The 239,772-nt window shown below is 36.6% G+C and overlaps 6 protein-coding genes and 1 non-coding gene across 16 annotated transcripts; 1 reads left to right on the top strand and 6 right to left on the bottom strand.

The window, feature by feature from the left end:
- Positions 1-6,615: 6,615 nt before the first annotated feature.
- Positions 6,616-7,789, bottom strand: LOC116118660. The gene has a single exon (XM_031404646.1). The coding sequence runs from the start codon at positions 7,559-7,561 to the stop codon at positions 6,704-6,706; it is 858 nt and encodes a 285-aa protein (XP_031260506.1). The 5' UTR covers positions 7,562-7,789; the 3' UTR covers positions 6,616-6,703.
- Positions 7,790-11,063: 3,274 nt separating this feature from the next.
- On the bottom strand, positions 11,064-12,517 carry LOC116118654. The gene is made up of 3 exons (XM_031404642.1): positions 12,432-12,517; positions 11,491-12,200; positions 11,064-11,415 (listed from the first exon to the last, which is right to left on the bottom strand). The coding sequence occupies exons 2-3, from the start codon at positions 12,097-12,099 to the stop codon at positions 11,203-11,205; spliced, it is 822 nt and encodes a 273-aa protein (XP_031260502.1). The 5' UTR covers positions 12,100-12,200; positions 12,432-12,517; the 3' UTR covers positions 11,064-11,202.
- Positions 12,518-13,062: 545 nt separating this feature from the next.
- On the bottom strand, positions 13,063-13,135 carry TRNAE-CUC. The gene has a single exon. It is a non-coding gene; the product is annotated as a tRNA-Glu (tRNA).
- A 483-nt stretch (positions 13,136-13,618) lies between these two features.
- On the top strand, positions 13,619-15,238 carry LOC116118659 (heavy metal-associated isoprenylated plant protein 8-like). Its single transcript, XM_031404645.1, has 5 exons — positions 13,619-13,757; positions 13,915-14,096; positions 14,188-14,514; positions 14,991-15,101; positions 15,191-15,238. The coding sequence occupies exons 1-5, from the start codon at positions 13,619-13,621 to the stop codon at positions 15,236-15,238; spliced, it is 807 nt and encodes a 268-aa protein (XP_031260505.1).
- Positions 15,239-38,210: 22,972 nt separating this feature from the next.
- LOC116118663 (kinesin-like protein KIN-12E) lies at positions 38,211-43,258 on the bottom strand. The gene is made up of 2 exons (XM_031404649.1): positions 41,408-43,258; positions 38,211-38,372 (listed from the first exon to the last, which is right to left on the bottom strand). The coding sequence occupies exons 1-2, from the start codon at positions 43,212-43,214 to the stop codon at positions 38,284-38,286; spliced, it is 1,896 nt and encodes a 631-aa protein (XP_031260509.1). The 5' UTR covers positions 43,215-43,258; the 3' UTR covers positions 38,211-38,283.
- Positions 43,259-43,483: 225 nt separating this feature from the next.
- LOC116118658 (kinesin-like protein KIN-12E) lies at positions 43,484-125,701 on the bottom strand. The gene is made up of 21 exons (XM_031404644.1): positions 125,387-125,701; positions 125,085-125,240; positions 124,919-125,002; positions 124,699-124,818; positions 124,230-124,343; positions 123,655-123,747; positions 123,026-123,115; positions 48,037-48,107; positions 47,869-47,943; positions 47,693-47,780; positions 47,150-47,208; positions 46,867-46,930; positions 46,516-46,581; positions 45,824-45,982; positions 45,622-45,726; positions 45,157-45,392; positions 44,625-44,694; positions 44,482-44,538; positions 44,330-44,392; positions 43,680-43,739; positions 43,484-43,567 (listed from the first exon to the last, which is right to left on the bottom strand). Exons 1-21 carry the CDS (start codon positions 125,660-125,662, stop codon positions 43,484-43,486), a joined length of 2,190 nt encoding a protein of 729 aa, XP_031260504.1. The 5' UTR covers positions 125,663-125,701.
- A 93,366-nt stretch (positions 125,702-219,067) lies between these two features.
- LOC116118664 (serine carboxypeptidase-like 51) lies at positions 219,068-222,466 on the bottom strand. Of its 10 annotated transcripts, XM_031404651.1 has the most exons (6): positions 222,080-222,466; positions 221,464-221,531; positions 220,135-220,357; positions 219,978-220,038; positions 219,591-219,641; positions 219,068-219,385 (listed from the first exon to the last, which is right to left on the bottom strand). In XM_031404651.1, the coding sequence occupies exons 2-6, from the start codon at positions 221,504-221,506 to the stop codon at positions 219,287-219,289; spliced, it is 477 nt and encodes a 158-aa protein (XP_031260511.1). In that variant the 5' UTR covers positions 221,507-221,531; positions 222,080-222,466; the 3' UTR covers positions 219,068-219,286. The 10 variants fall into 10 exon arrangements, 3 of the variants coding, with proteins under 3 accessions (XP_031260511.1, XP_031260510.1, XP_031260512.1); XR_004126193.1 differs by lacking the exon at positions 219,978-220,038 and adding an exon at positions 221,091-221,159 and having other exon boundaries at positions 221,247-222,466; XM_031404650.1 differs by having other exon boundaries at positions 221,464-222,466.
- Between the last annotated feature and the right edge of the window lie 17,306 nt (positions 222,467-239,772).

The following is a 239,772-nucleotide window of genomic DNA, read 5'->3' as shown; positions in this document are numbered from 1 at the left end:
GCCAGGATTTGCCTTGGCAAGGCCAAATCTCGGTCAACCGCAATTGGCCACGATTTGGCCTTAAAGCCATATTGCGGCAGCTACTTGGCCACCGCCTCACCAGACACCGCTGTGCACAACTGGATGCCACCATACGGTCCATAGTCCACACATTTGATTTCATTCCCTCAATATTTCATCGTATAAGTAAATAATATGGGGTGCGTTTGATTTATTATTTTGGATAAGATTTTGGGGATAGTATTGGGTTGTTGGATAGGGGAGTATTACGACGTAAATTTTAAAAATTTATGAAAAAGCCCTTAAGTTTACTAATTTAATTAAAGACCCTAATATATAGAATGACAAAAACACCCCCACCACCTGTAGTGCCAGATTCTGATCACCACCGTCGGAATTTGGCCGAAAAGTTTTGTTACGACACAGACCGGTCGGATCTGTGCCGTAACGCGTCGTTATGTCCTTTTTCGACCAGATCCACCACAGATCTGGCCAGAAAAGGCCAGATCTACGAACTGCTGTGGCTGCGACGGTCGAAAAAGGCTGAAACGACGGCCATCTTTGGCAGTCAGCGACGGCCAAAGATATGGCCGTCGTTGTATATCAACGACTGCCAAGATTTGGCAGTCGTTGACAGTCAACGACAACCATTTCTTTGGCCGTTGTTGACTGTAGATCTGGCCTTTTCCGGCCAGATCCATTGTTGATCAGGCCGGAAAAGGCCAGATCTGGCCATTACCTGCTATTTCTGGTGGCTGTGTGACTATTGTGATAGATTTCGGCTACCACCAGCGGTGGTTGCCGGAATCTGACAGGTATTGGTGGATGGGGGTGTTTTTGTTAGTTTTTAAACTTTTTTTTAGGGGTATTTAATGAAATTAATAAACTTATAGGGTCTCAACATAATTAAAAAAATAGACTAATATTTTGGGAATAACGTGCCAAACAACATTTGAAAAACAGGATTGGGAATATGGATAAAAACAATAAGCCAAACGCACCCATAATTATAATGAATTCCATTCCCGATTCATTATTTTCATTTCGCTTTCCATTTCAATACAATTCCATCAATTAAACATGGCCCAAGAGTCACAATTCATCCAATCCCACTAAGATACAGTAGCAGTAGCACTATCGGATGTTACACCATGTCTTTGTCCCATACAGCTATGGCAAAAAGCTTTAAAACATATAACATCATTATCCTTCAATTATATTTTCAATCAATTAAACATGAAAGTGCACGTTTGATTGAGATGAGTCGTTGATAATCAATTTGTTTGACCCCCTTTTACATGATATGTGTAATCTCTATCAATTTGATTGTTTCATTGATTGTATTTCCCTATCTTCATGGTAAACATCTAATTTTCAACATAGACGCAAATAAAATGTAGTAACTTTTCAAGTTTTCATCTAATTTTTTTTTTTTCAACGGGGGTGCTTAGGTTAGTTTGTGTGTATTTTAATTAATTTGTTGAAACTCTGGAACTGCCGGTTGAGTGAGAGCCCCAATAATCACCCGTATTAATACTTGGAAAGCCTCAAACTCGGGAGCTCATTTTTTTTACAGTGCCTTTAAACCGTTTCTTGCCATACTTGTTTTGAAAGTCAAGCTCATGGCATATGATATTTATTTTGGGTTTGATGGTTTCTTTTTTATTCTAACTTAACGTTTCAGGGAAAATCAAGGCAAGGGATGATGCTGATTCCACAAGAAGAGTGGAAGGCAAGTCGATTAATTTCTTGACAATTCAGAAAGTACTTCATCGTCCAGGCGCCTTTCTGTGCTTTACTTGTGGCAGTGGATTGAAGTTATCAGCAGTTTGATGCTTTGCACTTGTGTGGTTATGGCCTCAAATTTTGGGCAAACCATTACCAAAAAAATACCCAGAGTCCATTCGGAGTCTCCCATAAAGCCATAATGCATCTCCAGAGTCTATTTTATCATATCTTGATACATATTTTAATTAAAACATGGCCAATATAGTTTTCTTCTACCAGGTATCTTATATAGAGAAAAGATAAAAAGTTTAGAAAGAAAAAAATTATTGCTGGCTCCAGGAATTCCAGATTGCAGGTATTCTTTTGGAGCACATTTTCAGTTTCGCAACTCTGTATTGATTGGTTTGAGAATAAAGTGGAAGATAACAGAAACAACAACAATGGAGTCAAATATTTGAACTGTCACTCTCCTTCAAAATCCAAGAGCTACAATTCACCCAAACCCACTGGGATTCAGTATCACTATCTGATGTTATCCCATGACTTTGGCCCAGATAACATCATTATCTTTCAATTTTGTGTTCATTCAATTAAACATAAGCATGCATCCATGATAGAGAGAAGAGTTGCTGGTATCAATTTATTGGACCCCCCTTACATGATTTGTCTAATCTAATCTTTACGTTGCTGTTACTTTCTCTTTGATTTTTCTTTTCTTATCTCAATGGTATACATCTAATATGTTCATACAGTATGAACCGCAAATAAATTGTAATGATTTTATTTCCCTTCCTTTATTTGATTTTCTCATTTATTTAGGGTTCCATATTAGGAATTTAAGTAGTTTTCAATTATTCTTTTTTTAATGACCGGGAGTATTTGGGCCAGCTTACGCGCACTTTAACTAATCTCTCGGGACCTGAAACTATATTCTGGGTAAGTGCTCCAGTAGTTACCCCTATTAGCAATCGAGAAGAGACTTGAATTTAAGACCTCTTGAATAATACACCCAAGAGTCTCTATTGAACCACTCAGCCACCCAGAGGTAGTTATATTTTTCAAATTTTATTTGGAATTTAGTTTATTTGAGGAGGTTTTAATTTAGATAAGCTTTGTTTTCTTATTTAAGTTGTATTTGCTTTCCTTTTTCATTGGGATTACTTTAATTACCATTTGGAATGGTTTACAATAAATAGGTTTGTTATGTTACAAACAAAACAATGACTTTTCAATAAAATTTCTTGGTAGTTCCTTTGCAAATTGTTTTGTCATAGATTCAACATCTTCTCGTGGATTCGAGATTTATTATTCATGGATTCGAACGTATCAGTGTATTCGAACCGTTATGCTAGAGCGTATTTAGTGTCAATCCAAATTCGGCTGGATCAATTAGAGTCAAATTGATCCATAGTAACAACACTTGAAGTTTTAGTTGTGTCATTTCATTTTTTTGTTTTTGGAGCTTAGTTGTTGTAATGCAATTAGAAATTCAACTTATTAATGAACCTAATAATGAAACTGCTGAGACATCAACTCCAACTCTCTAGTAATTTCATTATGAAAATCAAGATTTTTAGTCTCTTACAAATCTTTCTGCACTAATTTTAACTAACATTAGTATGTAGCTCTCTCATTAGTGAATATCGTATTATTTATAGTTGGTAGATGTAATTAAGTCAAACCCCTTATGTTTATTGAAATAGCAATAACTACCCACTAGTATGGGAAATTAGACTATAACCCCATTTTGTTGGAATATATATTAAAAATAGAAATGACATTTTTAACCTTTCAATATAAGTTAGAAACTCAAATATTAGCCAAAACATCCCACCCTAGAAGGCTCCGTCACGGTGGAGACTCGAACTTGAGAAATTGGAATAAACTCCCTTTCACTAGACCAAACCTTTGGAGGTATTCATATTATTTTCCTTGAAACAGATTTTATTAATTGGTGTCGAATAATGTTTATTTTAACAATAATAGGTGTTAATAAACAATAACTAGCCTTAGAATTTTCTAGTTAAGAGTAAAAATGTTGGTATCCTAATTCTCAACAACCATCTTAAAAGAATTGTGTTATATTGACCTCAAAATCAATTTCATGGGATATGTCGTTTACTACATATCCCATGAAATTTGAAGTCGTCCAAATAATATGACGGACCCATGCTGAAGAAAAATAATACAGTTATCAAAGGATGTGCATCGAATTCGTGTACCGAATGATGTGGCGCAATCCTGACCATCGATTAATATTAATTCAAATATTAATCGACGGTCAAGATTTCGTCACGTCATTCGGTGCGCATCCTTCGGTGATTGTAGCATTACTCCATACTGAATTGCTTCTTTCCATGGTTGTTCAAAAAGTCAAGGTCATGGTCCCCAATGTTGAAGAACAATTGATGATAAGCATATGAGATGTGTTTTGGGTTTGATTGTTTTTGTTTGATTCCAACTTAACACTTTGTAAATGAATGTTTTCAGAGAAAATTAAGGTTATCTCGTGTCAAACATTAGAAACCAAATGCTACCAACATTGCTCTTTCCTTCTCCATTTCGTTGCTTTTCTTTTAACAATTATTTTGTTGGGAATTATGTGTATGTGTATGCTTTTAAGCCACAAGTCAAATAACAACCTTTTCTTAATGATAATAACATAAAGCATTGAATTTATATAGTTACTCCTCTTACTTGATTTTACTTCAATTTATTGATCTCATCTTTTACGAGTAAACGGCATATTTCCACCCTAGGTTTGGCGAAATCTAAAGTTAATATATCTGGTTGTATTTATTTCAGATTTTCACCTCTTAAACTAACATTGTTAGTGACTGTTAGAGATGGTTTGGAAACAGTAAGTGAGATCGGCAAGTGAAGGTATGAGTTTTGTAGAGCAAGTTGTGGGAAGTCTAACGGTGGTCTCAGAAGTGATTTTAGACTTCGTAATCCACTAGAAAAAGCCAAAAACTGTCGACTTAGATGTTGCTAACATCAGCCATTTTTTGCTAACATGAAAGAAAATGTTAATGCACTTTAACGTGCTAACTTGCGCACATTACAGTAAAAAGTTGAAAATATATTAAAATAAAGGAAACGCACATTACAGTAAAAAGTTGAAAATATATTAAAATAAAGGAAACGAATATTACTTTAAAGATGAGAATCTATAATAAATGCAACTAAGAGTATCAATATAGGATTTTGTTAAACCTTGGGTGAAGATATGACCTTTGCTCCATCTCTAATATGGCATTACTTGTTTAGGCCGCATCTTGGATTGAAATTGTAAAAATATGTGCAGGCCGAAACTCAATTGAATGAAATTGATGTCATGGATAAGACCCAAGCCCAACCATGGTAAGGTCCATCAAATCAAACGAAGTAATGCCTATTTCAGATAAAGCAATTATGTTCTATTATTTACTAAATTTTAATACCAATTAATCCATCTTAATCCAGCCATTCAAAGTTTTGTATCAAAATCTTAAACTACTCTCATGTTAATTTTTAATATTAATAAGTCAAAAACTGTACATGAAGGATTTATATAGTGAGTTAAAAAGTGAGGAGCAAATTGAGGAATTTGGTGAAGTTGAAGATGGTGTCACCACCACCGATCACTATCCCGAAAGATGGTAGTAGTTGTGGTGACGGGGTTTCTGCTCAAGTTGATGTTCAAGTTTTTGTCACTCTCAAACCAAACAAAATGGAAGCAGACAATGGAGTCCCCATGAATTAAATTTGTTGCCTTTGTTTCGCTTATTTAGATTGGCCTCCCAACATTCCCACTCACATGCAGAGGATAAGCCTTATTCAGAAACTCCTTTGTGCCTATCTATACACATTGGCCGTTGCCAACCTTTTTCTTAACTCTCATTAACTCTTTGTTTGCTGCCCACCGTCCACGGTTGCCAGCCATTATCAACACAACCAAGTCTTTACTTTTTTGCTTCTTTTTCTTTCTCAATTCCCATAGATTTTTCAGTCACAAAAGTACCATATCTACAAAGCAATAAACAAATCCCTCACTGCTCAATTACCAACTACAATCAACAGAAATCATAAGAAACACTTATGGGTCCCTAAAGAAATGGATCTGCCTTCATCATAACAACATAGAAGAGGATGCCCAGTTGCCCAAACCCAAGTGCCTCTCTCAAAATCTACATTACCCACTTTAATTTGAAACCAAATGTCTCCTTCAAAGAAAGGTACCCTAAAGCTAAGTATATCTCCTTCAAAGAAAGGTACCCTAAAGCTAAGTATACTTCTTCTGGTCTTTGTTCTTCATTAGGGTAACGTACCTTCATTTCTACGCATAAGATCCAACTTAAGTATCCTAGATGTCAGAAACATAGGGCACCTAACTGGTCTTGAAAAAAGATTAAATTACAGAGAAAAGAAAATTATTACTCGAAAGAGGGTTCCAGCCAAAAAGAATCATAGAAAATCGCATCCATTGACATTCATGAAAATAGAAGAGAATAGAATAAAGCAAATTTAAAGTTCATAATAGTAAAGCATATAATACCTATAATTTAATCTTTTCCCACTTACTATCAAAACTCAACATTCCATTGGCCCACTTCACCTAATCACATACTTAAATTCTAAGCAAAAATTAATCACCCAGAAAGTTAATAGTTATTCATGAACATATTTTTCCTGAAGTGACTTCTTGCCGGCAACTACATACACAATCTAGCCAAATTAAGAAACAAACATAAGAGTAAAAGAAAAGGGAACGTTTCATTCAATATAGAGGGACCAAACTTACCATATTCCAGTACTGAATTTAATACTATATCGGCATCACAAAAATAGAACAAATTTGTTTTTTCCCTCTAAATTTTTTTTTTTTTTTTTTTTTTGTGGGGGAGGGGGGGAGGGGCTCTTGGCTCGGAAATTAAAAAAACAAAGAAAGAGAAAAAGAAAGTGATTGAAAAATAAAAAATTCATATTTATTGACCTAAGCATTCGGACTCCAAAGGGACCACAAACGAGAATTGAATAACCCTAACACGTCCGGCAGCACTTTTCTAGCCAAACCCTTGTGGTTGCAGCTACCTCCCGCCGCCGTTGTCTGCATGACCTCTGTCGTCGTCTCGTCCTCCGCTGGCTTAGATTCACCGGAAAACTCCATCACCTCATTCTCCTCAAACTCTTTTGTAGGCGAATTCACGGGTGCCACGTCGTCTTCCAAAAAAGCCTCGTCGGGAACAACAACGTTAATGGTGGGTTGTTTGGAGTCTTCAACTTGTTTTTCCGGAACAGAACTTTCGGGTTGACCCAGGAGGAGGACATTGAGAACTTGGTTATTGTTATTATCGGCACCAAAACGGCGCGCTGTTTTGTCTCTTCTCTTGGCTTTCCCATTTTTCTTCGATTTTTGAGCTTCACCGTTGGTCAAGTGGTCTTCAAAGGCTTCAATGGCTTGGTGAATGAGCTCCCGGTTCGGAGAAGAATCCCATCTGAACCAGTAACTGGTATAACAGTCAAAACAATCGCAATCAAACACAGGAGGCTTATGAGTAACAGTGCTGCCGTTGCCGTTGTTGTTGCTACCATTTGCAGCAGTCTTCTTTGAAGACTTCCTCTGGATGATTGATGAAGACGACGTTGTAGCTGTTGTTTTGATCGACCTGGTGATAAGATAAGCCAAAACCTCACGGTCCTCAAGAGGGAGGACGGTTGCAAGAGCAATAATGGCAGCAGGGAGAAGCTTCAACCCAGAAAGATAGTCTCCGTTTGCAGAAGAAGAAGAAGAAGAAGAAGAAGAAGACGGAGAGGGAGATGGGTATACTTTACCTTTGTTCTTTATCTTCATGTTTGCTGTTGCTGTTTCTTTTCTTCAAAGATGAAATGGAGTTTTTGTACTTTGCTTGGTTTATCTTTATCTTTTCTATGTAGTACTGAGGTTTTTTTTTTTTCTTTTTTATTCAAAATGAATTATTTGGTGCGGTGAGAGTGAGAGAGATGAAACAGTGGGTAGGGTTTTGTTTATTTAATAGGTTAATGTTTTTAATTTACTTAATGAACAAGGCAGGCAGGAGGGAGGAGGAAGAGAAAGAGAAGGTACGTCGGGCAGAGGGAGAGGTCACCGTTCCTTGTTTTTGAGGTTTACGTGTCACTGTGGGCGCGTGTGGGAGACGGTCATTGTGTGTTACATGTTTTTAGTACCATGCTTAATCAAGAAAACTGTACGACATCGCAGCTAAGTATAGAATTAGAATATGTTCCTTTCTCCATCTTTTTCACCTCCTCCACTTTCAATGGCGAATAAAATTGTAGTCAAATTCAATACTTCTCTCAGTAAGAATTTATTTTCTAATTTTAATTAATTTAGAAAATTCCATTATATTTGTATATTTTTTCTTGTTTTCTTAATTGTTTTTAATCATTCCATTAGTATAGAGTTCTTATTGTGCAGTAAATTCGAATAAAGAAATTCTTTGTCAAGAAATAATAATTTCACTTTAGCAAAATGATATAATGCGATACGGGCAGTAAAATTAAAGTTCAGATATCCATTTGTTTTCTTGTTTAGAAGATTCAGTGTTTATTTTCAATTCAAACTTGTAATGGGTTCTATATAAAATTACTTATTTTTGCATTATAAGCAACTGAACCATTTTAAAGACTTATTTTTGTCCATTGTGTTTTACGTTTAATAACTGTTTATATCAAATCACTTTGTCTCATCGTTGATCTATCAGGATTATGTAAGCTTCTGACGTGGTTCTAACACTGTCAATTATGTATTTTTTGTTATTGTGATTTCTTGCATTAACTTATTATGTTACAAACTAATTTTCAATTGGGTATTTCATTGTGAAACTCAAATCATCCTGGTTTAGGTCCAAGAAACTTCTTATGAATTTAATATTTTTTTTGCTTTGGGCATGAGTTTCATATTCCTCAAAATGTAGAGGTACAACTTCATCCAATAATTGACCCTTAATTAAGTTAAGTAATTAAAATAATTAAAATTCTTCAATAATTAACCTGGAATTGGTTAATTTACAGCCCAGCGAATCCTGAACCAAGGCGAGACCAGGCCCCCACACACACACACACACACACACACTTGCGAAGATCCAATGAATTTGGCGCGTGGAGATTCGCTGCCGAGGGACGGAAGTGGCGTAAGACTCTGCGCCACGCACAGGTACAGGTACAGCTAGTATTTGACCTTTTTAGCATCAAATAAGCACAGACACTTTCAACATCAATTTAATAATAAACATTCAAATTTGAGGGGTAAATTAGTGATGAGTAAGCAAATATGGATAAAGACAACCGACCAAAAAGTAGTGAGGATAGAAGGGTGTGAAAATTTTATAAGGTGGAAGAGAGAGGTTGAGAGCTCGAGGAGATGTAAGAATTTGATTGGTCAAACTGCAAAAATGTGTTTACTTTTTTATAAAGAGTCTTATTGTTTTATCACTTTGATTCGTTTTTTGCGTTTTACACGAGGTTTGTGGGTTGTTTTTTACTAGACTTCTCCTTGTCCCAGCCAAACCCATTTTTGTAAATACAACTTCAAAAAATATTTTTTTTATTATGACAGTAGAGGGTTGGATCAGTTTGCATGTACTTCGATTATTCTTCTGGATATTGGAACCATTGACCAGTTTGCACGATCACATTTATTAGTAATCGTACAAACTCGAACTCAAAAAATCATGTAAACTTAGATTATTCTTTGCTCTTTTACCATCAGGTCACCTAATAATGGTTTCCAATTTCAAAATATATATTTTTTTTATGACTGAGATATCTAGGCTAGTTTATACACACTTCAATTATTCTCCTAAACTTTGAAACTATTGATCAGATACGAGTTATAGTGGTCACCCTTACTAGCAATTGTAAAGATTCAAACTTAAAAAACCATATAAATTTAGATCATTATTTTCGCTTTTACCATTAAGTCATTCAATAATGGTTTTCAACTTCAAAGTATGCCTATCAAGGTTCATAACATTGAAGGTTCATAACATTGAAAATAAGAAGCACTTTTGAGTTTCCCGTAAAACAGGTAAAAATTATTTAATTTGATATTTTTTTTGGTGTTAGCAAAAAGTTCGTTTACACCAACCATATACTTTTAGATTATATCCAACAGTCCAATGTTTGTTTCCCACTATAAAGAAAACAAAAATCATACTATAAAATAAAACTATTTGGTCACGCAAAAGTTTTTTATTACCCCACTTTGGCAATATTATTTTGGAGTTAAATGCAAAGCTTACAGTTAATTTATTAAATTAAATATTGAACTAGTGCCGCCAGAGTGAAATGAAAAAGGAAAACATGATGCGACATTCAGGAGGATTTTTCTTCCTTGGAATTTTACTTTCCTGGAAGGTTCAAAATGGCTATCACATAGGTTTTGATATCGTTTTTAGTAGCATTAATTAATTAATTAATTAGACGCAAACCGCATTTAGCCCAGCATCTCTCGTCAATTATTCAAAGGCTGAAGCAATGATCAAACATACTTTCATTATATCTAATCCAATCTCCTATTTGCTTAGCCTTTTTTGTCTGCCGACCACTGGATTTACAAATATGTTTTAAATGACACCCACATTGCTCTGGACCATAAAAATATTCCAGAGTTCTGTAAATGTTCTTCACTCTGAGCAATTAGAAAAAAGTGAAGAATATATGTTCACAAAAAGGTGGGATGTAGGGGTGTTTAAAACCGGTTAATCGAAATGGTTTTCAGTTCAGGAATTTTCCTAAACCAAAACAGGTTAAAGAAAAACTGATTTTTCAGTTAACTAAAAAACTGGTTAACCAGTTTTGAACCGATTTTAATATTTAATATTTTGTATATTTTTTAATAAACCGTATTTTTTTATTTTATATTTTTATAATAAACCTGTTAGTAAAATCAGTTTCAGTTAACTGGTTTTTATATTCTCCTAAACTGGTAACTAAACAAAAAATTTGGTTTTTCATTTTCTTTGGGCTGAAACCGAACCAGTTTTTCGGATAATCGAAAATTTAGTTTGGTTACTGATTCGGTTTGATCTTTTTTTTTTTTTTTTTTTTTAACACCCTTAGTGGGATGTACACATTGTAGTTGGCCAACCCAGAAAATGCATAATCAAACAGGATTCTAATCAAAGGGATATGCCATTGACATTTTGCTTTGGTTTTCACCAAATCCTGCAGCATATTTTGTGGGATCTGTTGTTTTGAATGATCAAACAGAGTGTAATATTGATGGTGGTAATTAATTGATGAAAGCATTAAAACAATAATGGACTTTGGTAATTGGCTTTTCCTTTACATCATCTTTCATAATTAGTGGCAAAGTGAACTTTTATGATTAATGGAATTTTAGAAATGACAGGGAAAATCCACTGCTTTTTACATTGCAAAGCAAACCAAAATGTTTGCCTAAAACAAGGATTTTATAAGCAGCAAATGAAATCGCCATAAAACGAAACAGAATCAGTCAGTTTTTTCATCTGTTGGTTTGGATTTGTTTGCAGCAGTAGAACGTTTATCCTCTGCATGCTTTCCCTGAATCTCATCTCTCTCCCTAAAGTACTTCTCAAAAGCCCGAGGAAGGAATTGTGGAATCAGGACGCAAAAGAGATTAGTTGAGAAATACACCAGATTGGCAACAGCAAGAATCCTCCCAAACCAAAACCACACCATGTCCTGAACCACAACAAATTTTTTATATTATATCAAAAGCACATTTAAAGAACAAAAAGTTTGATTGAGAAATTTCACCTTAACTTCTACAGTGGCAGGCAGAGTTTTGCTAAACCAAACATCAGATATCCAATCAATGATAAGAAAGAGCCTCCTGACAGTGTAAAGCAATGGAACTAGTGCCCTTACTGGTGCTGAAAATAATGATAATCCACTTATGATATTCTCAGTTAGTATTTGAAATGAGAGCAAGAACAAGTTAGGTGTGCCTGAGCGAACTGCTTCCTCATCGCCTCTCGCGAACCCACCCAACACATATGCCAGTGGCAAGAACAACCCAACTGTGGTTCCTACAATCACATAAAACCTGAAAAATTTGCTACCTTGGAAGATCTCCTGCGTGCTCGAGGAACCGTTGCCATGTGCGGGGAAAACCAAACGTGAGAGGGCTAGTAGATAAGCCGATGTAAAGGCGGGGAACACTAAATCTAGGAGTGGGACGAGTCCACTGGCTGAGAAAACCATAATGAAGGCAACTAGTTGGAGTTCGATTACGCGCAATGATCCCATGACACTGCCCACAGTTGTTGACTGCTCCTGCCGCTGATTTTTCAGGGGCTTTTGGGCTGTGCTTGTGGTTTTGTCAACCTCCTCATTAGGTGCTACAGCAAGAGATACCCCGGACATTTTTGTTTCCAGTGAAAAATTTCTGCTATAATTGATGTGGTTAAACCTTCTGCAGGGTGCAAACTGAAACGATTTTAGAATTTCGCGGCTGTTGTCAAACCCTGAAGAGTAAAAACAGAAGAAATTAAAGAAAAGAACCCTCAACACCAGCGTGGAACAAAAGTAATGAAAAGTTGCAAACTAGTGAAAATCGAATCCATTACAAAAAACAAGTTTACTTTGTAATTTCATACCCCCAAGAACGCGAAGAAAAAAGCATTGATCTTAGCAGGAAATTAATAATACTCATTAAACTAAAGAGAGAATGAAAGAGAAAAAAGAAGAGATCTTACTGATGACAATTTGAGGGATTCAAAACCAGTATCCGAATAGAGAGAATCAGGGGAGAAGATTTGAGTTTTAAAAATAGGAATAAGCGGGTGGACATGCAACAAAAACAATGTTGAACAACGTGTAACAAGTAATGTTTGACACATGGTTGCAACTCAACGTGGCGAAGGTCTCTGTCTCACATGTGGCATATGCGTCTATTTTCACGTGCCCTTTTGAGGTTATCGGTTGCCTCGTCAATGTTTACATTTAAAAGAGTATTTTCTCTGGATATACACGAACTTGGACACTAATTCTCTGCATATCATATCATATCATATCAAGTTTACGGTCCATATTATTATACTATATAAGACTTGTACATGGCAAAACTTGTAACACTAGAATGTGAATTTAGTAAAATGTGAGCTATATATTCTTTCCAACGTAATTATCGTTACTCCAAGTCATAGCAAAATATGAAATGATGAAAATATTTATGAGAAGGGCAACCAAAATTATAATAGTGATGATATTATAAAAATAGCAAAACGAGGCCTACATATCCAGAATCAAAGCCCAGGCCAAAAAATATCCAAAATGAAAGCCTATTTTGGGAAAATTAAACGGGCCAAAAGGCCCAAAAAAATATAATTCCGTTGCCGGGAATCGAACCCGGGTCTTTCGGGTGAGAGCCGAATATCCTAACCAACTAGACTACAACGGACTTTGATGTCCTTGTAAACCAATTGAAAATTTGGATGGTTTTTGCTTTAGGATATAAATGCCGATTGCTTCCTTAATTGGTTGACGCCATATCTTGGGTTTTATTTATTATCACTCCAATATTGCAATGAGAATCAACATTGGTAGATAATCTATATGTTTGGAAAAACTGTAAACCCACTCCTTATATAAGCAACAAATTCATTTTGAATTAACGTATTTCTGATCTTATGTTTCAATAATAATACTCAATTATATATAACCCATTTTTGGCAATTGTTATTAGTATTTATTGTCCAACTCCCAGCTACTGTTACAACCCATGAAATCCTCTTGAATTTTAAGAAAGAAAAAGGTTAACCTCTAATTCTACTACAGTACTACATATGTTTTCACTGATGTTTATCTACAAATTCGATATTTTCATAGTCCTTTTACCAATTTATGATTTTATCTCAGGAAAAATTATCGAAAACGGACCAAAATGTCACAATATCAAGGTGATGAAGATCACAAGACTAAAGCAAAACCGGAGGAAAGTAAAGAAGGAATCGTTTTGAAAGTTTATATGCATTGTAAAGGATGTGAGAATACGGTTCTGCGTTGCCTTCAAGGTTTCAATGGTAATAGATATATAGTTTTTCTATTGGTGTCTTGTGATAAATGTATGTTCAATATATTATATGTATTTGGCATTTTTTTAGTAATATCCATTCAATATTTTATGTTTATCCACGTGGGACTTGTGCAATATTTTGTTCTTATCAATTAACCCTTTAGGTGTGGAAGAAATCATGATCGATAGAGCAAACAATAAGGTGATTGTGAGAGGAAAGAATGCTGACCCAGAAAAGATTTTTCGGAGAATTCGAAAGAAGTACAGTACAAATATTGAACTTCTTTCTCCAAAACGCAAACCTGTTGAAGTCTTCCAACATAAAAAAGAACCAGAAAAAAAAGAGGTCAATCTCAAGTTTTGTTATCTAGTAAGCCATACTACAGTAATTTGGTTATTACTTACTTATGTTGATGATCTGTATTTTATTTATGTAGCCTCAACCTCAAGTGAAGGTGGTGATATTCAAAATGTACATGCATTGTGAAGGTTGTGTCCATGATATTAAGAGAAATATAGTAAGAATGGAAGGAGTTTTAAGTGTTGAAGCAGATATGGGTAAGTCTGAAGTGAAAGTAAAGGGGGTATTTGATCCACCAAAGCTTGGTGAAAAGATTACCAGAAGACTTGGAAAGTACGTGGAGATCGTGAAACAAGAAGAAGAAGCAAAGAAGGAGAATAGCTATAACAATAAAGAAGACAAGGAAGAGAATATGATCTATTATCCTCCTCAGTGTCCCTGGAACTGGAATAATAATAATAATGTTTATAGTTGTCAAATCTTTAATGATGAAAATGTTCATTCATGTTTGATAATGTAGAACCATTTAAGGGTATCAAATAAAGTCTTGGATTCTCTTATATGTAATTATATTCAATATAAAGAATGGGGTAATTAATTATATGATTTTCATATTGTAAATGTGTGTTTTTTAATCATGAAATATAATTAATCCGAGGGTAATCTTAAATTGTATCCCAATCATTAAAAAATTATTATATTGATACACTTTTATTTAGAAGAAAAATAAAAATAAAAGGAATAAATTAACAATAGAATTGTTATTATCAAAATTTGGTATTTTAATGATCTTAGTTTTTTTTTTTTTTTTTTTTTTTTTTTNCAACAAGGCCAAAATTTTGTATGATTTTTGTTAATCTGTCTCATTACTGTCCCCTTTTGGATCACTTAGATAGTGGTAATAATATTGCCAGCTTTATTTTCTTATCAACTCTCCAGATACTGACTGGAATTTCCTCACATACAGGTTGGTGTGGTGCTGGAGCTGATCATTATGAGCCATTAATCGCCCATCCATGTGCACTTGTCTCCAATGAGAAGGTTGCTCTGGTACTTTGAGGACATTAGTCTGCAGTTTTGTGGCGTAGAGTTTGAGTAGAAGTAGTTATATTCTTTTTTCTCCTCTCGTTGTCATGCAGTTTAGTTCTCGTGATTCTTTTCTGGGTCACAAGGAGAATATTGCATAGAAATCATTTTTTTGTTAACATTTTTTTTAGAGTTGGTCATCTTTGACTCTTAACTAGCAGGTTTCGTGCCTGCAATTGAGCAAACCCTGTAATGTTTTGTAGTGTTTTTTGCCGGCTTCTCTTGTTATTCTTGAGTTCCTTCTGGGGTTGCTTGTATTGGTCTCTGGTGCTATTTCTTCCAAGCCAGAATAGTGCCATTCTGTTGTATTTTATTATGTTCTTCATTGAGTCGATGAAAGAAGAGACTATTTAGCCAACTTCACTACTGACTGAATTGAAATCCAAATTGCCCATGATCTGTGTGGAACTATAACTTCTCTCAAGGCCAGTTTCCTATTGACATGATAAACATAAAAATAAGGAGCAATGGAGAAATGAAGTCCTCCAAATCCTGAAAGGTCTCTCTTTTTCTACCTTTCTATTTATTTGAGGTTTAAGATTATTAAATAAAGAGAGGCATGGTTGACTATTCTTTGTTGTTTCAAAATGCACTGCCCTGCTAATTTTCAAGTACTTTACCTTATTGTAAATTATTGGACCTTCATTGTTCTGCTAATGGTGTTTTAATTTGTTTCTTGTCTTGTGGTTTTAGCTTGTCAGCAACTATTTCAAGATCTTCTATACCATATCGCATCATGGTCAATCTTCGGCAGGTCATAGAAAAAGGGAAAAATACTGGTGTCTTAATCTAAAGGGTAATACTACGTTCACAATTCAATCACACAATCTTCTTTTACAACTTTAATGTGATAATTGAGTTCACACAATCTTCTTTTACAACTCCAACGTGATAGTTCAACTGACAATTGTCACCTCAGTTTATTTTTTTTATTTTTTTTATTTTTTATAAGGTAAGAATTAAATATATGGGATAAAGTTAATATAAAAAGATATGAGAGGTATACTCTAAGCTAAGACAAAAAGTCTCAAGGGAAACATCCACAAACAACACAAAAAGAGCACACAAGCTCTTCACAAAAAATTCGTCAGGCAAGTGCCATATCGAACGAAGATGGGCCGAGATCTCATACTTGGGTGCCAAACCTAAAACCTTGGCCTGAACTAAATCACATATAATCGACACAATATCTTTGCAAGAGCTGCAATGCTGATGGAACACATGATTATTTCGTTCATACCACAAAAAATAAATTATAGCAAAAATGACTAACCACGAAAGAAGGTATTCGAAGTCCCCTTTGCACTTGAGATGCAAACTAGCCCACTGGAGTAAAGAGAACCAAGAGAAACATGGCCAAACAACAAGCGACAACGAGCGTCTTGGTAGTAACCTATCGCTGAATATAAGAAGAGAAGACACAACTAAAAATCAGATGCTTATGATTCTCTACATAGATCTGCACAAAAGGCACACAGAAGATGAAATGACATCATGAGAGCTAAGACGATCCATGGTGTGAAGCCGACCAAGAGAAGCGAGCCATAAAATAAAGGAGTGGCGTGGAACATACCTTAAAAACCACAAGAGATGATGAATTGAGTTCACATCTCATCTATCCCATAACACATTCCAAGCTGAGTCAATGGAAAATCTGCCAGAAGAGTGACCCTTCCAGACAAAATGGTCAGAAATGCCCATTGAAGGTTGCACAGTAACAGAGTCCCAGATATGTTGAATATCTGCACTACCCGAAGGAAAAACCCATGAGTCATTTCGAATGATATCTGAAACCCGAGCATCCCAAGGCAAACCAGTAGAAGTCAGAGTCCTAAAAGGAAACAAATCGCATAGACGCCCCTCTGGTAGCCAATAATACTGCCTTAAAGAGGAATCTCTGTTATCACCTTTACAAGTCACAATGAGACCACAACACCAATCTCTGCTAAGAGGATCTTCCTCCAAGACTATGTAGCCCCAGAGGTAACCCGAACTTGCTAGAATGACCGACTACGAAGGAGAACCAAACAAACCCAAGAAGACCAAATCGAGGAACAGTCACTAAGAAGTTTCTAGACATGCTTAAGAATAATTACCTTATTAATCTCGTCAGCTCTCACTACACCTAAGACACGAAATAACTTTGATTAAACACAAATGGTCGTCTTCTAGGGACGAACCGCCGTTCCTTGATAAGGAATGAATGTTCCTTACGAAGGAATAGCCGTTCATTTATAAGGAACGATTGTTTTTTTATAAGGAACAATTGTTCCTTATGAATGAACAATCATTCCTTTGAATGAATGGTCGTTCGTCACTAAGGAGCGACTGTTTGTCTATAAGAAACATTCGTTCATATTTAGTCAAAGTCGTCAGTTGAAATGATAGTGCGAATTCTGTTGCCACATTATGGTTGTAAGAGAAGGTTGTGGGATTGGATTGTATACGTAGTATTTTTGTAATCTAAATATATACATAAATGAGCAATTGCATTAAGCCATAATAACAATTTATAAAGTTTTTAGATTAATATTTCTAGATTGATCTTAATTCAATTCAATATTGTATAATAATATACCTTGAAAGTGACATAAATTAGATTGAATCTTAACAGATTTATCAAGGCATATAAAATTGAAAATTTTCACGCCAAACAGTTTAAATATCTAGTATAGAATTGCATGTAATCTTTGTTCAATAAACAATATTACCCTACAATTATCGGGATCTAATTATCTATCTTTGCTGCCTATTACTTTTTAACTACCCACATTTGGCGTAGCTGGATGCTATTAATTGACGAAAGCATAACTCTTTTTTTCCCTTCTTCTATGAAAGCTTCAAACACGTCTTTCCTTTCTCTCTTACATTAAGTAAAGGATCTTTTTAAAGAGAATCTGATAGTTCCCCATTTCCCAAAAGCAATATACCAATTCGTTGAACTTGAACCTCTTTTTTTTTTTTTTTTTTTCCAGCAAATTACATAAGCAAGGGCAGGCTGTAACTGGAACTAGAGTGAACCCAGAAAAAACTTTTCATCTCACTTACCTTTTTTAACTTAATAATTAAACCATTTGATAATGACTCTAGTTTCATGTTTCTTGAACTTTGTATCTCTTTTCACAAACCAACTTTTTTTCCTTTCAACAAACGTGCTACCTAATGCTTTCAGCTTTCAATTATGGAAGAAAAAGCAGAGCAATTTGATACAAAAGCATGGCAGCTTGACAATGACAATATTCAATTTTTTACTAAGATTTTCTAGTCTATTCAGTGACCACCCATTAAAGGCAAACAACAAAGTATGGCAGTTTATAGTATTACTCATCTGCTTTTTAATATATAAAAAACAAATTAACAGTGAAGTTACACAGGAGAATGAATTATGCACTAAATATCTTCTCCACTTTTCTTTTTGATTAACTTTCTGTAAGTTGTGACATCAGGGCTGAAATCATTGTACTTGTAATCTGGAAACAGTGTTTATGCATGTGAATCATCAGTCTATTTAGAGGGCAATTTTATTGTAATCACATATTATCTCCTGTTTATTTTATTTATATAATAAGATGTAAAAAGCTTTTGAATTCACAGTACTCGTATCAAAACTAACCATGTACTTTATACTGTTTAAGTTAATCAAATGTAAATATAGACTGATATTCGATGCATATTATACATACATTTGGTTCTACATTTTAATTAACAAACGTAAATCTTTCAAAAAGTTATTCAATGATGTATATTAAGAAAGTTTTATGTGGGAAATATTCTGAAATACTGGAAAAATCAAAACCATCAACACCAGAAAAGCTAAAATGGCAGGCGGAGGCTAAACCAAAAGCCTCGAAAATTATAATACTCAACCTGCCATGTCTTTTCATAAAGTAACTCTCCCATACATTAAAAGAACAATTAAAAGTAGCAACTCTGAATCCAACCAACATATCCTCCTTGCTTTTTCCCTACTATATAAACCATTCTTTGGTTCCACTTCTATGTTCAGTCATATGTCAATCCTTCTCACTTAGCTTTTCTACCCAAATCCTCTCAAATTTAATCCTATATTTTCTGTATTTTATTTCTTCGCTGGCAATGGATTTAGTGAAGAGAGTGATGAAGGTTCAAGCCGATAAGAATTACAAGAAGGGTTGGTTTTTTGTTTGTAATTTGATATTTGTTTATGCTCTTACTGGGTCGGCTTATAGTTTGTTTTCCTCTTATCCCTTTTGGTTTTCTTCTCTAAGCTGTTGCGTGAAGGAGTTTCTGTTTATCCATCTCCCGTATATTTGGTCTTCCTTTTCTAAACCTAAGTGGTTGTTCGTAGTAGCTAACGTTATTATCGTCGTCCTCGTTGGAGAATCAAATTTTGTGGGTTCAAACTCATCATCTTCAGCTTGTGATCAGTATTACGATGAGTATGTTGGGAGGAGCAAAAGGCTTAGAGGTCATGCCTCGAGTTATAATAGTCTTCAAGAGAAGAAGGAGGAGGTGAATTTGACTAAGGAGAGTGAGGATCAAGTTGATGAAGCAGTGAAAGAAGAGGTCATCAAAGAACAAGAGAAAGAAGTTGAAATAGAAAAAGATGATCATAAAGAAGAAGAGGAGGAGGAGGAGGAGGAGGAGGTTGGATTGCCTGCTCAGGAACTGACCAAGAGAGTTGAAGATTTCATTGCTAGGGTTAACAAGCAAAGATGGCTTGAAGCCAAATCATTAGTCTGTTGCCGGGCATGAAAATTAAAGATTGCTTGATGATGACTACATAAATTTGTGGAAGAATTAAGTGGTAAAAATATTGTAGATTANAATAACTTTAGTGAGTCTTACAATAGCTGGTTGGTGATCAGAGAGGCAAGCCAATCTTATCTTTACTGGATTACATTGGAAGAAAGCTTATAAAGTCCATGGTTAAAAGAAGAACGAAGGGTAGAGAAGTGGATTGGGGATATTCCTCCAAAAGTGAGTATAGTCAACAAAATTCAATTGAATGCGAAGAGATTAAGTGTTACACAAATTGGTGAGTACACATATGAGGTGAAAGATAAGGGTATAGGCTTTGTTGTGAGGACTTTGACTTTTGCTAGTTTATCATGGGATGCTCAGGTTTCAGATATTATTAGAGATGGTTCATGTGATTTTTCTTTAAGTAGTACAGATCTTTAGCATAGTTGGGACTTTGTTGCAATGCAGCCTTCAGTGTGTCTTCCTGATCATTTTGTGTAGAAGGGTCACTCTTCTGGCAAAGTCTCTCTTAATTCTGCTTAGAATGTGTTACAAGATAGACAGGATATAAAATTGATTCATCATCTCTTATGGTTTCTAGGGCATGTTCCATGAAACTTCATTTTATGGTTTGCTTCTCTTGATCAGCTTTGTACCATGGATCGTCTCAGCTTTCATAGTGTCATTGCATATTCCATGTGGCTTCTATGTAGGTCTGCTACAAAGACTCATGATCATCTATTTTTTAGCTGTGACTTCTCTAGTTATGTTTGGTGGGAGGTAACTGCCAAGACGCTCTCTACATGGCCTTCTTTCTATTGGTTCCCTTTGCTCTAGTGGGTTAGCTTACATCTTAGGCGCAAAGTGGACTTCAGGTACCTTTTTTCGCAGTTAGTCCTTTCAACTACAGTTTATTTTCTTGCGGTATGAACAAAATAATCATGTGTTTCATCAGCATTGTAGCTCCTATAGGGATATTGTATTAGCTATTTGTGATTTAGTTTAGGCCAAGATTTTGGGTTTAACACCCAAGTATGAGATCTCGACCCAGCTTCGTGCGATATGGCATTTACCTAATTAGATTTATGGGGAGCCTACGTGCTCTTTTTTATGTCGTTTGTGGCTTTGTGGTTTTTCCATGTGTTTATTGACGAAGAGTTTTAGTCTTTGCTTGGGGTATGCCTTATGTATTTTTGTACAGAATTTTGCCTCTTTTATGTAATTCTTACCTTATTAAAAAAAAAAAAGCTTTTTTGGGAGGATGAATGAGGGATACTATGATTGTAATGCTTGGGTAGTCTCTAGTTTGCCTTGCAAGCACTTTATGGCTTGTATTAATCACTCAGAGCTAAATAGTGAAGAAAAAATACACCCAAGAATGATGAATGAGGCTTATTTGAAGACTTATACAGAGAATATCAATCCAATACAAAACCATTATAATTGGCCTGAGCATCCTTTATCAAATTTACAACCACCTTTATACAAAAGAAAATCAGGAAGACTAAGTTCTAATAGAAGAAGAGAACCTAGTGAGCCAAGGAAAATGAAGAGATCAAACATTGTCAAGTGCGGATACAACCATGGTACTTGGCACAATCTGAGCTCATGCAAAATAAGAATTTCCAATGCCAGTTGTTGATGAAAGAGATTACACCAACTAGAAGTACACTAGATTCTTGGTGAATCTGTGCAGGAATTTGTTTGAGATTCTCAAGTTTGAATTTGCACTAAAAGAAAATGTCATGCGCCCTCCCAGATAGTCCCTATCCCATCAGATCTGGCTGCTTCGAGGGACTTAGGATCTCGAAAGGAGGGTGGATAAATCATAAAATCATTTTATAAAAACCATTTACTAAAAATATAAGTTATAAAAGCATTCATCCATGAACTTACAAATTTTCTCTGAAAACATAAATACTAAAAAATAATGAGCTGGAAAGCCTAGTGAGTGGATAATATATTTATATAGAAAGTACTTGTTTAAGAACAATTCATGTAAAAGGTTATGAATGCCACACAACTTCTGATCCATGCATGAAACCATAATCACTACCACCATCCTAGTACCTAGGGGACCTAAATCATATATCTTGCATATAAGTCCCTAATACAGACAAACCAACTAGCTACTCAACTAGGCCAATACCCGCCTAGAAGCCATCTTGGGCCAATACCCACAAATAATCTCAACTCAACAAGGCCAATACCTACCTGGTGAAATATCCTCCCACCCAGCCAATACCCGTTGAGTGTAATCCCGCCTAAAGCTCGTCAAGTGCCCCGTCCTGTCTCAGTAGGATGGTATAGGGTCATCATCATTAGGTAGTCTGAGCCTTCTCACACGCAGGAGGTAAAATACAAGTGCTAGCCAAAGTCTAAAGGGGATAGGTATTGTTAAAGGGTGGTCTCATCCATAACAAACATATACACATTCATACATTTAAAATTCCTTTTTCTTTCAATGCATCTAAAAAGCTCTTGTGTGTGTGCGTATATATATACATACATATGAAATATCCTCCCACCCAACCAATACCCACTGAGTGTAATCCCACCTAGAGCTCATCAGGTGCCCGTCTTGTCCTGATAGGATGGTATATGGTCACCATCGTTCGGTAGTCCAAGCCTTCTCAATGCGCGCATGAGGTAGAATACAAGTGCTAGCCAAAGTCTAAAGGGGATGGGTAAGCCAAAGGGTGGTCTAATCCATAACAAACATATATATATTCCTCCATTTGAATTTCCTTTTTCTTCCCATGCATCTAAATAGCCCTTGTGTGTGTGTGTGTGTGTTTTTTTTTCTTTCAGTCTTTCCACATATGTTATATCACTCTTTATCTGAATCAGTTGTTACTGCAGTATGTGTGAAGGATCGGATATATACTTGTGAAGCATGGACACATGGAATACATCATGGATTCTAGATAACTCATGTGGCAAGGCTAACCGATATGCCATAGTTCCAATTCGTTCTAGAATCTCATATAGTCCAATGTACCTTAGACTTAGCTTGCCCTACTTCCCGAACCTCGACAACCCTTTCCATGGTGAGACTCGTAAAAACACCATGTCTCTAACTTGAAATTCTAATTCCCTTCTACGCTTGTTAGCATAGCTTTTCTGCTCATCCTGGGCAGCCTTTAACTTTTCCCTGATCATATTGATCACATCATTTGTTCTTTGCACAAAATCAGAGGGCCTAGTAGCTTCCTTTCACCTACTTAATCCTAACAAATCGGTGTCCTACACTTCTTGCCATAGAAAGCTTCATAAGGTGGCATCCCAATGCTTGCTTGATAACTATTATTGTACGCAAACTCAACCAAGGGCAAATACTTATCCTAACTCTTTTTTAACTGTGTCACCACGACTTTCAACATATACTCTAGAGTCTAAATTGTCCTCTTTGGCCCATTTGTTAGAGGATGAAAGGTTGTACTAAACCTCACTTTTGTCCCCAAAGCATTTTGCAAACTAGGCCAGAAGCAAGATGTGAATCTTGGGTCCCTATCTGACACTATAGATACTGGGGCACCATGGAGCCTAATTATCTTCAACACAAAGAGGCTCGCCAACTTGTCTAGAGAATATGCTATCTTAATTGGCAAGAAATGAGTAGACTTCATCACCTGATCTATGATTACCCAAATACCATTGTGACCATCCTTTGTGCAAGGAAGTCCAATTACGAAATCCATGGTAATATGTTCCCACTTCCAATCGAGAACATGAAGGGGTTGTAATGGCCCTGTTGGCCTCTAGTGCTCAACATTAACTTATTGACATACTAAACATGTGGAGACAAATTCAGCAATTTTTCTTTTCATACCAAGCCACCAATAATGTTCTTGGAGTGTACGATACATCTTGGTACTCCCAAGATGTACGACATAAGCCAAGGAGTGAGCTTCCTCTAAAATTTCTCGTTTTAAATCCACTTGGCATGGTACACAAATTCTATTACCCGTCATCAGAGTCTCACCGTCTCTTATCCAAAAATCTGTCCAAGACCCAAAACTAACCTCGCACCTTAACCTTTCCAAACAGGGGTCTAATTTTTGCATCTCCCATACTTGGTCCACCAAAATAGGCCTTACTTGAAAACTCGCCAATAATCCTCCTAATTCACCCATATACAATTCTACCCCTAAATTTCTCATCTCGTGAAGCAACTCATGTCTAGTTAATCACATATGGGAAATTATACCTTATGACTTCCTGTTGAGAGCATCGACTACCACATTAGCTTTCTATTGGAAAATAGAAGATTTATTCCTGTAAATTAGGCTAATTAGTTGATGTAAATCAGGTTAATTATTTCCTATAATTAGGCTGATTAGTTGTGGTAAATTAGGCTAATTAGTACAAGTAATTAGGCAAATTAGTTCTTGATTTTATGCCTTGTATTCTCCTATAAATAGGAAACATGTATAGTTTATTGATAAGAGAAAAGGAATATACAAAATTCCTCCTAAAAGAACTCTTTTTTACTTTGCTTTTATGGTATTAGAGTAGGGAATTTGATCTCTAACTCTTTCTGAAAGAAAAATTAAAAAAAACCCTTAAGTCTTATTCCACCTACGTCTCTGTTGTTCACCATGGTTGACACCTCTTCTGAAGTTAGTTCTTATGGAAACCAGTCAAAAACCATTGCCACCCAAGCCTCCAATACTGAATTACACTCTGTCCAAATCACAACCATCTACTTGAATGACAATAACTTAGTGCATTGGTTCCAATCTGTGCTCTTGTATATTTGAGGGCAAGGGAAAATAGGTTATCTGACTAGAGATAAGAAGGCACCAGCAAAGGAGGACCCAACATATACTACTTGGGATGCTAAAAACTCCATGGTTATGACGTGGCTTGTGAATTCCATGAATGAAGACATCAGCTCCAAATTTTTGTGTTATTCAACGACAAAGGAACTCTGGGGCTACATTAACCAAATGTATTCTAATATGGGTAATCAGTCCCAAGTTTATGCCCTGATCCCGAAACTTGGTGAAATCCGGCAAGGAGATGAAAACGTCACCAAATACTTCAACACACTAAAACGGCTATGGCAAGATCTTGATCTTTTCAATGATTATGAAGGGAAATCTATGGAGGACTGCAACCACAATTAAAAAAAAAAAAAAAGGAAGACTTTTGGGTTTACAAATTTCTTGTTGGACTCAATTTTGAGTATGATGAAGTGAGGGGAAGAATTATAGGCAGAAAACCACTACCTTCAATAGGCGAGGTATTCTCTGAAGTTAGAAGGGAGGAGAATCGTATGAACGTCATGCTTGGGAAACAGACCACTGGAGGTCTTATTAAGAACTATGTCTTGGCTGCTGCTGATGCAAATGCTAGTCAATGAAGAATGGATGACAAACCTCGTGTGTGGTGTGATCACTGCAACAAGCCACACCATACTTGTGAAAATTGTTTGAAGATCCATGGAAAACTGGCTAATTGGAAAAGCAGCAGGCATGGTGATAGATCCAATCGTGGGTTTCCTTCTACAAATGAAGCTGAAATGAGTCCCTTCAGTAAAGAGCAAATGGATCAGCTCCTTAAATTGCTAAAGTCCAATTCCTCATCGAGTATTCCTAGGGTTTCCTTGTCTCAAACAGGTAGTGATCCTCTTGCTCTATCTTGTTGTTCAAATTATGCTCCTTGAATCATTGATTTATGAGCATCTAATCATATTACTAGTTTTTCTCATCTGTTTACAAATTATTTACCTTACTCTGGTAATGAAAAAATAAAAATTGCAGATGGTAGTTTTTCACCTATTGCAAGGAAAGGCCTAATAAAGATTTTTGAGAATATAGATCTTAAATCAATTCTCCATGTTCCTAGACTTGCCTGTAATCTTTTGTCCGTGAGTAAATTGTCCAAAGATTCTAACTTTCATGTTATTTTCTCTGATTCTCACTGTGAATTTTAGGACTAGATCTTGACGATGATGATTAGCAGTGCTAGGATGATAGACGGTCTTTACTACTTTGGTGACAACTCTTTCAGTAATAATAAAGCTCAAGGTTTTAGTAGATGAGTTCAATTTTTGGTCATGAATAAATAATACTTTGGCATCTTAGACTAGGACATCCTAGTTTTCCCTATCTTAGACATTTATTTCCTGGTTTGTTTAAAAATTTGGATTGTTCATCTTTTCAATGTGAAAGTTGTCATTTATCACAAAGCCATCGTGCTACTTATTCCTCAAAACCCTATAGTGCTTCAAAACCATTTTATTTAATTCATAGTGACGTATGGGGCCTTTCAAAGTTATCTTCAGGGGAGAAAAAGAAAAAAGAAGACAATTATTTGGACATACATGTTTCGTTACCTAACCCAATTTTGAACAATCCTGGTCTTTCTAGTCAACCATTGCCAAGTATTAATGTATCACCAACAAGGGAAGAAATACTACAAAAGGATCAAGACGATCTGAATATTGAGCTTTAGGTTTATATTAGAAAGAGGACTCATACAAAGGGTATAGACTTGTCTATCAACCCAGCACAAGAGCAACCAAAATCTCTGAGAGATGGTCCTAAGAACATTTCAGGTGCTCTTGTTCCTATTCCTGCTTCTATTGAACCTTCAAATAATGAGCCCATAGATCTTGATGTTCCTATAGCTATTAGGAAAGGAGTCTGGTCATGTACTAGTCATCCTATTGCCAAAAATTTATCTTACCAAAAACTTTCTAATAACCATAGAGCTTTTACCTCTAAGATATCTCACTTGTTTGTTCCAAGGAATATTCAGGACGCTCTAGATGATCCAAATTGGAAGTTAGCAGTTATGGAAGAAATGAATGCTCTTAGAAAGAATGGCACTTGGTAGGCAGTTGACTTGCCAAGGGATAAAAAGATAGTAGGGTGCAAATGGGTGTTTACAATAAAGTGTAGAGCTGATGGAAGCATAGAGAGGTACAAGGCAAGACTTATGGAAAAAGGGTTCACAGAGACATACGGGATTGACTATCAGGAAACATTTGCTCCAGTAGCCAAAATAAACTCAATCCAGGTTTTATTATCTTTGGCAGTGAATTCCAACTAGCCCTTACAATAGTTGGATGTAAAAATTTCTTTTCTAAACGAAGACTTGGAAGAAGAAGTTTTTATGAACCTACCATCTAGATTTGAGGAAAGATTTAGTAAAGATAAAGTTTGCAAGTTGAAAAAGTTGTTGTATGGGCGCAAATAATTCCCTAGAACGTGGTTTGAACGCTTTGGGAAGGCTATAAGAGATCATGGTTATTGTCAAAGTCAAGCAGATCATACTATGTTTTATAAACATTCAAGAGAAGGTAAAATTGCTATCTTGATTGTATACATAGATGATATAATCTTGACAGGTGATGACAATGTTGAGTTGGAACGACTTAAAAAAAAACTTGCTGATGATTTTGAAATCAAGGACTTCGGTATATTGAAATATTTCCTCGGGATGGAGTTCACCAAGTCTAAGGAAGGTATATTTGTTAATCAATGCAAATATATACTTGACTTACTAGGTGAAACAGGTTTGCTTGGAAGCAAAGCAGCTGAAACACAAATTGAAACCAACATGAAACTACAACCTGCCAAAACTAAAGAAATGGTGAATCGAGAGTAGTACCAAAGACTTATTGGAAGACTAATTTAGTTGACCCATACACGTTCAAATATAGCTTTTGCAGTAAGCATGGTTAGCCAATTTATGCATTCACTTGGTCTTGAACACTTTGATGTTGTGTATTGAATCTTGAGATACTTGAAAGGGACTCCTGGAAATGGTCTGCTGTTTAAAAAATGTGGCCATCTACAAATTGAAGTCTACATTGATGCAGACTGGGTCGGGAGTATAACGGATAGAAGATCAACTTCTGGTTACTGCACCCTTGTTGGAGGAAACCTAGATATTTGGCAAAGCAAAAAAACAAAATGTGGTGGCTAGGAGTAGTGCAGAAGCAGAATTCAGATCAATTGTTCATGGGATTTGTGAAGGGGTGTGGATTAAAAGACTTTTAGAAGACTTGAAGATTCCTTACTCCTCACCCATGAAGGTATATTGTGACAATAAGGCAGCAATCTCAATTGCTCATAATCTAGTTCTTCATGATAGAACAAAACATGTGGAAGTGGATAAACACTTTATCAAAGAAAAGATTGATAGTGGAATGATCTACATGTCATATGTTCCAACCACTAAACAAATTGTTGATATACTTACAAAAGGACTTCAAAAGAAACAATTTGACTACTTGACTAGCAAGCTGGCAATGGAAGATATTTTCAAGCCAGCTTGAGGGGGAATGTTGGAAAATAGAAGATTTGTTCCAGTAAATTAGGCTAATTATTTCTTATAATTAGCCTAATTAGTTGATGTAAATTAGGCTAATTATTTCCTATAATTAGGCTAATTAGTTGCTGTAGTTTAGGCTAATTAGTTTTAGTAATTAGGCTAATTAGTTCTTGATTTTATGCCTTGTATTCTCCTATAAATAGGAAACATGTACAATTTGTTAATAAGAGAGAAAAGAAATATAGATAATTCCTCCTAAAAGTACTTTTTTTTACTCTGCTTTTACTTTCCTAGGGTGGTAATCTATCATGCACTTATAATCCTTAATTAACTCAATCCATCTCCCCTGTCTCATATTCAGCTCTTTTGGGGTAAAAAGGTACTTTAGACTCTGTGTTCCGTACAAATCCGGCAAGTTACTCCATATAGATAATGTCTCCAAATTTTTAAAGCAAACACCAACGCTAACAATTCTAGGTCATGAATTGGGTAATTATGGTCATGTTTCTTTTATTGCTTGGAAGCATATGCAATCACTTTTATGTGTTGCATTAACACACACCCTAGTCGTTGCTTGGATGCATCTCTATAAATCTCAAATCCTTCCACTTTCGAGGGTAAGGTAAGGACAAGGGCTGTCGTGAGTCTCCTTTTCAATTCTTGAAAGCTCTATTCACACTTGTCAAACCATTCGAACCTTACCCCTTTTCTAGTCCTAAAGGAAGTATAGGAACCCTACTGAGGCCGATTTCTACCAAGAGTTCTTAGACTGTTATCAGTTTAGGGTATAAAGAGAGAATAACGGGAGAGAATTTGTTATGCTGACTCAGGGTATCATGACAGTAGAAGAGTATATGAATAAGTTTTTGGAACTTTCTAGTTTTGCTATAGAGATTGTAAGGAATGGAGAAGTAAGGTATGGAAGGTTTGAAGAGGGACTTAGAGAGAGAATTAGAATGCCGGTTGTTGGATTTTCACATTCAAATTTTGCTAGGGTGGTAGAATCCACCGTAAGGATAGAGCGAAGCTTGGTTGGGAAAGAAAAGGAAGAACCACGTAGGCAAAAGCGTGGCAATAGAGAATGGGGTGTCAGTGGATTTAGAAACCAATGCAGAGGCAGGAAGACAATTTCTCTGGGACATCCAATAGCCAAGGTTTTGGGGCTAATGGGAGACAAGGACATTTTGGTGGTCTACAATTGGGTAGTGGGAGTTTAAGTGGGAACCAGATGCCACTGTGTAGTGAATGTGGAAGACAACATATGTGAAATTTGGAAGTCACATCATCCCTCAACTCACATACCTCGACGCACACATCATTTACCTTAGTTGACAAAATGTCAACCCTATCTCATAGGCTTTACAAAATTGGCCACACTACTAGCAACATGTGCTTGAAAACAACATTGTGTTACCTAACATCACAATGCAACATTAAAGAATAGAACAATGTCACTTGGAATGAGTTAAATCATACTTCATGGGTCTATAGAGAATAGGAATCCATTCTTGTTGGATGCATCTTATTTTTAACTTTCTTTATTGCCTTCACTTTTTCTTCGTCTCTATCCTCCCCTTCATCAACGTCTCCAAAACAAAAATGACAGAGCCACAGAAGGTTTCGCACCGAATCTATGCACCGAATGACGTGACAAAATTCTGACCGTTGATTAATATTAACTGATAATGAATCAATGGTCAAGATTTTGCCACGTCATTTGGTGCACATATTCGGTTCGAAACCTTCGGTGGCTGTAGCATTACTCTCTCCAAAATCTCCTCAGGCTACCGTTTGATCATCATCATCATCAGCTGACTCTACCCAAGCCAATTCATCATCATCATCGTCACCTAAGTCGTCGCTCTTTACTAACTCCTCAATTATTTCAATGATGAGTTTACTCTTAAAATGGTCGTAATATATCCCAACCTCTTAAAACCATTATTCCTCCCACCCATTATTAGTCAAATTCAAAAGACAATTGGTTGATTTTAGAGTAGGCACCCAAGGGCCAACCATAATTTTGTTATTAACTCTTTATACATCATGTTTACTCATTAATAAAAGGAAAATTTTTCTATACCATGTAATTCGTATTATTTATGTTGTGATATATGTCCTTAGAATGGTAAAACCATGATGAAGGAATAAAGTGTTTTACATCTTGATTGTGAGGACCCTATAAGCACATATGGTGGTCATTCTAGAAATGTCTGTAACCTTAGTATTATTCTGACCAAAGGCATTGATAATACGGTAAAGATATTATCGTGTTGAACAAACCTACTGAAAGTTACTGACAGATCTCACATGTCACAGTTGTTTGATGACAACCTGGTGCAACACGTGTGCTTATTGTAAACAAGTACATTGGACTAACTCACCAAAAGATTCCATGTAGATGATAACCCCAATATGTAAAACCCCATTTTTAATCCTAATATATATTACATATTCTTTGTGATTTTTTATTTTTATGAAAGGGGATTTCTGTCAGTTTTTAAAAGTTTTATTGGGAGTTAAATTGAAAGAAATGGAAGTTGTTGGGTTTGCATGTAACAAAAGGGAAAAGTATGGACGTTTTTGTAATAAAAAGCTAAAGCGGCGGGGTGCAGTAGAAAATATGAGAATTTTGGGACAGTTTCATAAATTTCAGGAAGTTGTTTTATATATAAACTAGGTTGTTCGCCCAAAATGAAGAAGAAGAGAGAAAAAGAGTAGAGAAAGAAGAGAAGGAAGAAGAAAGAGAGAAGAGAGAAGAGAGAAAGAAAAAGGAAGAGGAGAAAAAAAAAAAAAGAGTAGGGAAGAAGTTGGTTGGCCGAGAGGTTGAGCGAGAGAGCAATGGAGGAAATGAAGCGAAATAGAATTGGGGAGAAGAAAAAAAAAAAAAAAGAGCAGATCAACCATAACCCTGTTTCTGATAGTCCATGCATGTAGATTGGGAGGTAGATATTCTAAATTTCTTCTTCAATCCAAGAGAAATTAACCCGTTATTGTTCTTGATGCTAGGAACGAAAGAGAAGAATGGAGGAGAGTGCAGGGAGCTTCGGCTAAGCTGATTTTAGTGAGTGGTTTTATCAAAATCCAAACCTTTCCTATTGCATGTCAACTATTGAATTTCTATTGTGTGGTTTCAGCATAAAATTTATGTTAAGTAAAAGTCTGACTAAAGGGTTACTCTGCATGCATCAGCTGAATGAGTTTGTGTTGGAATGCATTCAGATTCGATTTAAATGGAATATGTTTCATGCTGCATGTTGATTAAGAATATACATATAGCCATTGTATGTTCCGCTGTACAATATTTGAGTGAGACAACACTAGATCTAGTCAAATGAAGAACCTTCCATGTTGCATGCTTTATATATATATATGGGAACTTGCTGCAGTGTGTCTAAAGTGCCATAAAATTTAAAATGAATAATGGTGATTTAACATGGGTTGTGTGTCTCGGCTGTCTTTTTATTTGGGTAATATATCACATGTACTCGGCTGGTCAGTATGTGGGAATTGTGCTTGGATTGTGTTTTAATTGAAATGCTTGCTGGGTAATACATTGCAATATTGCATGCACTTAGCTGGAATACCTTTGAGAAATTGGTTGGTTCGTGTTTAAAAAGTGTTAGAATTTAAGGCAACTTGAGATGGAAAGTGTATTGGATACTGAGTAATATTTTATAAGAAGTACGGAATAATGAGTCTTGGAAGTCATGAAAATACTTCTCATTTATGATTGTATGACATTTCCTTGGGATTATATATATATATTGTTTTATTATGAAAGTGATAACTACGCACGAGTGGTGTGGGACGTGTTAGTGTGATGTGATGTTGAAGAAACTCCAGATCTGGTTATACCTTCAGTTTCGAAACATGTTTAAAAATTTACAGTTTCACCCTTGGATGTGATTTCAAATACTATTTTGCACATAATGAGTTACAAGCAATTATGTGGTATGTCTTTAAATTTAAATACTATTTAAAATGATGATGAGATAATTTTGGTTCTAAAACCACCCTACGAAGTACCCATCCCCTCAATCTTTAGGCTCTGCCCACATAACAGAATAACATTGAGTATTGAGAAATTTGTTCTTCAGGCTTTGCGCATACATATTGAGATATATTAGAGCTCTGCCTAGGCGTTGAGTTTGATTCGCTACGTATGACAATTTTAGAGGCTCTACTCGTGCGATGATAGATCTTGTCGGGTATGACAAGTACGTCCCTTGCTCTGCCTGTGTGCACAATGCCCACCAGGTATGACAGATTTCCCCTAGGGTACTAGTTGTGGTGAGAGTATTTTAGTTCACCCCCTTTTAGAAATGTTTTCCCCTAGGTTCTTAGGAAGATCATGCCGAGGAGTGATTCCTCTCGAGGTTGGGCCCACACATCATCTAGTCATCATGTGTGTAAATGCTATGTTTTGTTTTCCGCTACAAAACTATGTTTTATTCTATGGATGTCATCTCATGTTTTGATTGTAAATGATATGAAAAATTGATACCACATGTTTTCAGAATTGAAAATTTATTTTATGGACATGTTTATTTCTAGTGGAAAGAATGAGAATTGGCTTTCGATGTTATTAAGAAAACATGTTTTAAAGTCTTCAGTCTTTTTCACACAGCACGTCTCAGTCGCCCAAGTCTCATGGGTGAGCTCGGAGCCTATGGGATAGGGAGGGTCGGGGCGAGTAACAATGTGTATGGAATAAATCCTCTAACAGATGGCAGTGCATGTGATCCTTAGACTTGAGATCACTAGAGCACATTTTGTACCCATTAGTTTAGTTTGACACTTGCCCAACGTAGTCCTTTTATTGAGGCTATCGGAACGGTAGTGATTAGCTACATCGAGAAGTATATTGAGACTATAGTAGATCAACAAATGACTCATCACTCCTGGTTACAGGAGTTGTTATCTCACCGCGCAATTTGGTTAATTGGCAACAACTACAAATCTGTGGCATAGTCAAATTGATTGGTCACTCAAATCCAATTTTAGTTTGGTTGTTTGTTTGATAACCAAACACCAACATATCCAGGATCAAATCTAAAGAAGACTGTTTTTGTGTCTCAGCCTTGATGGGATAACAGATGATGAAATGATTTAAATGCACGATAACCATACCATTGATAGGTAATAGTTTTCATTGAATCTTTGTCTGTTGGGTGGCCATGATTCCTTGCTAGAGGTTAACCTTGGTTTGTATATAGAAAGATTGATTGATTGATGGTCAATCATGATTCCATTCACTACCAACATGATAAGGAGCCTATGGACCACACACATAAGAACGTTGAATTCCAAAGCTTTAAAGCTTTAGGGGTTTATTGAGTGCATTGTCAAGCTTCTAGAATTATGTTGTTGCATAATTTTGGGAATTGGTGATGACAATTCTGATCTCTTTAATAAACCAAGTCAAGAAGGCAGTTTAAGGTTTATTAGTGAAAGAGGCATTTTGGTCTTTTGTATAAAGGGTATTTTGGTAATTTTGCTATGTAATTGAGTGAATGTAAAACTTACTTGGGGTTGTCGCCTATGTCTATTTCTTCATGGAATGTAATTACAAAAATTACAAAAATTAAAATAAAATAAAATAACCTATTAAACCTATTCCACTTTGGAATAGAGTTAAACCTATTCTTATGCATTGTTTTAAAAACTGGACCGTTCCTTGACCCGGTCAATGGGTCAGTTTCTGGGTTGACCGGTTCAACCGATTGGACCGGTTGGTCTAACCGGTATACAACAGACAAATCTCTGAATAATTTTTCAGTCCTTATAAGTTTAAAAACCTGCAAATTTACTCCTAAAATTTACACGAGTCCTTGTATATTTGAAATAACTTGCAACTTTTATTATTAATTATTTTTTTCTCTCTCCCCATCACTTTCATCTTTCTTTTCTTTTCTCTCTCCCCATCACTTTTATCTTTCTCATTTTTTCTCTTTCTCTTCGTCTCCTCTTTTCTTTCTTCTAATCTTCTTCCTTCCTCTAGTCTTCTTTCTTCTCCTCCTCTTTCTTCTAATCTTCTTCCTTCCTCTATTCTTCTTCGTCTCCTCTTCTCTTTCTTCTTCCTTCCCCTACCCTTACTTCTTCTTCTTTACATGGTAAATTTTAGAATAAGTGAAGAAGAATAGAAGATGAAAATGGTATTGAAATGAAATGAAGAATGCTTGCTGGCTCAATGAATAGAGAATAAAACAATGCTGCAAATCTAGTTTAGGAATTAGGGATCAAATTAACCCCAAAACAGTGAACCATTTTAAGCTCCAAACCGGTCGGACTAACGGTTTTTACTATTCCGCTAGTCTATTACCGGTCCAAAGCGGGTTTATGTTATTTCTGATTTTTATGTTAACTCGAATCGGAGTTAAGGCCGGGTCCTGGTCTAACCGGTCGGACCGACCGATTCGGTTCGAGTTTTAAAACATAGTTCCTATGTGGATTAAGGTTAGGTTAAGTATGCATATAAAAGCACAGTTAACACTAGGGTTTAAGATGATAATAATTTTGAGGTGGTGTTTTTTTACAACAAGAAAAAAAACAAAAACAAAAAACCTACCCACCTGTTTCACTCAAAAATTCTTAGCCGCAAAGTTCATTCAATCTAGTGAATCCATTCCTAATTGCTTTGGTTACCTTCGCGTGGATACAATGCGCTCGATCCTACACTTGGATCAGTTTGCGAAACAATAAAATCAATTTGGTACAAAAATTTTCGTGTTGTGCCAAGGCCCACAAAAGTGCAGACCGTGCCGGGGCCTTAAAAAAAGGAACGCAGGCTGACACGGCATGACCCACTAAAAAAATTACCCGTTAATAATGGCTATTATTTAAAATAGTCGTTACCCCCTTGTGCAAAGGGGTAACAACTATTTTAAATAACTGTTAAAATAGTTGTTAGCCCCCTGCACAATGGGGTAACGGTTAGTTTAAACTTTAAGGGGATAACGATTATTTTAAATAGTTGTTACCCACAGGGGGGTAACGGATATTTCACATTTTTTTTTTTAAATTTCTTATAAATACCCCCATTATTTCTCTTATTTTGCGAACTCCAATTTGAATCATCATTCTTCTTTTCTCTCAACTCTCAAGCTCTCATAATCTCTCTTAAATTCTCAAAAAAAAATTTTGTTGAATTTATTTTAATATTTAGTCAAATTTCAAAATGGATCCAAATTCAAATGAATTTAATCCTTTTGATTATTTTGATAATGAGTCATCATCACAACAACCACAAAATCTAACACAGCCACAACTACCACCCCCAGAAAAGAAAAGAAAAAAGTCCATGGTTTGGGAGCATTTTATTCAAACACAAGAAACAGTTCGTGGTGAAATCGTGCGACGTACAACATGAAAATATTGTGCTTCTAGTTTGGCTGGTGCGAGTATGAGTGGCATTGGGCATCTTTGGAGGCATATAAATAAGCATTGCAAAAAAATGCCACAACATTTAAAAGGGCAACAACAAATTTCATTTACAAGGGCACTTGCATGATATGTGATTCATCTACTAGTCAATCAAATATTATAATAGGCAAGATTTCTAGCTTCACATATAGTCAATAAAACATGAGGGACCATATGGCGTTATCGCAACCGATCAACCTTTTTCATATGGTGATGATCCAATTTTAGAATGGTATATGCAAAGAAGTATACAATCTGCGTTTAGGAGAGTTCCTGAAAATACTTTAAAAGCTGATATTTTTAGAATTTACAATGAAATGAAAATAAATATGAAAAATACACTTAGTAAATTTAATAGAGTTATTTCATTTACTTCTGATTTATGGATGACCACTAACCAAGAGTTAGGATATATTTGTGTAACGGGTCATTTTATTAATTTAGATTGGCAACTAGAAAAGAAAATTCTTGCATTTCATGTATTTAAAAGAAATCCACATACTGGCATAATTGTTTATGAAGAATTGGCTAAATTTTTTAGTGAATATGAAATAAATAATATTTTTTTTCTATCACATTTGATAATGCATCATCAAATGATAGAGTTATTGATTTTTTGTCAAAACAATAAAATCCACCTTATGAAAGTCAATTTTCATATTAGATGTGTTTGTCACATAATAAATTGAATTGCACAAGATGGATTAAAATCAATTGAAAAAGAAATATCTTTAATTAGGCATACAATTACATTTATTTCATCATTATTTTATCATCTCCTTCACGTTTACAACAATATCCTAGTTTGTGTAAGCAAATGGGGTTAGAAAAGAAAAATTTGAAACTGATGTTAGGACTCGTTGGAACTCCACATATTTATTGTTAAAATCTTGTGAATCATATGAAAATGCTATTACACAATGTTTTTAATACAAAACAACATGATCATCAATTGACTAAAAATCATTGGGAACTTGGTTTTTCCTTAATGAATATTTTAAAACATTTAAATAATGCTACTAAAAAATGTTTTGGTATTTATTATCCTACAACTTGTTTAGTCTTATATAGTATAATGGAAATAAGTTTTTTTTTTTAAAGAATATAAAAATCATGCAGTTATTTGAGATATTGCAAAAAAAAAAAAAAAAAAAAAAAATGGAAACAAAAATTTAGAAAATATTGGGAAAAAATTTCTATACTGTTTGGTTTATTTATTGTAATGGACCCTAGGGTAAAATTATCAGGAGTAAATAATATGATAGAAGAAATTTCAGCAAATCTAGAGACCCCTTTAAAAAAAAAAAAATTAGATAATGTTAGAGCTTTATTACTTCAAACGTATTCAAATTATGAAGTCAAATGTGAAAACACGACAAATATACAACCACCATCAAGTTCAAGTTCCTCCAGAGGTAAAGAGCGTATTTGATCTATCATCACTAAAGGTAAACAATCGATAGGTGCAAGCTCTTCATATAGTGAAACTACAAATTATTTAACCATGAATCATTTGGCTGAAATTATGATTCAAAATGATCAATTTGATATTCTTCGATGGTGAAAAGCACATCAAAAATACTTATCCTATAACCACTATCATACATGATTTACTAATGCCTCCAATTTCTACTGTAGCATCAAAATCAACTTTTAGTGCAGGTGGACGTGTATTGGACAAGAGAAGATCAAGTTTACATTCAAATGTTGTTAAAACCCTTATGTGTATGAAAGATTGGATGGCAGTAGATTTCAAGCTTCAATATTGTGTTGTTGAGAATGTAATTGAAGATTTTAAGAATTTAGAAATTAATGAAAATGAAGACGTATGATTTTTTTTTATCAATCATTTACTTTGAATATTTATATTTATATATTTGTATTTCTAATGAAGAAATAAACTAGAATCAAAGTTAAGATAGTTGTATCATTTACTTTGAATATTTAATTTTTAATATTTGTGAACTAAAATATTAAATATTAAATATTAAAAAAATATTTGAGTGATCAAAAAAATTTATAAATATTAAAAAAAATTGTGGGCCGACTCGTGTGCTAGGCCCACGACACGCTATATGACAAGCCATGCCGTGGGCCTTCAAATTTGGCGAGTCACACGGCACGACAAGACATAAATTTTTACAAACCTTGGTAAATACGATCCACGACACGACAGACCTTGAATTTTTAGGTACGACATGACTCACCGCTAGCTCTAGTTTAGAGCAATACACGAAGAAAACTTCACATTCCGAAAGTTATTCCAAAATTCACATCTCGAATACTTTGTCATCCTATTTGGTATTTTCATATAATTTATCAAATCACAACTTATTTTTTCAACCCAATTACAAGAAAACTATCAAAAGTACAATTTTAATTAAATGATTAAAAAAAAAAAGTAGCATTTAATTTCACCAACTCATAAGCCCAATGTAGCCAAAAAGCAATACCACTATCAAAGAGATTCGATTGTAACAATCATCTTATGTTACCATCTGTGATACGGAAAGCCTTGAAGAACAGTTCAAATTTTTATACTGCAAGTACATCTTCTGAAGGGTGAAAATAAATCAGAGAAAATTAGTATTAAACAACAGAAACTACACATTGGCTGACACAAGAATCACATCATTGATCAGAAAGATCAACTACATGAAAAATGGATTGTGTGGAATTATGTAAATTCAACAGTACATAAGCAAAACGCTTAACTGTCAATTAATTGTTCTTGCCCCAACAAAATCCTTGCCTCCTGGATATATCCCCATGCACTTTTCAGCTCTTCTTCCACCTTTCCTGATATCAAGCATGAATGAGACTTTACGTTTTTGATAATGAGTCATCATCACAACAACCACAAAATCTAACACAGCCACAACTACCACCCCCAGAAAAGAAAAGAAAAAAGTCCATGGTTTGGGAGCATTTTATTCAAACACAAGAAACAGTTCGTGGTGAAATCGTGCGACGTACAACATGAAAATATTGTGCTTCTAGTTTGGCTGGTGCGAGTATGAGTGGCATTGGGCATCTTTGGAGGCATATAAATAAGCATTGCAAAAAAATGCCACAACATTTAAAAGGGCAACAACAAATTTCATTTACAAGGGCACTTGCATGATATGTGATTCATCTACTAGTCAATCAAATATTATAATAGGCAAGATTTCTAGCTTCACATATAGTCAATAAAACATGAGGGACCATATGGCGTTATCGCAACCGATCAACCTTTTTCATATGGTGATGATCCAATTTTAGAATGGTATATGCAAAGAAGTATACAATCTGCGTTTAGGAGAGTTCCTGAAAATACTTTAAAAGCTGATATTTTTAGAATTTACAATGAAATGAAAATAAATATGAAAAATACACTTAGTAAATTTAATAGAGTTATTTCATTTACTTCTGATTTATGGATGACCACTAACCAAGAGTTAGGATATATTTGTGTAACGGGTCATTTTATTAATTTAGATTGGCAACTAGAAAAGAAAATTCTTGCATTTCATATATTTAAAAGAAATCCACATACTGGCATAACTATTTATGAAGAATTGCTAAATTTTTTAGTGAATATGAAATAAATAATATTTTTTTTCTATCACATTTGATAATGCATCATCAAATGATAGAGTTATTGATTTTTTGTCAAAACAATAAAATCCACCTTATGAAAGTCAATTTTCATATTAGATGTGTTTGTCACATAATAAATTGAATTGCACAAGATGGATTAAAATCAATTGAAAAAGAAATATCTTTAATTAGGCATACAATTACATTTATTTCATCATTATTTTATCATCTCCTTCACGTTTACAACAATATCCTAGTTTGTGTAAGCAAATGGGGTTAGAAAAGAAAAATTTGAAACTGATGTTAGGACTCGTTGGAACTCCACATATTTATTGTTAAAATCTTGTGAATCATATGAAAATGCTATTACACAATGTTTTTAATACAAAACAACATGATCATCAATTGACTAAAAATCATTGGGAACTTGGTTTTTCCTTAATGAATATTTTAAAACATTTAAATAATGCTACTAAAAAATGTTTTGGTATTTATTATCCTACAACTTGTTTAGTCTTATATAGTATAATGGAAATAAGTTTTTTTTTTTAAAGAATATAAAAATCATGCAGTTATTTGAGATATTGCAAAAAAAAAAAAAAAAAAAAAAAATGGAAACAAAAATTTAGAAAATATTGGGAAAAAATTTCTATACTGTTTGGTTTATTTATTGTAATGGACCCTAGGGTAAAATTATCAGGAGTAAATAATATGATAGAAGAAATTTCAGCAAATCTAGAGACCCCTTTAAAAAAAAAAAAATTAGATAATGTTAGAGCTTTATTACTTCAAACGTATTCAAATTATGAAGTCAAATGTGAAAACACGACAAATATACAACCACCATCAAGTTCAAGTTCCTCCAGAGGTAAAGAGCGTATTTGATCTATCATCACTAAAGGTAAACAATCGATAGGTGCAAGCTCTTCATATAGTGAAACTACAAATTATTTAACCATGAATCATTTGGCTGAAATTATGATTCAAAATGATCAATTTGATATTCTTCGATGGTGAAAAGCACATCAAAAATACTTATCCTATAACCACTATCATACATGATTTACTAATGCCTCCAATTTCTACTGTAGCATCAAAATCAACTTTTAGTGCAGGTGGACGTGTATTGGACAAGAGAAGATCAAGTTTACATTCAAATGTTGTTAAAACCCTTATGTGTATGAAAGATTGGATGGCAGTAGATTTCAAGCTTCAATATTGTGTTGTTGAGAATGTAATTGAAGATTTTAAGAATTTAGAAATTAATGAAAATGAAGACGTATGATTTTTTTTTATCAATCATTTACTTTGAATATTTATATTTATATATTTGTATTTCTAATGAAGAAATAAACTAGAATCAAAGTTAAGATAGTTGTATCATTTACTTTGAATATTTAATTTTTAATATTTGTGAACTAAAATATTAAATATTAAATATTAAAAAAATATTTGAGTGATCAAAAAAATTTATAAATATTAAAAAAAATTGTGGGCCGACTCGTGTGCTAGGCCCACGACACGCTATATGACAAGCCATGCCGTGGGCCTTCAAATTTGGCGAGTCACACGGCACGACAAGACATAAATTTTTACAAACCTTGGTAAATACGATCCACGACACGACAGACCTTGAATTTTTAGGTACGACATGACTCACCGCTAGCTCTAGTTTAGAGCAATACACGAAGAAAACTTCACATTCCGAAAGTTATTCCAAAATTCACATCTCGAATACTTTGTCATCCTATTTGGTATTTTCATATAATTTATCAAATCACAACTTATTTTTTCAACCCAATTACAAGAAAACTATCAAAAGTACAATTTTAATTAAATGATTAAAAAAAAAAAGTAGCATTTAATTTCACCAACTCATAAGCCCAATGTAGCCAAAAAGCAATACCACTATCAAAGAGATTCGATTGTAACAATCATCTTATGTTACCATCTGTGATACGGAAAGCCTTGAAGAACAGTTCAAATTTTTATACTGCAAGTACATCTTCTGAAGGGTGAAAATAAATCAGAGAAAATTAGTATTAAACAACAGAAACTACACATTGGCTGACACAGGAATCACATCATTGATCAGAAAGATCAACTACATGAAAAATGGATTGTGTGGAATTATGTAAATTCAACAGTACATAAGCAAAACGCTTAACTGTCAATTAATTGTTCTTGCCCCAACAAAATCCTTGCCTCCTGGATATATCCCCATGCACTTTTCAGCTCTTCTTCCACCTTTCCTGATATCAAGCATGAATGAGACTTCGTTTGATCAAATATTTTGGAATTTTTCTCGGCAGCTGCAGCCCTCACCTTTTGCAACTCCTCTAGTCTTCTCAATTGTGAATTTAATTCTTCCTCCAAAACCTTCATCTCGGCTTCCTTCAAATCAGCCTCAAACACCTGTTGTTGATATTCAAGAATCATGCTTTCAATTTCTGATTTTCCTTTCTCTCTAATCTCTAACAGAGTTTCCTTCTCTTGGGTTACAGCCTGAAGTGCAAGCTCCATTTCCTCTGTAGATCTTGAACTTTTTTGTACTTCCATTTGAACAGTTTGCAAGTCACTCTCTATCTTCCAGGATTTCTTTGTCAAATCCTCAAATTCCCTCTTCACGACCCCGAGTCTTTCTCGAGACAACTTCATCTCATTTTGCAACTTGGTTTTTTCTTCCTCCGACTTCAGCAACTCAGTAGCTTTACCCCCCAAATGCCAATTTTTCTGTGAATGGTCAATTTTCTCAATGTTATCTATGGCAAATAGAACCTTTTCATTTTCCTGCCTTTTGTTCTCTTCCTCAAGTTTTGATTTCACTAGCGCAAGATTGCTCCTCAGTTCAACTTCTGATCGTTGAACCCTTTTAATAGCAGCCTCAATTTCACTCTTACAGGCTTGAAGATGCCCTGCTTCCTCTTTTTTCTGATTCAGGTAAGTCAACGAAGCAGTTACTCTTGCCCTTGATCGAGCTTCTCTTTGTTCGAAGTATGCAACTGATGAAGAAAAGTTTGATAGAGAGTACTTCAATGCCAACAACTTTTTATCCAGAAGAGCTTTTCTTTCTTGCATTTCATTGAAAACAAGTTTGAGGGAACCAAGATGTTGTTGCTTGACCTCGACACTCTCTTCCATCGCTTTAATTTCTCTTGAAAGTTTATCAACCTCAGCAAATGCCTTCTCAACTGAACCAAATAGCGTAACTGTATTGGCAGAATCCGAAAGCTTTTCTTGTGCTTTTCCCAGCTTCTCTCTGACCAAATTTATATCTTCTGAGACCTCCTTAGGAAATTTCATTGGCTCTATTTCCATGTCAGCGAAGGTCACTTCCACATCATGCATACCCACTAAGGAAATCACTTGTCCAGACATAGTTGGATTTTCCCCACTATCCTGCCCCTTCGAAACAGGGAGACCAAGTCCATCTGATGCAATATGCTCCCCTCCGTCAACTTCAACAAGCTTTTCTGGGCAATCAAACTCTCCTTTAACTTCAGCACTGTTTTGTCCACTAAGAGAAATTGTTCTTCTGAGTTCATCTCTCTCTTGCATGGCCTTTTCATACATACCCAATAATTTTTCATTTTCTTCATGCATTTCCATAAGTTGATGCTCTAGATTCTCAATCACTTTTTTCATCTCAACCTCTTTTTCTTGAGCAAGTTCATCTAGATAACCACTATTCTCTTCTTCCATGCCACCTTGAGCAAGCTCAACTGTATTCTGAGTGTTAGAGTTACTTTCTGCAGCTGCACGTTCGTACAATTCAATGAGTTTGCTCTTTTCCTCAATTAAGACCTTGAGCTTCAATCTTAGCTCATCATTCAATTTATTCAGTTCAATTTTCTCTTCATTAAGGATCTCAAGCCTCAACCGTTGCTCGTTATTCTGTTTGGACAACATAATTGCTGTCTGATGAGCCTCCGCTTCCCTTTGACTTGCAGTAGCAATGGCATCAACCATTGTTTTCAGCTCCATTTGGTCATTAAAATCAATGATGGGCAGATTAGTTGGCAAAGTGGAAAGCCCAATATGCTGTTTTTCTTCATTCATCTCTCTAGAAGATGTCTCTTCTTGAAGTTTTTGAACCAATTCTCTCACATTGCTGACAGATAATAAAATTTATATTAACACATCAAAATCCGGCAACAAAGTCAAATCATGGTCTTAAACAATAAAGAAGCTACACAACTAATCATCTTCTCAAGGGGAAAAGATATCAATGAGCTGGAACTGGCTCAATTACCAGGAATTAAGATATGTAAACAAACTTCTAGCAACTTAAATGGTTCAAGTTACAAGACTAACAAGGATAAAAACAATCACCTTTCCAATTTCTCTTTTTCCTTGAGGCAGAACTCTAACTTTTTTTGGAGTGCTTCCATTTCAGCCTGATTTTGAATAGCCTTTAATAAAGTAAAAAAATTCTGCATCTGATTAATGTGATACATGAAAGCTATCTGTTTTAGATGAAATCAAATTTCAACAATAAAATCTTCATCTAAGTGCATCATCTACCTGGACACGCAGGAACTCATTTTCCTCATTAATTGAAGAGCGCCATGGTATTACTGGTTCCTGTCATAATAAAAAATATATATATGTTATATTCACCTATATGAAGTCAGGAACTATTTAATGCTAAAGGTACTATTATCCCCACATAGATATTCAGTGGAATATCAAGAAGATAAACTGTAAATTAGATTAAAATTTGGCTCGAATCTTACAAAATTGTTGAAATATAGGGAATTTATATTGTTTCAGCCTAAAATAACTCAAGAAGTCATAATCCTAGTTGTAAAAACCAGCTGTTATTGATAACTCATTTACTACAAACCCTGAAGAAGTTAAAGACACTATAAAATGGTAGAATAAAATTATATTACTGTGTAAAATAGGAAAAGATTGTTGACAACTTGAAGTCACAGCAAAAGTAGTACGAATTTAAAAAGTTTGCATGAAACAACTACTTAGAGTTAAACTATGAATCACAGAGGGAGAGTTTGTCTAGGAAAATTGCATAACAATAACAATTAATTTGTGGCAAAGTAGCTTTTGGTTGTTAAAATTTAAGTTACATTATGTCAATTCCATAGTTTTAATTGACAAAAATGCAAATTCATAAAGGAAGCTAGCCATACTGGAAAAACACATCTGAAATTTACCTGGCCAGAGATCAGTAAATCATCCTTAGCACAAACCTCTGTTACCACATCTGAATTTCCTTTCTAGAAAGTAGACGAACAGGAATAAAATTTAAAAAAAAGGCACATTAAATTAGCTTGATGTGAAAATAGAAACAAAGCTAGGAAAGTACCTTAACTATAGAAGAATCTGATTCATGCATAAATTTCCAATCTAGTGCTTCTAGCAGCTGCATATATGATCAACAGATACATGTAAATTCCAAAATTAACATAATTTAATAGAGTTCAAAAGTTTCAGAAAATAATTTTGGACCTTATTCTGTAAGTCTGAGATCTGTTGAGTCATCATCTCCCGTTCACCTTCCTCATAAAATGATCTCAATCTAAGGTACCCATAAAATATTGATAACAGAGTTAAAATGAATCCCACTAATTTTGACAAACTATATCTTCCAAAGAAAGCTCCGAAGAAAAAAAATTATAAATGCTCATAAACATCTCCAGTACAAAAATAAATGAATGAAACACCGAATTAATCAATAAGCAGGAGACTAGATTTTTGCTTTTAAAACAGAAGCATAATCTAGTTTTCTTATTTAATTGAAAATTATTTGGAGGTCTCCTCACTGTTAACTTTGAAACTTAAACATCTTATCCTCACACAAAGAATTTTTATTCCAACTTTGTTTAAATCAAAATTATGAGTCACTGACTTTTTTGAGAAAGATAAGTTATCCTGGATAACTTACTTCTGTTTAAATTTGCAACAAAAGCAAGTGAAATAAAAAAAATAAAAAAAGGAATGTTGAGGATCAAAGTGAAAGAGCCATTTGAAAAGAGCATGCCTTCTAATTTCTTCTTTAAGCTGGAGGTTCTCCATAGCAAATCTGGTTACTTCTTGGTTACGGTCAACCTGAGTTCTAAGAACCTCAATTTCCTTCAAATATTCCTCTTTTTCTTTCAGTAAGTGTGTCTCAGCAGAAATCTTTCCAGAAGTAACTGCCTCTAGTCTCTTAATTCCTGCTTCCCGGAACCGTAACCTCATTTTCAGGCCCTGTATCTCATCCGCTCTTTGTTTTGCCTAATTCAATCAAGACAAACAGAAAATATTTTAAAAAAATTTGGTATCTTGGTATCTTCAGAATGTATAATAGACTAATATTTAGATATATATGGTTCCCCTTAAACAGATTACTAGCCAAACCTAATCTTATACTTGCAGTAAAATAAATACATAAAAAACTGATCTATGGCAGTTTGTTTGCAGTTCTAATTTACTTAAAAATATAGGGCATTTCTCTTGGGCATACCAATCGTATAGCTGCCTGATTTTCTGCAGCCAAAGCCTGCAAAGCTTTATCTTTCTCTTTTTCCCTCTTGAAAGCCCCTACAAGTGCAAGCTCATAGTCTTTCTTCTGTAGAAAGGAAAAAAACCAGTGAGAGAAACAAACTGGTAAACAAAACATACTAAACAGATGATTTCTTATATTTCAAAAAAATTACGGAGCTCACCTGTGACATCCTTTTATCCGATGTAAGTGGACTAAAGGATCCATGAAGCCCTTCCCACTTAAAGGATCCTGGAGAGCCTGGAAAGCTTATGATAGAAGTATCATTAACCAGATTTTCAGCTCCTCCATTTACTAGACCCCGTAAACGAGATACTTCTTTCTGAAAAAATAAAACTACAGTTGAGGTATGGAAGAGCAAATCAAAATCTTCAAAAATGAGATAAGACAATAACAAACAGAACTTTTAGGCCAGGGAGAACAATATTAAATATAACACTGATAATTTCTTTCTTAAGGATCAAATGAAACAATCTATTTGTTCTGTTCTTCCTACAGCTAAACAGTGATTTCATCTAGGAATAAATTAATTATCATTCTGTAGTTCAGCAAAAAAGACTAATTAATTATATAGCTTAGAAGATTTTTAGCTTAGCCATCCGATGGATAATTTTAAATAGTGACTAACCACAATGAACAATAAGTAAATTCTTGAGAAAGAGAAATGATTCTTGTCCAAAATTTCCAATAAGCTATCTTAGGTCAATTTGTACTTCAAAAAACCAAACTTTACCTTGTAAGACAAACATCAAGTCAAAAAAGCCACAACATAAAATCTAAAATAACGCTAACCACTTCACTCCATTTCCAGAATATAATCAAGCAAGGGGAAGAATAAAAAATTAAGCACAATACCCTGAGCTGTTGAATCTGCAATCGCATAGAAATAACATCACCTAAAGCATCCTCATTTACAATTGCCTGCAGAATATTAAAAGTAACTTTCCATGAGCAAGAAATAAAAGCTAAAAGTATTAGATGAAACCCCAATTAAAGATTGCGTAATGACTTTACCTATTCTTCCAAAAAAGAAAAAAAAAATAGAGAGAAGAAGAACAACCAGCAACAACATTGAATAGTTTAATTTGATTAGCCACATAAACATATACGCTTTTGTGCACGCAAAGTCTTGAATGTCATAGCCTTCTACATTTGTTGACTTAAACCAAAAAATAATAAGAAAACTGACCAGTCACGTTCACATACATTGTTCTTAATAAACTTGGCACGTTGTGCAAACTTCAAAGTGCTAAGTGTCTCCAGTGAACAGCTGCAAGCGACCCAAAAATTTGTCATGTATCAGCATTTAAACAACAAATCAAGCTTGTTGAAACGAATATCTAAGTGAACTGATTTCAACTAGAAATGCAATTTTTACAAGAAATTTCAAAAGCAGAAGTTACTTCCAGAATTCTTAAACAGTTTTATGTATATGGATGCACAAACTACAACTTTAAGCAGGATTACAATAAATATAGTATTGACTGACCAAGTGGATGGACTGATATTTGCAATTATCGTTGTTTTTGAATTCCCTCCAAGTGAATCCTGAAAACAAAACAATGAGAATGAGAATTGGATATGCTGTTGTATATCTTCAGATTATACAGGACATTAAAAAAGTCCTTAGTAAACAAATTTTGAAATTTATTTGCATATAGCACCTTTATGTTCTGAAAAACATAGATGATCACAAAACTACAAACCGCCAAATATCTAATTAGCTAAACAATCTTAAACCATGAAATATAAACAGAAAAATTTCTGGTTCTATCTTCAAAACCATATAGTAGTAAACTTTGAACATCTTAAATCGAAAAACACAGATAAAAGAAAAGTGGTTCTATGAACCTTACAAAATCAAATTGAACAAGATTTTGTAAAGCATGGAATTGGAGCAAGAATAATGATATACCAGATCACATACTAATATGCCTTATTTTTTATTATTAGCAATTAATGTTGTATAATCCATCAATAGAGTATCAGAATTTGCTTCATAGATTATTTTCAATCTGCAATGGCAGTCTACCTGAAGCAAAAATGTAAGCTTTGAATCACGGTAAGGAACATGGAGGGACTTCCCATTGGATACGTTTACAAGGTTCATAATCACAAGTCTGCCAATGTCAATACAGAAGATTAAAATCACCAAACTAGTCATATATTTCATTAACAAAGAGTGGTTTACAGGTGAGGACAGCATACCCCAATGTCGAAAGAGACTTGTTGATATTAGTAGCTTCCTTGAGACGTTCTCCTTCAGCACCAGAACTTTTCTGCCTGTTATCAGACCAAAAACACAACTGAAATCAATACGAATGATGCTATTAGATTCTTTATCAATCTCAAAAATCTTTTTCTATATCCTTATACCTTTCAGAGCCCGCTAAATCAACAAGATTAAGCCGAGCAAACCGATGGTGAGTTACACCTTGCGATTCCCACTGTTAATGAACATTCAATTAAACAAATAAATTCACATTAATCTAAATTCAAGAAAATATATCTAAAAATTATTGAGAATTCAAAGTAAATGTAGAAACAGAAGAAAATAGCTTAATAAACAGTTACACACCTTACTTTCAATTACACATGTAAAAACACTATGAGAACGACTACTGGCACGGTTCATATTTGTGGCAGCAACTTTTCGATTTGCAGCACCCTGAAACAATTTTCAGTTTTAATTAACCATCTCTCACCCAAAACTTGAATTAATACCTAAAGAGTAAATGTCTATTTAAATTCCTGTTTCCTATGGGCAATAATATTTTGAAAAAAGAAATATGATAGTTTGTGTCATATAAACACAATGAATAATAAGATTCAATAGGAAGAGAGAAAATAAGAAAGTAAAACCTAAACGGCGCAATCAAATGATTTTAGCATAAAAAATTACTCACGGCTTCATTTTGAAAAACTTTCAGAATAATATGATCATTGCACTGCATTTCCCCAGCTAATAAATTCCCAAAGTTTAGAAAACTGTTTCTTATCTAGACCTTTTTATATGTTCCCATTGAACGAAATAGAGACAACAACAGGAACAAAATATAATAGTAAAACAAAATAAACAGTAAACAAAGAAAAATAATACGCGCGATTTACCTTAGTTCACCCAATGTGGGCTACGTCCAGCTGAGTCAATATTATTGCAATATGCCTCACCTCGCTCGTTTACAATGAATGAATTGCTCTCTCACACATAACAAGAGAAAAGTATGTTTATATACTAGGTTTAAGAGATTAAACCTAGTTTTACAAGGATTCTTATTCCTAAGCCCAACCCAAAAAGGAATTAGTAACTTAAAAGAAATCCTACAGCGGTTATACATGGAAAAGCCNTGGGTGCCTCCCTCAATATCTCCAAGCATGGTGTGAGTCTTCCCACTACCAGTCTGTAAGAAAAGTACCAAACTAAATCAAATAACTTGACATACATTAAACCAACCATGCTGAAACTTTCAATCAAGTAATACAATTAATTACAAAACTCACTTGGCCATAAGCAAACATGCAACTGTTGTAACCTGCCACGCAATTCTCCACCATGGGCAAGCCAGCCACCTTGAACAACTTCTCCTGTTACATTACTCGAATGAAATACACCATACACCAAAGGGGATTCAACAGCAACATAATCCAACGAGCCAAAAAAGGGTACCTGGCTGACATTCTCATCGGCAACAAGGTCAAAAGTAAAACGTGACTCGGGATGCCCCGTCCAAGTAATTGTCTGACAACTCTCTTGCCTAATACACTTGCTGTGCCCTTGTACCGATATTTCAGAATTATTGAGAGGACGAATCCTTATAATTACCTACAAGTAATAATCGCCAAATTAAAATATATATATAAAAAAAAAAAAAAAAAAATACAAAGAAAAAAAAAAAAAAAAAAAAAAAAAAGAGAACGGCAAAAGAATTTATAATATAATATTTATGTAGTCTAGAAGCTTGTTCACTGCATCAAAAGGAAAATGACATAGTTTCACTAAAAATGAGCAAAACTTACCTGAACGTTGTGGTCTTTCCGGAAAGATGGATCTTCATTAACCTCGAAGATCTGAGATGAACCAGCGCTGGCGGCGGCATTGTCCTCCAAGTCACCGATACTACGAACTGTCGACGTTGCAGTCTGCGACTGGCCATAAGGATTCTCTCTCACCGCCGACTTGACAGAAAGGTCAGGAGATGTCCGCACCGACGGCACGGTCTCCGAGGAAGCGGAACGGCTGTGGAAACCGAACCTGCTCTTTATTGCGCTCGCCGTCTCCGATATAAACGGCATGTCGTTTAAGTTCTAGAAGAGAAAATGATGTTCAGGGTTTTGAAGAGGAAAAAGTAAGCGAGATTTTGGGACTTTGGAGAGAAATGAAGGAATGGTGTTTGGTTAGAAAGAAAAAAATTGAAATGAGAGTGAGGATAGATCGGATGGTGGATAGTAGAGTGGATGAACGGCTGGGATGAAGTACATTTGATTCTGATGACCGTTCGAGGTTTGGTATTTCAAATTTTCAAATTTGGAGCCACTGGCACGATCCGGATTTCGTAAAGTTAAAGAGGAATCATGAGGGCATTCTAGACTTTAACGATAATAATTTGGGACCTAGGGCTTCGTTTAATAATTTTAGAAAAATGTTATCCTCACAAAGACTCATACAAAGAAGGCTACAAAGTGATATCATCCCGAAGAAAAAAATAAAGAAAAAACGGAAAAAGAGAAAGAGAGAGAGAGAGAAAAATCATAAAAATCAAGGGTGAGGATTGTCTGTGTATGCCCCCTTTGTATGTGTCTTTGTAAAACTAGTATTGCTTATAATTTTATTAACGACCTTTTTTTTTTTTTTTTTACAGGGGTTGATATAAAAATATGGGTAATACTATTTGTACAAACTCTTTGTACAAAGAGAGTTTGTACAAACTTACCTGACACTCAATGTGAGTGCCACGTGCATAAGGGTCCACATAATATTAATGCGACATTAAGTTGCGTGGGTCTCAATATCATATAGCATGCTTTGTGGTGTGCCACGTAAGTTCGTACAAACTATTTATGTACAAAGAATTTGTACAAATAACATTATCCTAAAAATATTTATCAAAAGGGAGATTATTAATTAGCCTACAAAGTTTTCAATTATTTAATTGTTTCTTTGTTTTCTTCTACGGTTTCTGAATTGGTTGGTATTTTTAGATTTTAAAATTTTTATTCTAGATTTAATTTATTTTTAAAAAGGAATAATTTAAATCTATATAATTACATATTTATCGCCCCACAAAGTTAATAAAACCCTAATTGAGTGTTTGGAACTTATATCCCTAAATTGATCGATTTGGAACTTATGTTCGTGACTTCCAAATTTCTACAAACTTTGTCCAGTACTTATCTTGCTATGTCGATGTAACAATATTTACCACAAGGGAGATTATTAATTAGCCTACAAAGTTTTCAATTATTTAATTGTTTCTTTTTTTTCTTCTATGGTTTCTGAATTTGATGACATTTTTAGATTTTAAAAATTTTATTCTAGATTTAATTTATTTTTAAAATGGAATAATTTAAATCTATATAATTACATATTTATCGCCCCACAAAGTTAATAAAACCCTAATTGAATGTTTGGAACTTATATCCCTAAATTGATCGATTTGGAACTTATGTTCGTGACTTCCAAATTTCTACAAACTTTGTCCAGTACTTATCTTGCTATGTCGATGTAACAATATTTACCACAAGGGAGATTATTAATTAGCCTACAAAGTTTTCAATTATTTAATTGTTTCTTTTTTTTCTTCTATGGTTTCTGAATTTGATGACATTTTTAGATTTTAAAAATTTTATTCTAGATTTAATTTATTTTTAAAATGGAATAATTTAAATCTATATAATTACATATTTATCGCCCCACAAAGTTAATAAAACCCTAATTGAATGTTTGGAACTTATATCCCTAAATTGAATGATTTGGAACTTATGTCGGTGACTTGCAAATTTCTACAAACTTTGTCAAGTACTTATCTTACTATGTCGATGTAAAAATATTTATCAGAAGGGAGATTATTAATTAGCCTACAAAGTTTTCAATTATTTAATTGTTTCTTTGTTTTCTTCTACGGTTTCTGAATTTGATGATATTTTTAGATTTTAAAAATTTTATTCTAGATTTAATTTATTTTTAAAAAGGAATAATTTAAATCTATATAATTACATATTTATCGCCCCATGTTTGGAACTTATATCCCTCAATTGAACGATTTGGAACTTATGTCCGTGACTTGCAAATTTCTACAAACTTTGTACCTAATTTATAAAAATTAATTCAGCCCTTTGTCGGAGCTCATTTCAAGAGGTGGCAAGAAAAAGTATTCGACTCCCTAGACGTGCTCAGTTTTGCAGAGTATTTCACATCAGAAGAACCAAAACCTAGAGTAGACAATTTTGATCAAAAACTTGACACATGGAAGAAAGGAAATAAGGTATGTCGTCATACTATCCTCAGTACATTATCGAATGAGCTTTATGATGTTTATTGCGCTTATAAAACTGCACATGAGATATGGACAATCCTGAAAAAGAAATATGTTGTTGAGGATGCTAAATCACAAATATATGCTATAGGAAACTTCCTAGATTTTAAAATGGTAGAAGAAAAAGAGGTATCCATGCAAGTCCATGACTATCATTTATTGATAAATGACCTAAAAAATGAAGAATTAATTCTTCCTTAAACTTTTGTGGCTAGTTATTTAATTGAGAAACTTCCAGATTCATGGAGAGATTATAAGAATAGTATGAAACATAAAAGGAAGCAAATGAGCTTAGAAGATGTGATAGTACATATTAGGATTGAGGAGACGAATAGGCTTAGAGATAAAGCCGATAAGGCCAAGGAATTGACATCCAAGGCTAATGTTGTTGAAAACCGAGTGGCTCCTCATCAACCTAAGAACAAGAAACTACAGAGTTATTAAGAACAATAACAAGAAATTGTTTAACAAAAAGAACCCTAACACTTTCAAAAAGAAAGGACACTGTTTTGTGTGTGGGAAAACCGGACATTTTGCTAGCCAATGCAGATATAGAAAAACTAGAGACAACAAAAATCCTCCTAAAGCCAATTTGGCTGAGGGAGGTGATGTTATTGTTGTTGTGGTTGTCTCACAAGTGAACATGATTGCTAAAAAGAAATAATGGATAATTGATTATGGGGCCACAAAACATATTTGTGGAGATAGAAATTCTTTCTATGAATACCTAACAGTGAGGGATGGAGAAGAATGTGTTTACCTTGGTGATTCCCGCTCTACTCCTGTTTTGGGAAAGAGGAAAATTCTTCTCAAACTTACTTATGGGAAAACCCTCTCACTTAGTAATGTTTTTACATGTTCGAAACATTCGATATAATCTTATATTTGTTTATGTATTAGGAAAGGCTGGAGTGAAAGTCTCCTTTGTGAGTGACAAAATTGTAATGTCAAATAATGGGGCTTTTGTTGGGAAGGGATATTGTTCTGGAGAGTTATTTAAACTTAATGTACTTAATGTTATTATGAATGAAAATGCATCTTCTTCTGCTTACGTTATTGATTCAATAGATTTATGGCATGGTAGATTAGGTCATGTGAAATATGGTTATCTGAAAAAGATGAAAGAAATTAGTTTATTATCAAATGTCAATATTTCAAATATTGATAAATGTGATGTGTGTGTGGAATTTAAATCCACTAAAAAAACTTGTAAACCAGTTCTAGAATGAGAAAATGCGCTTCTTGGTTGAATTCACAATGATCTTGGAGATTTGAAACAAACCATGACCAGAGGAGGAAAAAGGTTTTATATATCTTTTATTGATGATCACTCTAGATATACTAGAGTATACTTATTGAGAAGTAAAGATGAAGCAATAAAAATGTTCTCAACATATAAAAATGAAGTTGAAAATCAATTCAATAAGAAAATTAAAAGGTTAAGAACAGATAGAGGAAGTGAATATGAGTTAAATGACTTTGATTCTTTTTGTAGGGATCATGGTATTATACATGAGACTAAATCTCCTTATTCTCCACAATCTAATCGAGTTGCTGAGAGGAAACACAGAACTTTAAAAGAAATAGTGAATGCTATGTTGATTAGTTATGGAGCACCTTTTAATTTGTGGGGGGAAGCAATGCTTTCAACACCATATGAACTCTGGAAAGGTCATGTACCTAACTTGAAATATTTTAAAGTGTGGGGGTGTTATGTAAAGTCCTAATTCCTGAACCTAAAAGGAAAAGGTTAGGACTCAAGACTATTGATTGTATGTTTATAGGTTATGCTCAAAATAGTGATGCTTATAGATTCATGGTAATAAACCAAGAGGTTGGTTTGTATGACGCAAACACAATCATTGAATCTAAAAACGCTGATTTCTTTGAGAATGTTTTTTCTAAGAAAATCAAATGTGAAAAGGTTTTACCTCAAAATGAAACTTTTGAGAGTTCTCTTTGAAATGAAACTCTTCGAAATTCTTCTGAAAGTTCAGAGTTAGAAATAACGAGAAGTAAGAGAGTAAGAAAAGCCAAAAGTTTTGGTGATGATTACTATGTCTTTCTTACAGAGAATGATCCTCAGATTTATGAAGAAGCAATGACTTCTCATGATGCATCCCTTTGGAAAGAGGCAGTAAATAATGAAATTGAGTCCATTATTAGTAATCATACATGGGAAGTAGTTAATTTGCCTCCAGGAACTAAACCAATAGAGTGTAAATGGATATTTAAAAAGAAATTAAAGACTGATGGATCAGTTGATAAATACAAGGCAAGATTGGTTGCCAAAGGTTATACACAAAAGAAAGATATATGCTTCTGTAACAAAAATAGCATCAATTAGAGTATTAATTGCTTTAGCTGTAATTTACAAATTACATATACGTCAAATGGATGTAAAGACAGCTTTTCTTAATGGAGACCCGGAAGAAGAAATTTATATGAAACAACCATAGGGTTGTGTTATCCCAGGTAATGAGCATAAAGTGTGCAAACTAGTAAAGTCTCTTTATGGACTTAAACAGGCACCAAAACAATGGCATGAGAAGTTTGACCAAGTGTTAGTCTCAAATGGTTATACAATTAATGATTCAATAAATGTGTGTATTCTAAATCATTTGAAGACAATACTTATGTGATAATATGTCTCTATGTTGATGACATGTTAATATTTAGTGCTAATATGGATGTGATAATTAAGACTAAAGAGTTTCTAACCTCAAATTTTGATATGAAAGATATGGGAGAGGCAAGTGTTATTCTTGGGATTAAAATCATTAAGATAAATGATGGTCTTAAGTTATCACAACAACACTATGTTGAAAATTGCTTAAGGAAATTTGGGTATTCAAATAGTAAATATGTCTCAACTCCTTATGATGGAAATACTCAACTTAAGAAAAATACACAATATAGTGGGAGTCAAAAAATATATGCCCAAATCATTGGTAGCCTTATGTACTTAATGAATAGTATGAGGCCTGATATTGCTTATACTGTCATTAGAAAGGTATACTCATAATCCTGATAAGAATCACTGGATAGCATTAGACAGAGTTGCTAGATATTTGAAGGGCACCATTGATTATGGGCTAACGTTTGGAAGTACACCACCTATATTAGAAGGATATTCCTATGCCAATTGGATATCAGATTCAGATGAAATAAAATCCACAAGTGGTTATATCTTTACACTTGGTGGAGGTGCTATGTCATGGAAGTCTTCCAAACAAACTTGCATAGCTCGGTCTACCATGGAGTCTGAGCTTATCGCCTTAGAAAAGGCATGTTCTGAGGTTGAGTGGTTAAGAAATCTCTTAGCAGATCTTCCCATTGAAACTCACCCTCTTGTTTCAGTATCAATCCATTGTGATTGTCAGGCTGCAGCAAATTTTATCCAGATAAGACATACCATTATAAAGCAACTACTAGAATTTTGGGTAGTGAGCCTAGATTTTGTGAAGTCAGAGTTAAATTTGGCCGATCCTCTGACTAAACCACTAAATAAGAGGTTAGTGGAATACACGTCGAGGGGGATGGGACTTATGCGTAAAGCATAAGGCAAGAGTGACAATAACCCTACCTATGTGATTAGAGATCCCAAGAAGTAGGTTCATAAGGGTAATAACAAGTCACTTGTTGTCTTGATAAGTATTATCGAATTTTATATAGAAAGTCCTCCTTATGGCGAGATGATATTGATTGCAGTGAATAAGGTTGAGTAAAATTACTCTTAATGAAATCCATAGCCAACATAAATAGTGGTGTGAAAAACTGCAATTCACACCTTATGGAGGTTCACCTATGTGAGTGTAGAATTAGGTCGATTCCTATAAGAGCTTAGACACGCATCTCTAGAGCACTCATGAAATCCAGGTTAGCACAGGGCCATAAAGTGCTTAACCGTATAACAGTGTACAATGTAGATAATTTAGTGTGACAAACTAATCCCCTGAATTACATAAAAAAAATTTTGGTTCATAGAAACTTAGTTTCACCAAATTTTTGTAACTCACATTTAGTTACTCAATTATTGGTTCATAGTCCGAAAGACACCAACTTATAAATATTAAATTCTATAATCAGTGGTGATTGGTTATTTTGAAATATGTGGGGGGTGTAATAGCTACTATTATGGTATTTCAAAATACCAATTTTTTAATTAAATTTTTGGACTGTTATAATTTGAATGTAATTAAAATTTTGGACTGTTATGACTTGAATGCAATTGCAATTGCTTTGGTTACTTTACAGTTCAAATCATGGCTAGACAGTTTCATTTTTTAATTAAAAATGGTTGTTATAAATGCTGGGCATTTTTAATTTTAATAATTAAAAAAATGGTTTTTACATGTAAGAGGCAAGTATAAAAGGGGGTGTTTTATTCTCTTTTATGCAGAGACAATTTTCCTACTTGAAAGAATTCATTTTGCTTCTACATTCTTTATTTTTCCAGCTCTCCTTCGCCACTTCTATTTTTTTCTTATATTGTTCTAAGCTTCTGTTAAAAGAGTGCACCTTAAATAGAAGCTCGTTATTGTATCCTGAAGGTCGGTTCACACCAGAGTCATTTGCATCGGGAAGATCCTTCCAATGGGGCGGAAATCTGATCTTAAGGGCAATGCTTTTGCACGCCTAAAAATATTTACCAAACGGGAGATTATTAATTAGCCTACAAAGTTTTCAATTATTTAATTGTTTCTTTGTTTTCTTCAACGGTTTTTAAATTTGATGATATTTTTAGATTTTAAAAAAATTATTCTAGATTTAATTTATTTTTAAAAAAGGAATAATTTAAATCTATATAATTACATATTTATCACCCCCACAAAGTTAATAAAACCCTAATTGAATGTTTGGAACTTTTATCCCTAAATTGAACGATTTGGAACTTATGTCCTTGACTTGCAAATTTTTACAAATTTTGTACCTAATTAATAATCTTTTTTTAACAGAACATGTGACATTGAATTTTGTAATTGTCACAAGTAATCTAGAGTTTTGAAATCGAAAATCATTGGTGAAATTTAAGGATGTGTTATTTATGAATTTGTTTTGTATTTTTTGTAAATATTGTAAATAATTGATTTAAATGATGAATATTTAGAAAATAAAAAATTTATTGGCATCTTTGTCTAAAACTAATATTTTGAAATCGTGAAAGTGAAAATGTATTACTTATGTTTGTCTAAAAATAGTATTTTGAAAATAAGAAAATAAAACGTGTTTGACATGTTTATTTGAAAAAAAATATTTGTAATAGTAAAATATATATATATATATATATATATTATGTGTATGTATTAAATAATTATAACTATATTTTTTTGTTTATCTCATTATTTCCTTTGTTGTTTCTTATGCAATTTTGTATATCAGACTTTAGGGAAGATTAAGAATAATTTTCATAACGAAAACACTCTAAAAAAACAACCTATTTCGACCAAAACAGATATGGACAAATTTCTAAGATGATACAATTTTACATGCACCAAACCGAAGTAAAATAGCTAAACCCCGTAACTCTATAATTTTTTTTTTTTTTTTGTTGACCGTGAATATCCGGGTCAGCTTACACGTATCTCAACTAATCCCCTAAGACTTTAGAACTACCGTTGAGTAAGAGCTCCAGTGACTACTCTTATTAGCAACCGATGAAGGACTCAAACTTAAGACCTCTTGAATAATACATTCAAGAGTCCTTATCGAATCACTCAACCACCCAGAGGTAGTTAACACTATAACTCTATAATTATATAGGGTGTGTTTGTTTTATTATTTTGGATAGGATTTTTGAAAAAGTAAGAGTTGGGTGGTTATTACGAGGTAGGATTTGAAAATTAATAAAACATCATCTTAGGTTTGTTAATTTACTAAACACCCCTGTAATAAAATATTAAAAATTAACAAAAACTCCCCTACTCACCTATTAAATACCGGCAACTGGCAACCGGCCACCATCACTGGAGGGTGGTCGGAGTCGTCGTATTGGCGCATGACCAGTTGGATCTGGTCGGTTGTGTGCCGATAGGACCTTTTCTAACCAGATCTACGGCTAGATTTGGCCGTTTGGTCATCAACGATGGCTAAAGATATGCCTGTCGTTGACGACTAGCTATGACCAAAGATCTAGTCGTCAACAGCCAGATATTTGGTCGTAGATCTAGCATTTTCTGACCAAATCTATGGTGAATCTAACCGGAAAATGCTAGATCGGCGCAATATCGACCAGATCCAGTTGGTAGTTAACCATTATACCAGATTTCGGCTACCTGCCGGCGGTGGTGGCCAAAATCTGGCAAATGTGGGTGGATGAAGGTGTTTTTGTCAATTTCTAAACTTTTTTTTTTTTTTAGTGTTTAGTTAAATTAACAAACCTATGAGTTGCCACAAGCATTGCAGAGAAAACATCAAGACGTTGTAAATGCTATGGCCCTAGTCAAAGTCTCCAAAACAGCGGTTACAATTGTTGAGAGATGAAGGATGGAAATCTTTGTTGAATGAAATTTCTTCATTTTGCCAAAAACATGATATTGTCATTTTGAATATGAATGATATGTTTGCAATTCGAAGGCAATCACGACGAAGAGTTGAGCACATGAAAAATTTGCATCATTATTGAGTTGAATTGTTTTATACAGTGATAGATATGCAACTTCAAGAACTTAACACTAGTTTCACTAAGGTTAGTACTGAGCTGCTTCTTTGTATGACATGTTTAGATCCAAGTATTTCATTCTCTACTTTTGACAAGCATAAGTTGATCCGTTTTGCCCAGGTTTATCCAACTGATTTTTCTACACTTGAGTTTATGGTATTTGAGAACCATATTAGGACTTATGTTATTGACAAGCGTTCTTGTGATGAATTTTGCTGAGTTAGAAGGAATTGATGATTTGGCTAAGATTTTAGTTCAGTTTAAAAAAGACATTTTGTATCCATTGGTGTTAGGGTTGTTCAACGAGGCGAGCCGCTCGCGAGCCAACTCGGCTCGGCTTGAGTACGGCTCGCTAACGGCTCGCCTCGTCTGGAATCGAGCCGGCTCAGCTCGATTCGTGAGAGAGCACTAGCCGAGTTCGAGCCTGCCTCAACTCGGCTCGGCTCGGCTCGTTAGGCTCGCCAGCCAAGTGAGGCTCGAATTGTTAGGGGCGTTTTAAGAGTTTTATTAAGTATATGGGATTAAACTAAAATTTTTAAAACAAAAAGTTTGAAAAAATAACAAAGCACACCCCATGTTAAAATCCCTAAAAACGCTACTAAAATCCTTTCCCCTAAAACCAATCTAAGCCAAAACATTTTAGGCAGTTGGCATCAGATTTGGTAGAGAGTGCAGGGAAACAAGGAGAAAAAAAGAAGGAAAGAAATCAGAGTTGGTAGAGACTGGAGAGTGCCGGGGAAACAAGGAGAAAGAATGAAAGAAAGAAAGAAAAAATAAGAAAAAAGGAGAAGGAAGGAAAGAAAGAGAAAAGAGGAGAAACAGACGCCATTAGAGAGAGAGAAAATAAGAGAGAGCAAAGGGTAATAACTAATAAGTAACAAAAGAGAAGAGGAAGAGAATACCAAAGTTGTGGAGACTGGAGAGAGCAAGGGAAACAGGGAGAAAGGGAAAAAAAAAACAAAAAGAGAGAGAAACGTGAGCCATTGCCATTGGAGTCCGGAGAGAGAAAAGAAGGCACATCAATAATAAATTAGAGAGGAAAGAAGTGAAAGAGAGACTAATAAATGAGAGAGAGAGAAAAGAAAGAGTAATAAATGAGGAAGGAGAAAAGCTACGCGCTTGCGCAGAATTTAAAAAAAAAAAATTACATGTTATTTACTTGGTTCGCTAGCCGGCTCGCAAGCCACTCGATTTTATTTTTTTTTATTTACGAGTCGAGCTGAGTCAATAAATTAAAGGCTCGGCTCGACTCGAACTCGGCTCGAATCCTTTTTCTTTTACGAGCCGAGCTCGTTAAGCTAAAAACTCGGCTCGGCTCGGCTCGTTAACAGCCCTAGTTGGTGTATAAGCTTGTGAAACTTGCATAGGTTTTATTAGTTGCGACTGTGATCGTTGAAAAGACTTTTTCTATAATGAATCTTGTGAAAAGTTGGTTACGCAATCAAATGGGAAATCAATGGATGAATGATTGCTTGGTCACTTATATTGAGAAAGATGTATTTGATACAGTTGATAATGAGATAATTATCTAATGTTTTCAGAATATGAAAACTCTTTGAGGACAATTGTAGAAAAATTGTTTTATTTTTACAAAAATTGTGTTTTTGGAAGATATTTTTTTGTATTTTGTAACTTTTTTTTTTTTGTTTATTTTTTGCCCCCATAGAGTGAAATTCCTAGATCCGCCACTGATAACCCACATGCCAACCCTTTTCCCTTTCAATGTGGGATCCTAACAAAATCTTATCAAACATGACACAGATATGCCTTAATTCAAAAGCACTCAGATTTACCCAACCTCCACTAGTAATCTTATACTTCCAGCAGCAACTACTTAAATCAGACAAATGAAAGAAAAGTGCTAGTAAAATGTAAAGAAATTAGGGGAAGAGAATGATAGTTTACTTTGTAAAGTTCAATAAGAACATTGTCAAGAGACTCCTGAGAATCATAAGGGCAAAGATGACAAAAAGATTTGATCGCCTCAATTGCCTCATCCAATCCATTCAACTGTTTCATCACAACTGCCATGTCTTTCAAAGCACTATCAACTCGGTCCCCAGCTTTTATAGCGGCCCAGATCATTGAAACTGCCCTGCTTGGATCTTTGTCTACCAACCACATTTAAAGAACTGCAAATAAGAAAGAGAATAAAAGAACAACATAAACACAAGAAGTCTTTCGCTGAAGAACTCTAAAGCAATTGATCTCACAAAATTATACAGTGGATACTCTTGAACATTTAGTCTATCAGTAATGATTTCACCTAAAATTTCTACCAAAAAACACAAAGGTCTTTTTATTTGGAAAATATTCAGCTCAGTAAATCATGCAACATATTTCATCCACTATAAAAACCTGTTCTCTATACAAGAAAAATTGCAGAAGACATAAAACTTCACTATTCATTTATTTTTATTTTCTTTCAATTGTCCCTTAAATCAAAGAAAGAGTGAATTAATATGGGCAACCCTCCTATACAAAACCTACTTGTACATGAAATTCAAAGATTTTTCTATAATCAATAGGATACAGTGTTTTTGAAAAACAGTAATCACACAAAATTCCGTATTCTTTTAATATAATTCAAGAAACAAATTGTTCATCACAAAATTACTCAAATCACCGAGGCAAGAATTATAACCAAAGAATTAGAAACTGCTTGAAAACACAATAATCATAGAAATATAAAATAACTCTCTCTAATTTGTTCTAGCACTAAGAAATTCAATACTCCTTCAGTCAATATATAATTCAACCAGTTCTATAGCCCCCTACTTTTCTATCCAAAACTATATATTTCCACAGCCAAAAAATAAATAAAAGTACATTATTAACTTTGACTTGTTAAAAGTTATCAAAATCCCATAATCTACTGGTTCAATTATCAAAGGAATTTCATTCTCTTGAGTTCGTTCTAACACTAAAAAGATAAATAAACACCTAAAAAATGTAATAAAGATTCAAACTAATAACTTCTAAATCATAACCATCAGAACTCTCTCTCAGAGGCATTTCATCAAACACATAACAAATTCTCTGCAAACTTCCAAAAATTAATGCAATTTAATCACCCAGCTTCCAATTTCCAAATATCTAGCAAAGTCAACATAAACCCACGAAGAATTTGTAACTAAGAAGCAACTAAAGAGAGAGTAAAAAAAAAAGAAATTTTTAGATTTGGAAAAAATGCATACCTATACAATAGACGAAATTGGGTTCTTTTCTGAGTTTCTTGTCTTTAAATGAAGATGGGTGAGAATTCGAATGTGAATCTAAGGTGCGAAAGCAACTACTTGTGTAGAGTGTAACGAAAAGATGGCTGTAAGGTTTATGACGACAAAGAGAAATTTAATTCGATTTTAAGTGGTGCATTTGTAATTTGAATTACAAATTTGGGTGTCAAGAAGCTCAATGGAATAAAATCTAATTTATGGTAATTTGGATCAAAGGAATTAAACCTAATTGAAAGGAAATAGAAAAACTGACCTTTGAAGACTGAATCTTGCCTGGAAATTCTTCCAAAAGTTTTAGTAGTTGCTCCTTGCTTTTTATTCCGTTGTGTTTGTGGTAAATTAAAAACTTAAAAAAAATAAAAAATAAATAACCGACGCAATATGAAAATTAAGGAGGGATAAAAAAAAATGGAAAATAATACGGTCACAGACAGTAATGCACCGAATGACGTGATAAAATCATGATCATTGATTAATTTTAACTTAATATTAATCAACGGTCAGGATTTTATCACGTCGTTCGGTGCACAAATTCGGTGCACTACCGTCGATGGTTGTAGCATTACTCTAAAAAAATATAGTCACTTTTATATTTTAGGGAAAAATATAGGCTTTATACTATTTAAAGTATAAATATGATTTTTAATTGAAAGGACTTAACCTAATTAAATAATAATAAGGTCTATGGGCTAATTAAGTAATAATAAAGTCCACCATAACTAAGGTTAAACAAATTATCTTATTAATTAATCTTATAATTAGAAATGTATATAAATTATGTATTAAATTATTCACACTTAAAAGATAACTTACATAAATTATGATGCATAAAATTAAATTCTACATATTTAAGATAAATAATTTGAATTATAAATGATGAATAAAATAAATAATCTTTACATAGTAGGGTTGCTACACAAGCTAACCATAGTCTCACATGATTCACGAAGTTTAATTTTTATAAGCAAATTTATATTCTTATTATAAACAATACGAAAAGATATTGTGAATTAAATCACGAGTTGTTTGAATTAATTGCAATTGATATCTTAAGAATGATTTATTAAACAATTTATTAAATCATAAGGAGACGAGAGTCACTTAAATCCTACCATTGCTAAGCTTCGTAATGAATTATTTATTTCTTGTTCATAGAATGAACTTGCAAATTGATCTCCAACTTATTGATTACTGACATGGAACGTTTAGCAGATGAGTAGAGCGGGTTGAGCATTAGACACTCAAACAAATAGCCAAACGGATAGCAATATTTTGTTTTCATTATTTCATATATCTACTTTTTTTTTTTTTTATTGTTAATGTGTGGTTATAATAAGTTATTAATAAGTTGAAGAAACATTTGTATAGGTTCTTAGGGAAATTGAAGCATTATATTCATAATAAAAGTCGACCAAAAGTTTCTATTGCAGAAGGGTACATTGTGAAAGAAATTCTAATATTTTGCTCGACATATTTAAATTGTATTGAAACTAAGCTTGATATGTGGGAAGAGTTATTTTAAGTTAGCTATTGGTTGAAGGTTATAATTTACTATTGACCTTAGCTGTGTGATTAACACTATTTTTGAGTATAACTATTTAATTTATAAGTAATAAAAATATAATTACTCATGGGATAAATTAGAATATCTATAGCTGCATACTATAAGGATTGTAGCAAATTAATTTTCACATTCTTTATTTTGCTATAAATTCAAATAATTTATAGCTAATGCCCACATATTATCTATATATTTAAACTAGTAGCTAATAATGATACTATAATATTGTTACCACTATGAAAATAAAATTTGTATAGCTAAATACCTTAATTAGCTACAAATTTCAATATTTTATAGCTAATTTACAAATAATAGCTATATAGTTAAACTCGTAGCTAATAATGATACTATATGTCATGTAAATAAAATGTTTATAACTAAATACATTAATTAGCTACAATGTTTTACCAAATTGTAACTAAATGACTAGTTATTGCCACGATTTTAATAAGTTAAAGCAAGAGATGAATATTAGCTTCGAGAGAGGAAATCTTTTCACTAAAATTATTTTAATTAGCAATAAATATTGACTTTTGTAGCTGTATATATTTATTTGCTACAGTTTTCCTTTCTGTAGCTAATTTTCGTAGCTATATGTCTATAATGTTGTAGTGGTCGCGATTCAACTCATTTGGTCCATATATGTACGAGATGGAGCTGCTACTTCCGTCATGTTCCATATACGTTCACATGCTCGATCCTTGATATATGTCTTCATGAATAGGGTCCTACTGGTCGTCTCTGTTGGACGTTCTACTTCCATTGTACCTGCTCTGATATAAAGAAAAAAGGCTTTCCAATTTTTGCTTAAAGTTAATCAAATAAGATGTATAATCATGTCTTAAATGTTGGCCTATCTTAGTAATTATACAATTAACTATGTGTAATTTAACCTTACGATCTACAATAAGGCCTAATCCATATAAGAATGGAATATCTAACCAATATTTCTCGTATTTTTTTTTTTTCCATCTTTGAAACAATTTCCATTAAGACGTTATTATATCTATATTTAGCAAAAGTTTTAGAAATTTGAAGTAAAATATCTAATCCTAAATTAGTAGTAGGGTAATAAATATCACTTAATGTATTAGTGGATTCATAAAAAACTTTAAGAAATGAATAAAAAAGTTCGTAAACCATCCAATCATCATAGCTAACAACTTCTTGTGAACAGTTCTTCCAGTTGATGAAATTTGTGATTTGTCTTGCAGTTGGCAAAGCTTTTTCCAACATCAAATAGGTGGAGTTCCAACGGATAGACATGTCCATGCATAACTTCAAAGGTCAAACTGGTGGATCCTCTTGCTTACAATATTTGACGTACTCCTGCCATCTTTTGTTGCTACCGCTGACGATGAATCTGATAGCTTCGTGCACCCTCTCAATCTTCGAATTTATAGCTTCTAAACCTGCTTTAACAATCAAATTGATGATGTGGCAAGCACATCTCTAGTGAAAAAATTTGCCTTCACCACACGGATCCAATCTCTTTTCAAATAAAGAGATAGCCGTAGTGTTAACAGCTGCATTATCTAGCGTCAACGCTGCAACTCTATCAGTTAATACATATTCTTGCAAAACTTCAATAATTGTAAAATAAATACTGTCAGTATTATGTGCATTATATAATGGTCTAAAAGCTATCAATTTTTGTTGTAAACCCCAATTATGATCTAAGTAATGTATTTTGACAGTTAAAAAATATGTTTTTGATCTACGAGCCCATATGTCAGAAGTAAGTACAATAGATATATTCCTAAAATTTTGAAATTCATTTTTAAGTTGAATATTTATTTTGTTATAAAGTTTTAGTATGTCCCTTCTACTTGTACCTCTACTAATAGGGGAATATGCTGGAAAAAAATGCAGTATTTTCAGATAAAGAAAAGGGAGAGTTCGTAGCAACTATGTATCTTACTATTTCCTCTCATGCTTGGAGTGCATTGTATTGCCATGTTGATAAAGTTGAGGATTGTGGATTAAAATTAAGCAAGTTTGAATTTTCTTACCAGGTTCAGTTGAAGATGAACCGAATAGATGCATTATTTGGGGGTGCTTCTTTTCCAAGTGTTGCCGCATCGTAGAAGTCCCGTTCTCAGCGTCGATAATGGTTCCACAGAAATTACATACCCCGTACGATTCTTCCCCTTCCGCATTTGTCTTTGCCCATTTTGATTTAGTGAAGTATCGCCATACCCCGGACACGACCCTCGTTGACGATCGAGGGGGTTGGGTCGTGGAGTCGTAGCTCACTTGTGTTTAGCTGCACCCATACTCGGCCGAATGTAGTTGTTGAATTGCAGTTGCTGCCTCTGGAAATTGTGAAAATGGATTGAACCCTTCCATTTCTTCGGTGGATGGAACGTAAAACTCATTTGGGGATGATCCTCTGAATGCATAATTTTGGGAATCCTTTATGAATTTATGATAAAATAATAAATAATTAAAATGAAAAAAATTGAATAATAATACTGTAATACCCAAGATGTCAAAGTTATGTTCCAAACTCAAAATAGTCCTTTAGATGTTAATTTTATGTTAAAAAGCATAAAACATAACTAAGGGCAAAATAGTCGATTCATTTGGAACTGTATGAATCAATTATCCATAGAAAGGCATTAGGGGCGAAATGGTCATTTTGCCTATGAATAAGCATTGAAAAAGTCAAGGATGAGTAGGCTTCATTGCATTTAATGGCATTAATTAAGTAATTAGCTTATTTTAAAATTGACCCAAAATGCCCTTATATGAAGAATTAAGGACTTATGAGTTATACAATTAAATAATTGGGCCAATTGCATAATTTTGGAAAAAAATGAAACATTTTCCTATAAATGAGATGAAATTCGTTCAGCCAAGGGAGGAGCCTTTCTTCAACATTTCTTCCATTTTCTCTCAAATCTTCCATGAAACAAGCTTTCTTCTCTAAGTTTTAAAGGAGTTTTGCTTAATTTTTTAAGGGAGAACAAGATAGGAGCCTTGGATCTTCAATTTGAAGGGTTTAAGGTAAGGATTAAAACTTTAGTTTTGATGTGATTTGAAGATTTGAAGTAGATGTTGAGGTATAATGTTATATATGTAGGATTAAGGTGTAAAAGAAGTCAAGGCAAAGGTTTTGTTGGAGTTTCTTTAAAAGGTAGGAAGAACCTCCCATGACTTAGAGTTTATGCTAGGATTTGTAATTTTTATGAAACCTTAAATTAAGGCTTTAAGGCATAGAATTAGTTGATGGCAAGTGTAGTTGAACTCATTTATTTAACTTATTCCTTGAATTCATTTACATGAAGTTATTGCTATTATGTTTTATGAGTTGTTATGTTTGATTGAAGAAAATGAAGTGTGGATGCTAATTAGGGCAAAACTTGTAGTATGGGAGGCTACATGGTGTTGAATGGTTGCTATTAAAGTGTTGAGGTGTTGTTTGCATTAGCTTACAATGTTTATACACTAATGGTATTATGAGAATGAGATTTTACACTTCCTTTAAGATGTTAAAGACTATTAAGGGAGGTTTATTTGATCCATAAGTTGACCTATTGGTTAATTGTCAATAGGAATTGATGTGGCATAGTATTGAAAATTCGATTTTGTAAGCTTAGGGGTTATGTTAAACCTGCTTCTATATTCGCCCATACCTTGAGTTATAAAAATCAAAATGAGATGATTTTAAAGCAATAGAAAGCTAAGACACAGACCTATAACTTTTATGTTTATTTCAAGGTCAATTTGTAACAACTGCTGAAACTAGTAAAATGCTTGCATAATAATAATAGAAATAGGCCAAAACTTTTCTTTTTATTATATGTATAAGTCTTTTATACACAAAGAGCATTATTTACAAAATGCCATTTAAAAAGACAAAACAGGGAAACAGTGTAGCTATTGCTCCTCGCTTGCCGACTCCCCTTCGACTGCATCATCACCTAGATCCTGCATCCACAAAGGAAAATGACGGGGTGAGCACAAAATAATGCTCATAGTAAACCCTCTATTTGTCTATCCCCGTACCTATTTGTCTTAATTCCTTCCTCACACTTTCTTACTAACGTCATGGCCTCATCTTACTGGAGTTACGGCGGATGGCGTTCACACAGCACCATCTCACTCTTCAGACTGTCGGGTGTTCACACAGCACCAACCCGTCTTAATGACTATCGAGTGGGGATCAAAAGCACCTACCCGTTTTCATAACTATCGGGTGGAGACCACAAAGCCCCTCCCCGTTTCTCATGACTTTCGGGTGACGATCACAAAGCATCAACCCGTTTCTAATACTATCGGGTGACAATCACAAAGCATCAAGCCGTTTCTAATAACTATCGGGTGACGATCACAAAGCATCAACCGTTTCTAATAACTATCGGTGACGATCACAAAGCATCAACCCGTTTCTAATACTCTTCTCATTCACTCTACTCTAGCACTTCTCATTCTCTTTACCCTTAAGTAGTTGCATTCACAAAGTTCTCTACTCATAGAGCAAGTGCATACACAAAGTTTTCTACTCTTTCTTAAGTCACTTCTCAATGCACAATTAATGCATATGGATGTTTCATCTCCACTAATGCACTTATGAAATGCCAACATGCAATGTTGCAAGAATTAAGGTTCACTACTCATACTCAAACCTCTATTAGGCATTTCATCAAACAACTCAGTGCATAACAAGACTCTGTTATAACAATAATTCTATGTCTTTCTCTAACCATCCAAATGGGAGAAACCTCCCTCCATAGCCATAAATCCTGCCATAGATAACACTTCCAAAAAGGATTTCTCAATATCTTTCAATTCCATCTCAAACTACATTCCCAACCCACATCTCACTTCTCATAATTGAAGTGTATGAACAACACAAAGTAATAATTATCTCCATTTAAATCTTAATACATAGCATATCCTGTATAGACATACTACATAATTGCTATTAACTCTCTATTCAAGAAAGTTCTCAAATCGCTACTTGGGTTGGGATTTACTTACCTTGCGATGGAGAGTCTCACTAGCACTTCCTTTCCCTTGGTTGCTTGACTTTTCTCTACCCTTAAACAATTAAACATTCAACCAAAAGACCTCAATATTCAAATATACACAAAATCTCACAAAACTTCACATCCAAAGCAAAAATCCTTACCTTTGGATGCCTTAGATTGAGTTTCTACCCCAAATCACTCCAAAAGCCCTCTTAAAATCCTTGTACAAATGAAAGAGAAATTGAGAGGAAGTAAGAAAGGAAAGTGGCGGTGGAGAAGAAGAATGAAGGTTTGCAATGACTTAATTCCTTTTAATACAATTTATGCACAAGCATTCCCATTTTGCCCTTACTCTTCCTTGGGAATTCCATCTATATCCTTTGATTCTTTACAAACACACCCCCATATTAACTATTCTCCATGAAAATTCCTTACATTTAACTCCCACTTTTCGTACTAATTAGGGGTAGAATGGTCAAATTGACTTAGGGAGAAAATATCTAAAACTTAACAAACATTTTGGTCGGCACATCGCCGGCGCGAAGAAGCTTTTGTCACCGCGGCGGAAGCTGTCCAGCAGCTTCCCCGTGGGTTTCACACCTCTTCGCCGCGATGAAGCCTGGAACCACTAAACTCCTTCTATTTTCACCAATTTCAAGGAAAGTATTCAACATACCACTCAATCAAGGCCAACCAAACATAAATACTAATAAACCCGGCTCAAATAGAGCAAAAGAAAAAACATTAGCTACGTACCTCAAGTGGGCGTTACACAATTTGTTTTAGAAATGGATGAAAATGGCCTGAAATGAAACTGGTTATTAAAGTTTAAGATTTAACATGATCAATTCTTATGATAATTAATGTATTATTGTAATTATGCCATGTACTAGGTTTACCCATTAGTTAGATGATCTTTGAAAGATATACATGGTCATGATGTCAATGCATGATTAATGTTATGAAATGGCATGAAGATGCAATGTAATACATTTTTTTAAGATGATGTATGTGAGCAAGAGATAATGTAAATGGATTGATAATCCATATGAATTAAAAGTATTAAGCTCACCAAAATAGTATTTACATGCCATAAGTGTTAGAGATGCATATAGACATGATGGAAACGCGTAAGCATATCCTCATAACCGTTTGAGAAAGATGAATATATTTTAGATGTTAAATAACGCGTAAGCATGCCTCCCGATGATATGAGCTCTAGATGAATTTGAGGCTAGATGATATAAAGTGCTTAAGACCTAAGAAAAGTCCAATCGGCTGACGTTAAAGCTTCATATGCATTTAGTTGCACTACACGAGTTATGATGTTATTTATGTCATGAATGATTTATACTCATGTTAGATGATATTATATGTTATATCATGACATGTAATGTGCATAGTACTATGTTTACATACTTATTTGTACGTGTATGCATCTAGGGATAAAATGATGAAAGACATATGACAAAGAAAGGAAAAAAAAAAAAAAAAAAAAATTGGGTAAGTATCCCTAGATGTAAAAGATAAGTGATGTGTTAACAAATATGTTTAAATAAAGGTCAAATAGCACATTTAGAATGAAATGGATCATTCCTTACTGAGCGATTAACACTCACCCTTTTATTGTTGATTACTTTACAGGTAGACCAGAAGCAAAGGATGCTAGAGACAGCGGGGCTACACGTGAGGGGAGATAATATATTGTCATCTCGATGTTTTTATCTTGATGTAAATAATGTAAATGATAAATATTTGTGAAACACCTTTTGGAATATTCCACCCTATAAATATGTTTCGATTGTGTATTTTACGGATAAATTCCTAAAGTTTTGAAATTATATGTTTGGATCCTGCATGATATTTTATATGCATGTTTTGGATATTATTATTATTATTCTTACACAGATTGTTTTTTCTAAACAACTCGTTCTCCAAACATGTATCCCCGGGATTCTCATTGAGGGATATTCAGAGGATACTTGACTAGAGGGGGGTTTTACAAATATGAATAAGAGATGATATTGAAAAACTGAAAAAATTGAATAATATAAATAAATAAATAAATTATATGAATAAATTATAAATATAAATTAAATTGAAGAGAATATGAATGACAACTGGATTGGAGTAGAGAGATTGAGTGAATAAGAGATTGTGAATGTTAGGAAACGACCCATTAACGCAGCGGAAAAACAAAACGATAATAACAATGATCGTTCCCATTGAGCCAAGATCAAAGGTACAATTTTTATTTTTTTACAGTTTATATAAATACAAGAATCTGCAGAAATTAAACATGAGTTTAGAAAAACATACGCACGTTTGGAGGCTCCTCCAACTTTGGCTATGAACGTTTTTGCTATCGATCCAAGCGTAGGATCGAACCCACGTAGTCCACACGAAGACAATCACAAGGAACTAAGGAGGGATTTGCCAGATCCTCCTTAGCCTTAAGAATCAAGAAGAAGAAAAATCAAAGGATTGATTTTAGGGAAAAATGAATCTGGTATGGGAGAGGAAATGGGGCTGCTGTGTGTGTGGTTTTCAAAGAGAAAAATTCCGTCTATTTAATTAACACACACCTTTTCTTTTATAGTAAATTAAGTTGCCCTATTCCTATATGGAATAGGCTTGGGCTTCAACCCAAACACCCCATGTTACCAAACACTCCCAATTTGATATATTTATTTGTCATCATTATCTCAATTAAAATCAATTAATATATATTAACATTTAACAATAATGATAATATATTTAAATATGTGCGAACGCATATTTAAACGTAATTTCACTTATTTAATTTGTCTAACAAATTAAATAAAGGCTACGACCTCAGCAAATTTAATTGCACTGTAAAATTACCAAAATACCCTTTCACCTAAAAAGACGAAAACGCCCTTTTTTCTTCCTAAGTCTTAAATTATCTTCTATTTGTGTGACCCATAGGCTCCTCATCATACCAGCAGTGTATAGTATCGCGATTAACACCAATTAATCTTCTCACTAATACACAGACCAAGATTGACCCCTAGGAAGGCATCGTGGTCACCCGATAGATTCGGATTCAGCAAAGTAGCTACCTGTCAACAATATGGTTACCGTACAATTCGATCCTTTCATCATACATTATCTCGACGAGACGAAGCCATAGAGATAGTGTCAACCTTCACTTACTCTCAATATTATGTATTTAGTTTCTAGACCAATGACCTGTATTATAATCTGGATAGAGCAACAACTCAATTCCACTGTGGCCACAGTTTTAGTGTCATTGCCATATACTGAATTGCTCCGTGAGATAACTTCTCCCGTACCCGGGAGTGATGAATCCTCTGTCGATCCACCATAGTCTTGATACACTCCTTGATGCAGCCAATCACCACCGTATTGACAACTCTGAATAGAACTGCGTTAGGTTAGTGTCAAACTGCACCAATCGGTGCACAAGGCACTCCGGTGATCTCAAGTCTAAGGATCACATGCACCACCATTCGTTAGAGCATTTGTTCCATAGACACTGGGGTTACCATCTATATGGAATCCTCTAGTGGGTCAGTCCAGTAAACTTGTTGCGGTGTATTCGCCTACAACAAGCACCCATGTGTTGCACCAGGTTGTCACCAAACAACCTTGACAAGTGAGATCAGTCACTGCCTTTCGATAGGGTCGTTCAACACTATGATAGCCTTACCGTATTATCTGTGCCCTTACTTTAGAATAATACTAGGGCTACAGACGTTTCTAGAATGGCCACCATATGTGCTCATAGGGTTCTCACATCAAGATTTGAAACCCTTGATACCCTCGTCATGGTTCTACCATCTAAGGACATATATCAATACATATTGCAATAATAATGATTACGCGATATGAATAAAATGTCTTTATTGATTAATGAACATTGTTACAAAGTCAATTCTACAATAATTGATTGGCTCTAGGGCATCTACTCAACAGTGAATTGGTGGTAAAAAAATGGAGGTGTGGGGGTTATTTATAGTGTTAGGTTTGGGAGGAAAATGAAAAAAAACTCCCCCCCCCCCCCCCCCCCTTTCATGACTGTTGCTGCCAACGTGATAATTTTTTTTTTTTTGTAAAATATCAATTTAAATCTCAATATTTTTGTCAACTTCAAAATTTACAATTTGATTATTGAAGGTTAAATTACAGCTTCAACTTATTTATAGTTGGATACTATCTCATACTAGTTAAAAGGCCTGCGAGTTACGTGGTTGCTTTTGAAATTGGTTTTCGACTTATTGTTTATATTTTGGATCATGTTTATTTGGTTATGAAATTGATTTTGATATTTTTTTTTTTTTTTTTTTTTTTTTTTGAAATTTTGATTTATTGCTATTTGTATTTTATTTTATACATTGTCTTGATAATAGTTTTGATTGATATAATAAATTATGACATATTTATTGTAGATACAGTGAATAAATGAATTAATAATTGTCTTGATTACATTCTTGCCATTGAAAAATCCATGAAGAGGTGGCGGAAATATTGATGACAAGCATGTAAACAAGACATGCACGCAAGATTATAGATTATTGGATTCAAAAACCATAAATAAAGAATAAATGAACATTATACCTTCAATAATCCATAACTTTATGCCATCATTATTTTCCACCGCTAAACACTTGCAACATTTGCACACTCTTCATACAAAATACACTTTAATCAAATTAAAGGATAAAACTTTTAGCATGTCAAAGCATAAACAATTTAATCAAAGTCATGGAAATGAACATGCATGATTATTTCTTAAATAAATCTTGTGAGCATACTTCATGCAACATCTCCCAAAACATTATTAATCAAAGCATGAATGAGATGACAAATTTTATGGCAAAAATTAGTCATGGCCGAACATGACAAAGAAGAAAGCCATAACAAACACATGCATGCAGTTCTCAATACATCTCATGCAATAACCATCATCCATGCATACATTATCACATTTTAACTCATCTAATCATATAAGAGTAGGATGAAAAACACATTTTCACAAAGTATGGAGATGGCTGAATCATATACATGCATCAACTTTGATCAAAAGGAAATTTAAAGCATAAAACAGGCTTATTCCAACTAACAACTCATTCAATACAACGGTATGCTTATTATCATCATTACTATCATCTAAAACACATGAGAATGACATGAAAAACAAACATTTACTCTTGATCTAGGTGTGGCCGAGACATGCATGTAAAGAGTTGAGATGGAAAACTCATTTTTGAACCAAAGCACTAACATGCTAACTCAACCATGTATGATGAACATGTGAACACATGGAATAACCTGACTTTTGCTCAAAACTAATGTGCAAGGAGCTTTTAAGCTCTGATACCATTTGAAAAATCCATGAAGAGGTGGCAGAAAAATTGATGGCAAGCATGTAAACAAGACATGCATGCAAGATTATAGATTATTGGATTCAAAAACCATAAATAAAGTATAAATGAACATTATACCTTCTCCTAGTGCTTAGGTTTGATGAAGCCAAGATTCAAAGTTATGAATCCTCCACACTTTAACACCACCTTGAGAGAAAGAGGGAGAGGTCAAACCTAAGAGAGAGAGCTTGAGTTTTTTCTTTTAATGAAATATGAACCCCTTAACCTAAAATGCAACTTTTGCATTTATATATACGTGGATCAATATTTAATTACCTCTTTTCACTTGCATGACCTAATAAAATCTTATTTTAAAAAGAGCCCAAGCATTTAGTAATTTGGGCTTTGAATAATCAATATTATTCATGGACCCATGTAAACTACACTAGTTTACATTAATAACCTATAAGTTTATCTTTTTACCCTTTAACTCTTAAAAGGTTATTTTTAGTCCATATAATTTATCTTAACGCTTTAAGATATATTAATTATTTGACCATTTTAACCTTTAAAATGTCATGAATAATTTTCTATGTAACAATTACCATAGAAATCTATCATTACCCTCGGAATGTGCTAGCCCTCTTTGGATAATCATTTCTCTCTCTTATCCTTCTCTAACTTCACAAGGCTATTGATGTGACCATGTAGGTCCACCGTGGATTAGCCATGAGCTAGTTCCGAAACCTATCCGAAGGCTGAACGACTATAATAAACATCTAGCAATGTGTCACAGTCCCTAAACCACGATGAAAAAATACTTCATCGAACCCTTTTCAAATCATATGTACCATGCAAGTAAAGCCCCTTCATTGATATATTATGATAGAGTACGGATTCATGGAACGTCAAAATCCTAAACTCGATCTTCTACCAAATTTTCAATCAATATGTCCTAAACTTGTCATCACAACTTACTTTCGTCTGACTAATAATATATTATGGCTAGAGGTTTTGGTTTCCGACATTCATCGGCGTTTGTTCAAGAACCTAGATCCAGATGGAGTCAACCGTACTCATGATCCTATATTTTTGAGTCAATGGATCCCATCTTGACCATCGTTCGTTTTCACATATGAACAACGCCTGACCAAATAGGCTTTATCATATGAGACATGACTAGTCTCTTATTTATACACCATATGAACCATACGCATCCGTATCGAATTCGACCACGATGTCTCAGGTCAAAGGAATACATCATGCACTGATATAACCAAACGATAAATCATTGACTACATGTTTTTCCAAGTGATTTGTATTTATTCAGTCACGTTCGAAAAACAGTTCACCAACCACTAATCCATACTAATGCCCCAGTGACATGACTATCATCATCATCATCATCATCATCCATACTTATATCAACTCATGATATCTTTCGCAAGCATCTAGTATGCCTACTATGCAATATAGTTGCCCAAATTATATTGCTTCCACAGGGAAACTTTTGATAAATCCATTTACTGATTAAATGAATTATCTAGACAATCCATATACATACTTTATTTTAAATGCATGACAGAATAAAGGAAGCAATTTATATATATGAATTGAAGAACTCTTTCTTCTATTATTTATAATATATTGATACAAGATAAAATGCTCTAAAACCGACAACACGAATGGTTTCTAGGGCATACACTGACAAACTCCCACTTGAGACTAAATGACGAGGAAATAGTGTTTGACGTCCATAAAGCAATGAAAAATCCTACTGCATTTTATATTGAATCTTGTTTTCACTTTAACAGTTTTGGTGAGATTCTAGGTGATGACAGAGAAGAAATTCTGCAGAAGGATACTTTGGAGAGATGTCTAATGGAGTTGAGCACAATGAAAGATGAAGACCCATGCTTGAGAGAAGAAGCTAAAGCATTAGAGAATGAATCTCTGACAAATAGTAATATGGAGCTAAATGAGGATTTGCATAAAACTCCTAATGAGGCTCCTAAACTTGAACTTAAACCTCTTTCTTCACATTTAAAATATGTCTTTCTAGATAAAGATGCTTACCCTGTGATTATTTCTACATCTTTGACAGATTTAGAGGAGAAGCCACTGTTAGACATTCTGAGGAAGCATAAGAATGCTATGGGATGGACAATTGCTGATATCAAGGGAATAAGCCCTTCCATTTGCATGCATAAGAACCTCATGGAAGAGAATTTCAAGCCAATAATACAACCACAAAGGAGATTAAATTCTGCCATGCAAGAAGTGGTACGAAAGGAAGTAGTAAAACTATTCAAAGCAGACATAATTTATCCTATCTTTGATAGTTGGGTTAATCTTGTGCAAGTAGTGCCTAAGAAAGGGAGAATTACTGTAGTGAAGAATGGAGACTGTTTGAAGCACTATGTTGGAGGACGGTTTGATCCAAACACCGCATCCATCTAGTTTCTTGAATGAAGACAGTGGAGAAAGTCAAGCTAATGACTTTAAATTAGAATTATAGTTTTTTTTCTCTTGTACAATTATTTTGTTTTTGTTTGCTAAATTTTTGTTCATTTTTTTCTATTGTTTGATGCATTTTAATTTTGTTTTGTTATTGTTGGAACAAGGAACAAGTTTTGGAAAAACTTAAGTCATAAAAGAAGAAGAAAGCTTTGAGCAAAATTCAACACAGGATACCTCGTGTTACATTACACAATCATAGCCATGTGCCAAAAAAAAAAAAACAAAAAAAAAAAAAAAAACTCTCTTTTTCAGGGAACTCCTGTCTTTTATTTTCCATATTTTTTTTTTTTTTTGTTTTTCATGCATTGAGGACATTGCATTCTTTAAGTTTAGGGGAGTGGGCAGTTTGGTTTGTGTTGCATGGTTGATGGTCTGTTTCTTTGGTTTGGCATGTTTATTTTTAGGAAAAGTTATTTTATTTGTGTGTTTTTGGTTTTATTTTGTATTTGTTGCATGGTGGTTATTATGCTTATGCTTTTGATACATCCCGAGCGAAACTTGTGATATCCCAAAAAATTGCTTTTTGTGAAGAACTTTGTAATCATTTGGGTAGTGGTAGTATCAAGTCATTGAAAGGATTTGGTATGCTCATATCTTTAGGAACGCTAAGAGTATGCGATTTTAGATGGTGGTGAGAATTCTGGCATTTACTTGAATTTGTTGTGTAGTACTGAACCTCTGTTTTAAAACCCGACTGGCCAGGCCAGTCTAACCGGTTTGACCGAGAGTCGTTGTAATAGCCACTTTCTACTCAAATACTCATATGAATACATATAAAGTAATATAGAAAGTGGCCCAAATTTACTTTTTATTAAATATATATACATTCTTTACAAACAATATCATTTTTACACAAAATTAATCTATGTCACAAGTCATCAAAAACATAGTAGACAGTGTAACCGCTTCCCCTCGAGCGCCGACGTCCATTCGACCATGTTCTCACCTAGATCCTGCAAAACATAAAAAACAATGGGGTGAGCACTAAAATAATGCTCAGTAAGTAAACCTCTACTCATCTATCCCCGTAGCTCTTTTCTCTAATTCTTTCCTTACAACTCCTCATTCAATTTCTCTCTTTGGTACTTCTTTCTCTATTTCTCTTTCTTAGAACTCTTTTCTATTAACTCTCTTTAGTAAGTCACGACCCCATCTTACCGGGGGCACGGCCGGGACTCGCTCCCACTCTACGTGACCTCTACTCGTTCTAGCCGATCGACTCGGTTATGCATGGATTCGGAACCCTTGGTCATGTGAGTTATAATCCTCTCTCGGGTACTCTCGGGTAAGCCCTCTCCGCATGCACTCTCACGGGCTACACCACTTTTCTTCTCTCATACTCATGCCGCTCTCTCAATGCGGCGTACATCGGGAAACTCTACCCATTACCACGGGTTCCCCATCGCATAACCTACTCTATTCTCTTTCTCTTCGTCTCTAGTGCTTATTCTCTCTTCTCTCTCTTTACTCTTAAAGTAGCTTACACTCTCATTCTCTAATAGTCTCACCTACTTCTTAGTGCATAAATAATGTGTATGATAGCTCATGCTCACTAATGCACTAATGAAATGCCAAATACAAGATTTCGTCAAAACAGTCATTCTGCACAGGTCACCACAAAAAGGCCATAACTTGCGTTATACACATCGGATTGCTACGGTTTTGGTCTCGTTTTAAAGCTTAAGAACAAGGATACAACTTGTATTTTTGGTCTCAGCCCAGTTCAACCGTAAGATGCCCAAAATTTAACTTTATAAAGTCACGGCAGTGACAGGGCAGATTTCACCTAGGCATTTCATCAAGCAACTCATGTGCATAAAAACACTCTACTAAAATTACTACTATACTTCATTCTCTAGCCATCCAAAATGGAAGAAAACTCCCTCATATAACCATAATCCCTGTCAAGAAAAGCACTTCCAAAAAGGTTTACAGAACATCTCTCAAATTCCATTTCTCATCACACATCAAAAACACTTCTCATAATACATATTCAACTCAACTCAATTCTCAACAACATAACATACTTATACAAGCATACATCTCTACTCAAAAACTTATCAAAACTCAAGTTGGTAGGATTTACTTACCTTGTGGAAAGGTGACTTCTTTAGCACTTTTCCTTTCCTTTGTTGTCTTGTCTTCTCTCTACAACTCAAAACAACAACAAGAACAATAACAACCAAATAAGACTTCACTATAACTATAAGAAAACTCACATCTAAAGCATGAATCCTTACCTTAGGATGCTTTAGATGAAATCTCTACCAAAAATTACTCAAAAGCTCTCTTAAACCCCTTAGAAATCTTGGAAGATTGGATGGAGAAATTGGGAGAAAAATAGGCAATGGAAGAGGCAGTGGAATAGATGGACTAAAGGGTTTCTCTACACTTAACCCTTTTTAGTTCATATTATAAGCATCATTTCCCATTTTGCCCTTGTCCTTCCTTGGAAATTCCATCTATATCCTTTGATTCTTTACAAATACACCCCTATCTAAACACAATCTCTACTAAATTTTCTTACATTTTACTCCCCACTTTTCCTACTAATTAGGGGTAAAATGGTCATTGTGCCCCAAAAGAAGAATTCTCTAGAAAACTCAAGAAACTTTTTATTAGGCTCGTCGCCGCGGCGAAGAACTTTCCGTCGCCCCGGCGAAAAAGGGCAGAACCTACCCGTGAGTGCAGCTCCTCGCCGCGGCGAAGATTGGATTTCCAAACTTCAACAAAATTCAACCAAAACCAAGGCAAACATACCAATTCAATTAAAGGCTAACCACAACAACATACAAACTCAATTGAAGCTGAACAGTGAATCCTTAAGTAATACAGACAATCTTAATTACGTACCTCAAGTGGGGTGTTACAGTCGTCTTTTACTTCGGTCCAGGTTTACATAAAACTGGAAATGTCAAAAAACCCGTTTTGGACTAGTAATGGACCAACAGAATAGTACAAAACCGTCGAACCGACTAGCCTGGGGCTTAAAACGGTTTGTCTAATTCAAAAAAATTCATATTCCTAAACTAATTTCAGCACCGTTTCATTATCTTCCATTTTCATCTTTAATTGTAAAGAAGAAGAAGTAAGGGGAGGGGAAGGGAAGGAAGAAGAAAGAGAAAATGAGACACGAGAAAGAGTAAGGAAGAAGATTAGAAGAAAGAAAAGAGGAGATGAAGAAAAAGAGAAGGAAGAAGAAAGTGAAGAAAAATTACAGTTGAGGAAGAAGAAAGAGAGAAAGAGAAGAAAGAGGAAGAAGAAAGAAGAAGAAAGTGACGGGGAGTGATGGGGATAGAGAGAGAAAAAAGGAAAAAGAAAGAAATTGATGGAGAGTGATGGCCTGATGGGGAGAGAGAAAGAAAAGTGAAAGATGGAAATGATGGGGAGAGAGAAAAAATAATTAACAATAAAACTTGAGGGTGTATTTACTTTATTTTAAACTCACAGGGGTTTATAGGTAACTTTTAGGGATGTCTTTGCTGGTTTTCAAACTTATAACAATTAATGGAATTGTTTAAAGATGGGATTGTTACATACCGGTCAAACCGACTGGTCCAATCGGTTGGACCGGTCTACCCATGAACCAACCCCTTGACCGGGTCAATGAACGGTCCGGTTTTTAAAACAATGGCTGAGACTTGGCTTCATTCCATTTAAAAAAAAAAAAAAAAAAAATTGGATATGCAGTTTCCTAAACAAATTAACTGCATTTATTTGTTTGTTTTTTAATGAACTACTCTGCTATTTCGAGCTGCTTAGTAACCAGGAGTATTCATGAGCCCCATGTTTACTTTTGCGTCAAACCATGGCTTGAAGTATGAGTATGCAATGCACTTTAGGTGTTGTGACATTGTTGAGTAACCGGGGGCAACCATGTAATACTTTCTCTCTCTAGATAATATACTCGTAAAATAATAGTAAAACTCACTAGATATATATAAGAAAATATACATGTAGATGAGTATAAAATAATGGGCCCATATCTAATTTTTCTTTATATACAAATCTTTACATAATATAATACAGTCACAAAACAACAACTCGACAGTGTTGCCAAACCCTTCCGCTTCTTGACGTTCCAAGCAACCGCATCTCACCTACTACTTGCAAAAACATTGAAAACAACGGGGTGAGCACTAATTCCTCAGTAAGTAAACCCGCTATACTACTCTTCTCTCTCCATTGCTTATATTTTGAATTTCTTTCCCTACATCACACTTCTCTATTCTTCTCTGTTCTTTCTCAATTTCTAATTTCTCACTACTCATGATAGTAGGCATGGTATCATGCATAGGTATGATGCAAATGCACAAATGCATAGGATGTGCATTTTCTTTTTTCTTTTTTTCTATTTTCTTATTCTGTTTTCTGTTTCTTTTCTCTGTATTTCTTTCTATGCTTCCTTCCTTTCTTTCTATTTTTTTCTTTCTTTTCTATTCTTTCTTTCTTTCTATTCTTTCTTTTTTTCTATTCTTTCTTTTCTTTTCTTTTCTTTCTTTCTTGCCGATTAGACTCGGTTGAGGCATGGATTTGGAATCCTAGTCGTGTGAGTATATTCTCTAATTATGGGTACAGTCCTCATCCACATGCACTTCTAACGAACTGTACAATTCTTCTTTCTAATTCTAAGGTCGCTCACTATAGGCGGCGTGCATGCGGGGCTATGTCACTCACGGGTTCCCCATCGCAACAACCTTTTCTTCTTTTTCTTTTTTTACACTTCTTTAAATAAAATTCAGATTTGAACTTCTTTAATATTTCTCATTTCTTTCTATTTGTTCTTTAACTTTAATGTTCATTATCGCTCTTTAATGCCCTTATGAGTATGTATGCATGTAGATGGGCTCATGCTTATTATTCTTTCTAAATTCACATGTTTGGATGCAATAATGCAATATGGAATGTAAACATGTCATTCTTTACAATCTACAAACTCATTTCAATATAGTAAATAATCATACTCATACATGCACTTCTCTTTGACATTTCATCAAACAATTTATATGCACACATCAACTCTAATTTGGCTACACTTCTATCTCTCTTCTAAGCCACAAAATTTGGAATAAAATACACCAAGATTAACGTCAAACCTGTCCAGGATTCACACTCCATAAATTCTATTCCAATTCTTCCATAATTCATCCAAACTCTCATCAAACATCAAGTACACAAACACTACTTTCCATGGATAAATTTTAACCATCATTCAACATCCATTCCATCAACAATTCTTTATTAATAAGCACATACATGCATAAAAAAAATTCTCTATACAATATTACTCTAATCATGACTAGGGTTGGATTTACTTACCTTAGATGTGAGCAATCCAACACTTTAGTAGTCTTCCTTGATCCAACTCTCTTTCTCTTAAATCCTATGAACACAAATCATAAGAATTCAATACTTTAAAAATTAAATCTCATATCTTAGTGCAAGGATCTTACCTAAGGATGCTTAGGATTGAAATTCCACTAAAAAATGAACCAAGATCTATGAATTTCCCTTGAAAGATGATTGAAGAAATTTGAGAGAGCTTGGGTGGAAGGTGGCGTGAATGGAGGAGAATAAATGGCTAGGGTTTTATTCTTCAACTCTTAATATAACAAAATATTACTTATAGTTTCCCATTTTACCCTTGTACTTTCTATGAAATTCCATCTATGTCCTTTAGTCAATTACCATAATGCCCTCATTTTTATTGCATTCTCCATGAAATTCTACCTCTTTTCACTCCCTACTTTTTCAAGTAATTATGAGTGAAAAGACCATTTTACCCCTAATAAAATTTTAGGGAATTTTCTTCACACTTGTTCAAGATAACTTTAACAAATTCAATTAAAGGTATTATGGCATAAGTAAAGCTACGTATCTCGATGTGGGCGTTACAAACCATCACAAATGGTATGCATTCGCGTAAAAAGGTGATGTGACAATCTAAGGAAGCCTTTGAAAAAAAGAAAAGAAAAAAAGCAATGGGTTAAGTATAAAGTCTTGGTGAGGCATGATTGTGTTGGGGAAAGATTAGAGTTGCACAATTAGCTGGGTTGTATGTTTGGATGCATCAGTCTTATTTAAAACATGTTTTCCTTCTTTCCTTGATTTTGGAAATGCTGCGAATCCTTAATAATTGTTGAGTTTGTTTTTCTGATATTTTCTTTACTCGGGGACGAGCAAAGGATTAAATTTGGGGGAGTTGATAAGTTGCATAATTTGAGTGTTTTTAGGGTTATTTTGATGTTAGTTTAGTTAATTTCTCACTTGTTTTCTTTGTTTTGATGTTAGTTTTTCTTAAGTTTGAGATATGAATGGTTAGTTATTGATTTGGATAGCTTTTGTGTTTTTTCAGGCTTTGATTTAGTAGATTGGAGCGTTGGAATGAAATTGGGACTTAAAGCTAGAAGAAGTTGAGATTACCTAATATTCTTAAAGGCCACGGCCATGCCTTGGTGGTTCACCATGGCCATGGTGGTGGAATTAAGATACAACTAAGAGGACAGAGAGCACCATGGCCTAGGCCGTGGTGACTTAAATTTGGCCATGGCCAAGGCCGTGGTGACTTAAATTTGGCCACGGCCAAGGCCGTGGTGGAAACTATTAGGGTGTTTTTGTCAGTTTTTCTTTCCTTTTTCCCTTTGGACTCTTTAGGGTATTTAAGTATGATTGAGATTAACTGAAGAGGAACGAATTTTGCATATTTTAGAGAGTAGAAGACGCATTCTTGGGGCTTGAAGACTGAAGATCAGTTTTAACTTTTGTTAGGGGAAGATGAAACCCTAATTATGTTTTTAACAATTTTTATTCTTAATACCAGATTTATGTTTATGAATTTGTGCAAGAGTTTAGGTTTAATGCTTTATGAATGTTGGATTGATTCAATTACCTTGATGATGTTTCGAATAGAGAAGTTAGGGTTTATTGCTTACTTCTTATTCATAATTGTTTTATTGGAACAACATTGCACAACGTATTAAAACGAATAAAGATTCCAGGATTAATTTGTGGTCCATCTAATTCATAATTGAATACGATGAATTAGTCATAAACGATTGATGAATTTATGATTCTTAATTTCAGAGTAACTGAATAGGGATCTGTATTAAGTTGAATATTATGCCTAAATAGGGATAATTGGCCTTAGAGGAATCCTACCAATTCATAGAACAAACGGATATTAGAAGTAGTTGTCAAGCATAGTTAGGGGGAAATTTATACCCTAACTTCATTAATACTGCAAAGTTCTTCACATTATTTAATTGTTTAATTTAGTTATTTTTAATCCATTAGTTTTACACTATAAAATTTTGTTTTCTCAAATAACGTGTAAGTAGTTTTAGGTAATTACGAATAATTGCTTTGATCTCTGTGGGACAATACTCAAACTCATCACTTTATTACTTGAACATGACTAGTGTACTTGCTAAAGTTGATTTAGTCACATCAACTGACATCGCCTTAGTCAGTGGATTGGCTACATTTTCTATTGAAGGTGTCTTCAGAATTATAATTTCTCTAGCTCCAATGAATTTTCTCAAAATGTGATACTTTCGCTGAATGTGTTTGGATTTTTGGTGTGCCCTTGGTTCCTTTGCCTGTGTAATAGCTCTAGTATTGTCACAAAATATGGTTATCAATTCAGCCATGTTCAAAGCCACACCTAGTTCAAATATGAACTTACGCATCCAAATAGCCTTTTTTGTTGCTTCTGAAGCAACAATGTATTTAGCTTATGTAGTGGAGTCTGCTGTAGTTGTCTGTTTGGAACTTTTCCAACTAATAGCACCTCTATTACATATAAAAATGTACATTGACGTAGACTTTCTATCGTCAATATTTGATTGGAAATCAGAATCTAAGTATCCTTGAATGTTTAATTCTAAATATCCATATCTCAGAACTAGATCCTTAGTTCTTCTTAAGTACTTAAGGATCGATTTTACAACCGACCAATGTTTCTCCTCTAGATTTGAATGATATTTGCTCGTAACACTTACAGTATAAGCTATATTAGGTCTTGTACATAGCATTGCATACATTAAGCTCCCTACGGTAGACGCATAAGGCACATTATGCATCCGTTGTCGCTCTTCATCGATCTTTGGACCCATCTCTTTGGAAAGATGAAGACTGTGAGTGAAGGGCAAGAGACCTCTCTTAGGATTCTCCATGCTGAATCTTTTCAGCATTTTCTCTATGTACAATTTCTGGGATAATCCAATTACCCTTTTTGTTCTATCTCTATAGAAATGAATTCTAAGGACACAGATCTCCAGCAGCTGAATCCCCACAGTAACACCAATTTTAGCAATCATGCCGGACATAAGTAAAATCACCCTACAACAAAAATCCCAAACCACCAGATAAAAAAGAGTGTTCTCCCTCAACCTCATCTCTTGGTAACAACACCCACACGTTCCTGGCACATCCACAATTCATACAAAATTCAAGAACACATAATCACAAATTCTATTGATGATAAAAAGGTTAGACTTTTCCAAGGTAAAAATAAAAAATTTGTTGTCACTACTTGATAAACCAATATTTGTCCTAGTATTTTGTTATGTTTTGGGTTTTTATTTGTGTGTTTTACCTTAAGAATATGTTACTTTGAGGTGGTGTTTACTATTTTGAAGGTACATGAGCTTTTGGAATGCATTTGAAAGAAATCGTGCAAAATAGGTCGAGAATCGGAGTTGAAAAGAGGAAGAAAAATGCAAAGCAAACTAGATGGCGTTGTGGCATAGTTTTTATGCGCCGCAACATACTTTTTCTGCGCTGTGGCGCGAGAAACTGAATTTGGACAAAAAGTTCATGCCGCTGCGTGACAAAGTTTTATGTTTGCGGAAGAATTTGGCGCCGCAGTGTGGATCGCGAGAAAAATAAAAACCTCACCTTTTCCAACTCTGACTTGAACTTGTACTTTCCCCAAAACAACCCTAGCAAAGAAAAACTATAAATAGGACATGTAATTTATTTTAGAGAGAATTCTCTTTGACCTAATTTGAGAGTTTTATGCTTTTGAGAGTGTTGCTTTATAAAGAGAAATTGTGAGATTTCAACAAGGGAGAGAAGGAAGAGGATCAATCTACTTCAATTCATAAGTGATTTCTTTTCAGTTATATCTTATTTTGCAATATGATTAGTTTTTCATTCATTGAGTTCATTGGTTTGAGTTTGATTATGAACAACTAAATATACTGTGGGAGTTTAGTTTAACTATCATGATTGTATTAGGTATGTGGTGATTTGTTTTATGAAGATTTTAGATTGTTTCTTGTTTAATAGTTCTTCATGATATTAATTATAATTTGTTGACTGGCCAACTACTTTTTATAATTAAAATTGAGAATTAGGGTTCTGGTGATCATCTTGCCTTAATTAAGCTTTATTAAAAAAGAGTTCAAATTGAATACATGATCATTGTTTTGATTTGGATGGTTGTGTGATTTCCTAGTACAGATTACGATTAATTAGTTAACAACTTGATCATAGAAGTTAATTAGTTAATTATAAACAGAGAACAAACATGATCATTAGAATTCTCTATGGTTTAGAGGAAGTATCAATGATCTGAATTTAGGGTTTAATTGTTTTATTTGACAAATATCCCAATACATGATTGAGAAGTTAGCTAAATCCCCACTATCACTCTCATTCATTTAACTAACATTCAACAGATTGCATTCGTTAGTTTTTATTAATTTACAGTTTTACTTTATATTAATTTCATCCAACTTTTGGTTAGAGTGTTTAGGATTTTATTAATTGTTTAGTTTAGTTGTTAAAGAAAATAAATTAAGAATTTAGACCACTGCAATTCCGCGAGAGGTCGACCTTGGGAGTAAGCTTATCGCTAGCTATTAGTGATTCGTGTGCTTACGAGTATTAAATTTGCATATCACTACTAAAAGTAGGCAAAGGACCTTGCATATAGAAAGATAGCAATAAATCACTAATTTGATGCTGAAATGAAATGAAAAGAGTTCGAAATTGCATTAGGTTGCTTCTGTTGTGTCTTGATTTATTGCTGTGTAGTTAGGGTTGCTTTGTTTCGCTTTTGAGAGGTTTAAATTGCCCTACAATAATTGATTTGATGCTGAAATGAAATGAAAAGAGTTCGAAATGGCATTAGGTTGCTTGTTTAATGTCTTGATTTGTTTTTGTGTTGTGGTCTGTGAGGTATGAAATACTTTTCAGCATGAGAATCAGATTTCGTTGGTTAGAAAGATAATAAAAATATATTACAATTGTTATTGGAACATTTTTATTGGACAACCTAAGAATTAATCCAAAATAGGAAAAGCATCCACAATTAAGAAACTAGATAAAATCAAATTTGATTGGATCCTGCAATCAAGATAAACCTAAAAATCTACATACTATTGAGCATGAGAATTAGATTGAAATATTTATTGTCCACAATACAATAATTAACAACAAACAATTAATTTAGTCCTAAAACTAAACTTGTAGTACAATAAGCTTAAGAAATCACAATAAGATTATACCAATTGAATTGCTAAAGAAGATAGTTTTGAGGGATTGATGTGAATTTCTTATGACGTTTATGCTGGTTTGTGTGATGGATCACAAATTTTGACATGTGGGACGCTAAGAATTTTATGAGTGTTTGAGGTGAATTTTTGTTTGTGTGGTGAGATTATGAAATTATGATGTTTATGTTATTTTCATTGAAATTCTGTTTGATTTCTTTCATATACGATTGCTAGTTATTGGTTTAAGGACTTGTACCTGCTTGATTGACTTTATTATGCTTTGATACATAAATTATGTGAAACAACTATGACTCGTTTAACAGTTAGGCAGAAGATGCACTTGGTTGCCCTTTTAATCTTACATTTGGACATGTTGGAAACCATGTACACCATGCTCGTCCTTCTTGGGTTGGCTAATGTACTTAATATACGGGGTAGACATAGGGCTGGTACATCACATGCCAGTGAGTCTACGTCTAGGTTTAAGGTTAGGTCGTTGAATTTACACACCAAGCTTTTCCAAAGTGATGAGTTATGTTTTGAGAGCTGTAGGATGAATATGGCTCTATTTGAAAAATTATGTAATTTACTTACTATACATGACAACTTAAAATCAACCCAGCATTCATCCGTAGAAGAATTAGTAGGGACTTTTCTTCACATCAACCAGAAGACCAGAGTCATAAAACGTCAAATGTGCAAATCCATTAAAACGGTAAGCCATAGTTTTCACTTAGTCTTGAACGTTGTGTTAAGGTTGCATATCCTTCTGTTTAAAAAACCAGAGCCCATTCCTGAGAACTAAACCGATGACCGGTGGAAATGGTTCAAGGTACAATCTAATCACTCAGTTTAGGATGCACATGTAGTTCAGTAGCTTATTAAAATTAGACTTAGTGTTTTCTCTAAAATGTTTTTCTTCTTATGTGTTAGAACTGTTTGAAGGAACATATATAAAAGTTCACGTGCCCGCTAACGATATACCTAGGTATCAATCAAGGAAAAATGAAATCGCAACAACTGTCTTAGGTGTATGCACACCAAACATGCAATTTATATATGTCTTCCCTGGGTGGGAAGGTTCCGCTGCAGATGGTAGAGTTCTTAGGGATATAATTACTAGGAGAAATGGATTAAAGGTCCCCCAAGGTAATATAACAAAATAAATTGCATTTTTAATGATAGGGTGTACCATAATAGTATACTTATTAATTGTTATTGACTTGAAATTGATTATTTTAGGGCAATACTATTTATGCGATGCTGGATACACTAACAGGGAAGGGTTTTTGGCCCCCTATCAAGGACAAATATATCATTTGAGTGAATGGCGGCAAGGTCACCAACTGGCATCACCGCAAGGATTTTTCAACATGAAACACTCTTAAGCAAGAAATTGTATTGAGCAATGTTTCGGCACCTGAAAGCTCGATGGGGAATATTGAAGGACACATCTTACTACCCCGTCAAAACTCAATGTAGAATCATTACTGCATGTTGACTTTTGGACAATTACATAAGGTCTGAGTTGCCCATAGACCTGATTGAAGCGGAGCTTCCAGAAGAGGTCAACGATGAAGGGCAACAGGATGACGATGGAGAACTGATCAGCCACATTCAACCTAGTGTCGCATAGACTGCATTTAGAGACAATATGGTGGCTGAAATGTTAAATACTTGGATGTCTGTGCAGAATGCCTGACTTTGCTTGTGTTAAGTTTATGTGTAATGTTGTGACATTTTAAATTTCTTTTTTCTGTTATTGACCATGTATGAATGAACCAAAACACATATGCTTTGTTTGTGGACTTGTACTTTGAGTTACATTTGTCATAATGTGGATGGTTGAATGTTAATTGATCTCGTTCATGTATTCTTGTTGTTTATTTACTTAAAATTATGAATATCGCGCATATTTGTGTGTGCAAAGTACGTTGTTTACATTCAATAGCTCGGACACTATGTATATACGAAGTTCTAACCTGATTTTTTTCCCAATATCATTAATCTTCCTTTTTATTGTTTCAGCAATATGGAAAGGTCATCAACGCAACCACTTGACTCCGACAAGAGTATTAGCATGCATGACGACGTTGCGCCTACGAAAAAGGGTAGAAAGGGAAAGGCATAGGCTAAAGGAAGTAAGCGGCAATGTACAAAAAGGGAGGATGTTGTGTTGGTGGAGTGTCTGTTAGAGCTGAAAGATCAGCCACTATGGAGAACTGAGTGGGGGTTTAAATGCAATTACCAAGCTGAGGTGGAAAAGATGATGCGGGAAAAGCTTCCTCATAGCGATCTGAAAGCACAACCACATATCGACTCAAGGATCAAGATGTTGAGGAGGCAATATAATGCAATCAACGACATGATTGAGAAAGGTAGCGGCTTCGAGTGGAATGATGAGGTGAAATGCGTTACATATACCAAGGATGTTTTTGATGACGGGGTTCGTGTAAGTATGCTTGTGTTGGTTTATTTGTGTACATTGATGTTCTAAACTTTATGTTTACATGTGCTCTTACAAATGTAATATGTCTTATGATGATTAACTTTTTTGTAGAGTCATCCTTTTGCAAGAGCACTACGACATAAACCGTGGGTGCACTATGATTCCTTTGTCGCCATCTACAACAAAGACAAGGCAAATGGAGCTGGTGTGGAGACAACAACTAATGTTGTTGAAGATTTGGATAATGAGACTACTAACAACAATGATGAACAGATGGACGTCGATGTTGATATAAATCTTGATGTCGACGGGCAGACCAATGCCCCGTAGAAGGATGATGTGGTTGATTTAACTTGTCAGGCGACCACTGCCAGTCAAAGCAGCGTTGTAGTCAGCAGTAAGAAGAGGAAAAAAAATGCTAGAAAAGTAACAGACTAGCAAGCCACATTGAGCAAGTTTGAGACTGCCTTGGATGGGACTCGAGTTGAGCTGAAGAGTATTGCTGACTATTTCAAGGAGACCTAGGAGAAAAATCGTAAAAGGCAAGTGTATTCGGTCGTTTCTCTGTCAGATGGGTTCATAGTGATAGAGATGCTGACAGCCACCATGGAGATTTGCAAGGAACCTCACAAGATAGATATCTTGTTTACATTGCCAATGCACCTGCAGACAGATTTTGTGAAGATACAGCTTGGTGCAAGTAATGAGTATCGCCTAACGTTTGATTTCTAGTGAAGTCTTGTAATGGGGTTTTTTTCTTTTTGTGCACAGGGTTATTAGTATGCTAACACAACAATTGTCTTCTCGTATTTGTATTTTGCGTATATTCTAACTACATACATGATGTTTTTGTCAAAACATGTATGTCTACTAAATAAATGGTAATACCCTATGTTTGCAGTTAGTACAGGAAGGTAGGGATCACTAATATGGAATGTAAAAAATTCTAAACTTTGGTAGTGATGTATAAAATGATGTGTGGATGCCTGTGTATTTAATGTTTGTGTTGCCTTAGTATGGTGAATGTGGTATTTTGATTTACTTATGGAAACTAACATTTAGTTCACCAGGAAAGTACGATAAAGGTATACTAGCATTTATAAAGTGTCAGTTATCTAATTTTTGTTTTTATTGCCTCTTTGATGTGCTTTGGTTGGTGGGTTGGTGTGCAGGAATGATGGAAGGACCACGACGTTGCCTAGTAGTGACGACCGAAAGCGCAAAAGTGTAACGCCCCGCTTGAGGTACGTACTTAAGATTTGCTGTATTACTTAAAAGTTCATTGATTCAGTTTCAATTGAGTTGGTATGTTGTATTGGTTAAGTGTTTGTCTTGGTTTTGGTTGAGATTTGGTGAATTTTGGAAATCCAATCTTCGCCGGGGCGAAGGAGAATCTTCGCCCCGGCGATGAGGTGCTACACCCACGGGTAGGTTCTACCGTGTTTCGCCGGGGCAGCAGAATGTTCTTCGCTGTGGCGAAGAGCCTAACAAAAAGTTTCTTGAGTTTTCTAGAGAATTCTTCCTTTGGGGCATAATGACCATTCTACCCCTAATTAGTAGAAATAGTGGGGAGTAAAATGTAAGGAAATTAAGTAGAGAATGTGTTGGTAATAAGGGTGTATTTGCAAAGAATCAAAGGATATGGATGGAATTTCCAAGGAAGAGCAAGGGCAAAATGGGAAATGATGGATATTATATGAGCTAAAAAGGATTAAGTGTAGAGAAAATCTTCATTTCACCCATGTCCACCGCCATAACCATTCTCTAACTTCTCTCAATTCTCCATCCAATCTTCCAAGATTTCTAAGGAGTTTTTGGGTAATTTTTTTAGTAAAGATTTTATCTAAAGCATCATAAGGTAAGGATTCTTGCTTTAGATATAGTTTTGCTTATATTTGTATCTTGAAGCCTTATGGTTTTATGGGTTAAAGGTGTAGAGAAGGGACAAGGTACTAAGGAGAAGTATTAGTGGAACCTCTCCATTAAAGGTAAGTAAATCCAACCTAATTTGAGATTTAAGAATTTATTTGAGTAGAGATTGTGTATGTATATGTATGTATTATGCTTGCTGAGAAATTGAGATGTTATGAGTATGTATCTATGTTGATATGAATTTAATTGAGTTATGAGAAGTGTTGTGATTGCATGATGATGAGTTGAGTTTGATTGAAGTTGGAGGGAGTTTTGAGCAAACCCTATGGGAGTGTTTTGCCTTGACAGGAAATTAGAGTGTATGAGGGAGTTTTCCTCCCATTTTGGATGATTAAAGAGAAGAGTAGAGTTATAGATAAGTAGAGCTTTGGTATGCACATGAGTTGTTTGAGGAAATGCCTAAGTGAAATCTGCCCTGTCACAGCCGTGACTTTCTAAGTGAATTTTGGGCATCTTACGGATTGAACTGGGCCGAGACCAAAACATCAAAGTTGTAGCCCTATTTTTAAGCTTTAAAATGAGACTAAAACCATAGCAATCCGATGTGTATAACGTAAGTTATGCCCTTTTTAGTGCGACTTGTGCAGAATGACTGTTTTGATGCAATATTGCATTTGACATTTCATAAGTGCATTAGTGAGCATGAGCTGTCCATATGCTTTTTTTTTTATGCACTTAAGAAGTAGCTTGGGACATAGTAGAGAGTTTGAGCATAAGCTACCTTAAGAGTAAAGAGAAAGAGAGAATGAGCACTAGAGAACAAAGAGAAAAGAGAATAGAGACGTTGTGCGATGGGGAACCCATGAGTTATGGGTAGAGTATTCTCACATGTACGCCGCATTGAGAGAGCGGCATGAGTATGAGAGAGAGAGAAAATTGGTGTAGCCCGTGAAAGTGCATGCGGATAAGGGCTATACCCGAGTACCCGAGAGAGAGATTATACACTCACATGGCCAAGGGTTCCGAATCCATGCATAACCGAGTCCGATCAGCTAGAATGAGTAGAAGTCACGTAGAGTGGGAGCGAGTCCCAGCCGTGCCTCCGGTAAGATGAGGCCGTGACTACTAAAGAGAGTTAGCAGAAAAGAGTTATGAGAAAGAGAAAGTAGAGAGAAGTATAAATAGAGAGTAATTGAGAACTGTAAGGAAAGAATTAGAGAGAGAGAGTTACGGGGATAGATGAGTAGAGGATTTACTTACTGAGCATTAGTTGTGCTCACCCCGTTGTTTTCTATGTTTTGCAGGATCTAGGTGAGGACACGGTCGGATGGGCATCAGTAAGCGAAGAGATATGCTACACTGTCCATCTTATTTTTGATGTTTTGTACATGTTACAATGTTTGTGAAAAGAATATTTATGTACATATATATGTTTAATGAAAGAAAACATTTGGGCCCAACTATTTATGTTACTTTATATGTATTTTATTATGTACATTTTTATGAGTATTTGAGTAGAAAGCGGCTATTACAATAAGTTTGTAAACAATGTCAAGAGAGCCACACCGTTTGTACGGATAACAATCTAAAAGGTATTATGGTTGGATAGTTATAGAGTTAATTTGTTGTATGGTTGGGAATAGTGCTTATTAACGTAGCTCATAATTTATTGATGTCCACATGTAGGCAGGACCAGTCATTTCGTACATGAAAAATGTCAGGAGACCCTTTCAACCTTAAAGGGCAGTAAATGCAAATGTACCAACATTGGAACTCGTAAACCTACTAATGCATTCGGTTATAAAAGATGTTTAGAATTGTTTGCTAATGTAAATGAATGATGAACATATATAGGTGCCACAAATCAACAAAGGTCAAGTAGGTGATTGGCAAACAGAAAGGGGGGTTTGTTGAGCAACAGTATGTTTGACCTCCACATGGGGTACATAACTGTTTTACAATTCAGATGCTTCAAGCCCTATTTACATAGTATGTTTACCTCACATGATTGATTGCATATTTCTATTTTGCAGCAAATTGTGGAGGAGTTTTAAAGGAGACAACTTACACAATTTCATAAGGTTGGATTGCATGTGGTTTTTTATGTACACAGAAGAAATCTACAAAGGGAATGTGCTGAAGTGGATTGACGAATTGGACATAATCTCAAGAATATATGTGTTCATTCTTGTAGTCCTCTGGCAAGTGAAGATTTTGTGTCTGTGCACATTTGTTTTTTACTTTCCAAACGCAGACATGGGTTGATTTCGGTTGCTTAAGACTTGACATTGATAATATGCCTAAATTATGTTGACAGGGATCATTGGAGTTTACTAATTTTGTGCAACTTTGGTGGAGATGTGAACTTGGAAATTAAAACTTGATGTATGGTGCTGTTTGATTCGCTTGGATCGAATAACGGAATGAGGCTACAACCTCTAATTCGATGGTAAACTTTGATTATTTCAAAATTATTTGCAAGTACATTTGAGCACATGATGAAACTGTGTTGTTGGAGATGTGGAACTGGAATGGGTTTGAAATTGTCCAACTATAATTATGCAGGTTTGTGAGGGATATTTATGAATCAGGAACAATGCCCAAGCATCCAGCATTAGTTGACAAAGTGCCTTTGCTAGTGCCTAAGGTGATAAAACAATGTATTGTGTTGGTTGATGACAATTATTGGTTGATATGTTCAGTATTCCATGTATTTGTTGTGACCAAAAAATGCACTCACTAGGTCCCTCAACAACGGAACGACATAGATTGCGGATATTTCATACTGTATTGCATAACCAAGTTTGTGGAAGTTGCCCCAGAAGATTTTCAATCAATGACGGGTATCCTTACTTTGTAAGTACCACAGTCATTTAATTGATCAGGGTGATTTTGATTGTCCCTTCAATTATAATATGTGGGTTATTGTTGTTGTTGATTTTATTCTTAACAAATGACGTAGGATTGGTTTACCCTCGCTAAATTTATAGCCTTCCTTGACAAACTGTTGTGCGAAGTTGAGTAGCATAGGCTATGTTTTATTCATTTATGTATGACTATTGTATATTAAGTATTGTGTAATTTGTATTTGCAGATGTCAGATTGAGTTTACTTAAAAAATTGCAGAGATTAAGTTCACTCTTACAACGTGCAGAACTATGTTTTATCATTGGTTCACAAATTTAAAGAGCATCGTTATTCTGTTTGTAGTTTATTTATTGGTACATTGCTTGGATTCAGCATAATGTAAATGCACATGTACTCCAAAATATGTGATATTACAATTGTACCAACAATTTTCACACTATTCACACATAATTTCGGTCCAGGATAAGTGGAAAAAGTTAACAAAATTGCTCAAATATGGAAACTTGCATCTGAATTCCATCAATGGTGTAAACCAAAAAAAATACAATTTTTGCTTTGCCTTGAAAAAAAAAAAGGCTTCAATTAGACTAAAGTAAAAATCAACATACAGGAACTATAATTTGGGGTAGTACACAAATCAAAGTTTTAAATTGGGAGATGGGAACTATATTAGTTGCAATAACAGGGTGAGGTGTTGAATGTATAGCCAACAGAAAATACAATAGCTTTTTTTCAGAGTTTCAATAGTCTGTGTAAATTTGTTAATAAATGACTTAACAATAAAATACTTGACTAAAATATAAGAAAAAGAAATTTGTTAATTGATAATTTGTTTTATTAACCAAACACATTAATTATGTATACTCAGTAATCATCTAAAGGGCATTTTAGTAAAATGTAATCAAGATATCTGCTCTTACAGCCAACCAAACAGATTAATTAGCAATACAAGTAATCACCCCAAGAGCATTCTAGTAAAAGGGAGTTTTAGGACATCTGCTATTACTGTCAACTAAACACATTAATTATTAATACATCCCAATTGAACCAAGCACAATAATAATTTAAACCCGGTAATCTACAATGTAATTTTTCTTTCCGGTAATCTTATTATTAAGATAAAAAAAACATTATATGATCCAAACGCCTTCTAGGATGTATTTTCGAAAAACCCCATGGTCAACCCACATGCTTTAATTTGTGCATATATGTGATATGTATAGAATGTTTCTTGGCATGTTAAGATTAACTAAAGTTAAACCTAAATCTCCCCAATTAAAATTATTAAATCCAAGTCTCCCATTATGAGATAACTAAATTCTTTAATATAAATTTTAATAGCCCAAGATTCCTATTATGTGAGGGATATGATCTTTATATCATAGAATTAAGTTGATCTTGTTCTTAGATGAATATTTTCATCCTAACCAAGATTTCTATTATTTGAGGACATGATCAAAATTTCATATTAAGAAAGCATAATGGTTCGAATTTAACTAGCCTAGGGTACCAAGATTTCTATTATGTGAGGTGTCCGAAGCTAGGATGAGGAATATGGATCAAATCTTATATAGTGATATAAAATGAAAAATAGTTTCCTACTTATTAAACTTAATTGACCAAGATTTCTATTATTTGAGATTAATTGAATTTAATAAGAAATTGATCCCCCACTAAGAAATTTAATCCAACGAAAATTTTCAGGTCCTATCTAAAGGAGTGTAGGACTCGAATAAAATAGTGGGAGCTAATTTGATTATGCAATAAAAGGTTTCAAAGAATTACAACACATTAATAAAATTATTTTTCTTTGCAGTTTCATCATAAAATTGTGATATCTAATAAAAAAAGGCCAACAATGTTCTCCTAAGGATACTGGGCAATAACATGTTAACCAGACCCAACCTTAAAGATTGGCTAAGAAATCTCAGAGTCATTATAGATTTCAAAAGGATAGATTATGTCCTAGAAGCACCTCTTCCACTCGATATTGGAACCAATGCTCCACAAGCTGAGCATGATATTTTTGAAAAATGGAAAGAGGATAGTAGGAGGGCTAGAAACTACATGCTAACTTCAATTAATAGAGAACTCAAAACTAAGCACGAAAAGGTTTCCAATGCTTATGATATCCTCACAGCTCTATAAGCATTATACAAAGAAAATCCAAGAGTGGTTAACTGCATCCCTTTTCAACATGAAGTTGGGGAAGGGGTACCTCCAGATGATCATACAATTAAGATGATCAATGGATTAAGTCGGCTAGATGGGTATGGGTTGGTCGTGCCAGACTGCCTCAAAGTGAATTTGATTCTACAATCCCTTCCTCCAAGTTATAAACCGTTTGTAACTAACTACAATATGAATAGGATTGAGTGAAGTCTCTTTGAGTTGCTTAATGAGCTTCAAGAATTTCATAAGCAGAATGTGAAATGGAAAGGACATGAGGATGTCTTTGCCGCCTCCATTAGCAGGGCCAATAAAAGGCCCAAAAAGCAACAAAAGAAAAGTCCAAAAGTTGGACCCAAAAATAAGAGCTTCAAGAAGCCAAAGGCAAAGGTAGAGAAGGCCAATGCAAAAGGAAAATGTTTCCACTGTGGGGAAGATGGATACTAGAAGAGGAACTGTCCTTAGTACCTAAACAATCTGAGAAAAGGAAAAGGAAAAGTCGGTACGAACCAATGTCTTATGATTGAATCTGAATTAAGTGTTAATTTAGATAATCATTCCTAGATATTAGATTCAGCAACAACATCTCATGTTTGTATATCTTTGTAGGTATTCAGAATAATTCTCAGGTGACAAAGGGCGAGATCATTTTAAGGATGGCAAATGAGGCACGAGTTGCAGTCGAGGCCATGGGAACTTGCCCAATAAGACTACCTTCAAGACATGTTTTGAATTTGTTTAAAGTATTGTACTTTGAGAAAGCCACTAGAAACATCATTTATATTTCTGCTTTGTGTGAAGCAAGTTACCATGTACTGTTTAATGAAAATGAATGTTTAATAAATTTTGGAAATGTTTTAGTTGGTAAAGCTGTAAATAAAAATGGTTTGTATGTCTTGGAACAAAATGATTATACTTCAATCAATACCATTTCCAATAAAAGAACTCGATCTGAATCAAATCCTAAAATTCTATGGCATCATAGATTGAGTCATATAGGAGAGAGAAGATTAGTATAGCTTGGAGAAAGTGGGATCATAAACTCATTGGGTTATGAGCCCTATCCAACCTGTGAATCAGGTCTCCAAGAAAAGATGACCAAGTTTCCCTTTATAAATAAAGGAGAGCGAGCTAAAAAACTACTAGGACTCATACAAACAAATATATGTAGACCATTCAGTACTTTAGCCAGAGGAGAATTTGAATATTTCATTACCTTTACAGATGATACATCACGATATGGGTATTTGTATTTAACGAAATATCCTTTGAAAAATTCAGGGAATTCAAGACTTAAGTAGAAAATCAAACTAGAAAGAGTATTAAATACTATAATCAGATCGTGGAGGTGAATACTTGAGTACAGAGTTTCAAGAGTTCTTAAAAGAAAATAGGATCATCTCACAATTAACTCCTCCCTATACTCCCCAGCTTAATGGAGTGTATGAAAGGAGAAATCATAACCTATTGGATATGGTGCGATCAATGGTAAGTTTTACAGACTTGTCAATGTCTTTATAGGGGTATGTTCTCCAAATCGTTGTGCACATCCTTAATAGGGTCCCGTCTAAAACTGTCCAAAAATCTCCATATGAGATATGCTTATGAAATTGTTTTTGACACCATATTTGTTTGAATAATTGGATGTTTCAATTGATTGATACTACCATAGAGGTACATACATTGTATAGGTCAAAAATGATTTATTGAATCTTCTAATTATGTTATAAATTACAGAATATACTAACATAATTTGGAAATTATACAATATAAATAGTATCCTAAGACTAAGTAAAATAATAAATTAGAAATTATTTGATTAAAGTAAAAAATAATTAAGAAATTAAGAATAGTATTTTCATATAAATATTAGATGTGAATGTATACCTATTTAATCCAAGTATTATTAAATTTTAATGTTTTGTAAACTACACAATTAATGTTGAACCAACGATCTTGTTGTTTTGCCTCTGTTTTAAAACCTAGACCGGACTAGCCGGTCCGACCTGTTCGACCGGGAGCCAGCCTTTACTCCTGTCCAGGTTAACATAAAAACCGGGAATGTCATTAAACCCGCTTTGGACCGGCAATGGACCGGCGAAACAGTACAAAACCGTCGGTCTGACCGGTTTAGGGCTTAAAACGGTTTGCTATTTTTGGGTATCTGATCCAAAAAAATTCATAATCCTAATTCCTAAACCAATTTGCAGCACTGTTTCATTCTTCATTTCATTTGAATAAAAAAACCAAATTGCATCTTCCATTTTCATCGTCTATTCTTCTTCACTTACTCTAAAATCTACAGTGTAAAGAAGAAGAAGTAAGGGGAGGGGAAAGAAAGAAAAGAGGAGATGAAGAGAAAGAGAAGGAAGAAGAAAGAGAAGAGGAGAGAAAAATTACAGTAGAGAGACGCGAATGTGTTAGAAGAAAGTGACGGGGAGTGATGGAGAGAGAGAGAGAGAGAAAAAAAAGGAGAAAGAAGAAAGTGATGGGGAGTGTGGGGAAAGAGAAAAGAAGGAGAAAGATGGAAGTGATGGGGAGAGAGAACAAAATAATTAATAATAAATTTTAAACTTCTAGGGGCTTATAGGTAAATTTTAGGGATATATTTGCTGGTTTTCAAACTTATAACAATTAATAGAATTGTTTAAAGATGTGACTGCTATATCCCGGTCAGATCGACCGATCCAATCGGTTAGAATGGTCAACCCGCGAACCAGCCCCTTAACCAGGTCAACAAGCGATCCGGTTTTTAAAACAATGTGTTTTGCTTGAAAATTGGGTTACTATTTATTTAGAGTTAATATTAAATTGTAATGTTTTGTAAACCGGACAATTAATGTTGAACCAAGGGTCCAACCGCTTTGCTTGAAAATTGGGTTACTATTTATTTAGGGTTTTCTTCATTTCCCTTTTCTTTGGCATATATTTGCGCAAGTTTGTTTTTAAAATTGTATTTCAAGTATTATTTTTTGTCGATAATATAGTGTTGTTTATGAAGTGTTATTGAAATTAATGTGATAGTATGCGATGTGCGAGTATGTTTATAGAATTGTATTTCAAGTTTTGTTGTTTGTCGATAATATAATGTTGTTTATGAAGTGTTATGCATACCAATTTACTCGCTCTAGGACAATTCAATTTTATTTATGTAAGCATAACATACAAACTAAAGAAAAAAATTCATACTCATATTCAATACATCATTGACAGTCGCACATTATCTATCGGAGCTGGATGCATTTTTGCCCAAGTGTGATATTTTCTTCTCTTCTCTTTTTCTTTCTTTTTAAAAGCTTCGGTTGCATCTATATAATGGTTTTACAAATTGTTCAACTTTTTATTATAACCCTGAACATTCTTGAGGTTTTGGTTGAATCTGGAAGGGTAAACCTACAAAAACATTCAAATGCGAATCTGGAAGGGTAAACCTACAAATACATTCAAATGCTCTCTTATGGATGTTTGCAAATATGGTCAAGAGTGACAAAGAAATCAGAAATACCTAAAATTTGGTCAAAGCTTCATTCAGATAGGGCCATGTTTGAGAGTTGTCTGCCTGTACAGTCTTCCCATGAATCACCAAAATTTTTCTGATAATCATCTACCACTTGTCAGAAGAAGCATAAAACCTTCTAAACAACTATTCAGTTGATGATTCCTTCGCCATTGTACACACCCTGATCCCAAAGCAACTCTAAGATCTATCTGCAAAAATTGACATCAAATGAGATCCATTAATTACCAGTCACATCAATTAAATATACACAATAACCCAATAAACAAATTGAATAGAGCGAGAGAATACCTAAGAGGTGGATAAATCTGTTATATTTAATAAATTCCATCATGTCATAATCACAATACCAGTTAAACCAAAAAAATGAAAATGGTATAAAAATGGCTTACTTGACCATTGTATATTGTGACATTCACCCCTTTTGCAAGTACCTCATCCACCTGTAAGATAAAAGATAATTAATGTAAAATTTAGAATCATCTTATGAAAATAAAACGAAAACTCATATCACGAATGCACCCAAAATAATAAGGATGTGTTTGGCAACAATGCATTTTATAAATGAGAAGATAGTATGGAATGTTTGACTTCAATATTAAACCAAATGAAAGGAGTTATAGTTGACCTTTCAAACACGTTTGAGTGGTGACAAAGGAATCATACATTTCCAGACAGAATGATTCCTTAAAAGTATAAATTAAGTTATTTATGTAATTAAATCATGAAAAATATGCCTATACTAAGTTTTTTTTTTGAAATTTCTAATGTACCTCATTAATCTTGGGTCTCATAAAATCACCTTGAAGCTGTGTGAATACGTAATTCGATTGCCCTCCTCATCTGTCAAAAGTATAAACAAAATCTTGAATAAAATATCAAACCATTCACTTTATTTTTTTATTAGAAAAGAGGTAGAAGAAGACTTACGTCACATTTTCAGGAATAATCTTGAGCTTCTTTTTAATTTCACCGTTCATCAAGCTATCAAGCTCACCATCTCCATCAGGAGTAGTAGCAGGTTTCAAGTAACTCAGGTATCTTGAGTACCTTCTTATTGCAATTTTTTCTGATAAAGTATTGCAATTTTTTCTGATAAAGTACCTTCTTATTGCAAGAATCTCCAGATCAAAAGCATCGAGTTCAAACCTGTTGGTACAATAATAGCATAATACGGTAAACTCAGTTTTCCCTTCCATGACATACTTTTTTCACCAACCACAAAGTCATTAATCTTAATCAATACATCATTGCATGCATCAAACAGATATTCAACTTTTTTGGAGTATATCCTGACTAAACCCAGAAGAAAGTATGCCAGAACTCTATATGTCACAGCATCAAATTCATTTAGCAAAATCTCCTCTGCAAACCACAAAAAAAAAAAAAAAATAATAATGATAATGGGGAAGAAGGTATAGTGGAACCAGAAATTTAAGTTACCAGAAAAAATTGACAATAATCTAAACTTGCAAAAGTAAAGTAAAAAAAATTGCACTGAAGATGTGAGCAAAATTTTCACTGATAATTATCAAGCCGCGAGACATCCTTAAGCAGAGGACCCCAAGAAAGCTGCATATTTCAGTTAAATTTCCGTCCAGATTGAAAGTTAATACGAATTTTAATTAATCAAAAAATCAAACAAACTTACCACAAAATCCTCTGGAGAGATCCAACTATCTCCCAAGGTAACTCTATACATAAGAAAACATAAATGATTTTGGATCTACTTAACATGTTCTTTTAGTTTCTTCTAAGATGCAGCAAAGGTATCAAACTTTCTTAGTATCAGATCAAACCAAGGTCAACCCCATCTCAAACCCGTCTTAAAACAACCATGGCAACCTGATTCGGTTAATCATTCAATAAACTCAAGTTACAGAACAATCAGCAAACAGTAAACAAAACAAACCCATTACATGCTTACAGGTAAGATGCAATTTGAGTATTGAATTTTTTCAGATTTTCAGCAAAATCAAGCCAATCCCATCTCAAATCTAAGATCAATATCAACATTACTTGATCAATCATACGACAAACCCAATTCACAGAACAATCAACAAAGCATTTCCTATCATCAAAAACAAAAAAGAAAATAAATACTCAAATTTTGAACAAACCAAGTCAACCCCCATCCCATTTCCATTAAAAAGGAAAACTCTGCTGTGTTTGCTTGGATGATGCTCCGTTGGATGTTTCCAATGCTTGCGAACAAAGAAGAAATGAAGTTGTGGAGATTTTTCGAGTGATGGAGAGACAGAGAGGAGAGGCGGCTGTTCGTTGGTGAGTGGTGGTGGTACTGAGTGATGTTGAATCAAATTAGAGAGATGGTCGTTTAATGAAGAAATGAAGAGAGAAAGAAGATGAAGAGGATGAAAATGAAATGGAAAACGTATTGAGAATTTGAGATTAGTTTGAAGATGACGGGGTTCGAAGAATGTCAAGAAAGGTGAAGGGTTGACGGTTCGTAGAATGTGAATACATTTAATTCGTAGAGTTTTAATCGGAACTTTGGATGTCCCAATTTGATTAGACATTGGATGCCCCAATGTTGTCATGTGTCTAAATACCCCAATTACATTATGCTATATCTATTAATATTCTACCATAACAAAATAAAAGAATTACTTTTGAATGTTCTAATTACATGACGCCACATTGTCTAACACTAATCAAGTTTTTATTTAGACTTTTGGATGATCCAATTACATGATGTTATTGTCACGGGTCCAACAACCTTTCTATTGTCAAAATAAAGGAATTGCATACAACGTATAAAACTCTTTAGATTCACATAAATTTATCTTTATATAAATAACAAATAATAATCAATAAGGTTATTAGTATCTATCATTAATAATAAACAATATCAAACACCACATATATCATCAAATCCAACTTATTAATATATGCCACATAAGATTGAGTGAAATAATAAATTAAAAAATATTTGTTATAGTCTTTGATTTAATGTTCAATTAATAATTAAAAGTAATAAATAATAAAGAAATTATGAATCGGAGTTTGATATAAATATTTCTTGTCCATGTATACCTATTTAATATAAATAAGTAATATTAAATTGTAATGTTTTTTGAATTGGACAATAAAGAAAGTAAGAATAATAATTTAAAATACATATTACATATCCATGTATGCCAATTTAATGCAAGTAAATAATATTAATTTGTATTATTTTTTGAACTGGACAATTCATGTTAAACCAAGTGTTTTAAAAATTTGGTTATTATTTATTTAGGGTTAATATTACTATTTAATTAGGTTTTTTTTACATTTTGCTTTCATCATAGTTTGCTTATTGCCGCCACTTCACTTCGTTTAATTACGACTGTAGTGGTTGTGTTTGGGCTGTCTTTTATAAAGGTGCAGAATTCCTCCTCTACAGACCATGGAAAAAAAAAAATATTAATGCACTCATAATAGCACAATCTAAATGTCACAAAGCAAGAGACAAGTTAATAGTTTGACCAAACGAGGAGTCTCGTCTCATAAATTCAAGATGATATTTTTTCTGTCCAATTATACTTCACCATGGACATACTTAGTCTTCAGCATCATCAGGCCGATCAACCAGTGGTGGCAATTGAAGCTCTGCACTAATAAAAGTAGACATGAAGAGTTTCTTTTTCTTTTCATTGGTTCCAAAATATCTATAAGCATACCCTGGCTTATTTCTGCCATACTTGCTCTGTAGATTGATCAATTACTTTTCAAAGTAGAGAGATAGTTGACTGCAGACTAATTAGTTCAGGGTTAAATAAGATTAAGACCACGTACAGTCTGACCATCAGCATCACTAATAGCAGCAAATTATCACAATCCATCAATAAGGATAAACCTAAACGGAAATGGCAAGCCACATAATATCCTATTAGATGACATCCAGAGAAATACATGCAAATAGTGAAATTCATAAATTGTAGATTAATTTATCTTCATTCTTTTGCTGAGTCTCCTGATCTGGAAAATGAAAATAATTAAATGTCAATACAGAGTTGACAAATGAAGAGATCGGAAATGTTGAAAAAATGTATTCTTTTCATTTTTCAAGTACTATCAACTACAAATAGATATGACCTTTCTTCTTATATCTAAATGAGAGTGCAATTAGTCAAATGATCGACATACTTGAGTCTTCAGCATCATCAGGCCGATCAACCACTAGTGGCAATTGAATCTCTGCATTAATAAAGGTAGAATATGAACAAATGAGACACGAGGAGATTCTTTTTCTTTTCATTTGGTCCAAAGATATTACCATCAACAAGAAAAGAGTCTCTCATCCATTCCTCGTCCAAAATATCTGTAAGTATACCCTGGCTTATTTCTGCCATACTTGCTCTGCACATTGCAAATTATCACAATCCATCACCCTTACAATAAGGATAAACCTAAATGGAAATGGCAAGCCACATAATATCCTATTAGATGATATCATGCAAATAGTGAAATTCATAAATTGTAGATTAATTTAATTAATGATGTAAAATCATTAAAAAAAAAGTTGCGCATGACAATAATTTAATCACAAACGACAAAAAGAGAAAGGGTTAAGGTTTCAGAAGTATCAACACTTGCCTTGGAATACCCAAATTTATACAACATTGAGAAAGATAGGTGGTCGGAATAGCAAATTCCGGGGCATGACATAAACATTGCAATTCTTGAAAAAATAAAATAGAAGGTCAAGCAATTCTAACTTAAATTTTTGGCTTAGATTTGTAACATCAATTACCAGCCATTATTCTAATGCAAGGTAGTTACTAATGTTCTTGTTCCAACACCTCAACTTCTAACCAAAAATCCACTACGGATAAAATTAAACAAATTTAGCATTGACTGGGCTGTATATGTCATATTTTTTTTTTTTTTTTTTTTTTTTTTTTACCCAAAAGGAGTTAACAAATAGAAAAAATGCCCCAGAGGAACATTAAAGTATCAAAAGGCATCAGCACCATGAATCAAAAACTTAATATAACAGGATGTGAGAGAGAGGGAAAAGGAGAACCGGATTACCATCAGTTAATTTAACTTCTGTAACCTGCACCCCTGACATCACCGATAGAACTGCATATAAAAAGCATGTCATATATTAAACCCCACATATCTGCAGAAGCTAAAGAAGAAGAATCTGCAAGATGGAATACCAAGTTAAAGATCCAAATTAAAAATAAACTATAAAATTACACCTTATTAAAAAAATAAAAATAAAAATCCACTCAAAAAACCCTGGACTGCCTAAGATTGTGGAATGCTACCTTCCCTCCCCTTCCCATCTGCGCTTCCACCCACCAAACCGACAAAATAAACAAATGAATTACAATCTACAAAAGCAATCAAGCTGTTCACATCCATCAGTTCAAAATAACTTACAACAAAATCCTCGCTCTCCACCCCCGCTCCCCAACTATATACAAATTCCTATACCTAAAAAAACCTTTAGTTTTGATTATCTGTTTGCAAGTTTAACATTGTTGTTCTCTCTCTAAAGAATAAGGCATGGGTTATGTCCCAAGCCCATGATTCATTCATCATACGAAATCCTGAAGCAGTATCACATGAAAGTTTATTAAATTAAACCTATCCAGTCGGATAAAATCTCCAATTTGAGTTTTGTCTTTTGAGCATAAGTCAGCCAAAAACAACACAACTCAAATAAACTGGTAAGTTACTTGATCAAGGGCCAAATTACTACTTTTTTCTTTGCATCTTCTTTGCTCTCATACAGACCCGAATCAACCAAAAACTTCCAACATACAAACAAAATTTCAAAATCCAGCACAAATAAATTGAAACGAAGTTTATTACAAAGAAACATATACACATGAAAAAGAAAATTACCTTCTCCAAATCCCTATTACGCTGAAAATCAGCCTCACCTATTACCTACATTTAAAACATCAAATAAAAACATAAAATATTTATATTCAATCAAAACCATCACCCTTTGCAGACTTAGTCATACATCACAAATGAAAAACTAATCATTACACATAATAAAAACTTAACAATTAATTAAGCTTACCTTCATGAGAATGATGTCTAGAAGCCCAGCCCCGGCTTTTGTATCAGAAACCCCAACTGGATGACTGTAATGAAATGACGATTCCATTAAAACTGAAACTTCTAAATAAATAAAAACAAAGTTTAAAAGGAAAGAGAGAGCGAAAGAAGAATTTACCTCAATTGCCATCTCAAGGGGAAAAATTTACCTCAATTGCCATCTCAAGGGCCCAGTACAATGATTCGTCAAAATCCCAACTCGTCGTGGCTTCGGACAAACGATAGACTCCTTCTGATCAGAGAGGTGTCCAGCTGTCGGTATTTAATGGGTGGATAGGGGTGTTTTTATTAATTTTCAAATCCTAAATCAGAATAACCCTCCAATTTTACTTTTTTCAAAATATTATTCTAAAAGGTATAAGAATAATGAACCAAGTGCACTCTAAATCTTTGCAGTCTAATTCAGTCAATGCTAACTTGTCTAGTCTTGTCACTTATTGTAGCCTTTTAATCTGACTTCATCCTTCTTTATCCGACAAGATTTCAAGCGTCGTCTGACACTGTATTTAATGGGACGTGACTGATTTGTCATTCTGTATCCCAAAGCGTTAGGGGACGCAACTGATTTGGGGATATCGAAGCCACACTGTACGCTTTTTCCCTTATATAAATGTCGGCGCTTTCTAGTTTGGATAATCACTTTTTGCTTTGTTTTGAATTCGTAGAGTGGCTGCCTGTCTTCCTAACTTCGGGTTTTCCTTTTGTTCTTCTTCCCTACTCTAAAATTTTCATATGACGGTAGTTATCATGGCGAGAATGCTGACTCTTCGGATAATGAGGTCCCTAAGATGACGTCAATACCATCAAGAGATGCTCGAACTGGTTCATTCTGCTATGGTATCGTTTGTGGCAGCGGAGCTGGTCCTTCGTCTATGCATCGAGGGCGAGAAGACACCAGACAGGATTTGTCTCCGTATTATATGTCTCTTGCACCCTCAGAAGATGGAGGCAGCGATGCCGATGGTTAGCGGAGGGATTCTTTCCTCTAAGAGGAGGAGGAGAATGGTTTCCCGTGTGCTAGTGATCACCGAGCTTGGGTTATGTCCCGTGTGAACGCACGGCTGGCGGTGATCAATGAGGGAGAAGCTCGGGAGGTCGATGTTGTTACGCAAGTGATCGGTGTCAATGGCGGATCCAGGAATTTCACTCTATGGGGGCAAAAAATAAAAAAATTAAAACCAATCATATTCATACTTTTTTTTTTCATTATGATGAGCTTCAACAAAAAGTTACAAAATACAAATAAATATCTTCCAAAAACACAATTTTTGTAAAAATAAAACAATTTTTCTACAATTATCCTCAACGAGTTTTCATATTCTGAAAACATTGGATAATTATCTCATCATCAACTGTATCAAATACATCTTTCTCAATATAGGTGACCAAGCAATCATTCATCCATTGATTTCCCATTTGATTGCGTAACCAACTTTTCACAAGATTCATTGCAGAAAAAGTCCTTTCAACGATCACAGTCGTAACTAGTAGAACCAATGCAAGTTTCACAAGCTTATACACCAACGGATACAAAATGTCTTTTTTAAACTGAACTAAAATCTTAGCCAAATCATCAATTCCTTCTAACTCAGCAAAATTCATCACAAGAACGCATGTCAATAACATAAGTCCTAGTATGGTTCTCAAATACCATAAACTCAAGTGCAGAAAAATCAGTTAGATAAAACTGGGCAAAACAGATCAACTTATGCTTGTCAAAAGTAGAGAATGAAACACTTGGATCTAAACATGTCATACAAAGAAGCAGCTCAGTACTAACCTTAGTAAAACGAGTTTTAAGTTCTTGAAGTTGCATATCTATCACTGTATAAAACAATTCAACTCGATAATGATGCAAATTTTTCATGTGCTCAACTCTTCGTCGTNATTATTTTAAAAAGTGTAAAAATAATGAGCTAGTGCACCCTAAATCTTTGCGGTCTAATCCAATCACTGCTAACTTGTCTAGTCTTGTCACTATTGCAAGCCTTTTAATCTGACTTCATCCTTTTATATCCGACAAGATTTCAAGCGTCGTCTAACACTGTATTTAATGGGACATGATTGATTTGTCTTTCTGTATCCCAAAGCATTAACGGACGCAACTGATTTGGGGATATAGAAGCCATACTGTAGCGCTTTTTCCCTTATATAAATGTTGGCGCTTTCTAGTTTGGATAATCACTTTCTGCTTTGTTTTGAAATCGTAGAATGGCTGCCTGTCTTCCCAACTTCGGGTTTTCCTTTTGTTCTTCTTCCCTACTCTAAAATTTTCATATGTCGGCAATTATCATGGCGAGAATGCTGACTCTTCGGATAATGATGTCCCTAAGATGACGTCAATACCATCAAGAGATGCTCGGACTAGTTCATTCTGCTATGGTACCGTTTGTGGCGGTGGAGCTGGTCCTTCGTATGTGCATCGAGGGCGAGAAGACACCAGACAAGCTTTGTCTCCTTATTATGTCTCTTACACCCTCAGAAGATGGAGGCAGCGATGCCGATGGTTAGCGGAGGGATTCTTTCCTCTAAGAGGAGGAGGAGAATGGTTTCCCGTGTGCTAGTGATCACTGAGCCCGGGTTATGTCCCGTGTGAATGCGCGGGCGGTGATCAAGGAGGGAGAAGCTCGGGAGGTCGATGTTGTTACGCAAGTGATCTGTGTGCTTTCGGAGCATTGGCATTGTTACGCAAGTGATCGATGCGCTTCCGAAGCATTTCTGCATCTCATAGTTCGCCCTTCTCGAGTCCACCACCGAGGCTGGCTAGGAGGAAATGAGGGGACACAAGCTGATCCCCCTGCTCTAGAAGTCATGCTCAAGTTTGAACTTATCTTTTCATATTTTTCGCCTGTTTTTAACTTCGTAATGCTCATGTGGGTTTTTTTGGTTATTGTGTAGCTCCTCTCCCTGATGACCATGCTCTTCCAGTAGGTTTACTCAAGGCTACAATCTTATGAGGCAACCCTAGAACTTCTTCAAGAGTCTGAGAGGCTGAGGGCGGCTCTGGTTTTGATTCGTGAGAGTCGCACCAAGGATAAGGCCGAGCTATATTGGGGCCTGGGTGTAAGGAATGATCGCATCAAGGCTCTCCTAAAAGAGAACGAGGATTTACGCAAGCAATTGCAATGAATGGAATGAGTCATCAACGTTCTCAAGAAGAGGTTTTCAATTATTTAATTGTTTCTTTGTTTCCTTCAATGGTTTCTAAATTTGAAGATGTTTTTCAAACTTTAAAAATTTTATTCTAGATTTAATTTATTTTTAAAAAGGAGTAATTTAAATCTATATAGTCACATATTTATCCATCCACAAAGTTAATAAAACCCTAATTGAATGTTTGGAACTTGTATCCCTAAATTGAACCATTTGGAACTTATGTCCGTGACTTGCAAAGTTCTACAAACTTTGTACCTAATTAACAATCTTTTTTAACATAACATTTGACACTGAATTATGTAATTGTCACAAGTAATCTGGAGTTTTGAAATCGAAAATCATTGGTGAAATTTAAAGGTGTGTTATTTATGAATTTGTTTTGTATTTTTTGTAAATATTGAAAATAATTGATTTAAATGATAAATATTTAGAAAATAAAAAATTTATTCAAATCTTTGTCTAAAACTAATATTTTGAAATTGTGAAAGTGAAAATGTATTACTTATGTTTTTCTGAAAAAAGTATTTGTAATATGTATATATATATATATATATATTATATTTTTTAGTTTATCTCGTTATTTCCTTTATTGTTTCTTATGCAGTTTCATGTATATGACTTTAGGGAAGATTAAGAATAATTTTCATAACGGAAACACTTAAAAAAAACAACCTATTTCAACCAAAATAGATAAAGACCTATTTCTAAGATGATACAATTTTACATGCACCAAACCGAAGTCAAGTAGCTAAACCTAATAACTCTATAATTTTTTTTTTTTTTTTTTTTTTTTGTTGATCAAGGTGTCAGGATCAGCTTACGCACTTCTCAACTAATCTCTCAGAATCTTAGAACTACCGATCGAGTAAGAGCTCTATTAGCTACTTCTATTAGCAACTGTGAGAAGTGATTCAAACTCAAGACCTCTTAAGTAATACACTCAAAAGTCTTTATCGAACCACTCGGCCACTCAAAGGTATTTCCCCATAACTCTATAATTTTGTAGTTTTTTTCTCGTAGGTGCTCGGCCTCTTAACACATCCTACATCAAGCCCTTGTGCTAATTCTTTTAATTTTCTGCATCCTTTTTAAATTTTGATTATGGCTTGGATCTTACAAAATTGTTGAAATATAGGGAATTTATATTGTTTAAGCCTAAAATAACTCAAGAAGGCATAATCCTAGTTGTAAATACCAGCTGTTACTGATAACTCATTTACAACAAACCCCAAAGAAGTTAAAGATACTATAAAATGGTAGAATAGAAGTATATTAACGTGTAAAATAGGAAAAGATTGTTGACAGCTTGAAGTCACAGCAAAAGTAGTACTTAGAATGAATAGGAGAACAAGGATGCTGAGATTTGAAAAAACAAGAAAAAGAGGGTATAACGAATTTAAAAGTTTGCATGAAACAGCTAGTTAGATTTAAATTATGAATCACAAGGAGAGAGTTTGTCTAGGAAAATCGCGTAACACTAACAACTAATTGTGGCAAAGTAGCTTTTGGTTGTTAAAATTTAAGTTTCATTTTGTCAATTCCATACTTTCAATTGAAAAAAATGCAAATTCATAAAGGAAGCTAGCCATACTGGAAAAACACATCTGAAATTTACCTGGCCAGGGATCAGTAAATCATCCTTGGCACAAACCTCTGTTACCACATCTGAATTTCCTTTCTAGAAAATAGACGAACAGGAATAAAATTTACAAAAAAGGCACATTAAATTAGCTTGATGTGAATATCGAAACAAAGCGAGGAAAGTACCTTAACCGTAGAAGAATCCGATTCATGCATAAATCTAGTGCTTCTAGCAGCTGCATATATGATCAGCAGATACATGTAAATTCCAAAACTAACATAATTCAACAAAGTTCAAAAGTTTCAGAAAATAATTTTGGACCTTATTCTGTAAGTCTGAGACTGTTGAGTCATCATCTCCCGTTCACCTTCCTCGTAAAATGATTTCAATCTAAGGTACCCATAAAATATTGATAACAAAGTTAAAATGAATCCCACTAATTTTGACAAACTATATCTTCCAAAGAAAACTCCAAAGAAAAAAAATTATGAATGATCATAAACATCTCCAGTACAAAAAATAAATGAATCAAACACCGAATTAATCAATAAGCAGGAGGATAGATTTTTGCTTGTAAAACAAAAACATAGTCTAGTTTTCTTATTTAATTGAAAATTATTTGGAGGTCTCCTCACTGTTAACTTTGAAACTTAAACATTTTATCCTCACACAAAGAATTTTAATTCCAACTTTGTTTAAATCAAAATTATGAGTCACTGACTTTTTTGAGAATGATAAGTTATCCTGCATAACTACTTCTGTTTAAATTTGCAACAAAAGCAAGTGAAATAAAAAAAATAAAAAAAAAATGTTAATGATCAAAGTGAAAGAGCCATTTGAAAAGAGCATGCCTTCTAATTTCTTCTTTAAGCTGGAGGTTCTCCATAGCAAATCTGGTTACTTCTTGGTTACGGTCAACCTGAGTTCTAAGAACCTCAATTTCCTTCAAATATTTCTCTTTTTCTTTCAGTAAGTGTGTCTCAGCTGAAATCTTTCCTAAAGTAACTGCCTCTAGTCTCTTAATTCCTGCTTCCTGGAACCGTAACCTCATTTTCAAGCCCTGTATCTCGTCCGCTCTTTGTTCTGCCTAATTCAATCAAGAAAAACAAAAAATATTAAAAAAAAAAAAAATTGGTATCATGGTGTTGATACTTGATTTTGACACCAACTATTCGCACGTGATAAATGCTAAGCGGGCTTAGAAGTCACACGTGATTTTGGAAGTATTTATTGAAGTATTTAGGTTAGTAAAGGGTGAAGAACAATGTTTAAAGTGGTTCGCATGCTCAAAGGAAAATTCTACGTCCACTGATATTGTATTAATGAGAGTAAGGTCAGGTCGTGTTCAGCGAGCTAAGTTACAGCTTAGAGAGAGAGAGAGAGAGAGAGAGAGAGAGAGAGAGAGAGAGAGAGAGAGAGAGAGAGAGAGAGAGAGAGAGAAGGTATGCTATTCCAGAGTGAAATTAGCCCATCCCGCAAAAGAGAGAGAAGTCCCCTATTTATAGTGGGATGAACCAAGGTAATGATTACTAAATTTGCAAATGTGTGGGTACCGTGCAAATCCTTCTTTGCGTCCCATTCTTCACTTGCCGAAGTGATTTCCTCGACTTGTGCAGGGATTGGACACGTGGACGATTTCCAACCATTCGTTGACTTGGCGTTCACCCACTGCATTAACAGGGGCATGCTACTCACGTCATCATGCGACGTGGCCGCTTCTGAACGGTTGCGGAACCTTCCTAAGTTCTGATCACCCCATGCTGACAAGACAAGACTTTGTGTTAGCCCTACTTTTTAGGCATAACAGAAGTCCCCTAGCTTTGAAGTTTTGAGAATCGAACCTTGAGAACTTCACAATTATGCCTTGACTTGCTATGCTCTGAATGACGCCTGATCGATCCGACTTGATTGTAGGGAGGTCGCTAGATATTTCCCTATGGGCGACCTGAAGTGGTCTCCTTCTTCAAGGTCTATGAATTGGGTCAGACCCTATTCAGTGCCGTGTTGATGCGCCTCTTATCTTAACCGAGGTACGCGACCTGGCTATACTTAGCGCATTTTTCCTAAAGGCGAGGAGTCACATTGCTTCGCAACTGACATGCGACAAAGAGTGTTCTGTCCTAACGACCTCTTCAGATGTTATCTGTTGCACTTTGGCAACTAATCCATTAATGAAGCAGCTGTTACTCTGACAAACGTGTCCTATATGCAATAAGTGTCAGCCATGCACATTAAATGTAAGCCATGCTGAAACGACATTCCTTATCAGAGCATTAAATGCGGATGAGAGCGCATTTAATGTGGAGGAGGGAAACGAGCCGTTGCTCGATTATTTCAACAGAGAGAAGCGATGATTGGATTTCTCGAAGCGTGACGGTTACTCATTTTCGTTGATTGACGACACGTGGTCGCGATCAACGGCGAGAGATGATTTCCGTCCAAACGTCGCTTGCCTTTGGGAAAACTAATCGCCACTTCCTCCACTATAAAATCCTAAGCTCACCTTAAGCAATATCACAACACTCACTTTTTCAGAAAGTGCAAAGAGCTTTTGTGAGACCAGATTTTCCATCCTTCAAATCAGTGCGTGCTTGACGTTTATTGTAGAAAGTTCAATCCCCACACTCAAGAGGTAAGGATGATCCTTCCATTACTTTTCTTTTTTTGTTTTGATGATAACCATGTGATAGCGGTGGGCGTTTACAGGTGGTTGAACGGATAATAGACTTTCCTCTAGGGTTTGAATCTTTGGGGGTGGTCCCCAAGGATTCTTAGGGTTTTTATAGGGTTTAAGAAAGATATAGTGTTTATCTTTTCTTCCACATTATCGTACAAAACTTTGTACGACGATTGAGTAATTCCTACATGTCACTCTTTTTCAGACCATAAAAGAAATGGACATTTCAGCGACCAAAACGAACGAGGGAACGAGCTCACCGATGCAGGATGCCCTAGCAGGTCCCTCAAAAGAAATCCTGTCAGTAGCCATAGGAGAGGAAATTCAAAAAGCGGTCGACCAATAAGCAAATAGCGTAAATGTCTACTGGCACAGGACGTATACAGCTTGGAATCCGCTAGAGGGAATGGCTGCGATCTTCGAGAACATATTCAAATGTGAATCACTGATTCCCTTTCATCCTTTCATAAGGTTGGTCCTCGATCACTTTGGGGTCGCACCTTTACAACTGACGCCAAACGCGTATATGATAGTCGTGGCTATGTATATCGCATGCGACGAGAACGGTCTCGGCGAGCTAACTGCGCTAGAGCTCGGCTGCTCGTATTACTTAAAGAAGAGCAAAGACAATGACTCTTTTTACCTCTCGAAGCGATCTACGATCGAGGGAGGGATACACAGTTATCCCAGTAACGTCGGGGCGTATGAGACAAAATTTTTCTTTTTCCACAATAATGACATTTGCCAATTTAGGGAGTTGAGTAGGTCTTCCTTTCTTTTACTTGGCGAATTTTCTTTCTTTTAATCTTTGCTAACGAACTCTTCCGTTTCTTCGTAGTAAACAACACGACCAGGTTATCGGCTCTCACTGACTTCAACAGAATAACCGATTTCGGTCTTCTACCCGAACAGAGTCGCGACGCAAGGCTGCTCGTGACAACCACCAACTTGTGAAAATACGGCTTTTTCAACCTTGAAGCGACCTTGGAATCCTTACCGAGTAAGTGTCTGTAACCTTAGCCAACCTTATTGTTTGCATGCAGCGAACTGTTTTGCTAACGATATTCGCATGTAGCGACCATACCACCCAAAGTGCCCAGGTTGCTGAGAGCTAGGGAGTTCACTTTTCCTCGGGTCGGTGCCACGAGACCAGCCGGGGCGGCCCCCAACGGTCCCCCCGTCGGAGGGATGTCGACAGTGGTGCCGACTCAGCCAGCGAGTGCTCCCCAGCCTGCGGCCGCTCGTCTTAAATAGAAGATTGTGGCCTAGAAATCCAAGAAGAGGAAACAACTTCGAGTCGAGGAGTCAAAGTCCGAGTCTGAGTCGGAGAGCTTGAGCATTCAGCTTAGGAGGTCGTAGCCTTACCAAGCCTTCTGCTAAAGTGGACCCCCTAAGGGCTCAACCGGCATTAAACTTGCCCCTGAAGGCCTGCACAGGGGGCAAAGGGAGGTCGCGGTTCCTGGGAGAAGAGCGGGCGAGAGGCCACCTATCGTGGGAACAGGCATGCCTATGCTGGATTCTATGGGGCAACTCCCAAAGCACTTGCAGCTGGTAATGTTCACCCTGTTAGAGTGCCAGCTCGCAGAGGCTTTTGAGCAGTTCATGGCCTCCAACCCCGTGGACTTAATGACCACGACATTTCAACTGCAAAGTCAGGTAAGAGGGTTCGTCCTCGTTGAGGACTTTCTTATATTTTCCTTCCTTTTTTAATTAAAAGGAATCTAACCTCCTGTTCTCTTTGCCATGCAGTCTCTGCTCGCCATGCACTTAGCCCAACATAAGACTCAACTAGGGGTCGCTGAGGGGCTTGTCGAGTTGAGAGAAGAGAACGTCCAGCTGAAATGGGACTTGGAGGTTACATAGAGAGAGATGAACCTGTCCACTGTTCAGACGAACCAGTACCTGTTGGAGAGAAATGTTGGGCTCCGCACGGTGCACTTTCATAAGGCCGAGCTGGAGAAGAGAAGAGAAGAGAAGAGAGGAGAAGAGATCAAAGAGCTCCAAAGGACAGTGGCTAGACTCACAAAGGAGGCTTGCGAGAAAGAGCTACAAGCGAACTCTAAGCGGGCCTTGCAAGCAGAGCAGGACAGAGCACAACTGTGGGAAACCTCCGAGAAACAGAGGTGGGCACTTGAGACAACACTCCAGTTGTCCCAAGGACGTGTCGCTTCATTAACTGAAGAGATGAAGCGACAAGAGCTGGAAATCGAGAGGAGAGCCGCCGACTATTTGATCCAATCCATCTATGCCCTACGACCAAAGAATTCAAACATAGACCTTACTGACCTCACGAATGACTACCAGAGAATCCTCGTTTCCATGGCGTAGGCCGATGACGAGGAGGAAGGTCAAGGGCCTGATCCGGAGGATGAGCATCCGGAGGAGTATGTCCCGGAGGAACCGGCGGCCGACTAGGTGGTCGGCGACCAACCTGGAGATACTGAGGTCGCACTTTCGGGGCCTGGGAACGAAGGCCAGTGATGGTTTTTGCTTCTACTTTCCATAATTGTTCATGTGCTCGCATATCTATACTTGTTTTTAATTTATGATAAAGAAAGAGACTATTTCCTTAATCATTCGTGAATACTTATAATTTTTCATACATCACAAATATTACACACGTGGGCAAAAGGTCGCTTTCTAACTATTTGCGATCGTATTTGCACAAATGATACATATGCAAACAGAAAGGCACACATGCGAGAAACAATATTACATAAGAGTTATCTTATTTACAAGGCTAAAAAGAGCAAATCTTTACAAGGGTTTTAGAAAATGAGTTCGGAATTACTGATAATAGGGGCGAAGATGTTCAGCATTCCAAGCTCGCAGTACTTCGGAACCTTTTAGCCTTTTAAGATGATAAGTCCCCGGTCGTATCACCTTAGCGACGCAGTATGGACCTTCCTAATTTGGCCCTAATACTCTCGCGCTTGGTTCTCTTATACCGAGAAGGACTTCTTTTAGAACAAGGTCACTGACCTAGAAGTCTCTTCTCCTAACCTTAGAGTCGAAGAACCTTTTCGCGCACTGTTGGTAAGCTGCTATCCTCAGCTGAGCCTGTGATGTTCTTCAACTAGGTCTAAACTTGCGCGCATAAGCACTTCATTGCCTGTTTCATTAAACAGGTCTCTCCGAAGTGAACCAGTCCCTACTTCCACTGGGATCATCGCCTCGTAGCTATACGGTGTTTCCGAAGTAGAGGTTCTCGGAGTTGTCCTGTATGCCCATAGGACTTCTGGGAGGTCGTCGACCCAATTACCTTTGGCAACGCCAAGTTTGGCTATCAAAGTATGCTTGATGGTCTTATTGACAGCTTCAACCTGACCATTTGCTTACTGTCTACCGACTAAGGCGAACTTTTTATGGATTCCCAACTCATCACAAAAGTGCTTGAATTCCTTGTTATCGAACTGTTTCCCAATATCAGAAATGAGGGTATGAGGAATTTCATAGTGGCACAATATGTTTTTTAAGATGAAGTCCTTAAGCTTTTTGATAGTGATCGCGACCAAGGGTTCGGCCTCGGCTTACTTGGTGAAGTAATCCACAACGACCACCGCATACTTGACCCCTCCCTTTCCAACTAGCATGGGTCAAATAAGATCTATTCCCCACATAGAGAATGGCCAGGGGCTGATCATGGTTTTCAGTTGGTAGGAAGGAGCTCGCGGTATGTTTCCAAACCGCTGGCACTTGTCACACTTTTTCACAAAGTTGAAGGTATCCTCTTGGAGTAGAGGCTAGTAATACCCTTGACGAACAACTTTGTTGGCGAGGGACCGCGCGACAGTGTGATTACCATAGATCCCTTCATGTATCTCTCTCATGACGTAGTTTGCTTCCTCATCGGTTACACATCGGAGGAAAGGGGCGCTAAATCCTCATTTGTTCAATTGATCTCCTATAAGTGTGTAACGAGCAGCTCTAGTTCGCATGGTTCTTGCCTTGAGCTTGTCATCGGGCAAGGTTCCATCTCGGAGATACTGAATAATTGAGGTCATCCAAGAAACTGACTCTGTCACATTCACGGCCTGCTTGAGTGAGCTGATACTAGGGATCTCTATGACACAAACAGGAATACTTTCTAGCACATCTGAGTCCTGCGACGAGGCTATCTTTGCCAAGGCATCCGTGACAGAATTGTCTGGGGATCTGCGTGACTGTGAAATGCTTATATGGCTCAAGCGCGGCTTTAGCTTTCTTCAGATAACTGATCATGTTTTCTTCCTTGGCCTGATATTCCTCTAAGATCTGGTTAACAACCAGCATAGAGTCGCTGTGAATGCTGATTGGGGTTGATCCCATTTCTTTTGCCAACCGCAGACCAGCGAGTAGAGTCTCATACTCAACCTTATTGTTGGTCGCTTTGAACCCGAATCGAAGAATACTGTGGATGCGAGTCCCTTCGAGACTAAGGAGGAGAAGGCCTACCCCGACCATTTTCCTGTTCAAGGATCCATCGACATAGAGGTTACAGGTCGATAGATTCTAAACGGTTTCCTGGGTGACGTCTCTGGCCTGTTGCTCGGATTCCTTAACCGGGTGATATGAGAATTTCGAAATGAAATAGGCAATAACCTACCTTTTAATGGTTGCTTTCGATCTAATACAGATCGAACTGACTCAGTTCCATAGCTTACTTGAGCAACTTACCCGAAACCTCTAGTTTTTGGAGGACTTGCTTGAGCAGATAGTTGGTCAATACATAGATTGTGTGGGCGTGAAAATAAGGTCGTAACTTTCTAAAGGTGATCAGTAGGGCATAAGCTAATCACTCTATTTCTGGATACCGCACTTCGGCGTCTAGCAGATGTCTACTCACGTAATATACTGGCCATTGGATCATATCTTCTTCTCGAATTAGAGCTGCACTGACTGCATACTGAGAGACGGACAGATACAGAAGAAGAATTTCTTGAGGGAGAGGCTTGGACAAAAAAGGTGGCTTCCCGAGGTGCTCTTTAATGCTCTGGAATGCCTGTTCACACTCAGGTCCATTCGAACTTCTCGTTGGCCTTCAGTATATTAGTTCATTTGAGGCCACGAGCTGACTAATCCTAGCCCACTTGAGCAACTTACCTGAAGCCTCTGGTTTTTGGAGGACTTGCTTGAGCGGATAGTTGGTCAATACATGGATTGTGTGGGCGTGAAAATAATGTCGTAACTTTCTAGAGGTGATTAGTAGGGCATAAGCTAATCACTCCATTTCTGGATACCGCACTTCGGTGTCTAGCAGACGTCTGCTCGCGTAATATATTGGCCATTGGATCCTATCTTTTTCCCGAATTAGAGCTACACTGACTGCATACTGAGAGACGGACATATACAGAAGAAGAATTTCTTGAGGGAGAGGCTTGGACAGAAGAGGTGGCTTCCCAAGGTGCTCTTTAATGCTCTGGAATGCCTGTTCGCACTTGGGAGTCCATTCGAACCTCTCGTTGGCCTTGAGTATATTAGCTCATTTGAGGCCACGAGCTGACTGATCCTATTGGGAGAGACCTGAACCATGGCATGGAAGGTAAGGGTTACTACCAAGCAACGACATTTTACTAAGTCAGACTTGGTGAAGCTCTATGACATCGTTAAACTCGTACAGGTGATCCTGCAGATCGGAATTCCCATCGACTGCTCGCATGTCGGGCATTCTAAATCTTGACGGGAGGAGAGAAGCTAACACTGCTGAAGAAAAGGGAGACGCCTCTACGACCTGCCTTTGCTCATTTCGCTGAGTCTTAAGCTGATCCAGAACTCGCTGTAGTTCCTCAATTTGAGGCAGCGAAGCTATCACTTTCCGTAATGAGGGTTCGACCCTCACGATTGCGGTTGAGGAAAGACCGTAAGTCGGATTCCTCCTCGCCTCGGTTGGCAGTTTCGACCAATCTCGACACACGCTGGCTGGAGCCGTGTGATGACATTGAGTGGTTCGGGGAATCCGCGGACGGTGGGAATCCCCTGCACGACGACGATCAAAGTCGTCATTTACCTTGCACTTTTGTGGGTGTGGGAGTGCTCGTGCGACGTGGCGCGGGACGGCTCTAACCATGACATGTTACTGAGTCGCAATGGTCCCTTAGAGCCTTTAGGTCAGCTATGCGCCACTTGTTTTCCCTTCTTTGACACGCTGCAGTGCGCGGTATGGGCTTTTGCCCTTTTTCCACGCTTTCACGCGACCTGTAGGTGTTTTCGGCGATTGCACCGTCTCATTGGATTCAGGTAGCACGACCCGATCCAATTGGTCTAACCTTTGGCTGACTGTTTGGAGAGTATTGTTGAACCTCTCTAGGTAACTCATGACGACTGGATCAAGCCGTGAGCTTAAAGGGATATCCACCACGATATTTTGTTGGTCTGGCGGCACTTCAGCAAAGGCGAATCCTACGTCCACTGATATTGTATTAACGAGAGTAAGGTCAGGTCGTGTTCAACGAGCTGAGTTACAGCTTAGAGAGTACAAGAGAGAGAAAGAAGGTATGCTATTCCAGAGTGGAATTAGTCCATCCCGCAAAATAGAGAGAAGTCCCCTACTTATAGTGGGATGAACCAAGGTAATGATTACTAAATCTGCAAATGGGTGGGTACCGTGCAAATCCTTCTCTATGTCCCATTCCTCACCTGCCCGAGTGATTTACTTGACTTGTGCAGGGATTGGACACATGGACGATTTCCAACTATTCGCTGACCTGACGTTCACCCACTACATTGACAGGGGCATGCTACTCACGTCATCATGCGACGCGGCCGCTTCTGAACAGTTACGGAACCTTCCTAAGTTCTAACCACCCCATGTTGACAAGACTCTGCGTCAGCCTTACTTTTTCAGGCATAACACACGGTATCTTCAGAATGTATAGTAGACTATTATTTAGATATATATGGTTCCCCTTAAACAGATTACTAGCCAAACCTAATCTTATACTTGTAGTTAAATAAATACATAAAAAACTGATCTATGGCAGTTTGTTTGCAGTTCTAATTTACTTAAAAAAGATAGGGCATTTCTCTTGGGCACACCAATCGTATAGTTGCCTGATTTTCTGCAGCCTAAGCCTGCAAAGCTTTGTCTTTCTCTTTTTCCCTCTTGAAAGCCCCTACAAGTGCAAGCTCATAGTCTTTCTTCTGTAGAAAGGAAAAAAACTGGTGAGACAAACAAACTGATAAGCAAAACGTACCAAACAGATGATTTCTTATATTTCAAAAAAATTACGGAGCTCACCTAGGACATCCTTTTATCAAATGTAAGTGGACTAAAGGATCCATGAAGCCCTTCCCACTTAAAGGATCCTGGAGAGCATGGAAAGCTTACGATAGAAGTATCATTAACCAGACTTTCAGCTCCTCCATTTACTAGACCCTGTAAGAAAGATACTTCTCTCTGAAAAAATAAAATTACAGTTGAGGTATGTAAGAGCAAATCAAAATATTCAAAAATGAGATAAGACAATAACAAACAGAACTTTTGGGCCAGGGAAAACATTGTTAAATATAATACTGATAATTTCTTTCTTAAGAGCCAAATGAAAACAATGTTAAATATAATACAGTGATTTCATCTAGGAATAAATTAATTATCACTCTGTAGTTCAGCAAAAAAGACTAATCAATTTTATAGCTTAGAAGATTTTTAGCTTAGTCATTCGATGGATAATTTTAAATAGTAACTTACCAAAATGAGCAGTAAGTAAATTCTTGAGAAAGAGAAATGATTCTTGTCCAAAATTTCCAATAAGCTATATTACATCAATTCGTACTTCAAAAAACAAAACTTTATCTTGTGAGACAAACATCAAGTCAGAAAAGCCACTACATAAAAACTAAAATTACGCAAACCACTTTACTCCATTTCCAGAATATAATCAAGCAATGGGAAGAATAAAAAATTAAGCACAATACCTTGAGCTGTTGAATCTGCAATCGCATAGAAATAACATCACCTAAAGCATCCTCATTTACAATTGCCTGCAGAAAATTAAAAGTAAATTTCCATGAGCAAGAAATAAAAGCTAAAAGTATTAGTGAAACCCCAATTAAAGATCCCGTAATGACTTTACCTATTCTTCCGAAAAAGAAAAAAAAAAAAATAGAGAGAAGAAGAACAACCAGCAACAACATTGAATGTTTTAATTTGATAAGCCACATAAACATAAACGCGTATGTGCACGCAAAGTCTTGAATGTCATAGCCTTCTACATTTCTTGACTTAAACCAAAAAATAATAAGAAAACTGACCAGTCACGCTCACATACATTGTTATTAATAAACTTGGCACATTGTGCAAACTTCAAAGTGCTAAGTGTCTCCAGTGAACAACTGCAAGCGACCCAAAAATTTGTCATGTATCAGCATGTAAACGACAAATCAAGCTTGTTGAAACAAATATCTAACGTGAACTGATTTCAACTAAAAATGCAATTTTTACAAGAAATTTCAAAAGCAGAAGTTACTTCCAGAATTCTTAAACAGTTTTATGCATATGGATGCACAAACTACAACTGACCAACTGGATGGACTGACATTTGCAATTATCGTTGTTTTTTAATTCCCTCCAACTGAATCCTGAAAACAAAACAATGATACTGAGAATTCGATATGCTGTTGCATATCTTCAGAATATACTGGACATTAAAAAAGTCCTTAGTAAACAAAGTTTGAAATTTATTTGCATATAGCACATTTATGTTTTAAAAAACATAGATGATCACAAAAACTACAAACCTCCAAATATCTAATTAGCTAAACTATCTTAAACCATGAAATATAAACAGAAAAACTTCTGGTTCTATCTCCAAAACCTTATAATAGTAAACTTTGAACATCTTAAATCGAAAAACACATATAAAGGAAAAGTGGTTCTATGAATTTTACAAAAGTCACTTACCCTTCAAACTGAACAAGATTTTGTAAAGCATGGAATTGGAGAGCAAGAATAATGATATACCAGATCAAATACTAATATGTCTTATTTTTTATTATTAGCAATTTATGTTGTATAATCCATCAATAGAGTATCAGAATTTGCTTCATAGATTATTTTCAATCTGCAATGACTGTCTACCTGAAGCAAAAATGTAAGCTTCGAATCACTGTAAGGAACATGGAGGGACTTCCCATTGGATACGTTTACAAGGTTCATAATTGTAAGTCTGCTAATATCAATACAAAAGATTAAAATCACCAAACTAGTCATATATTTCATTAACAAAGAAGGGTTTAAAGGTGAGGACAACATACCCCAATGTCGAAAGAGACTTGTTGATATTGGTAGCTTCCTTGAGACGTTCTCCTTCAGCACCCAAACTTTTCTGCCTGTTATCAGACCAAAAACACAACTGAAATCCATACGAATGATGCTCTTAGATTCTTTATAAATCTCAAAATCTTTTTCTATATCCTTATACCTTCCAGAGCCCGCTAAATCAACAAGAATAAGCCAAGCGAACCGATGGCGAGTTACACCTTGCGATTCCCACTGTTAATGAAAATTCAATTAGACATATAAATTAACATTAATCTAAATTCAAGAAAATATATCTAAAAATAATTGGGAATTCAAAGTAAATATAGAAACGGAAGAAAATAACTTAATAAACCGTTACACACCTTACTTTCAATTACACATGTAAAAACACTACTTAATAAACAGTTACACACCTTACTTTCAATTACACATGTAAAAACACTATGAGAACGACTACTGGCACGGTTCATATTTGTGGCAGCAACTTTTCTATTTGCAGCACCCTGAAACAATTTTCAGTTTTAATTAACCATCTCTCACCCAAAACTTGAATTAATACAAAAAGAATAAATGTCTATTTATATTACTGTTTCCTATAGGCAATAATATGTTGAGAAAAGAAATATGATGAATAATAAGATTCAATAGGAAGAGAGGAAATAAGAAACTAAAAACCTAGAAGGTGCAATCAAATGATTTTAGCATAAAAAATAACTTAAGGCTTCATTTTGAAAAACTTTCAGAATAATATGATCATTGCACTGCATTTCCCCTGCTAATAAATTCCCAAAGTTTAGAAAACTGTTTCTTATCTAGACCTTTTTACATGGTCCCATTTCCAAAACAAATTGAAGGAAACATCAGGTAACAAAATCTAATGTAGTTTCCTGGTTAAGATAACTGGAACAGCAATAAAGGACTTACACAAAGAACAACCTTAATATTCACCAAATACATATAGCGCTACAGAATATTATTTGTTAGGCCGTACAATCTATAACTGCACATTAAATTCAAAGAGCAGATAGTTAAAGATAATTGCTTGAATTAGTTGCTGAATCACCTCCCGAGCACTTGTAACTTCTATCTCCTTCAGATTCTCAACATGAACCCCTTTCTTAATGTCTTCTCGTATCTGCAACATCCAGATCAAAAAATTTAACTTAACTAATTAACAAACTAAAGAAACATAATTCATAGCATATAAAACATGTAATTGAGAATATCACATCAAGTCCTTGCTATTTATTTGTATCTTCAACATGGATAAATTATTAAAAGAAACTCACTACAGAAAAAATAGATTATGCAAGTGTGTAACTTGAATTGCTGATAAGGCCACAAAAAAATATGACCTTATCCAATACACCAGAATTTACAACAAAAACTGTCACTGTTCCAACTGCCATGTAAGCTGGACTGGTGTCCTTGCCATGCGTTATTACTATTTATATTGAGAAGAGAACCAATAAATAAAATCAGTTACTTAGGAAGTTCAAACATGGATATTGTAGCAAAAAATGGTGCTTTCACTTGTAATTGATTTTTGCAATAGTAATTCATAAAATAAAGACACATAGATGGAAACCTTTAACTTGGAATGTAAGTGATGCACACCTGCAGGTTGCTGGAAGACGGATCCAACAGATCAAGAATCTGTTCATTATATATTTCCAAAAATGAGCATTTACAAATAAACCTTAACTTCTCATCTTTGCGGGCGGTAATTTCCTGCAAGTCAAATTAGTCATTGGAAATTGCTCTATGATTCTTCAATAAAACTTAATACTAAATGAACAGAGGAGAAAATTTAACTTTGATGTATGAAGATGGTGACTTCAAAAATAGAAAAAGCAACTAAGAAAATGATTTGTGTTAAACAAATTGGCCATCATTTCACTCACATAACCAATTCAGTATGATATCTAACACCCTAAATATACCAATTAGTAACAGAAAAGATATTCATTTCAATTTCATTCTTTAATAATCCTTAGTTCCACGAAAAGCATATTCATTGCTAATGTTTCTTTAACCTTTTCTATATCAACAATAGAGAAACTGATTATGTTGACCAACGTAATACCTTCTGTATCCTGAAGAACGAGTGTTCAAAGACTCTTGGTGTCATCCCACAATTAACACTATGTCTTTGGGTGCCTCCCTCAATATCTCCAAGCATGGTGTGAGTCTTCCCACTACCAGTCTGTAAGAAAAGTACCAAACTAAATCAAATAACTTGACATACATTAAACCAACAAAACAAAAAATTTCAATCAAGTAATACAATTAATTACAAAACTCACTTGGCCATAAGCAAACATGCAACTGTTGTAACCTGCCACGCAATTCTCCACCATGGGCAAGCCAGCCACTTTGAACAACTTCTCCTGTTACATTACTCGAATGAAATACACCATACACCAAAGAGGATTCAACAGCAACATAATCCAACGAGCAAAAAAAGGGTACCTGGCTGACATTCTCATCGGCTACAAGGTCAAAAGTAAAACGTGACTCGGGATGCCCTGTCCAAGTAATTGTCTGACAACTCTCTTGCCTAATACACTTGCTGTGCCCTTGTGCTGATATTTCAGAATTACTGAGAGGACGAATCCTTATAATTACCTACAAGTAATAATCGCCAAATTAAAATATAAAAAAAAAAAAGAACGGCAAAAGAATTTATAATATAATATTTATGTAGCCTAGAAGCTTGTTCACTGCATCAAAAGGAAAATCACATAGTTTCAATAAAAATGAGCAAAACTTACCTGAACGTTGTGGTCTTTCCAGAAAGATGGATCTTCATTAACCTCGAAGATCTGAGATGAACCAGCGCTGGCGGCGGCATTGTCCTCCAAGTCACCGATACTACGAACTGTAGACGTTGCAGTCTGCGACTGGCCATAAGGATTCTCTCTCACCGCCGACTTGACAGAAAGGTCAGGAGATGTCCGCACCGACGGCAAGGTCTCCGAGGAAGCGGAACGGCTGTGGAAACCGAACCTGCTCTTTATTGCACTCGCCGTCTCCGATATAAACGGCATGTCGTTTAAGTTCTAGAAGAGAAAATGATGTTCAGGGTTTTGAAGAGGAAAAAGTAAGCGAGATTTTGGGACTTTGGAGAGAAATGAAGGAATGGTGTTTGGTTAGAAAGAAAAAAATTGAAATGAGAGTGAGGATAGATCGGATGGTGGATAGTAGAGTGGATGAACGGCTGGGATGAAGTACATTTGATTCTGATGACCGTTCGAGGTTTGGTATTTCAAATTTTCAAATTTGGAGCCACTGGCACGATCCGGTTTCGTAAAGTTAGAGGAATCATGAGGGTATTCTAGACTTTAACGATAATAATTTGGGCCTTTGGGCTTCGTTTAATAATTTTATTAGCGACTTTTTTTTCTTTTTTTCTTTTTTTTTTGGTTCGATATAAAAATAAGGATAATGGCTCTGTTTGGTTCACAATTTTGTGTTTTTGGGAAAAGTTTTTTGAAAAAAGTTAAAAAAAAAGTTGAATTGGACGGGTATTACGATGGAGGATTTACAAATTGATAAAATACCCCCTATGTTTGTTTTTTTACAAAACACCCCTTATAATAAAACATTAAAAGTTAACAAAAACACCCCCAATCCACCCTCAAATACGGACAGTCGGCCACCACCGCCGGAGGGTGGCCGGAGTCGCCGTAACAAAAACATTAAAAATATTTAGGGGTATTTAATTGAATTAACAAATTTTGGGGGTTTAAAAAATGTTGAATAAAGTTGAATAATATTGTGAGTTTTTGGATATTTTACTGTTTAACTTTTTTGGGAATACTAAAAGTAGTATTCCCAAAATCCAACCAAACGAAGCCAATACTATTTGTACAAACTTACCTGGTACACAATGTGAGTGCCACGTGACATAAGAGCCCACATAATATTAATGTGACATTAAGTTACGTGGATCTTAATACCACATGACATGCTTTGTGGTGTGCCACGTAAGTTTGTACAAATTATCGTTGTACAAAGAGTTTTTACAAATAGCATTACCCTAAAAATATTTATCAAAAGGGAGATTATTAATTAGCCTATAAAGTTTTCAATTATTTAATTGTTTCTTTAGCTCCGTTTGGCTCACTCTTGGGAATACTATTATTAGTATTCTCAATAAAGTTAAATAGTAAAATTGCAAAAACTGACAATATTATTCTATATTATTTAACTTTTTTAAACCCCCTAAATTTGTTAATTTAACTAAATACCCCCAAATATTTTTTTAGAAATTACAAAAACACCCCAGCAACCCACATTTACCAGATTCTGACCACCACTACCGGAAGATGACTGAAATCTGGTATAATGGCGCACTACTGGCTGGATTCAGCTGATAGTGCGCCAATCTAGCCTTTTTCTGTCAGATCCACGGTGGATCTGGCCAGAAAGGGCCAGATCTACGACCAGATCTTTGGCTGTCATTGACGAGCAAATGCGACCAGATTTAGTTGTCAATGGCATGATCTGGCCGGCAAAGGCCAGATCTACGACTAGATCTGGGGGATCTGGCCGGAAAAGGTCATATTGGTGCACGACCGGTAAGATTCAACCGGTCATGCACCGATATGGCGACTCCGGCCACTCTCCGACGGGGGTGGCCGGTTGTCCATATTTAATGGGTGGGTTGGAGTGTTTTTGTTAACTTTTAATATTTTATTATAGGGGTGTTTAGTAAATAAACAAACATAAGAAATATTTTTGTTAATTTTCAAATCATACATCATAATACCCGTCCAATTTAACTTTTTTTCAAAAAACTTTTCTAAAATGTATAAAAAAGTGAACCAAACGGAGCCTTTGTTTTCTTCTACGGTTTCTGAATTTGATGATATTTTTAGATTTTAAAAATTTTATTCTAGATTTAATTTATTTTTTAAAAAGGAATAATTTAAATCTATGTAATTACATATTTATCGCCCCACAAAGTTAATAAAACCCTAATTGAGTGTTTGGAACTTATATCCCTAAATTGAACGATTTGGAACTTATGTTCGTGACTTCCAAATTTCTACAAACTTTGTCCAATACTTATCTTGCTATGTTGATGTAAAAATATTTACCAAAAGGGAGATTATTAATTAGCCTACAAAGTTTTCAATTATTTAATTGTTTCTTTGTTTTCTTCTAAGGTTTCTAATTTGATGACATTTTTAGATTTTAAAAATTTTATTCTAGATTTAATTTATTTTTAAAAAGGAATAATTAAAATCTATATAATTACATATTTATCGCCCCACAAAGTTAATAAAACCCTAATTGAATGTTTGGAACTTATATCCCTCAATTGAACGATTTGGAACTTATGTCCGTGACTTGCAAATTTCCATAAACTTTGTACCTAATTTAGAAAAATTAATTCAGCCCCTTGTCGGAGCTCATTTCAAGAGGTGGCAAGAAAAAGTATTCGACTCCCTAGGCGTGCTCAGTTTTGCAGAGTATTTCACATCAGAAGAACCAAAACCTGGAGTAGACAATTTTGATCAAAAACTTGACACATGGAAGAAAGGAAATAAGGTATGTCGTCATACTATCCTCAGTACATTGTCGAATGAGTTTTATGATGTTTATTGCGCTTATAAAACTGCGCATGAGATATGGACAATCCTGAAAAAGAAATATGTTGTTGAGGATGCTAAATCACAAAAATATGTTATAGGAAACTTCCTAGATTTTAAAATGGTAGAAGAAAAAGAGGTATCCCCGTAAGTCTATGACTATCATTTATTGATAAATGACCTAAAAAATGAAGAAATAAGTCTTCCTTAAACTTTTGTGGCTGGTTATTTAATTGAGAAACTTCTAGATTCATTGAGAGATTATAAGAATAGTATGAAACATAAAAGGAACTAAATGAGCTTAGAAGATGTGATAGTACATATTAGGATTGAGGAGACGAATAGGCTTAGAGATAAAGCCGATAAGGCCAAGGAATTGACATCCAAGGCTAATGTTGTTGAAAACTAAGTGGCTCCTCATCAACCTAAGAACAAGAAACTACAGAGTTGTTAAGAACAATAACAAGAAATTGTTTAACAACAAGAACCCCAACACTTTCAAAAAGAAAGGACATTGTTTTATGTGTGGGAAAACCATACATTTTGCTAGCCAATGCAGATACAAAAAAACTAGAGACAACAAAAATCCTCCTACTCTAAAGCTAATTTGGCTAAGGGAGGTGATGTTATTGCTACTGTGGTTGTCTCACAAGTGAACATGATTGCTAAAAGAATATGGATAATTGATTATGGGCTACACACCATATTTAGAGATAGAAATTCTTTCTATGAATACCAGTGAGGGATGGAGAAGAATGTGTTTACCTTGGTGATTCCTACTCTACTCCTGTTTTGGAAAGAGGAAATTCTTCTCAAACTTACTTGTAACACCTACTGAAAACTAGTACAATGCATGCATTAACAATGGAAAATTGGGCCCAATGTTTTCTTTTCATTACAATTCACATGTCTTTTATACACAAGGTACTGTTTACAAAAGTGCATTTTAAAAGAACAAATAGGGGAATTTGTAGCTATTGCTCCTCGCGCCGCCGACCCCCTCCAACCGCATCAACCCTAGAACCTGCATCCACAAAGGAAAATACGGGGTGAGCACAAATAATGCCCAGTAAGTAAAACTCTCTAACTGTCTGTCCCCGTGTGTGACTCTTATTCTTTCCTTTCTAATTCTGTTTCTATTTCTGTTTCTAATGCCATCATGGCCTCATCTTACCGGAGGTACGGCCGGATGGCGTTCACACAACCAGCACTCTCACTCTCTATGGCTATCGGGTGGAATTCACACATTACCAACCCTTTCTTAGTGACTACCGGATGAAGACACAAAGCACCAACTCGGTTCCTCCTAACTATCGGGTGTAATCACCTGCACCTACCCGTTCCTCATGAATTTTGGGAATGAACCAAGCATTTACCCGTCTCTAGTCACTATCGGGTGATGATCACAAGCATCAACCCGCTTCTACTAGCCTTTGGATGATGATCACAAGCCATCACCTGCTATCTCTTAACTACGGGTAGTGGTCACAAAGCATCTACCCATTCCTATTACTCATTGGGACGATCACTAAGCATCGACCCATCTCTCTAAGGTTATTCGGATGATGATCACAAAGCATCATCCGATTCCCATAACGGTCGGGTGATGATACAAAGCATCATCCCAACTAATTACTCTTCTAACTCATTCTATTAGTAGCATTTTCAATGCTCTCTACCCTTAGAGAATTTTACCCACTAACTCCTACTCATAGGGTATTTCTATACACAAATTTTCCTACTCTTTCTTGGGTCACTTGTCAATGTCTAACAGCACATGGATGATTCATCTCACTAATGCACTTGTGAAATGCCAACATGCAATGTTGCAAGAATTAAGGTTCATTACTCACACTCATTCTCTATTAGGCATTTCATCAAACAACTCATGTGCACTATAAAACTCTATCATAGCCATGAATCTAAACTTTTTCCTAACCATCCAAAATGGGAAAAATCCCTTCACAAGTCATATAACCTGTCAAACAACCCACTTCCAAAAAAAAGGTTCCATAACACCCCTTCAATTCCATCTCAACTACTTTACTCTCAACAACCCATTTCTCATATTTGCAAGTATAAACATTCACAAAGCATAGAAATCTCCATTTAATACTCCATACATGGCTATTTACATGCACATCACATACATACATCATTTCTATCAAAACCCTAATCAAGAAATTTCATGAATCTCAACTTGGGTTGGTTTTACTTACTTGCTATGGAAGACTTCACCAAATCTTCTTTCCACTTGGCTTTCTTGACTATTCTCTCTACTCTTACCCAAAGAAAAAACCCTCAAAACCAAAATGAACTAAAATCTACAAATCCACACAACTTAAGGAGGAATCCTTACCTTAGAAGCCTTAGGTTGTTTTCTATACCCAAATCACTTCAAAATCCCTTGGAAATCCTTGATCAAAGAAAAGAGGAGTTGAGAGGAGTAGAATGAAGAGTGCGTTTGAGAAGAAAATGAGGGGTCTTTGATCTAATTCCTTTTAAAGAAATATAAACACACTCATTCCCATTTTGCCCTTATTCTCTATGGAAATTCCATCCATAACCTTTGATTCTTACAAACTCACCCCCATATCAACATTCTCCAGAAAAATCCTTACAATTAACTCCCACTTTTCCTGCTAATTAGGGGTAAATGGTCAAATAGCCCTTGGGGAGAAATGTCTAAAACTCAACCAACATGAAAATCGGCCCGTCGCCGCGGCGAAGAAACTTATGTCGCCGCGGCGAAACCGTCCAGAGAGTTTCCGGTGGTTCAACACTTCTCGCCGCGGCGAAGATTCTTCTTCGCCCAGGCGAAGCTCGGCATACTACACTTCTCCCATATTTACCCATTTCAAGGTAATTATCCACACAACACTCATACTAATGAAAATCAAACATTTACCAAAACGACTCAAATGAGGGCGAAAGAGAAACAATAACAACGTACCTCAAGGGGCGTTACAATTCTCCCCCCCTTGAAAGAATTTTCGTCCCCGAAATTCAAACAAATAATTCTGGGAACGATTCTGCATGTCCGCTCTACTTCCAAGTGGCTTCTTCCACTTGTGATTCCTCCAAAGGACCTTCACTAGCGGACACTCTTGTTCCGAAGCTCTTTAACTCTCGATCTAAAATCTGAACTGGACGTTCTTCTATACTAGGTTCTCTGTACTTCAACGTCTTCTACGCTCAGGATGTGGAGATCACTTACATATTCCGTAGCATCGAGACATGGAAGACATCGTGCACCCTGTCCATGCTAGGTGTAGTGCCAATCTGTAGGCCACTTTCCTACTCGTTGCAAGATCTCAAAAGGACCTACATACCTCGGCGCTAACTTCCCTTTGCTTCTGAAGCGCATTACTCGCTTGTAGGGGGAAACCTTCAGGAACACTTTGTCACCCACTTGAATCTACCTCTTCCTCTTCAAGTCGGCATACTCTTCTGTCGATCTGGGCTTGTTTCATTCTATTCTGATTACCTCACACATCTACTAGTTTCTGAGTCACCCTCTGGCCCAAGAGGTACTCAACTCATCTCTTTCGCCTACTTCTCCCAATGAAGCGGAGACCTACAACCGTCTACCATAACAACTCTTAAGGCGCCATCTAATTGTAACTGTAACTGTTGTGTAGGCAAATTCCACTAAGGGTAACATCTCATGCCAGGATATTCTATAATCCATGCAACAGGCTCTCAACATATCCTCGAGGACCTGATTCGTTCTCTCAGTTTGGCCGTCTGACTGAGGATGATAGGCAGTACTGAATGCTAAACGGTACCCAAACTCCTCTGAAACTTGTCCAGAAGGCTGAAAACAATCTGGAATCTCTACTGATACTATAGTCTTGGGCACACCATGCAATCTGACTATCTCCTTGAGTAATCTAGCCAACGATCTGTAGTGGTACTTTCCTTTACTGGGGAAATGGGCTGACTTGGTTAACCTATCCACAATCACCCATATTGCATTATATCCTTTCTGCACTCTGGGAAACCCTTGATAAATCCATTGAAATGCTCTCCCATTTCCATTCTGGAACACTCAATGGCTGAAGCAACCCTGACGGCCGCTGATGTTCTGCTTTCACCTGCTGACAAGTTAGACATTTAGCTACAAACTCGGCGATGTCTTTCTTCATACCTGACCACAATAGCCTTTCTTGATATCCTGATACATCTTGGTTGCTCCCGGATGAGCGGTTACGGTGTGTCATGAGCCTCTATGAGGATTTTCTGTTTCAACTCCTCATTTGGAGGAATGCACAACCGTTTCTGAAATAGAGGACACCATCTCTCATAAAGAACCTGATTTCTTGCCCTCATGCACTTGCTGAACTATTTTCTGACACCACTCATCAGCCATTTGCTTTTCTCTAATTTCCTCTAGAAAGAGGACTGTACCACAGGCTGGCAATTCTTCCCGGAACACCTCATCTGCTCCTTAGACATTCTTCTATTAACTCTTTCTGCCTGGTGAGCCGAAGACATGGGCTTTTCTACTCAAAGCATCGGTACTACATTGGCTTTCCCCGTTGAATATTGATCTCACAATCATATCCTTGACCACTCTAACCACCTTCTCTGCCTCATATTTAACTCTTTTTGAGTGGAAGTACTTTAAACTCTGGTCAGTGTAGATATTACTCTTCACACCATACAGGTAATGCCTCCAAATCTTTAAGGCAAGACCACGACTGCTAATTCTAAATCATGCGTAGGTATCTGGTCTCGTACTCTTTCAATTGACGAGAAGCATAAGCTATAACCCTACCTAACTGCATCAACACCGCACCAAGTCCCTCAAAGAGGCATCGGTATAAATGTCATAATCTACACCCTCCTGCGGTAACACTACACAGAGCTGAGGTTAACCTCTTCTTCAACTCTTGAAAGCTTCTTCACATGCTGCTGACCAGACAAAAGGAGTTTTCTGCTTGGTAAGAGCTGTCAACGGTTTAGCCAACTGGGCAATCCTGCTACAAATCGTCGGTAGTAACCTGCTAAGCCTAAGAAACTCCTTTCTTTCACTGTTCTCGCTTCTTCTGCCATTCTAGGATGGCCTGCACTTTACTCGGATCTACCGAAATCCCTTCCTTCGACACGGTATGACCCAGGAATATCACTTGATTCAGCCAAAACTCACACTTGGAAAATTAGCACACAACTTCTTTTCTCTCAGCCGCTGCATACTAACCCCAAGTGCTTCTCATGCCTTCTCTGGACTTCGAGTAAATCAGAAGGTCGTCGATGAAGACAACAATCCTGATCCATACTCATGGAATACTCTGTTCATCAAGTCCATAAAACTGCTGGGGCATTGAGTCAGCCAAAAGGCATCACTACAAACTCATAGTGCCCATATCTGGTCCGAAGAGCAGTTTTAGCCACTCTATTGCTCAGCCACTCTTACCTGATGTACCCGACCTCAAATCAATTTTGGAGAACACTGTCGCTCCTTTCAACTGATCAAAAAGTCGTCTATCCGGGGTAGCGGGTACTTATTCTTCACTGTAACTTTATTCAACTCCCTATATCAATACACATCCTTAGTGATCCATCCTTCTTTTTCACAAACAGGATTGGAGCTCCCCAGGGGGATGACTTGGCGGATAAAGCCTTATCTAAAAGCTCCTGGAGTTGCTTCTTTAATTCTGAGCTCAGCTGGGGCCATTCGATAGGGCTTAGATATTGGTGCTGTTCCTGGTGCTAGTTCGATACTAAATTCTACCTCCCTTTCTGGAGGCAAACCCGGTAACTCTTCCGGAAACACATCTATATCTCGAACTACTGGCACCTCTGAATCTCTAACTGTGGAACATCACCACTCTGCACACATGGCAATATAACCCGAACACCCTTTCTCAACATCTTCCTGGCTTTCACATTACTAATCAGCATGCTCAACTATGGCCTTCTCCAAAACTAAACTTACCCCACAATTGAGGTTAAACCTCGCCTTCTTTTTCCGACAGTCAATCTCTACTCCATACCTCCCTAGGAGTCCATACCCAGAATCACATTAAATCGGGCATCAAAAACTATTAAGTAACATGTTAACTCTCTACCCTGGATCACTAAGGACTCTCTTAACAAATCTCTTGAGTCACAACACTAACCCCATCGGGTAGTTCTATCTTAATGGCTGATCGCTCTAGTAGGTTTCAAACCTAATCTCTCAAGCATCCCATAAGATATAAACGAATGGGTAGCACCCGAATCAATTAAAGCATATAAGGGACTGCATGATAATAACGGACCAGTAACGGCTGATGGACTGGCCTCTGCTTCTCCTTGTGCCACAGTAAAACTCTGGCATTCGCATGGCCCCCTAGACCCTGAGTGGTTGGTGGAAGAGGAGCTTTACAATCCCGCATCATGTCCCTGGCTGTCGGCACCTATAGCATACTCTCTGATCCCTCAGACATTCTCCGGGTGATTCTTCCCAATTTAGGGCAAGGAGGAAACCCTTCCGTCCGAGGTCGCTTATTCTTCCACTCCTTTCTATTCGGTCTATACTGAAACTTCTTCTTCTGATTCTTCATGTCTTTACCTTTTCCACCTCATGTTTCTCTCTCTGAGGAGCGGAGGGTAGCTCCTTCGGTCCTCCCATCGAGGATCCTAAAGGGAAGAAGATTTTATTCTCAAAAATCTCCCCTTCATTGCCCGCCTTAAAGCCTCACTAAATTCCGAGGGGGTTGAGCTTGTCATAATATCCCGGGCTATCTCCGGCTTCAATCCATGCACAACTTATCCCTTCTCAAGGCTGGAGTGCTTACTATTCCCGTGCAAACCTTGCAAGGGCGTTGAATTTCACTGAGTACTCTTTCACAGCGCTAGTCCCTTGCTGTAAACTGATATTCTTGGACCTTCTCATGAACTTGGTCCTCTGATCTATACTCAGCCTCACTCTTGCCTAAACTCTCCCACGTCATTACTGTCGCGTCATGAGTTTCTTCCATTAATTCCCACCAAATTCGGGCATCACCCCACAAGAAACTCGCATACCGGATCTTCTCTCGGTCTGACATAGGAAATAAACCCGTGCTCGCTCACTGACCCAACCACTCTTCTCTATCACTGGATCTGTAGTACCCTTAAACTCTGAGGGTTGATGCTGACTAGAAAGACCGTAAATCGGTTCAACTCTGTTCGGTACTGGGGGAGGTACCGGTTGCCCTCTTTCGACAGGCGTACTGGCGGTACTTGAACATGGGGTACAACTCTCCCCTGGTTTCTACCATAACTTGCTGTACAATTCCCCGGATTCTAGCTTCATCCAAGGGAGGGGACGTAGACTCTGGTGGGTTAGAAGGTTTCCTTCATTACCACACCTTTACCGCGATTTCGATAACTACGCCTCATCACAAAATGATCACACTAATGAACTCAAGAAAACATTACGTAAGGAAAGAATTACTCACACGGTCGTTAGGACGTCGTGGCGATGAGATAGTACACGTTCAATCCTGCTCTGATACCAAAAATGTAACACCTACTGAAAACTAGACAATGCATGCAATTAACAATGGAAATTGGGCCCAAATGTTTCTTTTCATTACAATTCACATGTCTTTATACACAAGGTTACTGTTTACAAAAGTGCATTTTAAAAGACAAAATAGGGGAACAGTGTAGCTATGCTCCTCGCGCGCCGACGCCCCTCCAACCGCATCAACACCTAGAACCTGCATCCACAAAGGAAAATAACGGGGTGAGCACAAATAATCCCAGTAAGTAAAACTCTCTAACTGTCTGTCCCCGTTGTGACTCTTAATTCTTTCCTTTTCTAATTCTGTTTCTATTTCTGTTCTAATGACATCATGGCCTCATCTTACCGAGTACGGCCGGATGGCGTTCACACAGCACCATCTCACTCTCTGGCTATCGGGTGGAATTCACACAGTACCAACCCTTTCTTAGTGCACCGAGTGAAGATCACAAAGCACCAACTCGGTTCCTCCTAACTATCGGGTGGAGATCACCTAGCACCTACCCGTTCCTCATGAATTTTGGGTAATGATCACCAAGCATTTACCCGTCCCTAGTCACTATCGGGTGATGATCACAAAGCATCAACCCGCTTCTACTAGCCGTTGGATGATGATCACAAAGCACTCACCTCATATCTCTAACTAATCGGGTAGTGGCACAAAGCATCTACCCATTCCTATTACTCATTGGGTGACGATCACTAAGCATCGACCCATCTCTCTAATGTATTCGATGATGATCACAAAGCATCATCCGATTCCCATAACGGTCGGTGATGATCACAAGCATCCTCACACACTATATTACTCTTCTAACTCATTCTATGTAGCATTTTTCAATGCTCTCTACCACTTAGAGAATTTTACCCACTAAGCTCTCTACTCATAGGGTATTTCTATACACAAAGTTTCCTACTCTTTCTTGGGTCACTTGTCAATGCATATACAATGCACATGGATGATTCATCTCTACTAATGCACTTGTGATGCCAACTGCAATGTTGCAAGAATTAAGGTTCATTACTCACACTCAATTCTCTATTGGCATTTCATCAAACAACTCATGTGCACTATAAAACTCTATCTAGCCATGAATCTAAAAACTTTTTCCTAACCATCCAAAAGGGAAAAATCCCTTCACAAGTCATAATAACCTGTCAAACAACCACTTCCAAAAAAAAGGTTCCATAACACCCCTTCAATTCCATCTCAACTACCTTGCTAATCCAACAACCCATTCTCATATTTGCAAGGTATAAACATTCACAAAGCATAGAAATCTCCATTTAATACTCCATACATGGCATATTACATGCACATCACATCATACATCATTTCTATCAAAACCCTAATCAAGAAATTTCATGAATCTCAACTTGGTTGGTTTTACTTACTTGCTATGGAGAGACTTCACCAAATCTTCTTTCCACTTGGCTTTCTTGACTATTCTCTCTACTCTTAACCAAAAGAAAGAAAACCCTCAAAAACCAAAATGAACTAAAATCTCAAATCACACACTTAAGGAGGAATCCTTACCTTAGGAAGCCTTAGGTGTTTTCTATACCCCAATCACTTCAAAATCCTTGGAAATCCTTGATCAAAAGAAAAGAGGAGTAGAGGAGTAGAATGAAGAGTTGCGTTTGAGAAGAAGAGAATGAGGGGTTCTTTGATTCTAATTCCTTTTAAAGAATATAAACACACTCATTCCCATTTTGCCCTTATTCTTCTATGGAATTCCTCCATAACCTTTGATGTCATTACAAACTCACCCCATATCAACACTTCTCCAAGAAAAATCCTTACAATTACTCTCCCACTTTTCCTGCTAATTAGGGGTAGAATGTCAAATAGCCCTTGGGGAGAAAATGTCTAAAACTCAACCAACATGAAAATCGGCCCGTCGCCGCGGCGAAGAAACTTATGTCGCCGCGGCGAAACCGTCCAGAGAGTTTCCGGTGGTTTCAACACATCTTCGCCGCGGCGAAGATTCTTCTTCGCCCAGGCGAAGCTCGCATACTTACTCCTCCCATATTTACCCATTTCAAGGTAATTAATCCACACAACACTCATACTAATGAAAATCAACAATTTACCAAAACACTCAAATGAGGGCGAAAGAGGAAACAATAACAACGTACCTCAAGCGGGCGTTACAATTCTCCCCCCCTTGAAAGAATTTCGTCCCCGAAATTCAAACAAATAATTCTGGGAACGATTCTGCATGTCCCGCTCTACTTCGCAAGTGGCTTCTTCCACTTTGTGATTCCTCCAAAGGACCTTCACTAGCGGAACACTCTGTTCCGAAGCTCTTTAACTCTTCGATCTAAAATCTGAACTGGACGTTCTTCATATACTAGGTTCTCTGTCACTTCAACGTCTTCTACGCTCAGGATGTGGAGGGGATCACTTACATATTTCCGTAGCATCGAGACATGGAAGACATCGTGCACCCTGTCCATGCTAGGTGGTAGTGCCAATCTTAGGCCACTTTTCCTACTCGTTGCAAGATCTCAAAAGGACCTACATACCTCGGCGCTAACTTCCCTTGCTTTCTGAAGCGCATTACTCGCTTGTAGGGGGAAACCTTCAGGAACACTTTGTCACCCACTTGGAAATCTACCTCTTTCCTCTTCAAGTCGGCATAACTCTTCTGTCGATCTTGGGCTTGTTTCATTCTATTTCGATTAACCTCACATCATCTACTAGTTTCTGAGTCACCTCTGGCCCAAGAGCGGTACTCAACCATCTCTTTCGCCTACTTCATCCCAATGAAGCGGAGACCTACACCGTCTACCATACAAAGCCTCGAAGGCGCCATTCAATTGTAGACTGATAACTGTTGTTGTGCAAATTCCACTAAGGGTAACATCTCATGCCAGGATATTCTATAATCCATCAACAGGCTCTCAACATATCCTCGAGGACCTGATTCGTTCTCTCAGTTTGGCCTCTGACTGATGATATAGGCAGTACTGAATGCTAACGGGTACCCAAACTCCTCTGTAAACTTGTCCAGAAGGCTGAAACAAATCTGGAATCTCTATCTGATACTATAGTCTTGGGCACACCATGCAATCTGACTATCTCCTTAGGTAAATCTGAGCCAACTGATCTGTAGTGGTACTTTCCTTTACTGGAGGAAATGGGCTGACTTGGTTAACCTATCCACAATCACCCATATTGCATTATATCCTTTCTGCACTCTGGGAAGACCCGTGATAAAATCCATTGAAATGCTCTCCCATTTCCATTCTGGAACACTCAATGGTCTGAAGCACCCTGACGGCCGCTGATGTTCTGCTTTCACCTGCTGACAAGTTAGACATTTAGCCACAACTCGGCGATGTCTTTCTTCATACCTGACCACCAATAGCCTTTCTGATTATCCTATACATCTGGTTGCTCCGGATGAGCGGTGTACGGTGTGTCATGAGCCTCTATGAGGATTTCTGTTTCAACTCCTCATTTGGAGGAATGCACAACCGATTTCTGAAATAGAGGACACCATCTCTCATAAAGAACTCTGATGTCTTGCCCTCATGCACTTGCTGAACTATTTTCTGACACCACTCATCCCCATTTGCTTTTCTCTAATTTCCTCTAGTAAAGAGGACTGTACCACAAGGCTGGCAATTCTTCCCGGAACCACCTCAATCTGCTCCTTAGACAATTCTTCTATTAACTCTTTCTGCCTGGTGAGCCGGAAGACATGGGCTTTTTCACTCAAAGCATCGGCTACTACATTGCTTTCCCCGTTGATATTTGATCTCACAATCATAATCCTTGACCAGCTCTAACCACCTTCTCTGCCTCATTTTAACTCTTTTTGAGTGAAGAAGTACTTTAACCTTATGGTCAGTGTAGATATTACTCTTCACACCATACAGGTATGCCTCCAAATCTTTAAGGCAAAGACCACGACTGCTATTCTAAATCATGCGTAGGGTATCTGGTCTCGTACTCTTTCAATTGACGAGAAGCATAAGCTATAACCCTACCTAACTGCATCAACACCGCACCAAGTCCCTGCAAAGAGGCATCGGTATAAATGTCATAATCTACACCCTCCTGCGGTAACACTAGCACAGGAGCTAGGTTAACCTCTTCTTCAACTCTTGAAAGCTTTCTTCACATGCTGCTGACCAGACAAAAGGAGTTTTCTGCTTGGTAAGAGCTGTCAACGGTTTAGCCAACTGGCGAATCCTGCTACAAATCGTCGGTAGTAACCTGCTAAGCCTAAGAAACTCCTGATTTCTTTCACTGTCTCGGCTTCTGCCATTCTAGGATGGCCTGCACTTTACTCGGATCTACCGAAATCCCTTCCTTCGACACGGTATGACCCAGGAATATCACTTGATTCAGCCAAAACTCACACTTGGAAAATTTAGCACACAACTTCTTTTCTCTCAGCCGCTGCAATACTAACCCCAAGTGTCTTCTCATGCTCTTCTCTGGACTTCGAGTAAATCAGAATGTCGTCGATGAAAGACAACAATAAACTGATCCAAATACTCATGGAATACTCTGTTCATCAAGTCCATAAAAACTGCTGGGGCATTAGCAAGCCAAAAGGCATCACTACAAACTCAAGTGCCCATATCTGGTACGAAAGGCAGTTTTAGCCACATCTTGCTCAGCCACTCTTACCTGATGGTACCGGACCTCAAATCAATTTGGAGAACACTGTCGCTCCTTTCAACTGATCAAAAAGGTCGTCTATCCGGGGTAGCGGTACTTATTCTTCACTGTACTTTATTCAATCCCTATATACATACACATCCTTAGTGATCCATCCTTCTTTTCACAAACAGGAAAGGATTGGGCCCCAGGGGATGACTTGGTCGGATAAAAGCCTTTATCTAAAAGCTCCTGGAGTTGCTTCTTTAATTCTTGGAGCTCAGCTGGGGCCATTCGATAAGGGGCTTTAGATATTGGTGCTTTCCTGGTGCTAGTTCGATACTAAATTCTACCTCCCTTTCTGGAGCAAAACCGGTTAACTCTTCCGGAAACACATCTATAAAGTCTCGAACTACTGGCACCTCTGAATCTCTAACTGTGAACATCACCACTCTGCACTACATGGGCAATATAACCAACACACCCTTTCTCAACATCTTCCTGGCTTTCACATTACTAATCAGCATGCTCAACTGATGGCCTCTCCAAAACTAAACTTATCCCCACAATTGAGGTTAAACCTCGCCTTCTTTTTCCGACAGTCAATCTCTACTCCATACCTCCCTAGGAAGTCCATACCCAGAATCACATTAAAATCGGGCATATCAAAAACTATAAGTCAACTGTTAACTCTCTACCCTGGATCACTAAGGACTCTCTTAACAAAATCTCTTGAGTCACAACACTAACCCCATCGGTAGTTCTATCTAATGGGCTGAGTCGCTCTAGTAGGTTTCAAACCTAATCTCTCAAGCATCCCATAAGATATAAAAACGAAGGGTAGCACCCGAATCAATTAAAGCATATAAGGGACTGCATGAAATAATAACTGACCAGTAACGGCTGATGGACTGGCCTCTGCTTCTCCTTGTGCCACAGTAAAAACTCTGGCATTCGCAGTGCCCCTGAACCTGAGTGGTTGGTGGAAGAGGAGCTTTACAATCCCGCATCATGTGCCCTGGCTGTCGGCACCTATAGCATACTCTCTGATCCCTCAGACATTCTCCGGGGTGATTCTTCCGCATTTAGGGCAAGGAGGAAACCCTTCCGTCCGAGGTCGCTTATTCTTCCCTCCTTTCTATTCTGTCTATACTGAAACTTCTTCTTCTGATTCTTCATGTCTTTACCTTTCAACCCTCATGTTTCTCTCTCTGAGGAGCGGAGGGTAGCTCCTTCGGTCCTCCCATCGAGGATCCTAAAGGGAAGAAGATTTTATTCTCAAAAATCTCCGCCTTCATTGCCCGCCTTGCCTCACTATATTCCGAGGGGGGTTGGAGCTTGTCATAATATCCCGGGCTATCTCCGGCTTCAATCCATGCACAAACTTATCCCTTCTCAAGGCTGGAGTGCTTACTATTCCGGTGCAAACCTTGCAAGGGCGTTGAATTCACTGAGTACTCTTTCACAGCGCTAGTCCCTTGCTGTAAACTGATAAATTCTTGGACCTTCTCATGAACTTGTCCTCTGATCTATACTCAGCCTCAAACTCTTGCCTAAACTCTTCCCACGTCATTACTGTCCGTCATGAGTTTCTTCCATTAATTCCCACACAATTCGGGCATCACCCCGAAACAAGAAACTCGCATACCGGATCTTCTCTCGGTCTGACATAGGAAATAAACCCGTGGCTCGCTCTACTGACCCAAGCCACTCTTCTGCTATCACTGGATCTGTAGTACCCTTAAACCTCTGAGGGTTGATGCTGACTAGAAAGACCGTAAATCGGTTCAACTCTGTTCGGTACTGGGGGAGGTACCGTTGCCCTCTTTCGACAGGCGTAACTGGCGGTACTGAACATGGGTACACTCTCCCCTGAGTTTCTACCAAACTTGCTGTACAATTCCCCGGATTCTAGCTTCATCCAAGGGAGGGGACGTAGACTCTGGTGGGTTAGAAGGTTCTCCTTCATTCACCACACCTTTACCGCGATTTCGATAACTACGCCTCATTACAAAATGATCACACTAATAACTCAAGAAACAATTACTGTAAGGAAAGAATACTCACGGTCGGTTAGAGGACGTCGTGGCGATGAGAATAGTACACTGTTCAATCCTGCTCTGATACCAAAAATGTAACACCTACTGAAACTAGTACAATGCATGCAATTAACAATGGAAAATTGGGCCCAAAATGTTTCTTTCATTACAATTCACATGTCTTTTATACACAAAGGTTACTGTTACAAAAGTGCATTTTAAAAGACAAAATAGGGGAACAGTGTAGCTATTGCTCCTCGCGCGCCGACGCCCCTCCAACCGCATCAACACCTAGAACCTGCATCCACAAAAGGAAAATAACGGGTGAGCACAAAAATGCCAGTAAGTAAAACTCTCTAACTGTCTGTCCCCGTGTGTGACTCTTATTCTTTCTTTTCTAATTCTTTTCTATTTCTGTTTCTAATGACATCATGGCCTCATCTTACCGGAGGTACGGCCGATGGCGTTCACACAGCACCATCTCACTCTCTATGGCTATCGGGTGAATTCACACAGTACCACCCTTTCTAGTGACTACCGAGTGAAGATCACAAAGCACCAACTCGGTTCCTCCTAACTATCGGGTGGAGATCACCTAGCACCTACCCGTTCCTCATGAATTTTGGGTAATGATCACCAAGCATTTACCCGTCTCTAGTCACTATCGGGTGATGATCACAAAGCATCAACCCGCTTCTACTAGCCGTTGGATGATGATCACAAAGCATCAACCTGCATATCTCTAACTAATCGGGTAGTGGTCACAAGCATCTACCCATTCCTATTACTCATTGGGTGACGATCACTAAGCATCGACCCATCTCTCTAAGGTTATTCGGATGATGATCACAAAGCATCATCCGATTCCCATAACGGTCGGGTGATGATCACAAAGCATCATCCCAACTATATTACTCTTCTAACTCATTCTATTGTAGCATTTTTCAATGCTCTCTACCCTTAGAGAAATTTTACCCACTAAGCTCTCTACTCATAGGGTATTTCTATACACAAAGTTTCCTACTTTCTTGGTCACTTGTCAATGCATATAACAATGCACATGGATGATTCATCTCTACTAATGCACTTGTGAAATGCCAACGCAATGTTGCAAGAATTAAGGTCATTACTCACACTCATTCTCTATAGGCATTTCATCAAAACAACTCATGTGCACTATAAAACTCTATCATAGCCATGAATCTAAAACTTTTTCCTAACCATCCAAAATGGGGAAATCCCTTCACAAGTCATAATAACCTGTCAAACAACACACTTCCAAAAAAAAGGTTCCATAACACCCCTTCAATTCCATCTCAACTACCTTGCTAATCCAACAACCCATTTCTCATATTTGCAAGGTATAAACATTCACAAAGCATAGAAATCTCCATTTAATACTCCATACATGGCATATTACATGCACATCACTACTACTCATTTCTAAAAACCCTAATCAAGAAATTTCATGAATCTCAACTTGGGTTGGGTTTTACTTACTTGCTATGGAGAGACTTCACCAAATCTCTTTCCACTTGGCTTTCTTGACTATTCTCTCTACTCTTAACCAAAGAAAGAAAAACCCTCAAAAACCAAAATGAACTAAAATCTACAAATCACCAACTTAAGGAGGAATCCTTACCTTAGGAAGCCTTAGGTTGTTTTCTATACCCCAAATCACTTCAAAATCCCTTGGAAATCCTTGATCAAAGAAAAGAGGAGTTGAGAGGAGTAGAAGAAGAGTTGCGTTTGAGAAGAAGAGAAATGAGGGGTTTCTTTGATTCTAATTCCTTTAAAAATAAATAAACACACTCATTCCCATTTTGCCCTTATTCTTCTATGGAAATTCCATCATAACCTTTGATTCATACAAACTCACCCCCATATCAACACATTCTCCAGAAAAATCCTTACAATTAATCCCCACTTTTCCTGCTAATTAGGGGTAGAATGGTCAAATAGCCCTTGAGAAAAATGTCTAAAACTCAACCAACATGAAAATCGGCCCGTCGCCGCGGCGAAGAAACTTATGTCGCCGCGGCGAAACCGTCCAGAGAGTTTCTGGTGGTTTCAAACACATCTTCGCCGCGGCGAAGATTCTTCTTCGCTCAGGCGAAGCTCGGCAACTACATTCTCCCATATTTAACCCATTTCAAGGTAATTAATCCACACAACACTCATACTAATGAAAATCAAACAATATTACCAAACGACTCAAATGAGGGCGAAAGAGGAAACAATAACAAGTACCTCAAGCGGGGCGTTACAATTCTCCCCCCTTAAAGAATTTCGTCCCCGAAATTCAAACAAATAATTCTGGAAACGATTCTGCTGTCCCGCTCTACTTCGCAAGTGGCTTCTTCCACTTTGTGATTCCTCCAAAGGACCTTCACTAGCGGAACACTCTTGTTCCGAAGCTCTTTAACTCTTCGATCTAAAATCTGAACTGGACGTTCTTCATATACTAGGTTCTCTGTCACTTCAACGTCTTCTACGCTCAGGATGTGGGAGGGATCACTACATATTTCCGTAGCACTCGAGACATGGAAGACATCGTGCACCCTGTCCATGCTAGGTGGTAGTGCCAATCTGTAGGCCACTTTTTCTACTCGTTGCAAGATCTCAAAAGGACCTACATACCTCGGCGCTAACTTCCCTTTGCTTCTGAAGCGCATTACTCGCTTGTAGGGGAAACCTTCAGGAACACTTTGTCACCCACTTGGAAATCTACCTCTTTCCTCTTCAAGTCGGCATAACTCTTCTGTCGATCTTGGGCTTGTTTCATTCTATTTCTGATTAACCTCACATCATCTACTAGTTTCTGAGTCACCTCTGGCCCAAGAGCGGTACTCAACTCATCTCTTTCGCCTACTTCATCCCAATGAAGCGGAGACCTACACCGTCTACCATACAAAGCCTCGTAAGGCGCCATTCTAATTGTAGACTGATAACTGTTGTTGTAGGCAAATTCCACTAAGGGTAACATCTCATGCCAGGATATTCTATAATCCATGCAACAGGCTCTCAACATATCCTCGAGGACCTGATTGTTCTCTCAGTTTGGCCGCTGACTGAGGATGATAGGCAGTACTGAATGCTAAACGGGTACCAAACTCCTCTGTAAACTTGTCCAGAAGGCTGAAACAAATCTGGAATCTCTACTGATACTATAGTCTTGGGCACACCATGCAATCTACTATCTCCTTGAGGTAAATCTGAGCCAACTGATCTGTAGTGGTACTTTCCTTTACTGGGAGGAAATGGGCTGACTTGGTTAACCTACTCACAATCACCCTATTGCATTATATCCTTTCTGCACTCTGGGAAGACCCGTGATAAAATCCATTGAAATGCTCTCCCATTTCCATTCTGGAACACTCAATGGCTGAAGCAACCCTGACGGCCGCTGATGTTCTGCTTTCACACTGCTACAAGTTAGACATTAGCCACAAACTCGGCGATGTCTTTCTTCATACCTGACCACCAATAGCCTTTCTTGATATCCTGATACATCTTGGTGCTCCCGGATGAGCGGTGATACGGTTGGTCATGAGCCTCTATGAGGATTTCTGTTTCAACTCCTCATTTGCAGGAATGCACAACCGATTTCTGAAATAGAGGACACCATCTCTCATAAAGAACTCTGATGTCTTGCCCTCATGCACTTGCTGAACTATTTTCTGACACCACTCTCAATCGCCATTTGCTTTTCTCTAATTCCTCTAGTAAAGAGGACTGTACCACAAGGCGGCAATTCTTCCCGGAACCACCTCAATCTGCTCCTTAGACAATTCTTCTATTAAACTCTTCTGCCTGGTGAGCCGGAAGACATGGGCTTTTCTACTCAAAGCATCGGCTACTCATTGGCTTTCCCGGTGTTGATATTTGATCTCACAATCATATCCTTGACCAGCTCTAACACCTTCTCTGCCTCATATTTAACTCTTTTTGGAGTGAAGAAGTACTTTAAACTCTTATGGTCAGTGTAGATATTACTCTTCACACCATAACAGGTAATGCCTCCAAATCTTTAAGGCAAACGACCACGACTGCTAATTCAAATCATGCGTAGGGTATCTGGTCTCGTACTCTTTCAATTGACGAGAAGCATAAGACTATCCCTACCTAACTGCATCAACACCGCACCAAGTCCCTGCAAAGAGCATCGGTATAAATGTCATAATCTACACCCTCCTGCGGTAACACTAGCACAGGAGCTGAGGTTAACCTCTTCTTCAACTCTTGAAAGCTTTCTTCACATGCTGCTGACCAGACAAAGGAGTTTTCTGCTGGTAAGAGCTGTCAACGGTTTAGCCAACTGGGCGAATCCTGCTACAAATCGCGGTATAACCTGCTAAGCCTAAGAAACTCCTGATTTCTTTCACTGTTCTCGGCTTCTGCCATTCTAGGATGGCCTTGCACTTTACTCGGTATCTACCGAATCCCTTCCTTCGAACTAGGTAACCCAGGAATATCACTTGATTCAGCCAAAACTCACACTTGGAAAATTTAGCACACAACTTCTTTTCTCTCAGCCGCTGCAATACTAACCCCAGTGCTTCTCATGCTCTTCTCTGGACTTCGAGTAAATCAGAATGTCGTCGATGAAGACAACAATAAACTTCAATACTCATGGATACTCGTTCATCAAGTCCATAAAAACTGCGGGCATTAGCAACCAAAAGGCATCACTACAAACTCATAGTGCCCATATCTGGTAACGAAGGCAGTTTTAGCCACATCTTGCTCAGCCACTCTTACCTGATGGTACCCGGACCTCAAATCAATTTGGAGAACACTGTCGCTCCTTTCAACTGATCAAAAGGTCGTCTACCGGTGTAGCGGGTACTTATTCTTCACTGTAACTTTATTCAACTCCCTATATCAATACACATCCTTAGTGATCCATCCTTCTTTTTCACAAACAGGATTGGAGCTCCCAAGGGGAATGACTTGTCGGATAAAGCCTTTATCTAAAAGCTCCTGGAGTTGCTTCTTATTCTTGGAGTCAGCTGGGGCCATTCGATAAGGGGCTTTAGATATTGGTGCTGTTCCTGGTGCTAGTTCGATACTAATTCTACCTCCCTTTCTGGAGGCAAACCCGGTAACTCTTCCGAAACACATCTATAAATTCTCGAACTACTGGCCCCTCTGAATCTCTAACTGTGGAACATCACCACTCTGCACTACATGGGCAATATAACCCGAACACCCCTTTCTCAACATCTTCCTGGCTTTCACATTACTAATCAGCATGCTCACTGATGGCCTTCTCCAAAACTAAACTTATCCCACAATTGAGGTTAACCTCGCCTTCTTTTTCCGACAGTCAATCTCTACTCCATACCTCCCTAGGAAGTCCATACCCAGAATCACATTAAAATCGGGCATATCAAAAACTATTAAGTCAACTGTTACTCTTCTACCCTGGATCACTAAGGACTCTTAACAAATCTCTTGAGTCACAACACTAACCCATCAGGTAGTTCTATCTTAATGGGCTGAGTCGCTCTAGTAGGTTTCAAACCTAATCTCTCAAGCATCCCATAAGATATAACGATGGGTAGCACCCGAATCAATTAAAGCATATAAAGGGACTGCATGAAATAATAACTGACCAGTAACGGCTGATGGACTGGCCTTGCTTCTCCTTGTGCCACAGTAAAAACTCTGGCATTCAGCAGTGCCCCTGAACCTGAGTGGTTGGTGGAAGAGGAGCTTACAATCCCGCATCATGTGCCTGGCTGTCGGCACCTATAGCATACTCTCTGATCCCTCAGACATTCTCCGGGGTGATTCTTCCGCATGTTAGGGCAAGGAGGAAAACCCTTACTCGAGGTCGCTTATTCTTCCACTCCTTCTATTCTGTCTATACTGAAACTTCTCTTCTGATTCTTCAGTCTTTACCTTTCCACCCTCATGTTTCTCTCTGAGGAGCGGAGGGTAGCTCCTTCGGTCCTCCCATCGAGGATCTAAAGGGAAGATTTTATTCTCAAAAATCTCCGCCTTCATTGCCCGCCTCAAAGCCTCACTATAATCCGAGGGGGGTGGAGCTTGTCATAATATCCCGGGCTATCTCCGGCTTCAATCCATGCACAAACTTATCCCTTCTCAAGGCCGAGTGCTACTATTCCCGGTGCAAACCTTGCAAGGGCGTTGAATTTCACTGAGTACTCTTTCACAGCGCTAGTCCCTTGCTGTAAACTGATAATTCTTGGACCTTCTCATGAACTGGTCCTCTGATCTATACTCAGCCTCAAACTCTGCCTAAACTCTTCCCACGTCATTACTGTCGCGTCATGAGTTTCTTCCATTAATTCCACCAAATTCGGGCACACCCGAAACAAGAAACTCGCATACCGGATCTTCTCTCGGTCTGACATAGGAAATAAACCCGTGGCTCGCTCTACTGACCCAAGCCACTCTTCTGCTATCACTGGATCTGTAGTACCCTTAAAACTCTGAGGGTTGATGCTGACTAGAAAGACCGTAAATCGGTTCAACATCTGTTCGGTACTGGGGGAGGTACCGTTGCCCTCTTTCGACAGGCGTAACTGGCGGTACTTGAACAGGGGTACAACTCTCCCCTGAGTTTCTGCCATAACTTGCTGTACAATTCCCGATTCTAGCTTCATCCAAGGGAGGGGACGTAGACTCTGGTGGGTTAGAAGGTTCTCCTTCATTCACCACACCTTTACCGCATTTCGATAACTACGCCTCATCTACAAAATGATCACACTAATGAACTCAAGAAACAATTACTGTAAGGAAAGAATTACTCACACGGTCGGTTAGAGGACGTCGTGGCGATGAGAATAGTACACTGTTCAATCCTGCTCTGATACCAAAAATGTAACACCTACTGAAAACTAGTACAATGCATGCAATTAACAATGGAAAATTGGGCCCAAAATGTTTCTTTTCATTACAATTCACATGTCTTTATACACAAAGGTACTGTTTACAAAAGTGCATTTTAAAGACAAAATAGGGGAACAGTGTAGCTATTGCTCCTCGCGCGCCGACGCCCCTCCAACCGCATCAACACCTAGAACCTGCATCCACAAAGGAAAATAACGGGGTGAGCACAAATAATGCCCAGTAAGTAAAACTCTCTAACTGTCTGTCCCGTGTGTGACTCTTAATTCTTCCTTTTCTAATTCTGTTTCTATTTCTGTTTCTAATGACATCATGGCCTCATCTTACCGGAGGTACGGCCGGATGGCGTTCACACAGCACCATCTCACTCTCTATGGCTATCGGGTGTGAATTCACACAGTACCAACCCTTTCTTAGTGACTACCGAGTGAAGATCACAAAGCACAACTCGGTTCACTCCTAACTATCGGGTGGAGATCACCTAGCACCTACCGTTCCTCATGAATTTTGGTAATGATCACCAAGCATTTACCGTCTCTAGTCACTATCGGGTGATGACTCACAAAGCATCAACCGCTTCTACTAGCCGTTGGATGATGATCACAAGCATCAACCTGCATATCTCTTAACTAATCGGGTAGTGGTCACAAGCATCTACCCATTCCTATTACTCTTGGGTGACGAAATCACTAGCACGACCCATCTCTCTAAGGTTATTCGGATGATGATCACAAGCATCATCCGATTCCCATAACGGTCGGGTGATGATCACAAAGCATCATCCCAACTATATTACTCTTCTAACTCATTCTATTGTAGCATTTTTCAATGCTCTCTACCTTAGAAATATTTACCCCTAAGCTCTCTACTCATAGGGTATTTCTATACACAAAGTTTCCACTCTTTCTTGGGTCACTTGTCAATGCATATAAAATGCACATGGATGATTCATCTCTACTAATGCACTTGTGAAATGCCAACATGCATGTTGCAAGAATTAAGGTTCATTACTCACACTCAATTCTCTATTAGGCATTTCTCAAACAACTCATGTGCACTATAAAACTCTATCATAGCCATGAATCTAAAACTTTTTCCTAACCATCCAAAATGGGGAAAAATCCCTTCACAAGTCATAATAACCTGTCCAAACAACACACTTCCAAAAAAAAGGTTCCATAACACCCCTTCAATTCCTCTCAACTACCTTGCTAATCCAACAACCATTCTCTATATTGCAAGTATAAACATTCACAAGCATAGAAATCTCCTTTAATACTCCATACATGGCATATTACATGCACATCAATACATACATCATTTCTATCAAAACCCTAATCAAGAAAATTTCATGAATCTCAACTTGGGTTGGGTTTTACTTACTGCTATGGGAGGACTTCACCAAATCTTCTTCCACTTGGCTTTCTTGACTATTCTCTCTACTCTTAACCAAAAGAAAGAAAACCCTCAAAAACCAAAATGAACTAAAATCTACAAATCACACAACTTAAGGAGGAATCCTTACCTTAGGAGCCTTAGGTGTTTTCTATACCCCAATCACTTCAAAATCCCTTGAAATCTTGATCAAAAGAAAAAGGAGTTGAGAGGAGTAGAATGAAGAGTTGCGTTTGAGAAGAAGAGAAATGAGGGGTTTCTTTGATTCTAATTCCTTTTAAAGAAATATAAACACACTCATTCCATTTGCCCTTATTCTTCTATGGAAATTCCTCATAACCTTTGATTCATTACAAACTCACCCCATATCAACACATTCTCCAAGAAAAATCCTTACAATTAACTCCCCCTTTTCCTGCTAATTAGGGGTAGAATGGTCAAATAGCCCTTGGGGAAGAAAATTCCTATCAACCAACATGAAAATCGGCCCGTCGCCGCGGCGAAGAAACTTATGTCGCCGCGGCGAAACCGTCCAGAGAGTTTCCGGTGGTTTCAACACATCTTCGCCGCGGCGAAGATTCTTCTTCGCCTCGGCGAAGGTCGGCATACTTCATTTCTCCCATATTTAACCCATTTCAAGGTAATTAATCCACACAACACTCATACTAATGAAAATCAAACAATATTACCGAAAACGACTCAAATGAGGGCGAAAGAGGAAACAATAACAATGTACCTCAAGCGGGGCGTTACATTACTTATGGGAAAACCCTCTCACTTAGTAATGTTTTTACATATTCCAAACATTCGATATAATCTTGTATTTGTTTATGTATTAGGAAAGGCTGGAGTGAAAGTCTCCATTGTGGGTGACAAAATTGTAATGTCAAAGAATGGGGCTTTTGTTGGGAAGGGGTATTGTTTTGGAGAGTTATTTAAACTTAGTGTACTTAATGTTATTATGAATGAAAATGCATCTTCTTCTACTTACGTTATTGATTCAATAGATTTATGGCATGGTAGATTAGGTCATGTGAATTATGGTTATCTGAAAAAGATGAAAGAACTTGGTTTATTATCAACTGTCAATATTCAAATATTGATAAATGTGATGTGTGTGTGGAATTTAAATCCACTAAAAAGTCTTGTAAACCAGTTCTAGAATGAGAAAATGAGCTTCTCGGTTGAATTCACAATGATCTTGGAGATTTGAAACAAACCATGACCAAAGGAGGAAAAAAGTTTTGTATAACTTTTATTGATGACCACTCTAGATATACTAGAGTACACTTATTGAGAAGTAAAGATGAAGCAATAAAAATGTTCTTAACATATAAAAATAAAGTTGAAAATCAACTCAATAAGAAAATTAAAAGGTTAAGAACAGATAGAGGAAGTGAATATGAGTCAAATGACTTTGATTCTTTTTGTAGCGATCATGGTATTATACATGAGACTACACCTCCTTATTCTCCACAATCTAATGGAGTTGCTGAGAGGAAAAACAGAACTTTAAAAGAAATGGTGAATGCTATGCTGATTAGTTATGGAGCACTTTTTAATTTGTGAGGGGAAGCAATGCTTTCAGCTTGTTACATACAAAACAGAATTCCTTTTAAGAAGGAGGCACAACACTATATGAACTCTAGAAAGGTCATGTACCTAACCTGAAATATTTTAAAGTGTGGGGGTGTTATGTAAAGTCCTAATTCCTGAACCTAAAAGGAAAAGGTTAGGACCCAAGACTGTTGATTGTATGTTTATAAGTTATGCTCAAAACAGTGCTGCTTATAGATTCATGGTAATACAGCAAGAGGTTGGTTTGTATGATGCAAACACAATCATTGAATCTAAAAATGCAAATTTCTTTGAGAATGTTTTTCCTAAGAAAATCAATTGTGAAAAGGCTTTACCTCAAAATGAAACTTTTGAGAGTTCTCCTTAAAATGAAACTCTTCGGAATTCTTTTGAAAGTTCAGAGTTAGAAATAAGGAGAAGTAAGAGAGTAAGAAAAGCCAAAAGTTTTGGTGATGATTACTATGTCTTTCTTACAGAGAATGATCCTCAGACTTATGAAAAAGCAATGACTTCTCATGATGCATCCCTTTGGAAAAAGGCAGTAAATAATGAACTTGAGTCCATTATGAGTAATCATACATGGGAAATAGTTAATTTGCCTCCAGGAACTAAACCAATAGGGTGTAAATGGATATTTAAAAAGAAATTAAAGACTGATGGATCAGTTGATAAATACAAGGCAAGATTGGTTGCCCAAGGCTATACACAAAAGAAAGATATAGATTATTTTGACACTTAAGCTCCTGTAACAAAAATAGCATCAATTAGAGTATTAATTGCTTTAGCTGCAATTTACAAATTACATATACGTCAAATGGATGTAAAGACAACTTTTCTTAATGGAGAATCGGAAGAAGAAATTTATATGAAACAACCAGAGAGTTGTGTTATCCCAAGTAATGAGCATAAAGTGTGCAAACTGTTAAAGTCTCTTTATGGACTTAAACAGGCACCAAAACAATGGCATGAGAAGTTTGACCAAGTGTTAGTCTCAAATGGTTATACAATTAATGATTCAGATAAATTTGTATATTCTAAATCATTTGAAGACAATACTTATGTGATAATATGTCTCTATGTTGATGACATGTTAATATTTAGTGCTAATATGGATGTGATAATTAAGACTAAAGAGTTTCTTGCCTCAAATTTTGATATAAAAGATATGGGAGAGGCAAATGTTATTCTTGGGATTAAAATCATTAAGATAAATGATGGTCTTAAGTTATCACAACAACACTATGTTGAAAATTGTTTAAGGAAATTTGGGTATTGAGACAGTAAACAAGTCTCAACTCCTTATGATGGAAATACTCAACTTAAGAAAAATACACAATATAGTGGGAGTAAAAAAAAATATGCCCAAATCATTGGTAGCCTTATGTACTTAATGAATAGTATAAGGCATGATATTGCTTATACTGTCACTAGATTGAGTAGGTATACTCATAATCCTGATAAGAATCACTGGATAACATTAGACAGAGTTGCTAGATATTTGAAGGGCACCATTGATTATGGGCTAACGTTTGGAAGTACACCACCTATATTAGAAGGATATTCCTATGCCAATTGGATATCAGATTCAGATGAAATAAAATCCAAAGTGGTTATATCTTTACACTTGGTGGAGGTGCTATGTCATGGACGTCTTCCAAACAAACTTGCATAGCTCGGTCTACCATGGAGTCTGAGCTTATCGCCTTAGAAAAGGCATGTTCCAAGGCTAAGTGGTTAAGGAATCTCTTAGCAGATTTTCCCATTGAAACTCACCCTCTTGTTTCAGTATCAATCCATTGTGATTGTTAGGCTACAATAGCGAGAGCAAAGAGCAAAATTTATAATGGGAAAAGCAGACATATCCAGATAAGACATACCATTATAAAGCAACTACTAGAATTTGGGGTAGTAAGCCTAGATTTTGTGAAGTCAGAGTTAAATTTGGTCGATTCTCTGACTAAACCACTAAGTAAGAGGTTAGTGGAATACACGTCGAGGGGGATGGGACTTATGCCTAAAGCATAAGGCAAGAGTGATGGTAACCCTACCTATGTGATTGGAGATCCCAGGAAGTAGGTTCATAAGGGTAATAACAAGTCACTTGTTGTCTTGATAAGTATTATCGAATTTTATATAGAAAGTCCTCCTTATGGTGAGATAATATTGATTGCAGTAAATAAGGTTGAGTAAAATTACTCTTAATGAAATCCATAGCCACCATAAATAGTGGTGTGAAAAACTACAATTCACACCTTATGGAGGTTCACCTATGTGAGTGTGGAATTAGGTCGATTCCTATGAGAGCTTAGACACGCATCTCTAGAGCACTCATGAAATCCAAGTTAGCATAGGGTCATAAAGTGTTAAACCATAGAACAGTATACAATGTAGATAATTTAGTATGAGAAACTAATCCCCTGAATTACATAAAGAAATTTTGGGTTCATAGAAACTTAGTTTCACCAAATTTCTGTAACTCACGTTTAGTTACTCAATGATTGGTTCATAGTCCGAAAGACACTAACTCATAAATATTAAATTCTATAATCAATGGTAATTGGTTATTTTGAAATATGTGGGGGGTGATAATAGTTGCTATTATGGTATTTCAAAATACCAATTTTTTAATTAAATTTTTGGACTATTATGATTTGAATGTAATTAAAATTTTAGATTGTTATGACTTGAATGCAATTGCAATTGCTTTGGTTACTTTACAATTCAAATCATGGCTAGGGAGTTTCATTTTTTAATTAAAAATTGTTGTTGTAAATGCTAGGCAGTTTCAATTTTAATAATTAAAAAAATGGTTGTTACATGTAAGAGGCAAGTATAAAAGGGGGTGTTTTATTCTCTTTTATGCAGAGACAATTTTCCTACTTGAAAGAATTCATTTTGCCTCTACATTTTTTATTTTTCTAGCTCTCCTTCGCCACTTCTATTTTTTCTTATATTGTTCTAAGCTTATGTTAAAAGAGTGCACCTTAATGAGAAGCTCGTTATTGTATCCTGGAGGTCGGTCCGCATCTGAGCCATTTGCATCGGGAAGATCCTTCCAGTGGGGTGGAAATCTGATCTTAAGGACAGTGTTTTTGTACGCGTAAAAATATTTACCAAAAGGGAGATTATTAATTAGCCTACAAAGTTTTCAATTATTTAATTGTTTCTTTGTTTTCTTCTACGGTTTCTAAATTTGATGATATTTTTAGATTTTAAAAAATTTATTCTAGATTTAATTTATTAAAAAAAAAAGGAATAATTTAAATCTATATAATTACATATTTATCACCCCACAAAGTTAATAAAACCCTAATTAAATGTTTGGAACTTATATCCCTAAATTGAACGATTTGGAACTTATGTTCGTGACTTGCAAATTTTTACAAATTTTATACCTAATTAATAATCTTTTTTCAACAGAACATGTGACATTGAATTTTGTAATTGTCACAAGTAATCTAGAGTTTTGAAATCGAAAATCATTGGTGAAATTTAAGGATGTGTTATTTATGAATTTGTTTTGTATTTTTTGTAAATATTGTAAATAATTGATTTAAATGATGAATATTTAGAAAATAAAAAATTTATTGGCATCGTTGTCTAAAACTAATATTTTGAAATCGTGAAAGTGAAAATGTATTACTTATGTTTGTCTGAAAATAGTATTTTGAAAATAAGAAAATAAAAACTTGTTTAACATGTTTATTTGAAAAAAATATTTGTAATATGTATAAATATGAACTCATATTTTGTATATATTATAAATCATATTATATATGTATGTATTAAATAATTATAATTATATTTTTTTTGTTTATCTCATTATTTCCTTTGTTGTTTCTTATGCAATTTCGTATATCAGACTTAAGGGAAGATTAAGAATAATTTTCATAACGAAAACACTCTAAAAAACAACCTATTTCGACCAAAATAGATAGGGAAACAAATAATTAAATAAAATAGAATAGAATTTTCAAAATAGGGAAACAAATGTGTATTTTGGATAGGATATTGATGGGGGTTTTTTTCTTGTAGGTGCTCGGCCTCCTAACACACATCCTACACCAAGCCCTTGCGCTACTTTTAATTTTCTGCATCCTTTTTAAATTTTGATTTTCTGTATTGATTTTTGGCTTCATTATCTTTATCACATCTATTTTCACCCATTCATTTTGATTTATCCTTTATCCCACTACACTCCATCAAAAGAGTAATGTTGATTAACCCCGCATTAGTTTGATAACTTTTATGAAAATATATTGTTGATGCGTGATTTTGATACCAACCAAACGCACATGTGAAATGCTGAGCAGGCTTAGAAGACACACGTGAATGTGAAAATGAGAGTAAATAAGATGGAAAAAAGTGTTTAAAGTGGTTCGTAGCAAATCCTACATCCACTGATTTTGTATTAATGATAGGGGTCAAGTCGCATTAGCGGACTGACTTACAAATGATTATACAAGAGAGATAATGCTATTTTTCTTTAGAGAGAGAGAGGCCAATCCCTTAAATGAGAAAAGAGCTCTCAATTTATAGTGAGATGGATTAAGGTTATCATTACTAGATCTGTGAGTTGATGGGATTATCCATGCAAATCCTTTTTTATGTCACATTGCCCACCTTCTAGAGTGATTTACGTGATTTGGTGCAGGGATTGGACACATGGAATCACTATAGCTTCTAGCTGGTCTAGCGCGCACCCACTTTACTGACAAGAGTGTGCTGCTCATGTCACCACGCGACGTGGCTGCTTCTAACTGGCTGCGGGCCTACCTAAGCTCTGACTTTTTATGCTGATTGAGTCTTGTGTCAACCGTATATTTTCAGACATAACAGAAGTCCCCTAGTTTTTAAGGTTTGAGAATCAAACCTTGGAAACTATAAATGCCTCGATCTGATGTGTTTGAAGAGATGTTGGTCGATCCGACCTGATTGTAAAGGAGATCGAGAGGACATTCTCTCATAAGCGACCTTGGAGGATCCGCGACTTCAGGATCAATGACCTGGTCACGGGTACTCAGTGCTAGTGGTGACCCCGACCCGAGGGGATTCTTGACCTGTTCTCACTTAGCAACTTTTTGGGACAAATGTTCACGCTGCTTCACAGCCGGTGTTACATCGCTTCGTGATTGACGTGAGATGGGGTCGAACAATTAAGTCACATCACGACTGATAAGAAGTCCTAAGAGTCACATCGCCTTGCGACTGACGATGAAGAGTGTTTCTGGTAACGATCTCTTTAAATATTATCCGTTGCACCTTTTACAGCGGGTGCATTAAATGAAATACTCTTTGCTTTGACAAACGTGTCTTATACGCAATAAGTGCCAGCTACACGCATTAAATGCAAGCCATGCTGAAACGACATTCCCTATCAAAGCATTAAATGCGGCTGTGGGCACATTAAATGTGGAGGAGGGAAAACGTGTTGTCGCTTCAGCGTTTCAACGGAAGGGGGTGATGATCTGGTTTCTTGAGGCGTGACGATCACTCTTCCTCGTTGATTCGTGACACGTGGTCATGATCAACGGTCAGATGCGTTTTCCAACCAAATGTCATTTGATTTCGGGGAAACCAAAGCGCCATTTCCTTCACTATAAAAGCCCCAAGCTCTCTTTAAGCAAAGGCACAAGATTTTCATTCTCAGAGAGCAAGAAACTTTTGCCAGTCTTGATTCTTTGCCTTTCAGAGCGGTGTTCGCTCGATATTCAGAACAGAAGAGCCAATCTTTCTCATTCCTAGAGGTAAAGATGATTCCCTCCTTTTATCTTCAATGTTTTTAGCTTTTGACAGTCACCACGTGATGACTGTCCGTCGGTAGCTCATCAGAGGTGAAATACTCTCCGTTGGGTTGGAGCCGTTGGTGAAAGCTCTTTAAGTATCCTGTTAGGGTTTTTCCTGGGTTTAGGGAGGAAAGTATTTCCTCCACGTCATCGTACAAAAATGTACGAAGACTGAATGGTACCATTTTGTCTCTTTTGCAGATTGCAAAAATGGACCCCCCAATGAACAAGGTCGATGAAGGAGCCAACTCGCCCGTAGAAGATGCCCCTCCAGGCCCCCCTCGAGAGATTTATTCGATGCTTACTATCGATGAGCTGCAAAAGGTGGTTAACCAGTTTGCTGTTAGCGTAGAGGTTTTTTGCGATAAGGTGCATACTGCCCGGGATCCGCCACGTAGGATGGCCGCGATCTCGAAGGATATCTTCAAGGGTGGGGGGTTGATCCCTTTCCACCCTTTCACCAGGTCGGTCCTTGATCACTTCAGGATCGTGCCAACGCAGCTCACCCTGAACGCGTACATGATCGCCATTGCCATGTACATCGCGTGTCCGGAGAATTGACTGGGCGAGCTAATTGCGGTTGAGCTCGGTTGCTCGTACATATTAAAAAAGAGCAAGGACAAGGATTCTTGGTACTTGTCCAGGCAAAACCCAATATAAGCGGGGATACATAGCTATCCAAGCAATGCAGGACCATACGACACAAAATTTTTCTTTTTTCGTTATAACAGCATTAGCCGCTTTCAAGGTCCGAGTAGGTTTTCTTTCCTTCTAAACTCACTCAATTTTTGTTTTTCGCTAACGAGCTATTTCTTTTCCTTGACAGTTAATAGAACGACGTGAGGTTGCTTGTGATAACCAAGAACTTATGGAGGTACGACTTCTTCAACGCGTACGCAGCCTTAGAGCCCCCACCGAGTAAGTTTCTAGACTGTCCTTTCTAATTTTTCCTGTAGTAAACTGTTTTACTAACGGTATTTGCATGCAGTGACCATGCCTCCCAAGGTGTCCAAATCGCCACGATCAAGACAATTCTCTTTTCCCCAAAGGCATACCTCTGGACAAGCTTGAGCTGCTCGCAGTGGTCCCCTGGTCAAAACACACACTCCGACTCGACCTGCGAAAGTTCCTCCATCCTCGACTGCTCACCTAAAGCAGAAGTCTACGGCCTCGAGGCTTAAGAAGAGGCGGTAAATTCTGACTGAGGAATCTGAATCTGAATCCGAAGAGGAAGGCTTGGGCATTCAGCTCCAGAGGTCGCAGCCTTACTGAGCGTTCAACTCGGGAGGACCGCTTAGAGGTGCGACTGGCATTTCCATCGGTCAGCCGATGTGACTTGCAGCCGCAATCCTTAGGAGGAGGCTAGGCAAAGAGCCTGCGGGACAGGCTCTACCTGCCGAGGGTGTCACTATGCTTGTGCTAGACTCAATGGCTATCTCCCGGATCATTTGCAGCCAGTGGTCCTAACATTGTTGGAATGTGGGCTCGCAGAGTCGTTCGAGCAGTTCCTGGCATTCAGTCCTGCCGACCTGCTGTCCACATCGTTCCAACTCTTTAGCTAGGTAAGCGAGCTGTCTTGGACAAGGACCTTTGTTCGCTTTTTTTAGGGAAGTAGACTAACTCTTTACTCTTATCGTGCAGGCCTTGCTTTCCCTGCACATGTCCCAGCAGAAGGTCGAGCTGGGCTCTGCCGAGAAATTGGTCGAGATATGGGAGCAGAATGCACAGCTTATGCAGGAGTTGGAGGCTGCACGAGCAGACAGAGACTCATCTATCGCTCAGGCAGACTAGTACAAAGGTTATAAAATAAAAGCCTTACAAGGAAAAAATGAGTTCGAAATTACTGATAGTAAGGTCGAAGGTGTTCAACATTCCAAGCTTGTGGTACTATAGGACCATTTAGCCTTTTTAGATGGTAAGTCCTCAGTCTTATCACTTTGGCGATGCTGTATGGGCCCTCCTAGTTTGGTCCCAAAACTCCCGCACTTGGTTCTCTAGTACCGAGAAGAATTTCCTTTAATACAAGGTCGCTGACCCGGAAGTCTCTTTGTCTGACCTTAGAATCGAAGAACCTTTTCGCGCGTTGCTGATAGGCTGTTATTCTTAGCAGAGCCTTGCTGCAATGTTCTTCAATAAGATCCAGACTTGCTTGCATAAGCGCTTCGTTGTCGGCTTCATTGTACAAGTCCTTCCGTAGTGAACTGGTTCCTACCTCCACAAGGATCATCGCTTCGCAACCACATGCTAGCGAAAAAGGGGTTTCTGAGGTAGAGGTTCTCGGAGTTGTCCTGTATGCCCATAGGACTTCGGGAAGGTCGTCGGCCCAATTCCCCTTGGCTGCGCCAAGTTTGGCCTTCAGAGTGTGCTTGATGGTTTTGTTGACAGCTTCAACTTGACCATTTGCTTGCGGTCTCGTGACTGAGGTGAATTTTTTATGAATACCCAGCTCGTCGCAAAACTGCTTGAACTCCTCGTTGTCGAACTGTTTACCATTATCTGAGATGAGGGTATGAGGAATCCTGTAGCGGCACACAATGTTCTTGAAAACGAAGTCTTTGAGCTTTTTGGACGTGATCACGGCTAGCGGCTCGGCTTCTACCCATTTGGTGAAGTAATCTACTACGACCAGGGCATACTTGACTCCCCCTTTACTAACTGGCATGGGACCAATGAGATCGATTCCCCACATGGAGAATGGCCAGGGGCTGGTCATGGTTATTAGTTGGTGGGAAGGAGCTCGCGATATGTTCGCAAACCACTGGCACTTGTCACACCTTTTGGAAAAGTTATAGGTGTCTTCTTGGATTCGGGGCCAGTAGTATCCTTGACGAACAACTTTGTTGGTGAGGGATCGTGCGGCAATGTGATTACCGCAAATCCCTTCATGTATTTCCCTTATGATGTAATCTGCTTCTTTGCCGGTTACAAATCAGAGGAGAGGGGCGCTAAACCCTCGCCCATACAGCTGGTCTCCGATAAGGGTGTAACGAGCAGATCTTGTTCACAGAATCCTTGCCTCGACCTTGTCGTCAGGCAAGGCCCCATCCCTGAGGTATTGAATAATGGGGGTCATCCAGGAATATGATTCTGTTACATTCATGGCCTGTTTGGTTGGGCTGATACTGGGGGTCTCGATGAATTAAACAGGAATGCTTTCCAGCGCATCTAAGTCTAATGACGAGGCTATCCTTGCCAAGGCATCTGCCATAGAGTTACTATCTCTGGGAATTTGAGTGATCGTGAAGTGCTTGAACGGCTCGAGCACTGCCTTAGCCTTCTTCAGATAGTTGACCATATTTTCTTCCTTGGCTTGGTACTCCCCCAAAATCTGGTTAACAACCAGCATGGAGTCGCTATGGATACTGGTCGTGATTGCGCCCATTTCTCTAGCCAACCGTAATCTAGTGAGCAGAGCTTCATACTCGGCCTCATTATTGGTTGCCTTAAAACCGAACCAGAGGATGCCATGAATGTGAGCCCTTTCGAGACTCAAAAGGAGAAGACCTGCCCCGACCCTTTTTCTGTTCGATGATCCATCAACGTAGAGGCTCCAGGTCGATAGATTTTGAGCAGTTTCCTAAATGACTTAGTTGGGCTATTGCTCCGACTCATCCGTTGGACGATATGAGAATTCGGATATGAAGTTGGCAACAGCCTGCCCTTTGATAGTTGATTTCGGTCTGTACTTCAGATCGAATTGAATTAATTCCATGGCTTCTGGAGGACCTACCTGAGCAGGTAATTTGTCATTACATGGATCGTATTGGCGTGGAAGTAAGGTTGCAACTTTCTGGAAGCAATTAGGAGGGTATAGGCTAACCGTTCCATTTTTGGATACCGTATCTCGACATCCAACAAACTCTTGCTCATGTAATACACTGGCCATTGGACCTTGTCCTCCTCGCGAACTAAGGCTACACTGACCGCGAACTAAGAAACGGACAGATACAGGAGGAGGTTCTCTTGCGGGAGAGGCTTGGATAAGAGAGGTGGCTTCCCGAGGTGTTCTTTAATACTTTGGAATGCCTGTTCGCACTCGGGAGTCCACTCGAACTTTTTATTGGTCCTTAGAACATTGAAGAATGACAAGCAGCGATCTGATAACCTCGATATGAAGCGACTTAGTACCGCTATTCACCCATTAAGGCTAATGACCTGCTTTTTGCTGGTCGGGCTTTCCATATCGAGGAGAGCTTGGATTTTCTCGGGGTTGATCTCCATTCCCCGTTGGTTAACCATGTATCCTAGGAATTTTCCTAAGGATACTTCGAACGAGCACTTGAGAGGGTTTAGCTTCATTCTATATTGTAAAAGGATATCAAACATCTCAGCGAGATGCGCTATGTGATCTAAAGCGACATGGGATTTGACCAACATGTCATCTACAGAGACCTCTATTGATTTTCTGATCTGTTTGGAGAACATTCGGTTAACCAACCGCTGGTAGGTTGCGCCAACGTTCTCGAGGCTGAAAGGCATAACTTTGTAGCAGTATAGCCTATGATCTGTAACACAGGATGTATGCTTTTCGCCCGATGCATATATTAAAATTTGATTATATCCCGAGTACACATCTATAAAACTTAGTAGCTCGTGCCCCGAGGTGGTCGATTCTGAGCAAGGGAAAGCTATCTTTCGGATATGCTTTGTTGAGGTCGGTGAAGTCAACACAGGTTCTCCATTTGTCGTTGGGGTTCTTCACTAAAACTGGGTTGGCAACCCAGGTCGGGTAGAGCGTTTCTCAGATGGATCTGTTTCGAAGTAGGTTATCCACCTCTAGTTTTAAGGCAGCATATCGCTCCGGATCCATCATTCTTCTTTTTTGGTGAACCGGCTTGGCTTCATTGTCGATGTTCAATGCATGGCAGATGATATCCGGGCTCATCCCGACCATATCTGAGTGCGACCAGGTGAACACACCGATATTCTCTCTGAGGAAGCTGGTCAGCTCGGAGGCGAGCTAGGGGTTGAGATTGCTCCTAATCCTTAACACTCTGCTCGGCTTGCTTTGGTCGACCGATACTTCAGACAAATCCTCAACTGGCCCACTGGAAGGGCATTCCTGAATACGAGGATCCATATTATCCTCGACTGGACTAGGCTGTTCCGGTTGATCGCCATAGCCTGTCAGGGAATGCCACACGAGATACCTTTCCCTTTGTACGCCATCTATACTGCTTTTACGCAACAGTCGAGAGATGCGCGCTGAGATCCGCTAACTTCCCCTATCCCCGTCGGGGTGGGGAACTTCATCTTCAGATGGTATATCGAAGTGACTGCCTTGAAGTTTCTTAGTAGAGGTCATCCTAGGATACCATTAAAAGCGGATGGGCAATCCACTACCAAGAATTCGATTACCTTGGTCACTTCGTCAAAGTCACCCAGTGTGACTGGAAGCAAGATCGTTCCTTTGGGGATCAGATGGTCCCCTGTAAAACCATATAGGGGGATCGAGGCGGGCTTCAGGTCAACCTCGTCCAAGTTCATTCTTTAAAAAGCTTTCTGGAACATGATGTTCACAACACTTCCGTTATCCACCAACATTCTGTGGACGTTATGGTGCCCTATAAGGAGCGTGATTACAAGAGCGTCATCATGGGGATGATGCGAATGAGCTGCATCCTTTTCGGAGAAGGTAATTTGCTCCTCCCTACGAACCTTTTGTGGTCGTTGCGTCATGCTTATCACACTGATAGGGTTGTGATGGGCCGCGCGAGTATATCTTTCCTGGGCACCTCGCGAGTTCCCCGCAAGGTGCGGCCCTCTAAAGATCAAGTTGATACTGTCTATGCCTTTGCGATCACGACGCTTCTTTCCTGGTTCCCCTTGATTTTTCTCCTGTGCTGAAGTTGAGTCGTCAATATATTCTTTAAAATGCCCCTTCTTGATGAGGTATTCGATTGCCTATTTGAGAGCTCAACACTCATCGGTGTGATGCCTATTATCCTGATGAAAGCAATAGTACTTTTTACTATTTTAGGCTGACGGGGGATTTTTCATCCGCTCAGGCTCTCCGAGCAGGCTGGCTTCTTCTGATTTGTCAAGAATAGCCGATACAGATGCATTCAAAGGCGTATACTGATTTCTGTCGCGATCGCGACGAGGAATAGATGCATAAGACTTTTTGGGCTCATAATACGACTTCTTTCCTTTTTGTTGATCGTCAGTAGCCTATCTACGATCAACTCTCCTACTCTCCCCCCAACCAAACGCACTGCCTGAAGCGCCGGGGTTGTAGCAGTGGAGCGCCGCCATTGAATTTTCAATTCGATGGTACTTCTCTGCAAGGTTATAGAAGCGGGTGAGGGAAAAATCATCCTCAGCCTATAACTCTTTCCACAGGTCGATCTATGGATGAACTCTTTCTATTATGAGAGTCCGAACAGACTCTTCGGGAGTGTGAGCTACCTTGTTAAGTTCTCTATGAAATCGGTCGATGTAAGACTAGAGGGACTCATCCCTCTCTTACCTTATATTGCTGAGGTAGCTCAAAGGCATTGAGAACTTTCTGTTCGCTAGGAAGTGCCTTAGGAACATCGCGCTCATCTGAGGCCATAAGCTGATCGATCCCGCTGGGAGCGACCTGAACCACCGTTTGGCATAAGAGGTTAGAGTTACTGCCAAATAACGGCACTTCGCTAGATCTGAGACCTGGTGAAGCTCTATCAGGTCATTGAATTCATATAAATGATCTTGCGGATCAGAATTTCCATGAAATGCCCGCATGTCAGCCATTTTATATCTTGATAGGAGTGGGGCAGCTAGCACTTCTGGAGAGAAGGGGGACGTAGATGCGACCTGCCCTTGCTTATTTTGCTGAGCTCTTAGTCGATCTAGGGCTCGCTACAACTCTTCAATCTGAGGCAGCGGAGCCATTTGGGGATTGTTTTCGCCCATGCGAGTTCGACCCTTGCTATTGCGATTGAGGAGAGTTCGGAGGTTGGATTCCTTTTTGCCTTAATTGGTAGTTTCGACCGCTCTTGACACATGCTGGCTAGAGCCGTGTGATGGCGATGAATGGTGCAGGGAATTTTCACGACCTTCGCGGTGGTATGAACTACCTCGCGAAGTGTGGGAACCTCCTGCACAATGACGATCAGGATTATTTTTCTGGCGGTGATAAGAATCACCTCGCCCAGTACTTTTATAGGGGTGTGTATGCGACGTGGCATGGGACGGCTCGGGCTGTGACCTTTCACCGAGTCTTAACGTCACTGGTATTCTATTCGGGGCGTGGTCGGTGTTCACCGGCCCTTTGGAGCCCTTAGGCCTATTTTTTGCCACTTGCTTACCCTTTTTTCGATGCGTTGCAGTGCTCGCGGCATGGGCTATCTCCCATTGCTGTGCTTTCGCGCAACCAGTAGGCATTTTTTGGTAGTTGCACCGCCTCAGCTGATTTGGGTGGCACACCCTGGTCTAAATGGTCTAACCTTCGATTGACCGTCCGGAGGGTATTGTCGAACCTCTCCAGGTAGCTTCTGATGGCAAGGTCAAGTTGTGAACTTGATAGGATATCCGCCACGATATTTTGCAGGACCAAAGGCACCTCGACAGAGGTGTCCTCTTGGACTTGGGGGATCTCCTCAGCCCCCTGATTGGTTCACTCAGGTTCAAGTGGGCGAGCTATTTGCTGTTGTAGGACCAGTAAGAGATTTTCCTGATGAAGGATGAACACTAAATCAGCCACTCCTTCTAACGCCAAACTGTTGATGCGTGATTTTGACACCAACCAAACGCACGTGTGAAATGCTGAGCAGGCCCAAAAGACACACGTGAATGTGAAAATGAGAGTAAATATGATGGAAAAAAGCGTTTAAAGTGGTTCGGATGCTAAGGAAGCAAATCCTACGTCCACTGGATTTGTATTAATGATAGGGGTCAGGTCACGTTAGCGGACTGACTTATAAATGATTATACAAGAGAGATAATGTTATTTTTCTTTAGAGAGAGAGAGGCTAATCCCTTAAATGAGAGAAGAGCTCTCAATTTATAGTGAGATGGATTAAGGTTATCATTACTAGATTTGTGAGTTGGTGGGATTATCCATACAAATCCTTCTTTATGTCACATTGCCCACCTTCTAGAGTGATTTACGCGATTTGGTGCAGGGATTGGACACGTGGAATCACTACAGCTTTTGGCTAGTCTGGCGCACACCCACTTTACTAACAAGAGTATGCTGCTCATGTCACCACGCGACGTGGTTGCTTTTAACTAGCTGCGGGCCTACCTAAGCTCTGACTTTTTATGCTGACTGAGTCTTGCGTCAGCCCTATATTTTCAGGCATAACACATAAAATCAATACTAAAACAAGAATAATATAAATTGAGGAGGAAAATAGTATTTAGTGTGTGTTTCTACTATTTCTTTCTTAACATTGTTGGTCCCCTTTTGCAGATTTATATAGTCATTGCCTTTTGAACGTGAAGAAGATATTTATTTATTTTTTGGTAAGAAGAAGAAGAAGAAGAAGAAAAAGATATTTAGGGTTTGCAATGTTGTCACTTTGGTGGCATTGTGGTGCTTGAGAACTGTATAGTGTAAAATGGAACACTAATTCTCATCAATTGGTCCACCTATTATTAATAATTGAAGGCAAGCATACTTAACTCAATTGTATACATATATGACTTTAGAGCGCACAATTTGATTCATTTAGTCAATGATTTTTTGTGACACTTAGGCCTGCAATCAAACCAAACACGAACGAACACCCTCGTTCGAAACTCGTTTGATAAGCATGAATGAGTGTTCGAATTCGTGTTCGAACTCGAACGAACACAGGATGACTGTTTGAGTTCATTCGATTAACAAAACGATTAGTTCGTGATCGTTCGACTAACTCGTAAATACCTATTTGAATAACTCGTTCGATAACTTGTAAATACCTATTCGAATAACTCGTTAGAATACCTATTCAAATAAAAAATATACACCAACTTTCCAATTCATGCTCTAAAAAACAAATATACAACAATTTATAATTCATACCCATTTAATTCAGCATTTGAAAATAAACCAACTCTCTATCTATATTTATATTTTAAATAAATCAATAAAAACTCAATAAATTAAAATAACTAGCCATCATAAATAATAAAACTTCAAAATAAATTTAACAGAACAATAAATCATTCAAAACAAATTTGGTTCCATATCAAACATGACACAAACAAAAGGAATTTGCATTTTGCATATACATTACAGCACAACCAAAAGGATTCCAACAGGACTAAACATGCCACTATATACTATATAGTGTGAACCTACAAAAGAAAAAAAAAATTGAAAATCATTAGTAATAATAGACTGATTTTAAATATGGCTACACTTAAAAAAGTATTTATATATCAATATACTTGATTCAATCGATGGGAAGATCAATCTCCAATTGCTCCGCTGTCTAAAATACACAAAGGAAAAAAAATTAAATTAGAATAAACATCAAACCATTAAAATAATTAAATACTTATATAACTTAAAAACATGGATCTTACTTTGCTCTTTTTCTTTACTCCATGGAGATTGCGACACCAATCTCCATCACAAAGTAGCACTTCTACAATTGTCAGAGACAATGATGATTGACAAGGGTCAATAACTCTGCCACCAGCACTAAAAGTCGCCTCCGAAGCCACCGTGGTTATAAGAATGATTAGTATATCACGAGTCATCCTAGATATATATAATGTGTAATTGTGTATATACAAAATTATTATCATACATATATTAATCATAGGTTAAATAGGTTAAATAGGTTAAATATGTTATTAAATTATCAAAATTATAGGTTATTATATATATATATATTATCATTACTGTCTACATATATATTTTGTATCAACACCTATAAATTCATAGTGGTATGAGGGTTTATTGTAATATATGATCAATACAAATATGTGATTAATTTAGGTTTAATTAAGCGATTATGTTATTAAATTTGTCATGCTATATATCACTTAATTATACAATATGTTATGCTCATAAATTTTTCATATTATATTTAATTAAGCTATTATATTATTAAATTTGTCATGCTATATATCACTTTATTATATAATATGTTATGTTCATCAATTTGCTATACTATATTTAACTAAGATATTATATTATTAAATTTGTTATGCTATACATCACTTGATTATATAAAATGTTATGTTCATCAATTTACCATATTATATTTATTATTTATTAATTGAAATGCTATCTTATCATATTTAATTATTGATTAAATTTTAAAAATATGAAGCTATCATGTTATTGGATTTACTATATTATATATCACTTGATTATATAATCTATTATGTTATTAAATTTGTCATGCTATGTATCATAATAATTTGTTACTTTTTAATTAAAATGATATATACTTATATATTTAATTATTGATGACATTTGGAAAAAAAAAAAAATCCAAACATATTATATATATAAGAAAAAAGAAAGCATCATAATATTTTATTATTGATTACCATTAAAAATAATTCATCCAAACTAAACCAAACATAATATAAAAAAAAAAAAAAACAATGAAAAAAAATAAATAAATATAAATTATAATAATGTATACCATGTTTTTCGAACATAAACGAACGAATAATCGAACAGATTGTTCGCGAACGGATGGATCAATTGAACGTATAATGTTCGCGAACATAATCGAACGAACATCTCATGTTCGAACTCGAATTGAACATATTATCGAACGAACATCGACTATTCGCGAACAGTTTGTTATCGAGTTGAGTCGAACAGTTATCGAACGAACATTGAGCTGTTTGTGAATAGTTCAGTTCGTTTGCAGCCCTAGTGACACTTTAATGTACGTACGCATACCCTTACTTATTCAATATTAAATTAAATTGAAAATTTCAAGTATCTAGAGACTTGGATTTCTTGGAGAAACCATCCTAAGAAATGAAAATTTCAACTCAGCCGCGCAATGTCTCAAATATATTTTATATTGGACAAGAAGAATATAGTGTAAATTTATGGATGGAAATTCTAAAAATGGCCAACCTTAAATATTATAGAATTTGGAATTTATACATTCTAGAAAAGTAGAATTCAAACATAAATAAGACAAATATAAAAGTACACAAAATAATTAACCAAATTCATTGACTTGTATTGTAGCTAACTTGCTATATTAATTAATTATAAATGTTGAGTTGTACAAGGTTAAATAGGAATGAATCTATAAAATAGGAAATTAGTTTATCATAGTTTATTGTGCTAATAATTCTAGAGTAGTGTAACTAGTATATATAGATGTATTTTATTCGTCAATAATATTAACAAACACACAAGAATTATCTCTATTTTCCTGGTTGCGCAATAACTTTATAATAAATATATGGATGGGGGCTTCAATTTGTAACCAAGCTACAGTCTCCCATCTAGACTCTGCACATGGAGAAATTATACTGATCTTAATAATAAATATTTGGATCGTGGAGTGAAGATGATGATAAATATTAAATAAAAGATAAACTTTCCGTTCAAATTGAAATTCAATGTTAAAAGAGAATTTGCAGAGAGATTTGCAAAAGCAATCATTAGAAAGAACAAAGGTAGCAGGAGCAGTAGGCCGAGACACAGATGTCTGGGCACGATCAACAATCATAACTTCAATGGTTTTGCCAGGAAATACTTCCACTTAAGCATCTCACGAAGTAGATTTTCCCACATATCGCACCATTATCCCATAATTGTTCCCCCACCGCCGCGAATTGATTGTTTGTTGGGAACTGTGATCCATCATTCCCGAAACAAGCCGTTGCTGTTCATCAATTAAGCCACAACTTCATCAGTTTAAATAGGTGGTAACTATGCAGTTTAATTTGTAAAAATGGCACTTACGTCTGTATGTGCCGACGTCGCCATTGGAGAGACGGAGGAGCGCGGCAGATTGAAACAGCATTACCCATTTATAAAGTAGCTGACGCGAAGAAGACATCATTGCTAGCTCTGCAAAGCACAGTACTTTATCTTATATGTTCATGAACAATGAGAGTGATTGATATAGATTCATATATATAAGAAAACGAAACATAGAAATTCAATTTATTGAAATGTCAAAGCCGATTAATTTATTTAATCACGTTTCATACAGTGTCTTTTGATGCAGAACAAATAAAGGGTTATATTTGTTTGAGTTTTGTTATTATTACATAATGTAATATATATGGGGATAATATTAAGCAGTTAAGTAAGATTTTAAACCCCCAAAAAAAAATTCTAATTAATTAAGATTTTTTTTTTTTTTTAAAATCTTGACGTAGTTGATTAGATATACAAATTGACGAGATTAAAATGTCATTCTTAAGCTCTCTCCAGTCTGTTATATTTGTCCTTGTTCTCGTCTTATTCCTTTTATCTTAGAAGAATTACAATGGAGACAAAAGGAAAAAATAAATAAACATTCTTGTGTGGTACATGTATATACACTAACTTGAATATATATTTATATATTTTTTTTCATAATGCTCATTATAATTAGACAGGTATAGAAATTGCTTTTTCTATTTGAGATTGCCTCGATTAAAATGCAGTTTGTATGAGGGTATTATATACACACATATATAGTATGTATACACATTATATATAAGAATTCATTGTTAGAATATAAGTTAAGATTTGGCTAGAAAGTATTAATACACACATATGTAGTATTATGCAATGTCCTAATGTGGGTAGTTATTTTCTCAATTATAACAAAAAAATCAAATAAATTCATTTACTTACTTGATAACGCCTTTATGGTTTTTTATATGTATAAGTTATCATTTAATTAATTGATGGGTTTATTTTCCTACTCATTGTCTCAAAATTAAGGTAATAATGAAGATGAAATTAGTTCATTCTTGATGTCAAGGGCTTGACACAAGAGTAGGTTATTACTACCAATACATCTATGAACAAAAAATTATAAAATAATTTCTCTAGATTAGGATTTAATTTAGGGAGTCATGTGCTCAACAATATACTATAGGATAGATTATATGAGTTAATGACGTTTTCCCACCTAAACAAAAGCTTAATGACCCTTTTCCACCCTCAGACTTTTAAAACATCACTTTAGTACCCAAAAGCACAATTTTGTTAGTAATTTTCATTGTGAGGAAGAGCAAGATGGTCAAAAGTCCATTATAAGTGAGGGCAAAATGGTCACCAAACATTTTGCATTTGAATCAAAAATTAAAATTCCAGAAGACAGCAAACGATGGAAGTCGGTGATTCATGACCAACGAACAGTGAGTAACCAAGTGCCAGGGTTTGAGGAGTTTTGAAGCGGAAAGATTGAAGGCTGAAAGTGTGGTACAAGATTGGATTTTGTCCGTTGAAATCAGGCGGAATCGGCGCAAAAACAATGAAACCTTAGGTGGTGGAGAGTGGCCAACGGCGTGCAATTGACGTCGGGAAGGTTAGAGGTTTGGAGATGGGGGCCTGGCGAATTGATTGATGGTCTCAAAAGGGATTTTTTTACGCCAGAATCAACAGAAAAGGACAAGATTCATGTGAACCAACCGTATGCTTGTCTGGTCAATTTCGACGTTGGAAATCATCCCTATCACACCAATCGACTCCCTAGATCTTCCTTTCCAAAAGCCCCAACATTCTTGATCTTGTTTGCTCACCAATCGTTGTGATTGAAGCTTCCCCCCACCCTATGGTTTTTCAAGTTTTGATCGATTAATTGTGTTTGATTCGTTCGGTTTTGTGTTTGTTGGGTTGAAAGACAATTGAAGAATGTTTATAATTTATAGTATTTGTGGTTTTTTTTCTTCTTTTTTTGTTGAATTTCTACTCATCGGCACTCCCCAACGCCGATGGCAATTGCCTGCAATAGAAGAGGCTAAGAAGAGAAGAAAAGGAGAGGGGTTTTTTTTTTTTTTTTGTAAATCACTGTGTTTCCCACCCAAACCAAAGAGAAACATAACAATTGGGTGGCAAAAGGGTATTTTAAAAGTCTGAGGGTGGAAAAATGTCACTAAGCTTTTTTTTGGGTGAGAAAAAGTCGTTAACTCTATATTATACTATTCAAATATTTGATGGAGCAATAATAATAGGGCCTTAATTATAAGATTTATTAATTGGGTTACCCTGTAGTATATTAGTAACCTCTAAATCAATTTTAAAATTGTTCGAAGATAGATCCAGGGACTACTACTATAGTAAATATTATGCTAGCAAAAAGAACAAATCTTTTAATTATAAAATGATTGATTTTGTGGGATCACATTTTGTGACTTCAATCTACCGTCTGGGTTTGTTGACCATCATTCTCACATGCAACAGCATCGTGCATGGCAGGTAATTATTTGTTATTCAATCATGCTCAACCACAAGAGGTATTTTCATATATATATATATATATATAATGATATATATATATAGATATATATATATATATATATTGTTGATGCGAGGTTTCATACAGACCAATGCGTCAATACGAAACTCCACACCAACCAAAGATACTCAATTGACCTTGGGAGGAATCGAATAAGATGGGTGTGTGATTCTAAGGAATCAGCAAAGGCCACTCAATCCACGCATGACGATGATGATGACATTAGTATGCCTTACCAGAAAATAGTGTGAGAACTGAGAGTTTTTAAAATGGTTCAGCCGGAGAATGAATAAAACATGTGTCCACTGATATGTTATTCGAGTGCATTATTTTTTTGTTACAAAGAATGTGTTCTCCCTTAGTGGGTAAGAGAGGTCTCTCTCTCTTCTACACTTGGAAATGAAGTATAGACCAAAAAAAATCATTCCCCCTATCTTCTTTGGCTGTTGGCCCTATTTATATGGGGAGTTAGGAAGGTCATGATTATAGGTGCATCAGCCAGGCCATTCCATGTTGTGCAGTGGCCAGAGGCTCATATGGCCCTACGCCATTGAGAATGATGGTGTCCCCTCTGACGATAGGTGCCTTTTCAGGTCTACTCTTAGCTTGGCTACATGGAGAGCACGTGGAGTCTACATGGTTGCGTGTCGTCGATTGGGGTAGGTAGCTCATACTTGGTAAGGTGATTTGTCTAAGTGAGAAGATATTTTCAGATGGTGGTCCCTCTTTCTTGTTTTGTCACATGTCGCGCTAGCACACATATGCTCCTTCGTTGTTCATCTTCACTCTCGAGCAAGATGTTTGTTAGTGTATGCCCTAGAAACAATTCATTTTGTCGGTTTCAGAGCATTTTATCTTGTATCAATATATTATAAATAATAGAAGAAAGAGTTCTTCAATTCATATATATAAATTGATTTCTTTATTCTGTTATACATTTAAAAATAAAGTATGTATATGAATTGTCTAGATGATTCATTTAATCAGTAAATGGATTTATTAAAAGATTCCCTATTGAAAATATTATTTGGGCAACTATATTGCATAGTAGGCATGAGTTGATATAAATATGGATGACGATGATAGTCATGTCACTGGGGCATTAGTATGGATTAGCAGTCCGTGAACTGCTTTTCAAATGTGATCAAATAACGACAAATCACTTGGAAAAGCTTGTATTCAATGATTTATTGTTTGGTTATATTGGTGCATGATGTAATTTGACTTGAGATATTGTGGTCAAATCTGATACGGGTGCATATGGTTCATATGGTGTATAAGTACGAGACTAGTTATGTTTCATATGATAAAGGCTATTTGGTCATGCATTGTTCATATGCGGAAACGAACGATGGTTAAGACGGGATCCATTAACTCAAAAATATAAGATCAAGAGTACCACTAACTCCATCCGGATCCGGGTTCTTGGACGAATGTTGAAAACCAAAACCTTTGGCCAGAGTATATTATTAGTCACACGAAAGTAAATTCGTGATGACAAGTTCCGGACATATTAATCGACGATTTAGTTGAAGATCAAGTTTAGGATTTTGACGTTCCATGAATCCGTACTCGATCAAGATAAATCAATGGAGGCACTTTACCTGCATGGTACATATAATGTCGCTTAGATCACATAACGCATCTCACTAAGATGTTTGACATCCTTCGGAAATACAGAATGAACCTAAACCCCCTCAAGTGCTTATTCGGAGTATCCTCAGGAAAATTCCTAGGATACATGGTTAACCAAAGGGGAATAGAGATCAACCCGAGAAAATTTGGGCTCTCTTTGATATGAAAAGCGCGACCAAGAAAAAGTAGGTCATAAGCCTCAATGGGCGAATAGCGGCACTCAATCGCTTCATATCGAGGGTAACAGATCCTTGCTTGCCATTCTTTAATGTTCTAAAGGCCAACAAAAAGTTTGAGCGGACTCCCGAGTGTGAACAAGCATTCCAGGGTATAAACACCTTGGGAAGCCACCTCTTCTGTCTAAACCTTTCCGGTAAGAGATCCTCCTCCTGTAGCTATCCGTCTCTCAGTTCATAGATAGTGCAGCCTTAGTTCGAGAAGAGAACAAGGTCCAATGGCCAGTGTATTACGCAAGCAAGCGTCTGTTGGATGTCGAGATGTGGTATTCGAAAATTGAACGATTAGTTTATGCCCTACTGATTGCTTCCAGAAAGTTGCGACCTTACTTCCATGCCCATACGATCCATGTAATGACCAATTACCTGCTCAGGCAAGTCCTCTAAAAACCAGAGGCATCGGGTAAGTTGCTTAAGTGGGCCATGGAATTACGTCAATTCGATCTGAAGTACAGACAGAAAGCAACCATCAAAGGGCAGGCCGTTGCTGACTTTATATCAGAGTTCTCGTATCATCCGACAAATGAGTCGGAGCAATAGCTCAGCGAAGTCATTCAGGAAACCACCCAAAATCTATCGACCTGGAGCCTCTACGTCGATAGATCATAAAACAGAAAGAGGGCCGGGGCAGGTCTTCTCCTTTTGAGTCCCGAAGGGGCTCGTATTCATGGCATTCTTCGATTTTGTTTCAAGGCAACCAATAATGAGGCCGACTATGAAGCTCTGCTCGCTGGACTGCGATTGGCCAGAGAAATGGGTGTAACTGCGATCAGTATCCATAGCGACTCCATGCTGATCGTTAACCAGATTTTGGGGGAGTACCAAGCCAAGGAAGAAAACATGATCAACTATCTAAAGAAAGCTAAGGCCGCACTCGAGCCGTTCAAGCACTTCACGATCACCCAGATTCCTAGAGATAGCAACTCTGTGGCAGACGCCTTAGCAAGGATAGCCTCGTCGTTGGATTCAGATGCATCGGAAAGCATTCCTGTTCGGTTCATCGAGACCCCTAGTATCAGCTCGATTGAACAGGTCGTGAATGCAGTAGAATCAGTTTTTTGTATGACCCCTATCATTCAGTATCTAAGAGATGGGACCTTGCCCGATGACAAGGTCGAGGCAAGGACCCTTCGAACAAGATCTGCTCGTTACACCCTCATCGGAGACCAGCTGTACAAGCGAGGGTTCAGCGCCCCTCTCTTCGGATGTGTAACCAGCGAAGAAGCAGATTACATCATGAGGGAGATACATGAAGGGATCTGTGGTAATCACACCACCGCACGATCTCTCGCCAGCAAAGTTGTTCGTCAAGGGTACTACTGGCCGCTAATCCAAGAAGACACCTATAACTTTGTCAAAATGTGTGACAAGTGCCAACGGTTCGCGAACGTACTGCGAGCTCCTTCCCACCAGCTAATAACCATGACCAGCCCCTGGCCATTCTCCATGTGGGGAATCAATCTCATCGGTCACATGCCAATTGGTAAAGGGGGAGTCAAGTATGTCATGGTCGCGGTGGATTACTTCACCAAGTGGGTCGAAGCAGAGCCGTTAGCCACGATCATGACCAGAAAGCTTAAGGACTGTAATGCCCCGCTTAAGGTACGTAGTTAAGATTTGTTGTATTGCTTAAATGTTCATTGATTCAGCTTTAATTGAGTTTGTTTAGTGGTAATAATATTTAGTTGGCCCTTGGTTGAATAGGTATTGTGAGTTGGTTGAGTGGTTGCCCTGAAATTTGTAAAACTTGGCGAAGTTTTTGTGTTACAGACTTCGCCGGGGCGAAGAAGAAGCTTCACCGCGGTGATGAAGCCCTGCAACCTACGGTGTAGGTTCTATAATTTTTCGCCGGGGCAAAGAAAGATTCTTCGTCGCAACGAAGGGCTTGACAAAATGTGTATTGAGTTTCTAGAGAATTCTTCCTTTGGGGCACAATGACCATTCTACCCCTAATTAGCAGGAAAAGTGGGGAGTAAAATGTAAGGAAAGTTCATGGAGAATAGGTTAGTGTGGGGGTGTAAGTGAAATGAATCAAAGGATATAGATGGAATTTCCAAGGAAGAGCAAGGGCAAAGTTGGGAAGTGATGGTTATCTTATGAGCTAAAAAGGGTTAAGTGTAATAAACCCTCCATTTCATTCATTTCCACCGCCATAACCATTCTCTAAATTCTCTCAAGTTTCCTTTCAATTTTCCCAAGATTTCTAAGGGGTTTAAGAGAGCTTTTGAGTAATTTTGAGTAGAGAGTTCATCTAAAGCATCCTAAGGTAAGGATTCTTGCTTTGGATGTGAGTTTGCTTATAGTTATATTGAAGTCTTATATGGTTGTTATTATTCTTGTTGTTGTTTTGAGTTGTTGTAGAGAGAAGACAAGACAACAAGGGAAAGGAAAAGTACTAGAGAAGTCACTTTTTCATAAGGTAAGTAAATCCAACCCAAGTGGAAATTTAAGAACTCTTTTGAGTAGAGATTTATAAATCTCCATGCATATATAAATCTCTACTTTGCCCTTGCTCTTCCTTGGAAATTCCATCTATATCCTTTGATTCATTTCACTTACACCCCCACACTAACCTATTCTCCATGAACTTTCCTTACATTTTACTCCCCACTTTTCCTGCTAATTAGGGGTAGAATGGTTATTGTGCCCCAAAGGAAGAATTCTCTAGAAACTCAATACACATTTTGTCAAGCCCTTCGCCGTGGCGAAGAATCATTCTTCGCCCCAGCGAAAAATTACAGAACCTACACCGTAGGTTGTAGGGCTTCATCGCCACGATGAAGCTTCTTCTTCGCTCTGGCAAAGTCTGTAACACAAAAACTTCGCTAAGTTTTACAAATTTCAAGTCAAGCACTCAACCAACTCACAATACCCATTCAACCAAGGGCCAACTAAATATTATTACCACTAAACAAACTCAATTAAAGCTAAATCAATGAACATTTAAGCAATACAGCAAATCTTAACTACGTACCTTAAGCGGGGCGTTACAATTCTCCCCACCCTTAAAAGAATTTCATCGCTGAAATTCACAAAAATAACTATGGGAAGCGACTCTGCATGTCTCGTTCTACCTCCCATGTCGCTTCTTCTATCTTGTGATTCCTCCAAAGGACCTTCACTAGCAAAATACTCTTGTTCCGGAGCTCTTTAATCCTTCGATCTAGAATCTGTACTGGACGTTCTTCATACACGAGGTTCTATGCTAACTCAACGTCCTTTACACTCAGAATATGGGAGGGATCACTTGCATACTTCCGCAGCATCGAGACATGGAAAACATCATGCACCTTGTCCATACTAGGTGGCAGTTCCAATCTGTAGGCAACCTTTCCTACTCGTTGCAATATCTCAAATAGACCTATGAATCTCCGTGCTAACTTCCCTTTGTTCCTGAAACGCATCACTCGCTTGTAAGGGGAAACTCTCAGGAACACTTTATCACCCACTTGAAATTCTACTTCTTTCCTTTTCAAATCGGCATAACTTTTCTGTCGATCTTAGGCGTGCTACATTCTTTTTCTAATTAATCTTACATCCTCTATCATTTTCTGAGTCATCTCTGGCCCAAGAGCGGTACTCAGCTCATCTTTTTCACCTATCTCATCCCAATATAGTAGAGACCTACATCGTCTACCATACAAAGCCTTGTAAGGCGCCATCTTAATTGTAGACTAGAAACTATTATTATAGGCAAACTCCACCAAAGGTAACATTTTGTGCCATGACATTCTATAATCCATACAGCAGGTTCTCAACATATCCTCAAGCACCTGATTTGTTCTCTCTGTTTGGCCATCCGTCTGAGGATGATAGGCAATACTAAATGCCAAACGAGTACCCAAATTTCTCTGTAAACTAGTCCAGAAAGCTGAGACAAATCTAGAATCTCTGTCTGACATTATAATCTTGGGCACACCATGTAACCTGACTATCTCTTTCACATAAATTTGAGCCAACTGATCCGAGGTGGTACTCTCCTTTACTGGAAGGAAATGGGCGGACTTAGTTAATCTATCCACAATCACCCATATAGAATTATATCCTCTCTGTACTCTAGGGAGACATGTGATAAAATCCATCGAAATGCTCTCCCATGTCCATTCTAGAATACTAAGTGGCTGAAGCAACCCTGACGGCCTTTGGTGTTCTGCTTTTACCTGTTGACATGTCAAACATTTAGGTACAAACTCTGCAATATCTCTCTTCATACCTGGCCACCAATAGCCTGACTTTACATCTTGATACATCTTGGTTGCTTTAGGATGAGTAGTGTACGGTGTGTCATGAGCCTCCAAAAGAATTCTTTTTTTCAACTCATCGTTCGGAGGAATGCATTACCGATTTTTGAAATAGAGGACACCATCAACTAAGTAGAACTCTATTGTCTTGCCCTCAAGCACTTGCTGCACTAACCTCTGACACCACTTATCGACCACTTGTTGTTTTTTTAACGTCCTCTAATAAAGTAGACTGAATCTCTAAACTGGCAATCTTTCCCGGAATCACTTCGATCTGCTCTCTACGAAACTCTTCTATTAGTTCTTTCTGCTTGGTGAGTCGGGATAGATAGGCTTTTCTACTCAGGGCATCAGCTACTACATTGGCTTTCCCCGGTTGGTACTTAATCTCACATTCATAATCCTTCACTAGCTTTAACCACCTTCTCTGTCTCATATTCAGCTCCTTTTGAGTGAAAAAGTACTTTAAACTCTTATGATCAGTGTAAATGTTACTCTTTGCTCCATAAAGGTGATGCCTCCAAATCTTCAAAGCAAAGACCACGGCTGCCAACTCTAAATCATGCATAGGGTATCTTGTTTCATATTCTTTCAATTGCTGAGAGGTATAAGCTATTACCCTACCTAACTGCATTAATACGGCACCAAGTCCTTGCAATGAGGCATCTGTATAAATGTCATAATCTACACCTTCCTGTGGTAACACTAACACTGGAGCTGATGTTAACCTCTTTTTCAACTCTTGGAAACAGTCCTCACAAGCTTCTGACCATACAAAAGGAGTCTTCTGTTTGGTAAGAGCTGTCAATGGTTTAGCCAACTAGGCGAACCCATTAACAAATCGTCTGTAATAACCTGCCAGGCCTAAGAAACTTCTGACCTCTTTTACTGTCTTCAACCTCTGCCACTCAAGGATTGCCTTTATCTTACTCGGATCTACTGAAATCCCTTCCTTAGACACTGTATGGCCCAAAAATATTACTTGATCGAGCTAAAACTCACACTTGGAAAATTTAGCATACAACTGCTTTTCTCTCAACCGTTGCAACACTATTCTTAAATGTTCCTCATGCTCTTCTCTCGATTTGGAGTAAACTAGAATATCATCAATGAACACCACTATGAACTGATCTAAACAGTCATGGAACACTCTGTTCATCAAATCCATAAAAATGGCTGGGGTATTTGTCAAGCCAAACGGCATCACTACAAACTTATAATGCCCATACCTTGTACAGAAAGTAGTCTTATCTATATCCTGCTCGGCCACTCTTACTTGATGGTACCCTGACCTCAAATCAATCTTGGAGGATATTGTTGCTCCTTTCAACTGGTTAAACAAATCATTTATTCGAGGTAACGGGTACTTATTCTTCATCGTCACCTTATTTGGCTCTCTGTAATCAATACACATCCATAGTGACCCATCCTTCTTCTTAACAATCAGAATTGGAGCTCCCCAGGGAGAATAACTCAGTCAGATAAAGCCTTTATCTAAAAGCTCTTGGAGTTGCTTCTTTAATTCCTGAAGCTCTGTTGGGGCCATTCGGTAAGGGGCTTTAGATATGGGTGCTGTTCCTAGTGCTAATTCAATACTAAACTCAACCTCTCTTTCCGATGGCAAACCTGGTAAGTCTTCTGAAAACACATCTAAAAATTCTCGAACTATCGGCACCCTCTGAATTTTTGGCTGTAGAACCTCACCACTATGCATTACATGGGCAATATAACCAGAACACCCCTTCCTCAACATATTTCTTGCCTTTACACTACTAATCAACATACTCAACTGATGGCCCTCTCCAAAACTAAATTTATCTCCACTATCGAGATTAAATCTCGCTTTCTTCTTCCGACAATCAATTTCTACTCCATACCTCCCTAGGAAATCCATGCCCAATATCACATCAAAGTTGGGCATATAAAAAAACTATCAAGTCAACAGCTAACTCTCGACCTTGGATCACTACGGACTCTCCTAATAACATCTCTTGAGTCAACACACTCACCCCATCAGGTAACTCTATCTTAATAGGTTGACTCACTCTAATAGGTTTCAATCCTAATCTCTTGATCATCCTATGAGAAATAAAAGAATAGGTAGCCCCAGAATCAATTAAAGCATATAAGGAAACAGCATGAAATAACAACTGACTAGTTACAACTGATGGACTAGCCTCGGCTTCACCCTGTGCCACTGTAAAAACTCTGGCATTGGTACCTCTAGAAGTCTGAGCCACAGGTGGAAGAGGAGTCGGTGGAAGGGGAACTTTACAATCCCTCATCAGATGCCCTGGCTGTCGACACCTGTAACATACATTTCTGTCCCTCAAACACTCTCTTGAATGGTTCCTCCCATATTTAGCACAAGGGGGAAACCCTTCTGTCCTAGGTCGCTTATTCTGCCAGTCTTTTTTGTTCCTCTTGGGTTGAAACTTCTTCTTGGTCCTTACATCTCTGTTCCTTGTGACATCTACTCTCTCCCGCTATAAGATAGTGGATGGCTCACTAGATGTCGTTAAAGCCAACCCTTCTGCAATATGTTTATTTACATAAATCTCTGCCTTTAAAGCCCTTGCTAGAGCTTCACTGTACGTATGAGGAGGCTTGGCTCCTGTCATTACATCTCAGGCAATATCTGATCTCAACCGTTGCACAAACTTGTCCCTCCTTAACACCGGAGTATACACTATTCCGGGTGCAAAGGGAGCAAGGGAGTTGAATCTGACTGAATATTCTTTCACAGTACTAGTCCCCTGCTTCAGATGAATAAACTCTTGGACTTTCTCATGTACTTGATCTTCTGTTCGATACTCAGCCTCAAACAATCTTCTGAATTCTTCCCAGGTCATTGAGGCCATATCATGAGTCTCCTCCATTAATTCCCGCTAAATGCGGGCATCTCCCTTCAATAAGAATTGACATATCTAATCCTCTCTCTATCATTCAAGGGAAACAGTGCTGCCATCCGTTCTACAGACTTAAACCACTCCTCTGCCTCTAGCGAGTCCCTAGTACCCCTAAACATTGGTGGCTAGTGCTGGTTTGCAAGCCCCTGAATCGGATCAACCTGAGTCTGTACTGTCTGAGGTATGAGCCCTTCTCGCTCTTGTCTTGTGGGCGGTACTCTACTCGGGGTCTCGGTTCTCTCCTGAACAACTCTCCCCTAACTCTCCTCTAATACTCGCTATACAATGGTTCGAATCATCGTCTCATCAAGGGTAGGGGGAGTTGGTTCTAGTGGGTTAGAGGATTCTCCCTCGTTCATCACACTCTTACCCTTTCTCCTATTACTACGCCTCATCTACAAAACAACCATACTTGATCAATATAAGAAAACACTTAATGTAAGGAAAGAATTAACTTACACAGTCGGCTCCTGAACATCGTAGCAACGAGAATGGTACACTGTCAAATCCCAAAATCTTGGCTCTGATACCAAAAATGTAATAGTCGCTTTCTACTCATATACTCATAAGATACATAATGAAAACACATGGAAAATAACATAAATAGTTGGGCCCAAAATTTTCTTTCATTAAACATATATTTGTATATAGATATTCTTTACACAAAAATTGTATCATGTACAAAAGTGATCAAAAACATGGTGGACAGTGTAGCCATTTCCCTTCGCTTGCCAACGCCCATCCGACCGTGTCCTCACCTAGATCATGCAAAACATAGGAAACAATGGGGTGAGCACTAAAACAATGCTCCGTAAGTAAATCATCTACTCATCTAACCCCGTAACTCTCTCTCTCTCTAATTCTTTCCTTACAATTCTCATTTACTCTTTCTCTTATACTTCTCTTTATTTTCTCTTTCTCAGAACTCTTTTCTACTAACTTTCTTTAGTAAGTCACGGCCTCATCTTACTGGAGGCACGGCCAGGACTCGCTCTAACTCTACGTGACTTCTACTCATTCTAGCCGATCGGACTCGGTTATGCATGGATTCGAAACCCTTGGCCATGTGAGTGTATAATCTCTCTCTCTCTGGTACTCTTGGGTATAGCCCTCATCCGCATGCACTCTCATAGGCTACACCACTTCTCTCTCTCATACTCATAACGCTCTCTCAATGCGGCGTATTAGAGTTTTATATATGCACATGAGTTGTATGATGAAATGCTCAAGAGAAGCATGAGTAGGAGTAGAAAGCCTGATTATTACTAGGAGTAGAAAGCCTAATTATTACTACATAGCATAATTGCATCTCATTAGTGCATTAATGAGCATGAGTCATCCATATGCATTAATTATGCACTAGAGAAAGAGTAGAAAAAGAATAGAGAATTTTGAGTATGAGCTTTAGTAAAGAGAAAGAGAGAGATTGAGCACTAGAGAATAAAAGAGAGAAAAGAGCATAGAGTAGGTTGTGCGATGGGGAACCTGTGAGTAATGGGTAGAGTATTCCTGCATGTACGCCGCATTGAGAGAGCGGCATGAGTATGAGAGAGAGAAGTGGTGTAGCCCGTGAGAGTGCATGCGGATGAGGGCTATACCCGAGAGAGAGAGATTATACACTCACATGGCGAAGGGTTCCAAATCCATGCATAACTGAGTCCGATCGGCTAGAATGAGTAGAAGTCACGTAAAGTGGGAGCGAGTCCCGACCGTGCCTCTGGTAAGATGAGGTCGTGACTTACTAAAGAAAGTTAGTAGAGAAGAGTTTTGAGAAAGAGAAAATAGAAAGAAGTATAAGAGAAAGAGTAAATGAGAATTGTAAGGAAAGAATTAGAGAGAGCGAGTTATAGGGTTAGATGAGTAGAGGATTTACTTACTGAGCATTGTTTTAGTGCTCACCCTATTGTTTCCTATGTTTTGCAGGATCTAGGTGAGGACACAGTCGGATGGGCGTCGGCAAGCGAAGGGAAATGGCTACACTGTCCACCATGTTTTTTATCACTTTTGTACATGATACAATTTTTGTGTAAAGAATATCTATATACATATATATGTTTAATGAAAGAAAATTTTGGGCCCAACTATTTATGTTATTTTCCATGTGTTTTCATTATGTATCTTATGAGTATATGAGTAGAAAGCGGCTATTACAAGGACTTCGTCTTCAAGAACATTGTGTGCCGCTATAGGATTCCTCATACTCTCATCTTAGACAATGGTAAGTAATTCGACAACGAGGAGTTCAAGCAGTTTTACGACGAGCTAGGTATTCAAAAAAAATTTCCTCAGTCGTAACACCACAAGCAAATGGCCAAGTTAAAGCTGTCAACAAAACCATCAAGCACACTCTTAAGGCCACACTTGGTGCAGCCAAGGGAAATTAGGCCGATGACCTCCCTGAAGTCCTATGAGCATACAGGACAACTCCGAGAAGCTCTACCTCAGAAACCCCTTTTGTGGAGGTAGGAACTGATTCACTTCAGAGGGACCTGTACAACGAAGCCAACAATGAAACGTTTATACGTGCAAGTCTAGACCTAGTTAAAGAACATTACAGCAAGGCTCAGCTAAGAATAGCAGCCTATCAACAACACGCGAAAAGGTTCTTCGACTCTAAGGTAAGAAGAAGAGACTTCCAGGTCAACGACCTTGTTTTGAAAGAAGTTCTTCTCAGTACTAGGGAGCCAAGTGCGGGAGTTTTGGGACCGAACTAGGAAGGCCCATACCAGATCACCAAAGTGATAAGACCGGGGACTTATCATCTTAAAAGGCTGAATGATTTCGAAGTACCCCAACCTTGGAATGCTGAGCATCTTTGACCTTATTATCAGTAATTCTGAGCTCAATTATTCCCTTGTAAAGGTTAGTTTTAATTTTTGCAATCTTTGTAATAGCAAATTTTACAAGTCTGATCATTTGTAATCATTTTCCTATATATATACAATTCTGTTCGTATAAACTTGTACCAATATTATTGTAAACAGTTAGAATATGATCTCATATGTAAAGAATGCGGAAATTGTAAATACTCATGAAAGAATGTTAAAAGCAATATCTTTATTGATGGAAAAAGGAAAGTACATAAGCATAAAGGGAGAAAACAAGAGAAGCGGATCACTGATCCTCCCCCCCAGGCTAGTCGCCGACCGCTTGATCGGACGCAGGTTCTTCAGGAACAAACTAGCCTGTTCCTCTTCTGGGTCGGGCCCTCGAGTCGCTTCCTCAGCTTCAGCCTGCACCATGGAAGCAAGCTCGTTCTGGTAATCGTCAGGGAGGTTGGACAGATCCATCTCAAGATTCCTCAAAAGAAGGGCAAAGATGGACTGAATCATCCATTCTGCAACCCTATTTTTGATCTCCGCCTCTTGTTGCTGTATCTCTGCAGTTAGCGAAGTGACGCGACCTCTAGTAAAGTGGAGCTCAGCCTCAAGCTCTGACTGCTGCTTCTCGATATTCTCCCATAGCTCGCCCCTTTCTAGTTCTGCTCGCGAGGCCCGCTCAGAGGCTGCCTTCAACTCTTGGTCTTTCTCACCAGCCTCCCTGGTGAGTCTGGCCATCGTCCTTTGGAGCTCATTCATCTCCTCCGCTTGCCTCTCCAGCTCAGCCTTCTGAAAGTCCACCGTGCGAAGAGCAACATTTCTCTCGTTCAGGTACTAGTTGGACAAATCCCACTTTCCATCACCTCGGCGAACTAGTACCTGAACCAGCTCCTAGAGGCCACCAAATCTCGCTTAAGCCTTAAATTCTCTTCCCTCATCTCCACCAATCCCTCAGCAGTCTTGAGCTGGACCTTCTGCAGGGATAGGTGCATAGAGAGTAGAGCCTGCATAGCAAAGAAAATAAAGTTATTTACATCACATAAGCAAATGTCCTCGCCAACGGCAGTTCGTTTACCTAGCTCAAGTGGTGGAAGGATGTGGTCATCAGGTCCATGGTACCAGAAGCCATGAACTGCTCGAAGACCTCCGCAAGCCTGCATTCGAGCAATGCGAAGACTACCGACTACAGATGGTCTGGTAGATGTCCCATTGACTCTAGAACGGTGGTGCCAATGCTTGCAGCGGGTAGAGTCCCCCCTACCGGCTCTTTTCCTGACCTCCTCCCGGGGACAGAGGTCGCCTGCTGATTCACCTGCTGACCCTTGGGGGCGATATGGATGCCAGTCGTATCCTTAGCAGGCCCTCCCGGGCGGAAGGCTTGGTAAGGCTGCGACATCTCATGTTGGACACCCAAACCCTTCGATTCAGACTCCAACTCCTCGGTCCAAATCATCCTTCTCTTTCTAGGCTTCTGGGCCATGGTTTTCTGCTTAGAGCAAACAGCACCCTCAGGTCGAGTCGAATCGGTCGTCGATGTGCCCTCGCCGGGGGGACCACTGGGAGTTGCCCTAGCTGGTCTGATGGTACCCCTTCAAGGAAAGGAAAATCGCCTTGGTCGTGGTGACTTGGGCACTCTAGGAGGCATGTTCGTTGCATGCGAACACCATTAGTAAAATAGTTTGCTACACAAAAAGTCAAAAGAGAAGTCTAGAAACTTACTCGGCGGGGTCTCTAAGGCCGCGTCTTGGTTGAAGAAACTGTATTTCCGCAAGTTCGCAGTTGTCACGAGTAGCCTCGTGTCGCGACTTGCTTCGGGCAGGAAACTGAAGGTTGTGATCCTGTTCGGGTCCACAAGTAGCTCTAAACTGATTGTTTTGTTAACTGCCAGAAAAATAAACAGCTCGTTAGCAAAAGAGAAATAAAGTCAATAAATTCAAAAGGAAAAAGCACCTACACAGCTCCTAGAAGCGACAAAGGCCGTCGTGACGAAAGAAAAAGAACTTCGTCTCATACAGTCCTACATTGCTCGGGTAACTATGTATCCCCGCTTCTATGGAAGGTTGCCTTGACAAGTAATAGGAATCCTTGTCTTTGCTCTTTTTTAGAATATATGAGCAACCGAGCTCTACCGCGGTCAGCTCGCCTAGCCCGTTCTCATGACACGCGATGTACATGGCCACGACAATCATATACGTGTTTGACGTGAGTTGCATTGGCGCGATCCCAAAATGATCTTGGACCGATCTAACAAAAAGGTGGAAAGGGATCAGCCCCCCACCCTTGAAAATGTCCTCAGAGATGACGGCCAACCCTTACGGCAGATACCGAGTTGTGCGTGTCCTATCGTGGAAGACCTCCACACTGATAGCATACTAGTCTATCACCCTTTCGAGTCCTTCCCCAGTAAGTACCGAGAGGATCTCTCGAATGGGACCCGTAGGAGCATCCTGCATGGGCGAACTGGTCCCTTCCTCATCTCTGGTCGTTGGGGGGTCCATTCTCCTACGGTCTGCAAAAGCTACAAGTAAGGAACGATTCAGTCCTCGTACACTATCTCGTACGATGACGTGGAGGAGAAAATAAATATTTCCTCCCTTAAACCCTAGAAAAACCCTAATAGAATACTTAAAGGGTCACTGTGATTGGACCTGACTCAAAGGAGGATATTTCATCTCCGATGAGATACCAACAGACAGTCATCACATGACAACTATTGAAAGCAAAATTAAACCAAAATAGGAAAAGGGATTCGTCTTTACCTCTTGGGATGAGAAAGATTGGCTCTTCTGCTCCGAATATTAGACAAACACCACTCTGAAAGGCAAAGAACCAAGATTCGCGAAAGTTTCTTGCTCTCTCTAAGAATGAAAGTGTTGTGACTTTGCCTGGAAAGCTTGGGGTTTTTATAGCTGAGGAGGTGGTGCTTTGATTTCCCAAAGTCAAATGACGTTTAGGTAGAAAACACATCTGACCGTTGATCGCGACCACGTGTCACGAATCAACGAGGAAGAGTGACCGTCACGCCTCTAAAAATCAGATCGTCATCCCCTTCCGTTGAAATACTCAAGTGACGGCATGTTTTCCCTCCTCCACATTTAATGCGCCCACGTACGCATTTAAACCTCGCCTCGCCTCGCCTTGGTTGTGAAGTGATGTGATTCTTTGACCTCGACGGAAATCAGTTGCGAAGCAGCGACCATTTATCCTCTTGAAGGCTGCTAAGTGTAAACAGGTAGAGGATTCCATCCAAGTCGGAACCATCATTATAGCACTAGATACCCAAATCCAAGTCGTTGACTGTAAGGTCAAAGATCACCCTAGGTCGCGTGCAAGGAGGTGTCCTTTTGACCTCCTTCACAATCAAGTCGCTTCAAACAACATCTCTTCAAGCACATCAGATCAAGGCATTTGTAATTTCCAAAGGTTCGATTCTCAAACCTTAAAAATTAGGGGACTTTTATCATGCTTGGAAAAGTAGGGCTGACGTAGAGCCCAGTCAACACAACTGGTCAAGGTCTAGGCAGATCCTGCAGCCATTCAGACACGGCCACGTTGTATGCTGGCGTAAGCAACATGCTTCTGCCAGTGCAGTAGGTATGCGCCAGAGTAACGAAAGGCTGGAGGTCGTCCACGTGTCCAATCCCTGCATAAAAGTGAGGAAATCACGCAAGTAGGTGAATAACGGGATGCAAAAGAGGATTTTCATGGTACCTGACCCCTTGTTATGACCTCAATGTATCCCACTATAAATAGAGAGCTTCTCTCCCATTTGTGGGATTCGCTCATTTTTTACTCTTGATTAGCTATCTTCTCTCTGTAATAGCTCTCTCTCTCGTTTGTATTCTCATCAGCTCGCTAAGCCGTGACCTGATCCTTTAAATATAAATACAACATCAGTGGACGTAGGATTCGCTTGAATAAGCATCTAAACCACTTTAAACATTGTCTTGCCATTATTTACATCCTCAATCCCCCATTCACGTGTGTCTTCTGGGCCAGCTTAGCATTTCACACGTGCAGTTAGTTGGTGTCAAAATCCCGGTATCAACAATTATTAACTTTGACTTGTTAAAAGTTATCAAAATCCCATAATCTACTGGTTCAATTATCAAAGGAATTTCATTCTCTTGAGTTCGTTCTAGCACTAAAAAGATAAATAAACACCCAAAAAATGTATTAAAGATTCAAACTAATAACTTCTAAATCATAACCATCAAAACTCTTCTCTTAGAGGCATTTCATCAAACACATAACAAGTTCTCTGCAAAATTAACGCAATTTAATCACCCAACTTCCAATTTCCAAATATCTAGCAAAGTCAACATAAACCCACGAAGAATTTGTAACTCAGAAGCAACTAAAGAGAGAGTAAAAAAAAAAAAAAAAAAAAAAAAGAAATTTTTAGATTTGGAAAGAAATGCATACCTATACAATAGACGAAATTGGGTTCTTTTCTGAGTTTCTTGTCTTTAAATGGAGATGGGTGAGAATTTGAATGTGAATCTAAGGTGCGAAAGCAACTACTTGTGTAGGGTGTAACGAAAAGATGGCTGTGAGGTTTATGACGACAAAGAGAAATTTAATTCGACTTTAAGTGGTGCATTTGTAATTTGAATTACAAATTTGGGTGTCAAGAAGCTCGATGGAATAAAATCTAATTTATGGTAATTTAGAAAAACTGACCTAGTTGCTCCTTGCTTTTTATTTCGTCGTGTTTGTGGTCAATTTAAAAAAAAAAAAAACCGACGCAATATGAAAATTAAGGAAGGATAAAAAAATATAGTCACTTTTATATTTTAGGGAAAAATATAGGCTTTATACTATTTAAAGTATAAATATGATTTTTAATTGAAAGGACTTAACCTAATTAAATAATAATAAGGTCTATGACCTAATTAAGTAATAATAAAGTCCACCGTAACTAAGGTTAAACAAATTATCTTATTAATTAATCTTATAATTAGTAATGTGTATAAATTATTTATTAAATTATTCACACTTAAAAGATAAGTTGCATAAATTATGATGCATAAAATTAAATTCTACATATTTAAGATAAATAATTTTGAATTATAAATGATGAATAAAATAAATAATCTTTACATAGTGGGGTTGTTACACAAGCTAACCATAGTCTCATGTGATTCACGAAGTTTAATTTTTATAAGTAAACTTATATTCTTATTATAAACAATACGAAAAGATATTGTGAATTAAATCACGAGTTGTTTGAATTAATTGCAATTGATACCTTAAGCAATGTTCTGAAACTCGGCCGGACCAGGCGGTCGAACCAGTCCGACCGGGTTTCACTCACATTTCCGGTTTGAAAAGAGTAAAAAACTGGAATTTTACTTCAAACCGTTTTAAATCACGGTTGGACCGCCTCACTGTAGCAAACCGAAGGTTCAACCGGTATCACAAGAAAATCCGGTCCACGTCCAATCCGGTTTAATCATATGAAATAAAATAAAAAAGTAAAAAGTGAAAACCACAAAGTCAAAGTGACCCAAATTTTTTAATATGAAAAATAGAAAATTTTCAATTTGCTTTTGCATTGAGCTGTGTGCTACTGAGCTGTGTCTGCCACTTTTTTTTCTCCTTTTTCATTTTGGTTTGCCACTTTGCTTGTTTGCCATTCGCGATCTGCACTCTCTCCAGTCCAGTCCTCCTCCTCTTGTCCTCCATTCGCGATCTCGGATCTCCTTCAAGCTTCAGCTTCAGCGGTTCAGCCTTCAAGTCTTCACTCTTCAAGTCTTCGGTCTGCTACTCTACTTCAGTGCTTCTTCCTTGCCGTGGCTGGTTTGTTGCAAGTCTTCATTCTTCAACTTCAAGTCTTCAACGGTTCAACCTCTTCAATCATCACCGTCGCCATCTAAAAGTTTGCTTCTTGCTTGCCGTTGCTGGTCTGCCGGATTAGTCACTTCAGTTCAGATTTCAGCCGTTGGTGGATTTATATTTGATATTACTTTGTAATACCTTTAATGATGTTTGAACTTTGAACTTGGAAACTTTAGAGTTTAGACTTGAAGGTTAAATCTGTAAACATAACTTTGATGGTTTTATTATTATTGCAGGGTTGGATTGATGTTTTTTAAATTTTAGTTAGATGAAATCATGAAAAACCTGGATTTTTTTTCCCTTTTTTTCGTTTTTGCTGATGTCATCAGTCCGACCGGTCCAACCGTTCGAACCGAAAATCGGCCATTTGGCCGAGTGGACTCCTGATCCGGTTTTCAGAACATTGACCTTAAGAATGATTTATTAAACAATTTATTAAATCACAAGGAGACGAGAGTCACTTAAATCCTACCATTGCTAAGCTTCGTAATGAATTATTTATTTCTTGTTCATAGAATGAACTTGCAAATTGATCTCCAATTTATTGATTACTGACATGGAATGTTTAGCAGATGAGTACATAGAGCGGGTTGAGCATTAGACACTCAAACAGATAGCCAAACGGATAGCAATATTTTGTTTTCATTATTTCATATATCTACTTTTTTTTATTATTATTATTAATGTGTGGTTATAATAAGTTGAAGAAATATTTGTATAGGTTCTTAGGGAAATTGAAGCATTATGTTCGTAATAAAAGTCGACCAGAAGTTTCTATTGCAGAAGAGTACATTGTGAAAGAAATTCCAATATTTTGCTCGACATATTTAAATTGTATTGAAACTAAGCTTGATAGGTGGGAAGAGTTATTTTAAGTTAGCTATTGGTTGAAGGTTATAATTTACTATTGACCTTAGCTGTGTGATTAACACTATATTTGAGTATAACTATTTAATTCGTAAGTAATAAAAATATAATTACTCATGGGATAAATTAGAATATCTATAGCTGCATACTATAAGGATTGTAGCAAATTAATTTTCACATTCTTTATTTTGCTACAAATTCAAATAATTTACAGCTAATGCACACATATTAGCCATATATTTAAACTAGTAGCTAATAATGATACTATAATATTGTTACCACTATGAAAATAAAATTTGTAGAGCTAAATACCTTAATTAGCTACAAATTTCAATATTTTATAGCTAATTTACAAATAATAGCTATATAGTTAAACTCGTAGCTAATAATGATACTATATGTCATGTAAATAAAATGTTTATAACTAAATACATTAATTAGCTACAATGTTTTACCATAGCTAATATATTATAGCTAAATGACTAGTTATTGCCACGATTTTAATAAGTTAAAGCAAGAGATGAATATTAGCTTCGAGGGAGGAAATCTTATCACTAAAATTATTTTAATTAGCAATAAATATTGACTTTTGTAGCTGTATATATGTATTTGCTACAGTTTTCCTTTATGTAGCTAATTTTCTTAGCTATATGTCTATAATGTTGCAGTGGTCGCGATTCAACTCATTTGGTCCATGTATGTACGAGCTGGAGCTGCTACTTCCGCCATGTTCCATATACGTCCACATGCTTGATCCTTGATAGATGTCTTCATGATTAGGGTTCTACTGGTCGTCTCTGCTGGACGTTCCACTTCCATTGTACCTGCTCTGATATAAAGAAAAAAGGCTTTCCAATTTTTGCTTAAAGTTAATCAAATAAGATGTATAATCATGTCTTAAATGCTGGCATATCTTAGTAATTATACAATTAACTACGTGTAATTTAAACTTAGGATCTACAACAAGGCCTAATCCATATAAGAATGGAATATCTAACCAATATTTCTTGTATTTTTTTTTTTCCATCTTTGAAATAATTTCCATTAAGACGTTGTTATATCTATATTTAGCAAAAGTTATAGAAATTTGAAGTAAAATATCTAACGCTAAATTAGTAGTAGGATAATAAATACCACTTAATGTATTAGTGGATTCATAAAAAAACTTTAAGAAATGAATAAAAAAGTTCGTAAACTGTCCAATCATCATAGCTAACAACTTCTTGCTGATGGCTCTTCCAATTGACGAAATCTGTGATTTGTCTTGCAGTTGGCAAAGATTTTCCCAACATCAAGTAGGTGGAGTTCCAACGGATAGACATGTCCATGCATAACTTCAAAGGTCAAACTGGTGGTTCCTCTTGCTTACAATATTTGACGTACTTTTGCCATCTTTTGTTGCTACAACCGACGATGAATCCGATAGCTGCGTGCACCCTCTCAATCTTTGAATTTATAGCTTCTAAACCTGCTTTAACAATCAAATTGATGATGTGGCAAGCACACCTCTAGTGAAAAAATTTGCCTTCACCACGCAGATCCAATCTCTTTTCAAATAAAGCGATAGCTGCAGTGTTAACAACTGCATTATCTAGCGTCAGCGCTACAACTTTATCAGTTAATACATATTCTTGTAAAACTTCAATAATTGTAAAATAAATAGTGTCAGTATTATGTGCATTATATAATGGTCTAAAACCTATCAATTTTTTTTGTAAACCCCAACTATGATCTAAGTAATGTATTTTGACAGTTAAAAAATATGTTTTTGATCTACAAGCCCATATGTCAGAAGTAAGTGCAATAGATATATTCCTAAAATTTTGAAATTCGTTTTTAAGTTGAACATTTATTTTTTTATAAAGTTTTAGTATGTCCGTTCTACTTGTACCTCTACTAACAGGGGAATATGCTGGAAAAAATGCAGTTTGAATAATGTAAAATAAGGATTTTCAGATAAAGAAAGGAGAGAGTCCATAGCAACTATGTATCTTACTATTTCCTCTCATGCTTGGAGTGCATTGTATTGCCATATTGATAGAGTTGAGGATTGTGGATTAAAATTAAGTTAAGTTTGAATTTGCTTACTAGGTTCAGTTGAGGATGAACTGAACAGCTGCATTATTTGGGGGTGCTTCTTCTCCAAGTGTTGCCGCATCGTCGAAGTCCCGTTCTCAGCGCCGATAATGGTTCCATAGAAATTACACACCCTGCACGATTCTTCCCCCTCCGCATTTGTCTTTGCCCATTTTAATTTAGTGAAGTATCGCCATACCTCGGACACGACCCTCATTGACGATTGGGGGGGTTGGGTCGTGAAGTCGCAGTTCGCTTGTGTTTAGCTGCACCCAGACATGGCCGAATGTAGTTGTTGAATTGCAGTTGCTGCCTCTGGAAAGGGTGAAAATGGATTGAACCCTTCCATTTCTTCGGTGGATGGAACGTAAAACTCATTTGGGGATGATCCTCAGAATGCATAATTTTGGGAATCCTTTATGAATTTATGATAAAATGATAAATAATTAAAATGAAAAAATTGAATAATAATATGAATAAGAGATTATATTGAAAAACTGAAATAAATTGAATAATATAAATAAATAAATAAATGATATGAATAAATTATAAATATAAATTAAATTGAAGAGAATATGAATGACAACTGGATTGGAGTAGAGAGATTGAGTGAATAAGAGATTGTAAATTGGTGTGAAAAAAATGGAGGTGTGGGGGATTATTTATAGTGTAGGTTTGGGGGGAAAAAAATAAACTCCCCCCTCCCCTCCCACCACATGACCGTTGGCTGCCAACGGTCATAATTCTTTTTTTTTTTTTTTGTAAAATATCAATTTAAATCTCAATATTTTTGTCAACTTCAAAATTTACAAGGGTTTTTGGATATTGTCCAAGGGGCTTTTGGAAAAAAAAGCAAAAGGGTTTGGGCCTGGGCCTAGGTCCGATCCCAAGCACGGGCCTTGGAGAAGGACCGATCCAGGGATTGATCCCTCTTCCATGGGCTTGGTCTGGGTTTAGGACCAGACCTCCTAGGACCGGTCCTAACAAGGACCAGTTTTTGGGGCCTGGTCCCAAATGCCAAAGTCTAGTGGTGTTAAAGCGTGGAGGATTCATACTTTTAAATCTTAGCTTCATCAAACCTAAGCACTAGGAGAAGGTATAATGTTTATTTATACTTCATTTACAATTTCTAAATCTAATCATCTATAACCTTCCATGCATGTCTTGATTACATGCTTGCCATTGAAAAATCCATGAAGAGGTGGCGGAAAAATTGATGACAAGCATGTAAACAAGACACGCATGCAAGATTATAGATTATTGGATTCAAAAACCATAAATGAAGAATAAATGAACATTATACCTTCAATGATCCATAACTTTATGCCATCATTATTTTCCACCACTAAACATTTGCAACATTTGCACACTCTTCATACAAAATACACTTTAATCAAATTAAAGGATAAAACTTTTAGCATGTCAAAGTATAAACAATTTAATCAAAGTCATGGAAATGAATATGCATGATTATTTCTTAAATAAATCTTGTGAGCATACATCATGCAACATCTCCCAAAACATTATTCATCAAAGCATGAATGAGATGACAAATTTTATGGCAAAAATTAGACATGGCCGAACATGACAAAGAAGAAAGCCATAACAAACACATGCATGTAGTTCTCAATACATCTCATGCAATAACCATCATCCATGCATACATTATCACATTTTAACTCATCTAATCATATAAGAGTAAGATGAAAAACACACTTTCACAAAGTATGGAGATGGCCGAATCATATACATGCATCAACTTTGATCAAATGGAAATTTAAAGCATAAAACATGCTTATTCCAACTAACAACTCATTCAATACAACGGTATGCTTATTATCATCATTACTATCATTCAAAACATATGAGAATGACATGAAAAACAAACATTTACTCTTGATCTAGGTGTGGCCAAGACATGCATGTAAAGAGTTGAGATGGAAAACTCATTTTTGAACCAAAGCACTAACATGCAAACTCAACCATGTATGATGAACATGTGAACACATGGAATAACCTGAATTTTGCTCAAAACTAATATGCAAGGAGCTTTTAAGCTCTGATACCATTTGAAAAATCCATGAAGAGGTGGCCGAAAAATTGATGGCAAGCATGTAAACAAGACATGCATGCAAGATTATAGATTATTGATTCAAAAACCATAAATAAAGTATAAATGAACATTATACCTTCTCCTAGTGCTTAGCTTTGATGAAGCCAAGATTCAAAGTTATGAATCCTCCACATTTTAACACCACCTTGAGAGAAAGAGGGAGAGGTCAAACCTAAGAGAGAGAGCTTGAGTTTTTTCTTTTAATGAAATATGAACTCCTTAACCTAAAATGCAACTTTTGCATTTATATATACGTGGATCAATATTTAATTACCTCTTTTCACTTGCATGCCCTAATAAAATCTTATTTTAAAAAGAGCCCGAGGATTTAGTAATTTGGCCTTTCAATAATCAATATTATTCATGGACCCATGTAAACTACACTAGTTTATATTAACAACCTATAAGTTTACCTTTTTACCCTTTAACTCTTAAAAGGTTATTTTTAGTCCATATCATTTATCTTAACACTTTAAGATATCTTAATTAAATACAATTAGTTATTGTTTGACCATTTTAACCTTTAAAATGTCATGAATAATTTTCTATGTAACAATTACCATAGAAATCTATCATTACCCTCGGAAGGTGCTAGCCCTCTTTGGATAATCATTTCTCTCTCTTATCCTTCTCTAACTTCACAAGACTATTGGTGTGACCATGTAGGTCTACCGTGGATTAGCCATGAGCCAGTTCCAAAACCTGTCTAAAGGCCCAACGACTATAATAAACATCTAGCAATTTGCCATAGTCCCTAAACCACGATGAAGAAATACTTCATCGAACCCTTTTCAAATCATATGTACCATGCAAGTAAAGTCCCTCCATTGATATATCATGATCGAGTACAGATTCATGGAACGTCAAAATCCTAAACTCGATCTTCTACCGAATTTTCAATCAATATGTCCTAAACTTGTCATCACAACTTACTTTCATCTAACTAATAATATATTCTGGCTAGAGGTTTTGGTTTCTGACATTCATCGACGTTTGTTCAGGAACCCAGATCCAGATGGAGTAAACGGTACTCATGATCCTATATTTTCGAGTCAATGGATCCCGTCTTGACCATTGTTCGTTTCCGCATATGAACAATGCATGACCAAATAGGCTTTATCATACGAGACATGACTAGTCTCTTATTTATACACCATATGAACCATACGCATCTGTATTGAATCCGACCACGATGTCTCAAGTCAAAGGACTACATCATGAACTGATATAACCAAACGATAAATCATTGACTACATGTTTTTCCAAGTGATTTGTCGTTATTCAGTCACGTTCGAAAAACAGTTCACTAACTGCTAATCCATACTGATGCCCCAATGACATGACTATCATCATCATCATCCATACTTATATCAACTCATGATATCTTTCGGAAGCATCTAGTATACCTACTATGCAATATAGTTGCCCAAATTATATTACTTCCACAGGGAAACTTTTGATAAATCCATTTACTAATTAAATGAATTATTGATGCGTGTTTCCTACAACATGCAATATGTAGCAAGTATAATAATCGCTCAAGTAATAAAGTGATGAGTGAGTATCGTTCCCACGAGGACTGCTAGCTAAGCACTAAATATCCTACTGTTCTCAAGTTGGAGCAATTGACTTCTTTGGATTGATGGGAGCTATTTCTAATTAAAACTGAACAATAAATTTTAAATTAAAATTAACTATGAATGCAAGATGAAAAATACGGATAGTAATCAATTCAAGTAAAACGGGTAGGGTTTTGACTTCATTCGGATTTTATTGGTTAAACCAAAAAATTAAACTACATTCACATTCATATGCATTAGTTGTAAATCGAACTCACTAAGGTGTTAAACATACCTTCTCAGGCTATGTTTTCCTATTCTTCCTTATTAACTTTCCGCACCCAACAATTTGAAAGTTAACAATTCCAAACTCATTAAGCATAAGAATCCTACAATGATTTCATTAATTCTTGAATCTATCTCTAGCATCCAATACTATAATGGTGATTACCCAAGAAGCCTAACATGATTCATTTCTCAATCTCATCATGTTCATCACATAAAGCACTAAAACTCAGAGTAAACACACAATCAAAGCATAATCATATGAACATAAAACAATCAATCACTTAACCCATTAAAATCTGAATTACAATCAAAACCATAACCCAAAACGGGTTAGTTCATAGCTAAATTAACACTCCAAATACGAAAAACGATAATATCCAAGGTCAACATAATGAAAAATAAGAGAAAGGACAAGAAATCTCCCCAAATGATGAATCCCTTGGTTCAAAATCAAATCTTCACCCTTCTAATCGCTAAATCTCTCCAAGCTTAATCAAAGAAAATGTAAAAGCTGCTAAACCTACTTCTTGGACAACCCTAGACAAAAAGGCTAAGTGTTTCTTTTATACCTCGCCCAAAATCCTAAGAAAAACACGCACAACATAAAACTGTGCGTTTCACAAAATTGAATTTATGACCGTCGCCTCGACGAAGAAGAAATTTCGTCGCGGAGAAGAACCAACAGATCTGGTGCATGGCTGGCTCACTTCGCCACGGCGAAGCTTTTTGAAAAGCTCTGAAATTATAGAACAGCCACTTTGCTTGCATCTTCGCTCGATTCTTCGATTCTCTATACTCTTCTTTTGGAACATGCCTCATTGTGCTTTATCCTGCTTCAGAACTCTCCTAACTTCTGAGATCCGCTAACTTCTGAGTCAAAAATTTCCAATTTTGTCCTTATTTGGTCAAAATGTCCATTTTAACCTGAAACACAAAATGTAAAGAATTAAGCAACAATTCAAGTCAAAATGCACTAGAAAGTACCCGAAATCCGATTAAAAAGTCTAATGAAAACTGTATAATCCATGGATTATCAATTATCTGGACAATCCATATACATACTTTATTTTAAATGCATGACAGAATAAATGAAGCAATTTATATATATGAATTGAAGAACTCTTTCTTCTATTATTTATAATAAATTGATACAAGATAAAATGCTTTAAAACCAACAACACGAATGGTTTCTAGGTATACACTAACAAACTCCCACTTGAGACTAAATGACGAGGAAATAGTGTTTGACGTCCATAAAGCGATGAAAAATCCTACTGCATTTTATATTGAATCTTGTTTTCACTCTAACAGTTTTGGTGAGATTGTAAGTGATGACAGAGAAGAAATTCTGCAGAAGGATACTTTGGAGAGATGTCTAATGGAGTCGAGCACCATGAAAGATGAAGACCCATGCTTAAGAGAAGAAGCTGAAGCATTAGAGAATGAATCTCTGAATAATAGTAATATGGAGCTAAAAGAGGATTTGCATAATACTCCTAATGAGGCTCCTAAACTTGAACTTAAACCTCTTTCTTCACATTTAAAATATGTCTTTTTAGATAAAGATGCTTACCCTGTGATTATTTCTACATCTTGATAGATTTGGAGGAGAAGTCACTGCTAGACATTCTGACAAAGCATAAGAAGGCTATGGGATGGACAATTGTTGATATCAAGGGAATAAGCCCTTCCATTTGCATGCATAAGAACCTCATGGAAGAGAATTTCAAGCCAATAATACAACCACAAAGGAGATTAAATTCTGCCATGCAAGAAGTGGTATGAAAGGAAGTAGTAAAACTATTCGAAGTAGACATAATTTATCCTATCTCTGATAGTTGGGTTAATCTTGTGCAAGTAGTGCCTAAGAAAGGGGGAATTACTGTAGTGAAGAATGGAGACCGTTTGAAGCACTATGTTGGAGGACGATTTGATCCAAACACCGCATCTAATCCAGTTTCTTGAATGAAGAAAGTGGAGAAAGTCAAGCTAACGACTTTAAATTAGAACTATAATTTTTTTTTCTCTTGTACAATTATTTTATTTTTGCTTGCTAAATTTTTGTTCATTTTTTTCTATTCTTTGATGCATTTTAATTTTGTTTTGTTATTGTTGGAACAAGGAACAAGTTTTTGAAAAACTTAAGTCATAAAAGAAGAAGAAAGCTTTGAGCATAATTCAACACAAGATACCCCGTGTTATGTTACACAATCGTGGCCATGTGCAGCAAAAAAATAAAAAAACTCTCTCTTTTTCAAGGAAGTCCTTTTCAGGGAATTCCTGTCTTTTATTTTCCATATTTTTTTTTTCATGCATTAAGGACATTGCATTCTTTAAGTTTGAGGGAGTGGGCAGTTTGGTTTGTGTTGCATTGTTAATGGTCCGTTTCTTTGGTTTGGCGTGTTTGTTTTTAGGAAAAGTTTATTTTATTTGTGTGTTTTTGGTTTTTATTTTGTATTTGTTGCATGGTGGTTATTATGCTTATGCTTTTGATACAATCCCAAGCGAAACTTTGTGATATCCCAAAAAATTGCTTTTTGTGAAGAACTTTGTAATCATTTGGAGTAGTGGTAGTATCAAGTCATTGAAAGGATTTGGATATGCTCATATCTTTAGGAATGCTGAAGGGTATGCGATTTTAGATGGTTGTAAGAATTCTGGCATATTACTTGAATTTGTTGTGTAGTAGCTGAGACTTGCCTTCACTCCATTTAAAAAAAAAAAAAAAAAAATTGATATGCAGTTTCCCAAACAAATTAATTTTTTTGTTTTTTAATGAACTACTCTTCTGTTTCGAGCTGCTTAGTAACTAGGAGTATTCATAAGCCCCGTGTTTATTTTTGCGTCAAACCGCGGCTTGAAGTATGAGTATGCAATGCACTTTAGGTGTTGTGACATTGTTGAGTAACCAGGGCCAACCATGTAATACTTTCTCTCTCTAGCTAGTACACTCATAAAATAATAGTAAAACTCACTAGATATATATAAGAAAATATACATGTAGATGAGTATAAAATAATGGGCCCATATCTAATTTTTCTTTATATATAAATCTTTACATAATATAATACAGTCACAAAACAACAACTCGATAGTGTTGCCAAACCCTTCCGCTTCTTGACGTTCCAAGCAACCGCATCTCACCTACTACTTGCAAAGACATTGAAAACAACGGGGTGAGCACTAATTGCTTAGTAAGTAAACCCGCTATACTACTCTTCTCTCTCCATTGCTTATATTCTGAATTTCTTTCCTTACATCACACTTCTCTATTCTTCTCTGTTCTTTCTCTGTTTTTTCTCTATTCTTTCTCAATTTCTAATTTCTCACTACTCATGATAGTAGGCATGGTATCATGCATAGGTATGATGCAAATGCACAAATGCATAGGATGTGCATTTTCTTTTCTGTTTTTTTTTTTTCTATTTTCTTATTTTGTTTTCTGTTTCTTTTTTCTATATTTCTTGCTATGCTTCCTTCCTTTCTTTTCATTCTTTTCTTTCTTTTCTATTCTTTATTTTCTTTTCTATTCTTTCGTTTCTTTTCTTTTCTTTTCTATCTTTCTTGCCGATTGGACTCGGTTGAGGCATGGATTTGAAACCCTGGCCATGTGAGTGTATTCTCTAATTTTGGGTACAGTCTTCATCCACATGCACTTCTAAAAGACTGTACAATTCTTCTTTCTGATTCTGAGGCCGCTCACTATAGGCGGCGTGCATGTGGGGCTATGTCACTCACGGGTTCCCCATCACAACAACCTTCTCTTCTTTTTCTCTTTTTACACTTCTTTAAATAAAATTCAGATTTGAACTTCTTTAATATTTCTCATTTCTTTCTATTTGTTCTTTAACTTTAATGTTCATTATTGCTCTTTAATGCTCTTATGAGTATGTATGCATGTAGATGGGCTCATGCTTATTATTCTTTCTAAATTCACATGTTTGGATGCAATAATGCAATATGGAATGTAAACATGTCATTCTCTACCATCTACAAACTCATCTCAATATAACAAATAATCATACTCATACATGTACTTCTCTTTGACATTTCATCAAATAATTTAAATGTACACATCAACTCTAATTTGGCTACACTTCTACCTCTCTTATAAGCCACCAAAATTTGGAATAAAACATGCCAAGATTAACGCCAAACCTGTCCAGGATTCACACTCCATAAATTCTACTCCAATTCTTCCATAATTCATCCAAACTCTCATCAAACATCAAGTACACAAACACTACTTCCCATGGATAAATTTTAACCATCATTCAACATCCATTCGATCAACAATTCTTCATTAATAAGCACATACATGCATAAAAGAAATTCTCTATACAATATTACTTCAATCATGACTAGGGTTGGATTTACTTACCTTAGATGTGAGCAATCCAACACTTTAGTAGTCTTCCTTGATCCAACTCTCTTTCTCTTAAATCTTATGAACACAAATCATAAGAATTCAACACTTTAAAAATTAAATCTCATATCTTAGTGCAAGGATCTTACCTAAGGATGCTTGGGATTGAAATTCCACTAAAAAATGAACCAAGATCTATGAATTTCCCTTGAAAAATGATTGAAGAAATTTGAGAAAGCTTGGAAGGTGGCGTGAATGGAGGAGAAGAAATGGCTAGGGTTTCATTCTTCAACTCTTAATATAACAAAATATCACTTATTAGTTTCCCATTTTACCCTTGCACTTTCTATGAAATTTCATCTATGTCCCTTAGTCAATTACCATAATGCCCTCATTTTTATTGCATTCTCCATGAAATTCTCTCTTTTCACTCCCCACTTTTTCAACTAATTATGAGTGAAAAGATCATTTTACCCCTAATAAAATTTTAGGGAATTTTCTTAACACTTGTTCAAGATAACTTTAACAAATTCAATTAAGGGTATTAGGGCATAAGTAAAGCTATGTACCTCGATATGGGCGTTACAAACCATCACAAATGATATGCATTCGCGTAAAAAGGTGATGTGACAATCTAAGGAAGCCTTTGAAAAAAAAAAAAAACATAAAATAAGCAAGGGGTTAAGTATAAAGTCTTGGTGAGGCATGATTGTGTTGGGGAAAGATTAGAGTTGCACAATTAGCTAGGTTGTATGTTTGGATGCATCAGTCTTATTTAAAGCATGTTTGCCTTCTTTCCTTGCTTTTGGAAATGCTGCGAATCCTTGATAATTGTTGAGTTTGTTTTTCTAATATTTTCTTTACTTGGGGACGAGCAAAGGATTAAATTTGGGGGAGTTGATAAGTTGCATAATTTGAGTGTTTTTAGGGTTATTTTGATATTAGTTTAGTTAATTTCTCACTTGTTTTCTTTGTTTTGATGTTAGTTTTTCTTAAGTTTGAGATATGAATGGTTAGCGATTGATTTGGATAGCTTTTGTGTTTTTCAGGCTTTAATTTAGTAGATTGGAGCATTGGAATGAAATTGGGACTTAAAGCTTGAAGAAGTTGAGATTACCTAATATTCTTAAAGGCCACGGCCATGCCTTGGTGGTTCAACATGGCCATGGTGGTGGAATTAAGATACAACTAAGAGGACAGAGAGCACCATTGCCTAGGCCGTGGTGACTTAAATTTGGCCATGGCCAAGGTCGTGGTGACTTAAATTTGGCCACGGCTAAGGTCGTGGTGGAAACTATTAGGGTGTTTTTGTCTGTTTTTCTTTCTTTTTTCCCTTAGGACTCTTTAGGGTATTTAAGTATGATTGAGATTAACTGAAGAGGAACGAACTTTGCATATTTTAGAGAGGAGAAAACGCATTCTTGGGGCTTTAAGACTGAAGATCAAATTTAAGAGTTTGATTTTTGTTTATTTTCAAGTTTGAATATGTTTTCTTTTTTCTTTGTTTATCTCTTTGTTCTTAGGATGGAGTAAATCTCTTTTGTTAGGGGAGGATGGAACCCTAATTATGTTTTTAACAATTTTTATTCTTAATACCAGATTTATGTTTATGAATTTGTGCAAGAGTTTAGGTTTAATGCTTTATGAATGTTGGATTGATTCAATTGCCTTGATGATGTTTCGAATAGAGAAGATAGGGTTTATTGCTTACTTCTTATTCGTAATTGTTTTATTGGAACAACATTGCATAGCGTATTAAAACGAATAGACACTCCAGGATTAATTTGTTGTCCACCTAATTCATAATTGAATACGATGAATTAGTCATAAACGATTGATGAATTTATGATTCTTAATTTCAGAGTAACTGAATAGGGATCTGTATTAAGTTGAATATTATGCCTAAATAGGGATAATTGGCCTTAGAGGAATCCTACCAATTTATAGCACAAACGGATATTAGAATTAGTTGTCAAGCATGGTTAGGGGGAAATCTGTACCCTAACTTCATTAACACTGCAAAGTTCTTCACATTATTTTTTTTTTTTTTAATTTAGTTATTTTTAATCCATTAGTTTTACAATCTAAAATTTTGTTTTCTCAAATAACATGTAGGTAGTTTTAGGTAATTACGAATAATTGCTTTGATCTTTGTAGGACAATACTCAAACTCATCACTTTATTACTTGAACATGACTAGTGTACTTGCTAAAGTTGATTTAGTCACATCAAGTGGCATCGCCTTACTCAGTGGATTGGCTACATTTTCTATTGAAGGTGTCTTCAGAATTATAATTCCTCTAGCTCCAATGAATTCTCTCAAAATGTGATACTTTCGCTGAATGTGTTTGGATTTTTGGTGTGCCCTTGGTTCCTTTGCCGGTGTAATAGCTCTAGTATTGTCACAAAACATGGTTATCGATTAAGCCATGTTCAAAGCCACACCTAGTTCAAATATGAACTTACGCATCCAAACAGCCTCTTTTGTTGCTTCTGAAGCAACAATGTATTTAGCTTATGTAATGGAGTCTACTGTAGTTATCTGTTTGGAACTTTTCCAACTAATAGCACCTCCATTACATATAAAATGTACCTTGATGTAGACTTTCTATCATATATATTTGATTGGAAATCAGAATCTGAGTATCCTTGAATGTTTAATTCTGAATATCCATAACTCAAAACTAGATCCTTAGTTCTTCTTAAGTACTTGAGGATCGATTTTACAACCGACCAATGTTTCTCCTCTAGATTTGAATGATATTTGCTCGTAACACTTACAACATAAGTTATATCAGGTCTTGTACATAACATTGCGTACATTAAGCTCTCTATGGCAGACGCATAAGGCACATTAAGCATTCGTTGTCGCTCTTCATTGATCTTTGGACCCATCTCTTTGGAAAGATGAAGACTATGAGTGAAGGGCAAGAGACCTCTCTTAGAATTTCCATGCTGAATCTTTTCAGCATTTTCTCTATGTACAATTTCTGGGATAATCCAATTACCCTTTTTATTCTATCTCTATAGACACGAATTCTAAAGACACAGATCTCCAGCAGCCGAATCCCCATAGTAATACTAATTTTAGTAATCATGTCGGACATAAGCAAAATCACCCCATAACAAAAATCCCAAACCACCAGATAAAAAAGAGTGTTCTCCCTTAGCCTCATCTCTTGGTAACAACACCCACACATTCCTAGCGCATCCACAATTCATACAAAATTCAAGAACACATAATTACAAATTCTATTGATGATAAAAAGGTTAGACTTTTCCAAGGCTAAAATAAAAAATTTGTTGTCACTACTTGATAAACCAATATTTGTCCTAGTATTTTGTTATGTTTTGGGTTGTTATTTGTGTGTTTTACCTTAAGAATATGTTACTTTGAGGTGGTTTTTACTATTTTAAAGGTACATGAGCTTTTAGAATGCATTTGGAAGAAATCGTGCAAAGTGGGTCGAGAATCGGAGTTGAAAAGAGGAAGAAAAATGCAAAGCAAACTAGATGGCGCCGTGGCATAGTTTTTATGCGCCGCGACATACTTTTTCTGTGCTGCGGTGCGAGAAATTGAATTTGGACAAAAAGTTCATGCCGCGGCGGGACAAAGTTTTATGTTTGCGGAAGAATTTGGCGCCACAACGTGGATCGCGAGAAAAATAAAAACCTCACATTTTCCAACTCTAACTTGAACTTGTACTTTCCCAAAAAAAAAAAAAAAAAAAAAAAAAAAAAAAAAAAAAAAAAACAAAAAAAAAAAAAACTATAAATAGGACATGCAATTTATTTTGGGGGTATTCTCTTTGACCTAATTTTAGAGATTTTTTTTTTTTTTTTTTTATATGCTTTTGAGAGTGTTGCTTTATAAAGAGAAATTGTGAGATTTCAACAAGGGAGAGAAGGAAGAGGATCAATCTACTTCAATTCTTAGGTGATTTCTTTTCAGTTATATCTTATTTTGCAATATGATTAGTTTTTCATTCATTGAGTTCATTGGTTTGAGTTTGATTATGAACAACTAAATATATTGTGGGAGTTTAGTTTAACTATCATGATTGTATTAAGTATGTGGTGATTTGTTTTATGAAGATTTTAGATTGTTTCTTGTTTAATAGTTCTTCATGATATTAATTATAATTTGTTGACTGGCCAACTACTTTTTATAATTAAAATTGAGAATTAGGGTTCTAGTGATCATCTTGCCTTAATTAAGCTTTATTAAAAAAAAGTTCAAATTGAATACATGATCATTGTTTTGATTTGGATGGTTGTGTGATTTCCTAGTGCAAATTATGATTAATTAGTTAACAACTTGATCATAGAAGTTAATTAGTTAATTATAAACGGATAATAAACATGATCATTAGAATTCTCTATGGTTTAGAGGAAGTATCAATGATCTGAATATAGGGTTTAATTGTTTTATTTGCCAAATATCCCAATACATTATTGAGAAGTTAGCTAAATCCCCACTATCACTCTCATTGGTTTAATTAACATTCAACAGATTGCATTCATTAGTTTTTATTAATTTACAATTTTACTTTATATTAATTTCATCCAACTTTTGGTTAGAGTGTTTAGGATTTTATTAATTGTTTAGTTTAGTTTTTAAAGGAAATAAATTAAGAATTTAGACCACTAAAATTCCGTGAGAGGTCGACCTTGGGAGTAAACTTATCACTAGCTATTAGTGATTCGTGTGCTTGCGAGTATTAAATTTGCTCATCACTACTAAAAATAGGCAAAGGACCTTGCATATAGAAAGATAGCAATAAATCACTAATTTGATGCTGAAATGAAATGAAAAGAGTTTGAAATTGCATTAGGTTGCTTCTGTCATGTCTTGATTTGTTGTTGTATAGTTAGGGTTGCTTTGTTTCGCTTTTGAGAGGTTTAAACTGCCCTACAATAATTGATTTGATGCTGAAATGAAATGAAAAGAGTTTGAAATTGCATTAGGTTGCTTCTGTCATGTCTTGATTTGTTGTTGTATAGTTAGGGTTGCTTTGTTTCGCTTTTGAGAGGTTTAAACTGCCCTACAATAATTGATTTGATGCTGAAATGAAATGAAAAGAGTTTGAAATTGCATTAGGTTGCTTCTGTCATGTCTTGATTTGTTGTTGTATAGTTAGGGTTGCTTTGTTTCGCTTTTGAGAGGTTTAAACTGCCCTACAATAATTGATTTGATGCTGAAATGAAATGAAAAGAGTTTGAAATTGCATTAGGTTGCTTCTGTCATGTCTTGATTTGTTGTTGTATAGTTAGGGTTGCTTTGTTTCGCTTTTGAGAGGTTTAAACTGCCCTACAATAATTGATTTGATGCTGAAATGAAATGAAAAGAGTTTGAAATTGCATTAGGTTGCTTCTGTCATGTCTTGATTTGTTGTTGTATAGTTAGGGTTGCTTTGTTTCGCTTTTGAGAGGTTTAAACTGCCCTACAATAATTGATTTGATGCTGAAATGAAATGAAAAGAGTTTGAAATTGCATTAGGTTGCTTCTGTCATGTCTTGATTTGTTGTTGTATAGTTAGGGTTGCTTTGTTTCGCTTTTGAGAGGTTTAAACTGCCCTACAATAATTGATTTGATGCTGAAATGAAATGAAAAGAGTTTGAAATTGCATTAGGTTGCTTCTGTCATGTCTTGATTTGTTGTTGTATAGTTAGGGTTGCTTTGTTTCGCTTTTGAGAGGTTTAAACTGCCCTACAATAATTGATTTGATGCTGAAATGAAATGAAAAGAGTTTGAAATTGCATTAGGTTGCTTCTGTCATGTCTTGATTTGTTGTTGTATAGTTAGGGTTGCTTTGTTTCGCTTTTGAGAGGTTTAAACTGCCCTACAATAATTGATTTGATGCTGAAATGAAATGAAAAGAGTTTGAAATTGCATTAGGTTGCTTCTGTCATGTCTTGATTTGTTGTTGTATAGTTAGGGTTGCTTTGTTTCGCTTTTGAGAGGTTTAAACTGCCCTACAATAATTGATTTGATGCTGAAATGAAATGAAAAGAGTTTGAAATTGCATTAGGTTGCTTCTGTCATGTCTTGATTTGTTGTTGTATAGTTAGGGTTGCTTTGTTTCGCTTTTGAGAGGTTTAAACTGCCCTACAATAATTGATTTGATGCTGAAATGAAATGAAAAGAGTTTGAAATTGCATTAGGTTGCTTCTGTCATGTCTTGATTTGTTGTTGTATAGTTAGGGTTGCTTTGTTTCGCTTTTGAGAGGTTTAAACTGCCCTACAATAATTGATTTGATGCTGAAATGAAATGAAAAGAGTTTGAAATTGCATTAGGTTGCTTCTGTCATGTCTTGATTTGTTGTTGTATAGTTAGGGTTGCTTTGTTTCGCTTTTGAGAGGTTTAAACTGCCCTACAATAATTGATTTGATGCTGAAATGAAATGAAAAGAGTTTGAAATTGCATTAGGTTGCTTCTGTCATGTCTTGATTTGTTGTTGTATAGTTAGGGTTGCTTTGTTTCGCTTTTGAGAGGTTTAAACTGCCCTACAATAATTGATTTGATGCTGAAATGAAATGAAAAGAGTTTGAAATTGCATTAGGTTGCTTCTGTCATGTCTTGATTTGTTGTTGTATAGTTAGGGTTGCTTTGTTTCGCTTTTGAGAGGTTTAAACTGCCCTACAATAATTGATTTGATGCTGAAATGAAATGAAAAGAGTTTGAAATTGCATTAGGTTGCTTCTGTCATGTCTTGATTTGTTGTTGTATAGTTAGGGTTGCTTTGTTTCGCTTTTGAGAGGTTTAAACTGCCCTACAATAATTGATTTGATGCTGAAATGAAATGAAAAGAGTTTGAAATTGCATTAGGTTGCTTCTGTCATGTCTTGATTTGTTGTTGTATAGTTAGGGTTGCTTTGTTTCGCTTTTGAGAGGTTTAAACTGCCCTACAATAATTGATTTGATGCTGAAATGAAATGAAAAGAGTTTGAAATTGCATTAGGTTGCTTCTGTCATGTCTTGATTTGTTGTTGTATAGTTAGGGTTGCTTTGTTTCGCTTTTGAGAGGTTTAAACTGCCCTACAATAATTGATTTGATGCTGAAATGAAATGAAAAGAGTTTGAAATTGCATTAGGTTGCTTCTGTCATGTCTTGATTTGTTGTTGTATAGTTAGGGTTGCTTTGTTTCGCTTTTGAGAGGTTTAAACTGCCCTACAATAATTGATTTGATGCTGAAATGAAATGAAAAGAGTTTGAAATTGCATTAGGTTGCTTCTGTCATGTCTTGATTTGTTGTTGTATAGTTAGGGTTGCTTTGTTTCGCTTTTGAGAGGTTTAAACTGCCCTACAATAATTGATTTGATGCTGAAATGAAATGAAAAGAGTTTGAAATTGCATTAGGTTGCTTCTGTCATGTCTTGATTTGTTGTTGTATAGTTAGGGTTGCTTTGTTTCGCTTTTGAGAGGTTTAAACTGCCCTACAATAATTGATTTGATGCTGAAATGAAATGAAAAGAGTTTGAAATTGCATTAGGTTGCTTCTGTCATGTCTTGATTTGTTGTTGTATAGTTAGGGTTGCTTTGTTTCGCTTTTGAGAGGTTTAAACTGCCCTACAATAATTGATTTGATGCTGAAATGAAATGAAAAGAGTTTGAAATTGCATTAGGTTGCTTCTGTCATGTCTTGATTTGTTGTTGTATAGTTAGGGTTGCTTTGTTTCGCTTTTGAGAGGTTTAAACTGCCCTACAATAATTGATTTGATGCTGAAATGAAATGAAAAGAGTTTGAAATTGCATTAGGTTGCTTCTGTCATGTCTTGATTTGTTGTTGTATAGTTAGGGTTGCTTTGTTTCGCTTTTGAGAGGTTTAAACTGCCCTACAATAATTGATTTGATGCTGAAATGAAATGAAAAGAGTTTGAAATTGCATTAGGTTGCTTCTGTCATGTCTTGATTTGTTGTTGTATAGTTAGGGTTGCTTTGTTTCGCTTTTGAGAGGTTTAAACTGCCCTACAATAATTGATTTGATGCTGAAATGAAATGAAAAGAGTTTGAAATTGCATTAGGTTGCTTCTGTCATGTCTTGATTTGTTGTTGTATAGTTAGGGTTGCTTTGTTTCGCTTTTGAGAGGTTTAAACTGCCCTACAATAATTGATTTGATGCTGAAATGAAATGAAAAGAGTTTGAAATTGCATTAGGTTGCTTCTGTCATGTCTTGATTTGTTGTTGTATAGTTAGGGTTGCTTTGTTTCGCTTTTGAGAGGTTTAAACTGCCCTACAATAATTGATTTGATGCTGAAATGAAATGAAAAGAGTTTGAAATTGCATTAGGTTGCTTCTGTCATGTCTTGATTTGTTGTTGTATAGTTAGGGTTGCTTTGTTTCGCTTTTGAGAGGTTTAAACTGCCCTACAATAATTGATTTGATGCTGAAATGAAATGAAAAGAGTTTGAAATTGCATTAGGTTGCTTCTGTCATGTCTTGATTTGTTGTTGTATAGTTAGGGTTGCTTTGTTTCGCTTTTGAGAGGTTTAAACTGCCCTACAATAATTGATTTGATGCTGAAATGAAATTAAAAGAGTTCGAAATGGCATTAGGTTGCTTGTTTAATGTCTTGATTTGTTTTTGTGTTGTGGTCTGTGAGATATGAAATACTTTTCAACATGAGAATCAGATTTCGTTGGTTAGAAAGATAATAAAAATATATTATAATCGTTATTGGAACATTTTTATTGGACAACCTAAGAATTAATCCAAAATAGGAAAAGCATGCGCAGTTAAGAAACTAGATAAAATCAAATCTGATTGGATTCCTGTAATCAAGATAAACCTAAAAATCTACATACTATTGAGCATGAGAATTAGATTGAAATATTTATTGTCCACAATAATAATTAACAACAAACAATTAATTTAGTCCTAAAACTAAACTTGTAGTACAATAAGCTTAAGAAAGCACAATAAGATTATACTAATTAAATTGCTAAAGAAGATAGTTTTGAGGGATTGATGTGATTTTTTTATGATGTTTATGCTGGTTTGTGTGATGGATGACAAATTTTGACGTGTAGGACGCTAAGAATTTTATGAGTGTTTGAGGTGAATTTTTGTTTGTGTGGTGAGATTATTAAATTCTGATGTTTATGTTATTTTCATTGAAATTCTGTTTGATTTCTTTCATATACAATTGCTAGTTATTGGTTTAAGGACTTGTACATGCTTGATTGACTTTATTATGCTTTGATACATAAATTATGTGAAACAACTATGGCTCGTTCAATAGTCAGGCAGAAGATGCACTTGGTTGCTGATAATCCGAGGATTATACTAGTTTATTTAAGCTTTTAGGCCGAATTTTAGATACTTCTTAGTTTATTTTTGCCTGAATTGCTACTTAATTCCTTACATTTCGTGTTTCAGGTTAAAATGGACATTTTGAGCGAATAAAGATAGATTTGGAGTCTCTGGACTCAGAAGCAAGTGAAGGGCAATTCTGTAATTTCAGAATTCTTCAGGAAGCTTCGCTGCGGTGAAGGTTGTTCTTCGCTGCGGCAAAATGAGCCAATCATGCACCAGATTTAGCTCATTTGTCGCCGCGGTGAAGTCTGCATTCTCCAGTTTTTGTAAAACGCACAGTTTCATTTTTAGGCTAAGTTTTAGGATTTTGGGTGAGGTATAAAAGAAATACTTAGTCTTTTTGTTTAGGGCGTTCGTGGAGAGATAGACAGCAGTTTTTACATTTTCTTAGATTTACTTTGAGTGATTTTGGATTAACAAAGTGTGAAGATTCGCGGTGAAACCAGTGGATTCGTCAATTGGGGAGATTCTTTTCCTTTTCTCTTGTTTCCATGATGTTGAACTTGAAATTTTTCGTTTCTTTTAATTGTTTTATTGATTTAGCCATGAACTAACCTTTTTGGGTTAGGGTTTTGATGTAGTTCGGATTCTAATGGGTTAGAGAGTTGATGATTATTAATTTCATATGATTTTGCTTTGATTGTGTGATTATTCTGTACTTATTGTTTTTATGTGATAAACATAATGAGATTGAGAGATAATTCATGTTAAGCTTCTTGGGTAATCACCATTGTATTATTGGATGCTAGAGATAGATTCAAGAACCAATGAAATCAATCTAGGATTCTTATGCTTAATGAGCTTAGATTTATTAACTTTTATTTTGTTGGGTGCGGAAGGTTAATAGGGAAGAGTAGGAAAACATAGCCTGAGAAGGTATGTTGGACACCTTAGAGAGTTCGATTTACAATCAATGCATGTGAATATGAATTTAGTTTAATTCTTTAGGTTTAACCCATAGAGTCCAAATGAAGTCAAAACCCTACCCGTTTGTTTGAATTGATTTTATCCATACTTTTAAATCTTGCTTTCATAGTTTACTTTTATTTTAGTGAGATTTTGTTTTAGCTATAGTTTAAATTGTTCCCTTAAATCCAAAAGAATTTGATTGCTTCAACTTGAAAACGGTAGAAAACTTAGTGCTTAGCAACAATCCTCGTGGGAACGATACTCACTCATCACTCTATTACTTGTGCGACTAGTATACTTGCTACATTTATATGTTGCAGGAAACACGCATCAGTTGCCGTTTTAATCTTCCATTTGGAGATGTTGGAAACCATGTACACCATGCTCGTCCTTCTTGGGTTGGCTAATGTACTTAATATACGAGGTAGACATACGGCTGGTATATCATATGCCAGTGAGTCTGCGTCTAGGTTTAAGGTTAGGTCGTTGAATTTACACACCAAGCTTTTCCAAAGTGATGAGTTATGTTTTGAGAGCTGTAGAATGAATAGGGCTATATTTGAAAAATTATGTAATTTACTTACTATACATGGCAACTTAAATCAACTCAGCATTCATCCGTAGAAGAATTAGTAGGGACTTTTCCTCACATCAACCAGAGGACCAGAGTCATGAAATGTCAAATGTGCAAATCCATTAAGACGTTGCCTAGTAGTAATGACCGAAAGCACAAAAGTTCGCAAACAATGTCAAGAGAGCCACACCGTTTGAACGGATAACAATCTAAAAGGTATTATGGTTGGATAGTTATAGAGTTAATTTGTTGTATGGTTAGGAATAGTGCTTATTAACGTAGCTCATAATTTATTGATGTCCACATATAGGCAGGACCAGTTATTCCATACATGAAAAATGTCAGGAGACCCTTTCAGCCGTAAAGGGCAGCAAATGCAAAGGTACCAACATTGGAACTCGTAAACCTACCAATGCATTCGGTTATGAAAGATGTTTAGAATTGTTTGCTAATGTAAATGAATGATGAACATATATAGGTGCCACAAATCAACAAAGGTCAAGTAGGTGATTGGAAAACAGAAGGGGGGGTTTTTTTAGCAATAGTATGTTTGACCTCCACATGGGGTACGGAACTGTTTTACAATTCAGATGCTTCAGGCCCTATTTACATAGTATGTTTACCTCACATGATTGATTGCATATTTCTGTTCTGTAGCAAATTGTGAAGGAGTTTTAAAGGAGACAACTTGCACAATTTCATAAGGCTGGATTGCATGTGGTTTTTTATGTACACGGAAGAAATCTAAAGGGAAGGTGCTAAAGTGGATTGACGAATTGGACATATTTTCAAGAATATATGTGTTCATTCCTATAGTCTTCTAGCAAGCGAAGATTTTTTGTCTATGTGCATTTTTTTTTTTTTTTTTTTTTACTTTCCAAACACGGGCATGAGTTGATTTCGGTTGCTTAAGACCTGACATTGATAATATGCCTAAATTATGTTGACAGGGGTCATTGGAGTTTACTGATTTTGTGCAACTTTGGTGGAGATGTGAACTTTGAAATTAAAACTCGATGCATGGTGCTGTTTGATTCGCTTGGATCGAATAACGGAATGAGGCTACAGCCTCTAATTCGATGGTAAACTTTGATTATTTCACAATTATTTGCAAGTACATTTGAGCACATGATGAAACTGTGTTGTTGGAGATGTGGAACTAGAATGGGTTTGAAATTGTCCAACTATAATTATGCAGGTTTGTGAGGGATATTTATGAATCAGGAATAATGCCCAAGCATCCAGCATTAGTTGATAAAGTGCCTTTGCTAGTGCCTAAGGTGATAAAACAGTATATTGTGCTGGTTGATGGTAATTATTGATGGATATGTTCAATATTCCATGTATTTGTTGCGACCAAAAAATGCACTCACCAGGTCCCTCAACAACGGAACGACATAGATTGCAGATATTCCATACTGTATCACATAACCAAGTTTGTGTAAGTTGCCCTAGAAGATTTTTCAATTAATGATGGGTATCCTTACTTTGTAAGTACTGCAGTCATTTAATTGATCAGGGTGATTTTGATTGTCCCTTCAGTTATAATATATGGGTTATTGTTGTTGATGATTTTTATTCTCAACAAATGACGTAGGATTGGTTTACCCTTGCTAAATTTATAGCCTTCCTTGACAAACTGTTATGCGAAGTTAAGTAGCATAGGCTGTGTTTTATTCATTTATGTATGACTATTGTATATTAAGTATTGTGTAATTTGTATTTGCGGATGTCAGATTGAGTTTACTTAAAAAATTGCAGAGATTAAGTTCACTCTTACACCATGCAGAACTATGTTTTATTATTGGTTCACAGATTTAAAGAGCATCGTTATTTTGTTTGTAGTTTATTTATTGGTACATTGCTTGGATTAAGCATAATGTAAATGCACATGTACTCCAAAATATGTGATATTACAATTGTACCAACAATTTTCACACTATTCACACACAATTTCGGTCCAAGATAAGTGGAAAAAGTTAACAAAATTGCTCAAATATGGAAACTTGCATCTAAATTCCAGCAATGGTGTAAACCAAAAAAATACAATTTTTGTTTTGCTTTGGAAAAAAGAAAGGCTTCAATTGCACTAAAGTAGAAATCAACATACAGGAACTATAATTTGGGGCACTACACAAATCAGAGTTTTAAATTGGAAGATGGGAACTATATTAGTTGAAATAACAGGGTGAGGTGTTGAATGTATAGCCAACAGAAAATACAATAGCTTTTTTTCAGAGTTTCAATAGTCTGTGTAAATTTGTTAATAAATGACTTAACAATAAAATACTTGGCCAAAATATAAGAAAAAGAAAGTTGTTAATTGATCATTTGTTTTATTAACCAAACACATTAATTATGTATACCCAGTAATCATCTAAAGAGCATTTTAGTAAAATGTAATCAAGATATCTGCTCTTACAGCCAACCAAACAGATTAATTAGTAATACAAGTAACACCCCAAGGGCATTCTAGTAAAAGGGAGTTTCAGGACATCTGTTATTACTGTCAACTAAACACATTAATTATTAATACATCTCAATTGAACCAAGCACAATAATAATTTAAACCCAGTAATCTACAATGTAATCTTTCTTTCCGGTAATCTTATTATTAAGATAAAAAAAAAACATTATATGATCCAAACGCCTTTTAGGATGTATTTTCGAAAAACCCCATGGTCAACCCACATGCTTTAATTTGTGCATATATGTGATATGTATGGAATGTTTCTTAAACATGGCATGTTAAAATTAACTAAAGTTAAACCTAAATCTCCCCAATTAAAATTATTAAATCCAAGTCTCTCATTATGAGATAACTAAATTCTTTAATATAAATTTTAATAGCCCAAGATTTCTATTATGTGAGGGATATGATCTTTATATCATAGAATTAAGTTGATCTTGTTCTCGGATGGATATTTTCATCCTAAACAAGATTTCTATTATTTGAGGACATGATCAAAATGTCATATTAAGAAAGCATAATGGTTTAGATTTAACTAGCCTAGGGTACCAAGATTTCTATTATGTAAGGTATCCGAAGCTAGGATGAGGAATATGGATCAAATCTTATATAGTGATATAAAAGGAAAAATAGTTTCGTACTTATTAAACTCAATTGACCAAGATTTCTATTATGTGAGATTAATTGAATTTAATAAGAAATTGATTCCCTACTAAGAAATTTAATCCAACGAAAATTTTCGCGTCCTATCTAAGGGAGTGTAGGACTCGAATAAAATAGTGGGAGCTAATTTGATTATACAATAAAAGGTTTCAAAGGATTAAAAGACACTAATAAAATTATTTTTCTTTGCAGTTTCATCATAAAATTGTGGTATCTAATAAAAAATGGCCAACAATGTTCTCCTAAGGATAATGGACAATAACATGTTAACCAGACCCAACCTTAAGGATTGGCTAAGAAATCTCATAGTCATTTTAGATTTCAAAAGGATAGATTATGTCTTAGAAGCACCTCTTCCACTCGATATTGGAACCAATGCTCCTCAAGCTGAGCATGATATTTTTGAAAAATGGAAAGAGGATAGTAGGAGGGCTAGAAACTACATGCTAGCTTCAATGAATAGAGAACTCAAAACTAAGCACAAAAAGGTTTCCAATGCTTATGATATCCTCACAGCTCTATAAGCATTGTACAAAGAAAATCCAAGAGTGGTTAGCTGCATCCCTTTTCAACATGAAGTTGGGGGAAGGGGTACCTCCAGATGATCATACAATTAAGATGATCAATGGATTAAGTCGGCTGGATGGGTATGGAGTGGTCGTTCCAGACCGCCTCAAAGTAAATTTGATTCTACAATCCCTTCCTCCAAGTTATAAACCATTTGTAACTAACTACATTATGAATAGGATTGAGTGAAGTCTCTCTGAGTTGCTTAATGAGCTTCAAGAATTTCATAAGCAGAATGTGAAAAGGAAAGGACATGAGGATGTCTTTGCCGCCTCCGTTAGCAGGGCCAATAAAAGGCCCAAAAAGCAACAAAAGAAAAGTCCAAAAGTTGGACCCAAAAATAAGAGCTTCAAGAAGCCAAAGGCAAAGGTAGAGAAGGCCAATGTAAAAGGAAAATGTTTCCACTGTGGGGAAGATGGACACTAAAAGAGGAATTGTCCTTAGTACCTGAACAATCTGAGAAAAGGCAAAGGAAAAGTTGGTACGAACCAATGTCTTATGATTGAATCTGAATTAAGTGTTAATTTAGATAGTCATTCCTAGATATTAGATTCAACAACAACATATCATGTTTGTATGTCTTTGTAGGTACTTTAGAATAATTCTCAGGTGACAAAGGGCGATCATTTTTAAGGATGGCAAATGGGGCACGAGTTGCAGTCGAGGCCATGGGAACTTGCCCAATAAGACTACCTTCAAGATATGTTTTGAATTTGTTTAAAGTATTGTACTTTGAGAAAGTCACTAGAAACATCATTTCTATTTCTGCTTTGTGTAAAGCGGATTACCATGTATTATTTAATGGAAATGAATGTTTAACAAATTTTGGAAATGTTTTAGTTGGTAAAGCTGTAAATACAAATGGTTTGTATGTCTTAGAATTGAATGACTATGCTTCAATCAATACCATTTCCAATAAAAGAACTCGATCTGAATCAAATCCTAAAATTCTATGGCATCATAGATTGGGTCATATAGGAGAGAGAAGATAAGTACAGCTTGGAAAAAGTGGGATCATAAACTCATTGGGTTCTGAACCCTATCCAACCTATGAATTAGATCTCCAAAGAAAGATGACCAAGTTTCCCTTTACAAATAAAGGAAAGCGAGCTAAAGAACTATTAGGATTCATACATACAGATGTATGTGGACCATTCAGTACTTTAGCCAGGAGAGGATTTGAATACTTCATTACCTTTACAGATGATACGTCACGATATGGGTATTTGTATTTAATGAAATACAAATCTAAATCCTTTGAAAAATTCAGGGAATTCAAGAATGAAGTAGAAAATCAAACTGGAAAGAGTATTAAATACTACAATCAGATCGTGGAGGTGAATACTTGAGTACAGAGTTTCAAGAGTTTTAAAAGAAAATATGATCATCTTACAATTAACTTCTCCCTATACTCCCCAGCTTAATGGAGTGTATGAAAGAAGAAATCATACCCTATTGGATATGGTGCGATCAATGGTAAGTTTTACAGACTTGTCAATGTCTTTGTGGGGGTATGTTCTCCAGGCCATTATGCACATCTTTAATAAGGTCCCGTCTAAAACTGTCCAAAAAACTCCGTATGAGATATGCTTATGAAATTGTTTTTGACACCATATTTGTTTGAATAACTGGATGTTTCAATTGATTGATACTACCATAGAGGTACATACATTGTATAGATCAAAAATGATTTATTGAATCTTCTAATTATGTTAGTTATAAATTACAGAATATACTAACATAATTTGGAAATTATACAATATAAATAGTATCCTAAGACTAAGTAAAATAATAAATTAGAAATTATTTGTGATAGTATTTAATTTAATGTTCAATTAATAATTAAAATAATTAATAATTAATAAATTAAGAATAGTATTTTCATATAAATATTACATGTGAATGTATACCTATTTAATCCAAGTATTATTAAATTGTAATGTTTTGTGAACTAGACAATTAATGTTGAACCAACGATCCTGTCGTTTTGCCTCTGTTTTAAAACCCGAACCGGACTAGCCTGTCCAACCTATTCGACCGGGAGCCAGCCTTTACTCTAGTCTGGGTTCACATAAAACCCAAGAATGTCATTAAATCCGCTTTGGACCGGCAATGGACTGGTGGAACAGTACAAAACCGCCAGTCCGACCGACTTGGGTCTTAAAACGGTTCGCTATTTTTGGGTATCTGATCCTAAAAAATTCATATTCCTAATTCCTAAACCAATTTGCAACACTGTTTCATTCTCCATTTCATTTGAATAAAAAAACCAAATTGCATCTTCCATTTTCATCTTCTATTCTTCTTCACTTACTCTAAAATCTACAGTGTAAAGAAGAAGAAATAAGGGAAAGGGAAGGAAGAAGAAAGAGAGGAGGAGACAAGAGAAAGAGTAGGGAAGAAGATTAGAAGAAAGAAAAGAGGAGATGAAGAGAAGGAGAAGAGGAGAGAAAAATTACGGTAGAGAGACGCGAATGTGTTAGAAGAAAGTGATGGGGAGAAAGAGAAAAAAAAGGAGAAAAAAGAAAGTGATGTGGAGTGTGCGGAGAGAGAAAAAAGGAGAAAGATGAAAGTGATGGGAAGAGAGAAATAATTAATAATAAAATCTGTAGGGTGCATTTGCTTTATTTTAAACTTACAGGGGCTTATAGATAAATTTTAGAGATATATTTGTTGATTTTCAAACTTATAACAATTAATAGAATTGTTTAAAGATGTGACTGCTATTTATCGATCAGACCGACCGGTCCAATCGGTTAGACCAATCAACCCGCAAACCAACCCCTTAACCGGGTCAACAAGCGATCCAGTTTTTAAAACAATGTGTTTTGCTTGAAAATTGGGTTACCATTTATTTAGGGTTAATATTAAATTGTAATGTTTTGTAAACCGGACAATTAATGTTGAACCAAGGGTCCGATCGCTTTACTTGAAAATTAGGTTACTATTTATTTAGGGTTTTCTTCATTTCCCTTTTCGTTGACATATATTTGCGCAAGTTTGTTTTTAAAATTGTATTTCAAGTATTGTTTTTTGTCGATAATATAGTGTTGTTTATAAAGTGTTATTGAAATTAATGTGATAGTATGTGCTGCGCGAGTATGTTTATAGAATTGTATTTCAAGTTTTGTTGTTTGTCAATAATATAACATTGCTTATAAAGTGTTATGCATACCAATTTACTCGCTCTAGGACAATTCAATTTTATTTATGTAAGCACAACATACAAACTAAAGAAAAAAATTCATATTCATATTCAAATATTCAATACCTCATTGACAATCGCACATTATCTATCGAAATCAATACATCATTGCAAATATTCAATAAATCATTGCAAATATGGTCAAGAGTGACAAAGAAATCAGAAATACCTGAAATTTGGTCAAAGCTTCATTCAGATAGGGCCATGTTTGAGAGTTGTCTGCCTGTACAGTCTTCCCATGAATCACCAAAATTTTTCTGATACTCATCTACCACTTGTCAGAAGAAGCATAAAACCTTCTGAACAACTATTCAGTTGATGATTTCTTCGCCACACACCCTGATCCCAAAGCAACTCTAAGATCTATCCGCAAAAATTGACATCAAATGAGATCCATTAATTACCAGTCACATCAATTAAATATACACAATAACCCAATAAACAAATTGAATAGAGCGAGAGAATAGCTAAGAGGTGGATAAATCTGTTATATTTAATAAATTCCATCATGTCATAATCACAATACCAGTTAAACCAAAAAAATGAAAATGGTATAAAAATGGCTTACTTGCCCATTGTATATTGTGACATTCACCCTTTTTGCAAGTAGCTCAGCCACCTGTAAGATAACAGTTAATTAATGTAAAATTTAGAATCATCTTATGAAAATAAAACGAAAACTCTGTATCACGAATGCACCCAAAATAATAAGGATGTGTTTGGCAACAATGCATTTTATATATGAGAAGCTAGTATGGAATGTTTGACTTCAAGATTAAACCAAATGAAAGGAGTTATAGTTGAGCTTTCAAACACGTTTGAGTGGTGACAAAGGAATCATACATTTCCAGACAGAATGATTCCTTCAAAGTATAAATTAAGTTATTTATGTCAATTAAATCATGAAAAATATGCCAATACTAAGTTTTTTTTTTTTTTTTAATTTCTAATGTACCTCATTAATCTTGGGTCTCATAAAATCACCTTGAAGCTGTGTGAATACATAATCCGATTGCCTTCCTCATTTGTCAAAAGTATAAACAAAATCTTGAATAAAATATCAAACCATTCAATTTGATTTTTTATTTGAAAAGATATAGAAGAAGACTTACGTCACATTTTCAGGAATAATATTGAACTTCTTTTTAATTTCACCGTTCATCAAGCCATCAAGCTCACCATCTCCATCAGGAGTAGTAGCAGGTTTCAAGTAACTCAGGTATCTTGAGTACCTTCTTATTGCAATTTTTTCTGATAAAGTATTGCAATTTTTTCTGATAAAGTACTTTCTTATTGCAAGAATCTCCAGATCAAAAGCATCAAGTTCAAACCTGTCTGGTACAATAATAGCATAATACAGTAAACTCAGTTTTCCCTTCCATGACTTACTTTTTTCACCAACCACAAAGTCATTAATCTTAATCAATACATCATTGCATGCATCAAACAGATATTCAACTTTTTTGGAGTATATCCTGACTAAACCCAGAAGAAAGTATGCCAGAACTCTATATGTCACAGCATCAAATTCATTTAACAAAATCTCCTCTGCAAACCACAAAAAATAATAATAATAATAATGGGGAAGAAGGTATAGTGGAACCAGAAATTTAAGTTACCAAAAAAAAATTGATAATAATCTAAACTTGCAAAAGTAAAAAAAAAAAAAAAAAAAATTGCACTGAAGATGTGAGCGAAATTCTCACTGATGTTAGAGAACACAATCCAGTAGTTTTGGCAGTCGCCATGTTCCAAAATACTTAATTCATTATGCCTTCAAAATTGTTCTGCTGTACTTCGAGGGGCATTTTACGTTTCCTGCATTTCTTAAAATTTATTACAGATTGACTTAATCAAGTGTCAATCAATTTATCTCACCCAAACCGCATTCTGAAGGTTATGACTCCAACACATAGCTTTCAAGTGCCTAAAGTGTTTAAGAACTCGAATATGTAGATTTTTACTGTCTTGAAAAAACGCTAAACCTTTGGTTTTACATATATCCACATCCATTCTGAATCAACCAAATAAGCAATTACTAAATGCAAAAGTTAGCAGTAAATCAAACCTCAGTGTGAAAATCTGTTAGTGATACCAGGTCCATACCCGAATCCAGTAAAAAATTATAAAAAAAACCCTGAAGCAAAACAATTCAGTGTATAAAAACACAATTCAGTTGTCATTAATTTCATTAACAAAACTGTACGAAAAAAAAATACAGTACCACGGAGCTGCTGCTAGCACTAATCACTTCTTCAAGTTCACTCCGTTAATTTGTGACATTGACAAATTGACCATCTTCAAGTTGCTGCTTAATTTTTTGACCCAGACAGTTTGCCAAAGCGTATCATATTTAAGTTTTATCATAGCAGAAAATTTATAGCCGCTTAATTATCTGCTTTTATTTTGTTTATACAGAATGTTAAATATGCGATGCAGACCTGTTTGATTTCTCCAAGCCATTGTTATCAAGCCGGGAGACATCCTTAAGCAGAGGACCCCAAGAAAGCTGCATATTTCAGTTAAATTTCCGTCCAGATTGAAAGTTAATACGAATTTTAATTAATAAAAAAATCAAACAAATTTACCACAAAATCCTCTGGAGAGATCCAACTATCTCCCAAGGTAACTCTATACATAAGAAAACATAAATGATTTTGGATCTACTTAACATGTTCTTTTAGTTTCTTCTAAGATGCAGCAAAGGTATCAAACTTTCTTAGTTTCAGATCAAACCAGGGTCAACCCCATCTCAAACCCGTCTTAAAACAACCATGGCAACCCGATTCGGTTAATCATTCAATAAACCCAAGTTACAGAACAATCAGCAAACAGTAAACAAAACAAACCCATTACATGCTTACAGGTAAGATGCAATTTGAGTATTGAATTTTTTCAGTTTTTCAGCAAAATCAAGCCAATCCCATCTCAAATCTAAGATCAATATCAACATTACTTGATCAATCATACGACAAACCCAATTCACAGAACAATCAACAAAGCATTTCCTATCATCAAAAACAAAAAAGAAAATAAATACTCAAATTTTGAACAAACCAAGTCAAACCCCCATCCCATTTCCACTAAAAAGGAAAACTCTGCTGTGTTTGCTTGGATGATACTCCGTTGGATGTTTCCAATGCTTGCGAACAAAGAAGAAATGAAGTTTTGGAGACTGGAAGCATAAAATTGTTCTGTTTTTCGAGTGATGGAGAGAGAGAGAGGAGAGGCGGCTGTTCGTTGGTGAGTGGTGGTGGTACTGAGTGAAGTTGAATCAAATTAGAGAGATGGTCGTGTAATGAAGACATGAAGAGAGAAAGAAGATGAAGAGGATGAAAATGAAATGGAAACGTATTGAGATTAATTTGAAAGTGAAGGGCTGACGGTTCGCAGAATGTGAAGAGACTTAATTCGTAGAGTTTTAATTAGAACTTCGGATGTCCCAATTTGATTAGACATTGGATGCCCCAATATTACATGATGTCATGTGTCTATATATCCCAATTACATGATGCTATATCTATTAATATTCCACCATATCAAAATAAAAGAATTACTTTTGAATGTTCTAATTACATGATGCCACGTTGTCTAACACTAATCAAGTTTTTATTTAGACTTTTGATGATCCAATTACATGATGTCACGTAGGGTGTTCAAAAAAACCGATTGGAATCGAAACCGACGGATATCCGAGGTTTGGTTTCGGTTTCTACCCAGAACTGACCGTAAACGAGTAAGTTATGGTTCCAAATTTTTAGAACCGTTACTGTGCAGTTCCGATTTCGGTTTCTATAGTTAGGAACCAAAACTGAAACCAAGAACCGAGACTAATATAAAATAAAATTAAAGATTAGGGGGGTTAATAAAAACTTTTGTAAAAAAAGTAATGTGAATACATTTATATTTATATTTCATAACATTTAAAGTAAGTTTGTTTAACTTTTGAGAATCTACCTTTACAAAATAATGGAGTTTGTAATTTTGAATTTATAATTTGTAATTTATAATTTTATTTTTGTTAACAAGTGCCAGGTGGGGCGTATTTGTAAGTTTTTAAGGGTTTTTTTTGCCATTTTAAAAACTTTTGGGGGGTCATGAATTTTACAGGATATCCAGAATCGAAACTGGAACCGTTGTTACAGGTTCTAGTTCTGGGTACATAGGAACCGGAACCGGAACCGTCGGTTCCAATTCTGGTTCCAAATTTCAAGGAACCGTCGGTTCCGATTCCAATTTCTTAAAAAAATGTAAGGTACCCGGAATCAAACACCCCTAAATTGTCATGTGTCCAACAACCTTTCTATTGTCAAAATAAAGGAATTACATACAACGTATAAAACCTCTTAAATTCACATAAATTTATCTCTATATAAATAACAAATATTTATAACAAATAACAACCAATAAGGTTATTAATATCTATCATTAATAATAAACAATATCAAACATCAATTATATGACGCCGCATATATCATCAAATCCAACTTATTAATATATGCCACATAAGATTGAGTAAAATAATAAATTAAAAAATATTTGTTATAGTCTTTGATTTAATGTTCAATTAATAATTAAAAGTAATAAATAATAAAGAAATTATGAATTGTAGTTTGATATAAATATTTATTGTCCATGTATACCTATTTAATCCAAATAAGTAATATTAAATTGTAATGTTTTTTGAATTGGACAATAAAGAAAGTAAGAATAATAATTTAAAATAAATATTACATATCCATGTATGCCAATTTATTGCAAGTAAATAATATTAATTTGTATTATTTTTTGAACTGGACAATTAATGTTAAACCAAGTGTTTTGAAAATTTCGTTATCATTTATTTAGCGTTAATATTACTATTTAATTAGGTTTTTTTTACATTTTGCTTTCATCACAGTTTGCTTAGTGTTGTTCTATTGCCGCCACTTCGTTTAATTACGACTGTAGTGTTTGTGTTTGGGCTTCTTAAACTGTCTTTTATAAAGGTATAATACAGAAATGTGTAAAGGTGCAGAATTCCTCCTCTACAGAGCATGGAATAAAAAAAATATTATTAAGCGTTAATGCACTGATGATAGCACAATCTAAATGTCACAAAGCAAGAGAAAAGTTAATAGTTTGACCAAACGAAGAGTCTCGTCTCATAAATTCAAGATGATATTTTTTCTTTCCAATTATACTTCACCATGGACATACTTAGTCTTCAGTATCATCAGGCCGATCAACCAGTGGTGGCAATTGAAGCTCTGCACTAATAAAAGTAGGCATGAAGAGTTTCTTTTTCTTTTCATTTTGTCCGAAGATATTACCATTCCTCGTCCAAAATATCTGTAAGCATACCCTGGCTTATTTCTGCCATACTTGCTCTGTAGATTGATCAATTACTTTTCAAACTAGAGAGATAGTTGACTGCAGTATACGGCAGACTAATTAGTTCAGGGTTAAATAAGATTAAGACCACATACAATCTGACCATCAGCATCACTAATAGCAGCAAATTATCACCCTTACAATAAGGACATAAACCTAAACGGAAATGGCAAGCCACATAATATCCTATTAGATGATATCGGGAGAAATGCATGCAAATAGTGAAATTCATAAATTGTAGATTAATTTAATTAATGATGTAAACTCATTAAAAAAAAAAAAGTTGCGCATGACAATAATTTAATCACAAACGACAAAAAGAGAAAGGGTTAAGGTTTCAGAAGTATCAACACTTGCCTTGGAATACCCAAATTTATACAACTTTGAGAAAGATAGGTGGTAGGAATAGCAAATTCCCGGGCATGACATAAACATTGCAATTCTTGAAAAAATAAAATAGAAGGTCAAGCAATTCTAACTTAAATTTTTGGCTTAGATTTGTAACATCAATTACCAGCCATTATTCTAATGCAAGGTAGTTACTAATGTTCTTGTTCCAACACCTCAACTTCTAACCAAAAATCCAATACGGATAAAATTAAACAAATTTAGCCATTGACTGGGCTGCAATACGGATAAAATTAAACAAATTTAGCCATTGACTGGGCTGTATATGTCATATTTTTTTTTTTTTCCACCCAAAAGGAGTTAACAAATAGAAAAAATGCCCCAAAGGAACATTAAAGTATCAAAAGGCATCAGCACCATGAATCAAAAACTTTATATAACAGGATGTGAGAGAGAGGGAAAAAGAAAACCAGATTACCATCAGTTAATTTAGCTTCTGTAACCTGCAACCCTGACACTACTGATAGAACTGCATATAAAAAGCATGTCATATATTAAACCCCACATATCTGCGGAAGCTAAAGAAGAGAAGGAATACCAAGTTAAAGATCCAAATTAAAAATAAACTATAAAATTACACCTTATTAAAAAAAAAAAAAAAAAAAAAAAAAAGGGCACTCGAAGAAGCCTTGACTGCCTAAGATTGTGGAATGCTACCTTCCCTCCCCTTCCCATCTGCGCTTCCACCCACCTAACCAACAAAATAAACAAATGAATTACAATCCACAAAAGCAATCAAGCTGTTCACATCCATCGGTTCAAAATAACTTCCAACAAAACCCTCGCTCTCCACCCCCGCTCCCCCACTATATACAAATTCCTATACCTAAAAAAACCTTTAGTTTTGATTCTGTTTGCAAGTTTAACACTCTTGTTCTCTCTCTAAAGAATAAGGCATGGGTTATGTCCCAAGCCCATGATTCATTCATCATACGAAATCCTGAAGCAGCATCACATGAAAGTTTATTAAATTAAACCTATCCAGTCGGATAAAATCTCCAATTTGAGTTTTGTCTTTTGAGCATAAGTCAGCCAAAAACAAAACAACTCAAATAAACTGGTAAGTTACCTGATCAAGGGCCAAATTACTTCTTTTTTCTTTGCACCTTCTTCGCTCTCATACAGACCCGAATCAACCAAAAACTTCCAACATACAAACAAAATTTCAAAATCCAGCATAAATAAATTGAAACGAAGTTTATTACAAAGAAATATATACACATAAAAAAAAAAAAAATTACCTTCTCAAATCCCTATTACGCTGAAAATTAGCCTCACCTATTACCTACATTTAAAACATCAAATAAAAACTTAAAATATTTATATTCAATCAAAACCATCACCCTTTGCAGACTTAGTCATACATCACAAATGAAAAACTAATCATTTCACATAATAAAACCTTAACAATTAATTAAGCTTACCTTCATGAGAATGATGTATAGAAGCCCTGCCCCGGCTTTTGTATCAGAAACCCCAACTGGATGACTGTAATGAAATGACGATTCCATTAAAACTGAAACTTCTAAATAAATAAAAACAAAGTTTAAAAGGAAAGACAGAGCGAAAGAAAAATTTACCTCAATTGCCATCTCAAGGGCCTAGTACAATTATTCGTCAAAATCCCAACTCCTCATGGCTTCGGACAAACGATAGACTCCCTCTGATCAAAGAGGTGGCCGGCTGTCGGTATTTAATGATATGTAAAAATGTTTTTGTTAATTTTTAATATTTTATTATAAGGGTGTTTAATAAATAAACAAACATAAAAGAATATTTTTGATAATTTTCAAATCCTAAATTAAAATAATCATCAGATTTTACTTTTTTTTTTAAATATTATTTTAAAAAGTGTAAAAATAATGAGCTAGTGCACCCTAAATCTTTGCGGTCTAATCCAATCACTGCTAACTTGTCTAGTCTTGTCACTATTGCAAGCCTTTTAATCTGACTTCATCCTTTTATATCCGACAAGATTTCAAGCGTCGTCTAACACTGTATTTAATGGGACATGATTGATTTGTCTTTCTGTATCCCAAAGCATTAACGGACGCAACTGATTTGGGGATATAGAAGCCATACTGTAGCGCTTTTTCCCTTATATAAATGTTGGCGCTTTCTAGTTTGGATAATCACTTTATGCTTTGTTTTGAAATCGTAGAATGGCTGCCTGTCTTCCAAACTTCGGGTTTTCCTTTTGTTCTTCTTCCCTACTCTAAAATTTTCATATGTCGGCAATTATCATGGCGAGAATGCTGACTCTTCGGATAATGATGTCCCTAAGATGACGTCAATACCATCAAGAGATGCTCGGACTAGTTCATTCTGCTATGGTACCGTTTGTGGCGGTGGAGCTGGTCCTTCGTATGTGCATCGAGGGCGAGAAGACACCAGACAAGCTTTGTCTCCTTATTATGTCTCTTACACCCTCAGAAGATGGAGGCAGCGATGCCGGTGGTTAGCGGAGGGACTCTTTCCTCTAAGAGGAGGAGGAGAATGGTTTCCCGTGTGCTAGTGATCACTGAGCCCGGGTTATGTCCCGTGTGAATGCGCGGGCGGTGATCAAGGAGGGAGAAGCTCGGGAGGTCGATGTTGTTACGCAAGTGATCTGTGTGCTTTCGGAGCATTGGCATTGTTACGCAAGTGATCGATGCGCTTCCGAAGCATTTCTGCATCTCATAGTTCGCCCTTCTCGAGTCCACCACCGAGGCTGGCTAAGAGGAAATCAGGGGACACAAGCTGATCCCCCTGCTCTAGAAGTCATGCTCAAGTTTGAACTTATCTTTTCATATTTTTCGCCTGTTTTTAACTTCGTAATGCTCATGTGGGTTTTTTTGGTTATTGTGTAGCTCCTCTCCCTGATGACCATGCTCTTCCAGTAGGTTTACTCAAGGCTACAATCTTATGAGGCAACCCTAGAACTTCTTCAAGAGTCTGAGAGGCTGAGGGCGGCTCTGGTTTTGATTCGTGAGAGTCGCACCAAGGATAAGGCCGAGCTATATTGGGGCCTGGGTGTAAGGAATGATCGCATCAAGGCTCTCCTAAAAGAGAACGAGGATTTACGCAAGCAATTGCAATGAATGGAATGAGTCATCAACGTTCTCAAGAAGAGGTTTTCAATTATTTAATTGTTTCTTTGTTTCCTTCAATGGTTTCTAAATTTGAAGATGTTTTTCAAACTTTAAAAAATTTATTCTAGATTTAATTTATCTTTAAAAAGGAGTAATTTAAATCTATGTAATCACATATTTATCCTTCCGCAAAGTTAATAAAACCCTAATTGAATGTTTGGAACTTGTATCTCTAAATTGAACCATTTAGAACTTATGTCCGTGACTTGCAAAGTTCTACAAACTTTGTACCTAATTAACAATCTTTTTTAACATAACATTTGACACTGAATTATGTAATTGTCACAAGTAATCTGGAGTTTTGAAATAAAAAATCATTGGTGAAATTTAAAGGTGTGTTATTTATGAATTTGTTTTGTATTTTTTGTAAGTATTGTAAATAATTGATTTAAATGATAAATATTTAGAAAATAAAAAATTTATTCACATCTTTGTCTAAAACTAATATTTTGAAATTGTGAAAGTGAAAATGTATTACTTATGTGACTTTAGGGAAGATTAAGAATAATTTTCATAACGGAAACACTTAAAAAAAACAACCTATTTCAACCAAAATAGATATGGACCTATTTCTAAGATGATACAATTTTACATGCACCAAACCGAAGTCAAATAGCTAAACCTCGTAACTCTATAATTTTCTTTTTTTGTTGATCGAGGTGTCAGGATCAGTTTACGCGCTTCTCAACTAATCTCTCGGAACCTTGGAACTACTGGTCAAGTAAGAGCTTTATTAACTACTCATATTAGCAACTGTGAGAAGTGATTCAAACTCAAAACCTCTTAAATAATACACTCAAAAGTCTCTATCGAATCATTCGGCCACTCAAAGGTATTTCCCCATAACTCTATAATAATATAGTTTTTTTCTCGTAGGTGCTCAGCCTCTTAACACATTCTACATCAAGCCCTTGTGCTAATTCTTTTAATTTTCTGCATCCTTTTTAAATTTTGATTATGGCTTGGATCTTACAAAATGTTGAAATATAGGGAATTTATATTTTTTCAGCCTAAAATAACTCAAGAAGGCATAATCCTAATTGTAAATACCAGCTGTTACTGATAACTCATTTACAACAAACCCCAAAGAAGTTTAAGATACTATAAAATGGTAGAATAGAAGTATATTAATGTGTAAAATAGGAAAAGATTGTTGACAGCTTGAAGTCACAGCAAAAGTAGTACTTAGAATGAATAGGAGAACAAGGATGCTGAGATTTGAAAAAACAAGAAAAAGAGGGTATAACGAATTTAAAAGTTTGCATGAAACAACTAGTTAGATTTAAATTATGAATCACAAGGAGAGAGTTTGTCTAGGAAAATCGCGTAACACTAACAACTAATTGTGGCAAAGTAGCTTTTGGTTGTTAAAATTTAAGTTTCGTTATGTCAATTCCATACTTTCAATTGAAAAAAATGCAATTTCATAAAGGAAGCTAGCCATACTGGAAAAACACATCTGAAATTTACCTGGCCAGGGATCAGTAAATCATCCTTGGCACAAACCTCTGTTACCACATCTGAATTTCCTTTCTAGAAAATAGACGAACAGGAATAAAATTTACAAAAAAGGCACATTAAATTAGCTTGATGTGAATATCGAAACAAAGCGAGGAAAGTACCTTAACCGTAGAAGAATCCGATTCATGCATAAATCTAGTGCTTCTAGCAGCTGCATATATGATCAGCAGATACATGTAAATTCCAAAACTAACATAATTCAACAAAGTTCAAAAGTTTCAGAAAATAATTTTGGACCTTATTCTGTAAGTCTGAGACTGTTGAGTCATCATCTCCCGTTCACCTTCCTCGTAAAATGATTTCAATCTAAGGTACCCATAAAATATTGATAACAAAGTTAAAATGAATCCCACTAATTTTGACAAACTATATCTTCCAAAGAAAACTCCAAAGAAAAAAAATTATGAATGCTCATAAACATCTCCAGTACAAAAAATAAATAAATCAAACACCGAATTAATCAATAAGCAGGAGGCTAGATTTTTGCTTGTAAAACAAAAGGATAATCTAGTTTTCTTATTTAATTGAAAATTATTTGGAGGTCTCCTCACTGTTAACTTTGAAACTTAAACATTTTATCCTCACACAAAGAATTTTAATTTTAACTTTGTTTAAATCAAAATTATGAGTCACTGACTTTTTTGAGAATGATAAGTTATCCTGGATAACTACTTCTGTTTAAATTTGCAACAAAAGCAAGTGAAATAAAAAAAATAAAAAAATAAATGTTAATGATCAAAGTGAAAGAGCCATTCGAAAAGAGCATGCCTTCTAATTTCTTCTTTGAGCTGGAGGTTCTCCATAGCAAATCTGGTTACTTCTTGGTTACGGTCAACCTGAGTTCTAAGAACCTCAATTTCCTTCAACTATTCCTCTTTTTCTTTCAGTAAGTGTGTCTCAGCTGAAATCTTTCCTGAAGTAACTGCTTCCAGTCTCTTAATTCCTGCTTCCTGGAACCGTAACCTCATTTTCAGGCCCTGTATCTCATCCGCTCTTTGTTCTGCCTAATTCAATCAAGAAAAACAGAAAATATTAAAAAAAAAAAATTGGTATCATGGCGTTGATGCTTGATTTTGACACCAATTATTCGCACGTAAGAAATGCTAAGCAGGCTTAGAAGTCACACGTGGTTATGAAAGTATTTAGGTTAGTACAGGGTGAAGAACAATGTTTAAAGTGGTTCGGATGCTCAAAGGTGAATCCTACGTCCACTGATATTGTATTAATGAGAGTAAGTTCAGGTCGTGTTCAGCGAGTTGAGTTACAGCTTAGAGAGTACAAGAGAGAGAGAGAGAAAGAGAGAGAGAGAGAAAGAGAGAGAGAGAGAGAGAGAGAGAGAGAGAGAGAAGGTATGCAATTCCAGAGTGAAATTAGCCTATCCCGCAAAATAGAGAGAAGTCCCCTATTTATAGTGGGATGAACCAAGGTAATGATTACTAAATCTGCAAATGCGTGGGTACCGTGCAAATCCTTCTTTGCGTCCCATTCCTCACCTGCCCGAGTGATTTCCTCGACTTGTGCAGGGATTGGACACGTGGACAATTTCCAACCATTCACTGACCTGACGTTCACCCACTGCACTGATAGAGGCATGCTACTGACGTCATCATGCGACGTGGCCGCTTATGAACGGTTGCGGAACTTTCCTAAGTTCTGACCACTCCATACTAACAAGACTCTGCGTCAGCCTTACTTTTTTAGGCATAACAGAAGTCCCCTAGTTTTTAAGGTTTGAGAATTAAACCTTGAGAACTTCACAATTATGCCTTGACTTGCTATGCTCCGAATGACATCTGATCGCTCCGAATTGGTTGTAGGGAGGTCGCTAGACATTTCCCTATCGGCGACCTGAAGTGGTCTCATTCCGCAAGGTCTACGAGCTGGGTTAGACCCTATTCAATGCCGTATTGATGCGCCTCTTATCTTAACCGATGTCCATGACCTGGCTATACTTAACGCATTTTTGCTGAAGGCGAGGAGTCACATTGCTTTGCAATTGGCATGTAACGAAGAGTGTTCTGTCCTAACGACCTCTTTAGATGTTATCCGTTGTGCTTTGGCACTAATCCATTAATGAAGCACCTGTTACTCTGACAAACGTGTCATATGCGAAATAAGTGCCAATTATGCGCATTAAATGTAAGCCATGCTGAAACGACATTTCTTATCAGAGCATTAAATGCGGATGAGAGCGCATTTAATGTGGAGGAGGGAAACGAGCCGTCGCTCGATTATTTCAATGGAGAGAAGCGACGATTGGATTTCTCGAAGCGTGACGGTTACTCCTTCCCGCTGATTGACGAATGTGGTCGCGATCAACGGCAGAGATGATTTTCGTCCAAACGTCGCTTGGCTTCGAGAAAACTAATTGCCACTTCCTCCACTATAAAATCCCATGCTCACCTTAAGCAATATCACAACACTCACTTTTTCAGAACGAGCAAGGAGCTTTCGTGATTCAAGATTTTCCATCCTTCAAATCAATGTGCGCTTGACGTTTACTACGGAAAGTTAGTTAGTAAACGGTCCCGTATATGCAGCAGAAACAAAAATTATAATATAATAGGATCGTTTACATGAGTCAAGATCAAGGGTATGAGTTTACAATTTATATTAAATAAAATCTGCAGAAATATTCAACATGAGTTAAGAGAAACAAACGCACGTTTGGAGGCTCCACCACGATTGTCTTTGAACGTTTTGCTACCGATCCAAGTGTAGGATCGAACCCACGTAGTCCACACGAAGACAATCTCAAAAGAACCAAAGAGGAATTTGCTAGATCCTCTTTGGCTTCAAGATTAAGAAGAAAAGAAATCAAATTGAATTGATTTTTTTAGGCCAAAACCTTTCTGCCGTGGGAGTGTATAATTGGGGGCTGTGTGTTTTAATTTTTCTGAGGAAAAATCTGCATAATTTAATTAACACACTTTTCTTTTTATAGTAAAAACAATTTGCCATAATCTCATACGGAATAGGCTTGGGCTTCAACACAAATGCCCCATGTTACCAAACACTCCCAATTTGATTTATTTTCCATCATTATCTCAATTAAAATCAATTAATATATATTTAAATATATGTTAACATTTAACAATAATGATAATATATTTAAATATGTGCGAACACACATTTAAACGTAATTTTACTTATTTAATTTTTCTAACAAATTAAATAAAGGCTACGACCTCAGCAAATTTAATTGCACTGTGAAATTACCAAAATACCCTTTCGCCTTAAAAGACGAAAACGCCCTTCTTTCTTCTTGGATCTTAAATTGTCTTCTATGTGTGTGACCCATAGGCTCCTCATCATATCGGCAGTGTATAGTATCGCGATTAACACCAATTAATCGTCTCACTAATACACAGACCAAGATTGGCCCCTAGCAAGGCATCATGGCCACCCGATAGATTCGGATTCAGCAAAGTAGCTGCAGTGTAATCGCTTACAACAAGCACCCATGTGTTGCATCAGGTTGTCACCAAACAACCTTGACAAATAAGATCAGTCACTGCCTTTCGACAGGGTCGTTCAACACTATGATAGCCTTACCATATTATCTATGCCCTTACTTCAGAATAATATTGGGGCTACGGACGTTTCTAGAATGGCCACCATATATGCTTATAGGGTTCTCACTATCAAGATTTGAAACACTTGATACCCTCGTCACGGTTCTACCGTTCTAAGGACATATATCAATACATATTGCAATAATAATGATTTACGCGATATAAAATAAAATGTCTTTTATAGATTCATGAACATTATTATAAAGAGTTAATTCTACAATAATTGATTGGCTCTAGGGCACCTACTCCAACAAAGTTCAATCCCGACACTCAAGAGGTAAGGATGATCCTTCCATTACTTTTCTTTTTTATGTTTTGACGATAACTATGCAATAGCGGTGGGCGTTTGCGGGTGGTTGAATGGATTATAGACTTTCCTCTAGGGTTTGAATCTTTGGGGGTGGTCCCCAAGGATTCTTAAGGTTTTTCTAGGGTTTAAGAAAGACACAGTGTTTATCTTTTCTTCCACGTCATCGTACAAACTTTGTACGATGACTGAGTAATTCCTGCATGTCGCTCTTTTTCAGACCGTAGAAGAAATAGACCTTTCAGCGACCAGAACAGACGAGGGAACGAGCTCGCCGGTGCAAGATGCCTTAGCAGGTCCCTCACAGGAGAGGAATTTCAAAAAGCGTTCGACCAATACACAATTAGCGTAGATGTCTACCAACACAGGACGTATACAGCTCGGAATCCGCTAGAGGGAATGGCTGCGATCTCCGAGAACATATTCAAATGTGGAGCACTGATTCCCTTTCATCCTTTGATAAGGTGTTAGAGTCATGAAAGTGACTCTATTTTGGTGATAAAAATACCCCATTTGTGATTAAATTGAAGTATATTGAGACAATTAAAGAATTTATGAATTTATTCACGAAAATCGCTTCCTAATATTTTTCTTATGAATTTAATGTGTTTGGAACGATTTTGGAAAATATATGAGTTGATATTGGGTTGTGGTTTATGGATTAAGGGTGATTTTGTCTCATTTATGCTATTTAGGGGGTAAAATGTCATGTTTTAAAGGGCTGATTTTGTCACTTTTCAATTATGCAGGGACTAAACTGATATTTTACAATATGTTATATAAAAGAAAGAATGCAGATCGCGTCCAGGGGGGCTATTCATCATCTTTTTCGGCGACCCTTCGTCTCCCTCCGGCGACCCTTCGTCTTCTCCGGCGACGTTTCGTCTCCCTCGTGCACGGCTCATCATCATCCCGTCAAAACCACGGCAAACCACCACCGAGAGCCACCACGCCACGACGCTTCGCCTTCCACCACCGTGACTTTTCGTCTTCCAGGCGAGATTTCGCCATTTTCCGGCGTTCCAGCTCCCCAAGGGTAGATCTTCATTCCCCACGGCCGGATCTACACTTCCCTTGCTTCAGCCGCCGCGAAAACCGTCGGAATTCGTGATTTAGCCACTGCGACTCTTCATCTTCCAGGTCAGATCCTGCTCATTTCTAGTGACTTCTCACCTCCCCAGGACCTGATCTGAACTCCCCATAACCAGAGCTTTCCATCGGTACCTTCGGATCCCATTTCCGCCACCGTTTTTCGGAGACCCGTCAAAAAATTAACGTTTTCTGGCGAACCGCGGCTGTTCGTATTCCGGGCTGTCCGTTGGTCCTTTTCGGCCCTTCTTCGCATCATATCGCTGTCGGTTACCTCCTCTTCGCCATGATCAGCTCCGTTTCCACCGTTTCGGCCTCCGTCATCACCACCATGCGCGGCTGAGTTCCCGATTGTCCGTTACGGTGTAGGCGAGATAGAGATTGACTCCACTGATCTCCTCATCAGCTCTCGACTAGTTGGATGAGCCCGAATGTTGGATATTTGGTTAAGTTTCTTGTATTCAGATTATATTTGTTTTCGTTTCAGTTTGTTTGCGATACTTTAATATTATTCTGATGCTCGATGTGTTGAATTGATAATGTCCATTGAGAACGTTTATTGATATATAACTTTTTGCATAATTGAATGTCGGTTTGAGATTATTGAATGTTGATTATGACTTTAAATTGCTTCGGTACTGATTGCAATCAAGTTGTAGTAGCGTTTAATATCATTTCTACTAGGAATGCATTTATTGTGTAATTAGTTGATTGGATGATACAGGTTGATAGGTTGTACTTGTTAACGTTGTACCAACTAGTGGTGTTTAAGGGTTTAGCATTTTTCGGTTAGTCAATGATAGTCTTTAACCAATCGATCTGTAACTAAGACGACGGGGAGACAGGATAGATTATGCCTAGATTGCCGGGAGATATTTCTATGGATTTGCCTAGCCTTGTAGGATTAGGAAATTGAAGAGCGAGGAGAGGAATTGTGAGAGTTGGTCTTGAGTCAAACCGAACCCGTAGCGACAACGCTTTTAATATTGTGTTTTAGTTAGCAATTTATTTAATGCTTTTTAATTTCCTGCAAGTAATTAGTTTCCTTAGTTTTAATCAATCATTCCGCCAATTTCTCTTTCGTTAACTCAAAAATACATTAGGTCATTAGTCTTGCTCCTTGTGGATTCGATCCTGCTTACCGCTAACTACGGTACTTAGGTTTAATTTTGTGACCGTGACGACCGGTCTAACATAAGGTCAGTCCTCGACCACTTCGGGGTCGCACCTTTACAGTTGATGCCAAATGCGTATATGATAGTCGTGACTATGTATATCGTATGCGGCGAGAACGGTCTCGGCGAGTTGACTGCACTAAAGCTTAATCGCGCGTATTACTTGAAGAAGAGCAAATGCAATGACTCTTTTTATCTCTCGAAGCGATCTACGATCGAGGGAGGGATATATGGTTACTCTAGTAACGTCAGGGCATATGAGACAAAAAAAAAATTTCCACTATGACGACATTTGCCAATTTAGGGAGCCGAGTAGGTCTTCCTTTCTTTTACTTGACGAATTTTCTTTCTTTTAATCTTTGCTAACGAACTCTTCCGTTTCTTCGCAGTAAACAAGACGACCAGGTTGTTGGCTCTCACTGACTTCAACAAAATAACCGCTTTCGGTTTTCTGCCCGAACAGAGTCATGACGCGAGGCTACTCGTGACAACCACCAACTTACATAAATACAACTTCTACAACCCCGAAGCGACCTTGGAATCCTTACCGAGTAAGTGTCTGTAACCTTAGCCAACCTTATTATTTGCATGCAGCGAACTGTTTTGCTTACAATATTCGCATGCAGCGAACTATTTTGCTAACGATATTCGCATGCAACGATCATGCCACCCATAGTGCCCAAGTCACTGAGAGCTAAGGAGTTCACTTTTCCTCGAGTTGGTGCCATGGGACTAGCCGGGGCGGCCTTCAGCGGTCCCCCATCAGAGGGACGACAACAGGGGTGCCGGCTCGGCCAACAGGTGCTCCCTAGCCTGCGGCCGTTCATTTTAAGCAGAAGACTGTGGCCAAGAAATCCAAGAGGAGGAAACAACTTCGGGTCGAGCAGTCAGAGTTCGAGCCAGAGAGCTTTGGCATTTAGCCTAGGAGGTCGCAACCTTACCAGGCCTTTCGCTCGGGAGGACCCCCTAAGGGCGCAACCGGTATTACACTTGCCCTTGAGGGCCCGCACAGGGGGCAAGTGGAGGTCGCAGTTCCTGGGAGAAGAGTTGGCAAGGAACCAATGGGCGAGACGCCACATGCTGCGGGAACAGGCATGCCTGTGCTGGATTGTATGGGGCAACTCCCAAAGCACTTGCAACCGGTGATGTTCACCCTATTGATGACCACAGCATTTCAATTGCAAAGTCAGGTAAGAGGGTTCATCCTCGTCGAGGACTTTTTTATATTTCCCTTACTTTTTTTAATGAAAAGGGATCTAACCCCCTGTTCCCTTGGAGGTTGGACAGAGAGAGATGAACCTGTCCACCATTCAGACGAACTAGTACCTGTTGGAGAGGAATGCTGCGCTCCGCACGTTGGACTTTCAGAAGGCCAAGCTAGAGAAGAGAGGAGAGGAGGTCAAAGAGTTCCAAAGGACAGTGGTCAAACTCACCAAGGAGGCTGGCGACAAAGAGCTGGAGCTACGAGCAAACTCTGAGCCGGCCTTGCGAGCAGAGCAGGACAGAGCGCAGCTATGGGAAACCTCCGAGAAACAGAAGTGGGCACTTGAGGTAGAACTCTAGTTGTCCCGGGGACATGTCGCTTCGTTAACCAAATAGATGAAGCGAAAAGAGTTGGAAATCGAGAGGACAGTCGCCAACTGGTCGATCCAGTCCATCTATGCCCCACGACCAAAGAATCTGAACATAAACCTTACTGACCTCATGGATGACTACCAGAGGATCCTCGCTTCCATGGCGCAGGCCGATGACAAGGAGGAAGGTCAAGGGCTTGATCCGGAAGATGAGCATCTGAAAGAGTATGTCCCAGAGGAACCGGCGGCCAACCAGGTGGTCGGTGACCAACTTGGAGATACTGAGGTCACCCTTTCGGGGCTTGTGAACAGTTGTGGGAAATCTCCGAGAAACAGAGGTGGGCACTTGAGCCAAAACTCATGTTGTCCCAAGGACGTGTCGCTTCGTTATCCGAAGAGATGAAGCGACAAGAGCTGGAAATTGAGAGGACAGTCGCCGATTCGTCGATCCAGTCCATATGTGCCCCACGACCAAAGAATCTGAACATAGACCTTACTAACCTCATGGATGACTACTAGAGGATCCTCGCTTCCATGACGCAGGCCGATAATGAGGAGGAAGGTTAAGGGCCTGATCCGGAGGATGAGCATCCGGAGAAGTATGTCCCAGAGGAACCGACAGCCGACCAGGTGGTCGACGACCAACCTGGAGATACTGAGGTCACACCTTCGGGGCCTGGCAACGAAGGCCAGTGATGGTTTCTGCTTTTGCTTTCCATAATTATTCCTGTGCTCTCATATCTATACTTGTTTTTAATTTATGATAAATAAAGAGATTATTTCCTTAATCATTCGTGAAGACTTATAATTTTTCATACATCACAAATATTGCACACGTGGGCACAAGGTCGCTTTCTAACTATTTGCGATAGTATTTGTACAAATGATATATATGCGAACAGAAAGGCACATATGCGAGAAACAATATTACATAAGAGTTATCTTATTTAAAAGGCTAAAAAAAGAAAATCTTTACAAGGGTTTTAGAAAATGAGTTCGGAATGATAATAAGGCCGAAGATGTTCAACATTCCAAGCTCGTGGTACTTCGAAACTGTTGAGCCTTTTAAGGTGATAAGTTCCCGGTCGTATCACCTTAGCGACGCAGTATGGGCCTTCCCAATTTGGCCCCAATACTCCAGCGTTTGGTTCTCTTGTACCGAGAATGACTTCTTTCAGAACAAGGTCACCGACCTGGAAGTCTCTTCTCCTAACCTTAGAGTTGAAGAACGTTTTCGCGCGCTGTTGGTAAGCTGCTATCCTCAACTGAGTTCTTCAACTAGGTCTAGACTTGCGCGCATAAGCGTTTAATTGTTTGTTTCATTGAACAGGTCTCTCCGAAGTGAACTTGTCCCTACTTCCATTGGGATCATCGCCTCACAGCCATATGCTAGCGAGAAGGGTGTTTCCAAAGTAGAGGTTCTCGGAGTTGTTTTGTATGCCCATAGGACTTCTAGGAGGTCGTCGGCCCAATTACCCTTGGCAGTGCCAAGTTTGGCTTTCAAAGTATGCTTGACGGTCTTGTTGACAACTTCAACCTGGCCATTTGCTTGCGGTCTTGCGACTGAGACGAACTTTTTATGGATTCCCAACTCATCGCAAAAGTGCTTGAATTCTTTGTTAATTTTTTGCGTTTTTTTTTATTTTGATTTTTTTTATTGATTTTTGGCTTCATTTATTATCCTTATCACTGTTAGAGTTGATGCCCTAGAGCCAATCAATTATTGTAGAATTGACTCTTTGTAATAATGTTCATTAATCAATAAAAGACATTTTATTCTATATCATGTAAATCATTATTATTGCAATATATATTGATATATGTTCTTAGAATGGTAGAACCATGACGAGGGTATCAAATATTTCAAATCTTGACAGTGAGAACCCTATGAGCACATAAGGTGGTCATTTTAGAAACGTCTGTAGCCTCAGTATTATTTTGAAGTAAGGGCACAGATAATATGGTAAGGCTATCATGGTGTTGAACGACCCTGTCGAAAGGCAGTGACTGATCTCACTTGTCAAGATTGTTTGGTGACAACCTGGTGCAACACATGGGTGCTTGCTATAGGCGATTTTACCGCAGCAAGTTCACTGGACTGACCCACTAGAGGATTCCATATGGATGGTAACCCTAGGGTCTATGCAAAAAATCTTTTAACGAATGGTGGTACATGTGATCCTTAGACTTGAGATCACCGGAGCGCCTTGTGCACTGATTGATGCAGTTTGACACTAGCCTAACACAGTTCTTTTCAGAGTTGTCAATACGATGGTGATTGGTTGCATCGAGGAGTGTATCAGGACTATGGTGGATAGATAGACGATTTATCACTCTCGGGTACGAGAGAAGTTATCTCACGGCGCAATTCAGTATATGGCAATGACACTAAAACTATGGCCACAGTGGGATTGAGTTGTTGCTCTATCCAGATTATAATATAGGTCATTGGTCCAGAAACTGAATACATAATATCGAGAGTAACCAAAGGTTGACACTATTTCTATGCCTTCGTCTCGTCGAGATAACATATGATGAAAGGATCAAATTGTACGATAACCATATCGTTGACAGGTAGCTATTTTATTGAATCCAAA

Source organism: Pistacia vera, unplaced genomic scaffold (genome assembly GCF_008641045.1).
Source record: "Pistacia vera cultivar Batoury unplaced genomic scaffold, PisVer_v2 Contig852, whole genome shotgun sequence".
NCBI lineage: Eukaryota > Viridiplantae > Streptophyta > Magnoliopsida > Sapindales > Anacardiaceae > Pistacia > Pistacia vera.
Note: the sequence above shows the minus strand (reverse complement) of the source record. Positions and strands in the feature narration are given on the sequence as shown.

Excerpts from the sequence above, each read along its gene's own strand:
- LOC116118660 (XM_031404646.1), bottom strand. The coding sequence starts at position 7,561 with ATGAAGATAAAGAACAAAGGTAAAGTATACCCATCTCCCTCTCCGTCT.
- LOC116118654 (XM_031404642.1), bottom strand. The coding sequence starts at position 12,099 with ATGTCCGGGGTATCTCTTGCTGTAGCACCTAATGAGGAGGTTGACAAA. Across the intron at positions 11,416-11,490 it reads CTGCCACTGTAGAAGTTAAG|GACATGGTGTGGTTTTGGTT; the intron begins GTGAAATTTCTC and ends GTTGTGGTTCAG.
- LOC116118659 (XM_031404645.1), top strand. The coding sequence starts at position 13,619 with ATGTCACAATATCAAGGTGATGAAGATCACAAGACTAAAGCAAAACCG. Across the intron at positions 13,758-13,914 it reads TTGCCTTCAAGGTTTCAATG|GTGTGGAAGAAATCATGATC; the intron begins GTAATAGATATA and ends TTAACCCTTTAG. Across the intron at positions 15,102-15,190 it reads CCAATGAGAAGGTTGCTCTG|TTTAGTTCTCGTGATTCTTT; the intron begins GTACTTTGAGGA and ends GTTGTCATGCAG.
- LOC116118663 (XM_031404649.1), bottom strand. The coding sequence starts at position 43,214 with ATGAATGAAGAAAAACAGCATATTGGGCTTTCCACTTTGCCAACTAAT. Across the intron at positions 38,373-41,407 it reads TCATTCATGCTTGATATCAG|GAAAGGTGGAAGAAGAGCTG; the intron begins GAAAGGTGGAAG and ends GCTTGATATCAG.
- LOC116118658 (XM_031404644.1), bottom strand. The coding sequence starts at position 125,662 with ATGCCGTTTATATCGGAGACGGCGAGTGCAATAAAGAGCAGGTTCGGT. Across the intron at positions 47,781-47,868 it reads AAGTCTCTTTCGACATTGGG|ACTTGTGATTATGAACCTTG; the intron begins GTATGCTGTCCT and ends TGACATTGGCAG. Across the intron at positions 47,209-47,692 it reads AGCTTACATTTTTGCTTCAG|GATTCACTTGGAGGGAATTC; the intron begins GTAGACTGCCAT and ends TTTTGTTTTCAG.
- LOC116118664 (XM_031404650.1), bottom strand. The coding sequence starts at position 221,506 with ATGTCTCCCGGCTTGATAACAATGGCTTGGAGAAATCAAACAG. Across the intron at positions 220,358-221,463 it reads GGCTTGGAGAAATCAAACAG|ACAGGTTTGAACTTGATGCT; the intron begins GTCTGCATCGCA and ends TTATTGTACCAG. Across the intron at positions 219,642-219,977 it reads TGAGACCCAAGATTAATGAG|GTGGCTGAGCTACTTGCAAA; the intron begins GTACATTAGAAA and ends GTTATCTTACAG.